We start from the raw sequence: 288,358 nt of genomic DNA, 5'->3' as shown, positions 1-288,358 counted from the left end.
TGGGGTTTCACCAAGTTTGAGCTCCATTGGACAAGTTTAGCTTTGTAAACTTGAAAACTTCACCCAATGACCAGATATGTTCCTTCGAAGGGAGTGTGGGGAAATTAAGTCCCACAAATCCCATTTTTGGTACGGAACCCTCATTTGAGGTATTAGGCACTCCTGCAAAGTTTCAACACCATTGGACAAACTTTGCTATGTAGAGTTGCTCTAACTTCAATCTGGACAGAAGGGGTTTTGCAGTTATTTGGTGTCCTTAATCACCTTGGATCAAGGTGAAACTTTGCACGAATACCAAGTATGGCTTAGGGATACCACTGGAATTTTCTAGGATTTTATTGAGAATATTTCCTTTGGAAATATTTCAAAATGTCAAAACAGATAGAAATGGTTTTCATGGTTTTACTCAAATAATAGTAATATAAATAGGGGTTAAAAGTCTTATGTATGGAAAATATATGTCCTTGTGATCATCTCCAAATTTAATCTGATTTTTCTAAGGCAGAAAAGTATTTTCCATATAGGAATACCATTTCTAGCCTCAGAAATGGACATGCAAATAAATTAGAAAATAATTCACAAAATAATTATTTTGTGGTTTTGGTGCACTAAAATGGTGCTAGAATTAGATCACTAACTTTGGGTGAGAACACTCCTTGCCATCAAGGGCATGCAGTGCAACTCAAAGCAGGGTTTTTTAACCAGAAATAAGAAAAGGGTTTTGAAAATAATTTGATCTTGATAAATGTGGTTTTTATCATCACATGATCAAGCATACAAGCATACAATGACAATCATGGCACTCACAACATTAGTGTTGAAAAGTTTTAATAAACTTAGATTTTTGAATTACAGAAAAGTGGTAGTGAAAATAGGGTGTGACAGCTCGCGTGAAGGCTTTCCAAGAAGAACAAGCCAAGCTAGCCGAGCAGCTTCGCCTACGGGAGGAAGAACTCGAGGCCCGTAAGATCAAGCTCGCCGCCCGGGAAGAAGAGCTCTTCCAGGAGGAAATTAGCCTGGGCGTGAAGCAGGTGTGTTTGGACAAGCAGGATAAGGAGATCGCCTCGAAGAAGACCCTTCTTGATGCCAAGGGGGAAGCCCTCGCCGGGGCCGAGAAGAAGAAGGTCGCGGAGCTGGTCGGCTTCCCTGACGTAGAGCTCAAACTTCGCACGACGCTCCACACCCTCTGTCGGAACGGGTTCGACGAGCCTCTGGCCACCCCAGAGGGTGGCTTCATCGTGCTCGCGGTGGAGCTCGCCGTGGCGTTAGAGGACGCCGTCATCCAGGTGGACAAGATCTTGGACTGTGAGTGTCGCGACCTCTTTCCTGAGGTCGTGACACGCGTTTCAGTCACCTTCATCTTTGTGAGACGGCGTTTGACTTCCGCTCCGTGATCCTGCCAGTCCCTACCGAGGCCCGCAATAGCGTTGCGGAGGCAGTGAAGGGGCATGTGGAGGCGTTGGTGAAGAGGTTCGCCCGCGTCGCGGTTCCCCATCTCCGGATGCCGCTGAAGCCCATGGCGGGGAAGACGACGCCACTAACGCCGACGACAAGCCCCCTGAAAATGGAGCGACCGGCGGCGGCGGTTCCTCTTGATTTTTCCCCCTATTTTTTCCCTGGAATGCACATCGTGCCTCGTGCATGACTCATTTGCGTTTTCAAGAACTTGTTAAGCCTTGTAATAACTGGCTGACTACTTGAATATTTTCTTCGCCTCGTTTCTTTCATGTTTGCAGTGATACTCTGCGTCGGCAGGGCCCGGCCCGTGCATACCTCAGCTGCCATTGAACCGACCGGATTCCAGGACGGCCCAAGAGGTGAGGGGCTACGGGTCCAGGTAGGCTCCTGAGTCACGATGGTCAAGAGTCCCCCTTGACGTGCGAGAAGCCCTCGTGAGGGGAATGCGGTGAGGATTTTGAAACTTCACAACACCTTCAACACTCTGCATCGGCACGGCCCACCCCGCGCGTACCTCCGCCGCCATTGGACCGATCGGATACCAAGACGGGCCAAGGGGGGAGGGCCTACGAGCACAGTTAGGCCCATGAGTCGCGATGCTCAGGAGTCCCCCTTGGCGTACGAGCGACTCCAATGTCCCTCCTAAGAAACTGACAATTTGAGACTCCCGAACTCTTTCAGCACTCTGCGTCGGCAGGACCAGCCCCGTGCATACCTCCGCTGCCGTTGGACCGCCTGGGCGGCCCAAGAGGGAAGGGTCTACGAGCGCAGTTCAGGCTCTTGAGTCGCGATGCTCAAGAGTCCCCCTTGACGTATGAGTGACTACAACATTCTCCCTAAGAGATTTTAAGTGTCTTGTTGAGCGCACTAGGCTCTGCATCGGTAGGGCCCGCCCCATGTGTACCCCCACCGTCATTGAACCGACCGGATTCCAGGATGGCCTAAGAGGGAAGGGGCTACGGGCGTAGTTAGTCCCCTGAGTCGCGATGCTCAGGGCTCCCCCTTGACGTACGAGCGGCTCCATACCTCGAGTGGCCTGTCCCCCGCACTGGGCGTGGGCGTAGTCGTAGGTGGACTGGGTTGACTTCCTGGCCAGCTGTGGGCATAGTCAATGGTGGACTATGTTGATTTCCTTGCCAGCTGCAGGCATAGTTATTGGTGGACTGTGTTGATTTCCTTGCGAGCTGCGGGCATAGTCATTGGTGGACTGAGTTGATTGCCTCTGTATTCTCCCCAGCATGGAGCATAGGGCTGCCACTAGGCGTGGGAGGGACCCTTCCACGTCCTGGGGGTGCGTATACAGATGCAGCTCGTTATTACGTGAGAGTGTCACGGTCTTCTCCCGAGCGCGGAGCATAGGGCTGCCACTAGGCGTGGGAGGGACCCCTCCACATCCTCGGGGGGGGGGGAGGGGGGCAGGGTGTATACAGTGATAGCTCATTATTACGTGAGAGTGCCATGGGGGTGTCTGGGAGGTCGCGATGACGCTTTGGCCTCGCGAGTGTCCCTACCCCCGAGGCATTGGCGCTTGATTCCTTTTGGGTCATTGGTAAACCCTGCTGACTTCTTCTTCGGGAGCGAGGCACGGTGTCTGCTGCCTCATGAGGCCTGCAAGGATAAGTTTCGGCCGGAGCCCCCAAGCGGGGGGCTGACCGCCAAAGATGCAAGCAAGGTAGAATGTTAGGGTTCGAAGTGGGTGCGACAGAAACAACTAAATGATGTGTAAATGAAAGTGGCGGTTGGGGAGTGCCATGAACTCCTGGAGGCCACATGGCCCTGTGGGCGCCCTCGGACAGAGTGAACCAAAAAGTTACCTCACAACAACCAACAAAAAGTCACCTGGCGGCCATGCCACTGAAGGGCCGAGGGCGCCGTCGTTGCCCGATCTCCTGCTTCCACGATCACAATCCTCACGGGTCCGCTGTCTCCCGAGGCTCAGTACCTTCACTTGGCCCGAGCATCTCCTCCTCTTACTCACCACGCCCCAGCAGACAAGGCATGAGCATGGCCTGCTGGAGCCGCTGGTAGGTAGCAGCTGTGTTCCCTAGCCTGAAGGGCATGAGGGTGTCGCCACCCGGGCACACCCACCGATGGTCGGTTCACGCGGGCCAGAAGGGGCCTTGTGCTGCGGCTCTGTAGATTGCGTGCGCGTTGATGCAGATGCAGGGTCGATCGACCGTGCCGACGATGGTGACTTCGATTGGTGATGCAGGGCAGTCCCCGCCTCACAAGGCCTGGGCCTCTCGAAGTTCTTGGATTGCTCTGATGACGGACTCACGGGAGCTGGGCGGACCCGCGCCGGAGTGCGCCCTCAGGTTGTGCTTGAGGGCCACCCTCGCCTCACTAGTCAGGTTGGGAACCTATCCGGTGGGAGCCCCTCGTCCTGGGCGCCGAGTGCGCCTTCCTATGCGATGGGAGGCATGGCCCCGTCCCCGGGCACGGAGCCCGAAGTCCCAGGGTGCTCCGTGGGGAGGAGCTGATTCTTCTTATTGCGTGGGTCCTCGCGAGGTTACTCATCTTATTCGTAGTCTGAGCGTTTCGCCGCCGCAGTGCGGTAGGCGCGCTCGAGTGTACAGACAGCATACTTCTCGTCGTAGACGATGGTGATGACATCGCCGCTCCCTAGCATCTTGAGGACGTTGTAGCCATGGTGGGTCACTGCCATGAACTTGGCGAGAGCCGGGTACCCAAGGATCGCGTTGTATGGTGATACGTCTCAAATGTATCTATAATTTTTGATGGTTTCATGATGTTATCTTGTCATCTTTGGATGTTTTATGTACCTTTTATATCTTTTTTAGGACTAACTTATTAATTTAGTGCCAAGTGCCAGTTCCTGTTTTTCTGTGTTTTTGGCTCTTTTAATATCTGATTTTGGAACGGAGTCTAAACGGAATAAAATCCCCGAAATAAGTTTTCCCGGACGGAAGAACATCAGGGGGCTTGAGGGCCAAGCCACGAGGGCTACAGGGGGCCCACAAGCCCCCTATCCGCCACCAGGGGGCGGCGGCCAGCAGGCTTGTGGCCTCCCTGGCGGCCCCCTGACCTAGCTCCTTTGCCTATATATTCCCTAAAATACAGAAAAAATCAAGGGATCCACGAAAATACTTTTCCGCCGCAGCAAGCTTCCGTTTCCGCGAGATCTCATCTCGAGAACCTTCCCGGTGCCCTGCCGGAGGGGACTTTGGAGTTGGAGGGCTTCTACATCAACATCATCGCCCCTCCAATGACTCGTGAGTAGTTCACTTCAGACCTACGGCTCCGTAGTTAGTAGCTAGATGGCTTCTTCTCTCTCTTGGATCTTGAATACAAAGTTCTCCATGATCTTCATGGAGATCTATCAGATGTAATCTTCTTTGGCGGTCTGTTTGTCGAGATCCGATGAATTGTGGATTTGTGATTAGATTATCTATGATATATATTTGAGTCTTTGCTGATTTCTTATATGCATGATTTGATATCCTCGTAAGTCTCTCTGAGTCTTGGGTTTTGTTTGGCCAACAAGATCTATGATTCTTGCAATGGGAAAAGTGCTTGGTTTTGGGTTCTTACCGTGTGGTGACCTTTCCCAGTGACAGTAGGGGCAGCAAGGCACACATCTTGTAGTTGCCATCAAGGGTAACAAGGTGGGCTTTGTCGTAGATATGATATTATCCATCCACATCATGTCATCTTGCTTAAGGCGTTACTCTGTTGTTTTGGACTTAATACACTAGATGCATGCTGGATAGCGGTCGACGTGTGGAGTAATAGTATTAGATGCACAAAGTATCGGTCTACTTGTTTTGGACGTGATGCCTATAGATATAATCATTGTCATATATGACGTCACGACTTTGCGCGGTTCTATCAATTGCTCGACAGTAATTTGTTCACCCACCGTCTACTTGCTTTCATGAGAGAAGCCACTAGTAAACACTACGGCCCCCTGGTCTATTCACACCTATCATTTCCACTCTCGCTTTTACTTCGCTTTGTTACTTTCTTGCTTTCAGTTCTCACTTGGCGAACAATCTATAAGGGATTGACAACCCCTTCATAGCGTTGGGAGCAAGCATTTTGTGTTTGTGCAGGCACTTGTGATACTCCTTCACTGGATCGATACCTTGGTTCTCAAAACTGAGGGAAATACTTACCACCGCTGCGCTACATCACCCTTTCCGCTTCGAGGGAACACCAACGCAAGGCTCCAAGGCCGCGCGGAAATCCTTTGCATATTTGCCTAGGAAGTCCCTAAAGGCGTAGCCGTAGTAGAAGGATTCCTGGTGCCGTTGCTGAGGAGAATCAAGACGTCTCCCGTCAGCACATATTTCTGGCGTCGTTGGAAGGTCTTTTGTTGCAGTAGCAGTAGTATTTCTGGCGCCATTGCCGGGGAAGGAGAGATCTATCCAAGTAGGTCTAACAAACTCATCTCTTGCATTTACTTTTTTGCCAGTTGCCTCTCGTTTTCCTCTCCCCCACTTCACATTTGCCGTTTTCATTTGCCTTTCTCCTTTGCTCTTTTCTTTTGCCTTTGCCGGTTTTATTGCTTGCTTGTGTGCTTGTTTGTTTGTTGAAGTCAGCATGGCTGAGAAAACTTTGCGACTTCTCGAGCACTAATAATAATGATTTTATTAGTACTCCGATTGCTCCCGCCACTAGTGTGAAATCGTATGAAATCAACGCAGCTTTGTTGAATCTTGTTATGAAAGAGAAATTCTCTGGCCTTCCTAGTGAAGATGCCGCATCCCATCTCAATACCTTCATTGAGCTTTGCGATATGCAAAATAAAACAGATGTGGATAATGACGTGATCAAATTGAAGCTTTTTCCTTTCTCATTGCGAGATCGCGCAAAAACTTGGTTTTCTTCTTTGCCTAAAAATAGTATCGATTCTTGCGATAAGTGCAAAGATGCTTACATATCCAAGTATTTTCCGCCGGCTAAGATCATCTCCTTACGTAACGATATCATGAATTTCAAGCAACTTGATCATGAACATGTTGCACAATCTTGGGAGAGGATGAAGCTTATGATTAGAAATTGTCTCGCTCATGGCTTGAGTTTGTGGATGATTATACAAATCTTTTACGCTGGCTTGAATTTCGCTTCTCGCAATATCTAGGACTCCGCCTCAGGTGGAACATTCATGGAAATCACGTTAGGAGACGCTGCAAAACTCCTAGACAATATCATGACCAACTACTCTCAGTGGCACACTGAAAGGTCACCTTCTAGCAAAAAGGTACACGCTATAGAAGAAATTAACTCGCTTAGTGCTAAGATGGACGAGTTGATGAATTTGGTTGCTAGTAGAAACGCTACTGTAGATCCTAATGACGTGCCACTATCTTCTTTGATTGAGAGTAGCAACGCTAGTTTGGACGTGAATTTTGTTGGTAGGAACAATTTTGGCAACAACAATGCTTTTAGAGGAAACTATGTTCCTAGGCCTTTTCCTAGTAACTCCTCTAACAACTATGGCAATTCCTACAACAACACTTATGGAAATCACAACAAATTACCCTCTGATTTAGAGAGTAATATCAAAGAGTTCATCAACTCTCAAAATATTTTCAATGCGTCCATAGAGGAAAAACTACTCAGAATAGACGATTTGGCTAAGAGCGTTGATAGGATGTCTTGTGATATTGATGCTTTGAAAGTTAGATGTGCTCCTCCCAAGGTCAACTTGGATGAAACTTTGAAAGCTATGTCTGTCTCCATGAATGAGAGCAAAGAAAGACCCGCCCAAATTCGCGCTAGGCATGAATGGTTTAAAAGGGTGCGTTCTAGTTATGCAAATCACGAAGATCTTAAAGTGCTTGGTGTGTCTCCTCTTGAATCTTTGTTTTCGCGTGTCAAACCTATTGATGAAAGGGCTCGATATGAATCCACTTTGGTGGAAAAACTCCCCAATGATTCCGAGTCCACCTATCTTGATGATAAAGCTGTGGAGAGTGGAGTAGAAGAAATCAAAATTTTGGGTAGTAATGAAACTCCCACTTTGGATTTCAAGGAATTCAATTATGATAGTTGCTCCTTGTTTGAATGCATTCTTTGATGCAATCCATTGCAAACTCTCCACATGCTTATAGCCAAAGCAAAGCCTTTACCGCGCATATCGTAGATGCTATGATGAAATCTCTTGAAGAGAAGCTCGAATTAGAAGTCTCTATACCTAGAAAACTTCATGATGATTGGGAACCTACTATCAAAATCAAGATCAAAAACAATGCGTGCAATGCTATGTGTGATTTGGGTGCTAGTGTTTCCGTGATTCCAAAGTCTTTATGTGATATTCTTAGTTTTCATGAGATTGAAGAGTATTCTCTTAATTTGCATCTTGCAGATTCTACTGTCAAGAAACCAATGGGAAGGATCGATGATGTTCTTACTGTTGCAAATAAAAACTATGTACCCGTGGATTTCATTGTACTGGACATAGATTGCAATCCTTCATGTCCCATTATTCTTGGTAGACCTTTCCTAAGGACTATTGGTGATATCATCGATATGAAGGAAGGGAAAATTAGATTTAAATTTTCTTTAAAGAAGGGCATGGAGCACTTTCCTAGAAAGAAAATAAGATTGCCTTATGAATCTATGATGAGGGCTACTTATGGTTTGAGCACCAAAGATGACTATACGTGATTCCATCACCTTTTGCCTAGCTAAGGGCGTTAAACAAAAGCGCTTGTTGGGAGGCAACCCAATGGATCTATCATTTTTCTTTTTATTTTGTGTTTTCCACAGTTTCAAAATTCTATTATTATTGTGTTTTTTGTGTTTCTTTTTGCGTTTGTGCCGAGCAAAATCGTTATGATTAGTATTGGGGATGATCATTTGGTCATGCTCGAAAAGACCGAAACTTTCTGCTCACGGAAATAATTTTCATTTTTTTCTGTAAGATCTTTTGAGTTGATTCTTTTTGCTGCTGATTGCTACGGAAATTCTCCAGACTGTCGTAATTGTTCATAAGTTTTGAAGTACCAGGAGTATACGAAATATACAGATTGCTACAGACTGGTCTGCTGTTAACAGATTCTGTTTTTGTTGTGTTGGTTGCTTATTTTGATGAAACTATGGATAGTATCGGGGGGTATTAGCCATGGAAGATTGAAGATACAGTAACCCAACATCAGCATAAGTAGAATTTAAGTTTGCTACAGTACCTAAGGAAGTGGTGGTTTGCTTTCTTATACTAATGTTATCATGAGTTTCTGTTTAAGTTTCGTGTTGTCAAGTTTTCAAGTTTTGGGTGAAGTTCTTATGGACAAAAATATAAAGAGTGGCAAGAGCTCAAGCTTGGGGATTCCCAAGTCACCCCAAGAGATTCAAGGATGCCGAAAAAGCCTAAGCTTGGGGATGCCCCGGGAAGGCATCCTCTCTCTCGTCTTCAATCCATCGGTAACGTTACTTGGGGCTATATTTCAATTCACCACATGTTATCTGTTTTTTCTTGAAGCGTCTTGTATCGTAGGAGTATTTTATTTTTGTTGTGTCACAATATCCTTGCTGCACACCTAGAGAGAGAGACATGCACTCACCGTGATTTTGTCGAGCTTCACTTATATCCTTTGGTAGACAATTCAGCTCACTTGTGCTTCACTTATATCTTTTTGAGCTAGATACTATTGCTATTTGTGCTTCACTTATATCTTTTAGAGCACAGAGTTGCGTGGCTTGGTAGTTGATCTATGCTTTGAAAGTAGTCTCAAAAGGGGTAGTTATCCAAAGGGTTACGAATACTTCCACCTTCATGTGCATTGAATAGTTAGAGAAGTTTGATTCATCTCAATTAGTTTTGAGTTGTGGTTGTGGTAATATTGAAGTTATGCTAGTAAGGTGTTGTGGATCTAGAAATACTTGTGTTGAATTTAGTGATTCGCGTAGCATGCACGTATGGTGAACCGCTATGTGATGAAATCTGAGCATGATTAGTCTATTGATTGTCATCCTTTGCATGGCGGTCGGGATCGCGCGATGGTTTATACCTACCAACCCTTCCCCTAGGAGTATGTGTTAAATGCTTTGTTTCGATTACTAATAAAACTTTTGCAACAAGTATATGAGTTCTTCATGACTAATGTTGAGTCCATGGTTTAGATGCACTTTCACCTTCCACCATCACTATCTTCTTAGTGCCGTGCAACTTTCACCGGTGCACAAAACCCACCATTAGCCTCCCTCAAAACAGCCACCATACCTACCTACTATGGCTTTTTCAAAGTCACTCCGAGATATATTGCCATGCAACTACCACCATGACATGTGCCACCACTTCTACATTGCCATTGCATGATCGTAAGATAGCTAGCATGATGTTTCCATTAATGTCTATGCCATGCTAGATCATTGTCACGGTACACTACCGAAGGCATTCCATATAGAGTCATCGTTGCTCTAAGTTTTGAGTTGAAAGTGTGATGATCATCATTGATGGAGCATTGTCCCATGTGAGGAAATAAAAGAGGCCAAAGATGCCCACCAAAAAAAAGATGCCAAAGAGCCCACCAAAAAAATAAAAAATAATGAGAGAAAAAGAGAGAAGGGACAATGCTACCACTTTTCCACACTTGTGCATATTAAGCACCGTGATCTTCATGATTGAGAGTCTCTCGTTTTGTCACCACCATATAGCTAGTGGGAAATTTTCATTATATAACTTGGCTTGTATATTCCAATGATAGGCTTCCTCAAAATTGCCTTAGGTCTTCGTGAGCAAGCAAGTTGGATGCACACCCACTAGTTTTCTTTAAGAGCTTTCACATACTCTTAGCTCTAGTGCATCATTTGTATGGCAATCCCTACTCATTCACATTGATATCTATTGATGAGCATCTCCATAGCTCATTGATATGCCTAGTTAATGTGACCATCTTCTCCTTTTTTGTCTTGCAACCTCCACCACACTCCACACCACTTATAGTGCTAAAACCATGGCTCACGCTCATGTATTGCGTGAGAGTTGAAAAGGTTTGAGTAAGTAAAGGTGTGAAACAATTACTTGGCCAATACCGGGGTTGTGCATGATTCAAATTCTTGTGCAATGATGATAGAGCATAGCCAGACTATATGCTTTTGTAGGGATAACTTTCTTTTGGCCTTATTATTTTGAAAGTTCATGATTACCTTGCTAGTTTGCTTGAATTATTATTGTTTCCACGTCAATAGCAAACTACTGTTTTGAATCTAATGGATCTGAACATTCACGTCACATAAGAGGAGTTACAAAGGACATCTATGCTAGGTAGCATGAAAGCATCAAAAATTCATTCTTTATCACTTCCCTACTCGGGGACGAGCAGGAGTTAAGCTTGGGGATGCTTGATACGTCTCAAACGTATCTGTAATTTTTGATGGTTTCATGCTGTTATCTTGTCATCTTTGGATGTTTTATGTACCTTTTATATCTTTTTTGGGACTAACTTATTAATTCAGTGCCAAGTGCCAGTTCCTGTTTTTTCTGTGTTTTTGGCTCTTTTCATATCTGATTTTGGAACGGAGTCCAAACGGAATAAAATCCCCGAAATAAATTTTTCCCGAACGGAAGAAGATCAAGGGGCTTGAGGGCCAAGCCAGGAGGGCTACAGGGGGCCCACAAGCCCCCTATCCGCCACCAGAGGGCGGCGGCCAGCAGGCTTGTGGCCTCCCTGGCGCCCCCCTCACCTAGCTCTTTCGCCTATATATTCCCTAAAATACAGAAAAAAATCAAGGGATCCACGGAAATACTTTTCCGCCGCCGCAAGCTTATGTTTCCGCGAGATCTCATCTGGAGACCCTTCCCGGTGCCCTGCCGGAGGGGACTTTGGAGTTGGAGGGCTTCTACATCAACATCATCGCCCCTCCAATGACTCGTGAGTAGTTCACTTCAGACCTACGGGTCCGTAGTTAGTAGCTACATGGCTTCTTCTCTGTCTTGGATCTTCAATACAAAGTTCTCCATGATCTTCATGGAGATCTTTCCGATGTAATCTTCTTTCACGGTGTGTTTGTCGAGATCCGATGAATTGTCGATTTGTGATCAGATTATCTATGATATATATTTGAGTATTTGCTGATTTCTTATATGCATGATTTGATATCCTTGTAAGTCTCTCCGAGTCTTGGGTTTTGTTTGGCCAACTAGATCTATGATTCTTGCAATGGGAGAAGTGCTTCGTTTTGGGTTCTTACCGTGTGGTGACCTTTCCCAGTGACAGTAGGGGCAGCAAGGCACACATCGTGTAGTTGCCATCAAGGGTAACAAGGTGGGCTTTGTCGTAGATATGAGATTTTCCATCTACATCATGTCATCTTGCTTAAGGCATTACTCTATTCTTTTGGACTTAATACACTAGATGCATGCTGGATAGCGGTTGATGTGTGGAGTAATAGTAGTAGATGCAGAAAGTATCGGTCTATTTGTTTTGGACGTGATGCCTATAGATATAATCATTGCCATAGATGACATCACGACTTTGCGCGGTTCTATCAATTGCTCGACAGTAATTTGTTCACCCACCGTCTACTTGCTTTCATGAGAGAAGCCACTAGTAAACACTACGGCCCCTGGGTCTATTCACACTTATCGTTTCCACTTTCACTTTTACTTCGCTTTGTTACTTTGTTGCTTTTAGTTCTCACTTGGCGAACAATCTATAAGGGATTGGCAACCCCTTCATAGCGTTGGGAGCAAGCTTTTTGTGTTTGTGCAGGCACTTGTGATACTCCTTCACTGGATCGATACCTTGGTTCTCAAAACTGAGGGAAATACTTACCACCGTTGTTCTACATCACCTTTCCGCTTTGAGGGAACACCAACGCAAGGCTCCAAGGCCGCGGGGAAATCCTTTGCATATTTGCCTAGGAAGTCCCTAAAGGCGTAGCCGTAGCAGAAGGATTCCTGGTGCCGTTGCTGAGGAGAATCAATACGTCTCCCGTCAACACATATTTCATGCATTGTTGGAAGGTCTTTTGTTGCAGTAGCATATGGCAGGTGGATGTGCGCGACGTCGAAGACGATGATCTGAGTGTGGTAGTTCTTGTGCTCGTCAAAGGGACTGGCAGACGCACCTGCCCGATGGGCATGGTGGACCCTTCTGTGACTCCTGAGAAGGGCTTGGTAGGCATGAGATGTTCGTACGACAGCTGGAGTGTCTCAAAGGTCTCGACCGAGAGGACGTTGAGCCCCGCTCCACTGTCGATAAGGGTCTTGGTGACGAGGACATTGCTGATGGTTGGGGTGCACATCAAGGGAAGCTTGCCGGCCATGAACGAGCACCTGAGATGGTCACTTGGGTCGAAGGTGATGGTAGTCTGGGACCAGTTGAGGGGGTGCATCGCTTAAGGCTCCAGGAGAGCAGCATTCACCTCCAGGGGCAAACTTCTTGAAGGCGCGGTTTGAGGCCGGGGTCTGGGCACCGCCCAGGATGGAGGCCACCGCCTTGACCTCCTGGAAGCCCATAGCCCCATCATTCCACCTGTCTTCATCCCTCCCTCTGGTGGCGGAGGCAGCTCAGCCTCACGAGGGCGAGCCTCACGAGGCTGACCGCGTGATTGCCCCTCCTGAAGGTCGTCGCACCAGCGGTCATCCCGAGCCTGGTCACGTCAGCGGTTCTCCAGGGGCTGGCCGCGCCAACGGTCTTCATGAGGCTGTTCATGCCACCCATGACGCGGCTCCCGGTCATCCCAGCGGCCTCCACTGCAAACACAGCCGTGTCCGGGGCGCCTGCTGAAGAGCTCGGCATGGACCAGTCGAAGCTCGTGGCACTCGGAGGTATCATGACCGCTGGTGCCGTGGAAGATGCACGTTGGCCCCCTCCTGACGAAGGCTCTCCCCCTCGGTCGTGCTTCGCCTCAGGCTCGGCTACGAGCACCGCCGGAGCCTTGCACTTCGTCTCCTTGGCGTTGGTCTTCATCTCTTCTGATTCCGCCGCCTGAGGCCCGAGGAGTGACTGATATCCCACATGTATAGGGGATCGTGTGTAGCCTTTTCGATAAGTAAGAGTGTCAAACCCAATGAGGAGCTAAAGGTGGGATAAATATTCTCTCAAGTTCTATCAACCATTGACACAACTCTACGCACGCTAAACGTTTTATAATATCTAGGAGATAAAACTAGAGTGACAATATGGGTATGAGAGAAAGCTTTGCAAGATAATAAATACAAGAAAGTAAATGTTACTGTTGCAGCGATAAAATATACTAAACAACCATAAACTAATAGTACCATGAATGTGGAAAAGTGGTGGTAATTGTGGTGGAATTTTCCATGATCAAATAGTCAAATACAAGGTTGATATTCCTCTTTTATGTGGGAGTGGCAAAGCTAACAAGCTCTCACTATCCAATGATTGCAAGTACTTATGATTGTAACTCTATCAAACATCCGTAAATACTAGAATATACATTAAGGTAAAAATACCCAACCATAGCATTAAGATCAAAAGGTCCTCTTTATCTCATATGCTTTGATCACTAGATTGGGGGGCATGTTTCTGTCACCCAAGCAGCCCACCCTCTAGCTTTATCCACATACTACAACCCTATGATGTGATCCATGCACGCATAAACATATGATGGGCACCATAGGTCTGTAACAAATTCAATATGTAGCTCAAACCATCCATGGAGATTCAACAATCAATCATATGACAAAAGGGACTAGACAAACATGACATAGATGCAATAGATCATTTGCAAATAATTTATAACATCAAACACCATGTTTACATAGGGGATTACAGAGGTTTGTAGGAGAGTGGACTGCTTTAGCTATGGAGGATATGATGATGGAGGTGTTGGTGAAGGCGGCATCATGGCGGAGAGGATGGAGAAGGGGCAGCCCGTGAGGTGCAGTGCGGCGCCGGCAGGAGGTGGCGACGCAGGGGGCTCCTCCTGCGCCGGTCGGCCATCATGGGGGAGCGCCGCCCCTTAGCCCCCTTCCTCCATGGCTTCTTGGTGCTGTAGATGAGCCCACCCCCTGGAGATGAGGCTATGGGGGAAGCAAAATAATTTTGCTTGTCCTTAAGAGTGGGGCAAAACATAAATATCAGGACAGCTTCAAAGTTCAAGAGGATGACTAGAACAAATAATTTGAGAGCAAGTAATAACACATCATGAATCAGTCAATAATAAATTTTGGGACTATGCACATTATACTCAGAATTAGAACTATGCTCTCTTAATTGGTGCATAAAGTTAGAAGGTGAAGACTCAACATAAAAGTAAAAGAAAGGCCCTTCGCAGAGAGAAGCAGGGATTATTCATGTGCTGGAGCTTTTAGAGATTTTTGAAATCAATAAGATTGTAAAACAAGCTTTTGGGAGGTGCATAATTCATCAACGAATGCTAGAAAATAGCCCAATACTTCTCATGCTGGACAAGTTTTGAGGAACGTCTCCCAAAGTGGGGACGATCACATCCCCTTAGTTTTATTTGTTTATCACTATTCTGATTTCTCATGAACAAAGCGTGAAGGAGGTTTTGTTTGTTTCTACTATCTTTTACGAGCTGGGCGCACTCATGCGAGTCCCTCCTCGTATTAGGGGTTCGCAGATTAGACATGCAAACCCAAGATAAAGCTTGTCCAGTATGATAAGATCATGAATTATCTACTACTTCCTCATGAGCTAAAACAAAGGCACAAAACAGGAATAATTTTGAAAGTTTTAAAGGTAGCACATGATAAATTTACTTGGAGTTGCGGTTAAATACCACATGTAGGTAGGTATGGTGGACACGTTTGGCAAACTTTGGTTTTTGGGAGTTGGATGCACAAGTAGAGCTCATACTCAGTACAAGTGGAGGCTATCAAAAGACTGAGAGCGACAAATTAAGAGAGCAATAATGGCCATAATCATGCATGGCGACAAAAACATTATTAATCAAAGAATAAATGGTATTACAAGTCAAAAACTAAATGATCATAGAGGCTATAAGTGAATGGTTTGTAGTCATAACATGGTGTGAGCATGCGCCAAGTCAACCCAAATGAAGTAGTAAAGGAGAATACCACATTATTATGCTTCGATATGATAAAAAACGACACATGATTCTTTCAATGGCACATTAAGCACTCTCAGCTATTTGAGACAAGTCATGCTACATCAATAACTACTAAGCATATAATTAAGATAATATCTAACATGACATGTTAAGTCTAAGCCACAGTCTAAACAAGCTTCGTATTGCACCACTATAAGCATGAAATATTTTACTCTTCTCCAACACCAATCAACTTTCTTGAAACAACTCTCATAGATAATATTAATTAAATACCAAAGGGATAATCACATATAACTGAAGCTAACTAACAAGCTCTAAACAAAATATGAGGGGAAAACAAGAGCTAAACGCAGTACTAGCAAAAAGTGAACACTCACAGAACAATAAGAGTGAAAACTAGAGTGTTCTAAGCAATTAAAACGGAGCATGTCTCTCTCCAAACTAATATGCTGGGATCCAACCATTTATTACATCAAAGAAAACTAAACAAACTGCGCTCCAAGCATAGCACATAACATACGAAGTGATAAAATTATAGTATGGAGAAGGACGAACTGATTATTGATGATGGAGAAGGGGATGCACGGGGGCATCCCCAAGCTTAGACGTTTGAGGCCATCTTCGATCCATAACGTGGCAATCTTTAAAAAGAGTTTTCAGACAGATTTCAGGAAAGTCCCAATTTGACTCCAACAAGGTTCCCTCTTCTATTTTTGATAGTTCCTACACATAAAAGTGTAAAACAAGAACATTGTGCACTTTTGCAAGTATTAATAGGTTAGTCCAAATAAATCATAAACTTAATATAAAACAATTATCAAAAGCATAAAAGTAGAATGAAACCATCAAAAATTATAGATACGTTTTGGACATATCAGCAATAGGCGACCTTCTTCAGCCTTGGCGCACTTGCTTGCCAGGTTGAACATCTCCAGTGCAGTGCTCATTTCGTCACTCATGGCGAGCTCCTCCTTCATCTTGAGGTCGGTGACTCTGTTGGAGCAAGTTGAGATGACGGCCTTGTCCGACGCATTGGGGATCTTGAGGCGCATGGCCGTGAAGTGTTGTATGAACTTGTGCAGGGTCTCCCCCTCCTGCTGCTTGATGCGTTGTAGATCGTTCACCGTGGGAGCACGGTCGCGGGTGCCCTGGAGGTTGGCGATGAAGCGTTCGCATAGATCATCCCAGGAGGTGATGGACGCCCTTGGGAGGTTGAGGAGCCCAGAGAGCATGCTGCTCTTGAGCGCCATGGGGGACCAGCACGCCATTTCCTTGTCGGCCCCTCCTGCCGCCCTGATACTCAGCGTGTAGAGTTGCAGGAACTCGGCCGGGTCCAGGGTGCCGTCGTAGCGCGGGGGTAGTTGGGTAGAGCTCAAGGGCGATGGCGAGGCACCCCACCACCCCAATGGGTGCACCGAGCGCGAGGGCGACCTGGTCATGTTGCTCCAATAGGTCTGCTTCGAGCGGAGCACACTCGTAGCGCGGGATTTGCAGCGTCGGGAGCGCGCGCGTGTCGGCGCGTGGCCGAGGAATCACCCGACAGCTTGCTTCATCTCCTGGCCTCGCCCTGGGTTTGTGAGGCCGATCGTGGAGATGCGCTTCGTGCCTGGTCTCGGGGTGTGCGCCACTCCGCGGAGGTGGGGGTGGTGCATCTTGCTCCTCGTCATTCGCCAGCGACAGTTGGGGTCGAAACAAGCAGGAGAGCGCCGCAGGATCACTGGCAGCGGCGACGAGCTCTTCGATGCGCTAGAGCCAGTTGTTGTGGTGGTCAGGGGTGGGCCGGTAGCGGAGCAGCTCAGAGGCCATGGCAAGCGCGCGCCGGACATGCGGCATCTCCGGCCGGGCGCGCGAGGCCGATCTGTAAGCCGAGACGAGCGACGGAGTGGCGGTGCGGCCGTCGGGCTGCTCAGTAGCCGGCTGGGAGGAACCTTGTTGTTCTTGAGCGTCGGGGCCCGTGGCGGCGTTCACCATGGGCGATGGTGACCGGCGCGCGCCGGCGGGGCCCATAGGCGCCGTGTGAGCAACGCGGGTGGTATGGTGCTCTGCGCGAGCCCGACGAGCGTCACCCATTGGAGCAGCGAAGCTCGATTAAGGCGGAGCTTGGAGGAAACCTTGACACGCCCTTACCTCATGCGCCAAATGTCGGTTTTCGGGCTCCGCAAAACCCTAAAGGTTCAAACTTGAGGGTGTGTGCGAAGATCTCTCATGGGCTCGCCTCACCTAACTCGCTATTCGTTGGGGATGGTAGAGAACTCACTCGATGGTGAGGAACATAGAGAACACGAAAGTTTACCCACGTTCGGGTCGCTGAGAAGCGTAATACCCTACTCCTACTTTGGTGGTTCGCCTCTCGTGGAGGTTGGTGGATGAATTAGTACAATGTTCAAGGGCCTCCAGAGGCTGGGTGGCCTTTGTGTGGGGCCAGTGGGTGAATGAATGAATTGGCCCCCCTATGAAGTAACCTACTCTCCATATATAGTGGCGGCCCCGGTCCTCTTCCCTTATCGTTTCAGCGGGAAGGGATCCCGAAACGGCCAATTTTGAAAGGGGGCAAGGGAACATGCTTCCCCTGTCCACAAGCAGTCTTCGCCTGCAAAGTGGCTGCCAGCGCTGCAAAGATGGGTCCAGGGATGACATATGTCCTGCTCATGGGCGGCAACAGCCTTGTTGCACCAGAAAGGAAATCTTTGGAAGATACCTTGGGAATCCCGGTTCGTCCTTGCCCCCTTTGCACTAAAGGGGAAACTGCTCCGTCCTGATGTCTGTTGCTCGCATGTCCTTCCTCCACGTCATCCTTGACTCCTGAGGCCGAGTCTCGCCTCGGAATATCCGCCGCTCCGGAGGGGTCCTGATGAGCCCCCTACGGGTCTTGATGTTGTTCCTCTTCACGAGGCTTGGCCCCTCGCGAGGACCTTGCCTTGAGTGGTGCCACGCCCAATTGTGTTTGCTTGATGAAGTGGGCCAGCCCGGGGCCACAGGCAGGTAGGTCTGGGTACCCCCATTCCTAGAACGCCGACAAATACCGACCGGAATTCCAGGACGGCATCAAAGAGGGCAAGTGGCCTTATAACCGGTAAGGCTTCTGAGGCGCGCCTGAGGAGTCCCCTTTGGCGCTCGAGCGATTCCCCATTCCACCCCTCTTGTGGTTGCCTCGGGAGGCCCGGCGGCCTCCCGAGGTTTCCGTGAAACACCAACCAAAAGAAAGGGAGAAAGAGAACTCAAGTTTGGTAAAACAACAAAAACATAGAGAAGAAATCTCCGCCCTTCTTTTCCTCTAAAAACATTAAGCAAAGAGATCTTCGAGCCTTTGATAGCTCAAAATACAAAAGGGGAGGCCCTTGAGGGTCACAACTTAAAACGCAAGAAAGGAAAGATAAAATGGCCGCGTCCGGCACCTAAGATATTCTCCACCTCTGTATCCACCCATCGCGGAGCATAGAGCTTCCACTCGGTGTGGGTGGGACCCCGCCGCGTCCTCGGGGGGCCTTGGGCGTATACAGTCGCAGCTCTTTATTATGTGAGTGTGTCACGGGGGTGTATATGGGAGGTCGCGAGGTCTCTTTGGCCTCGCGAGTGTCCCTACCCGCGAGGCATAGGCGCCTGATTCCTTTTGGGTCATTGGTAAACCTTGCTGACTTATTCTTCTTCGAGAGTGAGGCAGAGTGTCACGGTCTTCACCCAACGCAGAGCATAGGTCATCCACTGTGCGTGGGAGGGACCCCTCCGCGTCCTCAGGGGGGCGTATACAGCCGCAGCTCGTTATTACGTGAGAGTGTCATGGGATGAAGTAGGTTCTGGAAGGATTGAAGGTCAATACCGAGACGTCACGGGTCGATGTAGGTCCCGGGGACGCTTCGAGAGCCACATGCCTCACAAGCGTGTGCCCCGCTCGTGGTCCCCGAGCTCGTAGCGGCGTGGTGTCATCCGCCTTGAGCGATCCCTCGAGCATGGGAGGAGCCCCCAGCGCTCGCTGGCCGAAGAGCTCTCCCAGACGATAGGTCCTGAGTCCCCGGGGTGTTTCCCCAACGCACCTCGCTGGGGCCCCCAGGTTCCCACGTTGGTACCCTGGGCCATGCCCCCATGTCGGGCTAGCCCAACCTGAGGGCAACGGCGGGTACCCGAACACCCGCTGGCGATCGAACGAAGCCCGCACTGCGGCATGGGCGTGTGTTCCACCCTCCGTCCCCAGGCAGGCATCGCGTGCCCCGGAGGCAGGGCGGATATACCACTCCCGACCTCCAAGTTAGGATCGTCTGGACCAGGAACATGGCCGTGTGCCCCACCCTCCGTTCCCAGGCTGGGGCCTCCCGGCCTGGATACAAGGGTGCGTCCACCCTGTCCCAGGCGAGAGGTCCCCGGTCCCCAGACCCAAACGTCTGCCCGAAGCAGCTCCCGGCCCACAGGTGTGCCCCGCGAAGACACCCGTCCTGGGCGTCCCTGCGAAGCCACCCCCGCGGTGTTGTTCATACCTGTTCGCACGGGGACTGCCCGCGGGGTCGCACGCGTACCACCTATCATAGTGATGGTCTTAGCAGCTTCCTCCATAGCCAGGACGTGTGCCGACGCGGTCGTCGTCGAACTACGCGTGCCTCCAGGGGTTGATGTAGCCGGACCTCCAGTACTCCCTCCCGGTTTCGTGAAGCACGTCGGGGGACGTTGGACGACGCCTCCCCAGCATGGCCAAATCACGTGCCTCCAACAGCTCCCGCTGAATCCCAAGTGGGGGCAGGCTGAGTGGATGTTTCGAATGCGCCCGCGTGGTTACCCCGTTGTAGCCCCTGGCGATTCGGGCTGAGGAGCACAGTTCACACAGGGGCGCGCTTGGGTCTCGCCGGCGACGTCGCGCCCAACAGCGCGCCTGTGCCCGCTGATGCGGCGGCGGCGAGCGGCGTGTCAGCGCCTGAGCTCATGCGCCACTAGGAGCGCGAAATGTCTGTGTGTCGGGTGCTGACAGACTCGGAAGGGGGGAGGAACAACCTGGACGCTGATACGACTCCAACGTATCTAGAATTTTTTATGGTTTCATGCTATTATCTTGTCAAACTTTGGATGTTTTGTATGCCTTTTATATCTTTTTTGGGACTAACTTATTAACTCAGTGCCAGATCCTGTTTTTTCCGTGTTTTTGACCCTTTTCGGAGGAGGATTTTAAACGGTGTCCAAACGGAACGAAACTTCCAAAAAGATTTTTTCTGAAACGGAAGAAGATCGGGGAACTTGAGAACCAAGACAGGGGGCCACCAGGGACCCCACAAGACCCCTAGCCACGGCCAGGGGGGGTCGTGCCTCCCAGGCTTGTGGGCTCCCTGGGCCACCTCTGCCCTAGGTCTTTCGCCTATATATTCCCAAAAATTCCAGAAAAAATCAGGAGATCATCGAAAGTACTTTTCCGCCGCCGCAAGCTTCTGTCTCCGCAAGATCCCATCTGGGGCACGTTCCGGTGCCCTGCCGGAGGGGGGATTCAGATACAGAGAGCTTCTCCATCAACACCTTGACCTCTCCGATGATGCTTGAGTAGTTCACCATAGACCTACGGGTCCATAGCTAGTAGCTAGATGGCTTCTTCTCTCTCTTGGATCTTCAATACAAAGTTCTCCATGATCTTCATGGAGATCTATCCGATGTAATCTTCCTTTGCGGTGTGTTTGTCGAGATCCGATGAATTGTGGATTTATGATCAAATTATCTATGAATCCTATTTGAGTTTCTTCTGATCTCTTATATGCATGATTTCATATCCTTGTAATTCTCTTCGAGTTGTGGGTTTTGTTTGGCCAGCTTGATCTATGATTCTTACAATGGGAGAAGTGCTTGGTTTTGGGTTCATATCGTGCGGTGACCTCACCTAGTGACAGAAGGGGTAGCGAGGCACGCATCGTGTTGTTGCCAGCAAGGGTAAAAAGATGGTGTTTTCATCATTGGTTTGAGTTTATCCCTCTACATCATGTCATCTTGCTTAAGGCGTTACTCTGTTCATCATGAACTCAATACACTAGATGCATGCTGGATAGCGGTCGATGTGTGGAGTAATAGTAGTAGATGCAGAAAGTATCGGTCTACTTGTCTCAGACGTGATGCCTATATGGATGATCATTGCCTTAGATATCATCATGACTTTGCGCGGTTCTATCAATTGCTCGACAGTAATTTGTTCACCCATCGTAATATTTTCTATTTTGAGAGAAGCCTCTAGTGAACACTATGGCCCCCGGGTCTACTTCACACCATATTTCCAGCCTTACTCTTTTACTTGGTTGCACTTTCCGCCTTCATATCTCACTTTGCAATCAATCTTGAAGGGATTGACAACCCCTTTATAGCGTTGGGTGAAAACTCTTTTGTGTTTGCGCACGTACTCTAGACTTGACGAGATTCTCCTACTGGATTGATACCTTGGTTCTCAAACTGAGGGAAATACTTATTGCTCCTGTGCTGCATCACCCTATCCTCTTCAAGGGAAAAACCAACGCAAGCAAGTCTCCGTCAACGTGTCAATTTCTAGCGCTGTTGTTTGAGAAGTAGCACATGCGTGGAAGGGTCGGTGCGACGGGGGGATTCCATGTGGTTGGTGAAGGCAGCAGCCCCCGACGCTCGTTGGAAGCCCGTCCGGTGTGAACGTCGGGCGTCGGGGTGGCGGAGCGTCACAGGGCGTCCTGCCCCACATGCGCCAGCCGCTCCATGCGAACGGCCCTACCATGAGTGTGACCAACTTCAGCAGGTCGAGCCCTGGGAGAGACCTTGACACACCCCCTACCTGGCGCACCAAATGTCGGATTTCGGGCTCCGCAAAACCCTAAAGATTTGAACTCAGGGGCATCTAGAAGATCTCTCGCGGGCTCGCCTCACCTAACTCGCTACTCGCTGGGGATGGTAGAGAACTCACTCGATGGTGAGGAAGACACATAACACGACAGTTTACCCAGGTTCGGGCCGCTGAGAAGCGTAATACCCTACACCTGCTTTGGTGGATTGCCTCTCGTGGAGGTTGGTGGATGAAGTAATACACTGTTCGAGGGCCTCCGGAGGCTGGGTGGCCTTTGTGTGGTGCAGGTGGGCGAACGGATGAATCGCCTCTCCTATGAAGTAACCTACTCTCTATTATATAGTGGCGACCCCGGTGCTCTTCCCTTATCGTTTTTGGAGGGAAGGGATCCCACAATGGCCAATTTTCAAGGGGGATAGGGGAACATGCTTCCCCTGTCCAAAAGTAGTCTTCACATTCAAAGTGGTTGCCAGCGCTGCACGGACGGGTTCAGGGATGACATTTGTCCTGCTGGCAGGCGGCGATGGCCTTGTTGCACCATAAAGGAAACCTTTGGAAGATGACTTGGGAACCCCGATTCGTCCTTGCCCCCTTTGCATTAAAGGGGAAAATGCTCCGTCCTGCTATCTACTGCTCGCATGTCCTTCCTCTGCGTCATCCTTCACTTTGACGCTTGCTCTCGCCTCGAAATATCTTCCGCTGTGGAGGGATCCTGATGAGGCCCCCTGTGGGTCTTGATGTTGTTCCTCCTCGTGAGGCTTGGCCCCTCGCGAGGACCTTGCCTTGAGTGGTGCCACACCCGATTGTGCTTGCTTGATGTAGTGGGCCAGCCCAGGGCCGCAGGTAGGCAGGTATGGGTACCCCCATTCCCAGAACACTGACAGAGGTTGATTGCATATAGTTCTTGCCAAAATGAATAAGAGTGAATTTCATTGGCAGAGTCACCCCTCAAGCACTTCTAGTTCTTCCTCATTGGAATCCACACCAAATTGAAGGGAATCCTTGGAGTTGTTGTAGCACTTGTTGAGGTAGAGCTTGTAGTATCCTTGGGAACCCACTCGACCTTCGTTTGGGGTTCTTCTTCAAATAGGTCAATGTCATCTTGAAGCTTTCCCTTGGCTTTGTGGTCTTGTGGTGGAAGGTCATCTTGTGAGATTGTTCCTTGGGAAGGAGTGGACTTCTCCTCTTGGGGAACAAACTTGGGAGTGGGATATAGACCTTCTTCCCAAACATCTCCGTTGACGTTGAAATAGCCAACACCTTGTTTCTTCTAGTGTCCTCCTTGCTTGCGCACAATGTCCTCAAATTTCTTACTTCCGGCAAGACTCTTGAAGACACCTCTCTCTATAATCCCTTTCAATAGATCATTTTCTTTCTCAAGTGTAACTTGGCTAAGAGAATCGTTAGTGGAATCAATAGAGTTACTAGCAATAGCATTATTGGATTTAGCTTTAGCATTGTTGTTACTAGATGAAGAAACCTTCTTGCCTTTGTTATTAGTGTTCTTAGGCTTAACTTGTGGAACAAAATTAGACAAGAGTAATCGTTTGGCTAGATAAGAAGAACTCTTCTTTTGAAGTTCATCATTGATTGCTTTTAAGAACTCATGCTCTTGCTCCAAGTTAAGCTTCTTGAAGTGTAGCTTCTCATGGGTTCTTGCAATCTCTCTATGATCTTCTAGAGTAGTCTCATGAGCTAACTTAAGAGTTTTTAATTCTTGAGTTAGTTGTTCAATCTCTTTCTTATCGTCATCATTTGATTTATCTTGACTAGCATGATAATTAACAAGTTCATTTTCAATGCAATCACTGGTTTTATCTAGAAGCAAGTCATATTCTCCTAACAAGTCATCCTCATCACTATTGAAATCAAGATACTCGGGGTGTGATACCTTGGGGCCTTTAGCCATGAAGCAGTTTCTGACTCCCTCATTTGATGAATCAAATAAGTCGTAGGAGTTGGTGGAAACAAGTACAATGCCGGCAACACCTTCATCTTGACTATAGTCAGAGTGGCAGTGATAGCTTATCTCGTAGTGGTGATCAGATTCGAAGCCGGAAACCCATTCACCAAAATGAGCTTGATGTCTTCTTCTTGAACTGCTCTTGGTGTATTTGTCCTTCTTCTCCGATTCCTTGCCTCTCTGTGAGTGTCTTCGTTCATAGTGATCTTCTCTAGTCCTTCTCTTTGTGCGAGGTCACTCATCTCTAGAGATTCGTCTTCGAGGTGACTCTTCTCTTATTTTGTAGGGAGGCGAGCACTCATTTGAGTAGTGTCCGGGTTTCCCACAATTGTAGCAGTTTCGGTCACAACTCGACGAACGTTTATCATGATGTCTTAAACTTGAGCTTCTATCTTTGCCTCTACTCTTGTAGAACTTGTTGAATTTTTTGACCATGAGGCTTATCTCTTCATCAGTGACAAGATTGTCTTTTGAAGTAGCGGGAGAATCGCATGAAGTTGCACCGCTTGACTTGTTGTGCAGCTCATCTTTGTCTTTGAGTGATATCTCATGAGCAACAATCCTACCAATGACTTCAGTTGGCTTGAGATCTTTGTAATTTGGCATCATTTGGATCAATGTGCACACTCTATCATACTTACCATCAAGAGCTCTAAGTATCTTCTTGATGATGAATTTGTCGGTCACCTCTTCGCTTCCTAAGCCGGCAATCTCATTGGTGATGAGAGGTAGCCTGGAGTATATTTTAGTGATTCCTTCAGCAACCTTCATCTTGAACTTGTCAAGTTGACTTTGAAGCACATCCAACTTAGATTTTCTGACAGAATCAGTACCTTCGTGCATATCAACCAAAGTATCCCAAATCTCTTTTGCATTCTCAAGATGACTGATTTTGTTGAATTTTTCGGGTCAAAGGCAGTTGAAGATGGTATCGCATGCTTGAGCATTAAGTTGCAACATCTTTAGTTTATCACCTATCGCATGATGATATGGTTCATGCCCTTCTCCAAAGAAGTTACCTTGCACACCAACAATAATAACAACCCAAACATGAGGATTAAAGCCAAGAATGTGCATCTTCATTTTATGCTTCCAACTAGCAAAGTTAGTGCCATCGAAGTAAGGAACTCTATGATGATAATTTCCCTCACTAGATGCCATACTCTCCTTGGTTGCTAAACCAATGAAATGGAGACAAAAGCTCTGATACCACTTGTAGGATCGAAAGTATGTATAGAGGGGTGTGTGTGAGATTAGACTACTTGACAAGATAATTTTTTTGCCTTTTCCCAATTTTACTTGAGAGGCAGCTACGACAGTTATCTCAAGTCAAGTACACCCTACACATGCAGTTCAAATAGTGTTGCAGCGGAAAGTAAAACATGCAAGTGTAAAGTAGAGGAGTAAGGTAGGGAGATGAAACACATGAGGTTGACACGGCGATTTTTGGCATGGTTCCGATAGGTGGCTCAGTCGTACATCTATGTTAGTGGAGACTTCAACCCATGAAGGGTAACGACTGCGAGAGTCCACGGAGGGCTCCACCCACGAAGGGTCCACAAATAAGCGGCCTTGTCTAACCCACCACGGCTTCCGTCCACGGAGTACTAGCCTTACTCATGATAGATCTTCACGAAGTAGGCGATCTCCATGCCCTTACAAACATCTTGGTTGAACTCCACAACACGAAGTAGGAGGCTCCCAAGCGACACCTAACCAATCTAGGAGGCACCAGCCTCCAAAAGGTAATAGATGAGTTAGATCAATGAAATCCTTGCTCTTGTGATTCTAAAGATAGTCTCCTCAGCACAAATCTCTTTCTCACAGAATTTGCATGGGTAGGAGAGGTTGATTTGGTGGGAAGGAGTTTGGGGAGGCTAGAGATCAAGATTCAAATGACAGGATTGGAATATCTTGGTCTCAACACATGAGTAGGTCGTTCTCTCTCAGAAAATGGATCTAGAAATGAAGTGTGTGTTCTGAGTGCTTCTCCCACGAATGAGAGGTGGGTGAAGGGGTATATATAGGCAGCAGCCAAAATCCAACCGTTACACACAAAAGAGCAAATTCGGTGACACCAAAGTGGAAAACTCGGTGGTACCGACTAGCACTAAAGTGGTGAACTTTTGAATCTCGGTGAGACCGATATATAGAACTCGATGGCACCGAAAATGTGACTAATGGTCAGATGGCAAAACTCTCTGGCACCGATACTCAAACTCTGAAATTCCGATTTACCGTATCTTGGCAACAGAATGTTGGTCACACTAAACTCGGTAGCACCGATGCAGTTTCGGTTGCACCAATTTGGTGGGAATGGCTAGGGTTCTGTCTTAGGTTCAAACTCGGTGGGTCCGATGTGGAAATGTTGGTGACACCAAATTTGTGAATATGGAACTTGACAGAGTGGATATGAGAGAAAAATGACTGAGTGTTTTGGTGGCTAAGTTTGAGCTTTTGAGCAATCAGTTCATTTTACTACCTCACTCCCTTTTAATAGTATTGGCTTTCCTATGGACTCAAAAGTGATTTCTCACAAATATAAAATGAAGAGTCTTCTAGCTTGAAGCTTGAGCCAACATTATTCCTTTCTTGCATCCAGGGGCATCTCCACATAAACCTAAGCCATAGCATATTTTGAACTTTTCTGAAATATACTTGGAAAACACATTAGTCCAATGATGCATATGTTGTGATCAATTATCAAAACCACCCTAGGTAGCAATTGTGCTTTCAGTTTTCTTTTTTTTTGTGAGCTTCTTCTTCCCCTTCTTGTTCATTGACGAATAACTGAGCCTCTTGTTGCGACTTTTCTTTTCCCATGGAGTACGATCTCTGTTAGTTAATGTAGTATTGATTCTTCTTTTGACGTATGCTTCATCGTCATTGTCATCTTCCATCATCGGGTTGCCGTACTGGTCATAGTCTTCCTCGTCGGCGACTCCATCCATTCCAATGATGTTCCTTTTTCCTCTCCACATGACAACACGGTTGGGATTCCTCAGGTCGGTTATGAAGAAGCATTGTGTCACGTTCTTATCGTGTGCCCATGGCTTGTTTTTTGTGATGGCGTTCATGGTAACGCTCTTGGCGTCGGGTATAGACATGGTAGTGAAATACCGGTTTTCTCTTTCGACATTCTTAGCCCATCTGACACGGAACATCATTGCTTTGTACAATCCAGAGTAGTCAACCTCCCAGATCTCCTCGTCCCTTCCATAGAATCTCTCAGTTGCGGCATTATCGTCGGTCATGCATTCCATCGTCACCCGTGAGTTCTGAAAATCATTGTTCTTATATTTGTCCTCCGTGTAAAACATGTATCTCTTGATACCGTATGCCTGATAGGTCGCGAGGTTGGCGGCGGGGCCATGTGCTAAGGCATATATGAGCAATCCGTCTTCATAGCCCTCTTCTAGGGGATTAGCAAGAATATGCTCTTTTAACCAATACATGAAAGTGGAGTTGTGCTCTCTAGTAACTTCAGCGTTCGTCCTGCATAGCCCTTGGTCACGATACTTCTTTGCGATGGTTTTTTGTGCAGTGTCATGAAAGGATCTACCACATCTAGGTGATGTAGAACTACTAAGTTTTCTCTATCAAAGTCGTTGAGTCAATTCGAGTAGGCCACATGCAGTTCCCTACGACTGTTGGAGTGACCTTCTCCTTCAAGCATCCCAAGGTGCTTCTTAACGGGCAAACCAACACCGGGACAGTCTCCGCCATATAGATAACTCTCGTAAAAAGAGATGCACTCTTATGTCAGATAGCCCTGAACGATGCTTCCATCCGGACGGGACATGTTACGAACGAATCCTTTGATGACCTCATTCATCCTCTCGAACGGCATCATGTTGTGCATGAATGACGGCCCCAGGTCTATTATGTCGTCCACAATGTGGACACACAGATGCACCATGACATCAAAGAACACGCGCGGGGGGGGGGGGGGGTACATCTCAAGATCATTTAGTATCACAAAGATCTCTTCATGTAGCCTTCGGAGCTGCTTCACACTGATCGACTTTCGAGAGATGACGTCAAAAAAGTTGCAGAAACCAATAAGTGTGTCACGGACATGCTTGTCCATTATCCCTCTAAGGGAAACACGTAGTATCTGCGCCATCATCACATGACAGTCATGGGACTTCATCCCGCTGAACATTTTCTTCTTCGTGTCTAGAAATCTGCTTATCTTCTCGCAGTAACTGGAACTGACTTTGATTCCGGTAAGTTGCTTGAAGAGTTTATCGATCTCGGTCGGACTTAAGGTGAAGCAAGAAGGGGGGCAATAATCCCCCTTCACTTTTTTCCCTTCTTCTCCTACTCCTCCATCTTTGTCTTTGTCTCCGCTAACTTTTACCGGGGCGGCATGTGCAGATATGCCCTGGTATTCAAATATTGCAAGTCTTTTCTTGCCTTCGTCCCATCCTTGGTATTATCTGGCATGTTCATCAGTGTCGCAAGAAAGATCTCGAGGAAATTCTTACATATATGCATTTGATCAAGGCAATGAGGTGTGTCAAGTTTGTGCCAATACACCAAGTCCCAGAAAACAAACCTCGTCTTCCATACCTTTAGGAGCTGCTCCGGCGCCTTTTTCATCGTGTTTCCCGACGTGGGGCAATGTTCCCTGTTTTTCAACAGCTCATCGATTTCGGTGCCGCTCCGCTTATGTGGAGGTCCTCGATGATCAACCTCACCATTGGATAGATCTCCATGGTTTCTCCATGGGTCGTCCTTCTCGAGCCATCTTCGATGCCCCATGTACACAATTTTCCCAGACACGCCTTCTTTCGTTGATGTTAGCTGATGAGACTTCGTATCATCCATGCATCACGTGCATCCGCAATATCCATGGCACACTTGTCCTGCAACATATCCATAACCGAGATAGTCGTGCACCGTCATGATCAGTGTGGCTCTCATATAGAAATACTTGCCTTTGTTTGCGTTCCACGTCTGGGCCGGTGTTTTCCATAACGTGTCTAACTCCTCTTGAAGTAGCCCAGATACAGATTAATATTATTTCCCGGTTGTTTCGGCCGTTGAATTAGCATGCTCATGTGAATGTACTTTTTCATGCAAAACCAGGGGGATGTTGTACATCCATACAAACACGGGCCATGTGCTATGGTTGGTGTTCTCGTTGCCAAACGGATTCATGCCATCGGTACACGCGCCAAGCACGATATTCCTTGCATCACATGCAACATATCAATATTCTCCATTGAACGCTCTCCATTGGCTTGCATCCTTGGGGTGTCTCAGCTTCAGGTCATCTCCATCATCGGGATTATTCCTCTCCCCATGCCAACGCATGAGCTTTTCTTCCTTGGGATCTATAAGATAACATTGCAAACAAGGAGTGATTGGTAAGTACCATACAACTTTCTGGGGACATTTCTTTTCGGCCTTCTTGTATCGAGAAGCATTGCACACCGGACAACTGGTTTTTTCCGTGTGCTCCTTCCAAAAAATGATGCAATCGTTGATGCATGTATGGTATCTAACGTGCGGCAAATCAAGAGGGCACACAATCTTCTTGGCCTCATCCACACTAGTAGGACACAGATTCCCCGCGGGAAGAACATCCTTTAGATACTTGAGAAGTTCATCGAGGCTAGTGTTGGTCCAATTGTTTTTAGCCATCGTCTTCAGAAGTTTGAGCATGAAACTCAAGTGGGTCACCTCGAGATCGCAACCATCATACAATGGAGTGTTCGAGTCTACCACCAGTTGCTCCAGCTTGACCTCGTCTCTAGAAGTAGCTCTGTCACTACTCGTCTCCTTGCGAAGTAGGTCTCGAACATGAGGGTCCCGCATGATTGATCTTAGTAGCAATGAAGTCTGAGGCGTGTCTGCATTTTCTTTGTAGCCATGTTCGGCCTATTCTCCGCCGCCATGTCCAGCCTCTTCCCCACCGCCATGTCTCTCCCCTTCTCCGCCGCCATTATCGGTCATCTCTTCATCTTGACCCGCGTCATTGGCTGCCCCGTCGGCGTCCTCTTCATCATCATCATCATCATCTTCTTCTTTAATTATCCACCGAGTATAGCCATCCATGAAACAAGTCATGAGCAGGTGCGCCATCACACGACCATCCTGATAGGGGTCGAGCCAAGCTCCTCCTTTGTATCTTCGACACGGACATAAAATCTCTGTTCGTTATTTTCATTCATGTCCTGCACCGCCGACCGCAACCACCTTTCCACCATCGTTCCACTGACCATCATGGATGCCTGCGCGGTAATAATAAATAAATTTATTATAGAAAAATGCATGCATGCATCAAAGTCATACAAAAATTCTTCATGACCTTCCCTAAAAATAGGGCATATAGAGTTTGCCCGAAATTTGCCGAAACGGAAATAAATCAACATTTTGGCAAAGCATAGGAAACTCAAGCACAATTCGGCGGCAACTCGTGCCACACACACAATTTCCATCATATCGCTCGATTATGTCATATTCGTACACATACACACATTTCCATTCATGCAAAAGCACAAAGTTTTATTCACCTACCTATCTCGAGATCGAGCACGGTGATGATGATGTGCCTATCGGTGTCTCCACACACTAGATAGGCAATGATCAAAAGTGGACAAAGCCTTCTTGACATGGTTAGATCGAGTTAGGGAGGTACATAGGTCACTTCATTAAATGAGTATATCTGCTAGCTAGTTCGAGAAGGAGATGACTCTAACTAGTGGAGGGGGAGGAAAAAAGAAAGGAGTTGCATTAATGGAGGTGGTGTAGTTAGTTAAAAGCAATAAAGAGAGATAAAGAGAGGTACAAGAAAGAGAGCAATGGGGGAGAAGTAGTGAGGAAGAAGCAAAGTGAGGGAAAGAAGAGCTTGGAGCTGGTTGGAAGGTGGGGAAAGTGAAAGGAAGAGGAAGAGGGAGAGGGGAGGGAAAGGGAAAAGGTGGTGGTTGCGCTTTAGCAGTAGTGCGCTTGGGGAAAACGTTGCTGCTAATGTAGTAGCAGTAGCGCGCTTTGGCGGCAGGCGCTACTGCTAAGTGGGGCCCACCATGTGGCCAAGTTCAAACTTAGCAGTAGCGTCCTGCACCAAAAACACGCTACTACTATTATGTTAGAAGTAGTGTGGTTTTGAATGAGGCGCTACTACTATACCTAGCTTGGCAGGAGGGTGGCAATTGTAGTAGTAGTGAGCTTTTACCTAGACGCGCTACTGCTATTTGTGTAGCAATAGCGTGGTTTGTGTACACTCGCTACTGGTACAGAGCAATAGCGCTGCTTCTTGACCATCGCTACTAATAAGCCTATGTGTATAATGTTTTCCCTAGTAGTGTTTCTCCCGGTTGTAGCCACCAACTAGGACTAAAGGTCTATTTTCGGCGGCCCAAATTCCACGCGAGAAGGGACCTTTAGTCCCGGTTGGTGGCTGCAGCCGGGACTAAAAATTATTTTCTCTTTTTTATTGTTTTTTGTTTTTCTAAACAGGACAGATTTTGTTTTTTAAATTTGGAATAACTGTTAGACTATTTATAGTTTTTGAATGAATCTTTTTGGTTTAGGTCAAAAAAACTACAAAATTTCTGTTAGTGCTAGTAGTTTTCAAATCTATATAGTTTAAATTTAAATTTTATTGAAATTTGTGTGAATCACTAGTTTGTGAATAACTTTACTTTAAAATAGATTTTTTAGTCATTCTTTCATCTGATGTTTAATATATTAAATTCAGTAACTTTTAGGTTATTAAAAAATGAAATGTCTTTGTAAGAGATGAGTATTCGTCCGAAACCCTCATACTTCGAAAGAGATTGTCTAGTTTGTACACGGAGTGCATCCAGTTTTTGCCGTAACCTTCCCACCTTTTAGCACATGCTATGTGGTTGAAATTATGATACCATGCCAAGTTTCAGCCTTTTCAGAGTTCATTTGTAGAGCTTTTCAATTTCAGGGTCATTTAGCTCAAAAAATCATTAAATGCATGAAAAATAGCAAATGCGGTGAGAAAGGGTTGAAAATTGATGACGTGGCTTCGAATGATGCATATTGAGCGCACAAAAATTCTAAAGTTGAATAAGTTTAAAAAAATGAAATGCCTTTGTAAGAGATGAGTATTAGTCCAAAACTCTGATACTTCGAAAGAGATTGTCCAGTTTGTACATGAAGTGCATCTAGTTTTTGGCGTAACACTCCCAACTTTTTAGCACATGCTATGTGGGTGAAATGATGGTACCATGCCAAGTTTCAGCCTTTTCAGAGTTCACTTGTAGCGCTTTTCAATTCCAGGGTTATTTAGCTCAAAAAATCATTAAATGCATGAAAAATAGCAAATGAGGTTAGAAAGGGTTGAAAATTGATGATGTGGCTTTGAATGATGCATATTGAGCGCACAAAAAGTCTGAAGTTGAAATAAGTTTTAAAAAATAAAATACCTTTGTAAGAGATGAGTATTCGTCTGAAACCCTCATACTTTTTTGACAGAAAAATAGTAGGAGAGGCTCCTACTATGCTATATTAATCTGTAATAAATATTTACATGTCTTGGAGGAAAGCCCCAAGAAGGAGAAAAAGTACAATGAGAGTCTAAAGAGTGTTTACAAAGGAAGTGATAAAATCACTGAGATCAGGAGATACTCTATATCTAAGAGAGGTAAGATTAGCCTTAGTTCTCTCAAGCCAAGCACTATATGTAGGACAGATCTGATTGAAGATGAAGTTATTTCTCTCCTTCGAAATATTCCAGGCTTTGATAGTGAAGATATCAATGAAAATCCTGCTAGAATAAATTTCTTTTGCCCTAATTGTGGCCTCAATCCTTGAGATGCTAGAGTTGTATGATATACCAATTTTAGACGAGCAAGCTTGGCTGAAAGGGCAATTAAAAATCAAGTGATCAATGGTATCTTCCTATTGAGTTGTGCATAGAACGCATGATTCAATGTCACCAATATGAAAATGTCTCCTTTTCAGCATGTTTTGTGTGTTCAGTCTATCTGCTAAGAGAAACGACATGAACACTTTCAATTTCTTCTGGAGTTTTGATTTCCATATCCATTTGAAAGGCTCTGGACAAGTATTTGTCTATGGAAGTAATTGTAGTATTTTTGGCTGAATAAACAGGACCCCATGGGTATGACCACTAGTCAACACTTTCTGACTGCAGAACATGTGGCGGTTTTAGACTGTTTATAGTGTGCAACTCGCTAAGGGCCTCAAGGGATAGGGGCAAATGGAATAGCATGCTCAAATCTTTAGTCTCATAATATGCATGACCTAAGATGTCTTCGGACTTGGTATATGAATATAGACAAGCATAGTTTTCAGCAAGGACTAGACCATTCCAATTATTGTCCCACATGGAAACATGCAAACCATTCTGTACCTCACATTTAGCAATTCCGCTATAGATAGGCATTAGTTTAACCATAGACAGCCGCCAAAATGAATTGCACTTAGGAGGAGCATGAGGGATAGTACCGGTATAGTATGATTCCCATAATAATTTAAACCATTGAAGATCTGCATGATTGTAAAATTGATCCAAGAACTTCAAGAGGAGTGATTGTGAACTCTCATGTTGATTACTCCAAGACCTCCCTTTATCTTCGAGGCAACAAACTCTGTTCCAAGCAACTAAAGAGTTACATGACTCACCATGTTCAGATATTTTTCCCTTAAACACCTCCTCCGTATCTTATCAACAGTTTCAAGAAATTTGACTAGCAGCTCCAAAGTACAAGATGTGAACGTGATCATGGAGGATACCAGTGAATTTATCAGAGTGATTTTCTAGCCGTGGTACTAGAGATGCGATGCTCCACTCGATCAATTAAGGATATCAGTTCATTCATGGAGGATTTAGTAGTACCGAGTGGTAATCCAAGATAAGTAAATGGAAGAGTGTCAGCCGTACAACCAAAGACATGAGCTAAATCTGAAGCTTTGTCATCGGATATATTGATAGGAATTAGATTCAACTTTTGGAAGTTGATCAGTAGCCCAATTGAAATAGCGAAGTCATTAAAAACTCTTTTAAGGTTAGCAAGTTGGATCGGGCAAGCTGGCATAATTAAAATGGTACCATCCACGTATTGTACAATAGGGTACGCACCAGATCGAGCGATAGGAAGCTGCAGTCTACTTTCGGTGTACTCATTATTAATTATGTACTGCAGCAGATCCACAATGAGAGAGAAAAGAAGCGGTGACATAGGATCCCCTTGAAGTACGCCACGCTTGCAATGAAAACTCTTCCCAGGGGTACCATCTAAGAGAACCGAAGAATGAGCAGAAGTAAGGATATAATTTATCCATTGCCTCCATTTCGAGTCAAACCCTAACTTTTCCAACATCAGTAGGATGACATCATGTTCAATCAGATCAAATGCTTTTTCAAAGTCTAATTTGAGAATGATCACTTCATTTCTAGATTTCTCACACTGAAAGATGTATTCGAAGGCCCAAGTGAGACATTCATTAATCATTTACCCTCTTATTAACCCGTAGTGGTTTGAATGCAACAAAGATATAATAAATTTTTGTAGACGGTCAGCAAGAAGTTTTGAAATAAGTTTGAGGCAGCAGTACAACAGGGATATGGGGCGGTAATCATTGACCGAAGTGGGGTTCAGTTTCTTTGGAATAAGAATGATCAACAAAGCATTCAAGAAATTCAAAGAGATAGAGCCTTCCCAAAGACTGTTGCATGGGTTACAGAAGTCTGAAGCAATCAGGTCCCAACATTGTTTTAAAAAACAACCATGGAATCCATCAGGTCCCGGAGCCCTATCAATGGGCATTTTAGCTACCACATCATCTATATCTTTTTGGTGAACGGTTCACAGAGCCATCAAGGTTACCCACAAATTGAACTAGACTACCGAGATTAAATTTCATATCATGATCAACAGATATGCCAAGTCTCGCTCTGAAAGCCTGAAATAAAACTTTAGCCTTAGCTTCATCATCTTAAATAAGGGAGCCATCTAGGACAGCCAAAGAGGCAATAGAGTTGTGTCTATGTAGTTCAGTAGCCATACGTTGGAAGAATTTTGTATTTTCGTCCCCACCCTTTATGTATCTGATTTTGCAACATTTACGCCAAAATTGTTGCCTGTAAGACTGTAAACAGATGATGTGAGCATTTAGAATTTTCCGGAAATTCCATTCCTGAATGACTAGAGGTTGCTTCTCTTCTAAGCCATCCAAATGAGTGAGAACTGTTTGACAATTGTTCAGCAGCAAAGAAAATTTAGATAGTCCTTTACTCCATCTTTTAAGCACTCGCCTCAAATTTCTGAACTTGGCACTAAGAGCTAAGCAGCATCACAAGAGTGTATAGGGAGTTGCCATGCAGATTTAACAGTGTCCTTAAAGCCGCATGTAAGGGCCAATAATTTTCAAAACGAAATACCTTGGAGCGTGGAATGGTAGATTGAATCGAGACAAGGCAAGGTATGTGATCGTAAATTGGCCTTGGAAGTGCTTTCGTTGATGTATTTGGGTACGCAGAAGTCCAATGGTTGGAGGTAAAAAAAACAGTCTATTTTTTCTAATAACGGTACAGACTGCATATTACTCAAAGTGTACGATGCACCCTTTAATGGCAAGTCCACAAGACACTGAGAGCGTATAATATCTTCAAAAGTGATCATATCGTTAATGTTACCTCCTGGGCGAATACGATTTTCACACGACCGAATGAAGTTAAAGTCCCCAACTAGGACCCAATTATCATCATCACCAATATCAAGACCGTAAAGCCAACTCATGAAGTTGTCACGTTCAACACCCCAAAGAGATTGTCTAGTTTGTACACGAAGTGCATCCAGTTTTTGCCATAACCCTCCCAACTTTTTAGCACATGCTACGTGGGTGAAATGATGATACCATGCCAAGTTTCAGCCTTTTGAGAGTTCATTTGTAGTGCTTTTCAATTTCAGCGTCATTTAGCTAAAAAAATCATTAAATGCATGAAAAATAGCAAATGATGTGAGAAAGGGTTGAAAATTGATGACGTGGCTTTGAATGATGCATATTGAGCTCACAAAAAGTTTGGAGTTGAAATAAGTTTTAAAAAATGAAATGCCTTTGTAAGAGATGATATTCATCCGAAACCGTGATACTTCGAAATGCACATAATTGCACTAATTAAATCCTAGCTACATGATGTTTCTTCGCGTTTCAAATGCCAAAACACACATATATATACCCTGACTCTTACACAAAGATTCCATCCGGTTTGTCCGAAGTGGGACTTTCTAGATAAGCCCGGAAACTCACTAAGAAGAAAGTGATGACGGTTAAAGTCGCTCACATCCGAGATTGGGATGTTGGGGTACAAAACTTTTTCTTTGCATGTGTCCCGTTGCCCGTAACCATGGACAATCTTCATCATTTAACAGGATGCTTCAGTCAGTCTTCACACTGAAGGGAGGAATTTCGTGAAACTTTCCATAATCTTGTGACATGTCTCTCTTGTTCTCCACTCCCATGATGTTTCTTTTCCCTGTAAGAACTATGTGGCGCTTTGTCTCATCGTATGATGTATTTGCTTCCTTATATTTTATTTTTCTCGGCTTGGTAGACTTGTCCTTCACATAGAAAACCGACACCACATCATTGGCTAGAACGAATGGTTCATCTGCGTACCCAAGATTGTTGAGATCCATTGTTGTCATTATGTACCGCGGGACTTCCTTTACCCCGCCTCCTTTCAGATTGACCCATTTGCACCAAAACAAAGGGACCTTCAAATTGTTTCCATAGTCATGTTCCCATATCTCCTCTATGTAACCATAATATGTTTCCTTTGGCCTATTGTTGGTGTTTGCTGCATCAAAGCGGACACCACTGTTTTGGTTGGTGCTCTTTTTATCTTGGGCGATCATGTAAAATGTATTCCCAGTTATCTCGTACCTTTTGAAAGTCAATATAGTCAAAGATGGTGACTTGTTCAGCAAGTACAAGTCATTTCCAACTTCAGGGTCATGCATGAGACGTGTTTGCAACCAACCGCCGAATGACGCCATGTGTGTATGTTTGATCCAGGAATCAGACTGATCCGGGTTCTTGGATCGTAAAATATCCATGTGTTCCTCGATATACGGAGCCACCAAGGTGGAATTTTGTAGAACTGTGTGGTGTGCTTGCGCCCAGGAATGCCCATCCCTAAATATTACTGAGTCCTTTCCTAGCGTGCCTTTTCCACCCAATCTGCCCTCATACCGCGATTCAGGAACACCAATCGCCTTAAGATCAGGAATAAAGTCAACACAGAGCTCAATGACCTCCTCTATTTCATGGCCCTTGGAGATGCTTCCTTCTGGCCTAGCACGGTTGTGAACATATTTCGTTAAGACTCCTATGAACCTCTCTAAGGGGAACATATTGTGTAGAAATACAGGGCCCAGAATGGCAATCTCATCGACTAGGTGATACGACGTGCGTCATGGTATTGAAGAAGGATGGTGGGAACACCAACTCGAAACTGACAAAGCATTGCACCAAATCATTATGTAACCTTGGTAGCATTTCTGGATTGATTACCTTCTGAGAGATTGCATTGAGGAATGCACATAGCTTCACAATGGCTGATTGGACGTTTCCGGTAGAAGCCCCCTCAATGCAACCGGAAGCAATTGCATCATAATCATGTGCCATTCATGAGACTTTAGGTTCTGGAATATTTTTCTCTACCATATTTATTATTCCCTTTATATTTGACGAGTAGCGAGATGGGACCTTCATACTTTGCAGGCATTCAAAAAAGATATCCTTCTCTTCTTTTGTAAGAGCGTAGCTGGCAAGACCTTCATACGGCTTTTGATGCATGCTGTCTTTTTCATGCATACATTGCTGGTCCTCATGTGCCTCCGGTGTATCTTTTGTCTTCCCATACACGCCCAAGAATCCTAGCAGGTTCAAGCAAAGATTCTTTGTCACGTGCATCACGTCTATTGTAGAGCGGACCTCTAGGACTTTCCAATAAGGTAGGTCCCAAAATATAGATTTCGTCTTCCACATGGGTGTGTGCCCGTCAGCGTCATTCGGAACAGATTGTCCGCAGGACCCTTTCCAAAAATTACTTTTAAATCCTTGACCATATGAAGTATATGATCACCAGTACGGTGGTCTGGCTTCTTCCGGTGATCTGCCTTACCTTTGAAATGCTTGCCTTCTTTTCTTAAGAGATGCTTGATTGGAACAAATCGACGATGTCCTAGGTACACATTCTTCTTACATTTATCCAAGTATATGCTTTCGGTATCATCTAAACTGTGTGTGCATGCGTGGTATCCCTTGTTTGTCTATCCTGAAAGGTTACTAAGAGCACGCCAGTCATGGATGGTTACAAATAACAATGCTCGTAGCTCAAATTCCTGATGTTTGTGATCATCCCACACACGTACACCTTTGATATCCCACAGCTGTAAAAGTTCTTCAACTAATGGCCTTAGGTACACATCAATGCCGTTGTTGGGTTGCTTGGGGCCTTGGATGAGCACTGGCATCATAATGAACTTCCACTTCATGCACAACCAAGGAGGAAGGTTATAGATACATAGAGTCGCGGGCCAGGTGCTATGATTGCTGCTCTGCTCCCCAAAAGGATCAATGCCATCTGCACTTCAACCAAACCAACAGTTCCTTGCGTCATCTACAAAGTCCAGCCACTCTCTCTTGATTTTCCTCCACTGCGACCCATCAATGGGTACTCTCAACTTCCCATCTTTCTTATGCTCGTCTTCATGCCATCACATCAACTTGGCATGCTCTTTGTTTTGGAAAAACACGTTTCAACCGTGGTATGATAGGAGCATACAACATCACCTTGGCAGGAATCCTCTTCCTGGGGCGCTGGCCCTCAACATAGTCACCAGGGTCATCGCGACCGATCTTATAGCGCAACGCACCGCATATCGGGCATGCATTCAAATTCTCGTACTCCTCACTCAATAGAGGATGCAGTCATTAGGGCATGCATGTATCTTCTGCACCTCTAATCCTAGAGAACATATAGCCTTCTTCGCTTCGTACGTACTGTCGGGCAATTCGTTGTCCTTTGGAAGCATTTTCTTTAACATTTTTAGCAACTTTTCAAAACCCTTGTCAGATACACCATTCTTTGACTTCCATTATAGCAATTCCAGTGTGGTACCCAGCTTCTTGTCTTTGCAATTTGGGTACAACAATTTCTTGTGATCCTCTAACATGCGCTGCAACTTCAGCTTCTCCTTTTCACTTGCATAGTTTCTCTTTGCATCAGCAATGGCCCAACCAAGATCATCAGGAGGCTCATTTGTTGCCTCTACTTCAGCTTCTTCCCCCATTGTAGTACCATCGTATTCAGGGAACAAAGGGTAGTCGTCATCATCCTCTTCTTCTTCATTCTCTTCCATTATAACCCCTCTTTCTCCATGCTTGGTCCAACAGCTATAGCCGGACATGAAACTGGACGTAAATAGGTGGACGTGAATGACTCTTGACTTAAAGTAAGCTTCATAATTCCTACAGACAACACATGGACAACACATAAAACCATCCTGCTTGTTTTCCTCAGCCGCATGCAGAAAACTCTGCAAGCCATCAATGAACTGGGGAGAGCATTGGTCATCGTACATCCATTGTCGGTTCATCTTAATTACACAAGACCAAATTAATAAAAAAATTAGTTCATACACACTTATTCTCATAAAACAAAATACAAGAGTTTCTAGCTAAAGCATTTAAATGCAACAACAAATGCGGTCAAGATCGCAACTAAGGTAACAATTAATCCAACATCATAGTGATACCAAGTCTCTTTATTAACGGCATATTTTATAATCTTTCTAATCTTCAAGCGCATTGCATCCATCTTGATCTTGTGATCATCGACGACATCGGCAACATACAACTCCAATGTCATATTCTCTTCTTCAATTATTTTCAATTTTTCTTTCAAATTCTCATTTTCTTTTTCAACTAAATTTAACTTCTCGACAAGAGGGTCGGTTGCAATTTCCGCTTCACATACCTCCTAGATAAAAATATCTATGTCAACTTGATGGGCCTAATTGTCATATAAACGAGAAATGCAACAAATAGTTATAAAAGAGAATATACCACATCCGAGTCATAAACCGGACGAGGGCGGACGGGGACGGATATCAAGGCCATGGCACTATGTATAACAAAAAATCATACACGTAAGAAAACTATCTAAATCATACAAATAAGATTTTTTGGATAAAAAAAGATAAGAACAAGAGGATCACCAAGGTGGTGCCGGCGACGAGGCGGTGCGGGCGATCAAAGGTGGTTAGCACGGGGATGGGAAGGCACTAAGTAAACCACACCTACACAGATGCGAACTAAGAAGTTAATTTAAGCTTGGATTACATATAAATCAAATAAACTCCCACATAATTACTCCCAAACTAACATCCACAAATCACTATAATTATAGAGCATTGCACGAGGTAATCTAGCAATGAGAGATGAAAGGACAAAGTTGCTAACCTTTGTGAACACTTGGATGGATGGGTGATGACCCACAAGTGTAGGGGATCTATCGTAGCCTTTTCGATAAGTAAGAGTGTCGAACCCAACGAGGAGCAGAAGGTATTGACAAGTGATCTTGAGCAAGGAATGACTGCAAGTATTGAAAGGTAGATTTTTATGAGTTTTCAAGTATAAGCAACAAGGAAATAAATGCAAGTCAAGTAAATGGTGCCGAGGTGCAGCAAGTGGCCCGATCCTTTTGAACACAAAGGATAAGCCGAGGGACTAAACTTATAAAGAGTAAGGTGTTCCTCAGGACACACGGGAGAGATAGTCAAGTGCTTTCGCCATATTCCGTCTAGTACTATGTTTTGTATTGATAAGTGTTATGTGGGTGGATCTTAACTAGTGCACCGTCTAGGATAAGACAAGTACATTCTTATGATTAATCCCTCTTGCAAGCATCCACAAATAAAAGAGAGAAATTAAGGCAAAAACTAACCATAGCAATAAGATTTAGGATCCAATACTCCCTCATGCAAAAGTATGCAAACTGGGGTTCAGGTTTCTGTCACTCCGGCAACCCACCATAAGCATTCTTTATACACGATGCATTCCCCTAGGTCCTTAAAAAGGCGAAGTGTTATGTAGTCGACGTTCACACAACACCACTAAAAAATAACACCATAACTTAAATATCAATCAACACATATTACTTCAACATCATATGACTACTAGCATCTAGACTTTTCCCATGTCCTCAAGAACTAATGGAACTACTCCCAAGACATAAAAGAGATCATGACCAGAGGTGATGAAAATATGATTAACAATTTGGTCATGACAGTAATCCTCCAACAAAACTCAATAGCATTCACAACAAAAGAGTAATCAAGATGAATAGTGCAAGGTACAACTCCGATTGCAATGGTGAAGTAGATGGGATGAAGGTGGAGATGGTGCTGGTGTTGGTGATGATGGGGATGATGATCTCGATGATGCCCGTGACGATGGTGACGACGATGAGGACGATCTCCCCTTCCGGGAGGAGTTCTCCCCGGTGGAATCTTCCCGCAGGAAAGGTCTTTTCTTCTCTGTAGGTTTCCTTCGTGGAGCGGCGGCGGAATCGCGAAAACTCTTGTGTCCCCGGAATTTTTAGGTCAAGAGGGACATATAGGCCAAAGGAGAGTGCCGGGGGTGGGGCCCGTCACTCAGGTGGCCTCCTGGCGCGGCCTAGGGGGGCACGCCAGCAGGTCGCCTGGGTGACTTGTGGCCCCCCTCCGGCCCTTCTTTGGCCTGTCTTCGGGACCTGTTCGGAAACTTCTTCCCTCAAAATTTCAGCTCAATTGGAGATGTTCTGATATTGCAACTCTTCGTGCTATTTTCTGTGTTGAATCCTACGTGTGCTGTTTCGGCACCGAAAAGTTGGAAACTGTGTAAAATAAGCCAGAACACTATAAGTACATCATCATAAAGTGAAATATATCAATGAATAGGGACAAATTATGATACAAAATAGTGATGCATTTTGGACGTATCAACTCCCCCAAGATTAGACCTCGCTTGTCCCCAAGAGAATACTGAGCTCGGTAAACATGTCCGAGTTTAGAGAGTGATGTCTCGATAAATAAGAATATGGAAAAGAAGCATCATAATTTCTCTACTAAACTCAACCATCCTCAACAGCAATCTCAACTCATATGGCCCTTATGAAAGAGTAATATCAATTACAATCAAAAGTAGAGCTAAGAAAACTCATCAGACCATGGCAAACATGTCCTTGGTCAAAGAACAACTAATAACTTTTAACTTTTGCTCTTCCTCTTACATTTTGATGAGATCAATTGAAGCTTTTTGAAAGAACATGTTATTAGTCAAGAAGTGAAAATGCTAACACAAAAGGAAGATGCTTCCTTTAGCTAGGCTTAACAAACAACTCACTTATCTTAATGATAACATCAACAAAGGTGTGATATGGCAAATCTCAATGAAACAATATAAATGCATGCAACCTTGTCAACATAAAGTGTCTGCTATTTTCGGTCTACAAAGAAGTAAGTTTTACTGACTGGACATAAAAGTAAAAGATTGGCCCTTTGCAGTGCGAAGTAGGGAAAACTCATGTGCTAGAGCTTTTTAGGGAGTTTGAAATCAACAAGATTGTAATACAAGCTTTTGAGAGGTGCATAATTTGTCAACGTATGCTAGTAGATAGCCCAATACTCCTCATGCTGGACAAGTTTTGATGAACGGCTCCCAAAGTGGGGACGATCACATCCCCTTGGTCTCCTTTGTTTATCATTACCAAAGTTTTCTGATTTCTCATCAACAAAGCGTGAAGGAGGTTTTGTTTGTTGTTATTATCTTTTGCGAGCTGGGCACGCTCATGCCAGTCCCTCCTCGTATTAGGGGCACAGATCACATGCAAACCCAAGATAAAACTTGTCCAGTATGAGAAGATCATGAATTATCTACTACTTCCTCATGAGATAAAACAGAGGCACAAAATAGGGAGTAATATTTGAAGGTTTAAAGATAGAACATGAGTAATATACTTTAGGAGTGGCGGTGAAATACCACGTAGGGAAGATATGGTGGACTCTTGGGAAGGTTGAGGTTTCAGGGTATGGATGCACAAGCAGTATTCCCGCTTAGTGCAAGGGTTGGCTAGCATAGGCTTTTAAGACAAGACAAATAATGTTGACTTGGATACAAAACAATATAAAGTTTAACATAAAGAATTAGCATAAAACATCAAGTTGTCTTCCTTGTCAGCATAACACTTCAAGCATAAGAACATAAAGGTTTTGGCTATGTCGCTACTAGAAAAACTCATGTTTGTTGTTATGACCAATGCTATGTTTGCCAAGATTAAATAAAGTTTTCAAAGCCATAACAGATATGTAAGATCAATACTCCCATAAGAATCAGCATATATTCCATCATATTCCATCATAGACATTGCACACTCATGGATACAAACTCTCCACACAGGAGTGATAGACCTTAGTGCAAACACATATTTCATAAGATAACTTCCCTAGACATGATACGATGCTAAACTTGACCAAAAATAAGCAAAGGATAAAAATAAAGATACCGGGCACTCCCCCAAGCTTGGAACAAGCTAAGGGAATGCTATTACCCATGAAGATTTTACTCTTCATCCTTGTTCTTGTTCCTCAGGTAATCCTTAGCGAAACACTTCCATGGCAGAGGTCCTCCTTCCACACAGGATTCTTCAGTCTCCAGGATCCTGCTTACGGCAACTAAGCCCAAGCGCAAAAACTTAAGTTCATACTCACAGTTCTGGTTTTGAAAGTCATAGATGTGCCCTTGAAGCTCAAACACTTTGGTTTCTAGTGCGGATATGCTTAATCGCACTTCCTTCATCTCCTCTTCATGCTCCCTCTTCAGCTCAGTGATGATATCATAGTTGGCCTCAACACCACGCTCGATCATCAACTTGTACTTGAAGACTTCTTGCTCCACCTCTTCAAGCCTGGCCCTGGTGCTCCCCTCCTTGACAGGCCCCTTCAAATCCTCTTTGTGGAGGACACCATCCTCCACCCAAAGGGTTTGAGGGTGTCTTTTTACCTCTCCGAGATAAGGGTTGATGACGTTGACGAGGAACTTGTCCTTGGTAGACTCTGGGGAATCCATGGCACCTAAGTTTGCTGAAAGTTCTCTTGGCACAAATAGATCGAAAAGAAAACGCACAGAATCGCAAGATACAAAGCCGGGATGATCTGAGAAAATATATAGGACAAATTTATGCACCAAAAGGAAGGTAACAAGCCAAAGTGGAGTCGGAGACAGGCTCCAGGTTGTCCAGGCGGCCTCCTGGCGTGGCCAGGGCCTAGCCCGCGCCAGCAGGTCGCCTGGGTGACCTGGAGATCTTCTTCGGCTCCACTTCAGCTCGGAATTTTCCTAATTTCGCAAAAACGCACAAAACGGAACTTTTATTGATGTTCGCGAAGTTTCCTTACCGTATTTCATACCTTTTCTTATTGTGCTTCTGCCGGTGTCGGATAAAGTGTTGCAACATGTTCTTCATGAGTGGCTACCTGTATCACATCCACCTCTACATTGATGGGGTCTCCAGCCATGTAATGCTTGAGTCTTTGCCCATTCACAACATGTGGTTTTGTGCCTTCAAAATTATTAATCTTGATTGCACCGAGCGGTAGACTTCTTCGATATGGTACGGTCCTTCCCACTTGGAAAGTAATTTACCTGGAGAAAACCTGAAACAAGATCTATACAGTAAAACTTTGTCACCCACATTAAATTCACGTTTCAAAATTCTCTTGTCATGCCACTTCTTTACCTTTTCTTTGAACATTTTTGCACTCTCGTAAGCTTCACTTCTCCACTCATCTAGAGAAGTCAAGTTCATGAGACGCTTTTCACCAGCAAGATTTGGATCAACATTAAGCTCTCTAACAGCCCAGAAAGCTTTGTGCTCTAATTCTAGAGGTAGATGGCATGCCTTGCCATAAACCATCTTATACGGAGACATCCCCATGGGATTTTTGTAAGCAGTTCTATAGGCCCACGAGGCATCTCCTAACTTATTGGACCAGTCCTTCCTAGAACTGTTCACTGTCTTTTGCAAGATCAACTTGATCTCTCTATTTGTGAGCTCAACTTGCCCACTTGTTTGAGGATGGTAAGGTGAAGCAATTCTATGATTAACATCATATTTGGCTAGAGCTTTTCTAAAAGCATCGTGTGTAAAATGTGATCCTCCGTCGGTCATGAGGTACCTAGGTACACCAAACCTAGGGAAGATTACATCCTTGAGCATTTTCAAAGATGTCTTATGATCGGCACTTTCAGTGGGGATTGCTTCAACCCACTTTGTCACATAATATACAACTACTAAGATGTGAGTGTACTTGTGTGAAGGAGGGAAATGACCCATAAAATCAAAACCCCGGCAATCAAAAGGCTCAATGACTAGCGAATAATTCATAGGCATCTCATTCCTCCTACTAATATTACCAACTCTCTGGCACTTATCACAGGATAAAACGCAATTTCTAGCATCTTTAAAGAGAGTAGGCCAATAAAAACTTGATTGGAGAACCTTGTGTGCGGTCCTCTCACCGGCATGATGTCCTCCATAAGGACTTCTATGACATTGTCTCAAAATATCCATTTTCTCATGCTCCGGTATGCATATACTCACAATTCCATCCGCACCTTCTCTAAAAAGATGTGGGTCATCCCAAAAGTAATACCTCAAGTCGTGGAAGAACTTCTTCCGCTGCTGGAATGTTAAACCTGGAGGCAAAAACTTTGCAACAATAAAGTTAGCATAATCTGCATAACATGGATCTGAATTAGATTTCACCTGTAAAGCAGCTAACTGTTCGTCAAGAAAACTATCATTGACCGGAATAGGATTATGTGGTATGTCCTCCATCCTGGAAAGATTGTATGCTACAGGGTGTCTTCCCCTTTCCTATTAACAATCTGCAAATCAAATTCTTGAAGAAGAAGGACCCATCTGATAAGCCTTGGTTTGGCATCCTTCTTTTCCATAAGATACTTAGTAGCATCATGATCAAACAATGTAAGGCCTAAACTTATCACAAGCAAACACTACCGCTAAAAAATCTTTCTCACTAGTAGCGTAGTTCTTTTGAGAAGTATCAAGGGTTTTGCTAGAATAATGGATAACATTCAATTTCTTATCAACCTTTGTCCTAACACAGGTCCAACAGCAAAATCACTAGCATCACACATGATTTCAAAAGGCAAATTCCAATCCGGTGGTTGGACTATAGGGGCGGTTATCAAGGCTTTCTTAAGAACTTCGAAGGATTCCTTACAATCTTCATCAAACACAAAAGGAATATCCTTCTAGAGAAGATTAGTAAGGGGTTTTGAAGTTTTAGAGAAGTCTTTAATAAATCTCCTATAGAAACCAGCATGACCGAGGAAACTACGAATACCTCCGATGTCTTTTGGATAAGGCATTCTCTCGATTGCTTCAATCTTTGCTTTGTCCACCTTGATTCCTCTTTAAGAAATCTTATGGCCAAGAACAATTCCCTCATTGACCATAAAGTGGCACTTCTCCTAGTTGAGTACCAAGTAAACAAAGCAAAGTAAAAGTAAAAGCTAAGATGATAATTGTCAGTAGACCCGGGGGCCGTAGTGTTCACTAGTGGCTTCTCTCCTGAAAGCAAGTAGACGGTGGGTGAACGAATTACTGTCGAGCAATTGATCGAACCGTGCAAAGTCATGACGTTATCTATGGCAATGATCATACATATAGGCATGACGTCCAAAACAAGTAGACCGATACTTTCTGCATCTACTACTATTACTCCACACGTCGACCGCTATCCAGCATGCATCTAGCGTATTGAGTTGATAAGAACAGAGTAACGCCTTAAGCAAGATGACATGATTTAGATGGACAATCTCAAATCTATGATGAAAGCCCATCTTGTTACCCTTGATGGCAACAACATGATGCGTGCCTTTCTGCCCCTTCTACCACTGGGATAGGTCACCGCACGGTATGAACCCAAAACCAAGCACTTCTCCCATTGCACGAATCATAGATCTAGTTGGCCAAACAAAACCCAAGACTCGGAGAGACTTACAAGGATATCAAATCATGCATATAAGAAATCAGCAAAGACTCAAATATAATTCATAGATAATCTGATCACAAATCCACAATTCATCGGATCTCGACAAACACACCGCCAAAGAGGATTACATCAGATAGATCTCCATGAAGATCATGGAGAACTTTGTATTGAAGATCCAAGAGAGAGAAGAAGCCATCTAGCTACTAACTACGGACCCGTAGGTCTGAAGTAGACTAATCACGAGTCATTGGAGAGGCAATGATGTTGATGTAGAAGCCCTCCAGCTCCAAAGTCCCTCCGGCGGGGCACCGGGAAGGGTCTCCACATGAGATCTCGCGAAAACAGAAGCTTGCGGCGGCGGATAAGTTTTTCCGTGGACGCCCTTATTTTTTCTGGGATTTTAGGGAATAAATAGGCCAAAGAGCTAGGGCAGGGGAGCTCCAGGGGGGCACAAGCTTGGTAGCCGCCCCCCCCCCCTGGCCGCGGCTACAGGGCTTGTGAGCCCCCTGTGGGCCTCCTGCCTTGGCCCTCAAGTCCCCCGATCTTCTTCTGTTCTGGAAAAATTCATTTCGGGGATTTTATTCCGTTTGGACTCCGTTCCAAAATCAGATCTGAAAAGAGTCAAAAACACAGAAAAAACAGGAACTGACACTTGGCACTGAATTAATAAGTTAGTCCCAAAAAAGATATAAAAGGTATATAAATCATCCAAAGTTGACAAGATAACAACATGAAACCATCAAAAATTATAGATACGTTTGAGACGTATCAAGGTATTAGTTCATTCTTATCATTATGAACCAAAGTCGTACCTCCTTTCTTGGGAACACAATGTACTAGACTTACCCACTTACTATCAGCTATAGGGTAGATAATACCTGCGGCTAGAAGTTTCAGGATTTGGTCCTCACAACATCCTTCATCTTTGGGTTTAATCGTCATTGATGATCAACAACTGGTTTAGCACCAGACTCAAGATTGATAGTATGCTGACAAATAGATGGACTAATCCCCTTAAGATCATCAAGGGTATAACCAATAGCGCCTCAGTGTTTACGAAGGACTTCCAATAATCGATCTTCTTCAAATCCTGAAAGGTTAGAATTGATAATAACAGGATATATTTTACTTTCATCTAAATAAGCATACTTAAGCGTACTGGGAAGAGGTTTAAGATCAAACACCGGGTCTTCGTTTGGTTTCGATAAAATTCCCAAAGGTTCAACCGGAAGGTTGTGCTTCAGGATAGCAGCTTGTCTCAAGAATATATCATCTAGCTCATTCCTTTCCTGCATATGCATATCATTCTCGTGGTTTTCCATAAATTGCTGTAAAGGATCGTTAGGAGGAATGGCAATGGAAGCAATCTCTTCAATAATTTTATCATTACTAAGTAGATCAGTACCACGAGTTTGCTTCGATAATTTAGAAAAGTTAAATTCATATGGCTCACCATTAAATTCAACAGATACTTTTCCTTTCATGGAATCTATAATAGCTCCACAAGTTTTGAGAAAAGGCCTACCAAAGATAATAGGGAAAAAACTATCTTGTACTGAACCAAGTACCAGAAAGTCGGTAGGATATTTTACCTTTCCACATAGAACTTCAACATCTCCCACAATTCCAATAGGAGAGATAGTTTATTTGTTTGCAACATGAATTGTAACATCAACTTCTTCAATTTCACATGGTAGAATCTCATTCATGATCTCTTGATAAAGTGAAAAATGAATAGCAATAGCACTGGATCCCAATCACATAGCCCATAATAATTATGATCTCCTATTTTAACATATACAACTAGAGTACGTGAAATTGGGCCTTTATTCTTGGCTGTAACAAAGTTAGTGGAAACAGCACAAAAATTTATATTGGAATCCTCAATATTACTAGTAACAAGATCCTTGACTAATGCAACTTGAGGATCGACTTTAATCAGGTCCTCATGCTCATCAGTCTTTCTTTCACTTTTATTCAGGATGCCTGTGACAAAAGAATGTTCCATCATCCTTGCGGGAAAAGGGGGCTTTTCATATTCAACTGCAGGCCAGATAGCGTCAACAACATTAATATCAACAGGTAATTCCTTAAAAGGTTTATGGTGTTGATCCTCCTTCTTCTCAGAAGAGTCAATATGAGAGGCAAAGTCTTTGCGAAAATCAATTAGAAGATGGGAATCAAGACCAATCTTAGCGCAAAAGGTATTGAAGTAATCAGTTTTCACATAGCTCTCAATGTAATCACGTTCATAATTTATAACGGGTTCAATACCTTTATCAATCTCCCAGTCTTCAGTGTTCTTCTCCATCCTTTACATAAGATCCCATTTAGCTTCAGTGCTTTTGTTGGAGAATTCCCCACTAGAGGAAGCATCAAGCATCTCTTTATCTTGACGAGAAAGCCTTGCATAAAAATTTGTAAGAATAATTTCTTTGGAGAGCTCATGATTGGGACATTTGAGCATTAAGGATTTTAATCTCCCCCAAGCTTGAGCGATGATTTCTCCGTCAAGAGACCAAAAGTTATAAATATAATTCCTGTCTCGATGTATTTCATGAAGAGGATAAAACTTTGCATAAAAGAGAGGCATAAGATATTGCCAATTTAGTAAATGAGGGTCATCAAGAAGCCTATACCAATCCAAAGACTTATCTTTTAATGATATAGAGCATAACTTTCTCATAACAAAATCCATCGATATACCTGCGAGCTTAAATAAGGAGCATAGTTATGAAAGATATAACAAGTGTTCGCCTGGATGTCTATCTCCTGCATATCGATTAGCCAAAACACAATCAATAATACCAGTTGGTATTTTAAAAGGCACAATTTCAGTAGGTGGGGGAGGCCTCTCCACCACAATAGCGTTGGGGCGGTTCCCCACAAGAAACAAACCAAGAGCAAAGTTGTCCATAGGGACAAAAAGTGGAAACAGTAAAACAAAAACAGCACGTACAGTGTAAAGGTTTCCTTACCAATAGCGCTACGCTCCCCGGCAACGGCGCCAGAAAATGGTCTTGATGACCCACAAGTGTAGAGGATCTGTCGTAGCCTTTTTGATAAGTAAGAGTGTCGAACCCAACGAGGAGCAGAAGGTATTGACAAGTGATCTTGAGCAAGGAATAACTGCAAGTACTGAAAGGTAGCTTTTTATGGGTTTACTAGTATAAGCAACAAGAAAACAAATGCAGGTAGAGTAAATGGTGCCAAGATTCAGCAAGTGGCCCAATCCTTTTGAACACAAAGGATAAGCCGAGGGACTAAACTTATAAAGACTAAGGCGTTCCTGAGGACACACGGGAGAGATAGTCAAGTGCTTTTGCCATATTCCGTCTAGTACTATGTTTTGTATTGATAAGTGTTATGTGGGTGGATCTTAACTAGTGCACCGTCTAGGCTAAGACAAGTACACTCTTATGATTAATCCCTCTTGCAAGCATCCGCAAATACAAGAGAGAAATTAAGGCAAAGCCTAACCATAGCAATAAGCTTTAGGATCCAATACTCCCTCACACAAAAGTATGCAAACTGGGGTTTGGGTTTCTGTCACTCCGGCAACCCACCATAAGCATTCTTTATACACGATGCATTCCCCTAGGTCCTTAAAAAGGCGAAGTGTTATGTAGTCGACGTTCACATAACACCACTAAAAGAATAACACCATAACTTAAATATCAATCAACACATATTACTTCAACATCATATGACTACTAGCATCTAGACTTTTCCCATGTCCTCAAGAACTAATGGAACTTCTCACAAGACATAAAGGAGATCATGATCAGAGGTGATGAAAATATGATTAACAATCTGGTCATAACAATAATCCTCCAACAAAACTCAATAGCATTCACTATAAAAGAGTAATCAACACCGGTAGAGTAGAGGGGATGAATAGTGCAAGGTACAATTCCGATTGCAATGGTGAAGTAGATGGGATGAAGGTGGAGATGGTGCTGGTGTTGGTGATGATGGTGATGATGATCTCGATGATGCCCGTGACGATGGTGATGACGATGAGGACGATCTCCCCTTCCGGGAGGAGTTCTCCCAGGCAGAATCTGCCTGCCGGAAAGGTCTTTTCTTCTCTGTAGGTTTTCGCCGCGGAGCGGTGGCGGAATCGCGATAACTCTTTTGTCCCTAGAATTTTTAGGTCAAGAGGGACATGTAAGCCAAAGGAGAGTGCCGGGGGTGGGGCCCGTCACTCAGGCGGTCTCCTGGCGCGGCCTAGGGGGCGCGCCAGCAGGTCGCCTGGGTGGCCTGTGGCCCCCCTCCGGCCCTTCTTTGGCTTGTCTTTGGGACCTATTCGGAAACTTCTTCCCTCAAAATTTCAGCTCAATTGGAGATGTTCTGATATTGCAACTTTCGTGCTATTTTCTCCGTTGAATCCTGCTTTTGCTGTTTCGGCACCGAAAAGTTGGAAAGTGTGTAAAATAAGCCAAAACACTATAAGTACATCATCATAAAGTGAAATATATCAATGAATAGAGACAAATTATGATACAAAATAGTGATGCATTTTGGACGTATCAATGGGGTGCCTCAAATCTTGACAAATCTGGGAAGAAATTGAGGATGAACTCGAGAAATGGAAGAAAACATAAGAGAGAAAGGAGAAAACACAGAGCTTGGGCTCGGGCTAGACGAAGCACTATGTATAGTGATACTTTTAGTCTCGGTTGGTAATACAAACTGGCACTAGAGATCTATATCTAGTCCCAGTTTGTATTACCAGCCGGGACTAATGGCCCTCGCATGGGCCCCAGCCTGACGCAACCCTGCCACCACCCCTTTAGTCCCGGTTGGTAACACAAACCGGGACTAGAGGTTCCTAATAAACCGGGACTAAAGACTAGCCTCATTAACCGGGACTAATTGAAGCATTAGTCCCGGTTCAAAAACCAACCGGGACTAATGCTTCGAACCAAAGGCCTATTTTCTACTAGTTTTAGAAGGTTGTCGTCGCCTAGTTGTGCATGCGCCATCATGTCCTCGTCTACCACTACTGCCTGCCCACAACGCCTTACGAGCATTTTGCAAGGTTTGTCAACATCCTCGACTACAGGTTCGCTATGATGGACACCACCAACAATCTAAAGGTGTTGAAGACTTCGGGCTTGGTCTACCAGAAGCTTGGCGACATCCTAGGCCAGTACAGGGTTTGGGGAAATGATAAGCTCAAGGGCTCCCTGGTTGACCTTGTTGTGGCCATCATCGACCCCTCATACATATACATGAAGGTTGAGTTCAATAAGATCAAGCCTGTCTGGCACAAGGCCTGGGTGAAGATACTAGATGAACATCACCTCAAGCACGCAACCAAGGACATGCACACATGCTACGAGATGTATAGGCGGATTGTTGACATGAGGAAGTGCCTTCTTCTTGAAGACGAAGAGGGATCGATTCACAAGTAGAGCAGTGGCGGCAAGCATCACCGGAAGAAGATGATTTGATGATCGTTGTTGCTAGTTTATTGTGCATGTAGTTGTTTATTGAGGTGTGCAAATATTATGTGTGTAGTCACTTATGTAACTGGATGTTTAATTTGGTTATGCAATCATTTTTTATAAGTATATGTTGTTATTCTATAGACACAACATAGATGTTGTGTAGACAGACTAAATCACATCGCATGCGATTAAAGTAAGGAACACGTCAGTGCTGATTTCAACAACAACATACAATTGTTTACTACCAAGTGTTTGCCCACACCACACACCGCTTATTAGCAGGTATCGTTTGTGTTATTATCGGTATTCCCAAATCATTCTGATTAGTGACGTCTTTGCTGGGTAAAACACACATCCTCTTACGCTGAATTGCTTCTATTATTTTCGCTCATCTTAAACAGTTCATTTGAGTGACCTGTTTGTCGGGTATTACACACATCCTCATACGCTGAACCGTTTTTTGTTATTTTGGATCATCGCAAAAAGTTCATCCGACTGACCTGTCTGTCGGGCATCACACACACCTTGTTACGCCAAATCTTTTGTGTTATTTTGGCTCATCACAAACATTTCATACGAAACAATTGTATGACATGCGCTGCACACGTAGCTCTCATCTAAATCGTGTTTGATGGATCATCCATCGCACAATGTTCTTTTTATTGGAGACGGTTCTATAACCATATTGTTTGCAATTCATGCATCGCACACAGTTTGGTCGAAGGGTCTCCTATACATGTGTCGTCTTAGGACCTTCCTACATTAGTGTCAAGTTGCCGTGTGTTTTTGAAATCCAACTGTTGGGACACGTGTCGGTTGGCCATTGACCCGTGGTCATTTCGGTTATATCATGTCGAGTTGCCCCTTGGATATAAATAGTCCACCCCTCCGCTATAAGTTGGTGGCTGCTTAGAGTTATTGCACGCTTCTGTTGTTTTGGAGCAATCCACCTCAAAGACATTGAAAGAGAGATATCTTGTGAGGATAAACCCAAACACCTAGAGCGAGTGTGTTTGAGCATCACTAAAGTCATTCTGTTCTCGGAGAGCCAAAGACTTATTACATTTGAAGACTGTGATCTTTCAGAAGGTTAGGCGTCATGGTCTAGAGCATCCAAGAGTCACTACGGATTGCTGGATGACCAAGTTTGTGAAGGTTTCGGAAGTCTATCTTGAATACTTACCAGAGTGGTTGGGCGAGGTTTAAGTGATGTTAGCTCAAGGGGAATAAGATGAAGACGTGGTCTTCTCATTTCAATCTTAGCCTCCCTAACCAGACGTACACTTGGCACATCAGCTGGAACTGGTCTAACAAATCCATTGTCTTCATCTAGCAACTGGTTCTATCCATTCACTCCCTTTACATACAGTTTGTATTGTGAAGCCTTTGCTTGCTCGTATGTGTGTGAAGACATTCATCTGATTATCTATTTGTCTTTGAGTTGCATGTGTTTATCTTTGATACAACCTTCTATACATGATGTCTATGCTTGTCATATCTATTAGTCCTCACTATGTTGCATGCCTTGCATAGTTCCTTGATCATTATCCTTGTTAGATCCCCATTCGCTTCCACTTACTTCGAAGACACTGACTGTTTCGAAGCTTTTCATAAAAATCACATATTCATCCCTCTAGTCGATAACTAGCACTTTCAAGTTCTAATCTCATCGTGTTCCTCCCGTAGACCTCGTTGTGGCACGCGGGTGCTACCGGGTGAAAGCTCTCCGCTCTGGCGCCGCGGCGCCGCTTTCTTGAGGACATTGTCGTGGTGCTCCCCTTCGTGTCCCGGTGCCGGTGAAAACCGTTTGTCCATTGTGGACTCGACAACGACAACGTGTTGCGTCAGTTTCCCTCCTGAGGGCGTTGTCGTGGAGCTTAGGTGTACTAGGGTGTGGCATGGCGTTGTACTGAGCTCCTCCTATGTTACCTTTCGGTGGCGTAGTCGATTGTGGTGTGCGTGTGTTGATTATCCTATGGTCGACTTCGCAAGAGAGTTGCCTCTCCATCTTGTATCGTCCTGCCATGTAGTTTGTTCGGTTGCTGCTTTATATATAAAGTGGGGCAAAATCCTGTTTCGAAATGGGCTCCGACACTCGAGGATCCTTGGCTCTAGCTCCAACATGAGACTATTGGATACCACAGTGTTAGGTAAGGTGGTTTAAAGACCTAGACATTTTCCCACTCTCGTCGATACCTCGATAGGTAGGTATCAATAGCGCTTCACGACAACAAGACGAGGGACGTCGTGTGGATAAATGCAAACATGTGGAGAGAGTAAAACAAATTGATTGGCATACCTACGGCCATGGGTGGTTGTTCAGAATGCTCCTTCCAATAATCCAGCTCTCACTACTATTGATGTTAGACATATTTACTATGCTTGTGTTTCATATCATGTCGTAATCATTAGGTGCATGTCGTAGTCACATGCTTAGGTCGTGGATCTTACAACCGTATGTATGTTTTGACATTCTAAAGGGATAAGTCTTAGCTATTCATGCATGCTTCATCACGTTTTTGGAAACCTATAGTTTACTTTCATGTTTTGCGTAGCATTTTTTGCAGCTTCGAGCTATGCAAATTGTCAAATGTAACTGAATTCATCGGTTTGTAATAAAATAATGTATGTATTCTTGGTATTAAATTATTATTGTGTGCTAGTTACGATTCAAGGATGAATTGGCACCATGGGGGAGGACTATGTAGTACGGAACACTCGCTGCATGGTCTGTTCCATCAATTTATGCGAAATAAAGACATTGATATAGCATATGCTAGTACAAGATGTGAATGTGTAATTTTCATGCAAATAGATGCCCATTTGAGAATATAAAAGTTGTGGTGTATACACCCAAAGTTGTTTCTGTGTGCAGGACCAGATAGATTTTACAGGTTCTCATGCTACAGCTGGTGATGTTTCTCTATAATTCCCAAGAACTTGTGCCTCCAAACGAGGTAAACATGCTCTACAAAGAGTACAAAAGAGATTTTCTCTCACCACCAATCTTCCGCAGAAGTTCAAAAGTCAATGTGAGCAAAACCTAGAAAAATTTGAACCCGCCACCCAGTTTCAGTCTGCGAATTTGGCAACCAAATTTGCTGACAATGGGGCTTCAACTTGAAACAGACATGTCCAGAACTTCATCAGCTAAATGTTGCCACAAACACTATTACTGGAATTTGGGAGTTAAAATAATAAATACGAAAACAGAAGCAAATCACCCTTCAAAGCCCACAGCATGATATTAAGCGAGAAGCTAACCCCTTGTTTTATTCTATGAACCAGATCACAGATCTACAAAGACGGACAGGCGCAAATGTATGCAATGCTGCAAATTCAATTGGTCAAACTGAAGAAAACAACATTGGATAAGATACAAGTACACTTATTTACATGACATACAAAGTTCTCTTTCCCAGATTTTCTGGATCAATTTGATTGCAAATTTTGCAACCAAAATTGTATACAACGGGTTGTGGCAGTGACTAAGGATCTGGTTTGCCCACTATATCCTCATCGCCGGAGTCATCTTCGTCTTCGCTAAGCTCCTCTTCGTCACTAGACTTGTCTTCTGGGGTTATGCCAGCATCCTCTGGTTTCGCATACTTATCACAAAATTCTGCATAAATAAGAGAAAGCAACTAAAATAATAGAACGGGAAACACAACAATGCACATATGTATTTGAGCAATCAAAAGAAGTACTACTAGAATGTGCATATTGAAAATGAAATAGAAAAGGCAAGAGTAAGAAAATGTTTTCAGTATCCCATATTGTTCCCTACTTAAAAGATATGCCAAAAAAAATGTATATGATCTAATACTTCTCCAGGACATTGAAAACCCGGTCAAAAACAAAGACGAAAAATACAGAAGTACTAGCAGGAGAAAATCATCCCCTCTAGGCATGCCCATAGTCCCGGTTTGACAGACAGCTTAGTTTCACCACCCAATCAATCAGAAATTTCTTTAATCATCATTGGTTTAAGTAGCAAGTAGCCGATATGATTAGTTGAGGTGAGTAATCATACTTCCACCTGCCCTTTTTGCAGTGCACAGAAAAGAACTAGGAGGGAAGCAGAAGAGCACCTAACTCTCCTTGGACGGAAGCAGGAGGGTGTCTACCCCGTCTAGGCGAAATGCCCAGCAGACAACAGTGCAAATTTCAACACAAAGATGTTATAAAATAAAATATCATAAGTTTGACACCTAGAGTTGAGGGATACCTTGTATTCCACGAGAGCAAACATTCATAATACATTTTTTACTATCTCAAAATTCTTCGCATCAAACAATTTTAATTATGTTCATGCAACTACACAAGTACATGAATATTTACTCGCCTCCTAGGTGGCTCTAGTGCATAGCCTGCCGACTATGGCAATATCAAGGCGGCAAGGGGTTGCCAAGTGCCTACGTGGATGGTTGCCTAGGCCACCTTGTACAACATTGCATCTCAGTTTATGATCAAATTACTTAGCAACTACAAAATTAGTTCAAACTATGGCATAGGACAAACAAATAACTAAAGTTGTGTATAGTATTGAGGATGGGAAATAAGATTCGAGCATCCTTTGAGTACAATTCTAAGCACAGCATGAGGCATCTTGTAATGGGGTTTTTTTTGTCCCTCGCCGGGGGGGGGGGGGGGGGGGGGGGGGATTAGCATGTGTTACTACTTACTACTCCCTCCGTTCGTTTTTATAAGATGTTTCAGACAGCTTGCTTTGCACTAATTTAGGCAGTGTCTGAATGTCTAAAACGTCTTATAAAAGAGAACAGAGGGAGTAGTAATTATTCAATTAACTTCAGTTTGTATATGTTAGTATGAAGAACATCTGTATTGGCAGCCCTAGGATGAAAGAACTAACCAACCCAATTAGATCCTTAACATGTTCACAAAACAGCAAAGAACCAGATCTGACAAGATCCACCTGAGACAAGGAGAAATGCCTCAACATCAACCAGGAAAGGTCTAGAAAACACTAGAATAATAAAAGCTCTAAAGTGGCAAACTGGCGATTCCCTTAATAACAATGTTATAGAACACACAAGTTACGGTGTTACTGTATGGTTGTTGATAAAGCTACAAAATTAGTTTAAGAACTATGCACAAGCACTTTATCCAAAAAATAGAACAGGTAGGATGGAGTGCGCCCAGTTGTATTGATATTTTATAGTAGTTAAACCAAAGGGTTGTTCATATGTTTTTGTTTACACAACATAACAGAACAAGCATACCAAGGAAGACTGTACGATCTATATACTCATAGTTGGCTAGCTTATATTGCATGCCATATCAACAAAGACAACAAAATAACTAAAATGTGTCTCCAATCTTGCAAGGTTGCATGGCATATGAAAGGCATAGATCAGTAGAGAAATGTTGTGAGCAAGGATTAGATAATGAGACTCAAGACTCGATATCAATAACAAATAGTGGACAATGTTGAACCAAATCACCTTTCACTTTTTGTTCATAAGCAGGGCGATCTCGCATCATAAGCGCAGCAGCCTCTCCGTTTAATGGATCAGACGGATTTGGGTACAACAGAAGTTGTGGAAGGAAGACTTCGAACACATTTACTAGATCTACAACAATCCCAAATAAAAATAAGATGAGATACAGAACCTATAATCAGGGAGTGCTCATACAAATAGTAGGCAGCAAGTGCTCACCAAACATTGGGCTCCATGTCTGGTTGATAACATCTAAACATACCGAACCAGACCTACATTTTGCAGGCAAACAAAAAGTAGGTCAGACCAGTGCGAATTTTGTTACTTATGCTAACCAAAAGAATTTGATGGTAAAAACGCTCACATTTCATCCACATTCGGGTGATAAATCTTATTAATGAAACCAATTGACGGAGATTTGTAAGGATATGCATCAGGCAGTTCTACTCTAACCTTCCAGACACCACCTTGATAAATACCTATCAAATTTAGAACACATCCACAATTGATTAGAAATATAGCCGCTCTTTCCATACAATAGAAAAAATATACTGTACTTAAATTCACCAAATTGCGAAGATGCTCCAGGGCAAATGAACAAGCGAGCAATTCATCTGCAAACGAAACCTAAATCTTGAGCTAAACCACTTGTAAATGATAACTTGTCATACGATCAACAGGGGGTTCACAATTTCCGCCAGAGTTGCTTTGCAGTACATCTAGATCAGAAATCGGGAACATAAACGCGGATCATGAACCCAATAAACAGGATTGAAACCGGATTTTGCGCAAGGACCGTACTTTCAGTAGGCCCTCGGAATTCCACGAAGAATTCTTGCATCCCATCGTTCACCATCTCCACCTTATAGTCGCTCATCATCCTGCAAACAACCAAGAACCGCCCCACAAGAAAATCAGATTAAAACCGAGCCTCCAAGGAAGGAATCAATCGCTTGTACCCAACAAGAAAAACAATTTCCAAGATCCTCACAGCTTCATGAGGTCCATCTCGCGGCGCTTGCTTGGGGAGGACATCTTGGGGGCAAAAAAGATGAAATCTTTCCTTTCTCCTCCGGAGACGCGTCTCCTGGGCGTGGGGATAAGGGAGGAGGCAGAGAAAAGAAAAGGAGAAAGAGATTGAGCTGCTTGTGACGGTGCGTGCGTCGTCCTCCTCCCTGTGCCTGCGCGAGATTTATTTTATTTTTATTGCTGCCGCAGAGAGAGAAGGCGGGGAACAGGGAGGCGAGACAAGCACAGCAGAGAGGAAGAAAAGGGACAAAGCTAAATACCTTTTTTACACAATCAATAAACGTCCTCTTTATATTTATTTTTGCGCAAAAGCCCCCAGATATATATTGAAGGACCAAACAGCAGTACAAGCACCCCAAAGAAACCAGAAATTACATCCAGGTCCAAAGAGTAGCAAGCAACCTCATCTACCAACATGAATCAAGGGCGCGCCGCGGCCGCTTCACCCGAAGCCAGCCAGATCTTGAATCTCACGACATCTACGCGAACGGGGAGTATTCGATCTTCAGTCCAAGAGGACCAACACAACAAGAGGAAAGTCACCGCCGATGAGACCCATCACATACCCGAGGAGCACAAAATGTCATCGGCATAGGGAACGACCACCACCACCACCAGAGGAACAACCGAACCTCCAGCCAGTGAAGGAGGAAACCTAACTCGCGAGCTCCTCGATGACGTCTCCTCTGGCCAAACATGACCGAACAAAGAGGGAGATTGAGGAGGAAAACGTTGCACCACACCATCCCCTCCGTTGGACGACGTTGATGATTAGGCTGAAAAACTCCAGCAACGCCGCCCAAAACCGAATGCTTCCAAATGCCACGTCGGGGAGGAGGAAGGATGAAAGATCCATTATTCGAAGCCAATGTCAAAGCCTCCATGACACCGACACCTCTAGGAACTAAAACTACCATATCTACATGCCTGGGCAAGTATCGACATCCCCACCTCCTCCAACTGCTAGATCGGTGACCGGAGGAGGCTAGGATCCATGACCTCGCTAGCGGAAGGTGGCTATTTGTGGCTTCACTCCTTGTTTCATCTCTCTTCTTATCTCGATTACTATTATGATTATTTAATTGTAATCATAGCTACATCATATAGAAAAAGAGAAACAAGTTCACTAGGAGCATCTTCAATCCATTCACCACAAAAGGAGCTTCCATATGACAATCTTAAAATATGAAACAACAGAATCACAAAGTCGTGTGGTAGCAATCCTCAAAAATGGTAGTCGGGTGACCTTTAGCTATCATGGTCTCTACAACTTCATGATATCGGAGTTGACAATTATCTTATTGTGGTCGGCTGAGAAGGATAGAGAGGGCCCAAAAGTGAAGGGCCATTGCTTTGGCTATCAAAGCATCAGAGCCCTACTCGATCCTTTTACACATGTTTTCCTGCCATATAATTACACCAAGGGATCCTTGCAACATATCAGAATCAAAGCGTGTAGCAACTTCAAGCTTAACAAGGTCCCTCGGAGGGGGTGCAGCCTTTGGAATATAAGCGGTCGTAAAGTTTGATGCAAGGGCACAAAGAGACGAAGTTATGATCATGGCATCCTCTGGTGATTCATCATGCACTAGTTTCGTCCTTTGCCACCAAAAATATTGTAACGCCCAACATGTGGTACTAGCCCCAACGAAGAATTTAGAATCCTCGCCAAGGAAGAAGCATATATTGGTTTCCCCAACACATGACTTTATAAATACAAGTAGGGTCATATGTTATTAATAAGGTGGACATCGCAATAAATACAACTACTCATGAATAGAAGAGTTTAATACGAGATACAATAGGGCATACATATGCCAATACATAAATATTTCACCAATTAGAGGTCAACACGACCAACATTACATCAATCTATGAAATGGAAGAAGGAACGGAATTGAGTACGGACAAGAACCAAATATGCCTAAGAGGCAAGATAAATAAATAGCGTCCACTCTTCTAATCCTAGGTCGCCAACATGGATTTCATACTAATGATCATCGTCAAAGAAGAACAAAAATTAACTCCACGTATAATGTTCCTGCTCTCCTTGTAGAGCAACTTATCTATACCTGCACTCGGGGTTGTTGTGGTATTGTGAGTCATTAAGACTCAGCAATAACATTACCAAGGGTACTAAGACTAGCATCATTTTTTAGGTATGATATGGTTTAAGTGGTGAGGTTCACTACAAAAAAAAATCCATGATAATACACACTTGTCACAGCAGGTCACCTTTTGTGTCGCGTATCAACATCGACGATGATTTTATGATGGAATCAAGATAGTCATACATGTGTTGTCGCAAAAGTCTTTCATGACAATAATCCATTTATCATCACGAAAGATTTCACTTCCATGATGATAAATGGAATGTCATGGAAGTGTTTTCGTCAATGGTAACCGACATGTGGCAGCCACCGTAGTGGGTCATTGAAAGGACGCAGATGTCGCCTAAATGGGGGTGAATAGGCGCTTTAAAATAATTACGTTTTAGGCTTGAACAAATGTGGAATAAAACTAACGGTTAATTTGTCAAGCACAAAACCTAAAACAACTAGGCTCACCTATGTGCACCAACAACTTATGCTAAGCAAGATTAAACAACTAAGTGATAGCAAGATATATGACAAGAAACAATATGGCTATCACAAAGTAAAGTGCATAAGTAAAGGGTTCGGGTAAGAGATAACCGAGGCACGCGGAGACGACGATGTATCCCAAAGTTCACACCCTTGTGGATGCTTATATCCGTTTGGAGCGGTGTGGAGGCACAATGCTCCCAAGATGCCACTAAGGCCACCGTAATCTCCTCACGCCCTCACACAATGCAAGATGCCATGATTCAACTAAGGGACCCTTGAGGGCGGTCACCGAACCCGTAGAACAAAAGGTTGGGGCAATCTCCACAACTTAATTGGAGGCTCCCAACAACACCACGAAGCTTCACCACAATGGCATATGGCTTCGAGGTGACCACAAATGCTCGGGGCAATCTCCACAACTTAATTGGAGACCCCAACGCTTGCCCGGAGCTTTACACCACAATGATTGAGCTCCAAAGCACCACCAAGCTTCTAGGGGTACCAAGTACCCAAGGGTAATAAGCTTCTCAACTTCTCACTTTCACGTATCACCGTGGAGAACTCAAACCGATGCACCAAATGCAATGGCAAGGGCACACGGAGTGCCCAAGACCTTCTCTCCCAAATCACACCAAAGCAACTAATGTCAGGGAGGAAAATGAGAGGAAGAACGAAGAAGAACACGAAAAACTCCAAGATCTAGACCCAAGGGGTTCCCCTCACTTAGAGGAGAAAGTGATTGGTGGAAATGTGGATCTAGATCTCCTTTCTCTTTTCCCTCAAGAACTAGCAAGAATCATTGGAGTGATTGAGAGTTAGCAAGCTCGAAGAAGGTCAACAATGGGGGGCAAACTCGAGCTTAACGGATAAGGTTCAATGGGGAAGAAGACCCCCTTTTATAGGTGGGAAAAAATCCAACCGTTATGCTTCACAGCCCGCACAGAGCGGTACTACCGCTCATGGGAGCGGTACTACCGCTCGGTAGGTTCACCAGCCATGATGAGGCAAAAAGGATGTGCAAATAAAGTCCGACAGAGCGGTACTACCGCTCGGTAGGCTCACCAACCATGCTTACGCAAAAAGGATGCGCAAATAAAGTCCGACGGAGCGGTACTACCGCTTGGCACAAGCGGTACTACCGCTCTCCAAAGAAACTGCCTTAACTTTCACATACGGACGCCGAATTCAACGAAATCAAGTTTGCTAGAAAGCTAACGACATGGGCTAACACAATATTGATAGAAATATCAATAAGAATCAAGTGATAAAAGTCCCATAAGAAAATGGTGAGAACCCTTCCTCGAATAAGACCGGTAAAAACTCCCAACATTGAAAACATCATAGAAGATGCATATGGACTCCGTTTTTTATGAACTCGAGCTTGTCTTGAAGATGATCATAAGCTCTAAAACTAACAAAGAGAAACACCAAACAAGAACCAAGAAGTATGATGCAAGGATGCAAATGGTTTGAGCTCTCAACGAACGATACGATCAAGCTACTCACTTGAGAGCCCCCCTTGACAGTACGACAATCTATCCTAAAACAGAAAACCTATCAAGGGCAAACCTATACCTTGCACCTAGTCCTCTTGAGCTAGATGATGATGATCTTGGCTTACTCAAGATGGACCACCTTTCTTGATTGCCTTGGTTTGACAAAGACTAGTTGATTGCTCCCCCATACTCACTATGGGTGAGCCACTCTTCAGCCCATCTTCACAAGTCCATTGCCACCACAATGGACGGCAAGCTTCAAGCATGATATCTTCGTGATGTTCCACTTGAACTTGCACACCACAATCTTGATGACGATCACCACTTGATGTCATCCTTCATAGGTTGAATGAGATCTTCCTCTTGACGCAAACACATGGAGACACACCTTGTTGGGGAACGTTGCATGGGAAACGAAAATTTGCCTACGCACATGAAGACCTATCATGGTGATGTTCATCTACGAGAGGGAGATTTGATCCACATACCCTTGTAGATCGCTCAACGGTTAGCGTTAAGAAACGCGGTTGATGTAGTGGTACAACTTCGTGATTCAAATCACCGCTGTCCCATGATCCGTTCCGATCTAATGCCGAACGGACGACACCTCTGCATTCCGCACACGTACAGCTCGATGACGATCTCGACCTTCTTGATCCAGCAAGAGAGACGGAGAAGTAGGTGAGTTCTTCGACAGCGTGACGGCGCGCCGGTGTTGGTGATGATCTATTCCTACAGGGCTCCGCCCGAGCTCCGCAGAAATCTAATCTAGAGGAAGAACTACGAGGTGTAGGTTTGAGTTGCACGTGGCCAAGTTTTTGTCTCAAAAGCCCTAAACCTCTAGTATATATAGGAGGAGGGGAGAGGCAGCCCTGGGCAGCCTTGGCGCACCAAGGAAACCCTCCTTCGGTCGGCCGAAGTGGGAGGGAGGGAAGAGTCCTTCTCCAATCCCACTTGGATTAGGACTCCTTCCTAATTTTCCCACCTCTTTTGGATTTCCACTTTTTCCTCATGGGCTTTCCTTGGATGACTTTTTCAGCCCATTATACCTTATTGCGCATCCAATAAACCCATGTGGACCCCTTGGGGCATGGTGGGCCCACCCAGTGGGCCCCCGGAACCCATTCGTCACTCCCGGTACACTGCTGGCAATCCCCGAAAACTTTTCAGAATCCAAACACCAACTTCCTATATATCAATCTTCGTTTCCGGACCATTCCGTAAACCCTCGTGACGTCCGTGATCTCATCCGGGACTCCAAACAACCTTCGGTCACCAACACAAATAACTCAACTATACTAAAACATCATCAAACTTTAAGTGTGAGACCCTGCAGGTTCGAGAACTATGTAGACATGACCCGAGACACTTCTCGGTCAATATCCAATAGCGGGACCTGGATGCCCATATTGGATCCTACATATTCTATGAAGATCTTATCGGTTGAACCTCTGTGCCAAGGATTTATATAATCCCGTATATCATTCCCTTTGTCCTTCGATATGTTACTTGCCCGAGATTTGATCGTCGGTATCCCTATACCTATTTCAATCTCGTTACTGGAAAGTCTGTTTACTCGATCCGTAATACAAGATCTCCGTGACTCACACTAGAGTCACATTGCTTGCAAGGCTTATATGTGATGTTGTATTACCGAGTGGGCCCCGAGATACCTCTCCGTCACACGGAGTGAAAAATCCCAGTCTTAATCCATGCTAACTCAACGGACACCTTCGGAGATACTTGTAGAGCACCTTTATAGTCACCCAATTATGTTGTGACGTTTGATACACACAAGGTATTCCTTCGGTGTCAGTGAGTTACATGATATCATGGTCATAGGATGAATACTTGACACGCAGAAAACAATAGCAACAAAATGACACGATCACATTCTACGTTTATAATTTGGGTCTTGTCCATCACATGATTCTCCTAATTATGTGATCCCGTTATCAAGTGACAACACTTGTCTCTAGCTAGGAAACCTTGACCATCTTTGGTCAACGAGCTAGTCAACTAGAGGCTTACGAGGGACATTGTTTTGTCTATGTATCCACACATGTATTTGTGTTTCCAATCAATACAATTATAGCATGGATAATAAACGATTATTATGAACAAGGAAATATAATAGTAACTTAAATTATTATTTCCTCTAGGGCATATTTCCAACAGTCTCCCACTTGCACTAGAGTCAATAATCTAGTTCACATCACCATGTGATTTTAACGAATCCAACACCCATACAGTTCTGGGGTTTGATCACGTCTTGCTTGTGAGAGAGGTTTTAGTCAACGGTTCTGAACCTTTCAGATCCGTGTGTGCTTTACAAATCTTTATGTCATCTTATAGATATTGCTACTGCGTGCTATTTGGATATACTCCAAATATCTACTCTACTATACGAATCCGTTTTACTACTCAGAGTTATTCGGATTAGTGTCAAAGCTTTCATCAGCGCAACCCTTTACGACGAACTATTTAACCACCTCCATAATCGAGAAAAATTCCTTAGTCCATTAGTTACTAAGGATAACTTTGACCGCTGTTTAGTGATCCAGTCCTGGATCACTCTTTGTACCCCTTGACAGACTCATGGCAAGGCACTCATCAGGTGCGGTACATGACATGGCATACTTTAGAGTCTACGGCTAAGGCATAGGGGACGACCTCCATCCTTTCTCTTTCTTCTGCCGTGGTCGGGCTTTTGAGTCTTACTCAAATTCACACCTTACAACATAGCCAAGAACTCCTTCTTTCCTGATCTATTTTGAACTCCTTCAAAAACTTGTCTAGGCATGCTTTTCATTGAAAGTTCTATTAAGCGTTTTGATCTATCTCTATAGATCTTGATGCTCAATGTTCAAGTAGCTCTATCCAGGTTTTCCTTTGAAAAACTCCTTTCAAACAACCCTTTTATGCTTTACAGAAATTCTACATTACTTCCGATCAATAATATGTTAACCACATATACTTATCAGAAATTCTATAGTGCTCCCACTCACTTCTTTGGAAATACAAGTTTCTCATAAACCTTGTATAAACCCAAAAGCTTTGATCATCAAAGCGTATATTCCAACTCCGAGATGCTTGCACCAGTCCATAGAAGGATCGCTGGAGCTTGCATACTTGTTAGCATCCTTAGGATCGACAAAACCTTCTGGTTGTATCACATACAACCTTTCCTCAAGGAAACCGTCGAGGAAACAATGTTTTGACATCCTATGTGCAATATTTCATAAACAATGCAACAACTGCTAACATAATTCCAACAGACTTTTAGCATCACTACGAGTGAGAAAGTCTCATCATAGTCAACTTCTTGAACTTGTCGGAAACATCTTTGCGATAAGTCGAGCTTTTCCTAATAGTGACTTTTCACCATCATTGTATGTCTTCCCTTTAAAGATCCATATTTACTTAATAGTCATACGACCATCAAGTAGTTCTTCCAAAGTCTACACTTTGTTTTCATACATGGATCCTCTCTCGGATTTCATGGCCTCCAGCCATTTGTCGGAATCCGGGCCCACCATCGCTTCTCCATAGCTCGTAGGTTCATTGTTGTTCAACAACATGACCTCCAAGACATGGTTACCGTACCACTCTGTAGTAGTACGTGACCTTGTCGACCTACGAGGTTTGTAGTAACTTGATTCGAAGCTCAATTATCACCATCATTAGTTTCCACTTCAATTGGTGTAGGCGCCACTGGAACATCTTCCTGCGCCCTGCTACACACTGGATGAAGTGTTGGTTCAATGACCTCATCAAGTTCCACCACCCTCCCACTCAATTCTTTCGAGAGAAACCTTTCCTTGATAAAGGACCCGTTTATAGAAACAAACACTTCGCTTCCGGATCTAAGATAGGAGATGTACCCAACGGTTTTGGATATCCTATGAAGATGCATTTATTCGCTATGGGTTCGAGCTTATCAGACTGAAACTTTTTCACATAAGCATCGCAGCCACAAACTTTTGAGAAACGACAGCTTAGGTTTCTCCAAACCACTGTGTCATCTAAACGGAAATACGCAGTGCCCTATTTAAAGTGAATGCGGTTGTCTCTAAAGCATAACCCATAAACGATAGTGGTAATTCGATAAGAGACATCATAGTATGCACCATATCAAATAGGGCGCGGCTATGACGTTCGGACACACCATCACACTATGGTGTTCTAGGTGGCATGAATTGCGAAACAATTTCCACATTGTCTTAACGGTGTACCAAAACTCGCAACTCAGATATTCATCTCTATGATCATATCGTAGATAGTTTATCCTCTTGTCACGACGATCTTCACTCTGAAATACCTTTGAACTTTTCAATATTTCAGACTTGTGATTCATCAAGTAAATACTCATGTATCTACTCAAGTCGTCAGTGAAGTAATAACATAACGATATCCATTGCGTGCCTCAGCACTCATTGGACTGCACACATCAAAATGCATTGCTTCCAACAAGTTACTTTCTTGTTCCATGTGGTATGATTTTGCATGTCTCAAGTGATTCAAAATCAAGTGAATCCAAACGATCCATCCGCATGGAGCTTCTTCATGCGTTTTATACCAACATGACTCGAGTGGCAGTGCCACAAGTAAGTGGTACTATCATTATTACTTTGTATCTTTTGGCACCAATATTATAAACATGTGTAACACTACGATCGAGATTCAATAAACCATTGAGGGTAATTATTCAAGCAAACAGAATAACTATTATTCTCTTTAAATGAATAACCGTATTACAATAAACACGATCCAATCATGTTCATGCTCAATGCAAACACCAAATAACAATTATTTAGGTTTAACACCAATCCCGATGGTAGAGGGAGTGTGCGATGTTTTGATCACATCAACCTTGGAAACACTTCCAACATGTATCGTCACCTCACCTTTTAGCTAGTCTCCGTTTATTCTGTAGCTTTCATTTCGAGTTACTAATCACTTAGCAACCGAACCGGTATCTAATACCCTCGTGCTACTAGGAGTACTAGTAAAGTACACATCAATATCATGTATATTAAATATACTTCTCTCGACTTTGCCAACCTTCTTATCTACCAAGTATCTAGGGTAGCTCCGCCTCAGTGACCGTTCCCCTCATAACAGAAGCACTTAGTCTCGGGTTTGGGTTCAATCTTGGGTTTCTTCATTAGAGCAGCAACTAGTTTGCCGTTTCATGAAGTATCCCTTCTAGCCCTTGCCCTTCTTGAAACTAGTGGTTTTACTAACCATCAACAATTGATGCTCCTTCTTGATTTCTACTTTCGTAGTGTCAAACATTGTGAATCACTCAAGGATCATCATATCTATCCTTGATATGTTATAGTTCATCACGAAGCTCTAGCAGCTTGGTGGCAGTAACTTTGGAGAACCATCACTATCTCATCTGGAAGATTAACTCCCACTTGATTCAAGCGATTGTTCTGCTCAGACAATCTGAGCACATGATCAACGATTGAGCTTTTATCCTTTACTTTGTAGACAAAGAATCTTGTCAGAGGTCTCATACCTCTCAACAAGGGCACGAGCATGAAATATCAATTTCATCTCTTAGAACATCTCTTATGTTCCATGATGTTTCAAAACGTCTTCAGCGCCTTGCTTCTAATCCATTAAGTATTACACATTGAACTATCACGTAGTCATCAAAAACGTGTATGTCAGATGTTTGCAACATCCACAGACGACGCTCGAGGTGCAGCACACCGAGTGGTGCATTAAGGACATAAGCCTTCTGCGCAACAATTGAGGACAATCCTCAGTTTTATGGACTCAGTTCGCAAAGTTGCTACTATCATCTTTCACCTAAATTTTCTCTAGGAACATATAAAAAATAGTAGAGCTATAGCGCAAGCTACATCATAATTCGCAAAGACCTTTTGACTATGTTCATGATAATTAGTTCAATTAATCATATTACTTAAGAACTCCCACTCAAAAAATACACCCCTCTAGTCATTTGAGTGGTGCATGATCCAAATCCACTAACTCAAGTCTGATCATCACGTGAGCTGAGTATAGCTTCAGTGGTAAGCATCTCTATGCTAATCATATGAACTATACGATTTAGGCTCGACCTTTCGGTCTCTTGTGTTCCGAGGCCATGTCTGCACATGCTAGGCTCGTCAAGTTTAACCTGAGTGTTCCGCGTGTGCAACTGTTTTGCACCCGTTGTATGTGAACGTTGAGTCTATCACACCCGATCATCACGTGGTGTCTCGAAACGACGAACTGTCGTGTAAGTGCATCTAGTGCCCCTTAGTGATTTTGGTGGTTTGAAGACTTATAGGTTAAGTATCTAATGTGTTTATGAGTGTACACAGGATCTATAAGTCATTGAGGAGTTTGAGATATTTGATGAATATCGACCCCTAAAAATGTATATCTTCGGTTGAAGAAATTGGTCTGAAGCTGAAGAAATGAATCGCGAGGAATCTATGATGAAATTGATATTCCTCATGAAGATACTAAAATTGAGGAATTCGGTGTGTCCTGAAGAAAATCATTTCGAAGACTTTGAAGCATGAAGATTTACTCTTTCTGTTTTATTTTCTTCACACTTGAGTAATAGGAACACCGTACTGTTAAAGGGGGTCGAAGTTACACTTTGGAATGAATTTCCTCATGATGCTCAACCCAAGCCTAATCCTATCAAAAGCCTCAAGTGAGGAATACGAGTGACATGAGGACTCTCACAATTGAGGGTTCCAACCATTTCAATAGCCACGCCACATCATTGGTCTTATCCACACCAACGGTCATATTATTTAAGGGCATTAGTGTCAAATAATGTCGGGATGCTCCTAGGCTATAAATAGCCGCCCCCACAACCATTAGCTGGTTGGCTGCTCCGTTAGAAACTGACACTTGTCATAAGAGCAACCCAATTCCTCAGAGTCTTCGAGAGTAATTCATCAGTGAGGAAATACCCCATACACCGAAACTACAAACCAAACCTAGTGATTGAGCATCACTGAAGAAGTTGTTCCTGTGTGGGACTAAAGCCTTTTACCTTTGAGGACTGTGCATCCTCCAGACGGTTAGGCGTCATGGTTTAGAGCTTTCCAGTAGTCAATTGTGGATCACCGGGTGACCAAGTTTGTGAGGGTTTGGAAGTCTGCCCTGAAGACTTACCACGAGGGTTGGGCGAGGACTGTGTGTTCTTAGCCCAAGGAGAACACGGTAGGGACTGTGTGTCCCGGGACTGTGTGTCCTTTGGTTTCAATACCAAGCCGCTCCAAACCAGATGTACGACTGTCACTGCAGTTGGAACTAGGTCATAAACTACTGTCTTCGCTGTGAAACGGGTTCTAATTCCTCAACTCCTTACTTTCCTCAGATTATGTGTTGATGACTTTCACTGCTATTGTTTGAAGAATTTGCTGAAGACTTTCTCTGAAATTCCTCAACCCCAAATTCTTCACGCTAGTTAATCCTCATCTGTTTTTTGCGTGCGTGCTCACTGTGCAATCTGTTTTCACATTCCTCACTCTGAAAAACTGTTGTTGTGAAACTTTGCACTTCTGATCCTTTACTGTTTCCGCTGAAAGTTAGTCATCAGTGAGGAATTTCCTCAAAAGGAATTTCCTCAGTGATGAAATTCTAAAAATCTCCTATTCACCCCCTCTAGTCAATATAACGCACTTTCAATTGGTATCAGAGCAAGGTACTCCCTTGTTCTGTGTGATTTTGGTTTAACCACCTGGAGTTTTAGTTATGTCGATTGCAGGCATGTTTAAGGTGACTGCAGAATGTCCTACCTTCGAAGGAAAGAACTTTCCCTTCTGGAAGAACAAGATGCAAATGCATCTACAAGCTATTGATAATGATCTTTGGTATATTGTGGAACATGGCGTCCCCATCATCTCTGCTAGTATCTGTGCTGCTGATGTGAAGAAATTCAAGCAAGTCGATTCTCAAGCGAAGAATATCATCTGTGGCCATCTGAGGCCAGGCCAGTTTGGAAGAGTGAGTGCTTTGGGCTCTGCAACACTGATCTGGGAGAGACTGTGCAAAGTAAATGAAGGAGTATCAACCAAGCGTGACTCTCGTGTTGTTATTCTTCGCAATCTCTTCAATCGCTTCAAAAGGCATGACAATGAAAGCTGCCAAGACACCTTTGATCGCCTCACTGACATATCAAATGAACTGCAAGCACTGGGAGCTCGAGACATTACTGATCACGAAGTTGTGAAGAAACTGCTGAGATCTTTGGATTCTTCATTTGATACTTTAGTTTTGATGATTCAAGAAAGACCGGACTAGAAGATGCTTGATCCGGCTGATATACTTGAAAGGCTAAATACTCATGAATTCCAGCTAGAAGAAAAGAAAGATCTATATGGACCAAGCTATTCTAGACCACGTGCACTGAAGGCTAGAGCAATTTCCTCATCTGAAGGAGAAGATTCGGATGACAACATTGGTGACCCTGAAGAATTTGGACAGGAGCTTGCAATGCTCGTGAGGAAATTCCACAGGTTTACACGACGTGGCCAGTTTGGTAAATCTTCAAGAAGAGACATGAGGAAATCGGAATCTTCATCTGAGGACTACAAGAAAAGAACCTGCCACAAGTGCAAGAAATCAGGTCATTACATTGCTGATTGTCCCCGTTGGGGAAAGGAATCAAAGAAGAAGAAATACAAGGATGAAAGTTCTGATGACTCGAAGAAGAAGAAGAAATCTTCAAAATCCTCATCTTCAAAGCCCTCATCGCACAAGAAGACTAGTTTCAGAAAGGCTCTGGCACTTATTGGAAGGAAATGGACTCCGAGGCAGAATCAGAGGAATGTGACGAAGAAGAGGGTTCTGATGAAGACTCAGAATCCGGACAGGCTAGTCTTGCACTGGCAACCACTTTCATCAGCAAGTCAATCTTCAATCTTGAAGAAAATGATTGCACCATCCACACTGATGACTATGCTGATGACTTCGCTCCAACCTATTGCTTCATGGCAAAAGGTTCAAAGTTATCAAATAATGCCTCCTCCTCTGATTCAAGTGACTGTGAACCTGATGATTACAAAAAACCCAATTACAGTAAACTTGCTATCATTGCCAGTAAACAACAAACTGCCCTGGAAAAGCTTCAGAAACTGCTAGATAAAAGTGATGATCTGTTGAATGATGAAATGAACCCTACCCAAATCCTCACTGAAGATGTGAAATGTCTTCAGTCTAGATTTGATAATCTTCAAGATCGTTATGATACACTCCTCGCTGATCATGAGAAGCTTTCCTATGAATTTCTTCAAAGGAAGCTTGATCTAGAGAAGCTGAGGATGTCTCATGATGATCTTCGTATGGACTAGCTCAACAGATCAACACTGGTCAAGTTGAATTCATTCCTCCATGTCTTAAATGCATTAAACGCAAAACTGCTAATTCTTCACCAGAATCATCAAATGCTTCTATTGCTACAAATTCTTCAACTACACCTGTAGTGTCTATTTCCTCACTTGAGGAAAACACAAATGTTACTGATGAAAATGCAGGTTTGAAGGAATTGTATGTGACACGCATATACAAAAGCCTCAAAGGACATCAAACCCTTTGTGATGTGCTCAAAACGCAGATCTTGAACAGGAACCCGAGGAAAGAAGGAATTGCCTTTGAGAGGAAATTAAATGCTGATGGATCTTATTGGAAACCTGATCAGTATCCCAAAACCTCGTGGGTTGCTTCTACTGGGCCTCCTTTTGATCCATCTAATCTAACTGGCTTTTCATGTGAATTATCCTATTCCTCAGATGAGTCATTTGACTCCAACTATAAACTGTTCAAAAATCAATCTGGTGAAGTATTTGCTCGATATGTTGGAACTAACTGCAGGAATGGCCCTCCCTTGAGGGAAATCTGGGTTCCCAAAAGTTGTCTCGAAAATCTTCAGGTGAATGTCCTCATGACACCACCACTGAAGAATTTGAACCCCAGATCAAATTCCTCAGGAGGACCAAAGTCTTCAAGAGGATCAAAATCCTCAACTGGTCAAAATTATGCTCGTACCCGTGCTAATGCGTCTAACATGCAGGGAAACTACAAGGAATATGAATATGAGCGTTACTCTTCAAATCATTATGTTCATAAATCCTCAAACCAGTTCTCTGCATATTCATATGAGTACTTTAACCCCCCTACTGTTAAGAGAAGTGCATTAGCTTCAATGCCACCTTTCTCATATGGTGCTCGCAGGATGATGAATGCTTTACCACCCCTTCAGATGTGGGTGGTGAAGAAATCGAACTAATCACTTCTGCAGGTCAGGTCGCCAGATGAAAATCATCACCTGAAGAATTTGCTAGAGGCCTGAGGAAATGCTTGATAGGACGCAAGCTAATGTTGATGAAATAGAAATATTTCACACGTCCTTATAATTCTGTTGTGATGAAATTCTTATCTGATGAAATTGATATCATATTCTTCAAATCTGAAGCATATGAGATGGTAAGCTGTACTAATTCATCTGCAGGATGACAAACCCAAGAACACTGAGTGGGTTCTTGATAGTGGCTGCACACATCACATGACTGGTGATAAAATCTTGCTGATGAACATGCCACTAACTCCATCACCTCTGAAGCAAATCACATATGCTGACAAAGGTAAAAGCAAGGTATTGGGACTTGGCAAAGTGGCTATTTCCAAGGATAGGCATATGGACAAAGTGATGCTTGTTGAATCCCTTGGTTTTAACCTCATGTCAGTCTCGATGCTTTGTGATCTTGATATGATTGTTATCTTTGGTAGATATAGATGTGTAGTCATCATGGAATCTGACAGATCCAAGGTCTTCGAAGGAGTAAGAAGAGGGGATTTGTACATTGTTGATTTCTGTACAGGTCCTCAACCAGCCACTTGCTTACTAGCAAAAACCTCAGAAGGATGGTTGTGGCACCGAAGACTAAGTCATGCAGGCATGAGGAATTTGCACACGCTCGCGAAGAAGAAGCATGTCATCGGCATCGAATCAGTCAAATTCCTCAAGGATCATCTTTGCGGTGCATGTGAATCTGGGAAAATGACCAGATCCAAGCATCCCTCGAAGACTATCATGACCACTACACGTCCATTTGAATTGCTTCATATGGATCTATTTGGACCTACTCATTATGCCACACTAACCAATTCAGCATCTTTATATGGCTTCGTCATAGTTGATGATTATTCCAGATATACATGGGTGCATATCATAGTGTATAAAACTGAAGTGCAGGAAATCTTCAAACGATTTTATTCAAGGGCCTCGACGAACTTTGGCATCAAGATCAAACATATCAGGAGTGACAATGGAACAACGTTCAAAAACACTGGTCTTGATGATTATCTTGATGAACTTGGTATTACTCACGAATTATCTGCTCCTTATACTCCTCAGCAAAATGGTGTCGTCGAAAGGAAGAACAAGACTCTGGTTGAGATGGCAAGAACTATGCTTGAAGAATATCAGACTCCTCGTCGTTTTTGGCCTGAAGCAATCAACACTGCATGCCATATCATCAACAGGGTATATCTTGACAAATTCCTCAAGAAAACCTCATATGAACTCCTCACTGATAAGAAACCCAATGTAAGTTATTTCAAAGTCTTCGGTGCAAAATGTTGGATTAGAGATCCTCACCATAGGTCAAAATTGGCACCTAAGGCACATGAAGGTTTTATGCTCGGTTATGGAAAGGACTCGCACACCTACAGAGTCTTCAACAACTATCACAACAAAGTTGTTGAGACTGTAGATGTGCGGTTCGATGAAACTAATGGCTCGCAAAGAGAGCAATTGCCTTCTGATCCAGATAAGCTGTCTCCTGAGGAAGCAATAAAGCTCAAACCTACTGAAGACATTGGCCCCACTGAGGAAATTGGTGAAGAAACGATCCCCATCACTGATGAAAATCAAGAAGATGCTCCTGAGGAAATTGCACCAGAACCACTTCCTCAACCCAGACGAAATCCTCAACCAGCTCATTCGAGGATTGCAAATGAAGTAGAACTTGACAAAATCCTCAACGACATCAACGCGCCAGGTCCTCTTACTCGCTGAAAAGCTTCACACTTAGTTAACTTTTGTGGGCATTTTTCCTTTGTATCCATCACAGAACCCTCAAAAGTTGCCGAGGCTTTTCTGGAACCGGAGTGGATCCAAGCTATGCAAGACAAACTTCTTCAATTCAAGCTGAATGACATGTGGGAGCTCGTCAAACGACCAGATCCTCACAAGCACAACATCATCGGCACCAAGTGGATTTTCCGAAACAAGCAAGATGAGGACGGTCAAGTGGTGAGGAACAAGGCACGACTAGTAGCCCAAGGCTACACCCAGGTTGAAGGAATAGATTTCGATGAAACTTTTGCACCTGTTGCTAGACTTGAAGCTATTCGAATACTACTTGCTTATGCTAATCATCATAACATCATCTTATATCAAATGGATGTGAAAAGTGCATTCCTCAATGGTAAGCTTGAGGAAGAAGTATATGTTGCTCAGCCCCCAGGTTTTGAGGATCTAAAGAATCCACACAAAGTCTTCAGACTCAAAAAGTCTCTCTATGGTCTCAAGCAAGCCCCTCGGGCATGGTATGATACACTGAAGGAATTCCTCATGAAGAAAGGCTTCAAACCTGGTTCACTCGATCCAACTCTTTTCACTAAATCTTATGATAATGAGCTATTCGTGTGTCAAATATATGTCGATGATATCATATTTGGCTGTACTGACAAACGATAAAGTGATGAATTTGCTTACATGATGAGTGAAGAATATCAGATGTCTATGATGGGGGAGCTGAAATTCTTCTTAGGTCTTCAAATTCGTCAACAACGCAATGGAATCTTCATATCACAGGAGAAATACCTCAAGGATGTTCTGAGGAAATTCGACATGCATGAATGCAAAGGTGCCAAGACTCCAATGCCTACCAACGACCACCTCGGCACTGATGAAAATGGTAAAGATTTCGATCAGCAGGTATATCGCGCTATGATTGGCTCTTTATTGTATCTATGTGCATCTAGGCCAGATATAATGCTTAGTGTTTGCATGTGTGCACGTTTTCAAGCAAAACCGAAGGAATCACACCATAAGGCTGTGAAGCATATTCTTCGATACTTAGCTCACACACCAACACTTGGATTATGGTATCCCAAAGGCTCAAATCTTCATCTGGTAGGGTATTGTGATTCTGACTATGCTGGTGACCGTGTGGATCGCAAGTCAACTTCTGGCACATGCCATTTCCTCGGAAGATCACTAGTTTGCTGGTCCTCAAAGAAGCAGAACTGCGTATCACTCTCCACTGCCGAAGCTGAGTACATTGCTGCTGGTTCATGCTATGCTCAATTACTATGGATGAAGCAAACCCTCAAGGACTACGACATCAACATGAAGAATGTGCCTCTCTACTGCGACAATGAGAGTGCAATCAAGATTTCATACAACCCAGTACAGCACTCGTAGACCAAGCACATCCAGATTCGTCATCATTTTCTTCGGGACCATGTCCTCAAGGGCAATATCCTCATCGACCATGTGAAGACTGATGATCAACTGGCAGATATCTTCACTAAGCCCTTGGATGAGAAAAGGTTTTGCAAGTTGCGGTGTGAGCTAAATATCTTAGAATCTTCAAATGTTTTGTAAAAACATGCACACATCCTAACACTTATGCAAAGTTGATGACTTAGATGTGCAACACATGATGAATCAATTTTCTTCAACTGATGAAGAATATCACTCTGAATGTGAAGAAATTAACAAAGAAATTGATTCTCAGGGCCCTACGACAATTGTACGCGGCGTCTGTAATGAACATTCTTATATGGTGGGTCACGCCACCGCCCAATGTGAAATTCCTCAAGTTGATTTTCTTCAAAAGTTCCATTTCCTCAAAACAGTTGTTCTTCATTGTGACGATTTATCACAAAATCTTCAAAAACACTTGATGACTTTCGTTTGACTAGATAGACTGTGATTTTAAGTCCTCAACAACATTCACTTATAGCTATTTCTTCAAGTTGATATTTCTTCTAAGTGAATGTGATCGGACCCTACTTTCCCTCTATGCTATTCTCATCCAGTCTATTCGATTCTTCATATGCGTTCTACTTGAAACTTTGTTCAAAATCCTCACTGCGTTCTTGTCAGCTGATGATTTTGTATCGAAAATCCTCAAATCTTCAAAAATTGTTACTTTAATGCACAGTAACTGAACCCCACTTCCCACTTTCGGATAACCACGATCTCCACTATCTCCACCGCCTTGCTCGGAAACTACACGTGTCCTGCGGAGACGTAGAGGCACGGGCTGTTTGGTCCGAAATCTTCGCGCCAACAGTAACTGTGTGGCTATAAATATGTCCTTATCCCCCTCGGCAAACTCTTCTTCGCCCCATTGCTCTCCTGCTACAGCAAAAAGCACCGAACCCTAGCGCCACCGCTGGAAGTCTCGTCGCCGGTGAGGAAGAGCTTCACTGCCTCGACTTCTCCGTCGCCGGAACCACGCCGGAGTCGGACCATCTTCGTCCGCTGCCGCCGTAGACGTCCTCTGTCGCCGGGTTAGGGCGCATTGGACACGAGACCGAAGAGCTTCTCTGCACACCTTTTCTGTTTTCTTCGTGCGCACCTTCAAGGGTAAATAAAATCCCATTTTTATAGCAAGTTAGATCTACTATTTTATATCTCCTAAGTGAAATCTGTTTTTCCTCAAGAATCGATATGCACTTGATTCCTCAAACACTGCTTATCACCACACCATTGATGAACTTCACTAAGCATCTAAGATTTTCACGAGATTCCTCAATTGTGCAAATTTTCGGATCTGTACAACTCTGGAACCCAAGAACAGTATGCTTAGGCAAGTTCCTCAACCACTGGTTAAGTTCCTCACCTGTCAAACTTTTTCATTTTCTTCAAATCTGAGAACGCATATGACCTCTCCCAATTCCTCGCAACCATACTCTGTTCACAGGTACACACATGTCAGCTGATGAATCTCTCGGTTCTCATCACATTAACTCATTTGCAGCATTTCTTGAAGAAAATCTTCAAGTCTCATCAGAATCCTCAAGAGTTCAATCTCATCAGCAAAATCCTCAGCTGAAGAAAATGGAGGATGACAGAAAGCAGAAGGGAGAAAAGAAACTTGAACAGAACACAGTTTTGGATATCCCTGAGGATATTTACTTAGACTATTGCACACCTGATGAAAATGAAACAATGGCCAAGAGAAAAATTCGGCTGCAGAAGATAGAACGCCGATGGGCTAAGGAATGGAAGGAATACATGTTTGTAACTGCCAAGTATGTGAAGAAATTCGCCCTGAAGCCTCCTAGCAAACGGGCCCCACTTGAGGCTCATCAAGTAGCACATCCCTCAAGCCTCAAGACCCTTGATGACTATCCAGATGAGAAGGAAAAGCATCTGGCTAAGCTCAAGAAGCAAGCAGATGCTCCAGTGAGGAAGTTCAATGAATCCTCAGCTGCTGCCTCAGCTGCAGCTACTTCCTCTACCGCTGAGACCTCTGGTTCAGCAATTCCTCAACCACAGTCTGTGCCGTAAAAGCCAAGGGATCCAAAGCCTCAAGAGAAGTCTGCTCAGGCATCAGTTACAAAACCCTCAGCGCCAAAACCCTCAGCTCCAAAATCCTCAGCACCACCACCAAAGCCTCAAGAGACACCAGTACAGAAACCGGTCCTGAAGCCAATGACCGCCACCTCCAGCTCCTCACTCCCGGCTGCAACCAGCTCGGAGACAAAGTCTTCACCACCTCCGGTGAAGACTCAGGTGTCTGCTGAAAGAGCAACTCTGCCAAGCCCCAACAAAATCATCACAGTCCCATCTGCATTAGAGGGCAGTGATGAATATGATGATCAAACCCTGCAAGCGATAATCAGAAACAAGCAGGAAAGGGTAGCTCAAGCATCAGGCAGCGCCATTCCTCTGGCCATGGACCCCAAGGTCCTCCTAGACTACATAAACATATGGTATGTGGACCCAAACACTCCGCTTGATGATTTGAAACTTCCCCGTGGCATCAGCCACATGGTGGCCACTTTCATCAATGAAGCCAAGTGGAAAGAACAGCAAGCCAAGCAGGCCAAGGTTGCGAAGCTTAAAAAGGAGAAATTCCTCAAGCGGAATCTCCTCAGCTTGACGCCTGATGCACTGGTGTCAACATAGGCCGAGTTGAAGAATTTGGCTGATAAGTACTCCAAGCTGTCAGATCGTCAGAGTCTCAAGAGCAATTTCATCAAGCTGGCCACTAAAGCTATTGATGACTACAACAAGAAGGCTGCACCTCCAGCACCAACTCCCCAGCCATTGATTGAAGAGCCAGCTGATGAATCTCCTCAAGCTGAGGAAATACACCAAGAAAGCCGTGTGGATGTACCGGCTATTGAAGAAATCATCATGGAAGCTCCAGCTGATGAACCTGCTGCAGCTGATGAGACTGCCCCTGACCCAGCTGCTTCATCAAAGCAAGCTGATGACTCTGCTCCAGCTGGTTCCTCAAAGCTAGTTGAAGAATCTGTTGAGAGAACCACTTCACCAAAAGCTTCAAAGGTGAAGAAGATGACTCCGTCTGCATCAGACGTGAAGAAAACCAGGGCTTCTGAGAAGGAAGCCAAAAAGAGAAAGGCCTCCTCAGCAGAAGAAGAAACACAGGCCAAGCGCCTCAAAGCGCTTGAAGATACTGCTCCACTGGACCCCGTGCCCCTAAATGTCGCTCCGTCTTATGAAATGGTCATCCTTGATGACCAAGCGAAAGGGACAAATGAGGAAATGAAGGATGCCGCCTCTGAGGAACACACTGACGAAGAAATTCGTATTGACGACAGTCCTCAGCCCTTCATTCCTCAGAAAGAGACCGCTCAAGGATCACCTGCACCAGCTGATGAAACTGCCTCTGTCACCAAGCCAGCTGAGGAAGAACAAAGTGAAATTCCTCAAGCTGATAACATTCAAAGTTCTGAGCAAAATCCTCAAGATGAGGAACAGGCTGACCCAACTCCTCCACCTGAACAAACTCCTCAAGATGAGGAACAGGCTGACCCAACTCCTCCACCTGAGCTAGATACACCTATTCCTCAGCCTGAGGCACAACAAGAGAAAATTCCTCAGCCTGAAGCCCCTGCTGATGAAATTCCTCACCCTGAGGACAATGGTGAGGAAAATGCACCTGATCAAGACAATGCCTTCGTCGTGCTCAACCCCGAGACTGCAATTGTTGTCTCCCCTCCTGTTCCTCAGCAAAATCTTCAGCCAGTTCAGCGTCAGCCATTCTCCAAGTGACCACAGTTTCAAAAGGAGAATTTCTTTGAAGAGCGCATGTACTTCATTGGAGATAATCCCTATGACAAGCCTCAAATGAGGCATCTGAAGTTTTGGACTAGGACACATCTGAATTACTATGCTTCTGTGCTGTGTGGAAGAAACAAGATATTCCAGCACAGGCATATTCCTCATGTTGAACTTGAAGCAATACCGTGCCTAGAGCCAGTCCTCAATGTACTCCATGATGCTCGTCTGCTGCCAATGTGCTCCGACATCTCTGACTGGAACAGTGAGCTCATTCTTCAGTTTTATGCCACTCTTCACATATCTGGCAACCCTGAAGACATTAACACCTGGGTGTTTGACTGGATGACACAAAACACTCACTACAAGGCTCCTGCTACTGAGCTCCTCCGTGAACTGCCTGTACCAATTCCCTCAGAGGAGGCTGTGAAGCTTTATGGTGAGCGTGAGCTGCCCAACGGGATGATGGAAGTCCTCATGAAGCCTTTGGATGAAGGAAAATCACCGAGAAAAACCTTCCTCGTCCACGAGCTCAAATATACACCAATCTCTGTTTACCGAATCCTCTGCAGTGTGCTCGCGCTGATCAAAGGCCATGATGATGAAGAAGATGTCGTAGGCCTCATGAAGAATATCCTCTTCAACATCATCCATGGTATTCCTATCAACATCCATGATTTCTTCTTGAGGACTTTGGCCGACAATGCTATGTGTCCATTTGATCACAAGATATATGCCCCATGGATCATGAGATTCACCAGGACAAGGACATGCATCAACTTCCACGCTGATTTCCAAAACCATGTTGGTTATATGCCTCCTATCCAGGTCAACAAGAAGACTTTCGAGCCCATTGAAGGAAAAGGCAAATCAGTGATTGAAGAAGGCAGTAGGCCCCTTGATGGCCAGTTCAGAGAGCTAGAAGCTTATTCTTCATGGGATGATACTGAGACTCGTCCGGCAAGCCCCGTTCCTCCTCGCGTGATGAATACAAGAGAGCTCCTCCTCAGTCTTCACCAGAAGGTGGATCGCAATCACAAGTGGGTCAAATGACAGTTTGGCACCATTGTCAAAACCCTCACCGAAACACAGAACTCTGTGAAGCTTAACCATCACTATCTGCATGAGGTTTTTGATCGCACCTGGGCTACACTTGCACATCTGAAGACTCAGACAGAGCATGAAGAAATGGACTTTGAGCGAGACTTTGACTGGTCGTGGCCTCCCAAGAAGAAGTTCAGGCCCATTCCAGTTCCAGACCTTGAAGACAACTCCTTTTCTTCATTCCGCACTGCTGAAACTGATGAAGAACAGCTCGACATTCCTACCGGTCCAAGAAAGAAGACTACTCCCAAGAAGCATCACGACTCTTCATCAACCGCCAAGAAGTGAAGTCTTCACGGGCGTTAGTCCTCAGTTTTTCCCTTTTTGTCACTTGATGACAAAGGGGGAGAAACTTGAGAGTTAGTATTCAAGCGGGATATTTTGGGGCGTATGAACTATATTTAAGTTACAAACTCTTGGCTCTTCTGAAGTTTTTATGTAATGAGTTGTAACTTGAGCTCGATGGTACTCTGACTCTATTGAACGTTTTTCTTCGCATGCTTATTCCTCAAGTTTTAATGCACGCATGCTGAAATTCGTCAGATACCATTTGTCATCATGCATCTTCATTTTTTCCATACGATATGTTACATGTATGCATGATTTACAAGACTCAGGGGGAGATCTCCATGATATAAATCATCAATGTGCATTTGCTGTGAAAAGCAAAATCCTCAAGATATGCACATCTTCAGGGGGAGTCTCTCTGAATCTTGATTTCAAATTCCTCAAATGAGTATTTACACTTCATATTTTTGATCCCTGTTGAAGACTTAACCTAATTGTCACCAACCACCAAAAAGGGGGAGATTGTAAGTGCATCTAGTGCCCCTTAGTGATTTTGGTGGTTTGAAGACTTATAGGTTAACTATCTAATGTGTTTATGAGTGTACACAAGATCTATAAGTCATTGAGGAGTTTGAGATATTTGATGAATATCGACCCCTAAAAATGTATATCTTCGGTTGAAGAAATTAGTCTGAAGCTGAAGAAATGAATTATGAGGAATCTGCGATGAAATTGATATTCCTCATGAAGATAGTGAAATTGAGGAATTCGGTGTGTCCTGAAGAAAATCATTTTGAAGACTTTGAAGCATGAAGATTTACTCTTTCTGTTTTATTTTCTTCACACTTGAGTAATAGGAACACCGTACTGTTAAAGGGGGTCGAAGTTACACTTTGGAATGAATTTCCTCATGATGATCAACCCAAGCCTAATCCTATCAAAAGCCTCAAGTGAGGAATACGAGTGACATGAGGACTCTCACAGTTGAGGGTTCCGACCATTTCGATAGCCACGCCACATTATTGGTCTTATCCACACCAACGGTCATATTATTTAAGGGCATTAGTGTTGAATCATGTGGGGATGCTCCCAGGCTATAAATAGCCGCCCCCACAACCATTAGCTGGTTGGCTGCTCCGTTAGAAACTGACACTTGTCATAAGAGCAACCAAATTCCTCAGAGTCTTCGAGAGTCAATTGTGGATCGCCGAGTGACCAAGTTTGTGAGGGTTTGGAAGTTTGCCCTGAAGACTTACCGCGAGGGTTGGGCGAGGACTGTGTGTTCTTAGCCCAAGGAGAACACGGTAGGGACTGTGTGTCCCGGGACTGTGTGTCCTTTGGTTTCAATACCAAGCCGCTCCAAACCAGATGTACGACTGTCACAGCAGTTGGAACTGGGTCATAAACTACTGTGTTCGCTGTGAAACGGGTTGTAATTCCTCAACTTCTTACTTTCCTCAGATTATGTGTTGATGACTTTCACTGCTATTGTTTGAAGAATTTGCTGAAGACTTTCTCTGAAATTCCTCAACCCCAAATTCTTCACGCTAGTTAATCCTCATCTGTTTTCTGCGTGCGTGCTCACTGTGCAATCTGTTTTCACATTCCTCACTTTGAAAAACTGCTGTTGTGAAACTTTGCACTTCTGATCCTTTACTGTTTCCGCTGAAAGTTAGTCATGAGTGAGGAATTTCCTCAAAAGGAATTTCCTCAGTGATGAAATTCTAAAAATCTCCTATTCACCCCCTCTAGTCGATATAACGCACTTTCATGTCGCAACGGTGCACAGTCGGGGAGAACACAATTTCATCTTGAAATTTTAGTGAGGGATCACCTTATAATGCTACCGTCGTTCTAAGCAAGATAAGGTGCATAAAAGGATTAACATCACATGCAATTCATAAGTGACATGATATGGCCATCATCTTGTGCTTCTTGATCTCCATCACCCAAGCACCGGCATGATCTTCATCATCACCGGCGCCACACCATGATCTCCATCATCGTGCCGCCATCGAGGTTGTCATGCTATCTATGATATTACTACTAAAGCTATCACCTTGCAATATAGTAAACGCATCTGCAAACACAAACGTTAGTTTAAAGACAACCCTATGGCTCCTGCCGGTTGCCGTAGCATCGACGTGCAAGTCTATATTAACTATTACAACATGATCATCTCATACATCCAATATATCACATCATGTCTTTGGCCATATCGCCTCACAAGCATACCCTGCAAAAACAAGTTAGACGTCCTCTAATTTGTTGTTGCATGTTTTACGTGGTTGCTATGGGTATCTAGTATGATCGCATCTTACTTACGCAAACACCACAGTGGTGATGTGAAAATTGCTATTTAACCTCTCTCCAAGGAGCGCCTCAGTCAAATCCAATTCAACTAAAGTTTAAGAAACACGCACCCGCCAGTCATATCTATGCAACGAGTTGCATGTTAGTCGATGAAACCAGTCTCTCGTAAGCGTACGAGTAATGTCGGTCCGGGCCGCTTCAATCCAACAATACCACCGAATCGAGAAAAGACTAAGGAGGGAAGCAAATCGAACATCAACGGCCACAAAACCTTTTGTGTTCTACTCGAGATAACATCTACGCATGAACCTAGCTCAGGATGCCACTGTTGGGGAACGTTGCATGGGAAACAAAAGTTTTCCTACGCACACGAAGACCTATCATGATAATGTTCATCTACGAGAGGGTGATTTGATCCACATACCCTTGTAGATCGTTCAGTGGTAAGAGTTAAGAAACGCGGTTGATGTAGTGGTACAACTTCGTGATTCAAATCACCGTTGTCCCACGATCCGTTCCGATCTAGCGCCGAACGGACGGCACCTCCGCGTTCAACACTTGTACAACTCGATGACGATCTCGGCATTCTTGATCCAGCAAGAGAGACGGAGAAGTAGATGAGTTCTACGGCAGCGTGATGGCGCGCCGGTGTTGGTGATGATCTATTCCTGCAGGGCTCCTCCCGAGTTCCGCAGAAATCTAATCTAGAGGAAGAACTACGAGGTGTAGGTTTGAGTTGCACGTGGCAAAGTTTTTGTCTCAAAAGCCCTAAAAATCTAGTATATATAGGAGGAGGGGAGAGGCAGCCTTGGTCAGCCTTGGCGCACCAAGGAAACCATCCTTGGGTCGGCCGAAGTAGGAGGGAGGGAGGAGTCCTCCAATCCCACTTGGATTAGGACTCCTTCCTAATTTTCCCACCTCTTTTGGATTTTCCACTTTTTCCTCATGGGCTTTCCTTGGATGACTTTGTCAGCCCATTATACCTTATTGCGCATCCAATAAACCCATGTGGACCCCTTGGGGCATGGTGGGCCCACCCAGTGGGCCCCCGGAACCCATTCGTCACTCCCGGTACACTTTTGGCAATGCCCGAAAACTTTCCGGAATCCAAACACCAACTTCCTATATATGAATCTTCGTTTCCGGACCATTCCGGAAACCCTCGTGACGTCCATGATCTCATCCGGGACTCCGAACAATCTTCGGTCACCAACACAAATAACTCAACTATACTAAAACATCATTGAACTTTAAGAGTGCAGACCATTCAGGTTCGAGAACTATGTAGACATGACCCGAGACACTTCTCGATCAATATCCAATAGCGGGACCTGGATGCCCATATTGGATCCTACATATTCTACGAAGATCTTATCGGTTGAACCTCTATGCCAAGGATTCATATAATCCCGTATATCATTCCCTTTGTCCTTCGGTATGTTACTTGCCCGAGATTTGATCGTCGGTATCCCTATACCTATTTCAATCTCGTTACCGGCAAGTCTCTTTACTCGTTTCGTAATACAAGATCCCTGTGACTCACACTTGAACCACATTGCTTGCAAGGCTTATATGTGATGTTGTATTACCGAGTGGGCCCCGAGATACCTCTCCATCACACGGAGTGACAAATCCCAGTCGGGATTCATGCTAACTCAACGGACACCTTCGGAGATACATGTAGAGCACCTTTATAGTCACCCAGTTACGTTGTGACGTTTGATACACACAAGGTATTCCACCGGTGTCAGTGAGTTACATGATCTCATGGTCATAGGAATGAATACTTGACACGCAGAAAACAATAGCAACAAAATGACACGATCACATGCTACGTTTATAATTTGGGTCTTGTCCATCACATGATTCTCCTAATGATGTGATCCCGTTATCAAGTGACAACACTTGTCTATGGCCAGGAAACCTTGACCATCTTTGATCAACGAGCTAGTGAACTAGAGGCTTACTAGGGACAGTGTTTTGTCTATGTATCCACACATGTATTTGTGTTTCCAATCAATACAATTATAGCATGGATAATAAATGATTATTATGACCAAGGAAATATAATAATAACTTAATTTATTATTGCCTCTAGGGCATATTTCCAACACACCTAACCCCACATAGAACTCTCACAAGGACTATGGGTTAGTACACAAAAGTGTTATGGACAATGCTTACCATACCATGGGATCGCTTGATCCCTCTCGGTACATCTTGTACACTTTGTGTGTTGGTCATATTGATTTACTCTTTGCTTAGCCTTGATCAACCTTGTGTCTTTATGACCGATCTTTGGATAATACCTTGAATACCACCTTGGTCATCATATAAACTCCTTGACACCAACAAATGGACTTCAAGAAGTGCCTATGGACAAATCCTTCGAATATAACTTAAGGCAACCGTTAGTCCATAGGGATTGTCATCAATTACCAAAACCACATATGGAGAAATATGCTCTAACAATCTCCCCCATTTTGGTAATTGATGTCAATCAGTACAAGAGAGTTTATATAAGGAAATAAGCATAACCAAGCGCACAATACAAAGCTATAATGCATGCGTACAAGATGTAAATGCTTAAGCAATAAAAGCAAAACCCTTTATGCATCACCAAACTAAACTCTCTAAACTTCTCCTCCATTGGCATCGATTGCCAAAATGGACAAAAAGTTTAGAAAGCCAATATAGTAGGTGGTCCTCCAAAAAGTGTGTACTTCTCAACAATAGTGCAAAGAAATACACAAATACAATGATAAACATTGGAGGAAAATGAACTATATCGAGGACCCAAAGATTGCAAGAAGGATCGTATGTCACAAAGACATACAAACGAGAGAAGCACACAATCAAAAGATACCAATAGGAACAAGCAATCATATGGTCCTTCGAACCACATGAATAAAATATTATGATAAGGACAATAGTGTGTTTTATCAAAACTAGAGAAGCTCCCCATGATTTGTGCACTTATAAGATTTTTTTGTATTTGATACAAGTGCACAAAATAGGATCGTTTCTCCCCCAAAATTAATAAAAACACACAACAAGTGCAAGAAGATAGATGAGACAATAAGCATATCACTTGCACAAAACATATGGTTGAGCATCATGTAAAAGAGGCAAATTAAGGATAGGCTCAACCAAATTTATGTGTGTGAGTCATGGCAAAGCACTTGATAAGACTAAGATAAGGATGAGCATTACTCATCAACATAGCCTTGATGAAATGAGAAACAAAGTGCAAGACATATCGTTCCCACACACACACACTAGAAAATGGGTTCACAAGCTTACTAATAAACAAAATAAGAACCAATGCTTGTGACAACCCATGGTGAAGATAGGAAATAATAACCTTGTCAAGAGGAGGGATACCAATCGAAATGGCAAAACCTTCATCAAGACAAGCATGATGAAAAATAATCTTCACCACTAAAGAGTGCATCAAGATGCAAGAATGTAAGATACACACTCAAGACAAATCCTTTCATGAAGCTACCAAAAACTGAAAAAGGAAATGCAACGGTGGACATGAAGTAAAAGAGGATATCAATTAGAGGTGTAACTTCTCTCATGTGTAAAAGATTCTAGGTAGAAGACAATCATGATGATACATATCCAAAAAGAAGGATGTACACATGAAATGGTTACAAGAAGGAACAAACAAGATATCCAAAAGGAAGTCATAAATATATCAATAAGATCTTTGCTTGGAAGCATAGCACATGGCCTAATATTTTCTTATTGTACAATATGAACTTCCAACATGCAACATCAAAGACATCCCAACTAGCAATAAGACATCATCCTTCGGATGCTTTGAGAAAGGAAACAAGTACCACAAGAACGAATCAAGAGATTCATGCCATGATGCAACCTGGAGAGAGAGACAGAACCACGAGAGGAGGGTATAACCTCTCGCGGTTGCTGCTGGCTACGCCTATAGGGATTTCCTTGGCAAATATGCAAAGGATTCCCCCGCGGCCTTGGAGCCTTGCGTTGGTGTTCCCTTGAAGAGGAATGGGTGATGTAGCACATCGGCGGTAAGTATTTCCCTCAGTTTGAGAACCAAGGTATCAATCGAGTAGGAGGATCGCGTCAAGTCACAAGTACCCGCACAAACACAAAGAGCTTGCACCCAACGCTATGAAGGGGTTGTCAATCCCTTATAGATTGTTTGCAAAGTGAGAACTAAAAGAAAAAAGTAAACAAAGCAAAGTAAAAGTAAAAGCGGAGATGATAGTTGTAAATAGACCCAGGGGCCGTAGTGTTCACTAGTGGCTTCTCTCATGAAAGCAAGTAGACGGTGGGTGAACGAATTACTGTCGAGCAATTGATAGAACCGCGCAAAGTCATGACGTTATCTATGGCAATGATCATACATATAGGCATCACGTCCAAAACAAGTAGACCGATACTTTCTGCATCTACTACTATTACTCCACACGTCGACCGCTATCCAGCATGCATCTAGTGTATTGAGTTCATAAGAACAGAGTAACGCCTTAAGCAAGATGACATGATGTAGATGGACAATCTCAAATCTATGATGAAAGCCCATCTTGTTACCCTTGATGGCAACAACATGATGCGTGCCTTGTTGCCCCTTCTGTTGCCCCTTCTGTCACTGGGAAAGGTCACCGCACGGTATGAACCCAAAACCAAGCACTTCTCCCATTGCAAGAATCATAGATCTAGTTGGCCAAACAAAACCCAAGACTCGGAGAGACTTACAAGGATATCAAATCATGCATATAAGAAATCAGCAAAGACTCAAATATAATTCATAGATAATCTGATCACAAATCCACAATTCATCGGATCTCGACAAACACACCGCCAAAGAGGATTACATCGGATAGATCTCCATGAAGATCATGGAGAACTTTATATTTAAGATCCAAGAGAGAGAAGAAGCCATCTAGCTACTAACTACGGACCCGTAGGTCTAAAGTGGACTACTCACGAGTCATTGGAGAGGCAATGATGTTGATGTAGAAGCCCTCCAGCTCCAAAGTCCCCTCCGGCAAGGCACCGGGGAGGGTCTCCAGATGAGATCTCGCGGAAACGGAAGCTTGCGGCGGCGGAAAAGTGGTTTCGTGGATGCCCTGATTTTTTCTGGGATTTTAGGGAATAAATAGGCCAAAGAGCTAGGGCAGGGGAGCTCCAGGGGGGCCACAAGCCTGGTGGCCGCGGCCATAGGGCTTGTGGGCTCCTTGTGGGCCTCCTGCCTTGGCCCTCAAGTCCCCCGATCTTCTTATGTTCTGGAAAAATTTATTTCAGGGATTTTATTCCATTTGGACTCCATTCCAAAATCAGATCTGAAAAGAGTCAAAAACACAGAAAAAAATAGGAACTGGCACTTGGCACTGAATTAATAAGTTAGTCCCAAAAAAGTTATAAAAGGTATATAAAACATCCAAAGTTGACAAGATAACAACATGAAACCATCAAAAATTATAGATACGTTTGAGATGTATCAAGCATCCCCAAGCTTAACTCCTGCTCGTCCTCGAGTAGGGACGTGATAAAGATTGAATTTTTGATGCTTTCATGCTACCTGGCATAGATGTCCTTTGTAACTCCTCTTATGTGACATGAATGTTCAGATCCGTTAGATTCAAAACAATAGTTTGCTATTGACGTGGAGACAATAATACTTCAAGCAAACTAGCAAGGTAATCATGAACTTTCAAAATAACAAGGCCAAAAGAAAGTTATCCCTACAAAATCATATAGTATGGCTATGCTCTATGTTCCTTGCACAACGAATTTAAATCATGCACAACCTCGGTATTGGCCAAGTAATTGTTTTCACACCTTTACTTTCTCAAACTTTTTCAACTCTCATGCAATACATGAGCGTGAGCCATGGTTTTAGCACTATAAGTGGAATGGAGTGTGGTGGAGGTTGCAAGGAAAACAAGGAGAAGATGGTCACATTGACTAGGCATATCAATGAAGTATGGAAATGCTCATCAATAGATATCAATGTGAATGAGTAGGGATTTCCATACAAACGATGCACTAGAGCCAAGAGTATGTGAAAGCACTTAAAGAAAACTAGTGGGTGTGCATCCAACTTGCTTGCTCACGAAGACCTAAGGCAATTTTGAGGAAGCCCATCATTGGAATATACAAGCCAAGTTATATAATGAAAATTTCCCACTAGCTATATGGTGGTGACAAAATGAAAGACTCTCAATCATGAAGATCATGGTGCTTAATATGAAGCACAAGTGTGGAAAGGAGATAGTAGCATTGTCCCTTCTCTCTTTTTCTCTCATTTTTTGGTGGGCTCTTTGGCCTCTTTTTTTTTGGTGGGCATCTTTGGCCTATTTTTATAAATGGGCTTCGCTGGCCTCTTTTATTTCCTCACATGGGAAGTGCTCCATCAATGATGATCATCACACTTACAAATCAAAACTTAGAGCAATGATGACTCTATATAGAATGCCTTCGGTAGTGTACCGTGACAATGATCTAGCATGGCATAGACATCAATGGAAACATCATGCTAGATATCTTATGATCATGCAATGGCAATGTCGAAGTGGTGGCACATGTCATGGTGGTAGTTGCATAGCAATATATCTCAGAATGGCTTTGAAGAAACCATAGTAGGTATGGTGGCTGTTTTGAGGGAGGCTAATGGTGGGTTTTATGCACCGGCGAAAGTTGCACGACACTATAGAAGATAGTGATGGTGGAAGGTGAAAGTGCATCTAAACCATGGACTCAACATTAGTCATGAAGAACCCATATACTTGTTGCAAATTTTTTAGTAGTTATCGAAACAAAGCATTCAACGCATACTCCTAGGGGAAGGGTTGGTAGGTATAAACCATCGCGCGATCCCGACCGCTACACAAAGGATGACAATCAATAAACTAATCATGCTCAGACTTCATCACATAGCGGTTCACCATACGTGCATGCTACGGGAAACACTAACTTCAACACAAGTATTTCTAGATCCACAACACCTTACTAATATAACTTCAATATTACCACAACCACAACTCAAAACTAATTGAGATGAATCAAACTTCTCTAACTACTCAATGCACATGAAGGTGGAAGTTTTCATATCCCTTTGGATAAGTACCCCTTTTGAGACTACTTTCATAGCATAAGCCAACTACCAAGCCACGCACCGCTGTGCTCTAAAAGATATAAGTGAAGCACACAGAGCAAAATCAACTAGCTCTAAAGATATAAGTGAAACACAAGTGTGCTGAATTGTCTAACCAAAGGATATAAGTGAAGCTCGACAAAATCATGATAAGTGCATGTCTCTCTCTCTAGGTGTGCAGCAAGGAAGATTGTGACACAACAAAAATAAAAGACTCCTACGATACAAGACGCTCCAAGCAAAACACATAACATGTGGTGAATAAAAATATAGCCCCAAGTAACGTTACCGATGGATTGAAGACGAAAGAGGGGATGCCTTCCCGGAGCATCCCCAAGCTTAGGCTTTTTCGGCATCCTTGAATCAACTTGGGGTGCCTTGGGCATCCCCAAGCTGGAGCTCTTGCCACTCTTTATCTCTTTGTCCATAAGAAGTTCACCCAAAACTTGAAAACTTCACAACACGAAACTTAAACAGAAACTCGTGATATCATTAGTATAAGAAAGCAAACCACCACTTCCTTAGGTACTGTAGCAAACTTAAATTATACTTATGTTGATGTTGGGTTACTGTATTTTCAATCTTCCATGGCTAATACCCCCCAATACTATCCATAGTTTCATCAAAATAAGCAACCAACTCAACAAAAAACAGAATATGTTAACAGCAGACCAGTCTGTAGCAATCTGTATACTTCGTATACTTATGGTACTTCAACAATTCTGAAAAATGACGACAGTCTTAAGAATTTGCGTAGCAATCAGCAGCAAAAAGAATCAACTCAAAAGCTCTTATTGAAAAAAACGAAAATTCTTTTCGTGAGCAGAAAGTTTCTGTCTTTGTCAGCATGATCAAACGATCATCCCCAAGACTAATCATAACGGTTTTACTTGGCACAAACGCAAAAGGAAACACAAAAAACACAATCATAACAGAATTATGAAAGTGTGGAAAACACAAAACAGAAAGAAAAAGGATAGATTCGTTGGGTTGCCTCCCAACAAGCGCTATTGTTTAACACCCTTAGCTAGGCATAAGGTGCTGGAATCACGTATAGTCATCTTTGGTGCTCAAACCATAAGTAGCCCTCATCATAGATTCATAAGGCAATCTTATTTTATTTCTAGGAAAATTCTCCATGCCCTTGTTTAGAGGAAATTGAAATCTAATATTCCATTCCTTCATATCGATGATAGTACCAGTAGTCCTTAGGAAAGGTCTACCAAGAATAATGGGACATGAAGGATTGCAATCTATGTCAAGTACAATGAAATCCACGGGTACATAGTTCTTATTTGCAATAATAAAAACATCATTGATCCTTCCCATGGGTTTCTTGACAGTAGAATCCGCAAGATGCAAATTAAGAGAACACTCTTCAATCTCATGAAAACCAAGAATATCACATAAAGACTTTGGAATCGCGGAAACACTAGCACCCAAATCACACAAAGCATTGCATTCATAGTTTTTGATTTTGATTTTGATAGTAGGTTCCCACTCATCATGAAGTTTTCTAGGTATAGAGACTTCTAATTAGAGTTTCTCTTCAAGAGATTTCATCATAGCATCTACGATATGTGCGGTAAAGGCTTTGCTTTGGCTATAAGCATGTGGAGAGTTTGCAATGGATTGCATCAAGGAAATGCATTCAAACAAGGAGCAACTATCATAATTGAATTCCTTCAAATCTAAAGTGGGAGTTTCATTACTACCCAATATTTTGATTTCTTATACTCCACCCTCCACACCTTTATCATCAAGATAGGTGGACTCCGAATCATTGGGGCGTTTTTCAACCAAAGTGGATTCATATCCAGCCCCTTCATCAATAGGTTTGACACGCGAAAACAAAGATTCAAGAGGAGTCACACCAAGCACTTTAAGATCTTCGTGTTTTGCATCACAAATTTCAGGTTTAGCTGCCATCTTATTGACTAAGGTAGCCTGCTTGTCAGAAATTTGGCCCACCAATTTTTCAAGGTGAGCAAGCTGAGAATTTAGTGCAAGGGATTCTTTGGCCATATCATCAACTTCTTTATTCAAATAGGCCATAAAAGAATTTTGCTCTTTTAATTCCCTACGGAAGTAACTATTTTGGTCAAACTAAGAAGACATGAAACCTTTGACACCAGTTTCAATCTCTTCCAACCTTCTGAAATAGTTTGGTTTGGCCATGAGGAACGGTCTCTCACGAACAAGCCCAAGAGAAGGCGAGAAAAACGGGCGTAAAAAGAAGGCAAAAGACAAAAGAAAACGACAAAGCAGAAAGACAAATGAAAACGGAAAATGTGAAGTGGGGGAGAGGAAAATGAGAGGCAACTGGCAAAAAAGGTAAATGCAAGAGATGAGTTTGTGACACTTACTTGGATAGATCTTGACTTGATCTCCCCGGCAACGGCGCTAGAAATCCTTCTGCTGCTGGCTACGCCTATAGGGATTTCCTTGGAAAATATGCAAAGGATTCCCCCGCGGCCTTGGAGCCTTGCATTGGTGTTCCCTTGAAGAGGAAAGGGTGATGTAGCACAGCGGCGATATGTATTTCCGTCAGTTTGAGAACCAAGGTATCAATCAAGTAGGAGGATCGCGTCAAGTCACAAGTAACTGCACAAACACAAAGAGCTTGCACCCAACGCTATGAAGGGGTTGTCAATCCCTTATAGATTGTTTGCAAAGTGAGAACTGAAAGCAAAAAAGTAAACAAAGCAAAGTAAAAGTAAAAGCAGAGATGATAGTTGTGAATAGACCCGGGGGCCGTAGTGTTCACTAGTGGCTTCTCTCATGAAAGCAAGTAGATGTTGGGTGAACGAATTACTGTCGAGCAATTGATAGAACCGCGCAAAGTCATGACGTTATCTACGGCAATGATCATACATATAGGCATCACGTCCAAAACAAGTAGACCGATACTTTCTGCATCTACTACTATTACTCCACACGTCGATCACTATCGAGCATGCATCTAGTGTATTGAGTTCATAAGAACAGAGTAACGCCTTAAGCAACATGACATGATGTAGATGGACAATCTCAAATCTATGATGAAAGCCCATCTTGTTACCCTTGATGGCAACAACACGATGCCTGCCTTGCTGCCCCTTCTGTCACTGGGAAAGGTCACCACACGGTATGAACCCAAAACCAAGCACTTCTCCCATTGCAAGAATCATAGATCTAGTTGGCCAAACAAAACCTAAGACTCAGAGAGACTTACAAGGATATCAAATCATGCATATAAGAAATCAGCAAAGACTGAAATATAATTCATAGATAATTCGATCACAAATCCACAATTCATCGGATCTCGACAAACACACCGCCAAAGAGGATTACATTGGATAGATCTCCATGAAGATCATGGAGAACTTTGTATTGAAGATCCAAGAGAGAGAAGAAGCCATCTAGCTACTAACTACGGACCCGTAGGTCTGAACTGGACTACTCACGAGTCATTGGAGAGGCAATGATGTTGATTTAGAAGCCCTCCAGCTCCAAAGCCCCCTCCGGCAGGGCACCGGGAAGGGTCTCCAGATGAGATCTCGCGGAAACGGAAGCTTGCGGCAGCGGAAAAGATGTTTCGTGGACGCCCTGATTTTTTCTGGGATTTTAGGGAATAAATAGGCCAAAGAGCTAGGGCAGGGGAGCTCCAAGGGGGCCACAAGCCTGGTGGCCGCGGGCACAAGGTTTGTGCGCTCCGTGTGGGCCTCCTACCTTGGCCCTCAAGTCCCTCGATCTTCTTCTGTTCTGGAAAAATTTATTTCGGGGATTTTATTCCGTTTGGACTCCGTTCCAAAATCAGATCTGAAAAGAGTCAAAAACACAGAAAAAATAGGAACTGGCACTTGGCACTGAATTAATAAATTAGTCCCAAAAAAGATATAAAAGGTATATAAAACATCCAAAGTTGACAAGATAACAACATGAAACCATCAAAAATTATAGATACGTTTGAGACGTATGTGCGGTCCCGACGGCACGGTAGTACCGCACGTTATCACGGTAGTACCGCGTGGCCAGCGGTTGGGCTGTAGTACCGTTCGTCCAGCCGTAGAAGAAAAATACTACCGTGCTGGATGCGGTAGTACCATGTCGGTGCTGCTAGTGCACGAGTGCGGTAGTAACACCTCTCCAGTGGTAGTACTATGGCTATCCACGGTAGTACCGCTGAGCCAAGAAAAGGCATGTTCAGGCCTTTGCAAGAAATGTGTGAATGACATAGATACTTGTTACCGAGACAGCATCGGATTGATGTAGTAGATAGTTGTCCGTTGATGATCCTGACTTGTCTCCAATAAGCACATGGCATCAACACCTTCCTTGTAGGTGAGCCGAGCATCCAATGCATCTCCAATTGTTCCTAGAACAACAAAACAAACAAAATGGTGCCCAAACTCATTGGGACCAAAGAGTTAGAAAACCAACAATACATAGGACAAACTCCACATAAATATGTGCATATAGATATGAAATTGAATTTAATGCACACTTTAGTCAATTTATGACAAGGTGGAGTTTCCCTTATATATCGGGTCAAAGGAAGAAAGCATGTAAAAGGAAAATATATAAAGTAAATATGCATGCTCAAGGCTTTCAAGAATCACATCAACACATAGTTGATAAGACACCAAAAGGCAATGTATCAAGTGAAAATAAAATATCAAACGAAAAATTATCACTTGAAGGATATCAATTAAAAGATACATCAAGGAATGATATCCATTGATACAATCCAAATAAAGGGCAACAAGATACCAATTGAAAGGAAAGTAAACACGAGGCATCTAGTTCCCAAAAGAGAGCAAGGTTCCAAACAAACCAAACCCTAAACAAATTTCCATGATGGCACAAAGCATCATAAAGAGCAAGACTTGCCTCCCATCAACATACACTTGATGGGGATCAAAAGTTGTTATGATAAACGCATAAAGAGAGTGTTCTAAAGAAAATAGTATAGCTCCCCCAAGATATGTGCATTATATAGAATTTGCATTTGAATACAAAATGCACAAGATGGAATCATCACTTTTAATATATTGATAAGAACACTAGACATGTTCAAATAGATCCACAAAAGCAAGGAAGACAAACGATACACAAAATCCAATGTAAAGATGATTAGCAATTTCTACCAAATAAAGGGAATACCAATTGTCAAAGGACAAGAAGTATTTGGAAATAATTCCTATTGGTAGAATGAAAATATATCCAACCTCATCTTTACTCCAAAAACACAAGCAAATGAGACTTGTAGAGCTAACATGATACCTAGGAACAAGATAACTTACAATATCAACACTAAGTGGAAATATCTCAAATATACACATTTTCTAGGCTTGTAATACCCACATAGCATATTACTCCCCCATAATGTGATAACCCAATGTTATTAACAAGTAGCAAATGAAAAGCAACAAGAGATAATTAATGGACCATTTATAATTTGAATTTCTCATGAGTAAGACATACCACATAGAGACTAGATAATTTTGAAATATCAAAACTAAGTGGTATTCCTCATGTATACACATTTATAGGATTGTGAGGTGCGCAAAGCACATCACTCCCCCACAATGGGATAATCCATTAATCTCTCACAAGAGCCAACACAGATACAAAGAGGATGCAAAAAGGCTCAACACAAGACTCACATGTACATGATGTACAAACCAACATACACATACTCGATTACTCAAGTTAAGCAAGTTGGAAGCACAACATATACAAACACATGCAAGGTACAAAACCACAACATGCAGAGGGGAAAGTAACTAACAACGTAAACAATTTAAGTACAAGTTACCGCAAGGAGGCACAGTAGATATAAGATAGAAACTCGATAATCCAAATGACTTGGCTTGAGATAATTTGAATGATGAAGACCCCTTAATTCTTCATTATGTATCCAAGTCTCCAGTGTCCTCTAATATCACCTATTGATCAAGTTTGAGCTTGTTGGTCCCCAACCATGTTGGGTCCTAAGAGGTTAGTCACAATAGGCTTGGCTACCCAAATGGTTCTTTTCTTGACACCACTTTGAGTACCAACAAACTTGGCAAACACATTGCCAATCTTATCCTTTACAAGAGAATAGATATCCTAAATAATGATTTGCTTGGATAAATTACCTCTTGTGCAAGAAGAAGCGAAGTGACCCTTCTCACGATATAAGTAGCAACATCTACCCTTTAGTTTCTTCCCAATTGATTTCTCAACTTGAGGAGTGTTGGATTGGGTCTTCTTGGGAAGAGGCCTTTCTTCAACTTGTAGTTGAGTAGATACCAATTGAACTTGTGGCCGCTTCCCTTGTTGCTTGTGACTTTGGGGCTTCTTCTTTAGTGGGCAAGATCTAACATGGTGCCCTTCAATTTTGCACTTGAAGCAAATAATCTTGGCCGAATTCTTGACTTGTTCTTGGCCCTTCTTCTTGAAGCTTTTGGACTTCTTCTTCTTCGTGGAGTTGAATCCAAGTCCATTTTTTCATTCGGGGTTTTTTGCCCACACAAGACATTGTTGAGTGTGGACATACCTTCATGACTCTTTTCCAAGTCTTTATTCAAAGAAGTGACTTGGGTCTTGAGCTCTTTGATTTCCTCTACATGGTTAGTATCAACACAAGTACTAGAGGAAGTATAAGCTTCATTGTTAGAGCAACAAGGCAAGGAAAGTAATTCATCACAAGAGGTAGAAACATTATGAGTAGATGAATTATGAGGACTAGCACATGGCAATATAGCATTTTGAATAGAAGTAGTGCCATTGTCCACATGCGACTCACTTGATGTTACCTTGGTAGTAATAGTCTCGTGAGCTCATTTTAGCACATTATGTGATGCTAGAAGATCATCACGAGAGCTTGCGAGCATTTCCCATAATTGCTAGATAGCCACTCAAGTTGAGCCCTTAGCTTAAATTCTCCTTTAAAATGGATGCTTCACAAGAAATAGAGTTAGTAGCACAAGCATCATTATTAACAATAAGAGGAGAAGGCAACTTGGCAAGCTATTTAGCATATGAAGCTTCAAGTTGAGCATGAGACTCACTGAGTTCGATGAGAAAACTCTTAATAGCCCTTGAGCCATTTTCGAGGTGCTCATAGTACTCAAGGAGTTTAGCATGTGCAACTCAAGCTTATCATTTTTAGTTCTAAAATCATTAGCCACCCGAGAGCTCTATCATGGGATTCCTTTAATCTAGATAATTCTAGAGAAAAGGTCTCCTCAAGAGATTCCTTGGTGGTTTGTTTATTTTCAAGATCTTGAGATAGCTCCGTGATCTCATTAGCGTAATAACGCTCATGACCTTCCATTGTCTCAATGGTGGCCTCATGCTCCTCGCGATGAGCTTCCAACTCCACAATGTATTTCTTGCCCTCAGTGGCAATAGACATGATTTCCAAGAAGTTGGAACAAGCAAGTTTATTCTTATAAAGAGATTTAAAAATCATTTCACCCTTAGATTTTAAGGATGCGATATCATCACTCTCTTCATCATTATCCTCATCGTCATTATCATCAACATCATCATCATGAGAAATATTGGGATTCAAAGTAGGAGATACCTTTGAAGCCTTAGCCATAAGGCAAAAGTGAGAATTAATAAATGATAATGTAGGATCCCTTGAAGCATCATTCAAGGCCACATCTTGTTCCATGGAGTGATGGATTTCCTCTACATTGTTAGCACAACAACTCGAAGAAATAGATACATTTTTATCATGGCAACAAGATATAGAAAGCATATCATCATGAGATTTAGTCAAGCAGTTTTAACATGATATGTAAGGACTATCAACACAAGCATGTAAAACATTTAGAGTGCTCGAAGTGTTAACGCCCAAAGATGAAGGATTGCAATAATGTAGTGATGAAGGATCATCAACAATAAACCCACTATCATCATTGCAATGATCATCACTACTCACCATATCATTACCTTGTGGCAATCCACATGTCGGTGAAGTAGATGAAGTTGAGAAGACCACACGACCGGAGGTGGAGGGATAAGAATCATCCCTACAAATCTTGGACACACCATATTTATCTTGAAGCTTTGTCCACAACTCATGAGCATCTCAGAATGACATGAGTTGAAATATAACTATATTTGCTCAAAGCATCAACAAGCACATTAGAAGCTTGAGCATTGAGATAAGAGTTTTTCTCATCCTCTAAAGATATATTTTGAGAATCCTTTGGAGGAGAAAAACCCATATCTATAATTCACTCTAAATTTGGGTCCATGACCCTAAAGAGATTAAGCATGCGAATTACCCAACCATCAAAATTTGTGCCATCGAAACTAAGAGTGTCAGAGAATCCTAATCCCCTAGTCGACATCCTTACTCTCTAGGTGGTTAAACCTAATAAAGAGAGACCTGGCTCTGATACCAATTGAAAGGACACGGATGTCGCCCAGAGGGGGGGGGTGAATAGGCGCTTTAAAATAATTACAATTTAGGCTTGAGCAAATGAGGAATAAAACTAACGGTTAATTTGTCAAGCACAAAACCTAAAACAACTAGGCTCACCTATGTGCACCAACAACTTATACTAAGCAAGATTAAGCAACTAAGTGATAGCAAGATATATGACAAGAAAAAATATGGCTATCACAAAGTAAAGTGCATAAGTAAAGGGTTCAGGTAAGAGATAACCGAGGCACGCGGAGACGACGATGTATCCCGAAGTTCATACCCTTGCGGATGCTAATCTCCGTTTGGGGCGGTGTGGAGGCACAATGCTACCCAAGATGCCACTATGGCCACCGTAATCTCCTCACGCCCTCGCACAACGCAAGATGTCGTGATTCCACTAAGGGACATTTGAGGGCGGTCACCGAACCCGTACAAACAAAGTTGGGGCAATCTCCACAACTTAATTGGAGGCTCCCAACAACACCATGAAGCTTCACCACAATGGCATATGGCTTCGAGGTGACCACAAATTCTCGGGGCAATCTGCACAACTTAATTGGAGACCCCGACGCTTGCCCGGAGCTTTACACCACAATGATTAAGCTCCGAGGCACCACCAAGCTTCTAGGGGTACCAAGTACCCTGTAATGCCCCAAGTGTAGGACCTTCCTTTTTTGTAACCTTCCATGTGGGACCACCTTGGATTTGTCATGAGAGTTTCTATGCACGTATGATTTCATGTGTCACCTTCTATTTTGCATTTGCATGCATGCATCCATGCCATACCATCTTTGCCATGCCTTTGATTCTATGTCATGATCATGTGGGCATATGTTCTTACTAGGAGTTAGTGTTGTGGTGTTATGATTGCATGTGATATCACTAGGGTTATGTTGTGGTTTTGCACTATTTTGTGTGATGCATGTGATGTTGGTGTGTGATGGGTAGGAGTGAGTGCTAGGCATTTCAAAAGCTCTTAGCTATTTTAAATCCTTTTCCCTCCTATTATCTCATGTCAAAATTCCTTCTTCCGAAAAGTTATTCTAAAATGTCTGGTGGTTAGAGGAAATTGTGATTATGAGGAGGTGAAACTTTGCTGACTTGTTATTTGATTTTTAAAGGTGCAAATAAACCCAAAACAGTAAATTAATTACTGTTTTGCATTTATTTCAAGTGGCTCCAAATATTGCTTTCCTATTTTTTTCTAATGGGCCATAATTCCTTATGACCAGGGGATTTTTCCCTTTTAAGTTTATCCCCACCAGTTTTTTTGTTTCATTGCTTTCCTTCTGGTATTTCTTTTATTTGGGAAAAAAAGCCACTGGGGCCTTAGTGCTTGCCGTGGGCTTCCTTCCCTTCGGTGGCCCATGCTCTCTCCCCAGCGAGAGCCCAGGCGAGACCTTCCCCTCCTTTCCTTTTTCCCTGACGGCGTCACTTCTCCTCCTCGTGCGTTCTCCTTTCCGTCAGACAAGAGAGAGAGAGGGGTGTTGACGCCGTGAGCAGCAACGTCGAGGCCCCCTTATAAGTGCGTTGGCGTCCGTGCCCTCTCCCCCTCATCTAGGGTTCCTCCTCCCCTCCCATCTCGCGCCGCCACCATCTCGTCCCCATCTCTCTTCCTCTCTTCTCTGTCAGGTAAGGTAGTGGTAGGAGTAGACAGTAGAGCAGTAGGCCATCGCCGGCGACCGTCGCGCCCCGCCTCCGTTCGCCGCCGTCGCCATGTCCAGGCGCTCGGGGTGGATCCCTGCGATCCAGTCCCGGCGCTAGAAGCCCCGGAGAACGACCACGCCGACGACCCCGAGCCCGTCAAGGACGTGCCCGCGGTGTCTTCTCCTCCCCTTCGGTTCTGCAGCGCAAGGACGTCTTCGTCGACGGCTTCTTCCCCTCCGGCGCTCCTCCTTCCCGATCGGCGCCCCCTCTTCTCCCCAAGGTGAGGACGTCGCCTCCCCTGTGCCTCTTCCTCCTTAGAGCGGCCGGATCTGTCGTGTGTTCGCTGTGCCCCTGCATGTTACGGTTTTGTCAGTCCAGCAGGTGGGATCCGACGTGCAGTAGCTTAGCGCGCACGAGTTGGGCAGCAGACTTCTTCCTCTCGTGTGGAAGTGTAGGTGTGCAGTAGCTGTGACCTTCCTGTCGCCTCGATCTCGGTAGACGCAGTGCAACAGCGTAGATTCGTGCGGGTTCTCCTTCTGTCTAGGGCGCCATGCGGGCGTGCACTAGCAGCAGCAGGGATCCCTTCCCACGTAGATAGGTGTTCATCAGGTGCAGGCTCTTCCCCTCGTCGGTTCGCAGTGTCGTGAGCAGAGATCGTCGCCGGTAGCGCAGCGCAGCAACGCTGGCAAGGGAAGCCCGTCAGGATCTCTGTCGCTGGCGTTCTCTGTAGACAGAGGGTGATTTCCGTTAGCTGTTCTGTTTGAGTTCCCCCTCTGTCAGTAATCACATCGTAGCCCAGTGGTTGTTCCATGTTTGCACCTGATGAGAGGTTCTGGGTTCGATCCCCCTCGGCCTATTTTTGGTTTTTGCTAATTCGGTGCACAGTGACTAGCGAAGCAGTTCACTTTGTTTCCTTCCTCTATCCTGTCATCTAGATGACAGTGGTGTGGTGGTGTGTTGCTGTCGATAGAACCAGAGGTTCTGGGTTCGAATCCCAGTAGCCTCTGTGTCTCTTTTTCTGTTTTTCTTTTTGTGCCTATTTACTTTCTGTTTTTCCTAACTCTTATACAAAGGGGCTTTGTATTGCTGTTAATGCTGCTGGTTAACAACCTCTTAGGATTAGTGGGGTTTAAATTTCTGTGTTGCTAGTATAGTTAGGTCATATTTATTTGTGTGTGTGTCTTGCACACTAGTGTGTGTTAGATGTGGTATTGCTAGCATTGTGAACCATGTGGATTGCATCTTGTGGTGTGAAGTTACACTTGGGAGGAGTTTGTGCATGTGATGTGGTTTCTTGTGAGTGTTGTTCTTAAGGTATGAAAGTAGCACTAGTTAATCATGTGTAGCCCCATATTTTGATTTTTAGTGTGGGCTAATTTGATCTTGTAGTTTAATTTGCTTGCATAGATTTAGTTGGGTCTGGATGCCTCCCCCTCACCACATGTACTTGAGGTGATGAGATGCACTAGGTGGCTATCTATGTTAGCATGTGAAGGTGTGGATTCCTAGTTAAGCTAGGGTAGATTGTTGTGGGTGTTGCACTTTGAGGATGACATGATTCCTAGGATGATCCTAGTAATGCATGTGAGAGTGTGTACCATCACATGCCCATATGTGGGGGGTGCATACTCTCTTGTTAGCATAGAGTCATATTGTGATGTACTTGATGCTAGTGATATTGTGATATGGGTGTGGGTGTTGTTGATGTGCATGACACGAACATGGGGTTCAAACCCCCATGTCACTTTGTTATTGTGCACATAAAACTCACCTATGTATTGTCATCTTAGAAGCATACCTTATGGAGTGGCATTTACATTTTGTTGAAAGTTTGGACCTTGATTCCATGGTATAGGAGGAGCCCAAGGGCATGGATTTTTGTGTGTTAGTAGTAGGGATTTGTGCTCAACACCATACTAGTGTCAACTACCTCTTGGTGACATGTGTGAGAAAACTATGCCTAGACAAAGTGGGCATGTGGCTGGAAAATTCCAGATTTTTGAACTCTGAAAATTTCACTAAGTCTGGGATGCTGGAAACATTTTCTTCCCCTGTAGATGAGGATGTGCTGGTCATACTGTTGAGAACTGGACTTAGATCAGTGCTAGTATTTTGAACCTGATATGTCTTTGAAGCGTCCTGTAAATTTGCAAGTCATTTGGAGTCCAGTAGCTTGTATTTTGATTGCTGTCAAAAAGCTTCAGAACAGAAACAGAAACTCGGGTGCAGGAATTTTCACTAAGTCCCTGAGATCTGATGGTTTTGGGAAAGTTTGTGGCCTTGTATCTTCTAGAGTTTAATTCCTTTTGCTGTAATTCTTGCTGGGGCTTGTAGTTTTCTTGGTTGGCAACAGCCACATATATTATTTGTCATGTTTGAAGACCTCTAGCTATGTTGCATGTTGCTCCCAAACAGCTAAGATGCAGAAACTGGCAGATTATGTAGTTTTGCCATTTTGGTCAAAGTTTGTGCTTAATTGTTGTTGTGGTGTTCTACCTTGCTCCATTTCATTCATGTTGGTTTAATATATGTCTTGGCAACCTGGGAATACCAGATTTGTGCCAATTGTGTGTGTAGTGTTGAGTCTTTCACGTAGAGCTTCATATCTTGTATCGTTGATTCCCGTTGATCCGTAGCTCCGTTTGCAATGTACTTTATATGGTTTTGCACCGTTTTTACGAGCTGCATATGTTCATGTCATTCCCATGCATGTCCAAATAGTTAGTGCAAAGTTCTGTCCAGAAACTTGCTGTAGTTTATTTTGCTTGTGCTAGTGATAGGAATAGTGGTGCATGCTCAACTTTCATCTCATGCATCATGTGATTGTTGCATTTTGTGGTGTTGCTGTTCATTGGCTGTTATTATTATGTTGGGTAGCACGGGGAGTGGAGAACGAATACGTGGAGTCCGGAGAGTACGTGCAGAACGATCCAGAACCATTCCAAGCTGAGGATATCACAGGCAAGATGATATGACCTTGATCCCATCTCTAGAATTGTTATGTTAGTTTCGATTCCATGTCAAATTGCTCGCTACCTACCACTAGAAATAAATTGCCTCTTCATATGCCATGAGCCTAAATACTTTACACTTTCCTAGCAAACTTGTATGGCTAGGTAGGCTTGCTCAGCTACTAATGTTAGCATTGTTAGTTGCAGGTGTTTTAAACTCATGTGGTGACATGAGCTTGATATCATTATACTAAATTCTGCTATTTAATTAATGTATCTATATATTTGGTAATTGACGGGAGGCCTAGCCTTTTGCCGGGTGTCTTGTTCCGTTATTGCCGCCTTAGTTACCGGTTACCGGTGTTTGATTCCATATTGATCGCTCCTAACACGTTCGGGGTTGTTAAGGGGACCCCCTTGATAAATCACGTAGTGTTAAGGCTTGTCCGGCAGGACCCAACTTTGGTTTTAATCTGCTAATCACATAATAATCTGCATAGGGAATAGCTACCCCGAGGAATTAATCAACAACCCGGGCCAGTACTCCTCATGAGTGTTGGCCCCACCTGAGCGATGTCCGGGGCCCCACTGGTCACCCAGAGGTTTAGCCATCCTGACGTCTAGCTCATCTGTCGTGTCCTGAGACTGAGATACGCGACTCTTATCAGGGTCGTCGACACGACGGGAGGTCCTGCTGGTCTTGTCTTACCTTAGCGGTATATCTTGCGTATAGGAATCCCAGTGAAGCTTTGGTTTTCCCCAGAGTTGAGGTTTTCCTCTAAGGAATCCGACGAGATCACGAGATTCGTGGTAGAGGATGCCTTTGCGGCCTGTGTTCGTTTGGGATGGACTAGTTGGAGCACCCTGCAGGGTTTAATCTTTCGGAAAGCCGTGCCCGCGGTTATGTGGCAACTTGGAATATTTTCTTAACATCTGGTATTAGAGAACTTAAACATAAACTAATAAAAATGCCAACTGTGTGCGTAACCGTGACTGTCCCTTCGAAGATCTCTCTTCGATCGGGAACACGGTGGGGTTATGAATGCCGTAGGTAGGTGTTCAGGATCACTTTCTGGTCAAGTATTCTCGATCGTTAGCATAGACCTTTCACTTCTCTTTTGCGTAAGATAGCCACTTATTCAATCATAGGTTGCAGCAGCCTGAAACACTTCATCCCTTCCTTACCCAAATAACGTGACTAGATTTGGCACCAAGGTCCTAGATTGCGGAGTCCCCGTGGCTCACGGATTCCTCCGAAACTTCCAGCAGGTACAGGTACCCCAGATACAGATGATCCCGACGGCACCCAGCTGGCGTGGCAGTACGACGAGGAGACAGATCGCCTTTACGTGAACTATCCAGAGGACTGAGCCGTGGTCGTGATCGTGGGCCTGCAGCGGGTAGCATAGCATTTTCCTTGTTTCATAGTCCGTACGGGAACTACCTTGTTTGTATCTGCGTTGTACTCTGTATCATTAATAAGAAGACAGTTGAATCCCAGATTGTCTACTGTAATTATTATTATGTGCTATGTTTACTTGCTTGCGAAACGCTTAGATGCGCTTCTTTCCTATTCGGGGGCCTCGACCCCCAGATCGGAAAGGACCGCATCTGGGTCGTTACATACCCAAGGATAATACGGTTCTCAACTTCTCACTTCCACATATCACCATGGAGAACTCAAACCGATGCACCAAATGCAACGGCAAGGGCACACGGAGTGCCCAAGTCCTTCTCTCCCAAATCCCACCAAAGCAACTAATGCTAGGGAGGAAAATGAGAGGAAGAACGACGAAGAACACGAAGAACTCCAAGATCTAGACCCAAGGGGTTTCCCTCACTTAGAGGAGAAAGTGATTGGTGGAAATGTGGATCTAGATCTCCTTTCTCTTTTCCCTCAAGAACTAGCAAGAATCATTGTAGGGATTGAGAGTTAGCAAGCTCGAAGAAGGTCAACAATGGGGGGGCAAACTCGAGCTTAACGGATAAGGTTAAATGGGGAAGAAGACCCCCTTTTATAGGTGGGGAAAAATCCAACCGTTATGCTTCACAGCCTGCACAGAGCGGTACTTCCGCTCATGGGAGCGGTATTACCACTCGGTAGGTTCACCAGTCATGCTGAGGCAAAAAGGATGCGCAAATAAAGTCCGACAGAGCGGTACTACAGCTCGTGGGAGTGGTACTACCGCTCAGTAGGTTCACCAACCATGCTGAGGCAAAAAGGATGCGCAAATAATGTCCGAAGGAGCGGTACTACCGCTTGGCATAAGCGGTACTACCGCTCTCCATAGAAACTGCCTTAACTTTCGCATACGGACTCCGAATTCAATGAAACAAAGTTTTTTAGAAAGCTAACGACATGGGCTAACACAATCTTGATAGAAATATATATAAGAAGCAAGTGAAAAAAGTCCCATAAGAAAATGGTGAGAACCCTTCCTCGAATAAGACCGGTAAAAACTCCCAACATCGAAAACATCATAGAAGATGGGTATGGACTCCGTTTTCGATGAACTCGAGCTTGTCATGAAGATGACCATAAGCTCTAAAACTAACAAAGAGAAACACCAAACAAGAACCAATAAGTATGATGCAATGATGCAAATGGTTTGAGCTCTCAACGAACGATACGATCAAGCTACTCACTTGAGAGCCCCCCTTCACAGTACGATAATCTAACCTAAAATAGAAAACCTATCAAGGGCAAACCTATACCTTGCACCTAGCCCTCTTGAGCTAGATAGTGATGATCTTGGATTCCTCAAGATGAACCACCTTTCTTGATTGCCTTGGTTTGACGAAGACTAGTTGATTACACCCCCATACTCACTATGGGTGAGCCACTCTTCAACACATATTCACAAGTCCATTGCCACCAGAATGGGCGACAAGCTTCAAGAATGATATCTTCGTGATGCTCCATGCTACTTCTCAAACAACAGCACCAGAAATTGGCACGTTGACGGAGACTTGGCTTGCGTTGGTTTTTCCCTTGAAGAGGAAAGGGTGATGCAGCACAGGAGCAGGAAGTATTTCCCTCAGTTTGAGAACCAAGGTATCAATCGAGTAGGACAATCTCGTCAAGTCCAGAGTACATACGCAAACACAAAAGAGCTTGCACCCAACGCTATAAAGGGGTTGTCAATCCCTTCAAGATTGATTGCAAAGTGAGATCTGAAGGCGGAAAGTGCAACGAAGTAAAAGAGTAAGGCTGAAAATATGGTGTGAAGTAGATCCGGGGGCCATAGTTTTCACTAGAGGCTTCTCTCAAAATAGCAAATATTACGGTGGGTGAACAAATTACTGTCGAGCAATTGATAGAACCGCGCAAAGTCATGACGATATCTAAGGCAATGATCATCACGTCCGAGACAAGTAGACCGATACTTTCTGCATCTACTACTATTACTCCACACATCGACCGCTATCCAGCATGCATCTAATGTAGTGAGTTCATGACGAACAGAGTAACGCCTTAAGCAAGATGACATGATGTAGAGGGATTAACTCAAACCAATGATGAAAACCCCAGCTTTTTACCCTTGATGGCAACAACATGATGCGTGCCCTGCTACCCCTTCTGTCACTGGGTGAGGTCACCGCACGGTATGAACCCAAGACCAATCAATTCTCCCATTGCAAGAATCATAGATCAAGCTAGCCAAACAAAACCCACAACTCGAAGAGAATTACAAGGATATGAAATCATGCATATAAGAGATTAGAAGAAACTCAAATAAGATTCATAGATAATCTGATCATAAATCCACAATTCATCGGATGTCAACAAACACACCGCAAAAGAAGATTACATCGGATAGATCTCCATGAAGATCATGGAGAACTTTGTATTGAAGATCCAAGAGAGAGAAGAAGACATCTAGCTACTAGCTATGGACCCGTAGCTCTTTGGTGAACTACTCATGCATCAGCGGAGAGGTCATGGTGTTGATGAAGAAGCCCTCCGTATCCGAATCCCCCTCCGGCAGGGCACCAGAACGTGCCCCAGATGGGATCTTGCGGAGACAGAAGCTTGCGGCGGAACAAAAGTACTTTCGATAATCTCCTGATTTTTCTAGAATTTTTGGGAATATATAGGCGAAAGACCTAGGGCAGAGGTGGCCTAGGGAGCCCACAAGACTGGGAGGCGCGGGCCCCCCTGGGCGCGGCTAGGGGGCTTGTGGGGTCCCTGGTGGCCCCCTGCCTTGGTTCTCAAGTTCCCCGATCTCATTCTGTTTCGGAAAAAAATCTTTTTGGAAGTTTTGTTTCGTTTGGACTCCGTTTAAAATCCTCCCCTGAAAAGGGTCAAAAACACGGAAAAAACAGGAACTGGCACTTGGCACTGAGTTAATAAGTTAGTCCCAAAAAAGATATAAAAGGCATACAAAACATCAAAAGTTTGATAAGATAATAGCATGAAACCATAAAAAGTTTGACAAGATAATAGCATGAAACCATACAAAACATCAAAAGTTTGACAAGATAAGTTGGAGACGTATCAATCATCCCCAAGCTTAACTCTTGCTCGTCCTCGAGTAGGGAAGTGATAAAGACTGAATTTTTGATGTGGAATGCTACCTAGCATAGTTGTCCTTTGTAACTTCTTTCATGTGACATGAATGTTCAGATCCGTAAGATGCAAAACAATAGTTTTCTATTGACATGAAAACAATAATACTTCAAGCAAAGTAGCAAGGTAATCATGAACTTTCAAAATAACAAGGCCAAAGAAAGTTATCCCTACAAAATCATATAGTCTGGCTATGCTCCATCATCCTCACACAACTAATGTAAATCATGCACAACCCCGGTATTGGCCAAGTAATTGTTTCACACTCTTACTTTCTCAAACTTTTTATAACTATCACGCAATACATGAGCGTGAGCCATGGGTATAGCACTAGGTGGAATAGAGTGTGGTGGTGGTTGTGAGACAAAAAAGAGGAGATGGTCACATTGACTCGGCGTATCAAAGGGCTATGGAGATGCCCATTAATATATATCAATGTGAATGAGTAGGGATTTCCATACAAAGGATGCACTAGAGCTATAAGTATGTGAAAGTTCAAAAGGAGAACTAGTGGGTGTGCATCCAACTTGCTTGCTCACGAAGACCTAGGGAAATTTTGAGGAAGCCCATCACTGGAATCTACAAGCCAAGTTATATAATAAGGATTCCCACTATTATATGGTGGTGACAAAACGAGAGGCTCTCAATCATGAAGAACATGGTGCTATTATGAAGCACAAGTGTGGAAAAAGATAGTAGCATTGTCCCTTCTCTCTTTTTCTCTTTTTTATTTGGGCTCTTGGGCCTTTTTTTCTCCTTTTTTTATTTGGGCTCTTTGGCCTCTTTTTTTCCTCCTCACATGGGACAATGCTCTAATAATGATGATCATCACACTTTTATTTACTCACAGCTCAAAGCTCACAACGATGATGACTCTATAGGAAATGCCTCCGGCAGTGTACCGGGATGTGCAACGATCTAGCTTGGCATATGACGTTGAAACATCTCGCTAGCTATCTTATGACCATGCAATGGCAATATGAGAGTGAAGACGCAATTCATGAGACGGAACGGTGGGAGTTGCATGGCAATATATCTCGGAATGGCTATGAAAATGCCATAGTAGGTAGGTATGGTGGCTGTTTTGAGGAAGGCATATGGTGGGTTTGTGCACCGGCGAAAATTGCGCGTCACTAGAGAGGATAGCAATGGTGGAAGGTGAAAGTGCATCTATACCATGGACTCACATTAGTCATGAAGAATTCACGTACTTGTTGCGAAAGTTTTTATTAGTAATCGAAACAAAGTGCTAAACGCATACTCCTAGGGGAAGGGTTGGTAGGTGTTAACCATCACGCGATCCCGACCGCAACACAAAGGATGACAATCAATAGATCAATTATGCTCTGACTTCCTAACATAGCGGTTCACCATACGTGCATGCTACGGGAATCACTAACTTCAACACAAGTATTTCTAGATTCACAACACCCTACTAGCATAACTCTTAATATTACCAAATCCACATCTCAAAATTAATTGAGAGGAATCAAAACTTCTCTTTCTACTCAATGCACATGAAGATGGAGGTTTTTATATCCTCTTTGGGTACCTATCACCTTTGGGGACTACTTTCATAGCACAAGCCAACTACCAAGTCACGCACCGCCGTGCTCTAAAAGATCTAAGTGAAGCACATAGAGCAAAATTATCTAGCTCAAAAGATATAAGTGAAGCACGATGAACATTCTATCAAAATCACGATGAGTGCATGTCTCTCTCAAAAGGTGAGCAGCAAGGATGATTGTGACACAACAAAAAGAAAAGACTCCTATGATACAAGACGCTCCAAGCAAAACACAAATCATGTGGTGAATAAAAATATAGCTCCAAGTAATGTTACCGATGGATTGAAGACGAAAGAGGGGATGCCTTCCCAGGGCATCCCCAAGCTTAGGCTTTTTGGTGTCCTTGAATTTGGCTTGGTATGCCTTGGGCATCCCCAAGCTTGAGCTCTTTCCACTCCTTATCTCTTTGTCCATGGGAACATCACCCAAAACTTGAAAACTTCACAACACAAAACTTAAACAGAAACTCGTGATAACATTAGCACAAGAAAACAAACTACCACCTCTTTAGGTACCGTAGCAATCTTGATTTCAATTTATATTGGTGTTATATTACTGTATTCTCAGTTTTCCATGGCTAGTACCCCCCGATACTATCGATAGTTTCATCAAAACAAGCCACCAACTCAACAAAAAACAGAATCTGTCAAAAACAGACCAATGTGTAGCAATCTGTATACTTCGTATACTTCTGGTACCTAAACAATTCTGAAAAATTACGACTGCCTGGGTAAAGGCATATCAACTAGACGCAAAAAGAATCAACTCAAAATCTCTTTCCGAATAAAAATGAAAAATAATCTCGTGAGTGGAAAGTTTCTGTCTTTTTCCAGCACGATCAAACAACCATCGCCAAGACTAGTCATAAAGGTTTTGCTTGGATCAAACACAAAAAGAAACACAAAATACACTATCATAACAGAATTATGATGGTGTGGATGCAACAAAAGAGAAATGAAAATATAAATTTATTGGGTTGCCTCCCAACAAGCGATATTGTTTAACGCCCTTAGCTAGGCAAAAAAGCGATAGAATCACGTATCGTCGTCTTTAGTGCTCAAACCATAAGTAGCCCTCATCATGGATTCATAAGGCAATATTATTTTATTTCTAGGAAAGTGCTCCATGCCCTTCTTTAAAGGAAATTGAAATATGATATTCCCTTCCTTCATATCGATGATAGCACCGATAGTCCTTAGGAAAGGTCTACCAAGAATAATAGGGCATGTAGGATTGCAGTCAATGTCAAGCACAATGAAATCCACAGGTACATAGTTCCTATTTGCAATAATAAGAACATCATTGATCCTTCCCATGGGTTTCTTGACAGTAGAATCTGCAATATGCAAATTAAGAGAACACTCCTCAATCTCAATTAAACCCAGAACATCACATAAAGACTTTGGAATCGCGGAAACACTAGCACCCAAATCACACAAAGCATTGCATTCATAGTTTTTGATTTTGATTTTGATAGTAGGTTACCACTCATCATGAAGCTTTCTAGGGATAGAGACTTCCAATTCAAGTTTCTCTTCAAGAGATTTTATCATAGCTTCGATGATACGATCGGTAAAGGCCTTGTTTTGGCTATAAGCGTGTGGAGAGTTTAGCATGGATTGCATCAAGGAAATGCATTCAATCAAGGAGCAACTAGCATAATTAAATTTCTTGAAATCCAAGGTAGTAATTTCATTACTACTCAAAGTTTTAATATCTTCTAGTCCACTTTCAATGCTTTTAGCAACAAGATAGACGGACTCCGAATCATTGGGGCATTTTTCAACCAAAGTGGATTCATATCCAGCCCCATCATCATTAGGTTTGACACAAGAGAACAAAGATTCAATAGGAGTCACACCAAGCACATTAAGATCTTCGTGATTCTTATCACGAGAACACGCATTTTTAAGCCATTCATGTCTAGCACGAATTTTGGCGGTTCTTTCTTTGCTCTCACTTATGGAAACACGCATAGCTTTCAAATTTTCATCCATGTTGATCTTGGGAGGAGCACATTTAACTTTAAAATCATCAATATCACTAGCCATTCTATCAACGCTCCTAGCCAAATCGTCAATTTTGAGTAGTTTTTCCTCTATGGACGCATTGAAAATCTTTTGTGTGTTGATTAACTCTTTGATATTACTCTCTAGATCAGAGGGTAATATATTGTAATTTCCATGAGTATTGTTGGAGGAGTTGCAAAAGTTATTAGAGGGATTACTAGGGAAAGGCCTAGGAACATAGTTTCCTCTAAAAGCATTGTTGTTGCCAAAATTATTCCTACCAACAAAATTAACGTCCAAGCTAGCGTTGCTACTCTCAATCAAGGAAGACAAGGGCATATCATTAGGATCTAAAGGAGAACTTCTACTAGCAACCAAAATCATTAACTCATCCATCTTAGCACTCAACGAGTTAATTTCTTCTCTAGTGTGTACCTTTTTACTAGTAGGTGACCTTTCAGTGTGCCACTGAGAGTAGTTCATCATGATATTGTCTAGGAGTTTTGTGGCTTCTCGTAATGTGATTCCCATGAACGTTCCGCCTGAGGTGGAGTCCAACATATTTCTAGAAGCGAAATTCAAGCCAGCGTAGAAGATTTGTATAATCATCCAAAGACTCAAGCCATGAGCGGGACAATTTCTAATCATCAATTTCATTCTCTCCCAAGATTGTGCAACATGTTCATGATCAAGTTGCTTAAAATTCATGATATCATTACGGAGAGAGATAATCTTAGCCGGCGGAAAATACTTGGTTATGTAAGCATCTTTGCACTTATTCCAAGAATTAATACTATTTTTGGGCAAAGACGATAACCATGTTTTTGCTCGATCTCGCAACGAGAAAGGAAAAAGCTTCAATTTAATCACATCATTATCCACATCTTTCTTCTTTTGAATATCACAATGCTCAATGAAGGTATTAAGATGGGATGCGACATCTTCACTAGGAAGGCCGGAGAATTGCTCTTTCATAACAAGATTTAGCAAAGCAGCATTGATTTCGTATGATTCCGCACTAGTGGTGGGAGCAATCGGAGTACTAATAAAATCATTATTATTAGTATTCGAGAAGTCACAAAGTTTGGTGTTTTCAGTCATGGTGACTTCAGCAAGAAAGCAAGCACACACGCGAACAAAGAGCAAGCGAGAGAAAAGAGCGAACGAAAAAGGCAAACGAAAAAGGAAATATTTTTGTAAATTTTTGTTTTTTCAGAAGTGTGGGAGAGGAAAACGAGAAGAAAAAAATAAATGCAAGAGATGAGTTTGCGACACTTACTTGGATGAGTTCTTGACTTGATCCTCCCCGGCAACGGCGCCAGCAATCCTTCTGCTACTTCTGAAACAACAGCGCCAGAAATTGGCACGTTGACAGAGACTTGTCTTGCGTTGGTTTTTCCCTTGAAGAGGAAAGGGTGATGCAGCACAGGAGCAGTAAGTATTTCCTTCAGTTTGAGAACCAAGGTATCAATCCAGTAGGAGAATCTCATCAACTCCAGAGTACATGCGCAAACACAAAAGAGCTTGCATCCAACGCTATAAAGGGGTTGTCAATCCCTTCAAGATTGATTGCAAAGTGAGATCTTAAGGAGGAAAGTGCAACGAAGTAAAAGAGTAAGGCTGAAAATATGGTGTGAAGTAGACCCAGGGGCCATAGTGTTCACTAGAGGCTTCTCTCAAAATAGCAAATATTACGGTGGGTGAACAAATTACTGTCGAGCAATTGATAGAACCGCGCAAAGTCATGACGATACCTACGGAAATGATCATACATATAGGCATCACGTCCGAGACAAGTAGACCGATACTTTCTGCATCTACTACTACTACTCCACACATCGACCGCTATCGAACATGCATCTAGTGTATTGAGTTCATGACGAACAGAGTAACGCCTTAAGCAAGATGACATGATGTAGAGGGATAAACTCAAACCAATGATGAAAACCCCATCTTTTTACCCTTAATGGCAACAACATGATGCGTGCCTTGCTACCCCTTCTGTCACTGGGTGAGGTAACCGCACGGTATGAACCCAAAACCAAGCACTTATGCCATTGCAAGAATCATAGATCAAGCTGGCCAAACAAAACCCACAACTCAAAGAGAATTACAAGGATATGAAATCATGCATATAAGATATCAGAAGAAACTCAAATAAGATTCATAGATAATGTGATCATAAATCCACAATTCATCGGATCTCGACAAACACACCGCAAAAGAAGATTACATCGGATAGATCTCCATGAAGATCATGGATAACTTTGTATTGAAGATCCAAGAGAGCAAAGAAGCCATCTAGCTACTAGCTATGGACCCGTAGGTCTATGGTGAACTACTCACGCATCATTGGAGAGGTCATGGTATTGATGAAGAAGCCCTCCGTATCCGAATCCCCCTCCGACAGGGCACCCGAACATGCCCGAGATGGGATCTTGCAGAGACTGAAGCTTGCGGCGGCGGAAAAGTACTTTCGATGATCTCCTGATTTTTTCTGGAATTTTATGGAATATATAGGCGAAAGACCTAGGGCAGAGGTGGCCCTGGGAGCCCACAAGCCTGGGAGGCGCGGGCCCCCTGGCCGCGGCTAAGGGGCTTGTGGGGTCCCTGGTGGCCCCGTGCCTTGGTTCTCAAGTTCCCCGATCTTCTTCTGTTTCGGAAAAAAGATTTTTGGAAGTTTCGTTCTGTGTGGACTTCGTTTAAAATCCTCCTCTGAAAAGGGTCAAAAACACGAAAACACAGGAACTGACACTTGGCACTGAGTTAATAAGTTAGTCCCAAAAAAGATATAAAAGGCATACAAAACATCCAAAGTTTGACAAGATAATAGCATGAAACCATCAAAAATTATAGATACGTTGGAGACGTATCACTCCACTTGAACTTGCACATCGCAATATTGATGATGATCACCACTTGATGTCATATTTCATAGGATGAATGAGATCTTCCTCTTGACGCAAACCCATGGAGACACACCTAACCCCACATAGAACTCTCACAAGGACCATGGGTTAGTACAGAAAAGCGTTATGCACAATGGTTACCATACCATGGGATCACTTGATCCCTCTTGGTACATCTTGTACACTTTGTGTGTTGATCATATTTATTTACTCTTTGCTTAGTCTTGATCAACCTTGTGTCTTTATGACCAATCTTTCGATAATACCTTGAATACCACCTAGGTCATCATATAAACTCCTTGACACCAACAGATGGACTTCAAGAAGTGCCTATGGACAAATTCTTCGAATATAACTTAATGCAACCATGAGTCCATAGGAATTTTCATCAATTACCAAAACCACATATGGAGAAATATTCTCTAACAGTCATCATTAAGGAATTGGGCGCGGGTTTTGGATCTAATACCCATTGACAATCCCGGCCAACTACAATTTTCCAAGTGTTAAATTCTAATTCTCTAATGGAACCATGCGTAATGTCTCTGTTGGGACATGTGTCGCCCATCCAATGGAAGATACGCTCCAATTAAATACAACATGTGGCACGGTCCAATAGTGGCTAGTTTAGTTAAAAAGGTAGACTTGATGACCCACAAGTATAGGGGATCGCAACAATCTTCATGGGTAGTATTACACCCTAATTTATCGATTCGACACAAGGGGGCCAAATAATATTTATTGGTATTAGTAGTTGAGTTCTCAATTCAACCACACCCGGGATATCTTTCTGTAGCACAAGTTTTAGTAGCACAACAAAACAGTATTAGTAATGGTAACGGTAACAACAACACTTTTGTAGTGATTGTAACAGTAGCAGCAAAAATATTAACTTAGCAATATTCAGTATATGAAAAGCGTAGGCACGTGGACAGGTGATGGATAATGATTTACATTTATCATGTAATAGTTACACACTAGAGCGACGCGGAACTAGCTCCAATTTACCAATGTAATGTATGCATGTATTCGGTATATAGTCATATGTGCTTAATAAGAACTTGCATGGCATCTTTTGTCCTACCCACCCATGGAGTGGGGCCGATCAAAAAACTATGGAATATTAATGCCTCCTTTTATAAATTACCGGAACAAAGCATTAACACATAGTGAATATGAGGGATCGATAGAAGATATGTCTAGAGGGGGCTGAATAGACTACTTGTCAAGATAAAATTCCTATCCTAACCCAATTTCAAGGAAGGCAGAAATTCAATAGTTCTAACAAGTCTAGTGCACCCTACACATGCTAGTAAACATAAATGGCAGCAGAAAAGTAAAGACGTTGTACATGTAAAGGAGTAGAGATTAGGAGATCAAGCGCAAAGAGGTTGACATAGCGATTTTTGGCATGGTTCCGATAGGTGGCGCTATCGTACATCCATGTTGGTGGAGACTTCAACCCACGGAGGGTACTGAGTGCGAGAGTCCACGGAGGGATCCACCCACGGAGGGTCCACAAAGAAGCGACCTTGTCTATTCCACCACAGCTTCCGTCCACACATGACTATCCTCACTCATGGTAGATCTTGCTCCAACAACTGACAAGATTCCAACAGCTGCCCCAACTGCAGCTGAAGACATTGCTTTGGATGCAGACAATGTTTTCCAACACCCTGTGCTCAAATTGACGCACCACTAGTATCATTGCCACTGCTAGAGGTTAGTGAACATTTGGACATTGGCACACCTCGAAGGCCAATAGTGTGTGATGTGCTCTCAAAAGATGTCCACACCAACACCCCCATGAAGGAAGCAATTCCTAGGACTCCGCCTACTCATTTTTCAACTCCAGTACTGTGATCACCCGAATCTCCATTTGAACACATGGAAGTTGAAACCTCTGATCATGCATCGCCACTCAAAAGGATTCGTAGAGGACCAAGGCCAGTTATGTGATCGTGTCATTTTATTGCTTTTGTTTTCTGCGTGTCAAGTATTTATTCCTATGACCATGAGATCATATAACTCACTGACACCGGAGGAATTCCTTGTGTGTATCAAACGTTGCAACGTAACTGGGTGACTATAAAGGTGTTCTACAGGTATCTCCGAAGGTGTCCGTTGAGTTAGTATGGAACAAGACTGGGATTTGTCACTCTGTGTGACGGAGAGGTATCTCGGGGCCCTCTCGGTACTACAACATCACAAACAAGCCTTGCAAGGAATGTGACTAAGTTTAAGTCACGGGATCTTGTATTACGGAACGAGTAAAGAGACTTGCCGATAACGAGATTGAAATAGGTATGCGGATACCGACGATCGAATCTCGGGTAAGTAACATACCGAAAGAACAAATGGAATGACATACGTGATTATATGAATCCTTGGCACAGAGGTTCAACTGATAAGATCTTCGTAGAATATGTAGGATCCAATATGGGCATCCAGGTGCCGCTATTGGATATTGACCGAGGAGCGTGTCGGGTCATGTCTACATAGTTCTTGAATCGCAAGGTGTGCACACTTAAGGTTCGATGATGTTTTAGTATAGTTGAGTTATATGTGTGGTTACCGAATGTTGTTCGGAGTCCCGGATGAGATCACGGATGTCACGAGGGTTTCCGGAATGGTCCGGAAACAAAGATTGATATATAGGGTGGTTTTATTTGGTCACCGGAAAGTTTTGGGCATTACCGGCAGTGTACCGGGAGTGATGAATGGGTTCCGGGTATTCACCGAGAGGGGCCCACCCACCCGGGAGTGAGCCCAGTGACCCTAGGGTGGCGCACCAGCCCTTAGTGGGCTGGTGAGGCCAGACCAATAGGGCCATGGCGCCACAAGGGAAAAATACCAAAGGAAAGGAAAAAAAGAAAAGAGGGAGGTGGGAAGGAAGGAGTGGACTCCTTCCCCCAAACCGAATTGGGGTGGGAGTCCACCTCCTCCTTTGGCCGGCGCCCTTGGGGATCCCTTGAGCCCCAAGGATAGCCCCTCCTCTCCTCCTATATATACTGGTGGTTTTAGGGCTTTTGAGACACAACTTTGTCACGTGCAACTCAAACCTATACCACGTAGTTCTTCCTCTAGATCGGCTTTCTGCGGAGCTCGAGCGGAGCCCTACAGGAGTATATCATCACCACCACCGGAGCGTCGTCACGTTGCCGGAGAACTCATCTACTTCTCCATCTCCCTTGCTGGATCAAGAAGGCCGAGATCGTCATCGAGCTATACGTGTGCTGAACGCGGAGGTGCCGTCCTTTCGGCGCTAGATCGGAACAGATCGTGGGTCGGATCGTGGGACGACAGTGATTTGAATCACGAAGCTGTACCACTACATCAACCGCGTTTCTTAACGCTTCCCGCTTAGTGATCTACAAGGCTACATAGATCTAATCTCCTCTCATAGATGAACATCACCATGATAGGTCTTCGTGTGCGTAAGAATTTTTTTGTTTCCCATGCAACGTTCCCCATCAAGTTATATCTTCAATGGAAAGTATACTTGAAGATGAATGCATGTTGCTCCAACTGCATCAATTGAGGAGATTCCGAGGATTGAAGTTGTTCCTCCTGAACAACCTAGGAACGAAGCCAATGCAACTGAATGTTGGGGAATGTTGCATGGGAAACAAAAAATTTCCTACACTAACCAAGATCAATCTAAGAGATGCACATCTATGAGAGGTGTAGGATCGAAAGTAAGTCTAGAGGGGGGGGGGTTGATTAGACTACTTGACAAGATATTTTTTTTCCTTTTCCCAATTTTAGTTGAGAGGTAGCTACCGAAGTTACATCAAGTCAAGTACACCCTACACATGAAGTTCTAAAAGTATAGCAGCGGAATGTAAAAGATGCAAGTGTAAAGTAGAGGAGTAAGGTAGGGAGATCGAACACATGAGGTTGACACTGCGGTTTTTGGCATGATTCTGATAGGTGGTGCTATCGTACGTCCATGTTAGTGGAGACTTCAACCCTCGGAGGGTAACGACTACGAGAGTCCACGGAGGGCTCCACCCACGAGGGTCCACGAAGAAGCGACCTTCTCTATTCCACTACGGCTTCTGTCTACGGGGGACTAGCCTTACTCACGATGGATCTTCATGAAGTAGGCGATCTCCTTGCCCTTACAAACATCTTGGTTCAACTCCACAACACGAAGTAGGAGGCTCCCAAGCGAGACCTAACCAATATAGGAGGCACCACCCTCCAAAAGGTAATAGATGTGGTAGATCAATGAACTCCTTGCTCTTGTGCTTCTAAAGATAGTATCCTCAACACAAAATCACTCTCTCACAGAATATGCATGGGTAGGAGAGGTTGATTTGGTGCAAAGCTGTTTGGGGAGGCTAGCAATCAAGTTTCAAATGATTGGATTGGAATATCTTGGTCCCAACACATGAGTAGGTGGTTCTCTCTCAGAAAATGGATCTAGCAATGAAGTGTGTGTTCTGAGTGCTTGTCCACGAATGAGAGGTGGGTGAAGGGGTATATATAGGCAACTTACAAAATCCAACCGTTACACACAAAGTGGCAAACTCGGCGACACCGAAGTGAAAAACTCGGTGGTACTGATTGGCACAAAGGTAGCAACTTTTGAATATCAGTGAGACCGATATATGAAACTCGGTGGCACCAAAAAGGTGGTTAACAGTCAGATGGCCAAACTAGATGGCACCGACACTCAAACTTGGAAATTCTGATTTTGTGTACCGGGGCACTGATACGTCCCAAACGTATCTATAATTTCTGCTTGTTCCATGATCTTTTGGGTGACCTTGTTATATGTTTTGCTACACTTTTATATCATTTTACACATATTTGGACTAACCTACTAACTCAGTGCACCCAGTGCCAGTTTCTGTCTGCTGATGTCTATTTTGCAGGGGCTTTTACCCAATTTGCCGAAGCCCAAAAAATTACAGGAAATATATATAAAAAATCAACAAACAGAAGCTTCCGGAGCACCGAAGATGGGTCAGAGGGGGCTAGGGGCTGCCCAAGCGACGTGCTGGCGCGACCAGGCCCTAGGCCAAGCCAGGAGGCTGCCTGGGTGGGCCCCACCTCCTCCGATGCCCTCCTTTGACCAATATTTAGAGTCCCGAGAGGAAACCCTTCCACAACTTCCAGAATCGCGAATTTCTCCATCGTTCTGTCGCTGTAGCGCTTCCGAGATCGGGAGCGTCAGGAGACCTCTTCCCGGCACCCTGCCGGAGGGAGGATTGACCTCCGGGAGGTTCTCCACTGCCATGGACGCTTCCCGGACGCGCCGTGAGTAGTCCTCCTTGGACCATGGGTCCATGACCAGTAGCTATGTGATGCCTTCTCTCCAATCTTGTGATTCAATGGTTAGTCCTTGTGAGCTGCCCTACATGATCAAGGCATCTATGTATTTAGCTTGCTATTGATATGCTCGGTTTGTTGGGATCTGATGGATTATGAGATTATGTTCAGATTGTTATGAGTTATATATTTGATTATCCTTTTATATTATGTTCCTTAGGGATTCATGCATGTTCTTCTTTTCCTATTTATTGCTTTGGCCGAGTAGTAGACTGTAACTCCAAGAGGGAGCGTTATGCATGATTGTGGGTTCATGCCCCTCGCTGTCTAGCTTGAGTGACAGAAACATGAGAGTAGGGGATGTGCTGTTGCCACCAGGGAGGAAACAACGGTGTTTGTGACCACGGTTGCAAGGATTGTTTACCTTACGCATAGTTCGTTAATGAAGTTGTCCGTTGCTTTAATTTTACACTTTGGATGGGGCTGGTAACTTAATATCGGAGAGATGTTCTGGATAGATATCTCAAGGTGGATGATTAGTAAGTAGATGATGATGAATAAATGGTCTACTTGTATTGGCGTACTCCCATTACTATTGAACGTCTAACTACCAAGTAGCATAATTAGCATTGCGGTGCGTTCATAATTCTGTCAATTGCCCAACCGTGATTTGTTTACCCAAGCATAGTTGTTTATCGTATTTTGGGAGAGAGACATTACTAGTGAACATCACGTGACTCCGGTCCATATCAGCATCATTGTTTACACCTCCATCATTTACCGCTTTATTTACTTTTCCGTTGCAATCACTATTACCTTCCCGCTTGTGTTTTGATCCTTTGCAAACTACACGACCGGAGAGATTGACAACCTCTGTGTACTCGTTGGGAGCAATGTTATTTGTTGTGTGTGTAGGTCCACGTGTTTTGCTAGCGCCAGGGTGGAAGACACCTACTTGTTGATCCTAGGAGTCCTCCTGGTTCGATAAACCTTACAATTCCTGTGTGAGGGAAAACTTGCTACTGACTACATCTCAACCTTCCACTTGGGGTAACCAACGAGGTGCGAGAAGTATATACATCAGCTCGTCATCAAGCAAAGTTTTCATGCGCCGTTGCCGGGGACTCCAGTCTTCCAAATAGGGGAGTTGCACACTATCCTTTACCTTTGTTTTTTAGTCTTATTAGTTTGCTTTCTAGTTTTTGCTTTGGAGTCCTATACCAAAAACCACAAAAAATTTAGTTGCTTTGTTCTTGCTTGTTGCCACTGCTATGGGTTCCACTGAGAATACCTTCTCTTCTATTGCTCCAGTTACCACTAAGGGTCTTTTTACAAGTAAACCTTGTGAGTATACTAGTCATTATGGAGAGTTATGCCCTTGGCATGGTTGCATCGGGAAGCCACATGATCTTTGGTTTGAAGTTGCTCCTAAACGTCCCGAAACTTGGGAAGACGTCCAAACTCTTATAGTAGAGAGCAAATCAAACATAGAGGATGACACTACACTTTTAATTAATATCAATGATATTGATTTTGACAATTGTAGTCTTTCCGAAGTCATCACCTTTTTGCAAAGAATGGCTAAAGACCCCCACACTAGTACACTAAATATTGCCTTCACGATCATATTACCAATGCTCTTATCAAAGCTAGGGAGGAGAAGCTAAAGCTAGAGACTTCTATTCCTAGAAAACTAGAAGATGGTTGGGATCCTATGGTCAAGATCAAATTGAATAATATCTCTTGCTTTGTTTTGTGTGATGTTGGAGCTAGGGCTTCCATTATACCCAAAAGAATGTATGATATGCTTGATTGGAAACCTTATGATCCATGTTCTTTTGGTGTTCGTCTTGTTGATTCTTCCATAAAGAAACCCTTAGGGAGAATTTATGATGTTCTTATTATTGTCAATGATAATTATGTGCCCGTTGATTTTCTCATTATGGACATTGAATGTGATCTTTCATGTCCAATTATTTTGGGATGTCCTTTTCTCCGCACCATTGGTACTATAATTGACATGAAAGATGGAATCATTAAATTCCAATTTCCTCTTGAAAAGGGAATGTAACACTTCCCTAGAAATAAGATTAAGTTACCTTATGAGTCCGTTACTCGGGCAAGTTATTCTTTTGGAATTGATAATAGTTGATCTTCTTGCATTGTGCCTAGCTCAATGGCATAAAAGAAAGCGCTTGTTGGGAGGCAACCCAATTTATTTGTACTTTCAGTTTTAGTGGTCTTGATGCTTGTTACTACTGTAGCGACATCATTGTATCTTTATTTTTAAGATTTGTGCCAAGTTATAGACTCCGATTGCAAGAAAGTTCAAGAATTGGGACATGTTGTCCAAAAACAGATTCTGTCTGCTTGATGGAAAAATTCACCAAAAATCACCATTCATCTTTTTGATGTGAATTTTTTTGACAGCATGCTCTGTATAATTGCCTTTCTGGCATCTTTTCGGAGTTTTTTATTTGAGTTGCAGAAGTGCCCCGAATAAATTATTTACTACCTGATGTTCTGTTTTTCACAGATTCTTCCATGTTTTGCGTTTCCATTTTTTGCAAATCCTAAGCTTACTTTTTATTTGCAAAAACCTTTTGTCAATCATGAGAAGCAATACATTTTCATGAAAATATTTATTTCGAGCAGGTAATGAATTATTTTATTAAGGGTACTAACCACTCTAATCAACTTATGATGAGTTTCGTAAGAAGGGAGTTTTCAAGTATGCGTTGGGAGATGATGAAAGAAGATACAAGAGTGTCAAGCGCTCAAGCTTGGGGATGCCCCATGCACCCCAAGAAATATTCAAGGAGATTCAAGCGTCTAAGCTTGGGGATACCCCCGTGCATCCCCTTCTCTATCAACAATCATCAGTTCGTGCATCTCCATGCTACATTTTTCTCACTTCATATGTTATGTGCTATGCTTGGAGCATCCAACTATTTGATTTTTAGTTTGTTTTAGTTTTGCTTGCTATTCATAACAAGTCAGAACCTATCCTACCTTGTTTGGGAGAGAGACACGCTCCATTCCACTCTAGAACACAACATTGATTTTCATGCTTATCTTTTTTGCATGTTCGTCATCTTTACTTAGGTGCTGTCATGCTTAGCTCCTAGTTTTCATGCTTAAATTTTTAAGAGATTTTATTTAGGTTGATTTTGGAACTCTCTTGAGTTATCATGCTTATCTTGTTTAGAGAGTTTCCTTGTTGCACTGAGTTGTGTGTCTTGCATGAGTAGGTAATTAAGATTGCTATTTAAGTATAGTAGTAACCTGCAATAGTTTTGAGGTATTGATTTGAGAAATGTTTGAACTATTGGTGCCAAGAGCTTGAGCCTCTTAGTGATAGGTGTCATATTTTGGGAAATCTATGTGTTTTTCAAAAACTAAAATTAGTTGAGAACTCTAGCTACTAAATTGTTCACTAACCTCTAGAGGGGTTGGAATATATAGAGTACCCTCACGTTACCATGAGTCGAGGATGCGCAAGGATAACAAAACCCCCGAACACTCTTCCTCGTGGTACTTGTCTCTTTGTGAATTTCTTAACTATATAGAGAGTTACCGACAATAAGTGTATGAGTTCTTCGGACTAATGTGAGTATTCGATTGTTGGTACTTCCACCATCCATATTTTGCTAGCCTCTTCGGTACCGTGCATTGCCCTTTCTCACATTGAGAGTTGGTGCAAACTCCGCCGGTGCATCCAAACCCATGACATGATACGATCTGTCATACGTAAGCCTCATTATATCTTTCCTCAAAACAGCCACCATACCGACCTATTAAGGCATTTCCATAGCCTTTCCGAGATACATTGCCATGCAACATCCACCAACTCATGACTTGATCTTCATGTCACACATGCTTTTGCTTGATCGTAGAGCCGCATGATAGTTGGGCCTTGCCCCAATTATTTCTACATGACGCGCTAGTATCATTGCATATGCTGCTACACTGCCAGAGGCATACATTTGCATACATCATGATAGTCTTCACTTGTCTTTATGTTTAGTACTTCTTATAAAGTGTGATGATCTTCTTTCTATTCATGTAAAACATAGAGTGTTGCCCTTAAGTGAGGAAAATATCCCAAAGAGGACAAACAAAAGATCCCAAAGAGGATAAATGAGAGATAAACAGAAAGAGCCAAAGAGGCCACAAATAAAAGAGAAAGATAAAAAATAAAAATAAAAAGAGAGAAGGGGCAACACTACTATTTCTTTGAAAGATCAACACTCGTACTCCATTGCTATATTTGTACTACATAGAGATTATCATTCATACATAACTATGTGGGGACCCTTACACTATAGAACTTGGTTTTCATATTCCAATGACGAGCCTCGTGAAATGAGCCCTAGGTCTTCATGATCAAACAAGTTGGATGCACCCCACTAGTTCCATTGGAGAGCTTACCTTAGCTCATATGTGCATCCGTTACATGGCAATCCCTACTCCTCACATCATATCTATCATTTGGCTTTCTCTCGCCTATGGTTGTCCTCATTGATGTGAGGCTTTCACACTTTTTTGTCTTCCTTCCCCATCATTATTCTATTTGACATCCTAAGTGCCAACATATCTTGCTTACGCTCATCCATTGCATGAGTTCTCAAAGTCGAAAGGGAGAGGATCATTTTGACTTGTGCCTGACTTGTGGTCTGGGGATGAGTCAAAATAAGAATTTCAAGGAGACCAAGTGTGAAATTTTAGTAGATTGAGTTCTCATTTAAAATATATTTTATGATCTCAACCCATCTCCCATTTCTTGCACGCAAACACCATTTGGAGACATTTGAGTCACGGACAGCGAGTGCTCTTGCACCTTTATGTTATCACTTTGCTAATGTCAATACTAGATATAAACTCTTGCTTGTTATTAAATTTACTTGAATTGCATATCTTACTTGATTTACTTTGAAGTTATTATATGTGTGTTAGCATGTCACCACAGAAACTTTTGTGTTATCATTTATCTACTCGAGGACGAGCAGAAATTAAGCTTGGGGATGTTGATACGTACCAAACGTATCTATAATTTCTGCTTGTTCCATGATCTTTTGGGTGACATTGTTATATGTTTTGCTACACTTTTATATCACTTTATACATATTTGGACTAACCTATTAACTCAGTGCACCCAGTGCCAGTTTCTGTGTGGCGATGTCTATTTTGCAGGGGCTTTTACCCAATTTTCCGAAGCCCGAAAATTTCCAGGAAAAATAAAAAAAATCAGCGAAACAGAAGCTTCCGGATCAGTGAAGATGGGCCAAAGGGGGGCCATGGGTTGCCGAGGCGACCTGCTCGCGTGCCAGGCCCTAGGTCGTGCCAAGAGGACGCCTGGGTGGGCTCCACCTCCTCCGGTGCCCTCCTTTGGCCTATATTTAGAGTCTCGAGAGGAAACCCTTCCACAACTTCCAAAATCGTGAATTTCTCCATCGTTCCGCTGCCGCAACGATTCCGAGATTAGGATCATGAGGAGACCTCTTCCCGGCACCCTGCCGGAGGGAGGATTGACCTCCGGGAACTTCTCCACCGCCATGGACGCTTCCCGGACGTGGCGTGATTATTCCTCCTTGGACCATGGGTCCATGACCAGTAGCTATGTGATGTCTTCTCTCCAATCTTGTGCTACAATTGTTAGTACTTGTGAGCTGCCCTACATGATCAAGGCATCTATGTAATTCTCTTGCTATTTCTATGCTCGGTTTGTTGGGATCTGATGGATTATGAGATTATGTTCAGATTGCTATGAGTTATATATTTGATTATCCTTTTTATATTATGTTGCTTAGTGACTCGTGCATGTTCTCCGTTTCTATTTATTGCTTTGGCCGAGTAGTAGATTGCAACTCCAAGAGGGAGCGTTATGCATGATTGTGGTTTCATACCCCTCGATGTCTAGCTTGACTGACAGAAACATGACACTAGGGGATGTGTTGTTGCCACCTGGGAGAAAACAACGGTGCTTGTGACCACAATTGCAAGGATTGTTTACCTTACACATAGTTCGTTAATGCAGTTGTCCGTTGCTTTGAGTCTACACTCTGGGTGGGGCTCGCAACTTAATACCGGAGAGATGTTCTGGATAGATATATCAAGGTGGATGATTAGTAACTAGATGCTGAGGAATAAACAGTCTACTTGTCTTGGCGTACTGCCAATTACAATTGAACCTCTAACTATCAAGTAGCATAATTAGCATTGCGGTGCGTTCATAATTCTGCCAATTGCCCAACTGTGATTTGTTTAACCAAGCATAGTTGTTTATCATCTTTTGGGAGAGAGACATCACTACTGAACATCATGTGACTCCGGTCCATATCATCAGCATTGTTTACACCTCCATCATTTACCATTTTCATTTACTTTTCCGTTGCAATCACTATTACCTTCCCGCTTGTGTTTTGATCCTTTGCAAACTACAAGGCCGGAGAGATTGACAACCTCTCTGTACTCGTTGGGAGCAAAGTTATTTGTTGTGTGTGCAGGTCCACGTCTTCTACTAGGGCCAGGGTGGAAGACACCTACTTGTTGATCCTAGGAGTCCTCCTGGTTCGATAAACCTTACAGTTCCCGTGTGAGGGAAAACTTGCTGCTGACTACATCTCAACCTTCCACTTGGGGTAACCAACGAGGTGCGAGAAGTATATACATCATCTCGTCATCAGGCTCCCGAAAGTTGGTCACCCAAACTCGGTAGCACCGATATGGATTCGGTTGCACCGATTTGGTGGGAATGGCTAGGGTTTATGTGCGAGGTCAAACTTGGTGGATCCAAAATGTGAAAATTGGCAACACCGAATTTGTGTATATGGAATTTTACAAAGTGGATATGTGGGAAAAATGACTGAGTATTTTGGTGGGAAAAATTGCTCAAAGTTAGCCACCAAAATACTCAGTTATTTTTCCCACATATCCACTCTGTAAAATTCCATATACACAAATTCGGTGTCGCCAACTTTCACATTTTGGATCCACCGAGTTTGACCTCGCACAGAAACCCTAGCCATTCCCACCAAATCGGTGCAACCAAATCCATATCGGTGCTACCGATTTGGGTGACCAACTTTCGGGTGCCTGATGACGAGATGATGTATATACTTCTCGCACCTCGTTGGTTACCCCAAGTGGAAGGTTGAGATGTAGTCAGCAGCAAGTTCTCCCTCACACGAGAACTGTAAGGTTTATCGAACCAGGAGGACTCCTAGGATCAACAAGTAGGTGTCTTCCACCCTGGCCCTAGCAGAAGACGTGGACCTGCACACACAACAAATAACTTTGCTCCCACGAGTAGAGAGAGGTTGTCAATCTCTCCGGCCTTGTAGTTTGCAAAGGATCAAAACACAAGCGGGAAGGTAATAGTGATTGCAACGGAAAAGTAAATGAAAATGGTAAATGATGGAGGTGTAAACAATGCTGATGATATGGACCGGAGTCACATGATGTTCACTAGTGATGTCTCTCTCCCAAAATACGATAAACACCTATGCTTGGTTAAACAAATCACAGTTGGGCAATTGGCAGAATTATGAACGCACCACAATGCTAATTATGCTACTTGATAGTTAGAGGTTCAATAGTAATGGGAAGTACGCCAAGATAAGTAAACTGTTGATTCATCAGCATCTAGTTACTAATCGTCCACCTTGAGATATCTATCCACAACATCTCTCCGGTATTAAGTTGCGAGCCCCACCCAAAGTGTAGACTCAAAGCAACGGACAACTGCATTAACGAACTATGTGTAAGGTAAAAAATCCTTGCAACTGTGGTCACAAGCACCGTTGTTTTCTCCCAGGTGGCAACAACACATCCCCTAGTGTCATGTTTCTGTCAGTCAAGCTAGACATCGAGGGGTATGAACCCACAATCATGCATAACGCTCCCTCTTGGAGTTACAATCTACTACTCGGCCAAAGCAATAAATAGAAACGAAGAACATGCACGAATCACTAAGGAACATAATATAAAAGGATAATCAAATATATAACTCATAGCAATCTGAACATAATCTCATAATCCATCGGATCCCAACAAACCGAGCATAGAAATAGCAAGAGAATTACATAGATGCCTTGATCATGTAGGGCAGCTCACAAGGACTAACCATTGAAGCACAAGATTGGAGAGAAGACATCACATAGATACTGGTCATGGACCCATGGTGCAAGGAGGAATACTCATGGCACATCCGGGAAGCGTCCACGGCGGTGGAGAAGCTCCCGGAGGTCAATCCTCCCTCCGGTAGGGTGCCGGGAAGAGGTCTCCTCACGCTCCCGATCTGGGAATCGTTGCGGATGCGGAACGATGGAGAAATTCATGATTCTGGAAGTAGTGGAAGGGTTTCCTCTCGGGACTATAAATATAGGCCAAAGGAGGGCACCGGAGGAGGTGGGGCCCACCCAGGCGGCCTCTTGGCGCGGCCTAGGGCCTGGCACGTGAGCAGGTCGCCTGGGCAACCCGTGGCCCCCCTTTGGCCCATCTTCGGTGATCCGAAAGCTTCTGTTTCGCTGACATTTTTTTAATTTTTCCTGGAATTTTTCGGGCGTCGGAAAATTGGGTAAAAGCCCCTGCAAAACAGACATCAGCACATAGAAACTCGCACTGGGTGCACTGAGTTAATAGGTTAGTACAAATATGTATAAAATGATATAAAAGTGTAGCAAAACATATAACAATGTCACCCAAAAGATCATGGAACAAGCAGAAATTATAGATACGTTTGGGACGTATCAACATCCCCAAGCTTAATTTCTGCTCGTCCTCGAGTAGATAAATGATAACACAAAAGTTTCTGTGGTGACATGCTAACACACATATAAGAACTTCAAATTAAAGCAAGTAAGATATGCAATTCAAGTAAATATAATAACAAGCAAGAGTTTATATCTAGTATTGAAATTAGTAAAGTGATAACATAAAGGTGCAAGAGCTCTCGCTGTCTGTGACTCAAATGTCTCCAAATGGTGTTTGCGTGCAAGAAGTGGGAGATGGGTTGAGATCATAAAATATATTTTAAATGAGAACTCAATCTACTAAAATTTCATAGTTGGTCTCCTTAAGAATCTTATTTTGACTCATCCCCACACCACAAGTCAGGCACAAGTCAAAATGATCCTCTCCCTTTCGACTTTGAGAACTCATGTAATGGATGAGCGTAAGCAAGATATGTTGGCACTTAGGATGGCAAATTGAATAATGATGGGGAAGGAAGAAAAGAAAGTGTGAAAGGCTCACATCAATGAGGACAACCATAGGCGAGAGAAAGCCAAATGATAGATATGATGTGAGGAGTAGGGATTGCCATGTAACGGATGCACATATGAGATAAGGTAAGATCTCCAATGGAACTAGTGGGGGTGCATCCAACTTGCTTGATCATGAAGACCTAGAGCTCATTTGAGGAGGCTCGTCATTGGAATATGCAAACCAAATTCTATAGCGTAAGGGTCCCCACATAGTTATGTATGAATGATAATCTCTATGTAGTACAAATATAGCAATGGAGTACGAGTGTTGATCTTTCAAAGAAATAGTAGTGTTGCCCCTTCTCTCCTTTTATTTTTATTTTTTTATCTTTCTCTTTTTTGTGTGGCCTCTTTGGCTCTTTCTTTTTATCTCTCATTTATTCTCTTTGGGATCTTTTGTTTGTCCTCTTTGGGATATTTTTCTAACTTAAGGGGAAAACTCTATGTTTTACATGAATTGAAAGAAGATCATCACACTTTATAAGAAGTACTTAACATAAAGACAAGTGAAGACTATCATGATGTATGCTAATGTATGCCTCTGGCAGTGTAGCAGCATATGCAATGATACTAGCGCGTCATGTAGAAATAATTGGGGCAAGGCCCAACTATCATGCGGCTCTACGATCAAGCAAAAGGATGTGTGACATGAAGATCAAGTCATGAGTTGGTGGATGTTGCATGGAAAAGTATCTCGGAAAGGCTATGGAAATGCCTTAATAGGTCGGTATGGTGGCTGTTTTGAGGAAAGATATAATGAGGCTTACGTATGACAAAGCGTATCATGTCATGGGTTTGGATCCACCAGCGGAGTTTGCACCAACTCTCAGTGTGAGAAAGGGCAATGCACGGTACCGAAGAGGCTAGCATAATATGGATGGTGGAAGTGCCAACAATCGAATACTCACATTAGTCCGAAGAACTCATACACTTATTGTCGGTAACTCTCTATATAGTTAGGAAATTCACAGAAAGACAAGTACCACGAGGAAGAGTGTTCGGGGGTTTGGTTATCCTTGTGCATCCTCGACTCATGGTAACGTGAGGGTACTCTATATATTCCAACCCCTCTAGAGGTAGCGAACAATTTAGTAGCTAGAGTTCTCAACTAATTTTAGTTTTTGAAAAACACACGGATTTCCCAAAATATGACACCTATCACTAAGAGGCTCAAGCTCTTGGCACCAATAGTCCAAACATTTCTCAAATCAATACCTCAAAACTATTGGAGGTTACTACTATACTTAAATAGCAATCTTAATTACCTACTCATGCAAGACACACAACTCAGTGCAACAAGCCAACTCTCTAAACAAGATAAGCATGATAACTCAAGAGAGTTCCGAAATCAACCTAAATAAAACCTCTTAATAAGGTAATCATGAAAACTAGGAGCTAAGCATGACAACAACTAAGTAAAGATGAAGAACACGCAAAAAGATAAGCATGAAAACCTATGTTGTGTTCTAGAGTGGAATGGAGCGTGTCTCTCTCCCAAACAAGGTAGGCTAGGTTCCGACTTGTTATGAATAGCAAGCAAAACTAAAACAAACTAAAAAGAAAATAGTTGGACGCTCCAAGCATAGCACATAACATATGAAGTGATAAAAATGTAGCATGGAGATGGACGAACTGATGATTATTGATAGAGAAGGGGATGCACGGGGGCATCCCCAAGCTTAGACGCTTGAATATCCTTGAATATTTCTTGGGGTGCATGGGGCATCCCCAAGATTGAGCGCTTGACACTCTTGTATCTTCTTTCATCATCTCCCGTCGCATACTTGAAAACTCCCTTCATACGGAACTCATCATAAGCTGATTAGAGTGGTTAGTACCCTTAATAAAATAATTCATTACCTGCTGGAAATAAATATTTTAATGAAAATTTATTGCTTCTCATGATTGCCAAAAGGTTTTTGCAAATAAAAAGTAAGCTTAGGATTTGCAAAAGAATGGAAACGCAAAACATGGCAGAATGTGTGAAAAACAGAACATCAGGTAGTAAATAATTTATTCGGGGCACTTCTGCAACTCAAATAAAAAAACTCAAAAAAGATGCCAGAAAGGCAATTATATAGATCATGCTGTCAAAACAATTCATATCAAAAATATGATGTGGTGATTTTTGACGAATTTTTCCGTGAGCCGGACATAATCAGTTTCTGGACATCATGTCGCAATTTTTGAACTTTCTTGCAATCAGAGGCTATAACTTGGCACAAAGTTCAAAAATAAAGATACAATGATGTTGCTACAGTAGTAAAAAGCATCAAGACCACTAAAACTGAAAGTAAAAACAAATTGGGTTGCCTCCCAACATGTGCTTTCTTTTATGCCTTTGATCTAGGCATAATGCAAGAAGATCAAGTGTTATCAACTCCAAAAGAATAACTTGCCCAAGTAACGGACTCATAAGGTAACTTAATCTTCTTTCTAGGGAAGTGTTCCATTCCCTTTTTAATGGGAAATTGGAATTTAATGTTCCCCTCTTTCATTTCAATGATAGCACCAACGGTGCGGAGAAAATGACGTCCCAAAATAATTGGACATGAAGGATCACATTCAATGTCCATAATAAGAAAATCAACGAGCACATAATTATCATTGAAAATAATAAGCACATCATTAATTCTCCCTAAAGGTTTCTTTATGGAAGAATCAACAAGACGAACACCAAAAGAACATGGATCATAAGGTTTCCAATCAAGCATATCATACATTCTTTTGGGCATAACGGAAGCACTAGCTCCAACACCCCACAATGCAAAGCAAGAGATATTATTCAATTTAATTTTGACCATAGGATCCCAACCATCTTCTAGTTTTCTAGGAATAGAAGTCTCTAGATTGAGCTTATCCTCCCTAGCTTTGATAAGAGCATAGGTAATATGCTCGGTGAAGGTAATATTAAGCGTACTAGTGTGGGGGGTCTTTAGCTATTATTTCCAAAAATGTGATGACTTCGGAAAGACTATAATTGTCAAAATCAAGGTTACTACCATTGATTAAAGTGGTAGTAATGTCATCTAAGCTCATTTTTTTGTTAGTGTCTAAATTCAAAGGAACTTCTTGTCCTATAGTTGAGGTATTAGCATCACCATTAATAGGTCCATTGGGACTAGGAGTGTGATGGGTGCGAAAAGTTTTGAGGTCCTCAACAACTTGTATAGTAGCAATGGTAGTGTGTGTAGGAAGGCTCTTAATTCTCTCTTCCTCTTCTCAAGGTACAACCACTTCGGGTTTGGCTGCCATTTGATTTATCAAAGTGGCCTGTGTGTGAGACATATTGGAAACTTGGGTCTCTGTGGTGGTGAGTCTAGTTTGGAGATTGGAAATCTCACTATTCAGGCTCTCAAGTTGTCCTCCAATGTTTTGCAAGATAGAAGAATGCTCATCTAGTTGTCTAGAGAAGGCATTGTTTTGTTCATATTGCGTGTGCATATAATTATTTGTAGCCTTCTCTATCTCTAAAAGTTTTTCATAACTAGGCATTCTTCTATCATTAGGAGTGTAACTATAGGTGTCGCTGTTCCCATAGTTGTTGGATGGGAACGATCTAGGATTGCTGCCAAAATTACTCCTATGGGCATTATTATTGAAGTTGTTCCTAGAGATAAAATTAACATCCACTTGCTCTATTTCCTGAGCAACCAAAGAATTTAAAGGAACTTCATGAGGATTGATAGGAGCTTGCTTAGTAAGTAAAGTCATGATCATGTCGACCTTATCATTAAGGGAGGATATCTCCTCAATAGAGTTTACCTTCCTACCTGTTGGAGCTCTCTTGGTGCGCCATTGAGAATAATTTGTCATCATCTCATCCAATAGCTTTGTGGAAACACCAAGTGTAGTTGACATAAAGGTTCCTCCCGCGGCCGAGTCTAACAGATTCCGCAAGGTAAAGTTCAATCCTGCATAGGAAGTTTGGATAACCATCCATGTAGTCAAACCATGTGTAGGGCAATTCTTAACAAGAGATTTCATACGTTCCCAAGCTTGAGCAACATGTTCATTATCCAATTGCCTAAAATTCATAATGTTACTCCTCAAGTGGATAATCTTAGCACATGGGTAATACTTCTCAATAAAAGCATCTTTGCACTTATCCCAAGAATCTATGCTATTCCTAGGCAAAGATTGAAGCCACACTTTAGCTCCTCCTCTCAAAGAGAAAGGAAAAACCTTAAGTTTAACAGTATCACCATGTACTTCTTTATATTTTTGCATATCACAGAGCTCAACAAAATTGTTCAAGTTCAAGGCAACATCATCTCCAGCACCGGAGAATTGATCTTTCATAACTAGGTTGAGTAAAGCAGGTTTAATCTCACAGGACGTAGCTCTAGTTGCGGGAGCAGCAATAGGAGTGGAAATAAAGTCATTGTTGTTGTGACTAGTGAAGTCACACAACTTGGTGTTCTTAGTGGAACCCATAGCAGCGGTAACAAGCAAGAACAAAGCAACTATCTTTTTTATGGTTTTTGGTATAAGATTCTAAGGCCAAAACTCAAAAGCAACCTAACAAGACTGAAAAGCAAAGGTAAAGGATAGCGTCCAACTCCCCTATCTTGAAGACTGGAGTCCCCGGCAACGGCGCCAGAAAACTTTGCTTGATGACGAGATGATGTATATACTTCTCGCACCTCGTTGGTTACCCCAAGTGGAAGGTTGAGATGTAGTCAGCAGCAGGTTTTCCCTCACACGGGAACTGTAAGGTTTATTGAACCAGGACGACTCCTAGGATCAACAAGTCGGTGTCTTCGACCCTGGCGCTAGAAGAAGACGTGGACCTGCACACACACAAATAACTTTTCTCCCAACGAGTACAAAGAGGTTGTCAATCTCTCCGGCCTTGTAGTTTGCAAAGGATCAAAACACAAGCCGGAAGGTAATAGTGATTGCAATGGAAAAGTAAATGAAAACGGTAAATGATGGAGGTGTAAACAATGATGATGATATGGACCAGAGTCACATGCTGTTCACTAGTGATGTCTCTCTCCCAAAAGAGGGTAAACAACTATGCTAGGGTAAACAAATCATGGTTGAGCAATTGACAGAATTATGAACGCACCGCAATGCAAATTATGCTACTTGATAGTTAGATGTTCAATAGTAATGGGCAGTATGCCAAGACAAGTAGACGTTTATTCATCAGCATCTACTTACTAATCATCCACCTTGAGATATCTATGCAGAACATCTCGCCGATATTAAGTTGCGAGCCCCGCCCAAAGTGTAAACTCAAAGCAACAGACAACTGCATTAAGGAACTATGCGTAAGATAAACAATCCTTGCAATCGTGCTCACAAGCACCGTTGTTTTCTCCCTGGTGGCAACATCACATCCCCTAGTCTCATGTTTCTGTCACTCAAGCTAGACATCGAGGGGCATGCACCCACAATCATGCATAACGCTCCCTCTTGGAGTTAATCTACTACTCGGCCAAACCAATAAATAGCAATGGAGAACATGCATGAATCACTAAGTATCAGAATATAAAAGGATAATCAAATATATAACTCATAATAATTTGAACATAATCTCATAATCCATCGGATCCCAACAAACCGAGCATAGCAATAGCAAGAGAATTACATAGATGACTTGATCATGTAGGGTAGCTCACAAGGACTAACCATTGAAGCACAAGTTTGGAGAGAAGACATCACATAGCTATTGGTCATGGACTGATAGTCCAAGGAGGACTACTCATGGCACGTCCGGGAAGCGTCCATGGTGGTGGAGAAGCTGCCGGAGGTCAATCCTCCCTCCAGCAGGGTGCCGGGAAGAGGTCTCCCGACGCTCCCGATCTCGGAAGCGCTGTGATGGAGAACTTCGCGATTCTGGAAGTTGTGGAAGGGTTTCCTCCCGGGACTCTAAATATGGGCCAAAGGAGGGCATCGAAGGAGGTGGGGGCCCACCCAGGCGGCGTCCTGGCGCGACCTAGGGTGTGGACGCGCCAGTAGGTTGCCTGGGCAGCCCTTGGCCCCCTCTGGCCCATCTTAGGTGATCCGGAAGTTTATGTTTCTCTGATTTTTATATATGTTTCTTCGAATTTTTCGGGCTTCGGAAAATTGGGTAAAAGCCTATGCAAAATAGACATCAGCAGACAAAAACTGGCACTGGGTGCACTGAGTTAGTAGATTATTCCAAATATGTGTAAAATGATATAAAAGTGTAGCAAAACATATAACAATGTGAGCAAAAGATCATGGAACAAGCAGAAATTATAGATAGGTTTGGGAGGTATCAATGTTGGGGTGGAGTTGACGAGGAACGTACCGAGAATGCAGTCCGGGTCCTCGTGGGCTTCCTCAGCAGAGACGTGACTCACATGTCCCCTGCTATGGTACTGCTCGTTGCGGGGAGCCTGATTCCTGTTTGGTGCTCCATGGGCTTATCCTTGATTTGGCGCATTGGGGCGCGGTGCATCGGGCTTCTTGTTGGGGCATTGCCTGGAATAGTGTCTAGTCTGACCACATCCAATGCAGGTGACCTGCCCTGGAATGTTGGGCTTGCCCCCACTGTTGTTGGGCGGATTGATTGCTGGCTTGGGGCTGGCATGCTGCCGAGGCTGATAGTTTGGGTGAAATGTAGGAGTCTTGTACTGCTGCTGCTGATAGTTAGGCCTTGCCGGGGCGGATTGCCATGGACGAGCCTTCTGGTTGCTGGAACCACCATTTCCCATCATCTTACGCTTATGAGTATCATCCATTGCACGCCGCTTGTCTTCCAGCATGAGAGACTTGTTTCCTAGATCACAGAAGGTCCGACAGTCACAAACAACAAGCTGATATTGCAGCAACTTCTAAAGCCCGTCCATGAAGCGTTCCACCTTAGCGGCTTCAGTGCTGACATTTTCTGGCACATACCTTGACAAGAGTTTGAACTTATGCAGGTATTCCTTGACTGTGCCGCTGCCTTGATTTAGAGCACGGAACTCCCACTTGTTGATAGTCATCATTCCAGGGGGAATGTGAGCGGCGTGGAACCCGTCTTTGAAGACATCCCAAGTGATAGCCTGCTCGCCTTGCATAATCTAGAACCCGTCCCACCAAGCCCTGCCCGTGTCTCCAAGACAGTGAGAAGCATAAAGAACTTTCTCGCGATTGACGGTGCACATAACCAGCGCGAGGAGGTCTTCAATGGTGCAAATCCAGTCACCGGCATCCAGGGGCTCAGTTGTCTGAGTGAATATTGGGGGTGTAGTCCTCATGAACTGAGAAAGAGTGGAGCGACCGTTGCCATTTCCGCCTTGTGGCGGGTTGTTCACTAGGGCCTGAGCTATCTGCTGGATGGCGGCATTGTTGGCTTGGAGGAACTGAGCCACAATCATGTTCTCCAGAGGAGGCGGTGCCGGGGGAATGTCGCCTTGCTACTGCTCGGGGTGATCTCCAGCTTGGGCAGACCCACCGGCTCCAGGCTGCTGGCTAGAAGTGCGAGTGCTCGGGTTGCCGAAGGTACTGGTGCGAGTAGCAATCACCATCCTGTTTGGAGCAGACAGGTCAATACTCCGAAGTGGTCGAGAGGAAATCTGTCACGCCCAAGATGCGACCCTATCCTCAATTTGGCACGAAGGCCTCGTCAGGGATAGAAGCGCATCTCGTCGTGTCGCAAGAATGGATATCATTACAAGTACATGTACTGAAAAGAAGATATATATATATATATATAGAATTGTCTTACACTCGCCACAACCTACAGCAGAGTCACAACAGTACAATACATAATCATCATGAAGAAGAGCAGGGTCCGACTACGGACGAAAACAAACGAGAAAAGAAGAACGACGTCCATCCTTGCTATCCCAGGCTGCCGGCCTGGAACCCATCCTAGATCGACGATGAAGAAGAAGAAGAAGCAACTCCAAATGAACAATCAACGCGCTCGCGTCAAGTAACCTTTACCTGTACCTGCAACTGGTGTTGTAGTAATCTGTGAGCCATAGGGGACTCAGCAATCTCATTTCCAAAGGTATCAAGACTAGCAAAGCTTAATGCGTGAGGTATGGATAAGTGGTGAGGTTGCAGCAGTGGCTAAGCATATATTTGGTGGCTAAACTTACGTGTACAAGAAATAAGAGGGGGAAGAACTACGCATATCGGACGTGACTACTGATGATCAAATGAATGATCCTGAACACTTACATACGTCAGACAAAACCCCACCGTGTCCTCGATCGGAGAAAGAACTCACAAAAGAGACAGTCACGGTTACGCACACAGTTGGCATATTTTAGTTAAGTTAACTTCAAGTTATCTAGAACCAGTGTTAAAAAAGTTTCCACGTTGCCACATAACCGCGAGCATGGCTTTCCGAAAGATTTAACCCTGCAGGGGTGCTCCAACTATCCCATCACAAATTACCACAAGCCGCATAGAAATCCTTAATCACGAAGCTCATGATCTCGTCGGATTCCCTACTGGAAAACCTCAACTCTGAGATTACCCAAAAGCATCACCGAAATCCCGATGCACAAGATATCTCGTCAAAGGTAAAACTAATCCAGCAAGGCTGCCCGGGTTTCCTCGCGGTGGCCCCGCACAGTTCTCTGTTTTGGACGAGCACCATCAGCACTGGCCGTCCCTGTATTATGTAGAATTACTCCTCGGGTAGCGCTAACTCCCTATGCATTTCAGATTAACAGAATTATTATGTTGGTAAAATGTACAACCAATGTTGGGCCTTGCCAGACCAACTTTAATCTAAAACGAATTATCAAGGGGGTCCCCATAACAACCCCGATCGTGTTAGGAGCGCTCAATTATGGAACATAACACCGGTAGCCGAAACTAAGGGGGCAAAGGTGGAACAAAACACCAGGCTAGAATGGCCGAGCCTTCCACCTTTTACCAAGTATATAGGTGCATTAAATTAAATAGCATTTAATATGGTGTTATAACAAGGAACCCATGCTTTCACATGGAAGAATCTGCACCTGCAACTAGTAACGCTATCAACAGGGTTAAGCAAGCAGTAACATAGCCAATCAGTGGTTTGCTAGGTTGAACAGGTCGAAGGTTTTCATGGCATTGTTGAGAGGCTGATATTTAACATGTGGTAGGCAACGAGACATAAATAGTAGAAATGGTAAAACTAGCATGGCAATGATAGTAATGGTATCTGGGGAAATGGTCATCTTGCCTGAGATCCCGCTTGGAAGAAGAATGCCCCCGTGAAGCAGACAAACCCACGTAGTCGAACGGATCCTCACTTTCCGACACGCTTGCAGAACTCTATCGAGACGGAGGAAACCGGAAACAAGCATCAACGCAGATATTCACCACACGATGCACAACACATATGATGCATGAGCAGCTGAATACATGCAAGTCACGGCATGACAATTCACACAAACAAACACTACACATTAAGTGAAGTTCAATATGCAACAAGTTGCATATTGACGAAACTCCACGTTTAATTATTTAGTTCTATCCCGATTAGGTACACGGCAATATTAAATGTGGTTAAACATGGCAAGAGGTGAAGCGCAAGTAATCTAGCTATATAGGCATTTTAAATGAGGTCGGAAATGACATATAGCACCTCCGAAACGACCTCACATGTTAATTTACAATTCTGTCCAGATCTGAACTAATGCATTTATTTAGTTGTTAAACAGCAAAACAAATAGGTTCACGTGATTCTACGCACCATTTCAAGCAATTTACACATAGAGATCATCTCCAACGGAGCCACGGTTCAAAAGTTACAAGCACCGCAAGATATGATGGCATGAATGTAATATGTGTGCAATGACGGTCATGAGCACTTCAAAACATACAACCAGCAAGGTAAAATGAAACTACACGAGATTATAAGCAAGTTTCATGTAGGACACGATCAAATCGGAGCTATGGTTCAACAACTACGAGCTAAACAAGAAATCACTACAATCTGCCAAAATCAGCCACATAGCATCTTCTACGCCCCTCAACTACGGGCTACACAACTCCGATAAACTCAAGCAAGGCATGCCACGAAAGAGGGCAAGAAGCACTACTACAAACAACTAACAACAACTAGCATGGCATCATGGAACACTAGGAAAAGAAGTCACAAAATGGCTTCTCACACACTATTTCAGACTTAGTGAAAATAACACTTCATGAAAGTGCAGTTTTCGATCTGAAGGCATATTGACAGCAGCAAAACCATAAGCTACGGGTCTCCAAATGGCATGAAAATTCACATCATGCTAGAGAAACAAAAGGGCTACAACTAACTCCATTGGACCAACCTCATAAGGGCTACAGATCAAAAGATACAAGGAAGACAAGACAACAACAAAATATAACAAATTCCAGACTTAGAAATATTTCAGCACCTCCAAATCAGCACTATTTCTAGCAACTTGAGAGCACGCAAACCACATCTAAACATGCATTTCTATTGCAACCAAAAATACCAGGGGCTAGACTAAACATCAAACATCAAATCCCTAGTTGACAACTTAATCAAACGAAGCACGGAATAAATCCTAAGAAATAAACAAGAGGGCAACATGGCCAAATATCGCGCAGACTAATTTGCTCAAAAGCTAAAACTAATTGCACAACAAAAATAACATATAAAATATGTGGGGTTGCACAACAAAAATAATGGCACACATAAATGCGAGAAAATAACCTATACACAGAAAATAATATAGCGGCAAATCCCTACGCGCAAAAATACCAATGACCGCTCTAAAATATGTAGCAAGAGGGTTCCTAAAACATGAGCATTTCTATTACGGCATTCGGTCAACCCGGTCTCGCACGAGTTAATAACATGGGACCAAGACAATATAAACAGCACAAATATCTAGGCATTCGGCACGCAAAACTACATCAAACAAATATGCAAGTTATAAATTTGGATTCTACGCGAAATTCTGCACCAAATCCATATACAATATGTCGCGATCCGACTTACGGTTAAATTTCTACGGGGTTTTTAATATAGCTAATTCCTGAAATTACTAAGCCAAAAATCCTAATAAACCTATCGGGCCGAATCCTGTGGTGCACCACAGCTAAGACACGCCTAAGCAAAATATAGAGGGCCGGGGTACCTTGGGCTGGCCTGGCTCGGCGCTGGAGAAGGGAGTGGGCCAGCTCGGCTGGAGGTGCTGGCTTGGGCCAGCTGTGCAGCTCGGCCCCAGGGGCGGAGCAGACTGGGCCGGCCCGGCTGGCCGTCTGGGCTGCGACGGTTGGAGGTGCTGGCGAGCTGCGAGACGCTCGTCCCCGTCCCCGATCCAGATCGGGATCGAGGGAGCTACGGCGGCGGCGGTTGCCCGACGGGGCTCGAGGCAACGGGAGGCCGACCTGGCCACGAACGGACGGCGGCGGCCGGAGGCAGGCGACAATGGGGACGACCGGATCTGGCAGCGGCGGCTCCCTGCAGTGGCCGGCGACGAGGCTAGCGGCGGACCGAAGCCCCAGCAGGCGGCTCATGGCGAGGTGGGGACTAGCAACGACGCTTCGGCCGGCGATGGTGCTCCGGCGAGCCGCTGCGGGGGCCGGCGGCACCGAGCTGGCCGGAGGACGGAGGCGCTGCGGCCCTCGGGTCACGAGGCGCGCGCGGGAGGAGCTCGGGGCAGCGAGCTCGGGCCCAGATGGGTTTTCGGGCGGGCCTAACCCGGGCTCGGGCGGGCCGGCTGCTGGTGGGAGGCTCAGGGGAGAGAGAGGGGCTAGGGTTTTGGGGGTAGGTGGCACAGATCCCGAGGTGGAAGGGGGGCTGTCTAAAAATGCACACGTGGACTATTTATAGACAAATGGGGGGGCTAGGTTTAGCGAAATTTCGTTCTGGATCCAACCGTGCTGTCGGATTCGGACAATTCCGAATGCGGGAACGGGCGAGTGGCTGTGTAGAGGGGATATCCGGAGATGAGAGGGAGAACGGGCGGCACGACAACGATTTATAAAACACCGACAACCGCCCGACGAATAACCGAAGACAGTGCCGCTACGGTCGACCGTTCGGGTACCAGACGGACTCCGATCGCAACGAAATTCGACAGGCGGCCTACCTATAACTAATCACGACCGCATGCCAAGTATCACCTTGATCAGAGAAAGATTTACGCACACTTTTAAAACAGGGTTTTGACGATGTCGCGGGCGCGTGTGGGTGCGGTCGGGCTTAGAACGGACAACGAAGCGAACCGGCAACTAACAATGAATGCAACTTTTGAAAACTGGCGGCAATGGAGATGCCGATGCAATGCAGATGATGTGAATAATGCGATGATGATGCAACAAATAAAAATACCCACATGACGGAAACGGAAAGGAAAGGGGAATCTTCTGGAACGTCGGCATCGGGCTGTCACAACTCTCCTACACTACAAGAGGATCTCGCCCCGAGATCCAAGAATGAAAGGGGGAGAGGATGAGAAGGCAAGAGGTAAAAACTTAGTCGCTTCTTTACCAACGAGTGAAACCAACGATCCTTGAAGGTTGCAAAGAGATGAGGAATGATATGAGATAGAAGCAAGAATTCACGGAAAATTTCGGCAGCACTTCGGTAGGAAAATGGGACAATTTTTTTGACAAGGTGGAAGAAATAGACAATATTCATAACAAACAAGTCAATAGAGCAAGGGAAAACAATGATCTTGATAGAACAAGAAGCTAGACCCAAAAGAGCAACAACACAATGCCTCCGGAACAATAGAATAGGAACTAGCTCATACGGAAGAAGATGATAAAGAAAGAATGACAACTACTAACTCCAATGAACTTGGCAAGCATTCTTGCAAGAAGACTTGGACGGAGTTGTTGGAAAAACAACAACGAAAAGAACAAGATAGTAGTGGGCTTATGGAAACCTTTTCAAACTAATGAAGTGACAACCAGCCACTAACAGAAACAAGGATTGATTGGGAGACACAAGATATGGACAATTCTTACACCAAGAGGGTGCATTGAGAACTAGGATTAATGACAAGCACCATGATAGCATAATCCATAGGAAAAACTTTAGGTGAAGTCCAAACCAAGATAGCTCAATGAAGAAATCATGGGTTGCAAATATCTCATGATCATAGAATTGGTGGTTTAATTATCTCATTCCTGAAAGAAAATCTCTTCGAGACTCCTACACTAACAAGAATGCTATAATACCACCTCAAAGGAAAAGGAATAACAAATGCACTTGGAAATGCAAGAGAAGAAAACTTGAGGTTCTTCAATAAGATTCTTGAAGAACACTTGAGAATGGATTGAAACCTTGATGAACCACCAAGAAGGACCACCGTATACAAAAGAATGATGCAAAGGTAAGAAGGTAGAAAAGAATAAGATTATGACCATGCCAAGATTTAGATGAAACCTCACAAAGAGATACTTCAAAGAACTTGGAACTCCGGAAAAAATAGGCACTTGAGAAAAGAATCGATATCATGAGCCACTCCGGAAGAAGAATTGAAATCATTGATGAAACAAGAATAAGAATTATGTTATGCTAATCCTTCATCAAGTTTAATTGATGACAAGCAACGGATTTAGCATACAACTTATTCTTCTTGAAAGAAAACTTGAAGAGAGAGATAGGTAAGCACCACTTGAAGCATAATTGAAGGAAGCACCGGTAATATTCACAATTGAATGGGGATATCAATAATTAATGGAGATACAAGAGAATGAAAAGATCATGATCCACTTGAAGGAAAACTTGAACAAAGCACCGGATAATCGAGATACGAACGAAGAGACAACCATTGAGAAGAATTGAGGATGATAGCTGAAAGCTGAGAACGAAGAATCTTCTGAAATGATGGCCCTCGTTGGAACGAGAAATAAAAACAACTCAGAAATGCACCGGATAGCAAGAAAGGGATTACTCACAATAGAAACAATTGAGAGGATAACACGAAGTTGAGATGACAATCTTCACAAGAATGGAGCAAGATTTGAGAGAAACACTCCTTCGAATTTGCAAGCTCAGAATGATGACGAGGAACAACACCAAGAATAATGAGACACTCCGGAATAATGAAGAATGAAAGGTTGAGCCAAATATGAGAATTAATTCAAATAGATCTTGAAGTAAGTAATATGACTCATGGAAATCATACTTACGTCATAGTTGAAAAGATTTAATGATCTCCGGGAAAAGATTAAAAGCGTCAGGAAAGATCCTGGGAAAGAACCTGTGGGTTATGGGCCCACTCAGAGAAACCACCGTTGAAAAGATTGAAAGAAAGATTGAATGCACCGGTATAAAGAAAACTTGATGAGTTTAGCACTTCGAAATAATTAAAGAATTGAAAACAAGAAACTCTGAGACATCTTCAACGCTCCGGACAGAATAGAGATAACTGAATAAACAAGATAGACTGATAAGGATCTCCAACATAGGAAAGAATTACAAGGATGAATAGGATGTAATGAACACGGATAATTAAATTGAATTCACCGGTAAGGATGACAAGAATGAACAAATATGACACGAATCTCCTGAGAATCTTCACGATGAATCACCGGATAAGAGAGAAAAGGACAAGCAACGAAAGCACAATGAAAAGAAAACTCCTGGATAAAAATTGAATCACTGAGAAAAAGGGCGGGAAAGTGGGGAAAAATAAATACAACTTGGGCTAGATGAGATGAACTCCGGAATAAAATGAGAGAATAATCTTGCAAAAAAATTGGAGGGGATGGAATTCACTTGAAGAGAAGCACACCGGTTGGAAAAGAATTAACATGACAACTCCGGTAGACAAGAATTGACATAACGATCTGATTTGAGCAAAAGGATTAGTACTCTCATAAAAATATGAGAACACCACTAAGGAAAGATCTGAAATCACCACTTGACATCGAAGCAACACAAATTTGTTGGAAGATCGTCCTATAAGTAACTACTTGAATTCCCACCTAAGAATTCCCGAAATATCTGGTCATGCAATCTGGTACATGGATACAAGGAGTAATATCAAACAACTCCTATACTAACCCGTCACCTGTATCACATCCGTCAACACACGACAAGAATCTCGGACCTTCATCTACAACAGACCCTCGTGATCACAACGATACAAAGTATGGCAGTACTCCCGAACAATCTGCACCAGTACTGGGGACATCGGGGTTATCTCGCCACTACTAGTATTGAACCAATTACGAACATCCTTCGTTCTGAGATACTAAGAAATCTGAATGATAACGATGTGCTCAAGAATCCCCTGGAGCTCAGCTCCCCTAAAAATTAAAGCAGATAGGAGGCACCAAGACAGAACTCCATCACATTTCCAAAAATATCCGCGTGATCCTAATTTTTTTTGAGTGAGAAGAGGAGTAGAATTAAATTATTACGTCAAGATTCCTCACCAAAGCATAGAAGAGGAGAAAAAAGAATCCTACTCTCCGATATATAACTAGACTCAAAGTAGTTTTTCACCAGACTCGACTCGACCATGTTCGATCAATCAAGGGGCTCCTAGGTCGGTACTGCTCTGATACCAACTTGTCACACCCAAGATGCGACCCTATCCTCAATTTGGCACGAAGGCCTCGTCAGGGATAGAAGCGCATATCGTCGTGTCGCAAGAATGGATATCGTTACAAGTACATGTACTGAGAAGAAGAGGTATATATATATATATAGAATTGGCTTACACTCGCCACAAGCTACATCAGAGTCACAGCAGTACAGTACATAATCATCATGAAGAAGAGCAGGGTCCGACTACGGACGAAAACAAACGAGAAAAGAAGAACGACGTCCATCCTTGCTATCCCAGGCTGCCGGCCTGGAACCCATCCTAGATCGATGAAGAAGAAGAAGAAGAAGAAGCAACTCCACATAAACAATCAATGCGCTCGCGTCAAGTAACATTTACATGTACCTGCAACTGGTGTTGTAGTAATCTGTGAGCCACAGGGGGACTCAGCAATCTTATTTCCAAAGGTATCAAGACTAGCAAAGCTTAATGGGTGAGGTACGGATAAGTGGTGAGGTTGCAGCAGTGGCTAAGCATATACTTGGTGGATAAACTTACGAGTACAAGAAATAAGAGGGGGAAGAACTACGCATATTGGACGTGACTACTGATGATCAAATGAATGATCCTAAACACCTACCTACGTCAGACATAACCCCACCGTGTCCTCGATCGGAGAAAGAACTCACAAAAGAGACAGTCACGGTTACGCACACAGTTGGCTCATTTTAATTAAGTTAACTTCAAGTTATCTAGAACGAGTGTTAAACAAAGTTTCCATGTTACCACATAACCACGAGCACGGCTTTCCGAAAGATTTAACCCTGAAGGGGTGCTCCAACTAGTCCATCACAAATTACCACAAGCCGCATAGAAATCCTCAATCACGAAGCTCGCGATCTCTTCGGATTCCCTAGTGGATAGCCTCAACTCTGAGATTACCCAAAAGCATCACCCGAATCCTGATGCACAAGATATCTCATCAAAGGTAAAACTAATCCAGCAAGGTTGCCCGACGTGTCGACGATCCCGATAGGAGCCGCGTATCTCGTTCTCAGGAAACGAGGGATAAGCTAAGCGTACGAGTGCCAAACCTCGAGTTTCCTCGTGGTGGCCCCGCACAGTGCTCTGTTTTGGACCAGCACCATCAGCACTGGCCCTCCCTGTATTATGTAGAATTACTCCTCGGGTAGCACTAACTCCCTATGCATTTCAGATTAGAAGAATTATTATGTTGGGCAAATGTAGAACCAATGTTGGGCCTTGCCAGACAACCTTTAATCTAAAACGAATTATCAAGGGGGTCCCCATAACAACCCCGATCGTGTTAGGAGCGCTCAATTATGGAACATAACACCAGTAGCCGAAACTAAGGGGGCAAAGGTGGAACAAAACACCAGGCTAGAAAGGCCGAGCCTTCCATCTTTTACCAAGTATATAGGTGCATTAAATTAAATAGCATTTAATATGGTGATATAACAAGGAACCCATGCTTTCACATGGAAGCATCTGCACCTGCAACTAGCAACGCTATCAACAGGGTTAAGCAAGCAGTAACATAGCCAATCAGTGGTTTGCTAGGTTGAACAGGTCGAAGGTTTTGATGGCATTGTTGAGAGGCTGATATTTAACATGTGGTAGGCAAAGAGACATAAATGGTAGAAACGGTAAAACTAGCATGGCAATGATAGTAATGGTATCTGGGGAAATGGTCATCTTGCCTGAGATCCCGCTTGGAAGAAGAATCCCTCCATGAAGAAGACGAACCGACGTAGTCGAACGGATCCTCACTTTCCAACACGCTTGCGGAACTCTATCGAGATGGAGGAAACCGGAAACAAGCATCAACACAGATATTCACCACACGATGCACAACACATATGATGCATGAGTAGCTGAATATATGCAAGTCACGGCATGACAATTCACACAAACAAACACTACACATTAAGTGAAGTTCAATATGCAACAAGTTGCATATTGACGAAACTCCACGTTTAATTATTTAGTTCTATCCTGATTAGGTACACGGCAATAATAAATGTGGTTAAACATGGCAAGAGGTGAAGCGCAAGTAATCTACCTATCTAGGCATTTTAAATGAGGTCGGAAATGACATATAGCACCTCCGAAATGACCTCACATGTTAATTTACAATTCTGTCCAGATCTGAACTAACGCATTTAATTAGTTGTTAAACAGCAAAACAAATAGATTCACGTGATGCTACACGTCATTTCAAGCAATTTACACATAGAGATCATCTCCAACGGAGCCACGGTTCAAAAGTTACAAGCACTGCAAGATATGATGGCATGAATGCAATATGTGTGCAATGACGGTCACGAGCACTTCAAAACATACAACCAGCAAGGTAAAATGAAACTACACGAGATTCTAAGCAAGTTTCATGTAGGACACGATCAAATCGGAGCTACGGTTCAACAACTACGAGCTAAACAAGAAATCACTACAATCTGCCAAAATCAGCCACATAGCATCTTCTACGCCCCTCAACTACGGGCTACACAACTCCGATAAACTCAAGCAAGGCATGACACGAAAGAGGGAAAGAAGCACTACTACAAACAACTAACAACAACTAGCATGGCATCATGGAACACTAGGAAAAGAAGTCACAAAATGGCTTCTCACACACTATTTCAGACTTAGTGAAAATAACACTTCATGAAAGTGCAGTTTTCGATCTGTAGGCATATTGACAGCAGCAAAACCATAAGCTACGGGTCTCCAAATGGCATGAAAATTCACAGCATGCTAGAGAAACACAAGGGCTACAACTAACTCCATTGGACCAACCTTGAAAGAGCTACAGATCAAAAGATATAAGCAAGACAATACAACAAAAAAATATAACAGATTCCAGACTTAATACAACTTGAGAGCACGCAAACCACATCTAAACATGCATTTGTATTGCAACCAAAAATACCAGGGGCTAGACTAAACATCAAAGATCAACTCCCTAGTTGACAAGTTAATCAAACGAAGCACATAATAAATCCTACGAAATAAACAAGAGGGCAACATGGCCAAATATCGCGCGGACTAATTTGCTCAAAAGCTAAAACTAATTGCACAGAAAAATCCTACCCCGAAAACATATAAAATATGTGGGGTTGCGCAACAAAAATAATGCCACACATAAATGCGAGAAAATAACCTATACACGGAAAATAATCTAGTGGCAAATCCCTATGCGCAAAAATACCAATGACCGTTCTAAAATACATAGCAAGAGGGTTCCTAAAACATGAGCATTTCTATTACGGAATTCGGTCAACCCGGACTCGCACGAGAAAATAACACGGGACCAATACAATATAAACAACACACATATCTAGGCATTCGGCATGGAAAACTACATCAAACAAATACGCAAATTATAAATTCGGATTCTTTGCGAAATTCTACACCAAATCCATATACAATATGTCGCGAGCCGACTTACGGTTAAATTTCTACGGGGTTTTTAATATAGCTAATTCCTGAAATTACTAAGCCGAAAATCCTAATAAACCTATCGGGCCGAATCCTATGGCGCACCTCAGCTAAGACACACCTAAGCAAAAGATAGAGGGCCGGGGTACCTTGGGCCGGCCTGGCTCGGCGCTGAAGAAGGGAGTGGGCCGGCTCGGCTGGAGGTGCTGGCTTGGGCCAGCTGTGCAGCTGGGCCCCGGGGGCGGAGCAGACTTGGCCGGCCCGGCTGCCCGTCTGGGTCGCGACGGTTGGAGGTGCTGGCGAGCACCGGGACGCTCGTCCCCGTCCCAGATCTAGATCGGGATCGACGGAGCTGCGGCGGCGGTGGTTGCCCGGGAGGGCTCGAGGCAACGGGAGGCCGGCCGGGCCAGGAACGGACGGCGGCGGCCGAAGGCAGGCGATGGCGGGGACGACCGGATCTCGCGGCGGCGGCTCCCTGTAGTGGCCGGCGACGAGGCTAGCGGCGGAACGAAGCCCCAGCAAGCGGCTCATGGCAAGGTGGGGACCAGCAACGGCGCTCCGACCGGCGATGGTGCTCCGGCGAGTCGCTGCGGGGGCCGGCGGCACCGAGGTGGCCGAAGGATGGAGGCGCCGCGGCCCTCGGGTCATGAGGCGAGCGCGGGAGGAGCTCGGGCCCAGATGCGTTTTCGGGCGGGCCTGACCCGGGCTCGGGGGGCCGGCGGCTGGTGGGAGGCTGAGGGGAGAGAGAGGGGCTAGGGTTTCGGGGGTAAGTGGCGCGGATCCCGAGGTGGAAGGGGGGCTGTCTAAAAATGCACACGGGGACTATTATAGACAAATGGGGGGCTAGGTTTAGCGAAATTTCATTCCGGATCCAACCGTGCGATCGGATTCGGATGATTCCGAACGCGGGAACGGGCGAGTGGTTGTGTAGAGGGGATATCCGGAGATGAGAGGGAGATCGGGCGGCACGACAACAATTTATAAAACACCGACAACCGCCCGACGAATAACCGAAGACGGTGCCGCTATGGTCGACCGTTCGGGTACCAGACGAACTCCGATCGCGACGAAATTCGACAGGCGGCCTACCTATAACTAATCACGACCGCATGCCAAGTTTGACCTCGATCAGAGAAATTTTTACGCACACTTTTAAAACAGGGTTTTGACGATGCCGCGGTCGCGTGTGGGTGCGCTCGGGCTTAGAACGGACAACGAAGCGAACCGGCAACTAACAACGAATGCAACTTTTGAAAACTGGCGGCAACGGAGATGCCGATGCAATTCAGATGATGTGAATGATGCGATGATGATGCAACAAATAAAAATACCCACACGACAGAAACGGAAAGGAAAGGGGAATCTTCTGGAACGTCGGCATCGGGCTGTCACAAAATCATAAAGGGATGACGTGCCTATATAAGGGGTTTTTGGTATAGTGCAAGTGTGTCAAACAAGAAGGGTCAAAGAACCCTATGCAAATACATTAATTAAGATAGGTGATGCAGTCACTTACATTTTGCCTAAGGCAAAAGCGCGGCTTGTGACATGACACAAATAGAAAGCACACAGACTACAAACGTTCATGGTTTCATACGAACCATTACACGGACTCGACTTCACGGGGACTCGTAACTTGTCCTAAGCCATCCATCTAAGCCACAGATTGCTCGGTCTTGTACATGGGTTATCCATGGTCTTCCACCTCACCCTCATCTGTGCGGGTATCTTCTTCCTTCAGGGGTGTGGGAGGAGGAAGAGGTCCATCACAACGATGTTTCGTCGGTGAAGCAGTGAGGAGTTCAGTGTATTCCTCTGCGGTAAGGAGATGACTCTATATAGGAGTGGCCTTAAGTGGTGGTATTCCTCCTCGGAAGGCGGTGGCAGATTTCCCTCTGGGTCCTCCTTCTTTCTTAACCTCGTGTGTCTTCATCTTCTCTAGGCGGAGTAGGTCCTTAACTTGATGAAGTTCTTGGCGGAGCGTCACGGATTCCTTGATTAGAAGGTGAGCTAGAGTGTTAGCGGAGAGGCTATAGTAGGTTTGAAATCTGAGTGGCGTTCCGTCCTCCGGGGATGGGTTGAGTGTCCAGCTCCCGTCAAGTCTGTCCTTAACAAAAGGAACGTGATGAGTAGCCGACTTGTTGGCCATCCCAGGAAGGATATCGTGGAGACGCACGAGTGCCTCTCGTGTTGCTATCTCCACTGCCAACACCAGAGTCTCCATCTGTGGTCCTTCAAAGAACCAACTAGCCGGGGAGTCGTTTTCCTTCACAATCAGGTCCACGTGATATTCCTTTGTGTTGGCATTGACCCAGTGCTCGTGGTAGATAAAAATGGGCATGCGGCGTACTTGACACTTCTCCAAGATGTCTCCCAAGAGTAGGGGAAAGACAGTTTCCAAAAGTGTCTCACGTACGATGGCCATCTACACGGTTTTTAGGAGAGGGTTAGAATTTTGTGGGTGATATGAAAATGTATTAGGGTGTAAAAATCTCAAGTGTAAGGGCTGAGTGTGTCATTCATCTCGGCTCTCGTTCATGCTACCTAAGGCTTCCTACAGTTAGGATGGGTGTGATACCAGCTCTGTGGGGACCCCGACTTATGCGTCGAGATCGCCGAATGCACGTGTATAGTGATCCTAGAGATGAATGCTCACTGACCACAAAGATACTGAATAACAAGAGTCTTACATCCGAATTTAACGTCTGATAAAATAAAGGACCATCATGGTCAAGTCTTACATAGATAGGGCCTAGAAGGCCAATCACACCAACACAACTACTAGCGGAATACTTGGTAGTAAACGAGAACCCATGCCATCAGCCTTAACCAACATGCATTCTCACTGAGAAGCGTCCTAGTTCGCGTGTCTGTCTGTGATGATTTCTTCTCCATATTCTGGTTCCTCCATGTCTGGTCAATAAAATAACTAGTTGCAAGCCAATGAGTACTTTGAATGTACTCAAACAACCCATGATATGGATAATGCAGCTGGTACGATAATAAAGTAATATGCAGCCTTTGCGGAAAGCAGTTTTAATTAAAAACAAGCATGGTCAAGTACTTGTATGGATATGCATCCTAAGGTAGATGATAATCATAAGAACAGGTTACAGATATCAATATATCTACTGAGGGTGAACACCTCAGGTTCACCCTTTGTGACAAGTCTCCAGACTTGTCATATCATCTTATTCAGATAACACCTTTAAACACACGCACACATGGTTTATGCGGAAATGATTGGACGTAGTTTAAGCAGCACCATCCAACTATCCTTGATCGTGGATACGACTATTAGAATAGTTTGACACTCTGTAGAGGTTGTACGCTGTACCCACGAGATCCAGGAAACTTCCGTGTCATCCACGAATCGCGGTATATAACATACCCGAGGTAAGTACACGACCATTGCCTTTCCCCTGATGACACTAGACAAAGAGTCCACTCGATTGATACCCAACTCACATGATGTAGGTCTTACGAGCCCCAACTCTAGACCGTATCATCCATGCGGGGACCAACGGTGTGCCCGAAACACGTAAAAATGACATAGTCGACCTACCTGGTATGACCCCATTACGAGCGTGACCATATCAGTCGTGCCACTAGTAATCTGGGCTCTTTGTTAGCACCGACCAAAGTAATCAACAAAGCCCCGTCCCATAAAGGGGTATCATGGTCGTACATGTAAGGTTGGGACGATCGACACATCATAAATCTAATCCCATTTTGAAACCACTCACACAAAACATTGTCGGTAGACCACTTCTTTCTCAAGTGGTCACCCAACTCAACACCATCACCCTCGGGCATTAGTGGCACCCAACGGGGTTTTCGTAAAACCTTTGATCTCATCTTTGTGTTACCATCATCATGCATATGCTCATCCTATGCATAGCACTACTACTACTTGTCAACTATTTATCAGCGTGACCCTCATAGGTGGTAGGGTCATGCTCAAATGCAATAGCTCCAGAGGAGCCATCGGTAACACCATGCTGGGGGTGCACCGATTAATCTTAACTATATGCATTGGAATAAAGTAATCAATATATCATGCATAAAACATTTTCTCAGGCATGGTCAAAGGGCTGCTTGCCTTGATAAGCAAGGTATCAGGGATCTTCGAGGTCTTTGGGTCCAAGTCCTTCGTCAAACGCGTGATCTATCATCGTAATAATAATAATAATAAGAAGAAGCACACTCAAAAAGCACAAACTCATTTTAAAAATGTTAACCTATTTTGAGAAATCCTATCTTTACTTATAAAAATGTTTGTTTTTGTTTTTGAAGTAAATAGGTATTTTTACAGTCTTATTAACAGATGCTAAAAATACTCAAACTAGGTATTTAATTGAAGCTCTACATAAAGGTCTTTGCAAAAATTTGCACAACACCACTAATAAATTCTACACATTTTTAGAGAAATTATGATGGAAAAATATTTGAATTTCACTATATATTTATTCCTGTAAAGAATATTTAAAAATCCAGTTTAAAAGAATACAGAAAAGGGCTCAACTCTTGGCCTAGCTCGGCCAACAGCTGGGCCGGCCCAACTGGCCAACCGGCCAGCTAGCCAACCCGCCAGCCCAGGCGAGCGCGCGCTGTCAGGTTTAAACCTGACGCGTGGGCCCCTGCGGTAAGCAGCAGAGAGGGGAGAGAGGGGGTGAGACAGGCCGCCGATAGGTGGGGCCTACCTGTCGGGGTCGTCTTCCACCTCTGGACAGAGGGGAGGGGAGGCACGCCAACGGCTGGCTGAGTATTTTATGTACCGCGAACGACATACTTTAATAATTTATGATGATCTCTCCAAACAGGCACAAGCTTATCGCCAAGCTCCGACGTCCTCGTGTCCAGGTGAATGCAGAAACGACACAGTGGCATCACTGCCTACATGGTGGGGGTTGAAGGACTAACGGGGAGGACCTGAGTCACCGACGATGACGTGACCGCGGCGGACATGCTTCGGGTGGTGATGGAGATGGGTGCTACGGATTGGGAAAAGCTCGGTGGAGAGGTGGAGAAGTTTCCTGAGCTCACTACGGTCACAAAGGAGGTGAGAGGAGTGTGAGGGGTGGCCTGTAGCCCGAGATCGACGCAGCTCCGAAGCGGCAGCGCCTCGGTCGATCTCGAGCACCGGGGCTCTACTTCTCAAGTGGAGTGGCTAGGGTCTCGATTGAGGGTCTGGAGGAGAGGGGTGACGTGCTTGAGTGAAGGGGGAGGGCATATTTATAGGCCAGCAATGGTGCATCGAGTGGGGGAGCGCCGGTGGTTTCACCACGATTGCAGGAGAGGGAGAGAGAGCTCGGGGCCAAAACCAAGGTTTTCCGGATGTGGTTTGAGACTCCAGGGACTCAATGGGAGGAGCGGGGCCTTTGTGCGCACGTTCTGCGGGGCCGTTCCCTACTGACCGAATTGGGCGCGCGCGGGCATGCATCGCGTGAGCCGGTAGAGGGCGAGAAGGGGGCCATGAGGCTACCCTGAGTCGGGTGATTGCCGGGGACGTGGATAGACATCGAGGGGAGGTGAGAACCGGCAGGGGCTGGCCTCCTTTGCCTCGGGTGCGCCCTGTAGCGTGCCTAGAGCACATCTTTGGCATGCCACGATGTGCTGGTGCGCTCTGGCATGCTTTGGCCCTGTGTGGCTTGTTTGAGGGTTGGCTTAGATGCCCATCGGTTGCTAGGAACCAAGAGAAGCGATGTTGGTCAAAGGGAGGTGCTTAAAGAGGTTCTGCGAGCTTTGATCCAGAAGCTAAATTGGCGTTTTTGGCTTACATACTTGGAACCAAGGAGGGGCCACTCGTCTACAGTTTTGGAGTGGTACTGGCAGCATGTGCTAGGTGTTTGATGAGAAGGGAGTGGGTGTAGAGAGTGCTAGATGCTGTTTGACCAATCTGGCTGAAGGTGTTTGATCTGGGTTTGGGGAAGCTAACCCTCACCAATGATGTTGAAAGTTAACAGGGTTGTGTTTTAGGCAAAATTAGGATGCTCTACCAAATTTGAGCTCCATTGGACAAGTTCGATGGTGTAAACATGAAAACACCCCCAAATGGACTATTCTGCCTTATTAAAAGAGAATGTGAGCAAATTAATCTCCACAAATTCAATTCTTGGCAGGGTCACCTCATTTGGGGTATTGAGCACTCTTGCAAAGTTTTAGGCCATTTGGACAAACTTTGCTATGTAGAGTTTCTTCAACTTGATTCTGGACAGGAAGGGGTTTAGGATTATTTGGTGAACCAAACCACCTTGGAATGAGGTGAAACTTGGCATGATCACCGAATATAGCTTGGGAAACATGCTAGAATTTTCTGGGAGTTTATTGAGAATATTTCCTTTGGAAATATTTGAAAAGGTCAAAATAGACAGAATAGGTTTTCAAAGGTTTGCTCAATTATTTTGAACATAAATAGGGGTTGAACATCTTATGTACGGAAAATATATGTCCTCGGAGTATCTCCAATTTTTCTCAGATTTTTCTATGGTAGAAAAATTATTTTCCATCCAGAAAAATCATTTCTGGCCACAGAAAAGGACATGCAAATAAAATAGATTTTTTATAAAATAAATATTTTATGATTTCGGAGAGTTATAATAGTGCTAAAATCTGAATACAATCTTTGGGTGAAGGAAACTCCTTGAAATGAGGGACTTGTAGTGCAAACCCCAAAGCAAGGTTTTGAATTAACAAAAACGAGAAAATGGACTTTTATGGAAATATTATGTCATAAAAATTATTTGTAGATCCACACACTCAAGCATACATACAATCAATGACAATCATGTCACTCATAGCATTTGCTTAAAAAGTTTTAATAAACTCAGATACCCCGATCGTCGCTGCAGTAATCACACTCAGGGATCCTATCCTCGTCATAGATATCCTATGTTCATGATTCAAAGGTTAAAATTCGACGGCAATTATACCAGGAACTATTCAACATGGGTTGAGTTTCGGTTTATCAAAGCTTCCTTGAAAAACTCCAATATCTCATAATGATATGGTGGTGTATGTGGTGGACACTCCTCTCGATAGAAATTTCGACCGTTGATGATGGTCCCTCATCCATTCATCCCCGCGTGCATTACCAATATATGTAGCACACGTGGAAGAAGGAGGAAGCGACCCCCACAACAACAGTCGGGATTCTTCTTCTGATATTTCGACCGTCGATGCTGGTTGCTTCCTTTCCCTCCCTCGCGCATTATACCAAGATATATATTGCGAGAAGAGGAAGAGGAGTGACCCCCACGAAAATAGTCGAGATTCTTCCTCTGATATTTCGACCGTCGGTGCTGGTCGCTTCCTCTCCCTCTCTCGTGCATTATACCAAGGTATATATCGCTAGAAGAGGAACAAGAAATGACACACACAACAACTATCGGGATTCTTCCTCTGATATTTCGATCATCGGTGTTGGTCAGTTCCTCTCCCTCTATTGTGCATTATACCAAGGTATGTATCGCGAGAAGGGTAAGAGGAAATGGCCCACATGACAACAGTCGGGATTCCTCCTTCAGGAACATACTAAAAGTCACACGAGGAGCTCCGATAGACTGAAAGTCAACCCTAATCATAAGTCAAGTAACATTACATTTATGGAGCAATGACATAAAAATGGCCTATGTTTTGCCAGAATTTCATCTAATTCCTGTTCCGGGAAATCACATGCACTTGATATTTCCTACTTTATAGTAAAAGTCATGCTGAAATCCACAAAAAAATTGCCATGACCATTGCTAAAATAGCACATACCGAGCACCTAAAATTTGTCGGAATGAAAATGATTCCACATTCTAAGAAAACATAGGCCACTCGGAGTTGTTCCCTGCAAAATGATACACACGTCGAAGGAGACAATCAAAACAAGTGAAAATATTTAATGGTATTTTCTATTACATACTTTTTTACTGAAAATTAAGGAAGCATCAATTATATCTTAACCTAAGCAATAAATAACCAACAATTACTCAAAGAAAACTAGGGTTCATATATTTATATATATACAAGGCCGTGTAAAATTCTTCCAACACATATAAAGAACCCTAGTTATCGAAAAAAATTAAATTCGAAGAAGAGGGAGGTGCTCATGGTGGATGGGCCGAGGGCGAGATGGAGAGGGGAGGGCTGGAACGGGGGAGGGCGGCCACCCGTGGGGGTGGGCGGCTATGCGGGGGAGGGCGTCCGCGCATGTGGGTTGGAAGCCATACAGGGGAGGGCGGCCGCGCATGCGAGGGCGGGCCGACAAGCATGGGGCAGGGGTTGGCAATGGGATGAGAGTGGAGGGGGAGAGAGAGAGGAGGGAGAATGAGGAGAGTGAGGGGCGCGGGGAAGAAGATAACTGGATTAGGTATGACTTAGGAGTAGCGCGGGTTGGGGAACGGTGCTACTGCTAAGTTGGGCAAGGGAGGTGGGCTTGGGCTAGCCACAATAGTAGCGCTAGACCATGACCGACACTGCTGCTAATGCCATTAGCAGTAGCTCTAGTTTGGGGTTAGCGCTGCTACTGTGGCTAGGCCGTGGGCGTATGGTGTGCCTCACCTATTAGTAGCGTCGGGTACTTGGACAAGCGCTACTGCTATATGTTACTAGTAGCCCATGTTTTATCCAAGCGTTACTACTATTTAACATTTGCACCGGTGCTTTAACCCTTCCTACTAGTAATATTCTACCTATAAGCTATTTCCTAGTAGTGTCCCCAAGCTTAACTCATTGTTTGTCCTCAAGCAATTCAGTTGATAAACTGAAATTGATAAAAAAAACTTCTACAAACTTTTTTGTTCTCGTTGCCATACATATGCTTAGCTAGTGTTGAGGTTCTCAGCAGAAATCATAAATAACCATATCCATGATAACATTAATCATTCACTCATGGCAATAACATAACCAACTAGCGAGCAATAATAAAATATCTCACATGCCCAAAATTTGTCAAAAAATCATGATATAATATGTTGATATGGTATCTTGCTAGCCTTTTCTCAGACCGCAAAACATAAATGCAGAGCACCTCTGACATTCAAGCAGCGACTAAACATTGTAATTCAGAGTTGAAAAGATCCATCCATGCTCACATCCAACATTAACTAGACTCAATGCATAAGAATGACAATAGCACTATCAGATGTGGTGCTTCGGCAAGAAGATGATGACTCAAATAAAAGAAAATTATATGAAAGTAAATAACATAAAAGTAAACAAAAAGGCCCTTCGCACAGGGAATCATTAATTTGCAGAGATGCCAGAGCTCAAGGTCTAAAATGAAGGTGAAATTGTAATTTTGAGTGGTTTGCTTTTATTGCCAATGTCATAAGAGAGATTTGAATATGTTCCATGCTAATACACTATTAACGGTTCCCAAGCGGAAATATAAGTTTATTCACATGCCATGGCTAACCTGATACTCGGGTGCCCTCCAACAATTCAAGTGTCTTGAGAGTTTTATTTAATTATTTTTGATTATGTAGGACTAGGCATCCTTTTTTACCGGTCTTTATCATGCAATGACATGCAAATAAACACCTATCTTGAGAATAACCCGCTTAGCATGGAAGATATTGGCCGCCCTGTCGCTCCATGAGTTATACGAGCACACAAAACATATGTTTATTTCAATGTTCAGAGGTGACACGTGCAATTTTACTTGGAACGGCAGGGTAATACCGCATATAGGTAGGTACGGTGGACTCATTTGGCACAACTTGGGTTTAGAAGTTTGGATGCACAAGCAGTATTTTCACTTAGTACATGTGAAGGCTAGCAAGAGATTAAGAAGTGACCAGCTAGAGCAAAAATGGTCATAATCATGCATTGAGAATAATTAACATTGAACATTAGCATGAGTAGGATATGAACACTTTGAATTTAAATAGCATGAAGGCTGCATTGGTTTCGAATCAACTACATGTTTACACATGGGCCAAGTCAAGCTGCGTGAATAACTGAGAGGGAAATACCATACTACCATACCACATCATAACCATTTTAATGCATGTTGACACATAAGATAAATCATTATCCACTCCTAGCTATTTAAGCATGGCATGAGAAAATATAATATCTAATTTTCATCATAAACATGTTTACTCATAATATGTTGAATCAAGATCGAACGAGCTAAACATATTTATAGAAACAAAAAACAAGAACAGTTCATATCAACTTTATTTACCATGATCACTTCATTAAATATCGTTATTATTGTCTTTGACCTGCACGATCGAATGATGTCACAATAATAATAGTGCAAGTGTGCCATGGGCTAAGACGGAATCTGTGAAATAATTAATGCAAAGGACAAAACAAGGTAATATTGGCTCGTTAGTCAGATCAACAATAATGCATATAAGGGCCACTCAATGTTTTCATGTTGGTCTTATCCTTTCAATGACTCAACAAAAGAAAAATAAATACAGAGAAACACACTGAAATATTTTTTGATTTTTCATTTTTCAATGAAAGCAAATAAATAACGGAATACAAGAACGGGAAATTTTTTTTACATGAGAAAGCTCCCAACAAGCAAAAAATATATTTTTTGGTTTTCTTTTAGTTCTGCAAACTAAATAACACAAGAAAGAAAAATAAAAAAGAAGCAAGAGATATTTTTGGGTGTTTGAACTTTTTTCAAACACATGTGTCATGGTTTTCTCACGGAAGATGCCATGGGGTGTCTTATCGAGAGTGGTTGGGGCCAAGAGGACACCGACGGGATGCGGAAACGGGATCGAGAACAAGCGGTGTGAGACACACGATGTACCCAGGTTTGGGGCCCTCCGTGGGAGGTAACATCACTAGTCATGTTAGTCTGGTTGATGAACCAAGCGGGCTACAATGTTGCTCCTTGAGCTGTTCGGCGAAGGAAGAAGGAGCTAGCTTGCTCTCTCTACCTCTCCCATGTGTGTGTGTGTGTGCCTTTGTGTGTGTGATGCTAGGTGGAGCTGACCGACTCCTTGCTTGGGGCGGCTCCAGGGGGTTTTATAGGCCAACACCCTAGCTTACAATATACATATATGGCACCGGGGGGACCTGGCTGGCAGCCTCCTAGCTGGTCAGGGGTCCCATCGACCAAGGGGTCACTACAAGGGAAAAGCCTAGTAGTAGCATGGTTCTAAGGGCTATAAGTAGCGCAGGGCATCATGCTACTAATACGACGCTACAGCTAACGTGTAGCAGTCGCGCGCTTCGGCCCGCGCTACTGCTATAGCTACTTAGTAGTAGTGTTGTCCATACAAGCGCTACTGCTAAGTGGCTTAGCAGTAGATTTTTCCTGTTCAGCGCTAAAGAGTGCTACTACTATATTTTCACATATCTTTTTTTGCTACATATTTGCGATGTTTTTGTATAGATTTTATACAGTATTCTATGATCAGCATATTGCGAGTTTATGATATGATTATCATACACATAATAGTCTCATCATATCATCCAACACAAATCATGTCGTCACACATCATAATCATGATATATCTATACAAGTTACATGGCATGTCTCATCATACATAATGTAGTATTTCTTGAGGCACTGGTTTGTATCCCTCTCTCGCACTAGTGTGAACCTAAACTAACTACTTTCTGCTTCGGCTCTGCTATCTAACCCTCTGTGGTTGTTGCTCAATAACCGGTACACCTGGGCCTGATACTCCGGTCATTTGTCACATACTCCTGGCGTAGCACTTCTTCGCCATCGATGATCTAAGTACCTGCATTGTCACATCAGTCGATAATATGCAACATATATAGTTGAGCAACACAAAGAGAGAGACTTGGTAAAAATAGAAGCAACATCTCATAAGCATAAATAACAAAGTTCATAGTACCCAAAATGCCCTAACTAGAGTGATCTTTGTTAGTTGAGGAGGACGGTTTAATTACATCACAAATAAAGTTTCGTCGTGCATAACTCAAAGTTTCGTCATAGAGATAGTATGGATTGGACACTTGGTCATATATCGTCAATCACTCCAACATGTCGTGCCATCCATCCAAGTCAGGGAGATAGTCCCCGAGCGCAGTGAAAGGCTTCAGGTCGAGATGCTAGGCCGATACACGTGTTCAGACGTATTCCCGCGACATTTTCCCTTCTTCATAGAACATCCTTGTTTTTTCAACGACCTCCTTCATGATGATTTGGGAAAGTTCATGTTGGATGTGATAGAACTCAGCTTGAAGTCGATGATCCGGGATAACTCCTAGGTTCTTTGCCCATTGCAGAATATGGGCATCGCCAGGTCTAGGTGAGATGTGCAGGTTCTGCTGATCCCGTATGTACTCCAGCATGTGGTGGAGGACGTAGAATCCATCACTAAGAGTACCACTCAGTTGCTGGATATTGCAGAAGTCGGTCTTATGGCCGAAGGCGGGCGCATGTTTCCTTGTCTTCCTGGTCGTGATCTCTCCACCCCGTAGGCCATAGAAAAAGATAGCACTATCGAGAACATACTTGATGTGGGTGTAATCATTTTTCTTCATGTTCTTCGACGAGTCCAAGTAAAGAGCATGGGAGAATCGGGGGTAAAGGATGACGAGTACGGCACACCCGTCGCTGTGCAAAATAAGTACACCTCAAATTAGCCCCCACGCGTGCAAATGAATGATTGAAATCTAAGGAAAGATATCTGCGGATGACTTACATGGGATGATAAGGCACGGGAATCATCTCCTTGTCCTTATTGGCGACCATGAAATCGGCGATGTAGTTACACATGTATTCACGGGGCTTTGGGCAGACTGCCAAGAAGCCCCCGTGCATGAAGTACGGGTCAGCGACACAGATATAAGGTATCTGCTCAACCCTGATGATGTGGTTCATGTGCAAGATAAAAGGCGGACAAACGTAAAATCCATCTTTTTCAAATGAAACATGTCGAAGATGTAATCGAATCAAAGGTAGAACTTTTCCATGGGGAATGTGTCAATGTACAACCTTTGCTGCGGCACATTAACCATGCAGAGCGGGGTATCCTAGATTTTTTGAGGCGATCATGCTTTTCTCTCTCCGGAGCACATCATCATGAATTCTCCTTAGATCGCCGTATATGGCCACTACCGCTGCCTTGGTAGGATCGGAACACCGGGGATATGAAATTTTGCTGCACCGGGGATAGGTATATAGTCTTGAACCCAAGGTTGTTGAGGAGGCTGGATCATAGAAGAAGCCTTGTTGCCTTTCCTCGATCTCTTCCTATGCTTCTTTGCTACTGCAAGTGAGCCTATCATATGTTCCTCCTCTGGTAATTCAGGCACCAACTTATCACGCTCAAACCCTGAGTACTCATACTGCTGAGCCATCAATCCTCCATCGCCACATGCACCGGTATTGGGATACTGTAGAGGGTCATCATCATCCTCGTCAATGGCATCATGCCTTGCTTCTTCGAAGGCGGCGACGTCATCCGCCACTAATGGAGCCTCTTCCTCACTCGACATGACAGGCGACGATAATTAGGTAGGTGGGGTGTTGGTGTTCATACCTTGCTGAGGCTGCTTGCTCGTGGGTGTGCTCCCGGCCGCCTCCAGATGAAGCATACTCTTCAACCACAACATGACCCAACGCTTGCACTCGCCAAGCCGCCGTGGGGTCTCGTTGTCATCTCCCCCTAGTGCTACCGGAGGAGCCAAATTCTCATGGCCTGGTTCGACACTGGCCACGGAAACCTTGAAGAGATCAGGTGGGATCGGACGGCTATGGAACAATTGTTCCTTCGGCTTCATTATCGTCGCCTTCCCCACGTCCACCTTCTGGCCGTTGATGGTGTACAGTATGGTGCACGGGGTTACGTCGGCCTGCAAAGACATGTCTGCGCCATGAGACATCCGAAAGGCAATGGAAACGGGAGACTATACATATATTGAAGAGGGCCGGTGTGACAGGTGTCGTGAGGGCGTCGAGCTCAGCCAAAGACAAAGCACAGCCGAGCATGCCTGAGACGGAGGACGGGATGCTATGAGCAGGTGCGGGAGCCGGTGCAGGACCAGGTGCGGGAGCTGGTGTAGGAAAAGTCGCGGGAGCTGGTGCAGGAGCACGTGTTGGTGCAATGCTAGTTGAGCTACTCCCCAAGAAGTTGGAAAGGGGAAAGTCCGCTGCATCCTTATTTGAATTTTCCTTGGTCCAACTAACGATAGCCAGAACCAAGACACTATACGAAGCTGCAATCTCCTCTTTTTGTGGCAGCTACCGCTGCTTTGAATGTCTCAGCTGATTTCTTATCAACCGCAATCGCAACCTTCTTGTTGATGTTTTCTTCATTTAACCCCCGTCTTTCTTTTCTCTCCTCCGTGGTCTCACGGTAGTACTTCTTCCACGTGGCGCCATCTTCGACGCCGTGCACGCGTCCATACGACGGTCGAGTGTCCACCGGGAGTCCTTTTAATATGTTCAAGGACCGGTTGAACGCGGTGTCCTACTTGGGCCTCGCCAATGCCTCAGATGGCGAGTTCCTTTCGGCCGCAATCCCGTGTTGCTCTTTTTGCAAAAAGAACATGGATCGTTTGCAAATGTGTCTAAAAGTGCAGTCAAAATGATCAAAAGCTAAAATTAGGGGGTAAATTAGGAATTACTATCAGTCTCATGAACTCCTTTGTGACCGCCTTTGTTTCGAAAACCTTGTTGACTCGGTCCCAACGGTACCGGGCCCTGATGACATCACACTCCCGCGGGACGGTGAACTCCGCCAAGGGGTATGTGATGCCAGACTTTCGTGTTTCACATCCTCCTTGTCCCATATGGACCTCTTCCGCGCGTAACCACGGCTTCCGAGGTGGTGGTACCCCATGTTCCTCTCTTGAAGCCCCTTCATGTACTCCGACTTTTCTTTGGCAGCTTCGACAACGCAAGCCGCCTTTAATATTTCAAACTGCTCTTCCGTAATTGTCAGATTATCCTTTACAATCTCGGAGTAGGGTTCCTTTTTGTCGATGATATTTGATTTCACCCTTACTTTCCAGGTGGACAACGCGCCGCTAAACTTTCCCATGGCACGTCTGTTTATCTTCTTCATTATCGGGTCTTTATCTAAATCAATAGTGTTTTTTAACCCGGCCCGGGAACAAGAATACCTGGTGAAGCTTCCTTAGAAGGAAGTGCTCCATATCTGGTATCTTCTTTAGTCTCTCATCGCTGATGGTGGCGGTTGTCCATAGGATGCAGCCTATTTGATTGTCGTAGCACGCGCGCGCTTCTACAGGAAATTTTGGCTGAAAATTGCCGGAGTCCACCTCCTTGACCACCAATCTTGTACTGATGAGCATGTTTGGGCGTCGTATCCTCTTCGTTTTCGGTTTTATACCGGCTTCACCGGTCTCGGTGCCGGTCTGGGTCTCAGCGTCAGTCTCGCAGCCGGTCTCGATCTCGGTCTCACTCTCAGACGTGACAGGTGGGCCTTGATACGTCTCAAACGTATCTATAATTTTTGATGGTTTCACGCTGTTATCTTGTCAACTTTGGATATTTTATATACCTTTTATATCTTTTTTGGGACTAACTTATTAATTCAGTGCCAAGTGCCAGATCCTGTTTTTTCTGTGTTTTTGACTCTTTTCAGATCTGATTTTGGAACGGAGTCCAAATGGAATAAAATCCCCGGAATAATTTTTTCCAGAACAGAAGAAGATCGGGAGGCTTGAGGGCTAAGGAAGGGGGCCCACAGGGAGCCCACAAGCCCTGTTGCCGCGGCCAGGGGGGCCCACGGCAACCAGGCTTGTGGCCTCCCTGGCGCTCCCCTGCCCTAGCTCTTTGGCCTATAAATTCCCTAAAATCCCAGAAAAAATCGGGGCATCCACGAAAACACTTTTCCGCCACCGCAAGCTTCCGTTTCCGCGAGATCTCATCTGGAGACCCTTCCCGGTGCTCCATCGGAGGGGACTTTGGAGTTGGAGGGCTTCTACATCAACATCACTACCTCTCCAATGACTCGTGAGTAGTCCACTTCATACCTACGGGTTCGTAGTTAGTAGCTAGATGGCTTCTTCTCTCTCTTGGATCTTCAATACAAAGTTCTCCATGATCTTCATGGAGATCTATCTGATGTAATCCTCTTTCGCGGTGCGTTTGTCGAGATCCGATGAATTGTGGATTTGTGATCAGATTATCTATGAATTATATTTGAGTCTTTGCTGATTTATTATATGCATGATTTGATATCCTTGTAAGTATCTCCGAGTCTTGGGTTTTGTTTGGCCAACTAGGTCTATGATTCTTGCAATGGGAGAAGTGCTTGGCTTTGGGTTCATACCGTGTGGTGACCTTTCCCAGTGACAGAAGGGGCAACAAGGCATGCATCATGTTGTTGCCATCAAGGGTAACAAGATGGGCTTTCATCATAGATTTGAGATTGTTCATCTACATCATGTCATCTTGCTTAAGGCGTTACTCTGTTCTTTTGGACTTAATACACTAGATGCATGCTGGATAGCGGTCGACGTGTGGAGTAATAGTAGTAATTGCAGAAAGTATCGGTCTACTTGTTTTGGACGTGATGCCTATAGATACAATCATTGGCTTAGATAACGTCACGACTTTGCGCGGTTCTATCAATTGCTCGACAGTAATTCGTTCACCCACCGTCTACTTGCTTTCATGCGAGAAGCCACTAGTGAACACTACGGCCCCCAGGTCTATTCACAACTATCGTCTCCACTTTCACTTTTACTTTGCTTTGTTTACTTTGTTGCTTTCAGTTCTCACTTTGCAAACAAACTATAAGGGATTGACAACCCCTTCATATTGTTGGGTGCAAGCTCTTTGTGTTTCTGTAGGTACTTGTGACTTGAACGCTCCTCCTACTGGATTGATACATTGGTTCTCAAACTGAGGGAAATACTTACCGCCGTTGTGCTACATCACCCTTTCCTCTTCAAGGGAACACCAAGGCAAGGCTCCAAGGCCACGGGGAAATCCTTTGCATATTTGCCAAGGAAGTCCCTATAGGCGTAGCTGTAGCAGCAGGATTCCTGGCGCCATTGCCAGGGAAGGTCTGTTGTGGCAGCAGCAGAAGGATTTCTGGCGCCGTTGTCGGGGATGAGAGATCAAGTCAAGACCTAACCAAGTAGGTGTCACAAACTCATCTCTTGCATTTACCTTTTTTGCCAGTTGCCTCTCGTTTTTCTCTCCCCCACTTCACATTTGCCGTTTTCATTTGCCTTTCTCCCTTGCCGTTTCCTTTTGCCTTTTTGCCATTTTCCTTTGCCGTTTTCTTTTGCCCTTTGCCATTTTTCTTTGCCGGTTTTCTTGCTTGCTTGTGTTCTTGTTGGTTTGTTGAAGTCATCATGGATGAAAACACCAAACTTTGCGACTTCTCGAGTACCAATAATAATGATTTTATTAGTTCAACAATTGCGCCCGCCACTAGTGCGGAATCATATGAAATCAACGCAGCCTTGCTGAATCTTGTTATGGAAGAGCAATTTTCTGGCCTTCCTAGTGAAGATGCCGCATCCCATCTCAATACCTTCATTGAGCTTTGCGATATGCAAAAGAAAAGAGATGTAGATAATGATGTGATTAAGTTGAAGCTTTTTTCCTTTCTCGTTGCGAGATCGCGCAAAAACTTGGTTTTCTTCTTTGCCTAAAAATAGTATTGATTCTTGGGATAAGTGCAAAGATGCTTACATATCCAAGTATTTTCCGCCGGCTAAGATTATCTCTCTATGTAACGATATCATGAATTTCAAGCAACTTGATCAAGAACACGTTGCACAATCTTGGGAGAGGATGAAGTTAATGATTAGAAATTGTCCCGCTCATGGCTTGAGTTTGTGGATGATTATACAAATCTTTTACGCTGGTTTGAATTTTGCTTCTCGCAATATCTTGGACTCCGCCTCAGGTGGAACATTCATGGAAATCACGTTAGGAGACGCTACAAAACTCCTAGACAATATCATGACCAACTACTCTCAGTGGCACACTGAAAGGTCACCTACTAGCAAAAAGGTACACGCTATAGAAGAAATTAACTCGCTTAGTGCTAAGATGGACGAGTTGATGAATTTGGTTGGTAGTAGAAATGCTCCTTTAGATCCTAATGACATGCCACTATCTTCCTTGATTGAGAGTAGCAACACTAGTTTGGACATTAATTTTGTTGGTAGGAACAATTTTGGCAACAACAATGCTTTTAGAGGAAACTATGTTCCTAGGCCTTTTCCTAGTATCTCCTCTAACAATTATGGCAATTCCTACAACAACACTTATGGAAATCACAACAAATTACACTCTGATTTAGAGAGTAATATCAAAGAGTTCATCAACTCTCAAAAGATTTTCAATGCGTCCATAGAGGAAAAACTACTCAAAATAGACGATTTGGCTAAGAGCGTTGATAGGATGCCTTGTGATATTGATGCTTTGAAAGTTAGATGTGCTCCTCCCAAGATCAACTTGGATGAAACTTTAAAAGCTATGCGTGTCTCCATGAATGAGAGCAAAGAAAGAACCGCCCAAATTCGCGCTAGGCGTGAATGGTTTAAAAGGGTGCGTTCTAGTGATGTAAATCACGAAGATCTTAAAGTGCTTGGTGTGACTCCTCTTGAATCTTTTTTCGCGTGTCAAACCTATTGATGAAGGGGCTGGATATGAATCCACTTTGGTTGAAAAACGCCCCAATGATTCGGAGTCCACCTATCTTGATGATAAAGGTGTGGTTAGTGGAGTAGAAGAAATCAAAATATTGGGTAGTAATGAAACTCCCACTTTGGATTTCAAGGAATTCAATTATGATAGGTTTTCCTTGTTTGAATGCATTTCCTTGATGCAATCCATTGCAAACTCTCCACATGCTTATAGCCAAAGCAAAGCCTTTACCGCACATATCGTAGATGCTATGATGAAATCTCTTGAAGAGAAGCTCGAATTAGAAGTTTCTATACCTAGAAAACTTCATGATGAGTGGGAACCTACTATCAAAATAAAGATAAAAAACTATGAATGCAATGCTTTGTGTGATTTGGGTGCTAGTGTTTCCGCGATTCCAAAGTCTTTATGTGATATTCTTGGTTTTCATGAGATTGAAGAGTGTTCTCTTAATTTGCATCTTGCGGATTCTACTGTCAAGAAACCCATGGGAAGGATCGATGATGTTCTTATTGTTGCAAATAAGAACTATGTACCCGTGGATTTCATTGTACTTGACATAGATTGCAATCCTACATGTCCCATTATTCTTGGTAGACCTTTCCTAAGGACTATTGGTGCTATCATCAATATGAAGGAAGGGAATATTAGATTTCAGTTTACCCTAAAGAAGGGCATGGATCATTTTCCTAGAAAGAAAATAAGATTGCCTTATGAATCTATGATGAGGGCTACATATGGTTTGAGCACGAAAGATGACTATACGTGATTCCATCACCTATTGCCTAGCTAAGGGCGTTAAACAATAGCGCTTGTTGGGAGGAAACCCAACGAATCTATCCTTTTTCTTTCTGTTTTGTGTTTTCCTCACTTTCATAATTCTGTTATGATTGTGTTTTTGTGTTTCTTTTTGCGTTTGTGCCAAGCAAAACCGTTATGATTAGTCTTGGGGATGATCGTTTGGTCATGCTGGAAAAGACAGAAATTTTCTGCTCACGAAAAGCATTTTCATTTTTTCTCTGTAAGAGATTTTGAAATTTTTCAGACTATCCTAATTGTTCAGAATTTTTGAAGTACCAGAAGTATACGAAGTATACAGATTGCTACAGACTGGTCTGCTGTTAACAGATTCTATTTTTGTTGAATTGGTTGCTTATTTTGATGAAACTATGGATAGTATCGGGGGGTATTATCCATGGAAGATTGAAAATAGAGTAACCCAACATAAACATAAGTAGAATTTAAGTTTGCTACAGTACCTAAGGAAGTGGTGGTTTGCTTTCTTACACTAATGTTATCACGAGTTTCTGTCTAAGTTTCGTGTTGTGAAGTTTTCAAGTTTTGGGTGAAGTTCTTATGGACAAAAAGATAAAGAGTGGCAAGAGCTCAAGCTTGGGGATGCCCAAGGCACCCCAAGTTGATTCAAGGATGACATAAAAGCCTAAGCTTGGGGATGCCTCGGGAAGGCATCTCCTCTTTCGTCTTCAATCCGTCGGTAACGTTACTTGGGGCTATATTTTTATTCACCACATGTTATGTGTTTTTCTTGGAGCGTCTTGTATCGTAAGAGTATTTTATTTTTGTTGTGTCACAATCATCCTTGCTACACACCAAGAGAGAGAGAGACATGCACTCACCGTGATTTTGTCGAGCTTCACTTATATCCTTTGGTTAGACAATTCAGCTCACATGTGCTTCACTTATATCATTTGAGCTAGTTGATTTTGCTCTATGTGCTTCACTTATATCTTTTAGAGCACGGAAGCACGTGGCATGGTAGTTGATCTATGCTTTGAAAATAGTCTCAAAAGGGGTAGTTATCCAAAGGGATATGAAAACTTCCACCTTCATGTGCATTGAGTAGTTGGAGAAGTTCGATTCATCTCAATTAGTTTTGAGTTGTGGTTGTGGTAATATTGAAGTTATATTAGTAAGGTGTTGTGGTAATATTCCCCTAGGAGTATGCGTTGAATTCTTTTTTTGATTACTACTAAAACTTTTGCAACAAGTATATGAGTTCTTCATGACTAATGTTGAGTCCATGGTTTAGATGCACTTTCACCTTCCACCATAACTATCTTCTTTAGTGCCATGCAACTTTCGCCGGTGCACAAAACCACCCATATAGCCTCCCTCAAAACAGCCACCATACCTACCTACTATGGCTTTTTCAAAGCTATTCCGAGATATATTGCCATACGACTACCACCATGACATGTGCCACCACTTCTACATTGACATTGCATGATCATAAGATAGCTAGCGTGATGTTTCCATTGATGTCTATGCCATGCTAGATCATTGTCACGGTACACTATCGAAGGCATTCCATATAGAGTCATCATTGCTCTAAGTTTTGAGTTGTAAGTGTGATGATCATCATTGATGGAGCATTGTCCCATGTGAGGAAATAAAAGAGGCCAAAGATGCCCATAAAAAAAAGAGGCCAAAGAGCCCACAAAAAAAAGAGAGAAGGGACAATGCTACTATCTTTCCACACTTGTGCATATTAAGCACCATGATCTTCATGATTGAGAGTCTCTCGTTTTTTCACCACCATATAGCTTGTGGGAAATTTTCATTGTATAACTTGGCTTGTATATTCCAATGATAGGCTTCCTCAAAATTGCCTTAGCTCTTCGTGAGCAAGCAAGTTGGATGCACACCCACTAATTTTCTTTAAGAGCTTTCACATACTCTTAGCTCTAGTGCATCAATTGTATGGCAATCCCTACTCATTCACGTTGATATCTATTGATGAGCATATCCATAGCTCATTGATATGCCTAGTCAATGTGATCATCTTCTCCTTGTTTGCCTTGCAACCTCCACCACACTCCACACCACTTATAGTGCTAAAACCATGGCTCACGCTCATGTATTGCGTGAGAGTTGAAAAAGTTTGAGAAAGTAAAGGTGTGAAAACAATTACTTGGCCAATACCGAGGTTGTGCATGATTTAAATTCGTTGTGCAAGGATGATAGAGCATAGCCAGACTATATGATTTTGTAGGGATAACTTTCTTTTGGCCTTGTTATTTTGAAAGTTCATGATTACCTTGCTAGTTTGCTTGAATTATTATTGTCTCCACGTCAATAGCAAACTATTGTTTTGAATCTAATGTATCTGAACATTCACGTCACATAAGAGGAGCTACAAAGGACATCTATGCTAGGTAGCATGAAAGCATCAAAAATTCATTCTTTATCACTTCCCTACTCGAGGACGAGCAGGAGTTAAGCTTGGGGATGCTTGATACGTCTCAAACGTATCTATAATTTTTGATGGTTTCACGCTGTTATCTTGTCAACTTTGGATGTTTTATATACCTTTTATATCTTTTTTGGGACTAACTTATTAATTCAGTGCCAAGTGCCAATTCCTGTTTTTTCTGTGTTTTTGACTCTTTTCAGATCTGATTTTGGAACGGAGTCCAAACAGAATAAAATCACCGAAATAAATTTTCCCAGAATAGAAGAAGATCGGGAGGCTTGAGGGCCAAGGCAGGGGGGGCATAGGGAGCCCACAAGCCCTGTTGTCGTGGCCGGGGGGGGGGGGGCGCGGCAACCAGACTTGTGGCCTCCCTAGCGCTCCCCTACCCTAGCTCTTTGGCCTATAAATTCCCTGAAATCCAGAAAAAATCAGGGCATCCACGAAAACACTTTTCCGCCGCCGCAATCTTCCGTTTCTGGTGCAGGTGCCCTGCCGGAGGGGACTTTGGAGTTGAAGGGCTTCTACATCAACATCATCGCCTCTCCAATGACTCGTGAGTAGTCCACTTCAGACCGTAGTTAGTAGCTAGATGGCTTTTTCTCTCTCTTGGATCTTCAATACAAAGTTCTCCATGATCTTCATGGAGATCTATCCGATGTAATCCTCTTTGGCGGTGCGTTTGTCGAGATCCGATGAATTGTGGATTTGTGATCAGATTATCTATGAATTATACTTGAGTCTTTGCTGATTTATTATATGCATGATTTGTTATCCTTGTAAGTCTCTTCGAGTCTTGGGTTTTGTTTGGCCAACTAGATCTATGATTCTTGCAATGGGAGAAGTGCTTAGTTTTGGGTTCATACCGTGTCGTGACCTTTCCGAGTGATAGAAGGGGCAGCAAGGCACGCATCGTGTTGTTGCCATCAAGGGTAACAAGATGGGCTTTCATCATAGATTTGAGATTGTCCATCTACATCATGTCATCTTGCTTAAGGCATTACTCTGTTCTTTTGGACTTAATACACTAGATGCATGCTGGATAACGGTCGACGTGTGGAGTAATAGTAGTAGATGCAGAAAGTATCGGTCTACTTGTTTGCGACGTGATGCCTATAGATACAATCATTGCCTTAGATAACGTCACGACTTTGCGCGGTTCTATCAATTGCTCGACAGTAATTCGTTCATCCACCGTCTACTTGCTTTCATGAGAGAAGCCACTAGTGAACACTACAGCCCCCGGGTCTATTCACAACTATCGTCTCCACTTTCACTTTTACTTTGCTTTGTTTACTTTGTTGCTTTCAGTTCTCACTTTGCAAACAATCTATAAGGGATTGACAACCCCTTCATAGCATTGGGTGCAAGCTCTTTGTGTTTGTGCAGGTACTTGTGACTTGAACGCTCCTCCTACTGGATTGATACCTTGGTTCTCAAACTGAGGGAAATACTTACCGCCGCTGTGCTACATCACCCTTTCCTCTTCAACGGAACACCAAGGCAAGGCTCCAAGGCCGCAGGGAAATCCTTTGCATATTTGCCAAGGAAGTCCCTATAGGCTTAGCCGTAGCAGCAGGATTGCTGGCGCCATTGCCAGGGAAGGTCTGTTGTCGCAGTAGCAGGCCCTGCAACAACCATTGCTCGTCGAGAACGTTAAAAGAAGCGTATGCCGCCTCGTAAGCGTTGCAATCACCAGAACCGTGTCCTTCATTGTTGCTAGCTGTGTTTCCTATGATTAAATCTAGTCAATTAATTCTAGACCTAATAAAATGAATAATGTCATAAAAAAGGTCTATGTTTTGCAGGAACGTTGATTCAATCCTCGTGCGGCAAATCCCGGGCACTCGATATGTCCTAGTTTCTAGCACAAGTCATGCCGAAATTCACGGGAAATTTCGGCATGACCTTTGCTAAAAAGTGGACAAATCGAGCACCTAAAATTTGCTGGAACGGAAATGAATCAACATTCTGGCAAAACATAGGCCACTCGACTTCATTCCCTGGAAACAACAAAAGGCCACTTGGGCACAATTGAACCACTTCAATGTTGCATATAACAGGACCACTTCAGAACATGTACATGAGCAAGTACAAAAGTAGACAAACATGAGCAAACACTATTGAGGAATTTGCATATAACATGACCACTTCAAGTTTGCATCTCCTAGTGTTTGACACTTCAAGAAAATCTACACAAATCTCATGCTCTCTCAAACTCAGTTCAAAAACCAAATATAGATGGATGAACCCTAGAAACCTAGAACCCTTACATATTTTTGTCCTAAATTACTGTCCTAATAAAAATTATGTCCTAATATAAATTATTAAGCTTACTTAACGAAATTAACCTAGCTAGTTCACTTAGTTATTGAACCTACCTAGTTAACCTACTTAACCTAGCTAATTCCTAGGATTCATAACTAAATACACCTAAGTTAATTAACCCACAGAGGAGGGGTGGGGCTTACATAGAGGAGGGTGTTGAGGGTGGATCTGGTGGTGTCTATGGCGGCTACGGTGATAGCGAGGGAGGCATGGGCGTCGAGGGAGGCAGGGGCGGCGAGGAGCAGACGGGGTGGCTCTGGGGGCGCGCGGCTCCGGTGGAGGTGACAACGCGCGACTCCGGTGATGGTGATGGCGCGCGGCTCTGGTGGCGGCTCCGGTGATGATGACAAAGGCAGTGATGGCGCGCGGCTCCGATGGCGGCTCCGGTGACGGCGACAGAGGCAGGGGCGAGGAGGGAGCAGGGCGGCGAGGGAGAGGATGAGGAGACGCACGCGAGAAGAATGGGGAATTGGGGGAGGGACGCCCGTGCACAAGGCATTTCAAATTTAGTAGTAGCGCTCTTACCAAACAAGCAGTATATCTACTTAGCTATAATGCTTTTTGAAACAACGCGTTGCTGCTATGAAACTTAGTAGTAGTGCGGTTTCGACAAGAGTGCTACTACTATACCAACGCATTGCTACTGTCAAACCTAGTAGTAGCGCTGTTTCAAGAAGAGCACTACTACTATACCAAGCTTGGCAGCAACGGTTAGAACAATCATAGTAGTAGCGCGTTTTACCAGGGCGCGCTATTGCTATTTGGGTAGCAGTAGCGGGCTTATTCGTCACGCGCTACTATTACATAGGTGTGCCGTCAGTGTGCCGCCTTGACCGATCACAGTCGGCTATGGTCAGCGGTACGGCCGCCGGCACTGCAGATGTGCATGTGCTGACCAACGGTACGTTGGTTGCTGTAGTCACGTCTTCGTTGATGCGTTCACATCGCGTTAGTCAGGTTGATGTGAAAGTAGCTGACCCGCCGGCTGGCGGGTCGTCCTCGAGCCGAATGGCGGGCGGCCTTACCTTGAGCTGGCTCGCATTCCGTAGCCGGCCAGGGGCAGCTGGCCTACGGGGGAAGCGTTCGCCTCCGATACGTCCATTTTGCATCATGCTTTCATGTTGATATTTATTGCTTTTTGGGCTGTTATTTAAATTCACGGTACAATACTTATGCCTTTTCTCTCTTATTTTGCAAGGTTTACATGAAGAGGGAAAATGCCGGCAGCTGGAATTCTGGCCTGAAAAAGGAGTAAGTTTGAGATGCCTATTCTGCGCAACTCCAAAAGCCGTGAAAATCAACGTGGAATTTTTTGGGAATATATAAAAATACTGGACGAAAGAAGTACCAGAGGGGCGCCACCTGGAGGCCACAAGCCTGCCAGGCCCGGCCTACCCCCTTGGCCGGGGCTGGAGGTCTTTTGGGCCCCCTGTTGCCCCTCTGACGCTCATCTTTGGCTATATGAAGGGTTTCATACGGAAAAAATCAGAAGGGAGCTTTTTCGTGGATTCGCCGCCGCCACGAGGCGGAACTTGAGCAGAACTAATCTAGAGCTCCGGCAGGACGATCGTGCCGGGGAAACTTCCCTCCCGGAGGGGGAAATTATGGCCATCGTCATCACCAACACTCCTCTCATCGGAGGGGACTCGTCACCATCAACATCCTCATCAGCACCATCTCATCTCCAAACCCTAGTTCATCACTTGTAACAAATCTCCATCTCACGACTCTGATTGGTACTTGTAAGGTTGCTAGTAGTGTTAATTACTCCTTGTAGTTGATGCTAGTTGGATTATTTGGTGGAAGAGTTTATGTTCAGATCCTTGATGCTACTCATTACCTCTCTGGTCATGAATATGATTATGCTTTGTGAGTAGTTACTTTTGTTCCTGAGGACATGGGATAAGTCATGCTAATAGTGGTCATGTGAATTTGGTATTCGTTTGATATTTTGATGTCTTGTATGTTGTTTTTCCTCTAGTGGTGTTATGTGAACGTCGACAACATAACACTTCACCATTATTTGGGCCTAGAGGAAGGCATTGGGAAGTAGTAAGTAGATGATGGGTTGCTAGAGTGACAGAAGCTTAAACCCTAGTTTATGTGTTGCTTCGTAAGGGGCTGATTTGGATCCACTAGTTTAATGCTATGGTTAGACTTTGTCTTAATTCTTCTTTCGTACTTGCGGATGCTTGCGAGAGGGGTTAATCATAAGTGGGATGCTTGTCCAAGTAAGGGCAGTACCCAAGCGCCGGTCCACCCACATATCAAACTATCAAAGTAACGAACGCGAATCATATGAACATGATGAAAACTAGCATGACAGAAATTCCCGCGTGTCCTCGGGAGCGTTTTTCCTCCTATAAGACTTTGTCCAGGCTTGTCCCTCGATACAAAAGGGATTGAGCCACTTTGCTGCACCGTTTCTACTTTTGTTACTTGTTGCTTGCTACAAATCATCTCACCATACAATCACTTGTTACTGATAATTTCAGTGCTTGCAAATATTACCTTGCTGAAAACCACTTGTCAGATCCTTCTGCTCCTCGTTGGGTTCGACACTCTTACTTATCGAAAGGACTACGATTGATCTCGTATACTTGTGGGTCATCAGCCTCCTACTGTTTTGAAAAAGGGAAGAGTGGCCCAAATGAGCCTACCCCGGGGTTATCCACCCGTCAATAGTCCCCGAAGTAGGGGAGGCCCGCTGGCTCGTCACAGCGGACCACGCCGGCTTGGATCCTGTGCCCGAGGGCCCGCGGACCCGTGGCCGGACCGTTCGACGATCGAAGGCGACCGAGGTCGTAGCCGGTCGGCGTCTCGCGGGCCGCCTCGGTCTCTCCGAGGCGCAGATAAGGGGCGCCACGTGTGGCGCACCGCAGGCCATGGCCTAACACGCCACACGGGTGACAAGACCGGGCCGCTAGGTGGGGCCCACTTGACTGCGGCCTCGGCCCACACGCGTGGATCTTCTACGAGTCAAGGTGATCGGTTGGCGTTTCCCATGCGCAGTAACGCCTCCCACGCGGAGCGGGGGTAGTGGGGTTCATGCTGGTCGGATCCCCTCCCCACTACCCCATGCATGGTTTAAATGGAAAGGGGGGAGAGCCATTCGCAGCCCCGCTGCCGTCGGTCGTCTTCCTCGCCTTCTGTCGTGGTTTTTTCACGGCACATGTCCTTGTGAACGGACTTAGTGGTGAGGCCATCATCGCAGTGTGGTGACTCTAAGAGGTCAATCGGGAATGGGGGACGAGTTTACCTAGGTTCAGCCCCTCCGATGGAGGTAAAAGCCTACGTCTTGCTTTGTGTCTATATTGATGGGGATCTCGATTACAAGGATCCATAATTGCTAACCTCTCTCGAGAGTTTCCAACTTGGTCTTTCTGGCTCGAGGGCTCTCCTTTATATATAGGTAGAGGCCTCGAGTTTACAATAGAGTGTGGGTCAAATAAACACCCATGACTTACTACAATTCTATTTATCTTTCTTCCCAAGTTAGGAAAACTTCTGGCGTCTGTTGCCTTGTGGGCCTTGAGTCGCCGTCTTCCGGTGTTGGGCCGCCAAGCGGCTAACTGGATAAGTCATTTGGTCAATCTTATTATCTTCCCTATGGTTTGACACGGCCTAGTATGGCGGGTTATACCGTGGGGTTATATCCCTGACATTAGGCCCTAGGTTGAGCTCAACTTATTCACGTCAATCTTCCTTTCTTCCATCAGGCGGCTTAGCCTTTATATTGTGTCTGCATTCCCTCAACTTCTTCAATTTCCGGCTGATAGTTCTGTCTGCCTTTAGTAACTTTTACTTACATCGTCTGCCTATGATGTCACCCACCAGAAGTTAATGTGAATGTGATGACATCACAACCAATCTCTGCATGTGTCTTTATCCTGAGAATCGAGGCGTCATTTCCTTAAAAATTTACTATGTCTCCTATGTCCCCGTGCATTGCAGTGTCACCTCAAACATTATAAATATGGGTGGAGAGCCCCTTTTTCACCTTTCACCCTCTCTTCTCATCCTCTTCTTCCTCTGGCCTGAAAACCTAGTCGTGCCATTGCTGCCGCTTCATCTGCTTGCTTTCCACAACTGCTTCGGGTTTCAGCGATTCCTCCCCTCCCTCCGGGCTCATTCAAGTGTCTTAGGCCTCTCAGCCAATCGACGAAGGTTTGTCATTTCTACCCTTGTAAATCTTTGCGTGAGTTGCTTTCGAAGTTCATCGGTGAAAACAAGGATCCCCCATCTGTTAATCGCCATTGTTGTTGTCTGCATGCTTCAAATCTCCATTTTTATAAACGGGGCAATGAACACAATGGTTTCCTTTCAGACATAGCAGGCACATATCTTTTATTAAGAACTTGGGACATAGGCCACTGCCATTTCTATGTTCTAGGCTCAACAATTATCTCTCTTTTTCAAATCTTTTTCAGATACGCAATTGTAGCAATTTTGATAGGAACCTGTTTATCGTGTACTCAAAAGAATTAAAAAAAACCTCTATCATCGCTGGCTTGTCTAAATGATCACAACCCACCACATGTAGATGTTGCCAGTTTTTGGCTACTGGCTCGTTTTTTTGGTGACTCTTTTGTTGTGGATATTTATACTATCCTATCCTTGATTATAACACGGTTGTTTTTAGCAATTTTGTCACTGGGTTTCAGGCGTCTCATCATGTCCAAGTCTTCCATCTGCAATTGGGTGCCTTTACAAGTTTCAGAAGAGCTACTCCAAAGCTATGCAGGCCAAGGTCTGTTGCTCTCCAAAGAAGTAATCGGATGGCAGGCTCCTCAAGGAGAGGCACGACCAAATCCTAATGAAGGACAAGTTGAAGTGTTCATAGATAACTTTTTGAGAGGCCTTTCTCCTCCTGGGTCAAAGTTCTTCCGGGACGCACTCAACTTTCTTCACCTTCATTCACAAGATTTGGACCCTAACTCCATATCAAACTTATGCCAATTTCAAGTTTTGTGTGAGGTGTACTTGGAAATGGAACCCACTATTCCACTCTTCCTGGAATTCTTTTATCTGAACCGCCAGACTGAGTGCATGGATGCCCCTAGTCAGGAACTATGTGGTATTTCAATTCAAAGAAGCAAAAATGGCAGCTTTGCTCCTTCTGCCCTACCAAGTCAAGTCCTCCTGCTGCCATTTTTTGACAATTCAAAGAAGCTAAAACTTGGTTCTATTGTCAAAATACTGCCCTAGCTAACGAGCACCCCCTGCTGGGTTATAGACCAAGTCACCTCCCAGCCGATTTTAAGCTTCCTGGCCAATTTTCTCAAGAGGAGCATGCTAAGTTTGCTTTTGTATTCCAAAAATTTGCAGCTCTTCAGTCTCGGGGTCTGACCAAAGTAGACTTGATCTGTTGCTGGGTATCTTGGATGATCCTCCTGCCGAGCCGCCAAAATGCTCTTATGTGCAAATATTTCGGCCATGTGGATGACCCTCAAAGATATAATGCAGTAGTTTTGAAAGAAGACGACATAAGTAAGGTCGTGATGAATTTGCTAGGGGAAACTCAAGCAACGTGTGACCAAACTGGCTTAAAGCCCTTCAATGCTCTCAACCCGACTCCTCCACTATGGAACTTACCCAAATATTCCCTAATCATCTTTGTAAAAACTTTCCAAGCTTCAAGCACTTCGCTTTTTATTCAACTCACCTGAATCTTGCATGCTTCTTCTCCTTTTTGGAAAAGGAAAAGGAAAGTCCCAATTAGCAAGTCTAAAGCCGCCCCCACCAAGAAAAAGAGTAGGGAGGTTGCCACCACTTTGTCATTTGGGGGCAATTCTTCATCGGCCGGTGCATCTATGGAGGAAAATTTTGACTTCCTCAGTCGTTCCCTTATTAAACTTGCTAATGCTTTTTTATTAGGGTCACACTGCTTTAAGTCGTGCTGAAAAATGCCGAGGTAACTTCTATCTGCTCGGGCCCAGAATCCTTGCCTTCAGAAATAAGGCGAGTCATTTGGAAGTAATTTTTTCTCACTCACGTGCTTATTTGGATCCCAATTTATTTTGAAGAAGACCCAACATACTTCAAAGCGCCGGGCTCAAAGTGTTTTTGATATTCCTATGACCGGCTTACCCGACAAGTCAGTTGTTTGAAATCTTCAAGATGAGGTGCATCATAGTCCAACTCCATGTCATCTAGAGGCTGGTCTTTTTAAACAACCTCTCAATCCTGCTGATTCAAATTACCAGGAATCGTCCCCTCATCTGGCAAATCATCTACCACGAAGTTGCCACCTTTTGTCATCAATCAAGGGTAAGTTTTTCCTTTTTTTATCATATGTTTATCTGTCGAGACTCTGAATTTTATCCTGCCTTTTTGTATTGTAGGGCCAGGGCCAAGAAGACAAACCTTGATGGTTCTTTTGTTACGCCTGATCTTCTTGAGCCAGAAAATCTTGACATCGCGGCTTCCAAAGATAATAGGCAAGTCGAAGATCACCAAGAAATCCAGGTCGATCTCCCTTGGCGTGAAGCAGAAAAAGATGTTGCTTCGTCTATGGGTGTTGAAACTGACCTGATAATTGGTACTGACCCGCTAATTCCTCAAGACCCTTTTGAAGATGTTTCTTATGACAAGAACACATAAGTGGTCATCCTAGGGTCGAGTTATACTGCTCCCTGGCCTTGTGATGTACTGGAAAAACTTGCCATGAAAGAGGAAATTGCCCAGTTCGACAAAGGAAAGTCTAAACTGGAGACTCTACATTATGATGCTTTTAATGTGGAGGAATTGCACACTCGTTATCTTAAACGTCTTTTTTTAAGCTGGCAAATGGAAGCTGGCCTTTTAAACACAATGAAAATGAAATATGAGGTATGCTATCTATTCCATATATACATATACCCTCCTGTAGCCCCCAAGGGCCGGCTCATCTTCTTGAGATGAGTTGGATCTTGATTCTTGTGGATGCATTTGACCTGTAGCCCCCAAGGGCCAGCTCATCTTCTTGAGATGAGACAGGTCTTGATGATTTGTGTGATTGAAATTCGACATGTAGCTCCCAAGGACCGACTCTTCTTCTTGAGATGAGACGAGTCTTGATGATTTTGTGTTTGAAATTCAACCCCCAAGGGCCAACTCATCTTCTTGAGATGAGTCGGGTCTTGCTCTATGACGTGTTAACGAATGAACTTACATGCATTAGCCCCCAAGTGCTAAGTATATTGCTTGTAATTTGCTTGGTACTTGTTTATATTCTCCAATATAATAGCCATTATCTTGCCGTGACTCCGGCTTGACGTCACCCCAATTTCTGTGTAGGAAAACCTGAAGGCCACCGAATCAAAAGTCGCTGACTTGACAAAGGCTCTTGAAATAGGACAAAACACCCTACCAAAGCTTGAAGAAAAACTTCATTTAGCCTTGGAGAAAATGGAGAAAATCAAGGCAGGTTTTGCAAGAGAAATACAATCCTTTGAAAGTGAGAAATCCATCTTGACCAAGCGCTCCAACAATGCTGAAGATAAACTAAAAGTTGTCTGTGAAGAGCTATCTGGGTTAGAAAGGCATATTGACCATATGACTCAAGCTATCTTTGGTGAGTGTCTATGGGGACCTTTCATTAATCCACTTAACTCCCATTTTCCAAGGCCCTTTTGCGCACTTTTAAACTCTTCGACCTGGTCATAATGGCAAAGAATCCATGTTTGGCCAAGTATTTGTTAACTCGCTTTTAATCCTTTATGCATATGAGTCAAATAGACCTTAGTCTTTTATTTTGTTCTTTTTCGACTATTCCTTGCTCAAAATCTGGTTGCTTGAATCAACATGAGGCAAGTTATTGTAGCTTAGTTCTGTTATTTTCTTCATGATTTTTCTCCGTGGAGTCATAAAACCTTGAACTGTTCATGACAGTATTATGTCTTCATAACCCAGACATCTTTTATGAGCCAGAAAGAAATAGAATTCGTACCTGAAATAATCAATCAACGAGAATACCAAGCAATAATAAAGTCTTGCTTGAGTGAGGCGAGTATGATAACCCATGGTTTATCCTTTCTTTTAGTATGCCGGCTCTCACGTGAGAAACCAATGTTTTAACCTTGCTGATTCAGAGTCCGCAATGGATTGAATAGTCAAGAGTACATGGAGTCAGCTGATCAGAGTCACATCAAACATACACGTGGGTTTAACCATTTCACAACCTCTTTGCTAGATCAAGAGGGTGAGAAAGCTAAACTCGATGAGTTGGAAGCCCCAATTAACCTATTATTAATAGAAAAGCCTAGCATAGGATTGGAGAAGACAATGCTATTACTGCTAAACAATCTTGGGACTTGTAGCCCCTAGATAAGACGGCTTGATTCCATTGACCATGATAATTTATTTGGACTAGTAGCCCCCAAGTAACATATTTTGAAATGATAAAGACTCATGCTCAATTTGTAGGCTGAAAACAACAAATATCTCGAGATTCAAGGATGCCGACTTTATTATGTTTCAAAACTATAGAAGTATGTGCACAAATTGGGGGAGATACAAGAAATAATGAGCCAGTGGCTCTAAGTATAATAAGGCCGCATGTGAGCAACGTTCGAGGGTCAGGTTGTCTCTACTTTAGAGGTATTCTTACCGGGTCGTAGGTCGATCAGATAATATGAACCATTGTTGAGATTTTTGCTCATGATAAACGGGCCATCCGAGGGCGGTGAGAGCTTATGCATCCCCGTTTGGTCTTGAATCAGTCGGAGCACCAAGTCGCCCTCTTGGAAGGTGCGGCTTTTAACCCCACGGTTGTCACAGCGATGCAGGTCTTGTTGATATATGGCTAACCTAGCCACTGCTAAGTCTCGCTCTTCCTCCAAAGCATCCAAAGAAACTTGTCGCGCTTGTTCATTGTCGTCCTCAACATAAGCGGCGACTCTACGAGAGTCACGACGAATGTCACTTGGTAACACCGCCTCAGCGCCATAGAGCAGAAAGAAAGGTGTGTAGCCAGTGGACCTGTTCAGAGTTTTATTTATACTCCAAAGAACTAATGGGAGCTCCTCAACCCAACAACCCAGGGTACGATGTAATGGAACCATGAGCCGCGGTTTGACCCCCCTTCAAAATCTCCTGATTCGCTCTTTTAGCCCGCCCTTTGGATTCCGGATGTGCTACAGCCGCCAAGTCAAGCCGGATGTGCTCTTTCTGACAAAACTGCTTCATAGTACCATGGGATAGGTTGGTACCATTTTCTGTGATAATGCTATGAGTATAGCCGAAATGGTATATTAACTTTTTCAAGAATTCTACCGTTGTTTCCACGTCAAATTTGCTGAGAGTTCCACCTAAATCCATTTGGTGAACTTATCAACCACCACCAACAGGTGAGTCTTTTTATCCCGAGACATTTTGAACGGTCCAACCATATCAAGTCCCGAGATTGCAAACGGTCATGTCATTGGGATCATGCGCAACTGTTGAGCCGACACATGGGCCTGTCGGGCAAACTTTTGACATCCGTCGCACTTGCATATGAGGTCTTCTACATCAGCATGAGATGTTAGCCAATAGAACCCATGACAAAAAGATTTTTCCACCAAGGATCTTGAGTCGACATGATGCCCACAGTCGCATGTGTGGATTTGATTAAGAATTTCATGACCTTCCTCTGGAGATACACAACACTGAAAAACGCGAGTGCTTTTTTGCTGATGTAACTCTCCTTTGGTGATGGTCATCGATTTAGATCGATGAACTATCTGGCGGGCCTCAACTTCCTCAGCTGGGTGTTCTCCTCGAGTGGGGTACGCTGAATACGGAATCATACAATTTGGGTAGCTCAAAGAGCCTCCACTAGCTGTGACTCCAGGTCTAGAATAGCTATATCCTCTTTAGATGGTAATTTTACCGAAGGGTTGTGAAGGATATCCAAAAAGACATTGGGAGGGACTGGCTTCCGCTAAGAACCAAGCCGTGATAAAGCATCCGCCACCTTATTCAGCCAGTGATCTATGTGACTGCTCGTCGATAAGCCGCCATCAAATGGTCTTTAGAATCCCAGTCCCTGATACTTGTTGCGCTACTAAGTCCGAGTCGCCCAAATATCTGACCCGACCGAGATTCATCTCCTTGGCCATCCTTAGCTCATGCAACACGGCCTCATATTCGGCTGCATTATTAGTATAGGGAAACATGAGTCGTAAAACATAACAAAACTGGTCACCTCGTGGGGAAGTTAATACGACTCCAGCCCCAAACCCTTCTAATTGTATGGACTCGTCAAAGTACAAGGTCCAGTATGTGTTATCTGGCCTGTCTTCTGGAACCTGTAGCTCTATACAGTCATTGATGAAATCCACCAGCGCTTGGGATTTTATTGTCGTTCGGGTGTGTACTTAACGTGATGTGGGGTGAGCTCGATTTTCCATTTGGCAATTCGTCCAGTGGCCTCGCAATTTTGTATGATATCATCGAGGGGTGCTGAACAAACCACAATGATTGGATGCTCTTGAAAGTAGTGTTTTAACTTCCGGCTTGCCATAAAGATATGAAAGACCAGTTTCTGTCAATGTGGATATCATTGCTTGGACAGGGTCAATACTTAACTGACGAAATAAATCGGCTGTTGGACTGGATATTCCTTTCCTTCCTCCTTCCGTTCGATGACAACTGCAATGCTTACCGGCTTTGAATTGGCAGCAATGTACATGCATGGGCTCTTTGTCAGTCAGGGCAGCTAGAACCAGTGGCTCAGCCAAGTGATTCTTGAGTGCTTCAAAGGCTTCATTGGCTGCTTCAGTCCAAACAAAATTGTTTGTTTTCTTCAGCAAGTGATAGAGAGGGATTATATTCTCCCCGGGACGGCTTATAAACCGGCTCAATGCTACGACATGGCCCAGCATGCGTTGAAGCTGGTTTATGTTAGCCGGCTTACCCAGCGAGGTTACCGCCTTGATCTTGTTAGGGTTAGCTTCAATGCCTTGTTCAGAACCCAAGAAGCCCAGTAATTTACCGGCACGGACCCCAAAGATACACTTCGCCGGGTTAATCTTCATGTGGTACACTCGAAGGTTATCAAATGTTTCTTTGAGATCATCCAAGAGTGTCTTCTTCTTCCAAGACATCACCATGATGTCATCAACATAGACTTGAGCGTTGCGCCCAATCTGTGAGTGAAGGCAATTCTGCACACATCGCTCGTGAGTCGCACCCGTGGTCTTAAGCCCAAAAGGCATAGAAACAAAGCGGAAGGCACCATAGGGGGTTATAAAAGCCGTCTTCTCCTGATCCTGCTTAGCCATTCTGATATGATGATAGCCTGAGTATGCATCAAAAAAGCACAATTGCTCGCAACCACCATAGAGCCAATGATCTGGTCGATGCACGCGGAGGGGGGGAAAAGGATCTTTGGGATACGCTTTGTTGAGGTCCATGTAATCAACACACATGCACCAGGTGTCGTTTTTCTTGAGAACAAGCACCGGGTTACAATGATAAACCCGGCAGCTAGGAGCCAGGCTACCTCTTCCCCAATAGCCTTGCATCTCTCCTCATTAAAATGACGTTGGTATTGTCGTACTGTTTTCATATTTGGATCCACATTAAGTGCTCAACGAGTTCCCTCGATAAACCACGCATGTCAGAAGGATTCCATGCAAAGATGTCCTGATTCTCACGGATGAACTCGATGAGCACGCTTTCCTATTTAGGATCCATCCCGGTCCCAATGGTGAACTACTTGGATGAGTCGCCTGGGATGAAGTCAATTTGTTTAGTATCTTCAGCTGGCTTAAACTTGAGAGGTTCTTCGGACTCAGTCGTTGGCTTCTTGGGAGGACTCATGTCGACCGGGTCGACATATTTTGTGTAAAATTTTAGTTCTTTAGCAGCGCAGGCCGACTTAGCATAGGTTGCATCCCCTTCCTCACATTCCTGAGCCGTTTTCCTCTCTCCTTTCATGGTGACAATATCATTTGGACCCAACATATTAAACTTGAGGTAGACATAACAGGGACGGGCCATGAAACGTGCGTAAGCCAGTCTTTTGAAGAGAGCGTGATAGGGGGCTTTGTATCTTCACCACTTTGAAAGTCAAGGGCTCTATCATGTAGTTGTGCTCATCGCCGAAGGCCACGCCGAGCTTAATTGGCCCGACTAGATATGCCGACTTCCCGGGAAGTATGCCATGGAAAACGATGGTCGAAGTCTCCACGCTGGCGTCGGGGAGATTTATCCGCTTAAAGGTGTCATAATATAGTATATTGATGTTGCTTTCTCCGTCCATGAGGACCCTTGAGAGGTTATAGCCACCCACTTGAGGCACTACCACCAAAGCCAGTTCTCCGGGGTTGTCGATTCGGGGAGGGTGATCCTGTGGGCTCTAGGTGATTTGCTGCTCAGACCATCGAAGATACTCGAGAATCATCGGCTTGACCATGCCGATAGCTCTCTTTTTGTCCTTTCTATCTTGTTTGCAAGCATTGGTGGTGAATACTTGGTACTAGCCACTACTTGGCTGTTTGAGGTCCCCAGATGACCCGCCAGGTGTATCCTAAACCGTACGTTCCTCTTTGTGCTTCTCGAGAATCCGGTTCTGGAAAACTCGCATGATATGGTAGTCCTCCCATGAATGATTGACCGGCTTCTCCTGAGTACCATGTTTAGGGCAAGGAGCCTTGAGTGCGGCCTCGTAGTTGGGCACCTTATTAGTCTGATGATCCTTAGGGCGACCGCTCCACCGGTGGTTTTGGAAACAAGCATTGGTACTGACCGTTGACTCTGACCCGCCTTCGGGTCGCTTCCGCTTGTTGTTACCTTGGCCTTCAAGATCCCCATCTTTGAGATGATGTGCTAACCCGGTGTTCCCCACTGATACGTCTCCAATATATCTATAACTTTTTCTTGTTCCATGTTGTTATATTACCATTCTTGGATGTTTTACAATCATTTTACTACAACTTTATATTATTTTTTGGGACTAACCTATTAATGGTTGCAAAATTGCACAAGTTCTTATTTCACACTTTGATTTGTAGGCATTAATTAGAAATTGTCAAAAAAACGCAATTGCGCCAAGAGGGCGGATTGCGCCAGCCGGTCGAGGCGGAGGTGGGTGTTGTTGTTGCTTTGGGGGACGCATGGTCCAAGTCGGGCCGCGATCTCCGCTCGAACATCTGGAGCGGGCGAGCGCGTCCACTCTCGCTACAAAGGTGGGGTGCAGACCGGAGTCTGCGAGCCACCTCCTTCCGGTGCACCATTGCGCTGGCTGGTGACCATCGGTTGCTCGTTCCCATGCTTGGAGAGCGTGCCACGGCTCCCATCGACTTGCCGGCCGGAGCCATGAGGGGACGAGGAGTGCTCGGCCTGCTAGCGGCTGCAAGCATCCCGCTAGCATTCGCCCTTGAGATAAGGGGACTCGGAGCCAGAGCGGGCCTGGTCGAAATGGGTCTGCTGCTATTTTGCAGTGGCAATGAGGTCGTGGATGTGCTTCTCCTACTGTGTGCGCTCCTCGCCCTCCATGGTGACCATATCCTTGTAGGCCACTTGGCCGGCCCTCATGTTGGCCGCGGGGGTGTCGTAGGTGGGTAGTCTGCCGCCTCGGATTTCGGCGACCACATGGCCGCGGTTACGTACCTCGCCACGCCGGCTGGGCTCGTCGCTAGCCGGGGTAAGGCCGTATGCGAAGTTGTACTTGCGCTGCGCAGACTCTATCTGGCGTCGGGCAGTCGGAAGGGAGGTGTCCTCACGAGTAGCTGTGTGCAGGCCGCATCCAGCTCAGCCGTGGTGGCAGACAGATTGGTCGTAGGTGCGATGGGAGTGCTCTGTCCCCGAAGAGTTGAGGAGAGAGGGTTAGAGGTGCCAGGACGGGCCACGGCGGCAGTCGCATTCTCCTTGGCCACACTGCGAGGCGCTACATTCGCCTGCGCCCTGGCGCGACCGAAACTCGTGGAGGATCCGATGACCATCACCTCCACGAGAACACGGAGGCCGTCGGCCGCTCGAGGCAATCGCCCCCGCGAACGATGGCAAGTTGTAGGAGTCAAGCACCTCGCCGGGGTGCTCGTCAAGGGCTCGCATGTTGTCGAGACGCAACTTGCTGAAGAGCCTGCAGAGGCCATCGACGTTGGGAGAGACGTCGTTGCAGCACGGTTCGTCAGAGGGGATGGCGGCGAGACCTATGGAGCGGACGCGAAGCGCCCGATGGAGTTGGCAAGGGGTCCCGACCGGAGCGTGCCTCCGGCCGGCGCCGTGGATGACCCCATGGTGAGCTCTAACTGTCGTCGTTTTCTCATGGCAGATGCCATGGGGTGGCTTATCGAGAGTGGTTGGGGCCGAGAGGACACTGACGGGCTCCGAAAACGCGATCGGGAACAAGCGGTGCGAGACACACGATGTATCCAAGTTTGGGGCCCTCCGTGGGAGGTAACACCCCTAGTCCTGCTAGTGTGGTTGATGAACCGAATGGGCTACAATGTTGCTCCTTGAGTTGTCCGGTGGAGGAAGAAGAATGAGCTAGCTTGCTCTCTCTACTGCTCCCGCGTGTGTATGTGTGTGTGCGTGATGCTAGGTGGAGCTGTCCGACCCCTTGCATGGGGCGGATCTAGGGGGTTTTATAGGCCAACCCCCTAGCTTATAATATACATATACGGCGCCTCGGGGACCCGGCTAGCAGCCTCCTAGCCGGCCAGGGGTCCCACCAACCAAGGGGTCTTATCACTCGTAGGGCCCGCCGGTTGTAGGGTCCCGTCGGGAGCCAGAGGGGTGGGCCCGCCGGCTGTAGGGTCCCATTGGGAGATATAGGGTGGGCCCGCCGGTCGAGGGGTCTTGTCACACTATAGCACGGGCTATACTGTGTGGCTTCGTCTTGTGGCAGCAAACCATGGTTAGTGATACAACCAGTCGCACTATGGCCACGCGAGAGCAGGTAATTGAGTGGGTGGAGGCGTGCCATCACTGTGCCACCTCGCCCAGTCATAGTTGGCTACGGTCAGTGGTACGTCCGTCGGCACTGCAGCCATGTGTGTGTTGACCAGCGGTACCTGGGTTGTTGTAGCGGCATCTTCGTTGATGCATTCCCGTCGCATCTGTCACCGTGATGTGAAAGGAGCTGATCCGCTCGCTGGCGGGTCGCCCACGAGCCGGATTGAGGGCGACCTCGCCCTAAGCCGGCTCGCGTTGTGTAGTCGTCCAGGGCCGGCCGGCCTACGGGGGGAAGCGTCCGCCCATATTGTTTTGAAAAAGGGAAAAGTGGCCTGAACGAGCCTACCCCGGGATTATCCCCCCGTCAACACGATAAGAAGGCAAAAATAAAACTAACATGGATATACAATGAAAGAGGATGAACACCAAAAGTGGATATGAAATGTGTGAAATTAAGAGAATGCCGGTGAGAAATATGTACTCCCCCAAGCTTACTATTTTGGCGTAGCTTTGTGATCACCATTGCTGGTCTCGATAGTAATCAAAGTGGTAGCTTATGGAGGTGTTCCCTCCGCCTCCTTATCCAAGGGAGCGGCCTCTACTGCTGCATTGTTCTCATGCGCTTTGTTCTTGAGGATGTAATATATTTGTTTAATCTCAAAACCAAAGAGAGAAGGCACATGTAACATAACAGAGAGGTTAAGGTATTTATTAATTATTAAGTTGTAATTATAATCCTGAGCCTTGTCCTTAATAAAGTCATGATGCTGCATGGCTTCAAAGTCTAAATAACTTTGAGGTACCAGAGAGTCATTAGGTTGAGTTGAGACTCTTAGTCTTGCGGCTATGTAGAAGGCATAAACTCATCCATACAAATCACCGATGGGCAACAATTGCCCCAAGGTTATATTCATCCATACAAATCACCTATGGGAAACAATTGCCCCAAGGTTATATTGTTTATCACCAGTTACCACAATGTGAATGATGCTCAAGTCAGGAGCGCACAATGCACTACAACCATGCTTGGCCACAATACATTTCCCGTTGCACAATGCAATGTTGTGAATAGAGGGAAAGTGAATACATTTTATTCTAGCCTGTGTAACTCCTCTATCTTCTCCAATGTAAAGACTCTCAAGGAACATATTATAATCATAATTTTTGTGGTTTGTCAAGTGAGCCCCAACATGGAAGCTTGCATGCATCACAAAATTCTTCTAGAGCCATACTATAAGAGTTATTATAAATATGAAACAAGACTCTAGAAGTACGGGGGTGATATTGAAACCTCTGCGTGAATGAACGGGTAAGATTATAGTGTTGAGCGCACTTATTTACGAGGAAGTCGGTGAGGTCGGTGCATAAATGTATTGATCAAATTCTTCATTAATACCGAAACCCATCATGGAGTCATTGCATGGCCACCGACATTATTTAGCATTTCCCATGAGCACTAAACTTGTCCTTGGTTAAGCATAAGTTTGTCATACCGAGCTCTCGCTCAACGACTCACCGGAAGACTATCTCCTTGTATAACTCCTCCTAAAGAGGTTCATTTCCTAAGAACAATTTTTTGGACCACAAAATTATGTCAATAAAACTTCGTAAGATTGGTAGTAACTACTTATATATATGCCTAGATGCCATATCAAGCATTCGTTTTACTTGGAAGTCAAAGAATTCGACATGCATGCTCATTTTCAGCAACACCAAGTGCATCAAAATATGCAAATAAAATCCACTAAAGAAAAAAAATTGGAGCAATGGGAGAGTCACATACCAAGGAGCAATCCCTAGAAACCGTTTCGCAAAAGGAATTCCAAGCAAAGAAATCAAAAACCTCAGGTTTGGGAGCAAGAACATGAGTGAGAGAGTGACCAAGAATTTTCTTCTAGAGGTAGGAGAAGGAGTGCACTGAAGAGATAAGTGAGGGGGTCCCTATGCCCCCCTAACCTACCAGGGCGCGCCCAGGGGGTGGGAGCGCTCTGTTGGCTTGGCACCAACAGGTGCACACCCGAGGTGTGTTTTTAGCATGAATAATTTTTAAATATTATATAAAAACTCATGTAAAAATTTTGTGACATTCTGAGCACTTTTATTTTTGGTTCATTTTCATTGCGCCTAGTTTTTTTTATCTCTATGAAGACGGCGCGAACCTGGGTAAACATTGTCTCGTTTGTCCCTTGTTACCTATCGACCCAAGATCCATAGATCAGACCCCCTACTTGAGATCAGCCGATTTTGACACCGACACTTACTCTTAGAAGGCTTATAAGAGAATGACATGTGTTTTTGAACCCATGGCTCTCTTCCTCTATCGTGTTTTCTTGTACAAAGTCTTACTTAGCATAACCTTTATTTTTAGTATGTGGGTTATAAAGATCTTCAATAGGTTCTATTTCCACATCATTTGTAGGTTATTTATTACTATCTGGTTGAGCATCTACGTGAATATCCTTGTTATCATTCTCATTTTCATTACCACTAGGTGAATGTCCGCTACGAGATTGTGTCTCAGCACTAGAAATAGAAACATCATTATGATTCTTAGTAGGTTTTTCTATAACAGGTTCACTAGAAGCATGCATAGTCCTATCATTTTTTTATTTTTCTTTTTATATTGACTAGGTGCATCAACATTTATTTTGTCAGAATCTTGTATAACTCTTTTAGGATGACCTTCATGATAAATAGGATCCGGAGTCATTCTACCTCCTCTAGTCATTATTCTACCAAGATCGTCATTCATATTATTATTCATTTCAGAAAGCAAATCATTTTGTGACTCAACAACTTGGTGTAGTCAAGTATAAACCATGGACGCATGTTTACCTAGACCTTTAACATCATTAGAAATTCTAAACATTAAGTCACTCAAGCGACCAGTCATCCATGCAATTATTAAAATAGTCTTGCTTAACAATGTAGTTACAAATTCATACATGCATTTACTAGGAGTTTTAGTGTAAGGTATATCACCTGCATCAAATCTACGGAGAGAATTTACCTCTACTACCTGTGTAGGGATGTTAAGTCCATGTATTTCTTTGATAGGTGGTAAATTCTTGACATCTTCAGATTTAATACCTTTTTCTTTCATAGTTCTCTTGGCTTCTTGCATATCTTCTGTACTGAGGAATAGAATACCTATCTTCTTTTGAATAGGTTCGGACGGTGGTTTAGGAAGTGTCCAATCGTCATCATTTTGGAATATGTTATTTAATACTTCTTTAGTTTGTCCAATAATTCGTTCCCGGAAAACACAACGAGCACAACTATCTCGGTTGTCCCTTGAAGCATCGATTAGTCCATTATAAAAGGTAACAAGTATTTCATTTTTTCATGAGAAAATGATGAAGCAAATCTCTAAGTAATTCGAGAAGCCTCCCCCATGCTCGAGGGAGATTCTATTCTTGAATTTGCACAAAATTAAATACTTTGTGTAAAGCAGCTTGTTTTTTATGAGCGGGAAACATATGTTTAGTGTAGTAATATATCATATCCTGGGGGCTACACACACAACCATGAGCAAGAGTGAGGAACCATTTCTTAGCATCGCCTTTTATAGAAAAAAGGAGAAAGCTTAAGGATATAACAGTAACATATCTTTTCCTCACGACCAAACAAAGTGGCCATATCATTCAATTTAGTGAGGTGTTCCACAACAGTTTAAGTTTCATAACCATGGAAAGGATCACATTCTACTATAGTGATTCACTCAGGATCAACACAAAATTCATAATCCTAATTAGTAACACATATAGGAGAAGTAGCAAATTTAGGATCACATTTCATTTTCTCCATCATAGATCTTTCTTTCAGTTTGCATAGTAGTTTCTTAAAATAATCTCTATCATTACAAGCAAGGAAGTCTCTAGCTATCTCCCCATCCATAACATAACCCTCGGGTACACTGGGCATTTCATATCTATTAGGAGAGCTAGGTTTAGTAGGTGAATCACAATCTTCATCAGTTTCAACATTTTTAGTTTCTATAGACCTAGCAATACGAGCATAAAATTAATTGACCAAGTAGCATAATTTTAGTTTTACCAAGCATAGTAGTAGAATCATCATAAGTTTTAGAAGTAGCATCATCAAGTAATTGTGACATATCAGGGCGAGTAGCAAGTGGTGGTGGTGTCATAGGCTGATTCAAAAAGTAGGTGAATCAAAAGCAGAGCTAGATGGCAGTTCCTTACGTCCCCTAGTCATAGAGGGTACGATCTTGGTTATTGTATTTTTCAGATTCTTCATAGTGGCAATTGGATATCCTCAAGTGAACACAATAAATAGAGCTATGCTCCTTGGCAAGAGTGCAAGAAAATAGTCTAGATAACCACAAGTATAGGGGATGAGAATAGTCTTCACGGGTAGTATTACCCCTAATTTATTGATTCGACACAAGGGGAGACAAAGAATATTTATTGGTCTTAGCAGTTGACTTGTCAATTCAACCGCACGTGGGATGTATCTTTGTAGCAAAAGTATTAGTAGCACAACAAAATAGTAGTAGCAACGATAACGGTAACAACAAAAATCTTGTAGTGATTCTAAAGTAGTAGCAGCAATAGTAACCGACACGTGGATTGGTGATGGATAATGATTTAGACACTAATGCAATGATGTGCTATACAAACGGGTTTTAACCTCTTTTCAGGACGTAGATTTAAACCGTCACCTTGCGTGTGTGGGCTATAGGGGGGGTCCATCCCACACACATGGTAAAATCATCAGCGTTGGTGACCTATGAATGCAAACGTTTCACAAAACTAAGCATATGGGATGTCCGCACCTATCACAAACGAGAGTTATTGTAGGATCGAAAGTATGTCTAGAGGGGAGGTGATTAGACTACTTGACAAGATATTTTTTTGCCTTTTCCCGATTTTACTTGAGAGGCAGCTACGACAGTAATAACAAGTCAAGTACACCCTACACATGCAGTTCTAATAGTATAGTAACGGAAAGTAAACATGCAAGTGTAAATAGAGGAGTAAGGTAGGTATATCAAACACATGAGGCTAACACGGCTATTTTTGGCATGGTTCCGATAGGTGGCGCTATCGTACGTCCATGTTAGTGGAAACGTCAACCCACGGAGGGTAATGGTTGTGAGAATCCACGGAGGGCTCCACCCACAGAGGTTCCACAAAGAAGCGGCCTTGTCTATTCCACCACGGCTTCCGTCCACGGAGGACTAGCCTTACTCATGATAGATATTCACAAAGTAGGTGATCTCCTTGCGCTTACAAACATCTTGGTTCAATGAACTGCTTCCAAGCGACACCTAACCAATCTAGGAGGCACCACCCTCCAAAAGGTAATAGATGGGGTAGATCAATGAACTGCTTGATCTCGTCCTTCTAAAGATAGTCTCCTCAACGCAAATCACTCTCTCACAGAATATGCATGGGTAGGAGAGGTTGATTTGGTGGAAAGAAGTTTGGGTAGGCTAGAGATCAAGTTTCAAATGATTTGATTGGAATACCTTGGTCTCAACACATGAGTAGGTGGTTCTCTCATAGAAAATGGATCTGGAAATGAAGTGTGTGTTCTGAGTGCTTCTCCCATGAATGAGAGGTGGGTGAAGGGGTATATATAGGCATCATCCAAAATCCAACTGTTACACACAAAAGAGCAAACTCGGTGACACCGAAGTTGGAAACTCGGTGGTACCGACTACCACTAAAGGTGTGAACTTTTGAATCTCGGTGAGACCGATATATACAACTTGGTGACAGCGAAAAGGTGAATAACGGTCAGATGGCCAAACTCGGTGGCACCGATACCCAAACTCAGAAATTCCTATTTTGTGTATCTTGGCAACAGAATGTTGGTCACACTGAACTCGGTAGCACCGATGCAGTTTTGGTTGCACCGATTTGGTGGGAATGGCTAGGGTTCTGTCTGAGGTTCAAACTCGGTGGGTCCGATATGGGAATGTTGGTGACACCGAATTTGTATATGTGGATCTTGACAAAGTGGATATGTGGGGAAGTTACTGAGTGTTTTGGTGGCTAAGTTTGAGCATTTGAGCTTTCCTATGGACTCAAAAGTTATTTCTCACAAATATATAATGAAGAGTCTTCTTAGCTTGAAGCTTGATCCAATATTCTTCCTTTCTTGCATCTAGGGGTATCTCCACATAAGCGTTAAGCCATAGCATCTTTTGAACATTTCCGAAATACACTTGGAAAACACATTAGTCCAATTATGCATATGTTGTGATCAATTATCAAATCCAACCTAGGGAGCAATTGTACTTTCAATCTCCCACTTTTTGGTAATTGATGACAACATATAGATCAAAGCTTCGATAAAAGATATAATCAATGATTAGCATCGATGCTTTGAGAAGTATGTGAAAAGCAAGAGCTCCCCCTAAATTTGTGCATTATTTTAATTTTTTTGTTTGAATGCAAATGCACAATCGATTAGGATCATGGGTTACTCTTCCATGTCAAATACATATTGGTGGTGCGTAAAAGTAATAGCAAGGCACATGACATCAACAAGATAAGTGAGTGATCATCACAAGGATAGCTAAGAGATGATGTCATAGCATCACACGGAATAAACCGTATGACCACACACACAGATAGGATAAATTCATCCAAAATCAAAGTTCTTAAAACCAAACGAGAGCAAATAATGTCAAAATATCTCTCTCACACGAAGTCTATGATCTATACATTTCTCCCCCTTTGGCACCAAGTTACCAAAAAGTTCAAAAGTATAGAACTACTAGTCTCTGTGGGCAGCTGATGATGGAGTCGATTGAAAAGCGTTTGCGAAGGCTTCTGCTGACGTCCCTGGAGCTGGAGGAGTTGATACTGAAGGAGCTTGAGCTGGAGATGACGCTGAAGGTGCTGAAGCTTGTGCTGAAGATGTTTGTCTTGTCTCCTGAGCAGGAACATCAACTGACCGGGGTGTGGTGCTAAACTATGTAGTAGTGGGAGGAGGAGACTCTTCCTCCTCCTCATCATCATCATCATCTTCCTCTGAGCTTGGAATATCCATAGAGTCAACTTCATGTTGAAGCTGTCTAACAATGGTGGTCAACTGAGTTACCTTCACATCCATGTTGTGGAATTTTCTCCCCAACTCTCTCAAGACTCTTCTTATTTTTCACGATCTCCTGGATGTTATTCTCCATGCCTTGGACAGTGCTCCCTAGAAATTCCATTTGCTCAGCTGGGGTTCTGAGATGTGGAACTCGAGGTGGCCTATTCCTAGCAGCTTCAGTCTCTGCTGCCTCTGCTGCCATTCTTGTTGCCGCTGAGTTGGGATCATTGTCATCCATCACAACCTCATCTTGAAATTCAGGCTGAAGAGGTAGATGGGAACGATCAAGTAGATATGCATGCTTACCTAGCTTGGCGTTAACGAGCATCTGAATGTATGGTGCATATCCACAGGATCTCTCTTCTGATCTGCAACAGTTCTCCGGATAGTCTCAACTATCAAATCCATCACTCTAAATCTGGTATGTGTGTCTATCAGGTTGTCACATCCCTAGAATTCTTATTAGTTTTTAGCAAGATTGTTCCTCATGTTTTATTTTTTGCATTAAAATTGAAGTGGGGATTGAAGAAACCCTAGCATCTCACTTATTCAACCCAATTCAAATAATGTGAAAATTCAATGAACCCAAAATGGCCTTAAAAATGTTCATCTTTTCTGTTAAATTTTGGAAACAATATTACATGGGTGGATATTATTTTCAAAACACTTTTGGCATTTTAATTAATCCACAAAAGCCACTGATAATACCACAAACAATTAGTTATAAACATTTTAGGATGTTATAAAATGTTGAAACATTTTATGGAGCTTGGAAATATTCCAAATACTACCCCACAAATATATTCAACATTTTAGGGAATAGTTTGGAGCCAAAAATAAATAAAACAAATGTCAGAATTGCAAAAACAGAAAGAGTAAAAGAAAGAAAATGGAAAAACCCTATCTAACGCTCAGGCCCAGCCCACTCACCTCCCACTCACCTCTTCCTGTCGTCTTTGTCCCTTTGCCAGCGAGCAGGAGGAGCTGGCCGCCGCTCTCTCCGGCGACGACACGCACCTGGGTGCCTGCCTGGCCACCCTGATGAGCTGACGAGGTGGATAGGCACCCCCGCAACCCATTCACATCCTCTCCTGCTCCTCATTCGGTCTCTTTCCCCTTCTCCCTCTCTGCCTGCAATGGCTGGAGCTTGAGCTCGCCGTCGTCAAGCCGCTCCAGCCACCCATTCTCTCCTCAGAGCCGCGCAGAAGCACCTCCGTGACCTACTGAAGCCTCCCAGCAAGCCACATGACGCCGAGAGCCCCAGAGACACTAGATCGCCGCTGTCTTCTTCCTCGGGCCGCCGACGATCGCCGCCGTTGTTCTCTTTCTCCAGGCCATCGCCCACTCTCGACGCCTTTGCACCCCTTGTGAGCTCAGGGATATTTTCCCCTCAATTCCCCCCTCGATCCCATGCTCTAGCCTTCGATTCCACCGAAGCCCGACAAGCTCCGCCGCGGAAGCTCATCGCCGTTGATGCTCCGGTGATCGGTTGGTCCTATTGTGGCCACGAGCGGCTCCAGCATGCCGCATAGATGCCATATGAGCCAAGCCCCACGCTTTTTGAGCCCCGTAGCAATGACCCCGATGAGGCCCGAGCTCCGGTAGCCGCTTAGCTCGTCGCCGGCATCTATTCTGGCCACCCCAGCCCCTGGGGTTTGCTCCATAGTGCTTATGATCGAGTGGCCGATCGTTTAAACCATTCCGCCGTCAATTTGGTCATTGGAGACGCGTTTCGATGCTCTTCGCCGTCCCTGGTGCTACTGGAGGCTCACCGTCGGCGAGATTGACCTCGTCGCCGGTGGGTTCAACCCCCGTGAGCCTATGACACGTGGGGCCAGCCTGTGGCTAATTAGGATTAACCTAAATAAAAATCAACAATTTATTAATTATTAATGAGACACTGACATGTGGGTCAGCCATTGCTAATTAGCTAATTAACTTAACTCTATTTGGATTTTAAGCGAGAGACACTAACCTGTGGGTCCCGCTGGTCAGGTTTGACTTTCAACGGCCAGATCGACCGGTTGATGTCATGCTCATGCAGTAATTCCAATTCTGAATTAAAACAATTCCAGAATAAGTTCACAACTTCAAAAATTCATAGAAAATAATCTGTAACTCTGAATAAAATAATTTATATACGAAATTTGATCAGAAAAATCCAAAGAATCCAATGGTGCTATTTTCATGCATGATAGAACAAGTTATACTAAGCATCAGGTCAAATCAATTAAAAGAGGTTTATGGAAATGATTATTTGAAGTGACATTTGAAACCATGTTTCAAACCAGCTTCCAACCTAATCATTTGCAGATGCATTAGCTCATCCATCATACTCTTGTCATGCCATGATCATGGATCTTATTGTCGCACTTGTTGTGTATTGATTTTTTACTGTTTGATTCGGTAGGATCCGCTCCACAGGATACTCAAGAGTATATGTCTGAAGGAGTGTATCTTTCCACTGATCTTCAAGGAAAGCACCATTTTTGATCATCCCGATAAAATCCCATGTTCTCGCACCTGCTCTCACTTATTGCATTAGGACTAAATGCCTCAAATGCTTTTACTTCGGTAGTTGAACCCATTCCTTTGCATGACCTGTCTTTGTCACAGTAAATAGCTAAACCTTGCAAGCTAGCATACCTGGTAGTTGCTTGAGCCATGATGTGTCTTATCCTGCTATGCTTGCTATGCTTAGAGTTGTGTCAGGTCTGTTTCATCTGGGTGATGAAAAGGAATGGAATAATGTGTTCTGGTGACAAAAGAATAAGTGTAGAACCTGATTTGATAAAGGTACCGATGAAAGGCTATGTAGGAGTACATGGTGGGTTGTTTCATTGGAACCATCCTTAGGAACCGAGTTTCGTGTATGTAACCCAAGACTAGCTACTAGCACATGCTGGGCCCTAAAATATGACCCCGCTCGACTTATTAATCGCCTAGTACTCGGTCCAGGAGTTGCAAGTAGTTTCTGGCGTTTATAGTCATGCTGGAGGTCGTGCATAGTGCTGACCTTAGAGGTGGGCTATGACGTGGTAGGCAGTGGCACGGTGTACCAAGTGGCACCCGGATGGTGGGCTTGGAAACCCTGTACACATCGTTTGGTGCTGTAGTAGAAACTTCGGCCGGACGTCCGTGCGGGTTCACTCTCAAATAGGCGATAAACCTGGACTAGGTATTAGTGTGGTTAACGGTCGTGGCCGACTCCCTCGCTAGTCTCCCGCTTGAAGGTTGCCGAGGTGCGTAAAGTGCACATGGAAATAAGTGGCGAGAGCGTGTGTGAAGAAGTACACCCCTGTAGGGTTATGATCTATTCGAATAGCCGCGTCCGCGGATATGGACTACTTGGAGACATATGTTGTTCATAGATAACTTTAATGGCTACTCATAAAAGTATTAAGATAAGTGTGAGTATCATGTATGGTATTCCCATAGGGAAACGGGTTGGAATCCATGATTGTGTATTGTTCTGGTGGTAGTGGACTCATGTACGACTTATCAAAGTTTGTTCAAAAATAATTAAGTTGTAGTATATGCTAGCCAAGAGTCAAAGCTGGCTTGCTGCATGAAACCCCACAACCCCCTTTATTGATACAAGTGCATGAGTAGTTAGATCTGTTCTAAAGTCTTGCTGAGTACCTTTGTACTCATGTTTTTTTAATAAATGTTGCAGAAGATACCCACGAGCCATCAAGTGGGTTCTACCTAGACGTCGATGATGACGAGTAGTTGGTGTCCCAGCTACGACCTGGCCCTTTCAGAAGGAATCTGTAGATAGTCAGGCTTTATGCCTTTTCCTTTCATCTGTCTGTACTCAGACAGCTTTAATGCTTCCGCATGGCTTGTATGACTTGAGTGTCGGGTCATGTGACCCTACCTGTATGAACTTATTATGCAAGGCTCTTCTGAGTCTTCTAAATAAATGTTGTGATGTTGTATGGTTATGTTGTGATGCCATTGTTGTATATGCATATCGAGTATGTCATGCATACGTGTGATATGCTGTGATATGTATGGGTTTGACACCTAGTCATATGCCTTTAGTAGCTCTCTTTATAGAGAAATGCCCATTTGTGCTTTCGCCGAGCCTTGGTAGCTCGCTACTGCTCCGGACACATTGGTTGACCGGCATGTATCCTTCTTAGTTGATGTGTATGTCCCTACGGGGAAATGTCACGCGGTGTAGTGCAGTCCGTGTAGGTTGCTACGAGTCGTCTACACATGCTGATGACCGACACCTGCTTTGCTGGGTTATGTATGCATGTCTCTGTACAGTTGAGCCACTTGAGTTTATGACTAGTTATGTCGACCCGGGTTCTTTGACATTGGAATGCTAGAGACACAATTGCATACGTGAGTCAAAAGGCGCAAACGGTCCCGGCTAAGGTAAGGTGGCAGCTGTGGGGTTAACCGTGCGTGAGACTACAAAGGGATGTGATGTGTTACAGGCTGGATTCCTATGGCTTAGGATCGGGGTCCCGACACAGGTGCAGGAGGTTGATAGAATAGCCTCTAACCATCTTCTGATCTCCTCACTTAGGCATGAGGGTGTATCGTAGTATAGTGTTCGTCGTAGGAATGCCAACTTGAAGAAAATATACTAAACCAAACTTGTGACTGACCAAGTACTGATGTGGAATGGTCTTGTACATATTGGCCATGGAGTTGTGATTCTTCTTTGCTTCTGCATACACATCTTCATCTGATTATTCCTGCTTGGGGACACCAATGATAGGAGCCCATTCAACAATTGTAGCATCGTACCTGTGTCCATCGGTCATCTAGACTAAAGAGTCATCATAGAAATGAACTGTTGCCTAGAATTGTATGATTAGATCGTCATTCCATGGGGTTATCTTCTTCCCAACAATCTTTGCAATGTCCACTGCCTTGAAATTCTCTTGAACATGTGGAATAAATTCTCATTTTTCTTGATGTATGCCCACTCGACATACCTCATATCACTGACAGCAGGACTCTTGTCAAATAAGACAGTCTCATAAAATATTGTTGTTCCTTGGTGTGGAACCTTGGATCAACAACAGTTCTTCTTCTGACAACATATGGATCATTTTCTCTCCACTTCCTTAGTCCGGCATCCTTCCTCTTCTTCATATCCTCTACTATTGGATGAGCAGCATTGTGGAGTGGAAGAAATGGTCCGAGCTTCCTGAGAACTGAAATATCCTCATGTGCTTCTTCCTTTGTAGTAGGGGCACTAGTTGTAGGCACTTTTTCTTTGGCACTTGCAGGTATGTCTTTGGTGGTCTTCCTCGAAGGTGGATCCTTCTTTGCTTTAGCAGCAGGCTTAGGAGCAGACTTCATGGCGTCATCCATCAACTTCTTCTTCTTGGGTGGAACTGGGATCTCCTCAGGAGCTTCTTCCTTAGCATCTTGTGGGTCTTCAAACATGGAAGTTTTTCGGCCAACAAGATGGATAGTTCTCTTTGTGGGCCTCTTCACACCAGCCTTCTTTGCAGGTGCATCCTTGGAAATTGCTTTGCCCTTCTTGGCATATTCAGGTGCTCTCAGATCAGCAGCTCTAGCAGATATCTTCCTGACAACTTTCCTTAGAGGAGCCTTAGGAGGGGCTAAAGTTTTTTCTAGTAAAAAGTCCGAGTCCTCCTCATCAGAATTTAGCTTCCTTCTCTCTGTGGTGGCTACCTTAGCTCTGATAACACTTGTAGGATCGAAAGTATGTGTAGAGAGGGGTGATTAGACTACTTGACAAGATAACTTTTTTGCCTTTTCCCAATTTTTCTTGAGAGGCAGCTACGACAGTTATAACAAGTCAAGTACACCCTACACATGCAGTTCTAATAGTATAGCAGCGGAAAGTAAACATGAAAGTGTAAATAGAGGAGTAAGGTAGGGAGATCAAACGCATGAGGTTGACATCACCATTTTTGGCATGGTTCCGATTGGTGGCGCTATCGTACGTCCATGTTAGTGGAGACTTTAACCCACGGAGGGTAACAGCTGCGAGAGTCCACCGAGGGCTCGACCCCAGAGGCTCCACAAAGAAGTGGCCTTGTCTATTCCACCACGGCTTACGTCCACGTAGGACTAGCCTTACTCACGGTAAATCTTCACGAAGTAGGAGATCTCCTTTCCCTTACAAACATCTTGGTTCAACTCCACAACACGAAATAGGAGGCTCCCAAGCGACACCTAACCAATATAGGAGGCACCACCCTCCAAAAGGTAATAGATGGGGTAGATCAATGAACTCCTTGCTCTTGTGCTTCTAAAGATAGTCTCCTCAACACAAATCACTCTCTCACAGAACATGCATAGGTAGGAGAGGTTGATTTGGTGGACAACAGTTTGGGGAGGCTAGAGATCAAGTTTCAAATGATTGGATTAGAATATCTTGGTATCAACACACGGTGGTTCTCTCTCAGAAAATGGATCTGGAAATGAAGTGTGTGTTCTGAGTGCTTCTCCCACGATTGAGAGGCGGGTGAAGGGGTATATACAGGCTGCAGCCAAAATCCAACCATTACACACAAAAGACCAAACTCGGTGACACCGAAGTTGCAAACTCGGTGGTATCGACTAGCACTAAAGGTGTGAACTTTTAAATCTCGGTCAGACCGATATATAAAACTCGGTGGCACAGAAAATGTGACTAACAGCCAGATGGCCAAAATCGGTGGCACCGATACTCAAACTCGGAAATTCCGATTTTGTGTATCTTGACAACAGAATGTTGGTCACACTGAACTCGGTAGCACCGATGTAGTTTTGGTTGCACCGATTTGGTGGGAATGTCTAGGGTTTTGTCTGAGGTTCAAACTCGATGGGTCCGAAATGGCAATGTTGGTGACACCGAATTTGTATTTGTGGATCTTGACAGAGTGGATATGTGGGAAATATGAACGAGTGTTTTGGTGGCTAACTTTGAGCATTTGAGCAATCAGTTCATTTTACTACCTCACCCCCTTTTAATAGTATGGCTTTGATGTGGACTCAAAAGTGATTTCTCAAAATATAAAATGAAGAATCTTCCTAGCTTGAAGCTTGAGCCAATATTATTCCTTTCTTGCATCTAGGGGTATCTCCAAATAAGCCTTAAGCCATAGCATCTTTTGAACTTTTCTGAAATACACTTGGAAACACATTAGTCCAATGATGCACATGTTGTGATCAATTAACCAAACCACCCTAGGGAGCAATTGTGCTTTCAGTTATCCGACAACCATTTGAGATATGTAATATTTCCCATATGGCCCATCTTTGTTACTCGTGTGAGATTGTATTACCATCACACGTGCTACTCTGTGGTGCACCGTTTACGATGTGCGCCACATCACAAACAATTAGTAACTATAACACGTGTATGATAAGGAGACTATCACACACATTTTATCCTACGATGTCGTTTGCAATATACCAAGATTCCCAAACGGTAGAACTGTTGTAATCGTGTAAAATGCATACGACATAACCAATAGTGAAACATTGTAAAGCGTGTATGATAAGGATACTATCAGAAAAATTTAGGTCAGTTTAACCGTTTCTGATATTGTCTAACATCACACACGGTTTTTAGATGATAATTGTGTGTGTCATCGCACATGGTTTCCCTTTTTGAAACATGTCGAATCATGAGGTATATCACACACGTTCTACTTTATAAACCCTGTGCGGTGCAATGACGTGAAAAGCAATTTTTTTTGTTAATTTAATTGCCACTATTTAAAATTCTGCATAATTTGAATTTTAAAGAGTCTATAACATTTTCCCTATCCATCTTATATAGATATAGGTTAAACAACCAATGCATTATGTGGGTACTCCGACTCATAAGCCGTGATCACCAAATGTACATGCATAGTGATCCCAGAGATCACTGCTCACTGAACACACAGAAACTGAATAACAAGAGTCTGACATCCATTATATGTTGTTTTACTCGAATATGGCCTTTCTGGCCAAGTATTCATATATTTGCAGCAGAAAATATTCATCGATAGCGTGAGCCCATGCCATCTGCCTTAATCGTATAGGCATTCTGACTGGGAAGCGTACTAGCTCGCATGTACGTCACCAAGGTATTCTTCATCATATCATGTTCTTCCATGCTTGGCCAATAAAATAACCACTCGCTATCCAATGAGTGCTTTTAATGTACTCGCAAGCAACCCATTTTTGGAACAAGGCCATAACAATTCCTGATATAACACTAAGTAGGTAAGTTGCAGAAAGCTAATTTTGAGTGCAATGACATGTTCAATCAACTTGAAAAGCATGCATCAACAGGTTGCACATATCCATACGTACGAGTTATAAATATGATCATAAGCACGGGTTGAGCATGTCATGTTCATTCATCATGTCAAGTCACCTGACTTAGCTCAAGTATCATATTTCTCTCTGTCACACACACCAAGTTTTGTAACTAATGGTCATAGCCCAAGAGCGTTCATCCAACTATCCTCGACCGTGGACACGGCTATTCAAATAGTTTTACACTTTGAAGAGGTTTGCATGCTATACCCACAAGACTAAGTGAACTTCTGTGTCATCCATGACTCACGGCATGTTACATACCCCAGGTAAGTACCCGAACAATGCCCTCATGACGTACATCATACAAGCCTCGCTGAAGATCATACCATCCATGAGGGCGCGCCACGATGTGGCCAATGTGTGTGAAAACAGCCCATGGTCACCCTACAAGACACGACCCCGTATCGAGAGTGATCACGTCACTCCCACCACTAGTAAAGCGGGCTCTCTGCTAGTACCGACCAAAGTAATCAACAAAGCCCCATCCCATAAAGGGGTATCATGGTCGCACATGTAAGGTTGGAGTAAAGATCGCAACTTAAACCAATCTATTTTTGAAAACAACACACTCACTTGCCTCGGTACACCACTTCTTTCTCAAGTGGTTACCTAGCTCCACACCATTTCTCTAGGGCATTAGTGTCATGTGATGGGGTTTTCGAAAAGTCTTTGAAATCATTTTTGTCCGACAAAATGCATATTCCAGTCCCATTAGCGTAGCAACTACTAACATCCTAACTACTTCCCACCTACACAACCCTCATAGGAAGGTAGGGTCATGCTCAGTGAAAGTATCAATGAGGAAAGTAACAAACGTAACCCACCACGGTGGTCAACGATTCCTCATGATTCAATGCAAATGAATAATGTGCTATATGCCATGCATAAAAATAGTTTCTTATACATGATCAAAGGGCTGCTTGCCTGGCTCAGTGAAGACTTCAAGGTCTTCACAATCTTCTGGTCCAACTCTGAGCACTTCTTCTACTTCGTCAACTATTATCGGGAACACCCAAAACAAGCAACACAACAAGCAGAGAAATAAAAGCGCTTAGAAATAGGAGTGTTATTTTTATAGGACACCTTTGGCTATAAGAAAAATAACCAAAGAGGTTTTACTAGATCTGGATCAATGATAATTTCCAAAAGGTGGAAATGGAGGGATTAGTGGACCCACAAGAAGTCAACATAAAATATTTTCTTAAAAATGAGTGGAGGTACTCCTTCAATAGGGCATGATTTTACAATATTTTTTGAAGTGGTTTCATTGGATTTGGCATTTGGATGTATTCCTTATGAATTTACTAAGATGGAATAAATGTAAATGGGGTTATTTATTTGGTCCAACCAAATTATAGCAAAGAAAAAATGTGAACTAAGGCTAGATAAATAAAGCAACATTTTTGGAACATCTAGGAATTTGAATAACTCCATTTGGAGTTTATTTGGACTATCTAGGAATTTTGCAAGAGAGGGCTTTAGTAGTTCAAATTTGAATTTAATTTGAACATGAGAGAAAAGTTTTCTCGAAAATGTGTAATGCACATATTTAGATAGGATATGATTTTGGAATCCATTAGGAATTTGAATCATCAATTTCAGAGGCCAAAAAAATATTCTAGGAATTATTGATTTCCCTATGGAAAAGAAAATGGTAAAAGAATTTACCAAGGGCAACTAGGCTAACCGATGCCGTGGGCGTAGAATAGCCACTCGGCCGGCCAAGTGGCTCAGCCGAGCGGGGGGAAGCGGTGATGCCGAAGGAGCACCCATGGATTACGCCTTCCCTAGGTGATGGCACCGACCTTGCTTTTCGCCGCCACTTCAAAATGGGGCGAGGCCCACCCGTCTGTGGCTCAGCCTCCGGCCGATAGGCGGGGCCCTGCTCGCTGACGGGGCAGCTTCATCTACCTCCGGCTTGCGCCTGACCGAGGGGGAGGAGCGGCTCACGGCGGCGAGTATCGAAGCTACGGGCCGTCCACGACAGGGCTCCGATGATGGATGAGATTAGGAGGGCGAGGCACACTCGCCTGGCTAGCTCACGCCCGCTGGGGAGCGCGTGAGAGAGCAGGGGTTTGGCGGTAGCGGAGACCGGTGATGCGTGGTCGTGGGAGCAGCGTTCCGGCCATCGGGAGGGAGAAAAGCAGCACGGGGGCAAGGACATTTGTGATGCTGGTGGCTCTAGTTCATTTTAGAGGGGGAGGGAGTAGCGAGGGAGCTCAAATTTGAGCAGAAGTCGTCGGCGGCGCTCTGGTCATGGAAGTGGATGGAGGGTGTGAGAGGGGAAATGGGGTGACCTTGGAGGTTCAAGGGAGGGAGAGGGAGCCTTGGGAATGCAGAGGGGAGCTTGGGATGGTTTAAATGGCCGGTGCGCGATCCCTCCGTGGACAGCGTCCATGGTCATGGCATGACTGCCGCTAGGGGTCACGGGGGATCTCTGGGGCATGCCCATGTGTGTAACGCCCAAGATGCGATCCTATAGTCATTTTGGCTTGAGGGCCTTGACAGTGGTAGAAGCGCATCTCTTCATTTCGCAAGAATGGATATCGTTACAAGTACATGTACAAAAGAGATGAGTATACGGAATTGGCTTACACTCTCCACAAGCTACATGATGAACGTATCAATACAGCAAAAACATCCAATCATCATGTAGAAGGGCAGGGTCCGACTACGAACAAAATCAAATGATAAACGAACAACATCCATCCTTGCTATCCCAGGTTGCCAGCATGGAACCCATCGTATGATCGATGTTGAAGAAGAAGAAACTCCAAATAGAACAATCGTCGCGCTCACGTCAAAGTATCGCTTTACCTTCACCTACAACTATTGTTGTAGTAATCTGTGAGCCACAAGGACTCAACAATCTCATTTCCAAAGGTATCAAGACTAGCAAAGCTTAATGGGTGATGTATGGTTAAATGGTGAGGCTGCTAGAAGAAACTAAGCATTTATCTGAGTGGCTAACTTAGGGTACACGAATAAGAGGGGGGTCGTCTACGCATAAACATACGTGAACTAATAATAATCTCGAAGTGTTCCTGAACACCTACTTACGGCAGACATAACCCCATTGTGTCATCTCTCGGATATAGAACTCACTAGAAGCGACAATCATGGTTACGCACAGAGTTGGCAAGTTTTAATTAAGTTTACTTCAGGTTTGCTATGACCGGGTGGTAAACAAAGTTTCCAAGTTGCTACTTAACCGCGGGCACGGCTTTTCAAAAGATTTAACCACGTAGGGGTGCTCCAACTAGTCCATCACAAACTACCACAAGCTTCCCTAGAGAGAAAAACTAAACCTCGAGATAGCCCGAGGTATCCTCGATATCCCAGTGCACAAGACCTTCGATAAGAGTAAAACAAATCCAACAAGGCCGCCCAGCTGGCCAGATCCCAATAGGAGCCGCACGTATCTCTTTCTTAGGGCACTACCAGATGGGTCGCACTAGGAGTAAAATCAAACCACGAGTTTTCCCACGGGGGCCTGATAGTTTTCCTATTTGGGACCAACAGTGGCCCTACCTGTATTATGTTGAATTACTCCTCGGGTTAATGACGCCCTATGTTTTAATAACGATGTTCAGTATTATTATGTTGGGCAAATTTAGTACCAATGTCGGGCCTTGCCAGAAGAGCTTTATCCTAAAACGAAAAACAAGGGGGTCCCCATAACAACCCCAATCATGTTAGGAGCGCTCAAATATGGAACATAACACAGATACACAAGTAACTAGGGCGGCAAAATAGAAAAAACATCAGGCTAGAAGGCCAAGCCTTCCACCTTTTACCAAGTATACATGTGCTTTAAGATAAATAGTAGTAATATGGTTATATTCAAAAGAATATCCATGTTGGCACATGGAAGCAACTGCACCTGCAACTAGCAACGCTATAAGAAGGATGAGCAAGCGGTAACATAGCCAAGGAAAGGTTTACTGGGATGTAGAAGGGTTAGAGGCTTTTCATGGCAATGTTTGGCGGGCTTGACATAACAGGTGGTAGGCATCAAGACATAGCGATAGAAACGAAACAACTAGCATAGAAATGATAGTAGTGATATCTAGGGAACTGATCATCTTGCCTGAGATCTCGCTTGGAAGAAGAACGAATCCATGAAGTAGACGAACCAACATAGTCAAATGAATCCCCACACTTCCACATGCTTGCGGAAATCTATCGAGAAAAAGCAATCCGGAGACAACAATCAACACACGATAAACACCACAACATATGCAAGACATGATGCACAAGCACATATGATGCATGCCCGTTTAAATATGCAAGGTGACAATCACAACAAACAAATACTACACATTAAGTGAAGCTCACTATACAACGAATTTCATATTGATGAAGCTCCATATTTGAATTACTTAGTTCACTTCCGTTTAGGTACACGACAATGTTAAATGTTGTTAAACATGGCAAGAGGTGAAGCATAAATAAACTACACTATTTGGGCATTTTAAATGAGGTCGGAAACAACATATAGCATTTCCAAAATAACCCAATATGTTAATGTCCAAATTGGTCCAGGTCCGAACTAAACATATTTTATAGTTGTTAAACAGGAAAATAAATTAGACCATGTGATTCTACACGTCATTCTAGTCAATTTACATATATAGATCATTTAAAACCGAGTTACGGTCTAAAAGATATAACCAACACAAGATAATGAGACATGGATGCAAAATGCATGCAAACTACAAAACAAACATGTTAGATCACGGATGCAACAAGTTATTATGAAACTAAATGAAATTCTAAGCAAGTTTAAATGAGGCTGGAACAAACGAATAACAATTCCGAAAAGTCCTCATATGTAAATTAAGATTTATGTACTGTTCTGCCTATAACACAATTTTAGAGTCGCTAAACAACAAAATAAATACCACCATGTTATTCTACACATTTTTCTAGCCAAGTTACATATGTGGAACATTTTAACTGAAGCTACGGTTATTTAGTTATGAAATAAATCATCTTAACATGGAATTTATGCAAATTAAATGAAAATAACAAGTTAAACATTTGAAATATGGTTGAAAGTTGGATATTGTGAAACTACACAAAATTCTAAGCATTTTCCATGTATAAAGTCTTTAAATTCGATTCACGGTTAATTAGTTATTAGAATTTTAATATGATACATTTTTCTGTAATATGCAAAAACCTGGATAATTGGGTAAATTCTCACTACAAGGAAAAAAAGATACTCGGCTGAATCTGGGACAACATCAGAGGCGCAACATAGGAACTGGGGCGGCTCGAGGGAAGCTGAGTGGTCCTTGCTGACTAGGCCGTTGCCACGCTGGGGCGAGGCATGCCGACGAGAGGTGCGACTAGGCCGCGAGCGAGGCCGACCCACATAGCAGCACTAACTGGACGAACAACTCCTCTCCTCGAACCCGAGCGGTGACCAGGAGCTTGGCGGCGACACACTCCGACGGGGAGGTGGCCGGTACAGGGAATGACGGCGAACCGCGGATCTCGGGCATCGTGGAGCTCCGGCGAGCGGCCGGGTGCAGGGGCTTCAGCCCGATCGGTGGAGTGGCTTGGGCCGGCTCGAGGGAAGCTGAGTGGGCCTTGCTGACTAGGCCGTTGCCACGCTGGGCGCTGGGGCGAGGCATGCCGACGAGAGGTGCAGCTAGGCCGCGAGCGAGGCCGATCCACATAGCAGCACTAGCTGGACGAGCAACTCCTCTCCTGAACCAGAGCGGTGACCAGGAGCTTGGCGGCGACACACTCCGACGGGGAGGTGGCCGGTACAGGGAATGGCGGCGAACCGCGGATCTGGGGCATCGTGGAGCTCCGGCGAGTGGCCGGGTGCAGGGTAATCGGCGAGGGGCGGATCCGACCTTGGGAGGCTGCCGAATCTGGCAGCCGGTGATGAAGGCGGTCGGTGTCGGGCGCCGCTGCTATCTCTGGTGTGCCCCGCCATGGCGAGGTCCACGGGCGGCGCGATCGCGGCAATTCCGTCGAGGGGCTAGCCTGCGGCCGCAGAGGCACGCGGCGACATGGTTGTGGCCGATAAGGGCGGAGCTGGGGCGAAAGCATGGCACAACGACGGGGTAGCGGGCGCGTGTGCTGCGAGCTGCGGCTGCTGTGGTCGCTCGGACACGTCCGGGTTGGCCGTGGACATGTCTGGCCTGGCTGCAGGGACAAAACCTGAGCTCGAGATTGTAGATTTGAGGGCCAAATTTGGCTGGGGGTTAGAGCTGCAGGATTTGAAGGGTTTGGGTAAATCTGAGAACGGTTTTAGAAAAACTGGTTTAAACGGTTTAGTTTTTTATTTTGGGCTTGACCGGTTTGGGTTTTATTGGGCTGGGACTTTTTAAGTTTGGTTTAGTTTGGGTTTGCTGAGAAATCAGTTTAGATATGGTTGGTTATGGGCCTAAACCGTTTGATGTATTATGGGCTGAAAACTATGGGTACAACCCGGTTCTTGCACTGGTTACTGGCCTCCAACTACGAGTCTGCTACACCTTCCTGGGTACCGGCTCGACCACCGCATGCACCACCCCCTCCCTGCCGTCCGCCGCACGCCCGCACAACCTTCTCCCCACCGACCGTCGGTCGCCACATCTCCCCAATCCAAAGATCGCCGTTCTGCCCGCCACTGCCCCCATGGAGAGATGTCGCCGCAGGAACCGGAGCAGTGAAGTTGCCGACGGCGCCGAGGAATCCGCCGGCTGGAGGAGCTGGAACCAGAGCTGCAGAATTGCAGATGCAGCCTACAATGGGGATCCATCTCTGCACCCCACCCACAATAAGTTCCCTCTGAATCTCGCCGCAGCCGCCACATGTACAGACTCAGTAGCTCTACATTTGAGTGTGTTGTGTAGTTGCTAATCCTGTAGAAAATAGATGAACTTTCTGCTTTGTTCTACTTTAGTGTGGCATAGAAAGTAGTCTATAAGCAGTACCTCAACATTTACCACTGATTTCATTGAGAACAAGTTGAGCTCAGCAACTTCGAAGGGTCGTTCTTCTGGAGAATATGCATATTCAGAAAGGGCATGTCACTGTAAAACTCTGTAAAATTGCAATTGAAAATAGTTATGTCACTGTTAAATTATTCTTTAAAATACTGTTTGGCATGTCAATGTTAAACCGAAGTTGAATATGGTTTTGTATTGGGTTCAAACCCATAGTTATGTATTGGGTTTAAATAGGGTTGGGTGGGGAAAATATTGGGTTTAGTTTTGGTTGGGTTGAAAATGGTATTGATTGGTTATGGTTCAGGTTTGGTTCACATACATACGTGTACGGGTATGGTTCGGTTATGGTTCAGTTATGAACCCGTTCTCAGATTTAGGTTTGTGGCTTGTAGGTGCGGTTTTTGAGGGTGGGTGGCTTAGGGTGGATTTATATATAGGGAATGATCTATGGTGGGTTGGACCTCGTCCGTCCGATCACCATCTGATGACCACAAATGGAGGGAGGACTAGGTGGGTCTAGTTGGCTCTGTAGATGGGCTAGGTGGGGATGAGAGGGAGGTTTCCGACCCGTGATAAAGTTTGTAAACACCGAAATGTCCGTCAAATTGATCAGGTATATTGCCACTATAGGTTTAATGTTTCAGGTATCAAACACACTCCCATTGCGAGGAAATTTGGCAAGCAGCCTACCTACATTAAAAGAAGACCGCATGCCAAGTTTCAACCCAATCCGAGAAAGTTTTATACACACTTATAGAAACAATATTTTAATAATGTCGTGGGCGCGTCTGTGTGGTTGGCTGAAACGGTCAACAACGAAAATGGAGAGAACCAGTAACTAATAATGGATGCATGTTTTGAAAAATGACGACAACGGAGCGCCCATGCAATGCAGATGATGAGCATGACGCGATGATGAATGCGTTATACAAATAAATCACACGACACCATTGGAATGAAACAGTAATCTTCTAGAGCGTCGCTTCCGGGCTGTTACAACTTTCCTCCACTAACAAGAGGTCTTGACCCGAGATATAAGAAAGAAAAGGGGAAGAGGAAGAGGAAAGGAAGTGGTAAGACTTCTTCGACAAACAAGTGAAACCAATTAATCTTGAAGGTTGCAAAGGGATGAAGAATGACACAAGTAACAATCAATAATTCAAAAGAAATTTGGGCAGCGCATCACCAGGAAATAGAGGCAAAACTTGATAAGATGGAATAAACTTGAAAATATTACACCACACTCCAGTTAAATGGTTAAGCAAGAAAAGAACATGATATTTGACAAAACAAAATGATGGGTTGAAGAGAGCAACCTCACAGAGCCTCTAAAATAAAAGAATAAAAACTGTATTATTTGACGGAGAATAAAAATTACAACTTCTACCGCAATTGGATTTGATAAGCAGCCTTACAAGAAGATTTGTTGTAAAATCAACAACGAAAAGAACAAGCTTGTTGTGGGCTTATGGAAACCATCTCAAAATTATGAGGTGACAACCAACCACTAACGGGAACAGTTGATTGCTTGGGAGCAACAAGAGAGGCAACCTTCTTTTACCAAGAGAATACATTGAGAACTTGGATCAACATTAATCACCATAATAGCAACCATCCTTCGGAAAATATTTAGGTGAAATCCAATCCAATATAGCTCCAAGGAAGACAAATGGGATTAAATATACCATTCTTGACAAATTCTCTTCGAGACTCATCATGAACCAAGAATGCTATACAACCATATCAATAGATAAGGGATAATGAATTGTGCTTTGAAATCAAGACAAAGAATACTTGAAGTACTACCATAAGAATCTTGACGAATACTTTGAGAAAGAATTACATCCTTAATGAACCACCATGGAGATTTTCCCTATACAAAAGAATGATGAAAATAAATGATGGTTGAAAAGAATAAGATTATGACCTTGCACATATTTAGATGAAGCTTGGCGATGAGATACTTTAGAAGACTTGGAACTCTAGAAAACAAAAGATTAGAACACTTGAAATCAAGAATTTGATATCAAGAACAACTCTGTAAGAATGATTGAAATCACTTTGACAAAGCAAGAATAAGAATTATGTTATGCTGATCCTTCATCAAGTTAAACTGATGACAAGCAACAGATTTAGCATATCACTTATTCTTCTTGAAATATTGAAGAGAGATATAGGACACAAACTTGAAGAAGTCTTCAATGAAACGCTGGTAATAATTAACAAATTAACGAGGATACCAATAATGAATGGAGGTACATGAGAACGAAGCGACCATGATCCTCCTAGTAGGGAACTTCAACAAGGCACCAGAATAATTAAGATATGAACAGAGGGACAATAATTGAGAAGAATTTGAGAACGAAGCTGAAAGCTAAGTACGAAGAAATCTTCTGAAATGATGGACTTCAGAGGATCGAGAAAAGAAAAACAACTCTGAAATGCACCAGAGAGATATGAAGAGAATTTCTCATGATCGAATATAATTGAGAGGATAGCACGAAGTTGAAATGATGAATCTTCAGAAGAACGAACCAAGATTAAGAGAAACACTCCTTCAGTCTTCAACGCACATAATGATGGGAAGAAGCACCATCAAGAATTATTGAGACACTTCGAAATAATGAATAAGGAATGGTTGAGCTAACGATGAAATAATTCACATAGATCTTGGATAAGGAACATGACTGATAAAAATCACTCTTACGCCATGGTTGGAAGAATTTGTAACATCCCAAAATTATAAATTTTGGAATGTTATAACAAATAAATAATTAGGAATTTCTCTGGCATGCTATGTGATTGATTGTTTGAAATTGAGTGGAATTTGATGTTTTTTTTCTAAAAAAATGAGAGGGAATAAAATGACTTTCCCAAAATTTTCTATTTTGAATCCCTAATGAATTTTTGAGTTTGGATTTTTCAAAACCCTCTGATAAAATAAAAACAAATGAGAGGAGGAAAATGACACTCCAAAAATCAGGGACAATGTCTTGATTCAAATTTCAAGTATTTGCAATTTATTTGTAAATCCAATTCCTTTTCATTTTAAAGTTATTGCAAAAAATATATATTTTTAAAGTATTTTATTTGGTCTTAAAAATATGTTCATGTTGTAGGAAATTTTATCCTGAAAATTTTGATATATAATGTGCCTATATAAAATGTTCTCGCTATTTTCGTTTTTACGTTTTCTTCACTTTTTTTTCAAAAAAGAAAAAAAACACTGTTAAAAAAAAAGGTCACGCCTAGGAGGAGTTGCCTCTTGCGGCCGGCCGAACCGTTACTTGGCCCATGAGAGGCTTTGTTTCTTTTCTCTCCACGTTACGTATATGTTTAGTTCCACATTGCCTATCTATGGACCATTAGACCTCCCTTCCACTTAAAAATATAGACCAATAGGAGCATCCAAAAATCATCTATTTCGGGTTAAATCAATCTTTTGGTTTGACTAGGTTTATTAAATAAAAATATTCTTTTCTCTTCGGCGAGATTTCTCGAAGTCGTCTCCTCATTGGAATTAATTCTTACTCTACATTCTAAAGGTATTTCTCTTTGTATTTTTTTATATACTCCCGTAGTTTATTATTTCTAGACTAGTATTTCTACATTAGTATACGGTAGAGTAATTAGATATATTAATTAGTCTTCGTATTTACACATTAGTACTAGAATTCTTTTAGACATAGCAGTTTTCTTCCGTAAAACAGCTTGGTCCTGATTTTTCAAATAACCATAACTTTTTACTCGTTTATCCGAATTAGATGAAACCAACGCCTAGAGTTTCGTCTTGATCCCACCTATCCGGTGAACCTATCATATCAACTTTTTTGAAATTTTCAAATTTCTAAATTTGTTCACACCGATATTCAAACTTCTTTTGATCATATCTTTTTCTCCGTAGCTCCGTTTTAGATGAATCCAATTGCGTCGGATTCGTATCCAAGTAATCTTTCCGTTTGTATCATTAGTTTAACTTTTCAACTTATAATTTTGATCAAATCATATTTATCTATTAGTGCCCAAAAGTGTTCACATCGTTCTAAGCCAATTCAATGTTATATTGAAGTATTTGTATCTTTTGATCCGCTATTTCAAATCTAGTAATTCTTTTTTCTACACGCTCATATTGATCTCCTATATCTAGTAGCATCATTAGTTTCGGCCTTTGAACCTTACAAATTTGAGCGATTCAAATTTGTATTCGAACATTCATTTGATCTTATCTTGCAAATCATACCACCTTTTAAATTGATTCCTTTTACTCCTAAACACTCATGTCATATATTTTTGTACGTAACCATCGTACTTCAGTTCGACTTCTCTTGACCTTTTGAATGCAAATTCAATTCATACTTCAATTCTCTATAACTTGTCTTGTAGTGCTCCATTTCAAGAAATTCTTTCTACAAATAAATTCTTATGCCTTATATTATTTGTCAAACAACATTCATGTTGTTGTCCCAATATTTTTTATCATCTCCCATAGTGTATGCAAGTCGAGCTTATATAGCGATAGTTGATCATCCTTTGACTCTTTTGAGTTGACCCCTTTCACCTTTCCTTTAAAACACACTTAGAACCTATTTTTTTATTAAACCTTAGTATGTTGTTATTTTGCACAAAGACATGTTTTGTTCTTATGTTCTTTTGGTTCTTCCTTTTGGCATGAATGTTTATTGAATGTTTATTCGTTTACGATAGATTGCTCGGAGTGTGGCGAGTAGAATTATCAGGATTTTGAGAGCGACTATCTTCATCAAGTAATACGAGGCAAGTCATTTGATCATGTATTACCTATGTTTTATGCATTGTAGTTCTACCCTTCAAACACCAAATTGCATGCTGAGTAGGTACTTGGAAATTATGGTTACATATTGTAGTATCATGTGGTAGGCACCCAACAACCCCGTTACTTGGCCCGGGACGACAAATTTCATATTGCTATGCTTGAGTAGACGGGATCCTGGTTGAGAGTTTATCACGAGTGATGCAAGAATAATTTAATAACCAAGACCGGTTTAGTCAAGACTTTTCAAGACCTCGTGATGCAATGCAACTCTGGGTGAGGGACGGTTGATCGGCTCCCCGGAGAAACCAGTGGATGACCCGGGATGCTGGAGAAGTGCCATGACATCTTGCGGAAAGCTTCACCCAGGCTCAAAGAGACGGACGGATATTTTCAAGACCAAAGGCTTACCTGCACAGCCACAAGTCATTATGGGCTCTGGCTTGGTTGGACAACGCGGCGACTCTGGACAGGCGGTGCCAGCAGATGTAGAAGAACGGTAGGATTGGATGGGCACCGACAGGGATTCAGAGGGACCCATTGAAAGACCATGTTTTGATCATCCGGTCTTCAAACACCCTGAAGTGCGAGGACATACACGGAGGCGATCAAATCTTGTGGGGAACGTGTGCAAAAATCTGCAGAGTACTCAAACCTAATCGATTAGCCGTGTCCACGGTCATGGACAACTAGAGCCAAAGGAACTGAAGTTATTAGGAACTCTCAACACAATTTAATAATGATGTGGGAATTGGTTGGCGGAACCATCTCGTTAACAACAAACAACGTAGTAATATTTTGCTTTTAACTCTCTCTTGATGTAGGAGAAAACTTGCTTTTCGCCAAAAACTTATAGCCCCTCCTGCCATATATGCATGTAGAATAGATGATTATTATTTTACCCCCCTCTCTTATGTGACTTGCCAGCATATTCAATATGCTGACCTACACGGCTGCAACGTCTTATGTTGCAGATATTTTCCTCGACGAGTAAGAGTACGATTCAGGGTTACGGTCCGCACTCAACTTGCCGTTGGTGTTTATTGGGACTCCACTCCCTTGACTGCTTCCGCTGAGATTTTAAGGTATATATCAGTTCTACGCTATTTACATGTGATTGCACTTTGATATATACATTGATGTACTGTGTGTGCCAGCATACTGATCCAGGGATGGCACAGAAACACAGAGGCTTGACTCGTTTTGAGTTGGGTCGCTACAGAATTAGAGATCTCCGGAAAGATTAGAAGAGCCAAGTAAGATACTGGGAAAACCTATCCGTTGTGGGCCCACTAAAAAGAAAACACTGTTGATACAATTGCTAGAAAAAGAGATAGCACCGGTACACACGAAAGCTTGATGAGGTGAGAACCTGGAAATATTGAAAGGATTTGAATGAAAACATGAAACTTGTGAGATATCTTCTGCACTTCGGATAGCATAGAGGGAGGGATGAATAAATAAGAGAGGCTTGGATAAGAATTTCCAGCACATGAACCATTTAAAGAATGGATATGATGAACACCCATATCCTGAATTGAGTCCATTGGAAAATAAAACAAGAATGAAGAATGATGAACTCAAAAATCATGAGAATCTTCACAATGAATCACCGGATGTGATAGGAAGAAAAGATAGCGGAAACCTCAATGAAAATAAGGCACTTGGATGATAATTTAATCATTAATGAAAATGGTGGGAGGGTGGGGTAAAAAACAAAGACAACTTGGGAAAGATGAGACAAACTATGGAAAGAAATATGAGGATTGATCTTGCAAATATTGGAAAGGATTGAATTATCTTGAAAGGAAGAATCTGAATGAAAAAGAATTAACATGAAATTTTGATTGAGCAAAAGGATAACACTCCCATAGAATATGCGAACACCGCTTAGGAAAGATATGAAATCGCTACTTGACATCGAAGCAACTGGAATTACCATACTCCAACAAAACAAAGGATGAGGCATGCAAATTAAGCTAGAAACAAATATATGACAGAGATTTTGCTCGATATTTTCGTGGTAAGATTCGCACGGGCTCGATCATTCGTTGGATTGTCATATTGAAATGACGGTCGAATATGCTCCCTAGGCATAGCAAAATACAAGGCTTGACGAAGCATACCGAGACTGGCCTCTATAAAAAGACCATGGAAAATTAAACCACTAGATGTTGAACCCCAATCTCACATCATGCATATGTTGGAAGATAATCCTTGGTAACTACTGGAATTCCCACGTAAGAACTTCTGAAATCTTTCTTGGTTATGCTATCGGGTTGCGGGTCCGGGAACCTATTCAATGTGATCAGCTGCATGACATTTCCCGCAACTATAAACACATATCCGAGAAGTTCCGCAAACTCATGTACCCCATACCTTCTAAAAAACAATGATACTAGACCTGGTAGATCATCCGAGCTATCTCTACGAGTATTGGGGAAAAATCACGACACTATTTTCCACCAAGCAAAGTATTGAGGCATTTCGATGTCCGTGTCCTGGGATACTAATAAAGTTGAATGATAACTACGTGTCGAAAACCCCTTGGAGCTCTACTCCTCGATAATAGGAGGCACCAAGTCAGAACTCCGTCACATCGGCATCATATAGATTCAAGATACCCGCATGATCCTATTTTTTTAAGCGTGAAGAGGTGTAGAATTAAAATTCTTACGTCACAATTTCTCACTAGAGGATTGTAATGCCCCAAGTGTGTAACTTGCCATATTTGGAACCTTTTCTATGTGGGTCCACCTTGTCATTGCAATGAGAGCCTATGCATGTGTTATTTCATGTGATGCTTCCCTTGTTTTGTTTTCCTTTGCATGCATGCATCCATTCCATCCCATTTTCATCCATGTCTTTGTGTTGTTGCCTTGTGATCATATGTATGAGGTGTGATGTCATGTGATGATGTGGAGTGGGTGTTGCTTGTAGTAAGTAGCTATGTGAATTCAACTAGGTTTTAAAACCTTCCCTCTCTCTTTTATACCAAGGTCAAGATTCAATTGCTCCATCCCTATTTCAAAAAATGCCCATGATTTAGTTTGTTTTGTGGTGGATGTGAAGAGGTGTATTGGCTGTTTTGTAACTTAGTTTTAAAGGTGCAAATAAATACAAAACAGATCCATTAATGCTGTTTTGTAAATATTTAGTTGCTCAAAAAATCCCTTTTTTCAAATAGGTCATAATTTCTTATGACCAGGGGTACCTTTGCTTTATTTTTAGCTTAGGGTTCCGCGTCCCCCCATCCTTGCGCCGCCTCCTCCCTCCATCTCCTCCTTCCCCCAAGGTAAGCTCCTGTAGATCCAGTTGTAGAGAGAGAGAGAGGTAGTGCGCCGCCGTCGATCCCGTGCTTCCGTCGTCTCTGGCGCCGGCCACCATATCCGGGGGCTCGGGGCAGGACCCCGCGTTCCATTCCCGCCGTCGTTGAGGTCGGGGCACAACCACAGCGACGGGCAGGAGCTCGTCATCGGCGTGTTCCCGGCGGCCCTGCTCTTCTTCGGTTCGGCGCCAGAACTTCTTCATCTTCTTTAGATCGTCGTCTTCGTCAGGCCTCTTCCCCGATTGGCGGCTTCTCCTTTTCTAGGTGAGATCTAGCTCCTCCTCCTTCCCCGTCGGTAGTTGCGCAGTAGGAGATCGAGGCCCGTGCCTCTGTTCGGAGAGGAGCATAGCAGGGCAGAGCCTGATGCATGTGTGTGTGTTCTTGGGGGTAGTTGTGTTTGGTCTTGTGCAGATGGCAGAGTAGGAGCTACCTCGCAGCGCAGTAGTTGCTAGCGTATTTGATCCCTGCGGGCACAGCAGTGGCAGAGTAGAGAGCATGCTCCGGCCACGTCTCTGTCGTCGGCTTACTGTGTAGAGCAGAGCAAAGCGGCTATAGTAGTTTAGCTTGTTTAGATCCTCCTCTCTGTCAAGTCTCCGTAGCGTAGCGTAGTGGTGCAGGGTGTTGTTGTGGAGCAGCTGAGCGTGGGTTCGAGTCCCGCGTGTGCCACCCCCTTTTGCAGTTTATTCGACACAGTAGCGTAAGCAGCAACAGAGACAGTTTAACCCGCTTCCCTCCTTGTTGCTGTCGAGAAGAGACGTAGTAGAAGGATGGCTTGCTGTTGTGTGTTGTTAGCAGGAGGTCTAGGTTTCGATCCCTCCCCTGTCCTTTTATTTTCTTTGTTGCGTTTAGTTTGTATTTTTGCATTGCTTGCTTGCATACTTGATGTGGATGCTTGGTCATCATGTGGGAATTTTATTCTCCTCACAACAACATGTTGCTACTATTATTTTGCTAAGCTTAGAAGTTGTATGTGCATGGTAGGCCTTGTGTGCATGTGATGGAAGTGTGAATTAGATTATATGTTTTGTGGTGTAGTGTAGTGATGAGGTGGTGGTAACCCTTGTGCAAAGGTGATGTGCTTGTGCCCTATGATGTACAAGTGTGTGAGTGTGTGTGTGTGTGGGTTCACCCCCTCCCCACATGCTTTGTGGTGTAGTAGTAGTGCCTAATGTGTGTGTATGATGTTGTGTGTGCTGGTGTGTGTGTGTCACACACATGCCCAAGCTATGTTGGGCCTTGATAAGCTCACGTGCAAGTTTATATGTGTAGGTGTAGAGAGGCTTTATGTGTGTGTAGTTAGTGGAGTGTTATAACTAGCATGTGTAGGACTTGCTCAGGGACGGAGCCAGCATTCATGCATAGAGGGGGCAAGTTTGTTCATGGAGGGGGCAAAGTTCATATGAAGTGAAATTTTTTGACTACAATAACCACAATCATAATAGAAGAACCAATTTGTTAGGGGGGTCTAGCCCCCCCCTCGTCCCCCCTAAATTCGTCCCTGGACTTGCTATATGTTGTGCTTGATGCATGTGAGTGTGTGGTGGTGTGCTAACGCACATGAGCATGAGCTATACCCCTCATGTGCACCATTGGTGTTGTGGACATGTGAAAGAGCATGTACAAGTGATGATCTAGTGGAAGCACATGTGATGATGCACTATTCACTCTATGTGATTCCATGTAGATTTTCTTTTCAAGTTTGTGCCCATTTGTCCTATGCAAGTACATAGGTATTATATATGTTTTTGGGGTAGAATCATCCCAGGAATACAATGGTGGGTTCAGATTCCACTTTGGAACACTTTCTGGGAATGTCATATTTCAGTTTTGTTCCATATTTAGAGCTTGGTTCCATAAGATGTGGTGAGCCCAATAGGTTGATTCTTTGTTGTGGCAGTAGAGGGTGAACCCCTCTACCACATGTTGGTTTTGTTTCATGCTTAGGAGTTCATGTGTGCAAGTTGTGCCTAGTCAAGTAGGCATGTGGCTGAAAATTCCAGTTTACTGAAAATCACAGATTTTCACTAAGTCTGAGAATCTGCTTATATTTTCTTCTCCTCTTGTTGTGCTTGTAGAGATCCATGTGTTGGGAATCAGCCTTTGCTATCGACTGGAAAGTTGTAGCTATTGTGTTTGTCTAGCTCTCTGTAAATTTTCATTCCATTTGGAATCCTGTAGATATTCTTTTGGGTGCTGTGAAAAATGCTTCAGAGCATAAACAACTAGTGAGAATCTGGAATTTTTACTAAGTCCCTGAAAACTGATATTTTTGGCCAAGTTAGCAGTTGTAGAACTTTTTGTGTGAAACTCCTTTGTGTGATCGTTTTGCTTGTGCTTGTAGTACTCTTGGATAGCTTCTGCCACATATCCTATTTGACATATTTGGGTTGCTGTAGGAGCATTGCATGTAGCGCTGAAACGGCTATGATGCTGTTTATGGCAGATTGTATAGTTTTGATGCTTGTGAGTGCATAAATGATGGTGTGGTGATATTCCTTGCACCACCCCATCCATTCTTGTTTGTTTTGTGATTTGAAAACCTGGGAATACCAGAAGTATGCCATTGGAGTGTGTTGTGATGATTTTGATACGTAGGACGTCATTTCTTGTTTCGTTGTTTCCCGTTGATCCGTAGCTCTGATCGTTACGTTCTTTATATGTTTTTGCATCGTTTTCACGTGACGCAGCTGTTCATGTCATTCTCATGCATGGCAAGATAGCTTAGAGTTCAGTTCTATCGAGTAGCTTGTATTTCTTTCTCATGCTTGTGCTAGTGACTAGAATAAAGATGCATGTCCATTTTCATCTCATGCATCATGTGCTTGTTGCATATTGTTGTGCTGTTGTTCATTGTATGCTATTTTTATGTTGCGTAGCACCGGGATCGGAGAACGAGTACGTGGATCCCGGAGAGTACGTGCAGGACGAACAAGAGTAGTTCCAAGCTGAGGACATCACAGGCAAGATGATATGACCTTGATTCCATCTCTGGACTTGTTATGCTAGATTCACGTTTCTTCGTCATATGCTCGCTGCCTACCACTGAAATAATTGCCTCCTGATATTGCCATGAAACCCAAACACTTACCCTTCCTAGCAAATCTTGAATTGCTAAGTAGGCTTGCTCAGCTTCTAATGTTAGTGTTGCTAGTTGCAGGTGTCTTGTCTCATGTGATAACATGAGTTGATATCATTATGTTAAATCTGATATTTAATTAATGCACCTATATACTTGGTAAATAATGGAAGGCCTAGCCTTTTTCCAGGTGTTTTGTTCCGTTATTGCCGCCATAGTTACCAGCTACCGGTGTTTGATTCCATAACTGATCGCTCCTAACACGTTCGGGGTTGTTATGGGGACCCCCTTGATAAATCGTGTAGTGTTAAGACTTGTCCGGGAGGACCCAACATTGGTGTTAATTTGCTAATCACTTAACAATAAATTGCATAGGGAATAGCTACCCCGAGGAATTAATCAACAACCCGGGCCAGTGCTCCTCATGAGTGTTGGTCCAAACTAGAGTCGTGTGTGGGGCCAACCCGGGGCAACTCGGGAGATGTCTATGAGGCACTGTACGCTGTGCTCATCCGGCGTGTCCTGAGACTGAGATACACGTCTCTTATCAGGGTCGTTGACACGTCAAGAGGTCCTGCTAGTCTTGTCTTACCTTAGCGATATATCTTGCGTATAGGAATCCCGGTGAAGCTTTGGTTCTCCCCAGAGTTGAGGTTTTCCTCTAAGGAATCCGACAAGATCATGAGATTCATGATAGAGGATTACTTTGCGGCCCGTGACCGTTTGTGATGGAGTAGTTGGAGCACTCCTGCAGGGTTTAATCTTTCGGAAAGCCGTGCCAGCGGTTATGTGGCAACTTGGAATATTTGTTAACATCCGGTTTTAGATAACTTGAACCTAATCTAATAAAATGGCCAACTGTGTGCGTAACCATGACTGTCCCCTTCGAAGACCTCTCTTCGATCGGGAACACGGTGGGTTTATGATTGACGTAGATAGGTGTTCAGGATCACTTAGTGATCATCTAATCATCGACCGCTAGAATAGACCACCTTCAACACTTGTTCTACGTAAGTTAGCCACCATATATGCTTAGGATGCTGCAACCTAAATACTCCACCTTCCTTACCTAATAACTTGGCTAGTTCTGGCACCGAGGTCATAGATTGCTGAGTCCCCGTGGCTCACAGATTCCATCAAAACACCAACAGGTACAGGTACACCCTACACAGGTGATCCCGACGGCACGCAGCTGGCGTGGTGATACGTCCATTTTGCATCATGCTTTCATGTTGATATTTATCGCTTTATGGACTGTTATTATACTTTGTGGTACCATACCTATGCCTTTTCTCTCTTATCACTACACCACGACATCATATTCCCTATGGACGTGTGTTGGGAAAAATAACTATTGCCGACCGTCTGTTGGTTAGTAAAACTGCTAACTAATTATTGGTCGGAAAAACTCATGCACATCGACTCATAATCGGTCGGGAATGCCAGAATATGTACCATCCAACTGTGGGCCGGGAATACTTCTATCAACAATGAACAGTCGGTCGGCAAAAAATCCCGACCAACCAGCGATAGGTAAATGGCCCGACCTGCGACGCGCGCGTGAAATTTTCGTAGTGGCGCTCATTTTCCCCCAGCCCGCGAAATTATTTCCTTTTCCTTCGCTGCTCCAAACCTAATCCCTCTGCCTCCCACGCATCTTCTCCCTCCCAGATCGAAATTCCCCAAAGCTTATCCTCTCACTCCCTCCCTCCGCCGCCGGCGCACCCTCACTCGCTCCGCCGCTCGCCCGCTCGACCCTGACCCCCTTCTATCTCTCCTCCTCCACTCGTCACTGCCGCCCCCTTCCCCCGCCGGCGCTTCCCCCTCCGCCGCCGGTACCACGTCCCCCGCTGTCGGTTCGACTCGATCCAGGCGGCCCCGACCCGTCAAGCCGCACCGAAGATCGAAGAGGGCTCGCCTGAGGCCCACGTGGCCCCACCACGACCGGGGTCCTCGACGGAGATGCTCGCGCGCTGGCCATTGCCCACGCCATGGAATTCTCGCGACGCCACTCAGACTTTGGTACTCTTTCTAAGGCCCATCTTCCATTTTCTCTTCTCTCCTTCCCATCCCTTCGGTAATGCGATTTCTGTTTGTTCAATGGGGCAGGTGCATGTGAATGGTCGCGGGAGACGCGTGGCATCCAACACCAGCTACTGAGAACCCTGTTGCAAGACAGTATGACGCCTCCCTTCTTCAGTGATTTTGGCATAGGTTGTTCCTCTCCTCTGCTCTCATGCTCCCTTTGTGTGTGCGTGCAAATTTCTCCCGTGCGTTTTGGATTTTTGAGTCTGTCAACTGTATTGTAGCTAACAATCTCTTCCTTGCTGGTATTCTTCAGGCCATGAGCAACTCTGCCCTATTAAATCTGCAAACTTTGTAACTAACGGTCGTATTTTTATGCTAGTGCCATTGGATTAGTACTATCACGTCACGTGTGGTCTAATGCAAAAGGATATTTGAAAATGTACATGAATCAATAAGGGAAATCAATTAGCGAATATGAGGTTCTAGCAGTACAAGAATTCCTATTTGGATTTGTACAGAACTACCTCGCGGGAAGGCACTCATTTATTCTTATTTATTTTGATCCTTTGGTCAGATGAATAAGGTTCCGGAAATTTACATGCGCATACATCAAGTGTAAGTAAAAACAATCTATTGATTATGTTGAAAAATAATTAGTTTTGGTCTAGTAATTATTCTTTGTAGCTAGCTTGTGAGACTTGGGGTACTGGTTGGTGCTCTAATTCACAACAATCACTGTAGGTTAAATTCTTTTGGGAGGAATCAGCTGAACTAGCTATTAAGTCGAGTTTGCCTTACACAGGTTTGGAGGGGTCTGTTGCTGGGGTTGGTTCCTCGCTGAATCGTTGAGGTTAAGGTAAGTCAATTTTATTTGTTGCTTGCATTCATACATGTTAACAAGATACATGCGTTTGTGAAATTTATTTATTTGGTTCTGCAAATTATTTCCAAGCATGGCATGATTATTATTTTTACTTGTATCAGATTTTTTTGCCAAAGCTAGAAAAGATTGTTAGCTAACTTATTGTATGTTTCAGGCATCAGCTGTGTGGGGATAACAATTGGAACACTAGTGGGCAATGACCACTAAGAACACTTATTTTAAGAGAAAGATGATATGCCCTATCGGTGGCCACCAGGAGAGGAGAAAAGCAACCGCCAAGCTTTGTGGGGCTAACAACTGCTGGTGAAGAACACACACATGCAAATGCCATCTCTAAGTATGTCAACATCCTGCATTCTCTTCTTCTCTGCTTCCCATTTCACAATTTGGTCCAACTACATACCAATGTTTTATGAACTTTAGTATCCCAAATGTATCTATCACTGGCACCAGGAAGATAGCATTCTGTTGTTGGTGTCCATGTATCTATTGCTGCCACCACGAAGATAGCAACATCCCTTTCAGTGCCATTTAATTTATGGCCATTACTAAAGACTAAACAAAGATAGCTGAAATACTGTACTCACATGGATAGAAAACACTAGAAAGGTGTATCTCTAATACTTAGCTATATGGTACTAGTTCTCTAGAAAAAAAATTACATGCCCACATAACTCTTACATGTGTTTAGGAAACAAAATTACAGTGTCAATTACGTTTTTTATGTCTCATATACTTTCCATCTTACATATCTATGATGGTGGAAAGATAACATTTGTTTATGTCATTGTTGATAAGAAAATGTGAGAATATATCTTTTTTTCGTCATCATTATCGAAAGGAAGCTAGTACTTGGCTGCCTGTAGTTATAACTAGATGAGTGTAGCAGTCAACACAGCTACAACCACAATATTGCTTATATTTTTTGTTCTCAACCTCGACACGCATTATTCAGTTTCACAGCATAACATGAACCTTCTAGTGCACAACATTTTTTCACCCTATGATATAAATCAGATGAAGATAGTCATGAAATGGTTCAAACAAATGCCTTTGCTGACCTATCAACTCCTTATGGAGATAGTGGGTCGGTTGGGGTGATCTCAGTCGAGGATCAACGTTAGTATTAACACATGGCTATTGAATTCTCTGTATTTATTATTATTTATAATTTTGAGAATGTGATGATCCTCTATGTTTGATTTTTTGTTTTATAGTGTAGTTTCTAATAGTGTATTATAATTGAAAATTGTTTAAATTTTGTAGGAAGCAAACAAAAGGACTTCACTCCCATGGAACCATGAAGCCAATGGTCTACGTCAACTAGATGTTTTAGATTTCATTTTGTACAATTGATGTCTCATGCATGCATCTTTTATAAGTACTTTTTTGAACCTGTTGTATGCTCATTTTGTACAACTTATGTCTCATACATGCATCTTTTACTTATCCTTTTGTGAACACGATGTATGGTATCTGAGTAGTTATGTCTAGAACAGACTTAAGTGTGTGTATGTGACAAATAGTTAATGGAATAAAAAATGTTTGGTGGACTTGAAGTGAGCCTGATCGGTGTCTTGGTGATTGTACTTAGAACACATGAACTATATGTATGTGACAATCAGTACCATATATAAGGTGTGGTTGGCTGAAGAAAATGTTTATGAACTATTGGTCGGATCAGAAAACCATTTCTGATTGTTGGTCGGCAAAACAAACCTTGTCTGACAGTCGGTTGGCAAAGGCTAACACCAGGCCCAACATAATGTTGGTCGGGAAAGACTACCCTGTCCAATAGTCAGTTGGGAAAGGCACATTGTTGCCCCAACAGACTGTTGGTCGGGAAAGGCCCATGGTAGGCCCAACAGACTGTTGGTCGGGAAAGATACTCCATAGCCGTCAAGCAGTCGGTCGGAAAATCTATGTCGGTCGGGAAAGGGTTTTCCCGTCTGGACTTTCCCCAACAGACATTGTCGGTCGGCAATACTTTTTCCCGTCCAACTGTTTGTTGGCGAAACTTGTATTCCCAACCAAACTGTCTGTCGGGGAAGCAGTGTCGTGGTGTAGTGTATTTTGCAAGTTTATTTGAAGAGGGAGAATACCGGCAGCTGGAATTCTGGACTGGAAAAGGAGCAAGTCTGAGTCCTCTATTCTGCGCAACTCCAAATGCCCTGAAAATCAATGTGGAACTTTTTGAGAATATATAAAAAATACTTGGCGAAATAAGTGTCAGAGGGGTGCTGCCAGGGGCCCACAAGCCTGGTAGCCGCGGCCTGCCCCCCTGGCCACGGCAACAGGGCTTGTGGGCACCCTGGTGGCCCACTGCCCCCCCTCTTCTGCTATATGAAGGGTTTCGTCCGAAAAAATCAGGGTGGAGCTTTTTCGTGGATTCTCCGCCGCCACGAGGCGGAACTTGAGAAGAACCAATCTAGAGCTCCGGCAGGACGATCCTGCCGGGGAAACTTCCCTCCCGGAGGGGGAAATCGTCGCCATGGTCATCACCAACACTCCTCTCGTCGGAGGGGAGTCTTCTCCATCAACATCTTCATCAGCACCATCTCCTCTCCAAACCCTAGTTCATCTCTTGTAACCAATCTCCGTCTCGTGACTCCGATTGGTACTTGTAAGGTTGCTAGTAGTGTTGATTACTCTTTGTAATTGATGCTAGTTGGATTACTTGGTGGAAGAGTTTATGTTCAGATCCTTGATGCTACTCATTACACCTCTGATCATGATTATGATTATGCTTTGTGAGTAGTTACTTTTGTTCGTGAGGACATGGGATAAGTCATGCTAATAGTATTCATGTGAATTTGGTATTCGTTCGGTATTTTGATATGTTGTATGTTGTCTTTTCCTCTAGTGGTGTTATGTGAACGTCGACTACATAACACTTCACCATATTTGGGCCTAGAGGAAGGCATTGGGGAGTAGTAAGTAGATGATGGGTTGCTAGAGTGAAAGAAGCTTAAACCCCAGTCTATGCATTGCTTCGTAAGGGGCTGATTTGGATCCACTAGTTTAATGCTATGGTTAGACGTTGTCTTAGTTCTTCTTTCGTAGTTGTGGATGCTTGCGAGAGGGGTTAATCATAAGTGGGATGCTTGTCCAAGTAAGGTCAGTACCCAAGCACCCGTCCACCCACATAACAAACTATCAAAGTAACGAACGCGAATCATATGAACATGATGAAACTAGCATGACAGAAATTCCCGTGTGTCCTCGGGAGCGTTTTTCCTCTTATAAGACTTTGTTCACGCTGGTCCCTTGCTACAAAAGGGATTGGGCCACTTTTCTGCACCGTTGCTACTACTTGTTAGTTGTTACTTTTCACCTGCTACGTTTCACCTCACTACACCATCACTTGTTACCGCTACTTTCAGTGTTTGCAGTCATTACCTTACTGAAAACCATTTATCAGAGCCTTCTACTCCTCGTTGGGTTCGACACTCTTACTTATCGAAAGGACTACGATTGATCCCCTATACTTGTGGGTCATCAAGACTCTTTTCTGGCGCCGTTGCCGGGGAGTGAAGCTCCTTTGGTAAGTGGAATTTGGTAAGGAAACATTTATATACTATGCTGAAATTTATTGTCACTTGTCACTATGGAAACTGTTCCTTTGAGGAATTTGGTCGGGGTATCTTCACCATGAACGGAAGCACGCGGGGTTGCTCCTCAACCTGAGGTACCTACTGAAAATATCTTTTATGAAATTCCTTCGGGTATGCTTGAGAAACTGCTGGCTAATCCTTTTATAGGAGATGGATCATCACATCCAAACTTGCATCTAATCTATGTAGATGAAGTTTGTGGTTTATTTAAGCTTGCAGGTTTGCCCGAGGATGAGGTAAAGAAGAAAGTCTTTCCTTTATCTTTAAAGTATAAGGCGTTGACATGGTGTAGGTTATCTGATGATACTGGATCATGGGACTACAATCGGTTGAAATTGGCATTTCATCAAAAGTTTTATCCTATGCATTTGGTACATCGTGATCGGAATTATATTTATAACTTTTGCCCTCGTGACAGGGAAAGCATAGCTCAAGCTTGGGGGAGGCTTAAATCAATGCTATATTCATGCCCCAATCATGAGCTCTCGAGAGAAATTATCACTCAAAACTTTTATGCTCGGCTTTCTCATGAAGATCGTACCATGCTTGACACTTCTTGTACCGGTTCTTTTTTGAAGAAGGATATTGACCACAAGTGGAATTTATTGGAAAGAATCAAACGTAACTCTGAAGATTGGGAGCTTGAAGAAGGTAAGGAGTCAGGTATGAATTTCCAGTTTGATTGCGTTAAATCTTTTGTTGAAACAAACACTTCTAGAGATTTTAGCGCTAAGTATGGACTTGACTCTGAGATAGTAGCTTCTCTATGTGAATCTTTTGCTGCTCATGTTAATCTTCCCAAAGAGAAGTGGTTTATATATCATCCTCCTGTAGAAGTCAACATAGTTAAACCCAGTCTAGTTGAAGAGAAAGTCATTGCCTATAATGATCCTATTGTTCCTTGTGCCTACACTGAGAAACCACCTTACCCTGCTAGGAAAAAGGATTATTCTAAATCTCCAACTGTGATACGTAGGGGTTACATTAGACCACTTGCACCCCCTGAGGAAATTAGAGTTGAACCTATTGTTTCTATTATCAAAGATCTCTTAACCGAAGACATAGACGGGCATGTTATCAAATTCTGTGAGGACTCCGCTAGAATTGCTAAACCTCACGTGAAAGACAAATACAGACCTGTAGTTGCCTTGCCCGTTGTTTCTGTCAAGATAGGTGATCACTGTGATCATGGTTTATGTGATATGGGTGCTAGTGTTAGTGCAATACCCCGGTCCCTATATGATGAAATCAAAGATGAGATTGCACCTGCTGAGTTAGAACCCATTGATGTCACTATTACACTAGCTAATAGAGACACTATCTGCCCTGTGGGAATTGTGAGAGACGTAGAAGTCCTGTGTGGTAAGACGAAGTATCCTACTGATTTCCTCGTCCTTGCTACTGCACAAGATAGCTTTTGTCCCATCATATTTGGTAGACCCTTTCTCAACACTGTCAATGCTCACATTGATTGCATTAAATAGACTGTCACTGTTAGTTTCGAGGGTGTGTCTCATGAATTTAACTTCTTCAAGTTTGGAAGACAACCCCATGAAAAAGAGTCGTCTGGTAGGGATGAAATCATTGCTCTTGCCTCTATTGCCGTGCCTCCTACGGATCCTTTAGAGCAATATCTGCTTGAGCATGAAAATGATATGCATATGGATGAAAGAGATGAGATAGATAAAATTGTTTTACAACAATATCCTATTCTTAAGAATAATCTGCCTGTTGAACTGCTTGGGGATCCTCCCCCACCAAAGTGTGATCCTGTGTTCGAGCTAAAACAGTCAGCAGATACTCTTAAGTACGCCTATCTTGATGAGAAGGAGATATATCATGTTATTATTAGTGCTCACCTCTCGAATCACGAAGAGAAGAAGTTATTAAAGACTTTGACGAGGCACCGTGCTGCTATTGGATATACTCTTGGTGATCTTAAGGGTATTAGCCCCACTCTATGTCAGCACAAGATTAAAACCGATCCTGATTCTAAGCCAGTTGCTGATCATCAACGGAGATTAAATCCGAGGATGAAAGAGGTCGTGAGAAAAGAAATATTAAAGCTTCTGGAAGCAGGAATCATTTATCCGGTTGCTCATAGTGATTGGGTAAGTCTAGTACATTGCGTACCTAAGAAGGGAGGTATCACCGTCGTTCCTAATGATAAGAATGAACTAATCCTACAGAGGATTATTATTGGCTATAGGATGGTGATAGACTTCCGGAAACTGAACAAGGCAACCAGGAAAGACCACTATCCTTTGTCGTTTATCGACCAAATGCTAGAAAGGCTATCTAAACACACACACTTCTGCTTTCTAGACTGTTATTCAGGTTTCTCGCAAATACCTGTTGCACAATATGATCAGGAGAAAACCACTTTCACCTGCCCCTTCGGTACCTTTGCTTATTGATGTATGCCTTTTGGCTTTTGCAATGCACCTGCCACCTTTCAAAGATGTATTATGGCTATATTCTCTGACATTTGTGAAAAGATTGTTGAGGTTTTCATGGATGATTTCTCCGTTTATGGTTCTTCCTTTGACGATTGCCTCAGCAACCTTGATCGAGTCTTACAGATATGCAAAGATACCAACCTCGTCTTGAACTGGGAGAAGTGCCACTTCATGGTTAATCAAGGCATCATCTTAGGACACAAAATATCTGAGAAAGGCATTGAAGTTGATAAGGCTAATTTTGATGCAATTGAGAAAATGCCTTGCCCCATAGATATCAGAGGTATACGAAGTTTCCTAGGTCATGTTGGTTTCTATAGAAGGTTCATTAAAGAGTTCTCTAAGATTTCTAGGCCTCTTACCAACCTCTTGAAGAAGGATGTTCCTTTTGTTTTTGATGAGGATTGTGAGGAAGCTTTCGAAATACTTAAGAGGGCCTTGATAACCGCGCCTATTGTTCAACCACCTGATTGGAACTTGCCCTTTGAAATCATGTGCGATGCTAGTGATTATGCTGTTGGTGTTGTTCTAGGACAAAGAGTTGACAAGAAGTTGAATGTTATTCACTACGCTAGTAAAACTCTAGACAGTGCTCAGAGAAACTATGCTACTACGGAGAAGGAGTTTTTAGCAGTCGTGTTTGCATGTGAAAAGTTCAGATCTTATATAGTTGACTCAAAAGTCACTATTCACTGTGATCATGCTGCTATTAAGTACCTTATGGAGAAGAAGGACGCTAATCCTAGGCTAATCAGATGGGTTCTCCTGCTACAGGAATTTGATTTGCACGTTGTTGACCGAAAGGGTGCTGATAACCCTCTGGCAGATAACTTGTCCAGGCTAGAGAATGTCCTTGATGACCCACGACCTATTGATGACAGCTTTTCTAATGAGCAATTGAATGTCATCCTTACTTCACATAGTGCACCGTGGTATGCTGATTACACAAACTATATCGTAGCGAAATACATACCACCCAGTTTCACCTACCAGCTAAAGAAGAAATTCTTCTTTGATTTGAGACACTACTTTTGGGATGATCCTCGCCTTTATAAGGAAGGAGTAGATGGTGTTATTAGACGTTGTGTCCCTGAACATGAACAGTGACAGATCCTGCAGAAGTGTCATTCCGAAGCCTACGGAGGACACCATGCTGGAGATAGAACTGCTCATAAGGTATTGGAATCAGGTTTCTATTGGCCCACTCTCTTCAAGGATGCCCGTAAGTTTGTCTTGTCTTGTGACGAATGCCAAAGAATAAGGAACATCAGTAAGCATCAGGAAATGCCTATGAACTATTCACTTGTCATTGAACCATTTGATGTCTGGGGCTTTGATTATATGGGACCCTTCCCGAGTTCCAATGGGTATACTCACATCTTAGTTGCTGTTGATTACGTCACTAAGTGGGTAGAAGCTATCCCCACTAGAAATGTTGATCACCACACCTCTATTAAGATGCTTAAAGAAGTCATCTTCTCAAGATTTGGAGTCCCTAGATATCTGATGAGTGATGGCGGTTCACACTTCATTCATGGTGTTTTCCGCAAGATGCTCGCTAAGTATGATGTCAACCATAGAGTTGCATCTCCTTATCATCCTCAGTCTAGTGGTCAAGTGGAGTTGAGTAATAGGGAGATCAAATAGATCTTAGAAAAGACTGTCAATAGATCTCGAAAGAATTGGTCTAGCAAACTTGACGATGCACTATGGGCTTATAGGACTGCTTATAAGAATCCCATGGGCATATCGCCGTATAAAATGGTTTACGGAAGGCCTGTCATTTACCTCTTGAGCTAGAACACAAAGCTTATTGGGCAATCAAAGATCTCAACTTCGATTTCAAACTTGCCGGTGAGAAGCAGTTGTTTGATATCAGCTCATTAGATGAATGGAGGGCCGAGGCATATGATAATGCCAAGTTGTTCAAGGAAAAGGTCAAGAGATGGCACGATAAAAGAATACAAAAACGAGAGTTCAATGTAGGTGATTATGTCCTGCTATACAATTCTCGCTTAAGATTCTTCACAGGCAAGCTTCTCTCTAAATGGGAAGGTCCCTACGTTGTCAAGGAAGTATATCGTTCCGGTGCCATCAAAATCAATAACACGGAATGTAATTTTCCTAGATTGGTAAATGGGCAAAGAATCAAGCATTATATCTCTGGTACTCCCATAAATGTTGAGACCAATATCATCAATATCATTACTCCAGAGGAGTACATAAGGGATGTTTATCAGCCTGTTTCAGACCCTGAAAACGAAGAGGTATGTGTTTCGGTAAGTAATTGGACTCCGAAACTTTTCCAGTAGGATTTTTCTCCGTTTTGGAATTTATGGAAAAATAGAAAAATAAAAAGCAGTCCGGAGAGCGCACGAGGCGGCCACAAGCTTGGTCAGCGTGGCCTCCCCCCTGACCGCGGCAATAGGGCTTGTGGGCACCTCGTGTGCCTCCTGGACTCCGTTTTCTTGCGGAGCACTCCTTCTGGTCCAGAAAAAAATCATTATATATAAGCCCGAGGGTTTTGATCTCCGTATCATGCAGTTTTCCTCTGATTTCGTTTCGAGTTTGTTTTCTGCCGCAGATCTAGATCAAGATGTCTTCTCAGGATTCAGAGGGGGAGAGCTATGTAGCTCATTACGTTGCTAACCCCAAGGTCTATGGAGACATGGAACCATATGGCTGGACCACCGACGAAGAAGAAGACTATGATCCCAAGGGGAAGGAACAAACGAGTTCCGATGAAGAGGAGGCTCCTCTACCTCAACCTGGACGCACTCATGTGGAGTTCAAGAAGTCAAGCCTCCCTGACCAAAGAAAGAAGCCTAAGACCTTGTTTATCCCTTCTCGTTTCTTGCAGGAGAGTAAACATGAACTTTGCCATAGAGTGTTGAAGCTTGAGGAGGAAAATGACGATCTAAGGGAGCAGAACTTTATGCTCAAGTGGAAATTAGACAAGCTCAAGACTGCTTCAACAACTCCACCACCATCACCACCAAAGGAAGACAACTAAGCATCCGTATGGGCAACTCCCTTGGCTTATGCCAAGCTTGGGGGAGTTGCCCTGGTATCGTATCACCTTTATATCTTTTGCTTTTACCTTTGCTTTAGTTCTTTCTTTTTCAGTTTTTACTTTCTCCTCTTAGTGGAATAAGTCTTTAGTGTTTAGTTTGAGTCTTTTGCCTTGTGTCTCCCCCAATGTATTCGAGCTTGCGAGCTATATAATAAAGAGTATCTTAGTCAAGCGCTTTGTTTTGTGTCGTGATCAAAAGTATGAAAGGAACGATAGCATGAAAGATCATGAGATGATCTTATGGAAAGTGATAGCTTCACATATAACAAGTATGATGATTGAAACTTGTTGAGAATAGATCCACATAGACCCTAGTCATTGTTGCAATTAATAAGAAGTAATAAGGAAAGAGAGGTTCACATATAAATATACCATCTTAGACACTTTTTACAATTGTGAGCACTCCCCAAACTATTAGATGCTTAGAAGTAGAAGTTGGACAAGGAAGACAACATAATGAATTATGTTTGCTTGATTCCAAACAATGTTATATGATTAGAGATCCCTTAGCATGTGACGATTTCTTCCACCTCATATTAGCCAAAACTTCTGTACTAAGTAGAAATACTACTTGTGCATCCATAAACCTCCAACCCAGTTTTTCCATGAGTGTCCACCATACCTACCTATGGACTGAATAAGATCCCTCAAGTAAGTTGTCATCGGTGCAAGCAATAAAAATTTCTCTCTAATATGTATGATCTATTAGTGTGTGGAAAATAAGCTTTATACGAACCTGTGATGAGGAAGACATAAAAGCGACAGACTGCATAATAAATTTCTTTATCACAGGAGGCAATATAAAGTGACATTCCTCCGCACTAAGAGGACACACATCCAAACCTCAAAAGCGCATGATAACCTGTGCTTCCCTCTACGAAGGGCCTATCTTGTACCTTTACTTTTGTCCTGGTGAAAGTCTTGGTGATCAACACCAATTCCCTATTCCGTCTTCATCTTGGTGAACGTCATATGCTTGGGAAAGATTATATTCATATATCAACTTGGAGATGAGTACTTATGCTTTATTATTGTTGACTTTACCCTTGAGGTAAATGGTTGGGAGGCAAAATTATAAGCCCCTATCTTTCTCTGTGTCCAACTGAAACTTTGATGCCATGAGTAGCACGTGAGTTGTAACAATTGTGGAAAACAAAAGAGATGATTGAGTATGTGGATTTGCTTTACAAGCTCTTATCTGACTCTTTGTGATGATATGATAAATTGCAATTGCTTCAGTGACTATGGACTCTTGTTGGCTACTTCTCGGTAAGGTTTTTGTTTCATGCTTTGCTTTGTGAAGGAATTGTTAGTGTCCCATAAGGATCTTTATGATATATTGTTGTTCTATGTGTGATCATGATGCCCTCATGTCCGTATTATGTTTTATCGACAGCTTCATCCCTAAACATGTGGACATGTTTATGGATCTTGGTTTTCGCTTGAGGACAAGCGAGGTCTAAGCTTGGGGGAGTTGATACGTCCATTTTGCATCATGCTTTCATGTTGATATTTATCGTTTTATGGACTGTTGTTATACTTTATGGTACCATACTTATGCCTTTTCTCTCTTATTTTACAAGGTTTATTTGAAGAGGGAGAATACTGGCAGCTGGAATTCTGGACTAGAAAAGGAGCAAGTCCGAGTCCTCTATTCTGCACAACTCCAAATACCCTGAAAATCAACGTGGAATTTTTTGGGAATATATAAAAAATACTGGGCGAAAGAAGTGTTAGAGGGGAGCTGCCAGGGGCCCACAAGCCTGGTGGCCGCAGCTTGCCCCCTGGCCACGGCAACAGGGTGGAGCTTTTTCGTGGATTCTCCGCCGCCACGAGGCGAAACTTGAGCACAACCAATCTAGAGCTCCGGCAGGATGATCCTCCCGGGGAAACTTCCCTCCCGAAGGGGGAAATCGTCGCCATCGTCATCACCAACACTCCTCTCGTTGGAGGGGAGTCATCTCCATCACCATCTTCATCAGCACCATCTCCTCTCCAAACCCTAGTTCATCTCTTGTAACCAATCTCCATCTCGCGACTCCGATTGGTACTTGTAAGGTTGCTAGTAGTGTTGATTACTCTTTGTAGTTGATGCTAGTTGGATTACATGGTGGAAGAGTTTATGTTCAGATCCTTGATGCTACTCATTACACCTCTGATCATGATTATGATTATGCTTTGTGAGTAGTTACTTTTGTTCCGAGGACATGGGATAAGTCATGCTAATAGTAGTCATGTGAATTTGGTATTCGTTCGGTATTTTGATATGATGTATGTTGTCTTTTCCTCTAGTGGTGTTATGTGAACGTCGACTACATAACACTTCACCATATTTGGGCCTAGATGAAGGCATTGGGGAGTAGAAGTAGATTATGGGTTGCTAGAGTGATAGAAGCTTAAACCCCAGTCTATGCGTTGCTTCGTAGGGGGCTGATTTGGATCCACTAGTTTAATGCTATGGTTAGACGTTGTCTTAATTCTTCTTTCATAGTTGCGTATGCTTGCGAGAGGGGTTAATCATAAGTGGGATGCTTGTCAAGTAAGGGCAGTACCCAAGCGCCGGTCCACCCACATATCAAACTATCAAAGTAACGAACGCGAATCATATGAACACGATGAAACTAGTATGACAGAAATTCCCGTGTGTCCTTGGGAGCGTTTTTCCTCTTATAAGACTTTGTTCAGGCTTGTCCCTTGCTACAAAATGGATTGGGCCACTTTGCTGCACCGTTGCTACTACTTGTTACTTGTTACTTTCCACCTGCTACGTTTCACCTCACTACACCATCACTTGTTACCGCTAATTCAGTGCTTGTAGTTATTACCTTGCTGAAAACCACTTGTCACAGCCTTCTGCTCCTCGTTGGATTCGACACTCTTACTTATCGAAAGGACTATGATTGATCCCCTATACTTGTGGGTCATCACGTGGCAGTACGATGAGGAGACCGACCGCTTGTACGTGAACTATCGAGAAGACTAAGGCGTGGTCGTGATCGTGGGCAAGCATGTAGGGTAGCATAGCCATTTCTCATGTTTTGTAGTCCGTAACGGAACTACCTTGTTTGGATGCGTGATGTAATCTCTGATATTATGTATGAGATGGCAGTTGAATCCCTAATTGTCATTCTATTATTATGTATGTGTTATGTTACCGTGCTTGCGAAACGCTTAGATGTGCTTCTTTCCTCTTGGGGCCTCGTTCCCCTAAACCGGAAAGGACCGCATCTTAGTCGTTGCAAGTTTGTAATCAGAGCCTTACGACCATAGGAGCCTTTGTGTGATCGTACTTGGCCGAGTCGAGTCTAGTAAAATGTTTTGAGTCTTAGTTATATCGGAGAGTAGGATTCTTTTTTGTCCTCTTCCATGCTCTCGTGACGTTCCCGTCTTAGGAAATCTTTATTCTACTCCTCTGCTCGCTCAAATTTTTTTTAGGATCACGCGGGTATTTTTGAAATCTATATGATTTCGATGTGAGGGAGTTCTGTCTTGGTTCCCGCTGTCTACCTTGATTTCTTCCGGGGAGTTGAGCTCCACGGGATTTTTGCGCACATCGCCATCATTCAGATTTCCGCGTATCTAAGAACGAAGGATGTTCGTAATTGCTTCAATACTAGTAGTGGCGAGATAACCCCGATGTCCCGAGTACTAGGCAGATTGTTCGGGAGTAGTGCCATACTTTGTATCTTTGTGATCACGAGGGTCTGTTGTAGATGAAGGTCCGAGATTGCATGAATATTACTCCTTGTATCCGTGTACGAGATTGCATGACCAGATATTTCGGGAATTCATAGGTGGAATATCAAGTAGTAACTTATAGGACAATCTTCCTACACATGCACGATGTGAGGTTGGGATTCGATATTCAGTGGGTATGTTTGTTCACGGTCGTCTTATAGCGGTTCTCGTTGTGTCTTAAAGAGTCCTTGTAGCTCACTACGACTCCGGGATACTTCGTAAGTCGTGTGCACTACCTTGCACATGATGGCTACTGTAAATTCGAGCCCATGCAATCTTATCCACGAAGATATCGGATGAAATCTCGATCATATGTTTGTTCCGAGCAGTTCTGGCTCATACTTGTTTGCAAGTGGTCTTAATTAGAATTTTGTCGACCGTCACTTTGAGGAAGCATTCTTACTATTTTGTTCGGGTGCAATTGTTATATTCCTGTTCAGATATTCCTGCCATTTTGATTCAGCTTTACCGTCAATTTATTCTGTGGGCTAATGTGTTGTCCGTCTTCAGGATGGCTCCACCAACTCGTGAGAATCCAGGGCGCGAGGATGTGCCGCCACCACCTCCTCCTCCGGAGAATCCTCCTCCTCCGCCGCCTCCTCCTGTAGAGGCTTGGGAAGCGGTGCTGGCTGCTACAAATGCAAACACTCAGATGCTGCTACAGTTGTTGCAAGAGAGGGGTAATCAGCAGCAAGGCAATTTCCAGCATGGTGGCAATCAATTTGCTAATCTGAGTCAGTTCCTGTCAAATCAGCTGAAGACTTTCACTTCCTGTGACCAGCCGTTTGATGCTGAGGATTGGATCCGCAACATGAACGAGCACTTTGAATGCAGCAATGTTCGTCCTGAGGATTTCGTCAAGTTCGCAACATCCCAGCTGAAGGGGAAAGCATCTATCTGGTGGCAACAGTTGAAGGATTCCAGAGGTGCTGGAGTGATCACTTGGGATGAGTTCTGCCGTGACTTCAGATCCCACTACATTCCGTCCAGCTTCGTGGACGAAATGCGTGAGAAGTTCAGGCACTTGAAGCAGGGTGGTAACTCCGTGTACAAGTACAACATCGAGTTCCACGAGCTAGCCCGATACGCCTTGCACGATATCCCTAATCAGAAGAGCAAGATTTATCAATTCAGAGGTGGCTTGTAAGAAGATTTGCAGTTAGCTCTCGCTTTGCACGATCCTGAGGAGTTCGATAAGTTCTACAACTTAGCTCTCAGGGCCGAGGCAGCTTTGCTCAGGGTGGAGAATTCTAAGAAGCACTTCAGAGATTCCAGCTCGTCTTCTACTCAGGTGGTTCAAAAGCAACAGAAGTTTTGGGTGTCTCCTCCTGCTCCTCGGCACACACAACAGTTCAAGCATTCTGGTGGCCATGGTTCTTCCCACCCACCCAACCCAGTCTTTCAGTAGAGATTCCAGCAACAGAAGCAAGGGCCTCCTCAGACACAGTACCGTCAGCCAGCAGATGTTACTTGTCACGAGTGTGGGCAGAAGGGTCACTATGCCAACAAGTGCACTTGTCAGCTCCGTCTGCCGCCTCCTCCTCCATGCAAACCTCCAAGCAATGCTCTCGTGAAGTTCAACCCCAGGTCAGCTCGAGTCAACATGGTGAATGCGGCTGAGGCAGAAAACTTGTTAGATGTGATCATGGGTAACCTCCTCGTTGATGATATTCCTGCTAAAGTGTTATTTGATTCTGGTGCATCGCATTGCTTCATGTCACGTCCATTCTTTGCTAAGCATGAGTTTGTTTGTCAAGAATTGCTTAAGCCGGTCTCAGTAGTTTCTCCTGGGAGATTGATGAATTCCATTTGTCGGGTCCCGAATGTTTCTGTCAGGATGGGCAGTTATTCTTTTCTGGCATCTCCTATTGTCTTGGGCAATTCCGACATTGATTTGATCCTTGGTATGGACTGGTTGGCCATGAATAAGGCATCGATTGACTGTGAAGCTAAAGAAGTGAAGCTTACACACTCTTCGTAGGACGTGATTATATTCGCGGCGCGCGATGATACAATCCGTCTGTTCTCTTTGAATGAAAAGGGTGAGATTAATCCTATTTCGCAAGTCCCAGTGGTCTGCGAATATGAAATGTGTTTCATAAGAGCTGCCGGGTATGCCTCCGCACCGAGAAGTTGAATTTGTCATTGAGCTTGAACCAGGTACCAAGCCTGTGTGCAAACGGCCGTACAAATTGGGTCCAGAAGCGTTGAAGGAACTTAAGAGGCAACTCGATGAGTAGGATCGTTTGGGTCTGATCAGACCGAGCTCGTCTCCGTGAGGCTGTGGAGTTCTGTTTGTCAAGAAGAAGGATGGCACGGACCGGTTGTGTGTCGATTACCGTCCATTGAACAAGAAGACAATCAGGAACAAGTATCCACTTCCGAACATAACTGAGTTGTTCGAACAGTTGAAAGGGGCTAAGATCTACTCCAAGCTCGATCTCAGATTGGGCTATCATCAAATTCGCATTCGCGAAGAGGATATTCCGAAGACTGCTTTCAGGACTAGTTTTGGCTCGTATGAGTATACGGTCATGTCTTTTGGTGTGGCAAATGCTCCTCCGACATTTTGTCGATTGATGAACTACATATTCTCTCCGTTCAAGAATGACTTCGTCTTGCTCTATCTCGATGATATTCTGGTCTTTTCTGAAACTGAGGAAGAACATGAAGAACATCTCAGATTGGTGCTTGATAAGCTGAGGGAGTACAAATTGTATGCCAAGTTTTCCAAGTGTGAGTTATGGTTGAAAGAAGCGGTCTATCTTGGGCACATCATCTCTGCCGAGGGCATCAAAGTTGATCCATCGAAGGTGCAGGCCATTGTTGAATGGGAGCCTCCGCAGAATGTGAAGCAGCTTTGAAGCTTTCTCGGGCTTGCAAGCTATTGCAGAAGGTTCGTTGAGAACTTCTCCAAGATATCTAAGCCTCTCTCAAGTCTTCTTCAGAAAGGTGTGAAGTATGCTTGGTCTCCAGAGTGTCAGTTGGCCTTCGACACACTCAAAGAGAAGCTCACCTCTACTCCAGTCTTGGTTCTTCCGGATGATTCCAAGCCTTACCAAGTGTTCTCGACGCCTCTCTTCAAGGTCTTGGTGCAGTTCTGATGTAAGAGAAGAAAGTGGTTGCTTATAGCTCTAGGCAGCTGAAGCCAACGAAGAAGAATTATCATGTGCATGATCTTGAGCTAGCAGCTGTGGTACACGCTCTAATGACTTGGAGACACCTTTTGTTGGAACGAAAGGTTGAAGTGTTCACGCCTTCTCAGAAGACCGGCTGGTACCTCGCAGTATCAGTTTCTCAGAATATTCTGCTTGGGGTGGCGCAAAGGTGTCCTGGTCTGCTCCTGTGTACATTTTGGGTACAACAGCTGCGGAGATTCTTCCCAATGATGAGGATCCGATGCCTCTCAATGGCAACCCTCATCCGCTCCCTGGGCAGCTTGTTCATGACAATCTACAATTTGCTTTGCCCCCATATCCTGCACTAGGCTGGAATGCGGTGCCACTCGCCCCTGGAGATCCTGGGCCTGCCGCTGCGGATGCTGAAGACGGTGGCTGGGGGCTGCCGCCCGTCGATCTTGAGGCAGGAGGTTGGGGTCAACCGCCTGCTGATGGCGGAGGCTGGGAACAGGCTGCGGCACCTGCTGCGCCCGCCGATGCACCTACTGCTGATCCAGTTCAAGACCAGGAATCAATGGTGATTGATCAGCCGAGTCCCTCCTCCTCGGACTCGGTGCACGAATTGGTGGACCTTGATCCACAGCAGGGTCAGATGGCGGAGGAACCGGCCGCTCAAGAACCACCAATGCATCTTCCTGATGCCGCTAATGTTGATATTGCTGATGCTGATATTGCTGCTCTCGCTGATGCCCCGGACAATGCTGCTGTGCCGGAGGCTGGTGCTGCTAGTCCTGATGCTGGTCTGGACAATGGGGCTGAGCTGGAGGAAGAAGAGCCTAGGCTGGAGGAGGTGCACGATACAAACCCTCTGGCGATGGTTCTCTACAAACCCCCTCCACCCGCTCAGTCCAACCTCATTGTCGGGGCGCCTAGGGTTTTATATGGGCCTCCGTTGCCCCAGTGATGTCCTGGGCACACACTTTTGATAATCTGATGGGCCCTGCTGCTGCTATGCATATACCTCGTCAGTTCCAGCTGCCAATCCTTGAGCCCATCCTGATCCCCAAGCGATCCTGGGACGTGGCTTTTGATGCTGATACTCCAGGACCTTCACTGTCGGACCCTGCTTCTGCCTCGCTCTCACTACAGGAGGTAACCCCTATCAGCCTAGCTTCTTCTTCAGAGGACTTATCTTTTCGCTCTCCTGCTCCATCCAAGAAGGGGTCCCGCAAGAAGGCCACCCCGGTGGTGGACTCCTCGGTGAGGCGGTGTACTCGTGGCTCAATCAAGCGCGACGGCTTCAAGCCAATTCTGCAAGAGCTACCTGCACACCCCAAGAAAAGGAAGCCGAAAGCCAAGCCTATGTCCTCAACGTCACAGGAGACTGAAGATGTACCTCCTGCCACTCCTATCCCAGTGATCCAGGAGGTAGGGCAGTCATTGGGCATAGCCCCGGAGAAGCTCACGGTGGATCGACTTATGGAAGATCCTGCTGACTCTGCGCCCACATCTTCTGATGTTTAATCCGCCCATGTTAAGCTGTTACTGTACTGGTTTTATGTATTGTCGAACTTCTGCTGTCTTTTGGTGCTTGAAACTTCGGTTGCACTGGCTATTACATAGCCTTGCTTTTGCTATATCTCTAATTTGCAATGGATAGTCGTTCCACGAGGAGTTGGCGTGTGCTGTGCTGGAATGTGCGTGGCCTCAATTCGGATCATAGACAACGGGCAGTCCGTAACAAAATCGATGAGAGCCTTGCTGCGGTGGTCTGCTTGCAGGAAACAAAGATGCAGTCTATCGAGTTTCGAGCAGTTAAAGGTTTCTGCCCCAAACGTTTTGATCAATTTTCTTACTCCCCTTCCAGGGGTGCATCAGGAGGGCTCATCACCCTTTGGAACTCTTCCATTCTCACTGGTCACTTAGTACAGTGCACCCCATATGGCTTGATCACCTCCTTTACCTCAAATCACACAGGTGAATCATGGACTTTGGTTAATGTCTACGGACCATGTCAAGGGGAGGCCCGTGATCTTTTTGTGAGATGGCTTTACAATCTTCATATCCCCACTGGGGCTAACTGGCTACTCCTTGGGGACTTTAATTTCATTAGATCTCCTGACAACAGAAACCTCCCTGGGGCTGATGTAAATGACATATTCATCTTCAATGAAATTATTGGGCATTTGGGATTATTGGAGCTTCCCATCAAAGGTAGATCCTACACTTGGTCCAATATGCAGGACACCCCTCTTCTAGAGCAGCTGGACTGGTTCTTTACATCCACCAACTGGATCTCCTCTTATCCTCTCACCCAAGTGCTCCCTCTGGCAAAGACTGCATCTGATCATGTGCCTTGTGTGGTCACTGTTAACACCTCCATCCCCAAATGCAACTTATTTCGTTTTGAGAAATACTGGGTTGAAATGGAGGGCTTCATCGAATGTGTGCAACAATCATGGCTCATTCCTTCAAGAAAGACTCACATCTCTGCTATTACCATGGATAAGATGAAGCATCTTAGGCAGGCTCTGAAGAAATGGCAGACGTCTCTGTCTCAGTTAAAACATCTTATTTCCAGATGCAATCAAGTGGTGCTATGCTTGGATGAGCTTGAAGAGCTGAGGTATTTATTCAGGCCGGAAGCTAATTTCAGGAAAATTGTCAAATTGCATTTGGAACATCTGCTACACCTTCAGTGTTTATACTGGAAGAAGAGGGCCACTATTCGATTTGTTAAAGTTGGTGAAGAAAACACTAAGTTCTTTCATGCTATGGCCACTGAACGGTATAGGAAGAATTCCATTGCCTCTCTCAAGTTAAATGATGGTTCTATTATCTCTGATCATGATCAAATTGCTGCATGATTCTTGGCATCTTTCAAGGATCGAATGGGAACTTCTCTTGGCATTAATATGGCATTTGACTTAGACTCCCTACTGGATGAAGTTCAGGGACTGGACATTCTCACAGAACCTTTTTCCAAGTCTGAAATGGATAAAACTGTGCATGATATGCCTACTGACAAAGCTCCAGGGCCTGATGGTTTCAATGGGCTTTTTTTCAAGAAATGCTGGCACATTATCTCCCCTGAGTTTTATTAGCTTGCTGCTGAATTTCATGCTGGCCATGCCCAGCTGGTAAACATGAATTCTTCCTATATTACACTCATTCCCAAGAATAGGTCACCTGAACATGTCGGAGATTACAGACCAATATCTCTTACTGGAATGGGTCTTAAATTTTTGTCAAAAATGCTTGCCAATCGGCTACAATTGCAGATTGTTAAATGTCTTCACAAGAATCAGTATGGTTTTATCAAATCTAGGACTATTCAGGATTGTGTGGGCTGGACTCTTGAGTATCTGCACCAATGTCATCAATCCAAGAAGCCTATAGTTATCCTTAAGGTGGATTTTGAAAAGGCATTTGATTCTGTGGAGCATGAATTCATCTTCTAGATTCTTAAATCCAAGGGCTTCAATGATCGATGGATCCTTTGGGTTAGGCAGCTTCTAGCCTCTGGATCTTCTTCAGTACTAATCAATGGTGTGCCTGGGAAGAAGTTCATGTGTAAAAAAGGTGTCACACAGGGAGATCCTTTGTCCCCCTTGCTGTTTGCTATTGCTGCTGACTTTCTACAAACTCTGGTGAATCAACTGCTGGTGGATGGGCTGATCCAGTTGCCTATACCTACCAATGATAAAGATTACCCTATAGTGCAATATGCTGATGATACTCTTATCATCCTACCAGCTGACAAATCACAGTTGTTGCAGCTTAAGAAAATGCTTTTGCTTTTCTCTCAGTCCAGTGGATTACAGGTGAATTATCACAAATCTGCACTCCTACCTGTCAACACTCCTTCTCAGCATCTGCAGGACCTGGCAGCCTCCATTGGTTGTAAAGTGGGATCTCTACCCTTCACATATCTGGGACTGCCTGTTGGAACAACTAAACCTCGAATCATTGATCTCATGCCTCTGGTGGATAAAATGGAAAGAAGGCTGAGTGCTAGTTCCTCTTTTCTTGCTCAGGGGGGCAGACTGCAATATGTAAACTCAGCACTGTCTGCTGTTCCCATTTTCTTCCTATGCAGCCTGGATATACCACCAGGTATACTGAAGCAATTGGAGCGGATTCAACGGCAATGTCTATGGAGAAGAAATGGGAATGATCATGCACCCTCTCTTGCTGCTTGGCCCCTGGTGTGCAGGCCTAAAAATAAAGGGGGTTAGGGATTGTGAATTTAGCAGTTCAGAATGAAGCACTCCTGCTCAAACATGCTGATAAATTCCTTAATCATGTTGATATCCCTTGGGTTCATCTGATTTGGAACACTTACTATCATAACACTGTTCCTGAGGGTACTGCACTTTGTGGCTCCTTTTGGTGGAAAGACATCTGCAAACGTCTTGACCAATTCAGATCTGTTACCTATGTTCTGCCTAATAAGGGTGACTCCTTCTTGTTTTGGTCTGATTCCTAGTTACTTGGCAAATCCACTATGCCATTGGCAGCTAGATTCCAACGATTGTTCTCCTTTGTGGCTGACCCTTTCTGCAGAGCTCAAGAAGTCTTTGCTGCTTTTTTTGAGGACCGTATGCTATCTATGTTTCACCTCCCACTGTCTGCTCAAGCTTATCAGGAGCTGACTGCTGTCCAATCTTTACTTCTGGACCTGGACCTTGATCATCGGGCCTTTGACAGATGGGTATGGCGTAAGGATGCTAAGGTCTACACACCTAAGGCCTACTATGCTCATGTTCATAGCAGTATTGTACCTAACCCTCTGCTTAACTGGATCTGGAAAAGCTATTGTACCATGAAAGTTAAGTTGTTTGCCTGGATGCTCATTATGGACAGGCTGAACACACAGGACATGCTGGAAAGGCATAACTGGAAGGTTTCTGATTCTAATCTATGTGTGTTATGCCATGCCCGAGTCAAGGAAGACAGAGACCATTTATTCTTCACATGCCTATTCAGCACCAGGGTTTGGAACTACCTACAGATCACTTGGCAGGGGTCATCTATGTGGACTGCTACTACTGCAGCTAGAAAGAACTTCCCTCATCCCTTCTTTGCTGAGGTTGTTTTCACTGCCTGTTGGAATATCTGGACTACCAGAAATGCAAAGGTCTTCAACCAGGAACATCCAAAGTTCAGGAAATGGAGAGCTGGATTTATTCATGACATTTCTTTGTTAGCTCATAGAATTAAGGCTAGTTTCAGGGATGATCTCCTTAAGTGGATTTCCTTTTTGCCTCCTTGAGGTCTATATCCCTCTGCTCCTCCCCCCTCTGTACATTCTACAACCTCTCTTGTACATACAGTTTTCATAGTTGCAATACAAAAAAAGGATGTGGCGGGTTTTCCCTACAGTAGCCGGTCAAAAAAAAGTGTTCACCGATCACAAGAGTCTCAAGTACATCTTCTTGCAACCTAACCTGAATCTTCGGCAAACTCGTTGGGTGGAAATGCTCCAAGATTTTAATCCGAGTGTTGAGTACACGTGAGGCAAAGCTAATGTCGTGGCAGATGCTTTGAGCAGGAAAGCTTACTGCAACAGTCTCATTCTGAAACCTCTCCAGCTTGACCTTTGTGAGTCTTTCAGAAAGCTCAACCTTCAGTTAGTACCTCAAGGATTTCTTGCAAATCTTCAGATCTCTCCTAGCTTGGAAGATCAGGTCCGAGCAACATAGCTTCTTGATGCAATGGTGAAGAAAGTGAAGATTGGCGTGGCAAAGGGTCTTCCCAAATATAAGTGCTTCAGTGTTGATGCCAGAGACACGTTGTTCTTTGAGGATCGTCTTGTCATTCCGAAGGTGATCTCAGAAAGGTAATCGTGTAAGAAGCTCATAACTCCTTGCTCTCAATACATCCAGGAAGCTCCAAGATGTATCAGGACTTGAAACAGACCTTCTGGTGGACTCGCATGAAGTGTGAGATTGCTCAGTTCATAAATGAATGTGATGTATGTCGAAGGGTGAAAGTAGAGCATCAATGTCCAGCAGGTCTTTTGCATCCTTTGCCCATTCCTGAGTGGAAGTTCGACCATATTGAGATGGATTTCTTCACCGGGTTTCCAAAGTCCAAGAAGGGTAATGATGCCATCTTCGTTGTCATCGACAAGTTGAGTAAAGTGGCTCATTTTCTTCCAGTCAAGGAATCCATTTCGGCAGCTCAGCTTGCAAAGTTGTATACTTCCAGGATAGTGTCTTTGCATGGCGTGCCTATGATGATCTCTTCGGGTCACGGAAGTATCTTCACTTCCAAGTTCTGGGACTCTTTTCAGTCTGCGATAGGCATGAAGATACGCTTCAACACAACTTTTCATCCTCAGAATAGTGGTCAAGTGGAGAGAGTCAATGAAGTTCTTGAGGATATGGTGAGAGCCTGTGTTATCTCTTTTGGCATGAAGTGGGAAGATTGCCAGCCTTTCGCTGAGTTCTCGTATAACAACAGTTATCAAGCTAGTTCAGGCAAATCTCCATTTGAAATTCTTTATGGGAGGAAGTGTCGTACCCCGCTCAACTGGTCCGAGATCGGCGAGCGTCGGATTCTTGGGAATGACTTGATAGAAGAAGCTGAAGAGTCGTGTCCGGTCATTCCGGATAATCTCAAAGCAGCTAAGTCCCGTCAGAAGAGCTATTATGATAGCAAGCATCGTGACATGTCTTATGACCTTGATGATTTCGTTTATCTCAAGGTGTCGCCTATGAAGGGTACGCAGCGCTTTGGCATCAAAGGAAAGCTTGTGCCTCGTTTCGTGGGTCCTTTCAGAGTGGTTGGCAAGAGAGGCGACCTTGCGTACCAACTTGAGGTCCCGTCAAACTTTGCAAATGTGCATGATGTGTTCCATGTTTCTCAGCTCCGGAGGTGCTTCAAGACCCCCCGAGCGAGCTGTTCATCTTCAAGACATCGACCTTCAACCTGACCTATCCTATCGTGAGCATCCAGTTGCGGTTCTCGAGGCGATTGAGCGCAAGACCCGCAACAAGACTGTCAAATTTCTCAAAGTGCAGTTGTCACACCATTCCGATAAAGAGGCTACTTGGGAACGTGAGGATCACCTCTGTTCTTAATTTACGGAGTTCTTTCAGTCTTAGATCTCGGGGCGAGATCTTTTGGTAGTGTGGGAGAGTTTGTAATGCCCCAAGTGTGTAACTTTCCATATTTGGAACCTTCTGTATGTGGGTCCACCTTGTCATTGCAATGAGAGCCTATGCATGTGTTATTTCATGTGATGCTTCCCTTGTTTTGTTTTCCTTAGCATGCATGCATCCATTCCATCCCATTTTCATCCATGTCTTTGTGTTGTTGCCTTGTGATCATATGCATGAGGTGTGATGTCATGTGATGATGTGGAGTGGGTGTTGCTTGTAGTAAGTAGATATGTGAATTCAACTAGGTTTTGAAACCTTCCCTCTCTCTTTTATACCAAGGTCAAGATTCAATTGCTCCATCCCTATTTCAAAAAATGCCCATGATTTAGTTTGTTTTCTGGTGGATGTGAAGAGGTGTATTGGCTGTTTTGTAACTTAGTTTTAAAGATGCAAATAAATACAAAATAGATCCATTAATGTTGTTTTGTAAATATTTAGTTTCTCCAAAAATCCTTTTTTCAAATAGGTCATAATTTCTTATGACCAGGGGTACCTTTGCTTTTATTTTAGCTTTATCTGATTAGCCTGTGCATTATTTTCTTTGTCTGGCCTTGATTTATATAAGAAAACCCCAGAGGTTTATTTCTCTCTTATTTGGCGCCACTCATGGGCTTCCTCCCCCTACGCGGCCCAAACCCCTCCTCTCTTTTCGTATCGGCAGCCCATGCGCTCCTTCTCCTTTCTCTGACGGCGTTTCTTCCCCCCACGCGGCCCAAACCCCTCCTCTCTTTTCGTATCGGCAGCCCATGCGCTCCTTCTCCTTTCTCTGACGGCGTTTCTTCCCCCCACGCACGCTTTTCGTCAGCAGCAGACAAAGAGCGAGCATGCCGTGAGGGATCACGAACATCGAGGCCCTCTTATAACCCTCGGCGTGCGTGCCCCCTTGGCCTAGGGTTCCGCGTCCCCCAGCCTTGCTCCGCCTCCTCCCTCCATCTCCTCCTTCCCCCAAGGTAAGCTCCTGTAGATCCAGTTGCAGAGAGAGAGAGAGAGAGGTAGTGCGCCGCTGTCGATCCCGTGCTTCCTTCGTCTCTAGCGCCGGCCACCATGCCCATGGGCTCGAGGCAGGACCCCGCGTTCCATTCCCGCCGTCGTTGAGGTCGGGGCGCGACGACAGCGACGGACAGGAGCTCGTCATCGGCGTGTTCCCGACGGCCCTGCTCTTCTTCGGTTCGGCGACAGAACTTCTTCACCTTCTTCAGATCGTCGTCTTCATCAGGCCTCTTCCCCGATCGGCGACTTCTCCTCCTTCTCTAGGTGAGACCTAGCTCCTCCCTCCTTGCCCGTCGGTAGTTGTGCAGTAGGAGATCGAGGATCGTGCCTCTGTTCGGAGAGGAGCATGGCAGGGCACAGCCTGATGCATGTGTGTGTGTTCTTGGGGGTAGTTCTTGTGCAGATGGTAGAGTAGGAGCTCCCTCGCAGCGCAGTAGTTGCGAGCATAGCTGATCCCTACGGGCACAACCATAGCGGAGTAGAGAGCATGCTCCGGCAAGGTCTTTCTCGTCGGCTCGCTATGCAGAGCAGAGCAGAGCGGCTGTAGTAGTTTAGCTTGTTTAGATCCTCCTCTTTGTCAGGTCTCTGTAGCGTAGCGTAGTGGTGCAGGATGTTGTTGTGGAGTAGCTGATCATGGGTTTGAGTCCCGCGCGTGCCACCCCCCTTTTGCAGTTTATTCGGCACAGTAGCGTAAGCAGCAGCAGAGACAGTTTAACCTGCTTCCCTCCTTGTTGCTGTCGAGCAAAGAGGTAGTAGCAGGATGGCTTGCTGTTGTGTGTTGTTAGCAGGAGGCCTAGGGTTTGATCCCTCCCCTGTCCTTTTATTTTTTTGTTGCATTTAGTTTCTCTTTTTTCATTGCTTGCTTGCATACTTGTTGTGGATGCTTAGTCATCATGTGGGGATTTTATTCTCCTCACAACAACATGTTGCTGCTATTATTTTGCTAAGCTTAGAAGTTGTATGTGCATGGTAGGCCTTGTGTGCATGTGATGGAAGTGTGAGTTAGATTATATGTTTTGTGGTGTAGTGTAGTGATGAGGTGGTGGTAACCCTTGTGCAAAGGTGATGTTCTTGTGCCCTATGATGTGCAAGTGTGTGAGTGTGTGTGTGTGTGGTTCACCCCCTCCCCACATGCTTTGTGGTGTAGTAGTAGTGGCTAATGTGTGTGTATGATGTTGTGTGTGCTGGTGTGTGTGTGTCACACACATGCCCAAGCTATGTTGGGCCTTGATAAGCTCATGTGCAAGTTTATATGTGTAGGTGTAGAGAGGCTTCATGTGTGTGTAGTCAGTGGAGTGTTCTAACTAGCATGTGTAGGACTTGCTATATGTTGTGCTTGATGCATGTGAGTGTGTGGTGGTGTGCTAAGGCACATGAGCGTGAGCTCTACCCCTCATGTGCACCATTGGTGTTGTGGACATGTGCAAGAGCATGTACAAGTGATGATCTAGTGGAAGCACATGTGATGATGCACTATTCACTCTATGTGATTCCATGTAGATTTTATTTTCAAGTTTGTGCCCATTTTTTCTATGCAAGTACATAGGTATTATATATGTTTTTGGGGTAGAATCATCCCAGGAATCCAATGGTGGGTTCAGATTCCACTTTGGGACACTTTCTGGGAATGTCATATTTCAGTTTTGTTCCATGTTTAGAGCTTGGTTCCATGAGATGTGGTGAGCCCAGGAGGTTGATTCTTTGTTGTGGCAGTAGAGGGTGAACCCCTCTACCACATGTTGGTTTTGTTTCATGCTTAGGAGTTCATGTGTGCAAGTTGTGCCTAGTCAAGTAGGCATGTGGCTGAAAATTCCAGTTTAGTGAAAATCAATGACAAAGTCTGAGAATCTGCTTATATTTTCTTCTCCTGTTGTTGCGCTTCTAGAGGTCCATGTGTTGGGAATCAGCCTTTGCTATCAACTTGAAAGTTGTAGCTATTATGTTTGTCTAGCTCTCTGTAAATTTTAATTCCATTTGGAATCCTGTAGATATTGTTTTGGGTGCTGTCAAAAATGCGTCAGAGCATAAACAACTAGTGAGAATCTGGAATTTTCACTAAGTCCCTCAAAACTGATATTTTTGGCCAAGTTAGGAGCTGTAGAACTTTTTGTGTGAAACTCCTTTGTGTGATCTTTTTGCTTGTGCTTGTAGTAATCTTGGATAGCTTCTGCCACATATCCTATTTGACATATTTGGGTGGCTGTAGGAGCATTGCATGTAGCGCTGAAACGGCTATAATGCTGTTTATGTCAGATTGTATAGTTTTGATGTTTTGATGCTTGTGAGTGCATAGATGATGATGTGGTGATATTCCTTGCACCACCCCATCAATTATTGTTTGTTTTGTGATTTGGCAACCTGGGAATACCAGAAGTATGCCATTGGAGTGTGTTGTGATGATTTTGATACGTAGGACGTCATTTCTTGTTTTGTTGTTTCCCGTTGATCCGTAGCTCCGATCGTTACGTTCTTTATATGTTTTTGCATCGTTTTCACGTGACGCAGCTGTTTATGTAATTATCATGCATGGAAAGATAGCTTAGAGTTCAGTTCTATCGAGTAGCTTGTATTTCTTTCTCATGCTTGTGCTAGTGACTAGAATAAAGATGCATGTCCATTTTCATCTCATGCATCATGTGCTTGTTGCATATTGTTGTGCTGTTGTTCATTGTATGCTATTTTTATGTTGGGTAGCACCGGGATCAGAGAACGAGTACGTGGATCCCGGAGAGTACGTGCAGGACGAACAAGAGTAGTTCCAAGCTGAGGACATCACAGGCAAGATGATATGACCTTGATTCCATCTCTGGACTTGTTATGCCAGATTCATGTTTCTTCGTCATATGCTCGCTGCCTACCACTGAAATAATTGCCTCCTGATATTTCCATGAAACCCAAACACTTATCCCTTCCTAGCAAATCTTGAATGACTAAGTAGGCTTGCACAACTTCTAATGTTAGCGTTGCTAGTTGCAGGTGCCTTGTCTCATGTGATAACATGAGTTGATATCATTATGTTAAATTTGATATTTAATTAATGCACCTATATACTTGGTAAATAACGGAAGGCCTAGCCTTTTTCCGGTTGTTTTGTTCGTTATTGCCGCCATAGTTACCGGCTACCGGTGTTTGATTCCATAACTGAGCGCTCCTAACACGTTCGGGGTTGTTATGGGGACCCCCTTGATAAATCGTGTAGTCTTAAGACTTGTCCGGCAGGACCCAACATTGGTGTTAATTTGCTAATCACTTAATAATAAACTGCATAGGGAATAGCTATCCCGAGGAATTAATCAACAACCCAGGCTCGTGCTCCTCATGAGTGTTGGTCCAAACTAGAGTCGTGTGCGGGGCCAACCCGGGGCAACTCGGGGAGATGTATATCAGGCCACTGTACGCTGTGCTCATCCGGCGTGTCCTGAGACTGAGACACGCGGCTCTTATCAGGGTCGCCGACACGTCGGGAGGTCCTGCTAGTCTTGTCTTACCTTAGCGATATATCTTGCGTATAGGAATCCCGGTGAAGTTTTGGTTCTCCCCAGAGTTGAGGTTTTCCTCTAAGGAATCCGACAAGATCACGAGATTCGTGATAGAGGATTACTTTGCGGCCCGTGACCGTTTGTGATGGACTAGTTGGAGCACCCCTACAGGGTTTAATCTTTCAGAAATTCGTGCCCGCGGTTATGTGGCAACTTGGAATATTTGTTAACATCCAGTTATAGATAACTTGCACCTAATCTAATAAAATTGCCAACTGTGTGCGTAACCGTGACTGTCCCCTTCGAAGACCTCTCTTCGGTCGGGAACATGGTGGGGTTATGATTGACGTAGATAGGTGTTCAGGATCACTTAGTGATCATCTAATCATCGACCACTAGAATAGACCACCTTCAATACTTGTCCTACGTAAGTTAGCCACCATATATGCTTAGGATGCTGCAACCTAAATACTCCACCTTCCTTACCTAATAACTTGGCTAGTTCTGCCACCGAGGTCATAAATTGCTGAGTCCCCGTGGCTCACAGATTCCTACAAAACACCAACAGGTACAGGTACGCCCGACACAGCTGATCCCGACGGCACGCAGCTGGCGTGGCAGTACGATGAGGAGACCGACTGCTTGTATGTGAACTATCCAAAAGACTGAGGCGTGGTCTTGATCGTGGGCAAGCATGCAGGGTAGCATAGCCATTTCTCATGTTTTGTAGTCCGTAGCGGAACTACCTTGGTTGGATGCGTCATGTAAGCTCTGATATTATGTATGAGATGGCAGTTGAATCCCTAATTGTCATTCTATTATGTATGTATGTGCTATGTTACCGTGCTTGCGAAACGCTTAGATGTGCTTCTTTCCTCTTGGGGCCTCGTTCCCTTAAACCGGAAAGGACCGCATCTTAGTCGTTACAAGGATAGAAGAGGAGTAAATAAGAATCGTACTCTATGATATATAACTAGAGTCAAAGTAGTTTTTTTCACGAGATTCAACTAGGCCAAGTTCGATCAATCAAGGGGGGTCCTAGGTCGGTATTGTTCTAATACCAACTTGTAACGCCCAAGATGCGAGCTTACCCTCATTTTGGCTCATGGGCCTCGACATGGATAGAAGCCATCTCGTCGTTTTGCAAGAATGGGTATTGTTACAAGTACATGTACAAAAGAGACGAGTATATGGAATTGGCTTACACTCACCACAAGCTACACGATGAACATATCAATGCAGCAAAACATCCAATCATCATGTAAAAGAGTAGGGTCCGACTACAGATGAAATCAAATGATAAAGAATGATGTCCATCCTTGTTATCCCAGGCTGTCGGACTTGAACCCATCCTATGATCGAAGAAGAACAAGAAACTCGAAATAGAACAATCATCGCGCTCACGTCAATGTATCGCTTTACATGTACCTGCAACTATTGTTGTAGTAATATGTGAGCCAAAGGGACTCGACAATCTCATTTCCAAAGTTATCAAGACTAGAAAAGCTTAGTGGGTGAGGTATGTTTAAGTGGTGAGGCTGCTGCAAGCAACTGAGCATTTATTTGAGTGGCTAACTTACGTGTACAAGAATAAGATGGGGGTGCTCTACGCATAAAAAGACGTGAACTAATAATGATCTCGAAGTGACCCTGAACACCTACTTACGACAGACGTAACCCCAACGTGTCCTCTCTCGGATATAGAGCTCGCAAGAAGAGACAGTCACGATTACGCAGAGAGTTGGCAATTTTTAATTAAGTTCGCTTCAGGTTTTCTATGACCGGGTGTTAAACAAAGTTTCCAAGTTGCCACATAACCACGGGCACGACTTTCCAAAATATTTAACCCTTCAGGGGTGCTCCAAATAGTCCATCACAAACTACCACCAGCTGCCCTAGAGTGAAAACCTCAACCTTGAGATAACCCAAGGTATCCTCGATATCCGAGCGTACAAGACCTTTGATAAGAGTAAAACAAATCTAGCAAAATCGCCCGACAGGACAGATCCTAATAGGAGTCGCACGTATCTCTTTCTAACGGAACTACCGAATGGGTCACACTACGAGTAAAACCAAACCACGAGTTTCCCCATGGTGGCCCCGTAGTCTAAACGTTTGGGACTAACACCATCAACATTGGCCCTCCCCATATTATCTTGAATTACTCCTCGGGTTCATGACGCCCTATGTTTTAATAATGTTGTTCAACATTATTATGTTGGGAAAATATAGTACCAAAGTTGGGCCTTGCCAAAAGAGTTTTATCCCAAAACGAAAATCAAGGGGGTCCCCATAACAACCCCAAGCATGTTAGGAGCGCTCAAATATGGAACATATCATCTGTACACAAGTAACTAGGGCGGAAAATATGGAACAAAACACCGGGTTAGAAAGCCAAGCCTTCACCTTTTACCAAGTATATCGGTGCTATAAGTTAAATAGCAATAATATGGTTATATTCAAAATAATATCCATGTTAGCACATGGAAGCGACTGCACCTACAACTAGAAACGCTATAATAAGGATGAGAAAGCGGTAAGATTGATAAACAAAGGTTTGCTCGGATGTGGAAGGGTTAGCCACTTTTCATGGCAATGTTTGGGAGAAATGAGACAACTAGCATAGCAATGATAGTAGTGGTATCTAGGGAAATGATCATCTCGCGTAAGATGTGAGGGATCGATAGAAGACGTGTATAGAGGGGGGGGGGGTGAATAGACTGCTTGCATAATTAAAATCCTAGCCTTTTCCCAATTTAATGGTTGGCATATTTTAGCGATTCTAACCAGTCTAGTGCACCGTATACAAGCTAGTCAACAAACATGGCAACGGAAAAGTAAATACTTTCCACATGTAGTAAGGAGTAGAGTTTAGATAGATCAAACACGAAGAAATTGACACGACGATTTTTGGCATGGTTCCGATATGTGGCGATATCGTACATCCTGGTTAGTGGAGACATGAAACCACGGAGGGCTCCACCCACAAGGGGTCCATGAAGAAGCGGTCTTGTCTATTCCACCACGGCTTCCTTCCACACAGGACTAGCCTCACTCGCGGTAGATCTTCACGAAGTAGGCGATCTCCTTGCCCTTACAAACATCTTGGTTCAGCTCCACAACACGAAGTAGGAAGCTCCCAAGAAACACCTAACCAATCCAGGAAGCACCACACTCCAAAAGGTAATATATGTGGTAGGACGATGAACTTCTTGCTCTTGTGCTTCTAAAGATAGTTTCCTCAACACTCAATCACAACTCTCAGATTTGGCAGGGGTAGGAGAGACTGATCTTGTGGAAAGCAACTTGGGAAGCTAGAAATCAAGGTTCAAATGGTAGGAATGTAATCTCTTGATCTCAACACATGAGTAGGTGGCTCTCTCTCAGAAAAATGAATTTGGCAATGAAGTGTGTGTTTTGAGTGATTCCTCTACGAATGAGGGGTAGGTGGAGGGGTATATATAGGCAGTACACAAAATCCAACCGTTACACCATGATTAACCAACTCGGTGACACCGAAGATACAAACTCGGTGGTACCAACTTGCTCAAAAGGAAGTAACTTTGAATCTCGGTGGAACCGATATACACAACTCGGTGGCACCGAAAAGGTGACTATTGGTGAGATGACACAAATCGGTGACACTGATACTCAAACTCAGAAATTCTGATTTTGTGTACCGAGGCAACAGAAGGTTGGTCACAGGAACTCGGTAGCACCAATGCATTTTCGGTTGCACCGAAGTGGCAGGGTTTGGCTATGATGTGTCTAAGTCTGAAATAGGTAGAGTCGAGTAGGAATTGTTGGTGGCAACGATTTTGGATATTTGGCTTGGGACATAAATATTTTATGGAAGAGTGGCCGAGTATTTTTGGTGGCTAACTCTAAGCACTTGAGCAACCAATTAAGCATAACACCTCATCCCCTTTTCATAGTATTGGCTTTCCTATGGACTCACAAAGTGTAAAATGAAGAGTCTTCTTGCTTGAAGATTTAGCCAATCTAATTCCTTCCTTCATCAAGCGGCATCTCTAATCAATCCTATAGTGAAAGTATTTATGGACTAAACCTGAAATATACTAGGTAAAAGTGTTAGTCCAAGAGGCAATGTATGTTGTCATGAATTATCAAAACCAGCAAGGGAGCATATGTGCTTTCAATCTCCCCTTTTTGGTAATTGATGACAACATACAATTAAATCTTCAAATAAATATAGACATAAGAATATGACATCTTTGAAAGATACATGACTAGTACAAGCTCCCCCTAAATGTGTGCAATCCCTTTTAAAGGGTAGTTGCTTTGGAATGCATGGTCACACACATGGTAGAAGGACAAGAGAAGTCATAGATCTTGGCTATATGCATCAAACATATGTGAATGAAGAGCTTCCATGTTCAAGATTCACTCTTGCAAACAATATGTGCAAGAGACAGGAGATCATCATGAACAGGGATATGATGCATATACTTACCTTGAGGTTTTTGAGCGTCTTAGCAGTAGGAGTACAATTGGGAAAACAAATGTTAGATAACACAATATTACTCTACTGTAAAGATGAAAAGAGTTCAAAAGTACCAAGACATTAAGGACATATTGAAAATAAGATTTGATGATAGATATGTCTCCAAGAGAATATATAACTTTCTCCCCTAAGGATCAATATGTAGGATTACCTCTCCCCCTGAATCATAGCATGAAGATATTGTAAGTAGGTAGGGTAAAACAAGTTCTATCATACATTAGCAATGATAACTCGAACAATTTTATCTCTCCCCCCTTAATATGTCAGGTTTGATACATCTCCCCTTAGATAGATCGCCCCTTAGGCAAACCTTCCCTTAGGAACATATATCCCCCCTATTGATATTCTCCCTCTTTAGTGTATGCTTATTAGTGATATTTCTCCCCTTCATATAGGTTCATTGAAAGCTTTGATATTTCTCTCCCTTTTGCATGAATTTCCAAAAAGGTCAGAGGGTAAGGGCTCATGGAGAGAAATGGATCCTTGATACTTCTCTCTTTGATAAGGGTTCCTTGAACATGAAATAAGAATTCATTTTTATTTCTCCCCCTTAGATGGTAGGTAAGGGTTCATTTGAATGTTCTCCCCCTTTTATATGAATAAGAGTTCCTTGAACTATCTCCCCCTATGTTAGGGATCATGGATGATTCCCCCTCTTATATTGTGGGATCATTCATGTTTTCTCCCCTAGACAAGTTTTCTCCCCCTAGAAGAATAATGCTAAAATGATTTTGTTTCTCAAAATTTTCAATAAGATATTAGAAGGAAATGAAACATGGGATCATTTATTATATTTCCCCCCCTAAGGCAAAAATCCAGAATACATCAGAAAAACCAAAGGTAGTGATAATATCGGAGTCACCGAGGCAAAGTGGTTCAGTATAACCGAGAATGAAAATCAGGCATGTGGGAGAAATCGGTTGGGCTGAGTTTTCGAGACTGGTGAAAGCAAGTTGCAAGAAAATCAACTCCTTAACTGAAATAAATAGATAGAAAGAAATTCTAAGGATTGATATAAGATACAAGTTAACAAATGAAATCCAAACAAGAGACAATACCGAATATTTTTGTGTTTTTCGAAATATATATATACATACATTTAGATGAGAGTTGAATGGTTCCAATAAGATATGAAATGACAAATGTGAACCATACAAGAATCTCCATCTAGATGTGGGGCGGTGACTAGGTCACCTATATTAGAGTATTTGACTTGAGGAGTCAAGCAAGAATGCTTGGTCATAGATCATACTCATTGTTAAGCACAAAAATGGGGTTGCCATTTTTCGATTAAGCATTTTAATGTCTTCGTATCACTTGAGTTGCTTTACCTCATGACTTGGTGTAAAGATTTATCAAGGATATGAGTACATACCTTGGAATGATGTTGATGAAGTGGCATGAGGTGAACTTGTTATGGATGCTCAAAGTTGATGATGATCATCTTGTGTTGGGAGCTATCCTTGTTGTTTTGGTTCACTTTTCACCTACAATGGTTAGTCATGTAAGGAGCAACATAATATATCCAAATGACATGAGTGAATTTCATTATCATATAATTGTCAAGGATATGATTTAGTTGTCTTTTTCCTCCATCTCTGTTGGGGACATTACCCGTGGTATGACCCACCCTATTGGGCCGGGTCAGGAGAACGGCGATTCAACATTCATAATCGAGATAGGCCTTGGCCCAGGGTTTGAGATGTTCTAGAGAACTTCAATGGAGAGCCGGTCAGGGCCCATGAGGCTGGATGGTGGTTCAATACATACGGAGAAGAAGAGTCGCCGTGGCCGTTTCCTTGCTTGGAAGACACGGCGGGTTAGAGATATGGCAGGTAATGATTTGTAATGTGTCCTGGACTTTGTAAACCCTAGGGCCTCAACCTATATATAATGGTGATTCCCTAGGAGAGAGAGGTTAAGTGACAATCCATCGAGAGCTAGGTCAGGCGAGTTACGCCCTCCTTGTAATCGAATCCACCATCAATATACACAAAGCAGGACGTAGGCTTTACCTCCATCACTGGGGCCGAACCTGGGTAAACCTGAGTCTCGCTTCCGCTCAACCCCTTTGAGTCGCCACCAAGGTGCGATGGATCCATCACTAAGTCCTTTCACAAGGACATCTACCGTGACAAAACCACGACAGTTGGCGCCCACCGTGGGGCTTGCGCACGGTAGAGTTGAATTCTCAAAGGGAGCCCTTCCGGGGTTTGGGAGCTACGCGGTCGGCCTCATGACTAAGAGCCACCGTGGAAAGTACTACATCGACAACTCTTAATGGGGGCCTGACGCTGATTCAATCTAGTCTGGATACAGGGTCCCCTTCGGCAAGATTCATGTCTTCATTGGCAAGTTTTGTGCTCCCGTACCTGAGCCGGACATCTTCACCGACACCGTCGAGCCGGCCCGGTATGCCCATCCTGCCAAGCATCAGGTCAAGAAACGCCACATCTTCATGGGTTTTACGCAGGAAATCGACCTGCCGGATGAGCCGGTGATCCAGGAGAACACCCCTGTCAACTCGGACGATGATTCGTCCATGGGCGACACGGATTCGATCTATCCTCTCCACGAAGGACAGCTTGGGGGATTGCCTGAGGCGGCAATCTCCGAGGACGTTGAAGGACCCCATCGTCAGGTCGCCATTTACATGGCGGGACCAGTGGCCCCTCAGCCACATGCAGTTGGCAACAACGAGGCCGGCGGCTGAGGGAAGACTCCGACTCAAGCCATGGCGGATCTGGTAGCAGAGGTGGCGAAACTCACAGTGATTACTGTGACCGCGGAGAATCAAGAACATGTCAACGCCGAGTTAGCAAAACTAAGGGAGGAGATGGCCAAAATCCAACGCGACATTGAAGGTGAAGCCGCCAGGATGGCATCCCAACAAGCCCAGATCACCGTCGAGACAGAGCGACTAAGTATTGAGGGATGGCGGCTTGAAAGACAACAACGGGCTTCCGATGCGATTCACCAGAGGAGGCATCGTAATCGTGTGCCAGCCGATCTGAACCCAACTTGGCTCTTCGATAGCCCACATACGCCGGGGATGGAGCCTAACCGGCCATGGCAAGCCGCCCATCGCGTTGACCCGGCTCAGCCGCCGCCCAACCCACATGCACCTCAGCCAGCACCGGCTCAAGCACCACACTTTCAGACACCGCGGGGTCACTTTTCAAACCCTGTTGATAACGTACCGGTGGCAACCCGCAACCTCGAATATCTTCCCATCCTTGGAAACTCTCTAGCTGAGGTAGAGGCAAGAAATGCCACTGAGATGTTGAAGACGGCAGTGGTCCAACAAGCGCAGTATTCATATAGCTGTGAACGGCACTCCACACCTCAAGCAAGTCATACCAGGAGTCGTCATGATGACCCACCCGTGGTGACCAGCAGTGAACGGTGACGTCCTCCGCAGATCAACCCGCCCGGGATACCCGACACACGGGCTCAAGACCTCGTGGATGCAGCACGAGCCGCCCGCCTGATGGAGCTGGCGGCCGCGGCGGGTCAAGGTTATCCGGCTTATGCGCTGCCTTCCCCCATGCAGGCCGAGTTAGGTGGTAGGAATATTGGGATACCCTGTCTATCACTCGCCCTCCGCAACGAGCGTATGCCGAAGGATTTCAAGGGCCCACGCAAAGTTCCCAATTACACGCCGGATCTAGAGCGAGGAGCATGGATTGAAAGCTACGAGCTTGCAATGGATATGCTTGATGTGAATGAGGCAGTGTGTGCCAAGTATTTTACAATGATGCTTGAAGGGATGGGGCACACTTGGTTGAAGAACCTGCCGCCCAACTCCATCAACACCTGGTCCGAGTTGAAGGAACGTTTCATCAAAAACTTCAGAGGGACTTGCAAGCGCCCGATGACTATCGTCGACTTACAACATTGCATCCAGCGCCCGGATGAGTCGGCCCATCATTGGACGCGACGGGTTGCAGAGGTGATCCACTCATCGGATGGCATTTCGGCGACTCAAGCCATGATGATCTTGGAGAAAAACTATCACTACCAGGCTTTGGTGTTGAAACTTGGGCGACTCAAGCGCAAGGTGCAATATATGGGGGAATTGATGGACACTCTAACTAGGTATGCCGAGTCAGACGATAACAAAGATCCCGGGGAGGATGACGACAAAATTAGCACCGCCAGGAGGGGCGACTCATCCATAGGCCACCCTCAGTCCTAGGGGTGAGGCAACTACAACCCCACGGGTCAAGGGAAGAAAAGGCAGCAAGAAGGCGCCACTAATTTTGTTGTCAATACTAACACGGGGAACGGGAACCAACATCAGAAGAAAAGGGGCTTCAATGGGAAAAAACCACGCAACTATCTCGAGATGCTCAAGGGCCCCTGCCCACAACATACTACCACGGAAGCTCCATCCACCAATTCTTGGGAAGACCGCTATGTGATGCAGGAGTTTCGTGCAGAGGCGCTCAAAAACGGGCAAGGGGGCAGTCATGGCGGGCACCCAGATCGGTTTGGGCCGGGCGGCTCACACAGAAATCTATTTGGTGGTTTTCCTAACCCAGGTCCATAGGGCGGGTCGCAGGCTAATGTTGTGCAGTATCAAGTACAGAATAGTCAACAATATAATTCACATGGCGGTTTTCCGTAGCAACTTCAACAAGGCGGCTCACAGCAGCAGAATGACAACGACGGCTTCCAGAACAATCCTAAGCAGTTGAACAGTGGGCAGTATCATGTGTTCACCACTAGTACTTGCAAAAGCGACCATAAGGTCAAGCACATGACCTTCAGCGTCAATGAGCCAGCTCTCCCCAGGTACCTCAATTGGTCCGAGCAACCCATTGTCTGGAGCAGGGAGGACCAGCCACCCAGGGTTGACAACCCTGGCGACTTAGCATTGGTCATGGAACCTCAGGTAGGGGGCTATACCCTCTCCAAACTCCTCATGTACGGAGGCAGGAGCATCAACATCTTGTACTACGACACTTCAGACGAATAAATTTGTCGGAAGGCGAGTTGGTGCCATCCTCCATAGTCTTTCATGGCATCGTCCCGGATAAGTCGACATACCCTGTTGGGAGGATCAAACTTAATGTGGCTTTTGGCACTTAGTCTAACTACAAGAGCGAGTCCCTCATGTTTGAGGTGGTCAAGATTAAGAGTCCTTACACTACGCTTTTTGGTCCGCCGGCTTACGCCTGCTTTATGGCCCGCCCATGTTATGTCTACCTTAAGCTCAAGATGCCAGGCCCTAAGGGAACTATCATGATCAGTGGAGATCGGAAGATAGCTCAAGATGCGAGGAGGGAGATGCGGCTTACGTTGAGTCGGCCTGTGCAGCCGAGGAACTTAAGTTTCATCAGGCAATTATCGACCCAGCGGACATGACTCTACTCAAGAAGCCCACAATCGATTCAGAGCCGCCCTCAAGTTCAAGCCGACAAATGACACTAGATTGGTTGATTTCACGCCGGGTGACTCTTCCAAGAAATTCACCATTGGGACGGGTCTGGATCTCAAATAGGAAAGCGCGCTCATCGAATTAATCCGTGAGAATCGGGACATCTTTGCATGGAAACCTTCTGACATGCTGGGTCTACCGAGAGAATTCGTTGAGCACCACATTAACATTAATCCTAAGATGAAGCCGGTCCGGCAATATCTTCGCCGACTTAACAAAGAAAGGCGTAAGGAGATTGGGGAGGAAGTCGCCCGGCTTTTGACCGCTGGATTCATTGTCGAGGTTTTTCATCCAGAGTGGATGGCCAATTCGGTTCTGGTACTCAAGAATAATGGTACCATCCGCATGTGCATTGACTACACCGACTTCAACAGGGCTTGCCCGAAAGATCCTTTCTCCCTCCCTCGTATTGATCAAATCATTGCTTCTACGGCGGGTTGTGAGCGGCTGTGTTTTTTGGATGCATACTGAGGATACCACTAGATCAAAATGGCTTTGGAGGATCAGGAGAAGACGTTGTTCATAACTCCCTTTGGTGCCTTTTTCTTTGTGTCTATGCCATTTGGGCTCAAGGGCGCGGGGGTGACTTATCAACGCTGCATCCAGAATTGCCTGCGCAATCAAATTGGGTGCAACGTTCATGCCTATGTTGACGACATAGTGGTGAAATTCCAGAAGAAGGAGTCACTCTTGGAGGACCTTAAGGAGACTTTTGACAACTTGCGCGTATATCAGATGAGGCTTAACCCGACCAAATGTGTTTTCAGTGTTCCTGCAGGAAAGTTATTGGGCTTCTTGGTGTCGGAACGAGGAATTGAGGCTAACCCGGACAAAATCAAGTCGATTACTTCACTTGGCAAGACGACCAATATCAATCAAGTTCAGCGCATGCCGAGTCGTATTGCGGCTCTAAGACGTTTCATAAGTCACCTTGGGGAGAAAGCCATCCCATTTTATCAATTGCTCAAGAAAACAGACCGTTTTGTCTGGATGGATGAAGCCAATGAAGCTTTCGAGGCCTTGAAGAAACAACTGGCTGAGCCGCCTGTTTTAGCCGCTCCTGTTGACAAAGAGCCTATGCTCTTGTACATTGCTGCCAACTCTAAGGCAGTAAGCGTTGAAATGGTCATCGAGTGCAAGGAAGAAGGAAAGGAATATCCGGTCCTAAGGCCGGTATACTTTGTCAGTGAAGTCTTAACACTGTCCAAACATCGTTATTCACACTGGCAGAAGTTGGTTTTTGGGATCTTCATGGCGAGTTGGAAACTAAAGCACTACTTCCACGAGCATCCGATCACGGTAGTAAGCTCCGCGCCGCTTGGCGACATTATAAAAAGCCATGAAGCAACTGGGAAAAATGCTAAGTGGGATATTGAGCTTGGTCCTCACCATGTGAAATATACGCCCCACACGGCCATCAAGTCTCAGGCCTTAGTGGATTTCATCAATAATTTGACCGAGCTACAAATTCCAGAAGATAGACCTGACCACACGTATTGGACTATCCATTTTTATGGTTCTAGGCAGTTGGAAGGATCGGGGGCTAACGTGGTACTAACTTCACCTGAGGGTGACAAGTTTTTCTATGTCCTTCGACTCATGTTCCCGTGTACTAACAATGCGGCGGAATACGAAGATTTGCTCAATGGGCTTAGAATCGCCAAAGAGATGAACCTGAGTCGAGTCAGAAGCCTAGGCGACTCATATCTGGTGGCACAACATGTCTCTGGCAGGTGGGATTCGAGAGATCCTTTGATGGCGGCTTACAGGCGTGTCGTGTCACACATGGGAGGTCACTTTCATGGTTATCAGGTTGATCATATAGATCATCGACTCAACGAAGCAGTTGATGCTCTTTCGTGACTCGGGTCGCAGCATAAGCCAGTTCCCCCTAACATCTTTTGGATATTTTGCATAACCCGTCGGTTAAATTGCCTTCTGAGGAGGATATAGCGGTTCCTGACCCCGAGTCTCAACTTGTGGCGGCTCTCCGTGCCACTCCGGATTGGGCAATCCCTTACATGGCATATCTGGCGCGAGGCGAGTTACCTGTTGATGAGTTGCTAGCCCGCCAAATTATCCGGTGATGCAGATCCATGGTTATACATAAAGGCGAATTGCACAAGCAAAGCACTTCTCGAGATTTTCAATGGTGCGTCTCGTCTGAAGAAGGGTCTGCGATTCTCAAGGATATTCACGCAGGCGACCGTGGTCATCACGCCTGGTCGCGCTCCTTGGTATCCGAAGCCTTTAGGCATGTATTCTACTGGCTAACAGCTCATGCAGACGCTTAGGACATAGTGCGCAGATGTGAAGGATGCTAGAAGTTTGGGCGTCACATGCATGTGCTGGCTCAGGAACAGTAGATGATCCCGATTACATGGCCTTTTGCGGTCTGGGGACTAGACATGGTTGGCCCCTTCAAGATGTCATCCAACAAAAAGACTCACCTACTGGTGGCGGTTTACAAGTTTACCAAGTGGGTTGAAGCAGAGCCGGTTAGTAGTTGCCATGCAGACACGGCGTCAAGTTCCTCAAGAAGTTGATTTTTCGCTTCTGATATCCTCATAGTATCATTACTCACAATGGTACTAATCTATCCAAAGGCGCCATGCAAGAATTTTGTGAGAAAGAGCACATCCGGCTTGATGTCTCTGCAGTCGCGCACCCCTAATCCAACAGACAGGCGGAGAGGGTGAATCAAGAAATTTTGCGCGGGATCATGCCCCGACTTATGGTTCCTCTGGAGTGTACCCCGGGATGTTGGGTTGAAGAGATACCTTCTGTTTTATGGAGAGTCAAGACTACCCCTAATCGATCTAATGGTTACACGCCCTTTTCTTGGTTTATGGAGCCGAGGCGGTGTTACCAAGTGACATTAGGCACGACTCGCCACGAGTCGCCGCTTATGTTGAGAAAGACAATGAGCTGGCGCGTCAAGATTCGTTTGATGCCTTGGAAGAGGTACACGACTTGGAAGCATCACGGTCAGCGATTTACCAACAAGACTTGCGACAATATCATAGCCGCCGATTCAAAAGCCGAGTCTTTCAGGAGGGTGACTTAGTGCTCCATTTGATTCAGGATCATACTGGTATGCATAAGTTATCCCCTCCATAGGAAGGACCGTTTGTCGTCAGCAAGAGTCTTCACAATGGTTTCTACTACCTCGTGGCTCTTCGCCTAGATAGGCCAACAACAGAGGTTAAAACAACCTGGCCTTGGAACATTTCCTACTTGCGGCCTTACTATACTTAGATCCACTAGCTCCTTACCAGTGTACAGAGTTTAGTCATTGTAATCTCTTTCTATATATATAAAGCAATAAGCCGGCGCCCGTGAACTTTGGGGTCTCGGCCGTTTCAGCTTCTTGAGAGCATGAGTCTTTATTGTTTCATAAGTCGTCCAAGCACGGATGCTATCAGTATCAAATAGCATAAGTCGCCATGCTGCGCTTATTTCAAAATTGGATGCTGGTACGCCAAAGAGGACCAAAGTTGCCACGTTGCACGGTTCAATCATAGACACCCTATATGGTTTTGAGACTAAAGCCGACTTACTTGGGGGCTACTAGCTCCCAAGTCGTTTTCCAGTAAGAGCGTAAACGCTTCTGTAATCCTATGTCTGGATTTTCCATAATCATCGGTCACTTTGGGGCTTCTACTCATTGAGTTCAGCTTGAATACCCTCTTGGCTAGCGAAAAATTAACGCATTACAATGGTTATACTGGATTGTGTGTTTGGCGACTCGCCCTATGGTCCCATGTACTCTTGGCGAGTCAATCCACTTTTTGGACCGTGAACTTGCCTAGGTTAAAACATGAAGGGTGCTAGCGGGAGCCGACATACGGAAAATAGACAAACCATGGATTCACTGAAGCTTGACTCGCGCCTGATCAACCGGTCTAAACAACTCAAGCTGTTGCAAAAGCCTTCCTGGAGTAGCACTAGAGTCTTGCAAACTCGTCCTACCTTGTCGTGACTCAGTGAGCCGACAACCCTTATGACTACAAAGTATCTTTGTAGCATAGCCAAGAGTTCTATAAAAACTCCATTCCAAACCGCCACGACTCATTAAGCCGACTATCTTTTTTTCTCTGACAAACTGGGGAAGTGGTTATGTGTCAGACATGGCAGAAGCACCTGGTAAGGCGATTCATACTAACGAAAGGGTGAGACTTTAAAGTCAACAAAAGGTACAGTTGTATCATAATATTGTTTCAGTCTCTAGCCTATTACATGGGTCAGAAAGCCATATCTGGTGACATAACCCGGCGTTGGATGTTTAAACTAAATTCTACAGGTGACCTTCAAGTAACTCCTGGCTCAAGCCACCTCTGGTTTATCCTTATCGAGCTTTCGCCATCTTGGATCTGTAAGTCTCGCAATTTCCAATTGCAATTGTTCAAGGCATGGAACTCATCCTCGTGAATCAAGATGGTGGACAGATCGGCATCAGAGTCAAAAGGATGCTTACGGTGCTGCGGAGTCAGAACGGTGATTTCATATGAAGGAGAAATAACCCGTTTGCTGTGCTCATCATAAGCCGCCTGATATTTGTCTAAATCCAGGGCGGCTTCCAGTTGAGTCGCCGCGAAGCGAGATTCTTTCACACAACGATGGTAATCCTCTTCGGTAAACTCTAACCCGTCATCTTTAAGCTCTGGAAATCCCCCAGTTATTTCCTCCAGCTTAAGCTCTAGAGCATAGGACAAGCACCGGCTCAAGGTGGTCAATGCTCCTTTACGGGCGGTTGACCTCTTCAGCTCCTCTATCTGGGGTGGCAGCGTGGACAAGCATCCCAGCATATACTTGATTGATTTTACGGGCTCTTTGTCGCCAATGACGGCCTTCATAGTCATCAAGCCACCACTGTACAGTTGCTTTCTCAAGGTATACATTACCTTCAACTTTAAAATACAATCATCCTGAAGAGTGGCGGCTCGAGGACCTACAGTAAAGATGCACGATCATAAGTCGCTGGAAGATCTTACAACACGACTTTAGAAGGAAATAGTGGATACTTCCCGAACACAGCATGGGCCATCTTTGAGATATGATGTTTTAATCCGGACAGCTCTTGCACGATGGCTTTCATTTTCTTGTCGGCCTGTTCCACCCTTTTTGGTAAGGCAGCTTGCTCAGTGTTGGCCTTGTTCTCGATCTCTTTGTGCTCTGCCTTCATTTTTCCATGTTAGCCAGTGCAAGGCGAAGCTTCTCTTCACATTTAGCTCGAGCGTCCTGCTGCTCAGCCAGACTTTGTTTCAAGCTGGCCACAGTTGAGTCGGCCCGAGTCAATGATTCCTGCAAAACATCAGAGAAAGCAAGTTTCATGCACATTGCAAGCAACATCCCTAACACTTGGGGGCTAATGTACGATTCACTTTTTCTAAGGTAATACCTTCAAGCAAGACCCGACTCATTTTTAAGTAGATGTCCCGGCCCTTGGGGGCTACAGGTTGAAGCTTTTCTTCAAATACATGCTAAAGACCTAGCTCATCTTTAAAAAGATGACCCGACCCTTGGGGGCTACAGGCTGAAGCTTTTCTCCAAATACATGCTAAAGACCCGGCTCATCTTTAAAAAGATGACCCAGCCTTTGGGGTCTACAGGTTGAAGCTTTTATTCAAGTAGAAACTAAAGACTCGGTTCATCTTTAAAAAGATGACTCGGCCCTTGGGGGCTATAGGTTGAAAGATTAGACAAAGCACGATTCGTCATGGAAGACTCGCCCTTTGGAGGGCTAATGGGAGGACATGTAAAAAGGTTAACAGGTATCATACCTCATGTTTTCTTCGCATCGTGTTAACCAAGTTTTTTTCCATTTCATGGCTCGTCTCTAGGCGGCTCACAAAACCAGAGTACAGTTCATCAAACTCCAGTTTCTCATAATTGGGAAGCTTCAGTTTGGTGATGTCCTTTTCTGCAAAGACTGAGGGGGTATTTGGGTGCATGCTTGGTTAAAACCACGGTTGCAGGCTTAGAAAAACCGGTACCAGTGAAGACGATTGGATCTGGGTCAGGTATCACGTCTTTAGCCGCCTTGTGAGAACTTGGCGGATTAAGGTCTTCAGTTAACTCCTTTTGAGGACTTGGAAGCTCGTCCCGGATGTCAGGGAAATCTTCAAAGGCCTCAGCATGAGTCTCAGCTGTCTCGTCTTGAGCTTCTGGGATGGAAGTACTCATTCCAAATATTTCAGTCGCCTTGGGAGCACAAGATAACTCGCCGATTTTCCTCTTTTTTGCTTGATCCCTCCGGAACGATGGTACAAATGTTAAAATAGAAACATTGACACCCGGAGGAACATGTTAATGAAAGAACTTACCCGTGAAGGCGGATCAATGGGGGAAGAGCTGAGGCAGCTGAGTCGCGAGATGAAGGAGGTGAAACCTGTTGGATGTAGGATTTAAAGATTAGGTAAATCACGAGAATGGTTTCCACAGGAAGAAAGGATGTTTAATAATAATGTACCTCGTTCTGTCGTTTGCGACTAGCCGTTTTCTCGGGCAAGCCAGACAAAAAGTCCCTAGAGTGGCTTCGAGTATGACGCTTGGGCGTAAAACTTGCCTTCTTCAAAAGGAAATTGGGATCCAGATAAGCATCCGGGTGAGACAGGGGAACTTGCCTACAGATTCGCCTTGCCGTCTTGGTAGGAGAAGAGTTTGAGTCGGAAGAAATGGAAATTACCTCGGCGTCTTCATCTTGGCTCTCAAAGTCATCAACCTATAAATATAAGCAGCAAAGCATGAGTACAAGTTAGATTAAAACAACAAAGACAAAGATCATTTACCCCTGATTGTTCTTCAGCGACCCAAGACTTGCCCACAATGGGTGACTCCTTTGTAGTGGCCTTGCCCTTGGTTTTCTTTTTCTTTGGGGCGGGTTTGGGCACTTTCTTGATGACAGTTTTGGGCCTTCGGTTCCATAAGGTCGAACCCCTCTGATTGACATAATTAAAGCCCAGATCAGAGACAAGCATGAGTATATTAAAAAGCTAGAAGGGCGAGTTGGGATGTTTTACCTCTGGAGCTGGGTTAGAAATGCAGAAAGGTTTTAGCCCGATTTTGGAGCAGTTCTCAACAGGCTCGCCACTCAGCTTCTTCACAATTTCAAGAATATCTTATTTTTCAATACTCGCGTTGTAGAAGCATTGAGGGTGGTTTAAGTTGCCAATGAATTCACACATTAAGCCATTCCGGCGGCTCAAAGGCATAATTCTCCAATCCACCTAGCAGCGGATCGGATCGATCCCGGTAATACCATTGGTGGTAAGGGCCCTGAGCTTTGCAAAGACATGGACAAATGAAGCTTCTTCCTCTTTAGTTAGCTTTTTAGGCAGCTTGAAATCCATGGGCAGACGTTCCTCCTTGAAACCCGGTAAGAGGTTATCATTGGGTGGAGAGGTGTCGCGGCAGTAAAACCAAGTTTTTGCCCAACCGTTGGGATGACTGGGCAATGCAACATCCGGGAACTCGCATTCTCGTTGTCGCTGGATATTGACTCCCCCAAGCTCTACGCAGGGCCCGTTGGCAAACTCTATTTGGCAGTTCAAATAAAAGAACTTCCTGAACAAAAGTACAGTAGGCTCTATCTGCAGGTAAGCCTCGCAGAACACTTGGAACTGGCAAAGGTTACTGATGGAGTTTGGGCCTAAGTCTTGGGGATGGAGCTTGCAAAAATGCAAGGTGTCCTAAAGAACCTTGAGCCGGGCGGTGTGAAGCCTTGCTCCAGGTGATGAGCAAAAATGACTACTTTCCCTTCGGCGGGTTGCGGACGTTGCTCTCCTAGGCGGTTCGCCAGCCGATCATTTCTTTGGGTGCACGATTGCCCACTTTCATGAAATTCGCAAGATAGGCGTCATCAACTTCTGTTGGCAACCAGTTGCACTTAGAGATGGAACCCATGATTACAAGCTTAAATGATGGGGACGGAGATCTACATTAGAAGGATTGGTGGGTCGTAAGGACCTACAAAATGGTAACTCGCCGGCCAGTAACCGGTAACATGTCTAAAAGGGGATTGTGACTCGCCACAGCATAGATGGCGGGTTGCGGTTCTAAAAATTTCCTTAGAATGTTTCTAATCGAGGATAAACATGTTTCTAATACCAAGACAGAGTTCACGGATCTACGTGTGATTTTATTGAGGAAATAATTTGCCAAATAAAAGCGTTAAGAATGCAGGGACAATGTGGAGCGATGTGGTGGTTCTGTGGAGCAATCGGGGGGGGGGGCAACAGATCTACCAAGGATTGTTAATGGAACTACCGCAGTTCTTTGTCAAAATACAGGATCTAAAAACCATGCCTATGCGGGTCGATGGTGCGATGAGAAAATGCTAATGGAGTTCTGGTGCTATCCTAAGAACTGGGGAGGTTCGAGATTTGGATCTACTGGAGGAGAAAGGGTTACCTGTTGAATGGGGGCGACGACGGAAGCAGGCCGCGGAGATTTATCGCCGAAGACCATGCCCTAAATCAGTCCGAGAAGCACCTAGTCCGGAGCAGAGGTTCGATGGTGGCACGGCGGTCTCGACGCGAGCTCAAGGAAGAAGATGAAGTGAAGGCGATGGAATAGAGGTAGGTGGGGATGTCCTTTTCCCCCGTGCGGCTATTTAAAGACCTAGGGAAGAAATCAAAACGGTAGGCGCGGGAGTCAAGGAGGCGCATTAAAAATTGGAAATAATGGCACCTAGATTCTTGGGATGACAGGATAAGGCAAAAGATCCGTTGGAAGTGATGTCATCAAGATCCCTGGAATAGTGGAGAAGATGACATCATCAATAAAAAGAACCCGACGACTCAAGCAAATCATGAAGATTGGCGGCTTGTCACTCGTTGAAGAAGAAAGACCAGGGATCGTGTGTGAATCGTCATAAACAGGCTTGAAGATTTATTGGCGTGAATGAATTCAAGTCCATCTGGGGCCTAATGTTGGGGAGATTACCCATGGTATGACCCGCCCTATTGGGCCGGGTCAGGAGAACGGCAATTCAACATTCATAATCAAGATAGGCCTTGGACCAGGGTTTGAGATGTGCCAGAGAACTTCAACGGAGATCCGATCAGCGCCCATGAGCCTGGATGGCGGTTCAAGACATACGGAGAAGAAGAGTCGTCGTGGCCGTTTCCTTGCTTGGGAGACACGGTGTGTTAGAGATATGGCAGGTCACGATTTGTAATGTGTCCTGGACTTTGTAAACCCTAGGGCCTCGACCTATATATAAAGGTGAGTCCCTAGGAGAGCGAGGTTAAGTTACAAACCATCGAGAGCTAGGTCAGGCGAGTTACGCCATCCTTGTAATCGAATCCATCATCAATATACACAAAGCAGGACATAGGCTTTTACCTCCATCGGAGGGGCCGAACCTGGGTAAACCTGAGTCTCGCTTCCGCTCAACCCCTTTGAGTCGCCACCAAGGTGCGATGGCTCCATCATTAAGTCCTTTCACGAGGACATCTGGCATGACAAAACCACGAAAATCTCCGAAGAAGGGGTTGTTGATACTTGGCCATGTCAAGATTGCTTTTGATGTGAGTTGATGACAATCTTGTGGAGTGTATTTCTTCCAATTACCTACAAAAGGTTAGAGGCAATACAAGGGAGCATATCTTTCAAAGATATAAGATGGTGTCAAATTAATAGCATCATGGAATAGACAATCAATCTCATGCCCTTGCATGCATCCGAGTGAGTCTAACTCATGTTGGAAGCATCAATGATGTTCAACTCACTCCTCAAATGACATAATACTTTCTCATCAAGTGGTTTGGTAAATATATTAGCTAGTTGTTTGTCATTATGAACATGCTTAAGATCTATATCTCCTTTACCAACATGATCACAAATGCAATGATGTGGCACTTGAATATGTTTTGTTTTAGAATGTTGCACAAGATTATAGGCAATTTTAATAGCACTTTCATTGTCACACATCAATGGAACATTTCTAACATGAATGCCATAATCCTTAAGAGTTTGGTCATCCACAGTAATTGCGCACAACATAATCCGGCAGCTATATATTCAGCTTCGGGAGTAGATAAATATACCGAGTTTTGTTTCTTGGATGATCAAGCCACAAGAGATCTCCCAAGAAGTTGACATGTTCCCGAGGTGGATTTTCTATCAACCTTGTCTCTGGCATAGTCCAGGTCGGAATAGCCAACCAGGGACGCCTGCCCCATGATCTCAATCCGACTCGCCTGTTCGACACTCCCCAAACACCCGGGATGGGAGCCGCTCCAGCAGGAGGGCTGGGCCGCCCTCCTAACCCGCCGATTCAGCCGACTGAGGGTCAAATTCCTCGTTTCCGTACCCCTCGAGGCCACTTCTCTAACCCGGTGGATAACGTGCTTGCCGCAACTCGCCATCTAGAGTCTCTCCTTATCCACGGCAACACCCCAGCTGAGATCGAAGCAAGGAACGCCATCGAGATGTTGAAAACGGCGGTGGTCCAAAACGCGCAGTTCTCCCACAGCCCCGAGCGATTGCACTCCACCCCCAGGCGAGCTATACCAGGGGTTGGACGCAGGATCAGCCAGCCGTAAACAGCGCCCCGCGACACCTCCCGCAGGACAACCCGCCCGAGCGGGACCCGCCGGGCAGAGGTCCACCCAACATTCAAGAGGCTCAGACTCCTCCCGCAGGGACCGGAGGGCGAGTTGGGGTGCCCTGCTTGTCCCTGGCCCTTCGAAACGAAAGAATGCCCAAGGATTTCAAAGGACCGAGAAAGGTGCCCAATTACACACCAGATCTCGAACCAACGTCTTGGATCGAGGGCTATGAGATCGCCATGGACATGCTCGACGTAAACGAGGCGGTTTGCGCCAGATATTTCACCATGATGCTCGAGGGATTGGCATGCACTTGGTTGAAAAATTTACCCCCCAATTCTATCCAGTCCTGGGCCGAGTTGAAGGAGCGTTTCATCAAAAACTTCCGGGGAACCTGTAAACGGCCGATGACAATCGTCGACTTGCAACACTGCGTGCAACGCCCGGATGAGTCGGCGCATCATTGGTCGCGGCGATTCGCGGAAATTATCCATTCATCGGATGGCATCACGGCAGCGCAAGCTGTGCTTATCCTCGAGCACAACTGCCACTACGAACCGCTGGTCCAGAAACTGGGGCGACTCAAACGGAAAGTTCAGGATATGGGCGAGCTGATGGATACCCTCACTAGGTACGCCGAAGCCGATGATACCAAGGATCCCGGCGAGGATGGTAAGGGTAACTCGCCCAAGAAGGGCGATTCAAATAAGCACACCCGCCTCCAAGGTCGCAACCGTCATAACCAGGGGACCAACGGCAAGCGTAGGCCACATGAGGAGCCCTCGGATCTGGTTGCCAACACCAACGACAATGACGGCAAAAAGAAGAATCGAGGCTTCAGTGGGAAAAGACCGCGTAACTACGAAGAGCTGCTCAAAGGCCCTTGCCCGCACCACGCCACGGCCGACGGCCCGGCGGGCCACTCCCGGGAGAACTGCTTCGTGATGCGAGAATTTTGGGCCGAGGCAATCAAGAAGAGCCAAAGCGAAGATCCGAACCGTCGCCAAGACCAACTCGCCGCACCCAACCAAAGGCACAACCCCTTCGGCGGTTTTCCCGAACAAGAGGCACAGGGGGCCCGCAGCCAGGCGGCGGCCAGTACCCGGTGCACCACCAACGGCGGTACAACCCGCCGGGAGTTTTCCAGCAGCCGCCCCCACAGGGGGCTCCGCAGGACCAGGATGACCATGGGGGCTTCCGCAACAATCCTAAACAGCTAAGTAATGGGCAATATCATGTTTTCACCACTAATGCTTGCAGACGTGATAAAAAGGTAAATCACCGGGCGTACAACGTAATTGAGCCGGCAGTTCCCAGATATCTCCACTGGTCCGAACGGACCATAACATGGAGTAGAGAGGATCACCCGCCGAGAATAGATAACCCGGGCGACCTGGCATTGGTCGTGGCTCCCCAAGTGGCGGGTTACACTCTATCGAAAGTACTAATGGATGGCGGCAGCAGCATTAATATCCTATACTTCGACACCTTCCGGAGGATGAATCTATTAGAGAAAGACTTGATGCCTTCAACCACGGTCTTCCACGGCATCGTCCCGGGCAAATCGGCTTATCCGATAGGCCGGGTCAGGCTCTCAGTAGCGTTTCGAACTGCGCAGAATTACAGGTCGGAGTCTCTGGTCTTCTAGGTGGTCAAACTAAAAAGCCCGTACCATGCGCTGTTCGGGCGACCGGCTTACGCTCGCTTCATGGCCCGCCCGTGCTACGTCTACCTCAAGCTCAAAATGCCTGGTCCGAAAGGGGCCATCACGGTCGACGGAGATAGAAGAATTGCAAAGGAGTGTGAGGAAGGAGACGCGGCCTATGCGGAAGTCGCCTGCGCGGCGGAAGAGCTCAAAAACCACCGGGCCAATGTTGACCCGGCAGACATGTCACCACTCAAGAAACCAACTACAGATTCCGAGTCGCCCCTCAAGTTCAAACCAACGGATGACACGAAGACAGTCGACTTCGTCCCTGGCGATTCATCCAAGCAGTTTACCATTGGAACGGGTCTGGACCCCAAATAGGAAAGCGCGCTCATCGAATTCATCCGTGAGAATCGGGACATCTTCGCATGGAAGCCCTCTGACATGTCGGGTGTGCCGAGAGAATTCGCTGAGCACCATCTTAATATTGACCCAAAATGCAAACCTGTCCAACAATACCTTCGTAGGTTTAACGAGGAGCGACGGAAGGCGATTGGAGAGGAAGTCGCCCGTCTTTTAGCCGCCGGGTTCATTGTGGAAGTCTTTCACCCCAAATGGCTAGCTAACCCGGTGTTAGTACTCAAGAAGAATGGCACGTTCCGTATGTGTATTGACTATACGGACCTCAACAGAGCTTGTCCCAAGGATCCTTTCGCTCTTCCCCGCATCGACCAAATCATTGACTCGGTGGCGGGATGCGAACGATTGTGCTTTTTGGACGCTTATTCAGGTTATCATCAGATCAAAATGGCTGTGGAAGATCAGGAGAAGACTGCTTTCATAACCCCCTTCGGGGCCTTTTGCTATGTGTCCATGCCGTTCGGGCTCAAGAGCGCAGGAGCGACTTACCAACGCTGCATCCAGAATTGTCTTCATAGCCAAATTGGCCGCAACGTCCATGCCTATGTTGACGACATTGTGATCAAGACCCGCCGGGAGGAGACACTTCTGGAAGACCTTAAGGAAACCTTTGATAATTTACGGGTATATCAGATGAAGCTAAATCCTACCAAGTGCGTTTTCGGCGTACCTGCGGGAAAACTACTGGGTTTCTTGGTATCGGAGCGCGGCATCGAGGCTAACCCGGACAAAATTGAAGTGGTTACTTCCCTCGGCAAGCTGACGAATGTTAACCAAGTTCAGCGATTGGCGGGTCGTATTGCGGCTCTCAGTCGTTTTGTGAGCCGCCTCGGAGAAAAGGCGATTCCTCTTTATCAATTGTTGAGAAAGTCCGACCGATTCGTGTGGACAGAGGAGGCTAACGAGGCATTTCAGGCCTTGAACACATCAATTGGTTAACCCGCCGGTCCTGGCGGCCCCGACTGAAAAGGAGCCTATGCTCCTGTATATCGCCGCGAATTCCAAAGCGGTCAGCGTGGCTGTGGTCGTCGAAAGAAAGGAGGAAGGAAAGGAATACCCGGTACAACGCCCGGTGTACTTTATCAGTGAGGTGTTAACTCTTTCCAAACAGCGATACCCACATTGGCAGAAACTGGTCTATGGGGTGTTCATGGCGAGTCGAAAGCTTAAACATTATTTACAGGAACACCCGATCACCGTGGTCAGTTCCGCACCCCTCGGCGACGTCATCCAAAACCGCGAGGCAACAGGGCGAATCGCCAAATGGGAAATAGAACTTGGGTCACATCACATACAGTATACCCCCCGCACGGCCATCAAGTCCCAGGCACTAGTTGATTTCGTCAATGATTGGACGGAGCTTCAGGCTCTGGAAGATCGGCCTGACCTTACCTATTGGACTATTTATTTTGATGGATCCAGGCAGTTGGAGGGCTCGGGGGCGGGTGTGGTGTTGTTATCCCCTCAAGGAGATAAGTTCTGCTACGTCCTCCGGCTCATGTTCCCTTGTACAAATAATGCAGCAGAGTATGAAGCTCTACTTCACGGTTTGCGACTAGCAAAAGAGATGAACCTAACCCGAGTCAGATGCTTTGGAGACTCAGATTTGGTGGCGCAACAGGTTTCGGGCACCTGGGACTCTCGAGATCCTATGATGGCGGCTTACAGGCGAGCTGTATCTGACGTGGCGGGCTATTTTCATGGGTACCAGGTTGATCATGTTGATCGGCGACTCAACGAAGCAGCTGATGCCCTCTCGCGACTCGGCTCACAGAGAAAACCGGCCCCCCCTAATGTTTTCTTGGATGTCCTGCATAAACCGTCCGTAACGGTACCCACGGAGGAGGAATTGGCGATACCAGATCCCGAGTCTCAGCTTGTGGCGGCTCTCCATGTCGCTCCGGATTGGGCTCTTCCTTATCTAGCTTATCTTGCTCGTGGCGAGTTACCCACTGACGAAGTTTTGGCTCGCCAGATTGTTCGGCGTAGCAAGTCCATGGTCATCATTAATGGCGAGCTATATAAACGAAGTGCTTCAGGGGTCTTTCAGCGGTGCGTTTCCTTCGAGGAAGGATGCGTAATCCTAAATGACATCCATTCTGGAGACTGCGGACATCACGCCGGGTCACGTTCTTTGGTATCAAAAGCCTTTCGACACGGATTCTTCTGGTTGACGGCTCACGCAGATGCAGAAGATATAGTACGGCGGTGTGAGGGGTGCCAACGATATGGGAGACAGGCTCATGTGCCGGCTCAAGAATTGAGGATGATCCCCATTACTTGGCCTTTCGCGGTCTGGGGGCTGGACATGGTCGGTCCCTTTAAGATGTCCTCCAACAAGAAAACTCACTTATTGGTGGCGGTTGATAAATTCACTAAATGGATTGAGGCGGAGCCTGTTGGGACTTGCGATGCGGAGACTGCCGTAAAATTTCTGAAGAAGTTGATTTTCCGTTTTGGATATCCACACAGTATCATCACGGATAATGGTACTAACTTGTCCCAAGGAGCGATGCTGGATTTCTGTCGCCGTGAACATATCCGGCTTGATATCTCTGCAGTTGCTCACCCGCAATCAAACCGGCAGGCCGAGCGGGCGAATCAGGAAGTCTTGCGAGGGATCAAACCTCGGCTCATAATTCCCCTGGAAAGAACTCCAGGATGTTGGGTGGAGGAGTTACCTTCGGTATTATGGAGCATACGGACCACCCCGAATCGGTCCACGGGGTTCACCCCTTTCTTTTTGGTCTATGGAGCAGAAGCCGTCCTCCCTACCGACATAAGGCATGATTCTCTTAGAGTCGCCACATATGTGGAGCGAGACAATGAGCTGGCGCGTCAGGACTCTTTGGATGCCTTGGAAGAGGCACGTGACTTAGCAGCGGCTCGTTCGGCGATCTATCAGCAAGATCTGCGGCGTTACCATAGTCGCCGGGTGAAGAGTCGGACTTTCCAGGAAGGCGATTTGGTGCTTCGACTGATACAAGATCGGGCAGGCATGCACAAGCTTTCGCCCCCTTGGGAGGGACCTTTCGTTGTCAGCAAGAACCTCCGCAATGGTTCTTACTACTTGATGGATCTTCGGCCTGATCGACCGACTACGGGGGCTGAGTCAACTCGCCCTTGGAATATTGCCCATTTGCGGCCTTACTACACTTGAGTTCTTAAAACTCCATGCTTTGTAAGTTTTTCAGTTTCATTATGGAATAATATAATGTTTCCCTGACTTGGGGGCTTCTTATTTAAGAAAAAGAGAGCAATTTCATGACATCCTGTTGCGACCTTATGAGCCGACAGAACATGCATTAAGGGTGGGTGCATGAGCTTTCTAACTCGCCTCTTCCTGCCGCGACCGTATGAGCCGACGAAACTTGCATTAAGGGTGGGTGCATGAGCTTTCTGACTGGCCTCCTCCTGTCGCGACCGTATGAGCCGACGGAACTTGCATTAAGGGTGGGTGCACGAGCTTTCTGACTCGCCTCCTCCTGTCGCGACCGTCTGAGCCGACGAAACTTGCATTAAGGGTGGGTGCACGAGCTTTCTGACTCGCCTCCTCCTGTCGCGACCGTATGAGCCGACGAAACTTGCATTAAGGGTGGGTGCACGAGCTTTCTGACTCGCCTCCTCCTGTCGCGACCGTATGAGCCGACGAAACTTGCATTAAGGGTGGGTGCACGAGCTTTTTGACTCGCCTCCTCCTGTCGCGACCGTATGAGCCGACGAAACCTGCATTAAGGGTGAGTGCACGAGCTTTCTGACTCGCCTCCTCCTGTCGCGACTGTATGAGCCGACGAAACCTGCATTAATGGTGGGTGCACGAGCTTTCTGACTCGCCTCCTCCTATCGCGACCGTATGAGCCGACAAAATTACTCGTGTTATGATTTGACCTTGGTGATTTTTATCCTCACTGCTTATTCGTTGAAACTATTTGTAGTTCTTTTATTTTCACAGATAATGTGCTCAAAGTTTTCATCCTTGGCGGATTGAGCATTTCAGGCGATTCTGATAAGGATTAACAAAATATTTTAAACCGCCTCAAAAGCGGTATAAGGTTTTTTTGCAGAAGATGTCATCAAAAGATAGTACTGACTATTACATGGCTCTTGGGCCAAATTCAAGGAAAATCTACTCCGCTAAGTCTTGGCGTGAGCTCTGACCAGCTTCGATTTGTAAACCGCCCAAAACCCAATTGCATCTGGACAAAGAAGCAAAATCGTCTTCGTCGGTCAAGATTGATGCCAGGTCTGTTTCCCAGTCGAAGGGATTCTTGGGTCGCCGAGGGATTAGGTTGGTCACCACGAAGGTTGGCGGGCTGATTTTCTTATTCTTATCATCGTAAGCCGCCTGGTATTTTGTCAAGTCAAGGCTGGCAGCGAGTTGAGTTGCGGCCAGCCGAGAATCTTTGACAACCTTCTGGTAGTCTTCTTCCACGAACTCCGAGCCATCATCTTTAAGCTGAGGGAAGCCGGCAGCTACTTCTTCCAAATTGATTTCCGGAGCGTACGCCAAGCAGCGACTCAGAGCCGTCAGGACACCCTTCGGGCGGCTGACCGGGTTAACTCGCCGATCTGGGGAGGAAGTGTGGATAGGTATCCAAGCACCTTCTTGATGGAAGTTATGGGCTCTTTTGCACCTATCACGGCTTTGACGGTCAGCACACTGCCTGTGTACAGTTGTTCCGTCAGTGTGTAGATCGCCTTCAGCATCAACACGCAGTCGTCTTGCAGATTGGCGACTCTCGAGCCTGGGATTGAATAACCGGTAAGTTAACATTAAGGATTTTGCACAAGGAAGAGGATAAGATTGGAGAGTTAGGTAAAGCTTACCAAAGATGGCTTGTGTCATGTTGGAGATATGGCGCTTTAAGCCGGATAGCTCCTGCTGCACAGTTGCCAGCTTTGCTTCTCCTTTTTCGGCTCTCGTCAAAGCCGCGTTGTGGTCAGCCTGAGTTCTTTCTAACTCGGCTTTGAGCTTTTCCAGTTCAACCAGAGCCAACTTATATTTGTCTTCCGACTGAGTTCGGGCATCTTGTTGGTCTGCCAAGTTTTTCCTTAAGTCGCCCAGGGCCAGTTCGGTTTGGGCAAGGCTTTCCTGTTCAAAATTTAAAACGAAGACAAGTCTCAGAATTATTGCAAGGCGATACCCCTGACACTTGGGGGCTAATGTATAATTTCTCAAGGGAAATTATACAGAAATCGAGACCCGGCTCATCATTTTACTGATGACCCGGCCCTTGGGGGTTACTGGTCGCGAAGTTTAAAAAAAAAAGACCCGGCTCATCATTTTACTGATGACCCGACCCTTGGGGGTTACTGGTCGCGAAGCTTTTTAAAAGACCCGGCTCATCATTTTACTGATGACCCGGCCCTTGGGGGTTACTGGGAATAATAGAGTATAAAGTTTACCTCATGCTTGTTATTTAACATCTTTAGCAGATTCTTTTCCATCTCATAACTCGCTTCCAGGCGACTTGCGAAGCCAGAACAGAGTTCTTTAAACTCTAGACCTGCATAGTCAGAAAGTTTCGCCTTGGAAGGCCCAGACTCGGGAATTGATGGAGAAGGGGATGCTATATGTTTGGAGAGGATTGTCGCTGCCGGCTTGGAGAAACCAAAACCGGTAATGACTACAGCATCTGGGTCATCACCTGTCGCCATTACGACCGGTAATCTAGGGACATCTGTTGATCCTTTGGGCGACTCAGGAGGGTTTGCTTGAATTGTCGGTTCGTTTTGACTCGGATCTTCTTGAGTCGGAGTAGCTTTCCTTGGAAGCTCAGAAGTGGCGTCAGGGATTGATCCACTGGTCTTCCTCTTTTTGGCTTGCGCCCTAATGGAAGAGATAGGTGTGTTAAAACATTGAAAAAAGTGCTATTCTCAAGGATCAGGGCAAGAAACTTACCCCGGGACGCGGATCATTGGTGGAAGGGTCGACATCACTGAGTCGCCAGAAGTAGGGGGAGAATCCTGCAGAATTTGTACACCGATAATACAGGCGGGTTATGACTGTGATCCAAAGCAGCACGAACAATGGTTAATCAAATAAAAAAAGGGAGGTACCTCGCTTGGTTTTCTTTTGTTCGTTGTTGGCAAGCCAGGTGTTAGGTCGCCAGAATGACTTCGCGTTTTCCGTTTCGAGGCGTGCTGCGTTTTCTTCAGTAAGAAATTTGGGTCCAAATGGGCATTTGGATGTGAGAGAGGAACTTCCCCACATATTCGCCGGGCCGGCTTAGGTGGAGAAGGAGATGAATCGGAGGAGACGGAAATTACCTCGACAGAGTCTTCTTAGCTTTCATTATCTTCATTCTATTATAAGAGGAGCGAGAGATAAATAAAAGTTAAAAGGTGATAGGTGGCGAGTGAAAATGAGGACGGATTGGTACCTCTGAGAGTGCGTCGCCAGCTTGAGATTCGTTGACTTCAGATGGCTCGGCCGCAGCCGATTTACTTTTGCCCTTGTTTTTCTTGGAAGGCGGCTTAGCACTCTTCATGGCTTGTTTCTTGGGTCTCCTAGACCAGAACTTGTCGCCTTTCTGGAAAGATATATGGCATAAAGTCATGATGGCAATAAAACAGATGGAATAAAAATTGAGGGCGAGTTAGCCTTGGTTACCTTGGGCGCCGGGTTAATCTTGCAGAAGGGCTTAAGGCTGATTTGGCCGCACTTTGTTGTAGGCTCGCCGGTCAGCTTCTTGATGATGGCGACGATGTCTTTTTCTGTTAATGCTGTGTGAAAGTAGCATTGGGGATGATCCAGAGTGCCGTCAAATTCGCACATCAAGCCTTCTCGGCGGCTCAGAGGAAGGATCCGCCATTCGACCCAGCAGCGGATCAGGTCAACCCCGGTGAGACCGTTGTTAGTCAAGGATCTCAGTTCGGACAGAATTGGGACAAATTCCGACTCTTCTTCCTCGGTGAGCTTGTTAGGGAGCTTGAAGTTGACCGGAAGGCGACTTGGCCTGTAACCCTGAAGTTTGTTCTCGCCGGCAGGAGATGTTTCTTTGCAGTAAAACCAAGATTCACCCCAGCCTTTAGGATGGCTAGGCATAGTGAGTGAAGGGAACGGACTGTCCCTGCGACGCTGGACGTTGACCCCGCCGAGTTCCAAACTGGGGCCATTGTGGAATTCCGTCTGGCGATTCAAGTGGAAAAAGTACCAAAACAGAGGGACGGAAGGCTCGATCCGCAAATAAGCTTTGCAAAGGACTTGGAATTGACTTAGGTTGCTTATGGAATTGGGTCCCAAATCCTGGAGTCGGACGTTCATAAAATTCAGGGCGTCTCTAAGGAATTTAGATCCGGGCGGCTTAAAACCCCGTTCTAAGTGTTCCACAAAAACTACTATCTCCCCTTCCTTGGGGTTGGGGAGGTCTTCTCCTAACCCGGTGCGCCATCCAATGACGTCTTGAGGATCCAAGCAGCCCGCTTTCACGTAATTCGCCAAAACAGCATCATCGACTTTGGTAGGAAGCCAATCGCTCTTGAAAACGGCACCCATGCTACAAATAGGCAAGAAACTGGTATTACATATCTCGAACATTTACTATGTGAGTCGGGACTAGCTCCTGCTTAACCCGCCGGACTGGAAGGCCGGGTTGGGCTGATGTGGCGACCTATCGGAGCAGGGCTATTCTCAGAAGCGACGCTACTGTGGGTGGTAAAATTTATTCTTTCCGAAACACTAAGGGAAGGACGAGGTTTCCAAACAGCTTTTTACAAACAGTGAAAGAGGAATGGATCTGTTCAACAGATATAAAAGCTTACGTACGTGGCTAAAACATGGACGATGTGTGATCAGGGTGGTGCCTCATGTTTGAAAAAGCTAGTCTATCTAGAAAATTCGCAAGGGCACAGATGGATAGGATTATTCGAAGCACTGGGTGCCCTAATGGTGCTTGGACTAATCAGTTCGACAGCTAAGGTGGTGACGAGCATAGGGCTTCGGAACTATGGCAATGGCGGCAGCATGAACAAGAAATAAATCTACCCTTAAAGGAGGGGAAACAGTGGCCTAACCTGAAGATCTTGGTCGAAGAAGATCGGCGATGATGGAGGCTGTTGGAGAATGAAGGGAGCCTCGGCGGCGGCGGAGCCTGGCGACGGCGACGACTTGCGGGCGGCGCCGGAGCTCCTCGAACGGCGCCGGAGCTCTTCGAACGGCAACGGCTTGCGGGCGGCGCCGGAGCTCCTCGGGCGGCGACGGCTTGCGAGCGGCGCCGGAGTTCCTCGAACGGCGACGGCTTGCGGGCAGCACTGGAGTTTTTCGAACGGGGGTAGAGTTTGCAGCCGGCGGCGAAACCCTCGGGAAGCGGTGCGGTTCTCTGCTGCGATAATGGGGGGACTGACGAGACTGGTAGGTGGCCAGCGTCAGCCCTGTCCCTTCCGCCTATTTATCAGGACAGGCGCTGGAATCGAGGCGCCGTGAGCGGGAACCGACGAGGAAGAAAAGATTCGCTATGATGACGTCCGAAAATTTCGGGATAATGATGCACTAAAAGATCCGTTGGGATTAAGTTGGAGTTCCCGAAAATCGAGGGCTAAGGAAAGTGCTGACGGGAAATGCATTGGCGGCTCAAAAACTTTTTCCAGTACCAATTGGCGAGTTAAGATTTCTGGCGTGTGGAGGAACACAAAGGAGTGAATCGCCTTCAACTAAAACGGAGGCATTGGCATGAAGATTCAAGTCAATTTGGGGCCTACTGTTGGGGATATTGCTTATTAAGTAACCCGCTACTATGGGCCGGATTACTTGTAAGGCGATTCATCCTTTAGGGCTAGTTGGGCTTCAGCCTGGGCGGTTCAAAGTCGCAGGATGGTTATGATTTGTGGAAGGTCTCCGGGTTTTGCAGGACGGCGACTTAGAGACCGCGGTGGTCATGATTTGTAAAGGGGAAGGGACTCTTGTAAACCCTAGGGCTTCGACCTATATATAAAGGCGAGTCTGGAGGGGGAGAGGTAGGTTAGAAATCATCGAGTGCTAGGTTTAGGCGAGTTACGCCTTCCTTGTAATCGAATCCATATCAATACACACAAAAGCAGGACGTAGGCTATTACCTCCTCTCGAGGGGCCGAACCTGGGTAAATCGCCGTGTCTCTCCCGCTTAACCCCTTTGAGTCGCCACCAAGGTGCGATGGCTCCAGTAACAAGTCCTTTCACGAGGACATCTGCCGTGACAAAACCACGACAATATGGCAAAGTTTGGCGTATGCATTAGGTATCTCATGATTCTTTTAATAGCCAAAATATGACACTCTTTGGGTGCCTCTTTATATCGGGCACACATGCAAAGACTGAACATGATGTCAGGATGGGAGGCACATAGATATAGCAACGAACCAATCATTGATCGATAAACTCTTTGATCAACGGGTTTGTCCTCCTTAGTGAGGTCAATATGTCCACTAGTAGGCATGGGGGTTCTCATATCTTTGCACTCTTGCATATTGAACTTCTTGATTAAGTCATTGGTGTACTTGGTTTGAGAGATAAACATACCTTCTCTCAATTGTTTATTTGCAATCCAAGTTAGAACTTCAGTTCACACATCATGGACATCTCATACTTCTCTGACATCAACTTTCCAAACTTTTCACTAAAATGTGGGTTAGTAGAACCAAAGATAATATCATCCACATATATTTGGCAAACAAATATATCTCCATTAACTCTTATAGTGAATAAGGTTGCGTGAGTTTTACCAATCTCAAAACCATTTTCAATTAGAAACTTCATTAGGCATTTGTACCAAGTTCCAGGAGCTTGTTTTAGACCATATAAAGCTTTACAAAGTTTGTAGACATGATCGGGTTTCTTAGGGTTCACGAAACCAGAAGGTTGTTTAACATAAACTTCCTCCTCAATTTCTCCATTGATAAAGGCACTTTTGATATCCATTTGGTAAAGATTTATATCATGGTGATTAGCATAAGCTAGAAGAATGCGAACGACTTCAAGTCTAGCAACAGGAGCACAAGTCTCACCCTTTTCCATAGCTTCGACTTACATGTATCCTTGGGATAAGAGACGTGCCTTGTTGCGTACAAATTGTCCATCTTCATCTTTCTTGTTTCGAAACACCCATCTTGTACCAATGATATTCTGCTCGCCTTCAGGCTTTTCAACAAGTGTCCATACTTGGTTCCTCTCAAAGTTGTTTTGCTCTTCATGCATGGCATTCACCCAATCCGGATCTTGAAGGGCTTCTTCTACTTTCAAATGCTCAATGCTAGAGATGAAAGAATAATGCTTGCAAAAGTTAGCTAAACGAGAATTAGAGCGCGCGAATCTCCCAGTTTGTATGTCACCAAAGATTTGATTCAACGAATGATCTTTGCCACTCTTGCTCGAACTCTTGACAACTTCTTCTTCTTGGATGGTGGAGCTTCTTCATCATCATCATTTTGCACGTTGTTGTTGACGGTGTCGACTTCTTGAGGTGGTGGTCAGGATGGTTGAGGTGGATCTTCACGATGTACTTCTTCCTCTTCGTCATCATGTCGTGTACCGCTTGTGGATGCCTCCATGTCATTTTGTGGTTCGTCTTGACGCGAAGTAGGACTTCCACTTGAATTGATGAAGAACTTTCCTTCACCTCCATGGGAAGAATCTTGCCGATAGGTAGATCTTGGATGGCTTCTGAAGGTTCCTTATCTCCTACATCATTTGGCAATTGTTCGACTTGCGAACCGTTAGATTCATCAAACTTCACATCTACCGTCTCTTCAACTTTTCGGGTGAAGCTCTTGTAGACATGGTAAGTGTGAGAGTTTGATCCGTAACCAAGTAGGAAACCTTGATGAGATTTAGGAGATAGGCGAAAATGCTAATTAAGAAAGTAGCACTTGGAGCTGAATACTCGAAAGTATCCAACTTGGGGTTTGTTATAGGTGAGTAGCTCGTATGCCATTTTTCCGAGAAGCTTGTGTAAGTAGAGTCGGTTTATGGCATGGCAAGTTGTTTCCACAGCTTCTCCCCAAAAGTATCTTGGTGTCTTGTATGCGTCAAGCATCATTCTCGCCATCTCTATGAGAGTCTGGTTCTTCCTATCAACAACTCCATTTTGTTGAGGTGTGTACATTGCTGAGAACTCATGTGAGTTACCTTCTTCATCAAAAAAAGTATCCACATTAGTGTTCTTGAACTATGTTTCGTTCTCGCTCGGAACTTTCTTGATCTTCACTTCAAACTAATTTTGAGCTTTCCGAGCAAAGTTCTTGAAGATCTGTTGTACCTGTGACATATCATCAAGAAAGAATACCCACGTGAATCTGAAAAAATCATCAACAATGACTAGACCATAGTAATTTCTAGTGAGGCTCTTGTAAGCATTGGGACCAAAATATCCATGTGAAGCAGCTTGAGTGCCCTTCTTGTAGTCATGATGTTCTTCACGGGATGACTTCCACCAACTTGCTTTCCTTCTTGACAAGCACTACAAAGTCTATCTTTGTCAAAGATAACATCTCTAACACCAAGAATATGATCACCTTTGATAAGCTTGTCAAGGTTATGCATACCTACATGTCCTAACCTTCTATGCCATAACCAACCTTTGGAAGATTTTGCAATAAGACATGTACGGGGTTTGCGTTTTTTAGTGAAATCGAGAATGTATAGACCACCTCTATCGATAACAACAAATACCATGTTATAATTGTCACTACGAAACACTCGGCAGTCAACTTTCGTAAACATCACATTGAAACCAAATTCTGCTAGTCTAGATACAGAAAGAAGATTGTAACCAAGGGATTCAACAAGCATGACATTCTGAATATAACTATCATGAGATATGGCCACCTTACTAAGACCAAGTACCTTACCCTTGGAGTTGTATCCAAAGGTCACATACCTTGGAGGTACACAGTTTGGTATGATCTCATGTAACATGTGTTTATCTTCAGTCATGTGATCGGTGCATCCACTGTTGAGAACCCACTCCTTTCCACCGGCCATGTAGTCTATAAGGTTAGCCATAAGACTAAGGTTCCTCATGGTCTTGTCATACTCGATGTCAAACTCTTCATCTTCATCGTAGTAACCATGCTCCACATTGTCATCATCGGACAAAATACCCTCGTCATAGGAAAGTAGAATTTCATCAGAATTTTGACTATGACAATGTTCATAATTATGCATTCGAATGGCTTCAACAATGACACTTTTAATGGTAATGACATCTCCTTTAGCACGCATGAGGTTACAAAGATCAAAAAGGCATTTATCAAAATTATGATCGGTTGGCTTCATTTTGTGAAAGGCAATGCATTTATGGAAAATGATCTCAAGATTTATCAGTGAATAATCAGGATGTCTTTTTTCTCTAAGTCTTTCCACAAAGTATGAGCACACTCAAAATTTTGCATTTGATTAAGCACATTACTTGTTAGTTCTCTAATGATTAGCTTTACAGTTTTAAGATTACCAAGCATATCAAGTTCTTCATCATGAGAATGATGCAAAGGATCAATGGGAGGCTCATAGGCATATTTAACATACTTGTGCAAATGGAATTTATCAAATATATCAAGCATTTCATATTTCCATTGTCTAAAATATTCCCCATCAAGAATAGACACTCTAGAACTAATATTCCCAAACTAGTCACATTCATCTTCCTCCAATGGCGATTAAACCAAGGTTTTGGAGACCTTGCTCTGATACCAATTGAGGGATCGACAGAAGAGGTGTCTAGAGGGGGGTGAATAGACTACTTGCATAATTGAAATCCTAGCCTTTTCCCCGTTTAATGGTTGGCAGATTTCAGCGATTCTAACAAGTTTAGTGCACCCTACACATGCTAGTCAACAAATATGGCAGTGGAAAAGTAAAGACTTTGCACATGTAGTAAGGAGTAGAGTTTAGGACGATCAAATGCGAAGAAATTGACACATCGATTTTTGGCATGGTTCCGATAGGTAGCACTATCGTACGTCCATGTTAGTGTGGACTTCAACCCACAGAGGGTAACACCCGCGAGATTCTACGGAGGGCTCCACCCACAAGGGGTCCACGAAGAAGCAGCCTTGTGTATTCCACCACGTCTTCCGTCCGCACACGACTAGCCTCAATCACGGTAGATCTTTATGAGGTAGGTTCAACTCCACGACACGAAGTAGGAGGCTCCCTAGCAACACCAAACCAATCTAGGAGGCACCACCCTCCAAAAGGTAATAGATGTGGTAGAACAATGAACTCCTTGCTGTTGTGCTTCTAAAGATAGTCTCCTCAACAATCAATCACTCTCTCTTAGATTTGGCAGGGGTACGAGAGATTGATCTTGTGGAAAGCAACTTGGGGAGGCTACAAATCAAGGTTCAAATGGTAGGAATGGAATCTCTTGATCTCAACACATGAGTAGGTGCCCCTCTCTCAAAAAAATGAATCTGACAATGAAGTGTATGTTTAGAGTGATTCCTATGTGAATGAGAGGTAGGTGGAGGGGTATATATAGGCAACACACAAAATCAAACCGTTACACCATGATTGACCAACTTGGTGACACTAAATTTACAAACTCGGCGGTACCGACTTGCTCAAAAGACAGTAACTCGAATCTCCGTGGAACGAATATAAACAACTCAGTGGCACCAAAAAGGTGACTAACGGTCAGATGAGACAAGTCGGTGACACCGATACTCAACCTCGAAAATTCCAATTTTGTGTACTGAGGCAAACAAAAGTTGGTCACATGAACTCCGTAGCACCGATGCAGTTTCGGTTGCACCGAAGTGGGAGGGTTTGGCTAGGATCTATCTAAGTATGAAATGGGTAGGATCGAGTAGGAT

The 288,358-nt window shown here is 44.2% G+C and overlaps 1 protein-coding gene across 3 annotated transcripts; it reads right to left on the bottom strand.

The window, feature by feature from the left end:
• Positions 1-55,933: 55,933 nt before the first annotated feature.
• Positions 55,934-59,406, bottom strand: LOC123429951 (ubiquitin-conjugating enzyme E2 4-like). Of its 3 annotated transcripts, none has more exons than XM_045113919.1 (6): positions 59,140-59,406; positions 58,950-59,029; positions 58,513-58,762; positions 58,368-58,420; positions 58,152-58,280; positions 55,934-56,308 (listed from the first exon to the last, which is right to left on the bottom strand). In XM_045113919.1, the coding sequence occupies exons 1-6, from the start codon at positions 59,181-59,183 to the stop codon at positions 56,175-56,177; spliced, it is 690 nt and encodes a 229-aa protein (XP_044969854.1). In that variant the 5' UTR covers positions 59,184-59,406; the 3' UTR covers positions 55,934-56,174. The 3 variants fall into 3 exon arrangements, with proteins under 3 accessions (XP_044969854.1, XP_044969860.1, XP_044969865.1); XM_045113925.1 differs by having other exon boundaries at positions 58,513-58,627; positions 59,140-59,403; XM_045113930.1 differs by lacking the exon at positions 59,140-59,406 and having other exon boundaries at positions 58,513-58,867; positions 58,950-59,026.
• Positions 59,407-288,358: the final 228,952 nt, after the last annotated feature.

This window comes from Hordeum vulgare, chromosome 1H (assembly GCF_904849725.1).
Source record: "Hordeum vulgare subsp. vulgare chromosome 1H, MorexV3_pseudomolecules_assembly, whole genome shotgun sequence".
Taxonomy (NCBI): Eukaryota; Viridiplantae; Streptophyta; class Magnoliopsida; order Poales; family Poaceae; genus Hordeum; species Hordeum vulgare.
This window is presented reverse-complemented; position numbering and strand designations above follow the sequence as displayed.

Bases quoted from the DNA above. Each gene is read 5' to 3' on its own strand.
- LOC123429951 (XM_045113919.1), bottom strand. From the start codon at position 59,183: ATGTCCTCCCCAAGCAAGCGCCGCGAGATGGACCTCATGAAGCT. The intron at 58,763-58,949 runs GTACGGTCCTTG...TTTCGTTTGCAG, and splicing joins ATTCCGAGGGCCTACTGAAA to ATGAATTGCTCGCTTGTTCA. The intron at 58,281-58,367 runs GTGAGCACTTGC...GGATTGTTGTAG, and splicing joins GACATGGAGCCCAATGTTTG to ATCTAGTAAATGTGTTCGAA.